The sequence below is a fragment of the Marmota monax genome, unplaced genomic scaffold, assembly GCF_021218885.2.
Source record: "Marmota monax isolate L192 unplaced genomic scaffold, Marmota_monax_Labrador192_F-V1.1 WCK01_AAM20220418_F8-fsc00014, whole genome shotgun sequence".
NCBI classification, from domain to species: Eukaryota; Metazoa; Chordata; class Mammalia; order Rodentia; family Sciuridae; genus Marmota; species Marmota monax.
This window is the reverse complement of record NW_026695222.1, coordinates 31,317,704-31,594,850: the sequence shown is the minus strand read 5'-3', so window position 1 is coordinate 31,594,850 and position 277,147 is coordinate 31,317,704. Positions and strand designations below refer to the sequence as shown.

General features: G+C 59.6%; 2 protein-coding genes and 5 long non-coding RNA genes across 13 annotated transcripts; 5 read left to right on the top strand and 2 right to left on the bottom strand.

The window, feature by feature from the left end:
* Positions 1-21,999: 21,999 nt before the first annotated feature.
* LOC124085886 (uncharacterized) lies at positions 22,000-37,536 on the bottom strand. 3 transcript variants are annotated; one of them, XR_009225828.1, is made up of 5 exons: positions 32,389-37,536; positions 29,400-31,786; positions 29,023-29,183; positions 28,156-28,308; positions 22,000-27,527 (listed from the first exon to the last, which is right to left on the bottom strand). It is a non-coding gene; the product is annotated as an uncharacterized LOC124085886 (long non-coding RNA). The 3 variants fall into 3 exon arrangements; XR_009225829.1 differs by lacking the exon at positions 22,000-27,527 and having other exon boundaries at positions 27,824-28,308; positions 29,400-29,622; positions 31,298-31,786; XR_006849619.2 differs by lacking the exon at positions 22,000-27,527 and having other exon boundaries at positions 27,824-28,308.
* A 9,676-nt stretch (positions 37,537-47,212) lies between these two features.
* LOC124085286 (uncharacterized) lies at positions 47,213-51,133 on the top strand. The gene is made up of 3 exons (XR_006849392.2): positions 47,213-49,991; positions 50,446-50,548; positions 50,883-51,133. It is a non-coding gene; the product is annotated as an uncharacterized LOC124085286 (long non-coding RNA).
* Positions 51,134-54,142: 3,009 nt separating this feature from the next.
* Positions 54,143-57,930, top strand: LOC124085786 (uncharacterized). Of its 3 annotated transcripts, XR_006849556.2 has the most exons (5): positions 54,143-54,279; positions 54,543-54,625; positions 55,133-55,277; positions 55,664-57,358; positions 57,442-57,930. It is a non-coding gene; the product is annotated as an uncharacterized LOC124085786 (long non-coding RNA). The 3 variants fall into 3 exon arrangements; XR_006849553.2 differs by having other exon boundaries at positions 55,133-57,358; XR_006849554.2 differs by having other exon boundaries at positions 54,164-54,279; positions 54,443-54,625; positions 55,133-57,358.
* Positions 57,931-103,782: 45,852 nt separating this feature from the next.
* On the top strand, positions 103,783-109,707 carry LOC124085671 (uncharacterized). Its single transcript, XR_006849510.2, has 3 exons — positions 103,783-104,534; positions 107,646-107,765; positions 109,302-109,707. It is a non-coding gene; the product is annotated as an uncharacterized LOC124085671 (long non-coding RNA).
* Positions 109,708-141,705: 31,998 nt separating this feature from the next.
* On the top strand, positions 141,706-201,436 carry Ptpn1 (protein tyrosine phosphatase non-receptor type 1). The gene is made up of 9 exons (XM_046433381.2): positions 141,706-141,907; positions 182,025-182,115; positions 185,063-185,163; positions 187,494-187,592; positions 192,912-193,049; positions 195,468-195,677; positions 196,048-196,209; positions 196,667-196,887; positions 198,077-201,436. Exons 1-9 carry the CDS (start codon positions 141,845-141,847, stop codon positions 198,294-198,296), a joined length of 1,305 nt encoding a protein of 434 aa, XP_046289337.1. The 5' UTR covers positions 141,706-141,844; the 3' UTR covers positions 198,297-201,436.
* A 1,000-nt stretch (positions 201,437-202,436) lies between these two features.
* On the bottom strand, positions 202,437-267,404 carry Ripor3 (RIPOR family member 3). 3 transcript variants are annotated; one of them, XM_046433379.2, is made up of 23 exons: positions 266,801-267,404; positions 234,380-234,504; positions 231,035-231,153; positions 223,743-223,889; positions 221,244-221,397; positions 218,937-218,960; positions 218,642-218,695; positions 217,795-217,944; positions 217,641-217,704; positions 217,343-217,386; positions 217,056-217,181; positions 216,834-216,979; positions 215,555-215,684; positions 213,539-214,111; positions 211,096-211,226; positions 210,172-210,289; positions 209,578-209,713; positions 208,947-209,108; positions 208,140-208,301; positions 207,368-207,570; positions 205,364-205,447; positions 204,021-204,111; positions 202,437-203,568 (listed from the first exon to the last, which is right to left on the bottom strand). In XM_046433379.2, the coding sequence occupies exons 3-23, from the start codon at positions 231,142-231,144 to the stop codon at positions 203,468-203,470; spliced, it is 2,910 nt and encodes a 969-aa protein (XP_046289335.1). In that variant the 5' UTR covers positions 231,145-231,153; positions 234,380-234,504; positions 266,801-267,404; the 3' UTR covers positions 202,437-203,467. The 3 variants fall into 3 exon arrangements, with proteins under 3 accessions (XP_046289335.1, XP_046289333.1, XP_046289336.1); XM_046433377.2 differs by lacking the exon at positions 234,380-234,504; XM_046433380.2 differs by lacking the exon at positions 234,380-234,504 and having other exon boundaries at positions 221,319-221,397; positions 266,801-267,403.
* Positions 247,603-251,229, top strand: LOC124085584 (uncharacterized). Its single transcript, XR_006849467.2, has 3 exons — positions 247,603-248,253; positions 249,398-249,529; positions 249,721-251,229. It is a non-coding gene; the product is annotated as an uncharacterized LOC124085584 (long non-coding RNA).
* Positions 267,405-277,147: the final 9,743 nt, after the last annotated feature.

Genomic DNA, 277,147 nt, shown 5'->3' with positions numbered 1-277,147 from the left:
CCCAGCGGGGGTGAGTTCAGGGAGCCCCGGAGCTAAGGGAGCCCAAGTGGCCAGGCCTGGGCTTGCCCCCAGCTTTGCACTCCTGGGCCTGTGGCCTGAGACACGCCCCCGGGGTGACAGAGAGGCTCTGGGGAGCTGCGTGGCAGTGGGGGAGGGGACTGCCCTGGCCTGAGCCCCCTCCCTGCCCAGACTCCTACAGAGGCTGCCCGCTGCCCGGAGACTGGACGTTTCCGTCGGGATCAGGGCTGCCGAGGACAGAGGAGCAGGCCCTGGGCTCGGGCAGGGCAGCCCCCGGGGGGGGGGGGGCACTCCCTGGAGGAGCGGGGGGGAGGGAGGGGCCACGGCATGGCCTGGGCCGCTGCGCACCGGGGACATGTGCTCATGGCTTGTCCCCAAGGCCAGGCCTGGTGCTGGGGTGGGGGAAGGAGAGGACAAAGGGGCCCAGGTACAGCTCCTGTCCTTACCTAAGGTCAGGGTTCCCCATCAGAGCTGGCCCGCTGCCCCAGGCTTGGGTCTCCATCAGCCGCTGTCACCACTGGTGACCCGCAGGCGCAGAGCTGGGAGCCAGCTGCCCTGCCTTGCCGTCCCTGAACAGCGCCCACCCTCAGGTGGCCCTGAGCCCCGACCCCCGGCCCTCACGGCCCCTCACACACATGACCCCAGGCCTTTCAAAACCCGTCCAGCCCAGCCTGAGGGTCACCTCGCAGCCCGGCCAGAGGGCGGCCGGCATCTCACCTGGACGCCAGCACTCGCCTCCTCCCTGGGGTCAGCATCGTCCCTCCCCAGCTCAGACGCTCACAGAGTGAAAGCCCAAGTCCTCCCTGCGGCCCCCCAGGCCACGGGAGCCCCCAGCAGACCCTCCACTGTCCCACGACCCTGCACTGTCCTCAGGCCACCCTCCTCCAGCCCCGCGGCCTCCTGGCCGCTGCTCGGGGCCTCCCCACCTGGGAGCCTGGGCCAGCTGCTCCCTCGGCCTGGGCCCCTGCAGCGCGTCCACCAGCCCCTCGCCTGCCCCTGTCACCACTGAGCCCTCCGACCTGGCCCTGAATGGCCTCTGCGTCCAGCCTCCCCCCGAAGATGGACGGGAGCCAGGCCGAGGCCTGCAGGGCCAGGGGCGGAGGCTGGCGGGCGTGGGGCGGGTGGAAGGGCAGGGCAGGGCGGGGGGACCTGCTGGCCTTCGGGGCCAGCACTGTCGGGCAGGAGTGAGCAGACCAGGGTCACTCTGCTCTGGCACTCGCTAGCTATGTGACCTCGGGAGGCCATGCGTCTCCTGACCCAAGACTTCTCAAATGCCGTTGGGGACCAGCTCGGGGGGCCTGCGACCCGGGTGAGAAGCGGGGTTCAAACGCCTCCTATGTGGGGTTCAGGTCGTCCCAGGGACGGGGTACCCGGCTGCTCACTCGCTCCCTCCTCAGCAAGTCCATGGTGACCCTGGGACCCCGCGGGGCCTGGGAGGCAGGGCCAGGGCCGGGCTGAGCCCGGGGTGCGGCCCAGCCTCCTTCCCAGCCTCGCGCCCTGCAGGGCGAGGGTTGCACAATCACACCACCCATGGCTGTGACCAAGGTGGGTGACACACTCTGGGAGCCTCCCTTGGACCACGCAGCTGGTCACACACACAGGGTCCTGTCAGCACAGCCACACCCCCACAGCCTGACTTTCCTTCTGCTCCCTGCTCTGCCATTTCCTGGCTGTGCGACTCTGGGCCAGCCACTTCCCCTCTCTGAGTCTCTATTTCCTCTTCTGGAGGAGGAGATGACAGCACTACCTGCCAACTGGCTGTTGGGAAGATCGATGCCATCCCACCTCAGGCCCTTTGCACGTGCGTGTCCCCAGCCTGGAACACTTTGCTGAGGACAGCTGGGGCCTCCTGGGGCCTTGAGTACCTCTCCTGGCTCTCACCTCTGCCTGACACACCAGGCTTCTTGCTCGTCCCTCCCCTCCAAGAAGGAGGCTCCCTCTTTGTCTCTCTTGGCCATCACTGTGTCCCCAAAGCCCCTGGTGCGAGAAAGCGCTTCACCAGGACTGTGGATGAGTGAACGGGTGGACGGCCGCGTTCAGCACAGGCCCTCGCTCGGCAGGCCTGGGCACCGACTGGGTCCTGTGCTGATGCTGGCAGCTGCTCTCTGCCCTCTGCCCCTGCCTCTTGACCTGGCCCCTGTCAGGTGGCTCCCTGCGCCCTGCTGCCTGGCAGCTGGGTCCTGGGTCCAGGTGACCTCGGGAATGGCCGGCCTGTGGGGGCTTCCTCATCTCTGCCGGCCCCTCCTCCTGTCCAGGGCAGAGGCCCTGGGAGCCGTCGGGCAGCGCTGTGCCGCTTTCCTGGGTCAGGTCCACTGGGCTCCAGGGGCCTTCCTGAGGTGTCCCTGACATGACCCCGATATTGTCCAGATGGGGACATGGGACCGACCTGTGCGGCCACAGGCAGCCGTGTCTGCTGTTGGCTTTGGGGCTCCTGCAAGGTCCAGGGCTCTGGTCCCTTTGCTGCTCTGGACGGGGCTCGGGCTCCTGCTTCCCAGGGGCGAGAGAGCCAGGGTGGACCTCAGCCCCGTGGCCTGGCTGGGCACCAGGGCTCGTCCAGCGCCCCTGCCTCCGTTTCCCCGTCTGTTGAGGGCACACCCAGGGCCCCGGGGTGTGGGGCACAAGACCCGCCACCCTGGGCCTAGGTGCTGCCCCAGCCCAGGCCCCTCCCTGGCACTGGGACCCTGTCCTGCCCCCCCCCCCGCGGGGCTGGCAGCGATGCCTCTCCGCCTGCCGCCCTGGAGGCCACTCCGGGGCCTCAGCCTCCCGCTGGCGTCCCCCTTGCTGGACTCGCCTCCCCACACCCAGCCTGTTTTTGTTTTCTGTTTTTACAGCTCCATAAATGAGTCACGGCCGATCTGATTTAATTTGGTTGTAATTGTTATCTTTTCAAGTTGTTTTTTTCCATTCGGTTACTCACGAGACCACAAAAACTAAACAGGACAGGGCCTTCCCTGACCTGCCTCCTGCTCCTCCGCGGCTCAGGGCCAGGGTCAGCGGCTCCTGGACCCCGGGTGGGCTTCTGGGGGAGGAGTCGGTAGCCTGAGTCCCCGCCTGCCTTGGGGTTGCTGCGTGACCCCGGGAGCATTGCTCAGGCTCTCTGAGCCCTTCCCCAGCATCCTCAAAGGCAAGTGTTAGCACAGGGCGTCCAAACAGCTGCCTTGGGCCCGGGAGGCCTCCCGGCAGAAGAGTGAGGCGGCTGGCGGTGCCTCGGGTGCCCAGGAGAGAGCCAGCCCTGCCCTGGGCAGCCTGCCTGCAGAGAGGCATGTGGCCCGACCTTTCCATTTCTTTAGGGAGACAGAATTCTGAGGCCCTATGTGAAAAGTCCTGATCTTTAAATCAAATTAGAACAGCCGGGCGCGCGTAATCCCAGCGGCTCAGGAGGCTGAGGCAGGAGAATGGCGAGTTCAAAGCCAGCCTCAGCAACAGCGAGGCGCTAGCCAACTCAGTGAGACGCTGTCTCCCAATAAAATACAAAACAGGGCTGGGGACATGGCTCAGAGGTGGAGTGACCCGGAGTTCAATTCCTGGTACCAAAAAAAGAAAAAAAAAAAAAGAACCTTATAAACAAAACCCAGTTTTGTGGAGATATGTGGTCTCTTTGGCCACTCGGGTTTGGAAGGTTCTAGAAGACCTGGCCTTGTCTACACTCCGACTCCTCCACACCTGGCCTGGGCAGCTTGCTCTGCCTGGGGTTCTCTCCTGCCCTCCGCTGCCCGCCACTCCTGCACGTCAGTGGCCACCTCTCCTCCCAGCCTGCAGTGGCCCCTCGGAGCTGGGCGCGGGCAGCAGGGTCCCCAGCAGTGGCAGCCCCTGGGCCTGGTGGGCCCTCGGTCACTTAAGCTGTCCCTTTCCAGGCCTGCTTGCCCTAACTGCGACCACCCTGTCAGCGAGGGAAGCAGCCCCTCAGTGTTTCAGCCCCTGACAATCGGTCGCTACGACGTGGCCTCAGTGTTTCCAGTCACTTAGAGACGAGCCGCCGGGCTGCCTCGTGGGACGCGGACCAGCTGCGGGGCCACGTGTCCCGGGGGAGGGGCCGGACCCCGGCAGCTGGGGGCGTGGCTGGGCGGAGTCACGTGGTCAGGACCCACCAATCACGCGCCGATTTGCGAATCAGCAGCTGGAGCCGTGGGGGGGCTGCACCTGGTCTCTGCGGAGGTGGTTCTGGGGCAGCGGCCCGGTCCCGCGGAGGTCACCTTGTCATTTGCAGAAATGACTCGAGGTGACGTTGGGAGGTCAAATGCAATGTCCCGGGGCTACGACTTTGTGTGAATACCTGAACGTCCACGCCGCGCCTAAGAATGGGCGCCGGTGACAGTTACACGGTGAGGTCACAGCCGAGCCCCGTTCTCCCACTGCGTCCCCGCTCGCCGGCGGGTCCTAGTCGCGTTTCTCTAAGGTCGCCCTTTATTCTGCAGGTTGGGGCCCGTCCTCAGGGAACCGTTCACTTCCCGAGGCTCTTCCTGAACCTCGTCGCCGTCCACCTTTATTTCTGCGCTGCAGCGGGGGGCTCCAGCCTCTTGTGCCCGAGGGCACCGCAGGGACCACCCCACGGGCAGCCCTGGACCTGCCCCCGCCCGCGGCCGGGCCTGGGGGAGCCCCTGGGAGCTGCTGCGGGCCGGGGGGAAGCTCTGTGGGTGCTTCAGATCTTGGGGACCTGGAGCTACAGAGTCGTGCCCGCAGCAGGGGGGTCCCACTGTCGGTGCGCTGAGCTGGTCTCCAGAAGTCACCTACTCGGGCGGTGGCCAGGTCGTGCTCCTGCAGTGAGCACTGGAGGAGCCTCTGTGGGGCGCCAGGCCCAGGGGAGGCCAAGTGCACAGCAGAGCAGCGGCCCCTCACCCGTTTCAGTGGGGGACAATTCAGACGTGAGGTGGGAGGGAACCGAGCCAGGCTGCCGGAGGAAGGAGAGCCCTGAGGGAAGGAGGGGCCGCCATGCAGATGTCCCAGACAGAGTGTTCCAGGTGGTGGGAACGGCAGGCGCAAAGGCCCTGGGGTGGGGAAGCTCCCATCGCAGTGGACAGATAAGGACTGGCCGAGGGGGCAGGGGAGACTTGAAGGCGATGCAGTCAGGGGCCAGCGGGCCTGGATGGCCCTCGGCCCGGTGACTGTGGGAGAGGATGTGGGTTTTCCTGCAGGTGAGGTGGGACCATGGTGAGTTGAGCACAGGAGGGACCAGAGGTCTGGCTCCTCCACCTCCGCACCATTGGCGCCTGGTGCGGATCATCCAGTGTCCTGTGCAGTGGGGTGTTGAGCAGCCCCTGCCCCATCCCCAATACATCATGACAACTGCAGATGTCCCCAGATGGTGACAGATGTGGCCCAGGGCACTAGTGCTCACCGGAAGCCCTGTCTGACAGGGTCCCTCCTGCTGCCTGTGGAGAGCAGGGCAGAGGCCAGAAGGAAGTGGCTGCTCAGGCCAGCGAGAGTGGACAGTTCTGGGGGACGTGGGCGCAGTGGCGGGTTGGGATGGGTGAAGGGGGAGTGGGCAGGGTCAGCAGGTGGGGGGCGGGGCCCATGGTCCACGGTGGCGCTGTCTTCCCTTGAGGCTGGTCTGGGCCACCTAGGAGGGTCGCCTTCCTGGTGGCCAATAAGACCATTGGGGTGGGGTCACCCTGGGGCATGGCCTGGCCTTGGGCCACCTGGAGCTTTCCAGCTGAGCTTCACAGTGCATAGGTGTCAGGGCCTGGACACGGGCGAGGGGTCTCTAGGGTGGTGGGCGCGACCTGGAGGCCTTGTGAGGTGCTCCCTGAGGAGGGGGCTCTGGGCCTGAAGGAAGCCCCTGGGTGAGGAACCGACCCAGGCCCTGGGGGGCAAAGTGGCTGGAGAGAGGAGCAGGTGTCGTCGGGGTGGATCAGCCCGCGTGGCCAGTGGAAGGCCAGGGCTGAGGTTCTGGAATGTTCCACGAGACCTGCTGGTGTCTAGATGTCGGGGCAGCCGCCTTTGGCCAGGGCCATGAATCCGAGACCCCTGACTCCTGTGGCGTTGGAGAGGAGGCGCCTGTCAGGGCTCAGGAGGGGCCGCTGCTCAGGGACTGGGGTCCTCCTGGGTGGGGCTGGGCAGGCGTGGGCAGGGAGGGGCTCGCATTCAGCTCCAGGTCCTCGAGAAGGAGGGGACAGCCGTGGAGGCTGGGAGCAGGGCACAGGGGCAGAGCTATGGGCCGTCCAAGGAGGAACGCAGGAAGGAGTAGGCGGGAGGTCGAGGGGCTCGCAGGGAACAAAGAGGGAGGGGGTCAGGCCTGGCGCGCACCTGTGATCCCAGAGACTCGGGAGGCTGAGGCAGGAGGGTCACAGGTTCAAGGCCAGCCTCAGCAGCTCAGTGAGACCCTGTCTCTAAATAAAACAGAGGTTCAACCCCTGGCACCAAAAGACAAAAAGAAAGAGGCCCGTGCGGCAGACAGAGCGGCGGGGAGATCCCCGGGGGCGTCTGACGACGTTGATGAGCTCACTTCGGGGGTTGGCAGCCGGGCGCACTCATTCCACCGACCTGGGCTCCTGCAGCCCTGCGTCCACCCCTGGGTCCGTCCAGCCCGCAGCCCTCACGCGGACGCTGTCCTCAGACATCACAACGCCGTGGTGAACCAAGTGAGAACTTAGTACTGAGCCGTGAGGTTCGAGAGGACGCGGGTGCGTGGATCCCAACTTCGTAGGCTTCATTAAGGGTCTGAGAGGCAGTGTGTCCTCCCTCCAAGTCCCTTTCGTGAATTCCCCACCTCCCGGTGGCCAGAATCTGGGGTGACGTGTGAAGAACAGCTGGTGTGTGACAGGAGGGCAGTGAGGCCCCGGGCTCCTGGAGGGGTGGCCTAGCGAGGGCCCTGGGTGCCCACGGGTGTCCAGATGCGGAGGATGGGGCCAGTGGACCAGGTGGCTGGCACCGGGCTGGGGTGCCCCAGGGGTGGGCACTGCAAATACCAAGTGCAGAGGTGAGTCCGGCCGGGCACCACCAGGCAGGGATGTGAGGAGGGGGAGCCGGCGGCTCGGGCAGAGAAGGGACCGAGTCCCCAGGCGAGCTCGGGGGAGACGCCATAGCAACTGCTCTCAGCCGTCCTCAGACCTGGGCCTCGAGGAGGCAGGTGAGGCTGGCCGTACCCCATGGACGGGACAGGGCAGCTGAGGACGTGGAGGCCTCTGGCCCCTGTCCACGGGGAGGGCTGTCCTGCCCCATCCCAGCAGATCCGTCTTAGGTGACGTCCAGTCAGTGCGTCCAGGGCCCACAGAATGCCTGGCCCAGAGGCTTTGTCACTTCGTCCGTCTTCCTGCCGCTCAAGGAGGTGGGGCTGTCCTGTCCTTTAACAGGGGACAGAGGGGAAGCCCCCGGGTTCAGGGCCACATACTCCACCACTGCGCCATCGTGACGCCTGCCCCCGCGCGCCTGGCGCCCTGGGGTGTGAGTGCCACCGTCCCCACTTATCAGACGGGTCAGCTGGGCTGAGCCGCGTGTATGGAGTCCCCAGGTCCAGTCCCCTGGATGTGTCCTCTTCCCACTGAGCGGCTGGTCCTCCTGGGCTCCGCCTGCTCACCTGATGGACGGGTGGTGAGCACAGCCAACAGTGCCCAGGACACAGGTCACTAGCTCCGAGCCTGCCACCTGGTAGATGTCTTGGCCCTGGCCGACCCTGGGCCTGCACCCAGGTGAACTCACGGAAGCTGCCCAGAGCGGTGCCCGCGCATAGTAGGTGCTCAAGAAACACTACCACGGTCATCGTCATGGACCTACCACAGGGTGCAGCCCTTCGCCCCCAGATCCTGCTTCCTTCCAGCGTTCCCTTTGTCCAACAGGCTGGCCCCAGTGTCCAGATTAGGAATTGGGGTGACTCAGGGCCTCATGCCCCCGTCAGGACACGGGTGGTGAGGGCAGAAGTCGAGATTGGAACTGGATTCCCTGTTTGACCCCTGGGAAGTGCCCTGCCCTCTCTGAGCCTGGGCTTCCCTGTCCATCTGCAGAGCTTGGTTCAGGATGCCCTGGGCGGTGCCAGCCCCAGGGCCAGGGCCGTTCCTCGGTCCCCTTGGCTCCCGCCCCCCGGCGCCCCCCTCCCAGGCTGCGGGCTGCCTGCCTGGCTCGGCCGTGACGAGGACCAACCAGCCAATCTGTTTACTGAACTGGCTGACCCCTTCCGGGAACGCGGCCCAAGCTTCCCAGAACTCGGGTATTAATGACCCGAGGCCACATGACGGGGCATGACACAGCACTTTGGAGAAAGGCAGGGCCCAGGGGGGCCGTGGGGGCTGCAGCCCAGCCCCCACTGGCCAGGGGTGAGTCACGGCCTCCTGCCCGGGCCTCCTGCAGCTTCCTGCCCCCTGCTCACTGGTCCTCCAGCTGGCATGCCCTGCCTCGCCGGGGCCACCCCAGGACCTCTGGACCTTGGCCTGGTGGCCTTGCAGAGGTCTTAGGTGACCCAGCTGCCCCCTGGGACCGTTGACTGTCTACCTGTGTGCGAGGCCCAAGGAGCACGGCCTCATCCTGGACTTGCAACATGGAGAAAAGTGGCATTTCGACCCCATGTGAAGGCTGAGGAGGCTGAGGCCCAGGGGAGGGCTGGAGTTCTCCCAGGGGGGGCCGAATCTGAGTGGCACTTCTCTCCTTTCTGTGGCTCTGGGGATGGAACCCAGGGACTCTCCAACACCGAGCCACGACCTCAGCCCTTTTTTAAAATTTTAGTTTGAGGCAGGTCCTCAGGAAGTTGCTGAGGCTGGCCTCCAATTCGCCATCCTCCTGCCTCAGTCTCCTGAGTCACTGGGATTACAGGCTGCACCACTGTGCCTGGCTCTGAGCAGCATTTTGACCTCAGATCATACCCTTTCCTTGTCTCAGCAACCGGACAAGGGCGGGGCCAGGCCTCCCTTCAGTTTCACGGGGGGACACTGAGGCACAGAGGGACTGGGTAGCCTGCCTAGGAGTTTGGGCGCTTCAGAGGGCTCAGGGCCTTGGAGTCGGCAGGGCTGGGCTCCGCCCTGAGTCTGCTTTCCTGGCTCTGCCGGCCGCGTCCCCTGTGCCTCCATCTCCCCCCAGCGCTGTGAGGCTCCTCGGGCGGGGACATCGGGGCTGCGCGGGGCCAGCCCCTGGGAGGACCGGAGTGAAACGATGTGTTCCCTCGTTCACTTATTCACTCGGTCTTTATTTTTTCGAGCACCTGCCGAGGCAGGCACTGGACTGGGTGCCGGGGACGTAACAGTGACAGATGTCCGAGCCACCGAGGAGGCGAGCAGTTCACAGCATGACCTCAGGATCCGGGCCTGGCTTGGCCCCTGGCTCACGGGTGACTCTGGGCTTTGTCTATAAAGTGGACTAATGGTAGAGCTCCTGTAGGGTTGTCATGGGAACGAATGACTTCATGCATGAAAGACACAGGGCCTGTACACCGTAGGCGCTCAACTGTGCCTAAATGGAGGGAGATGCACAAAAAACACACAGAGGGGAGAGTGCCCAACAGTGAGCAGTGACTGTTGGCATAGTCAGCTCTTGGCCTAAGGGGGCATGCAGTAGGTGCTCAGTAAGTGTTTCTCCTCCTCTGCCTCCTGGGAGTCAGCTTGGTTACCATAGAGGCCTGAATTTAAGGTCGGCCTCGCTGATCCAGGACTGAGCCCATGGGTTGGAGGCAGCGGAGGCCGGGCCTCCTCTCAGCCCCGGCCCCGCACCCGACACAGCGTGGCTGGCAGCCTGGGTGGCGGGCGGGCCGGGGCCTGCCCAGCGGGTCCCCGTAATGACACTCATTACACAGGTGTCTGGCAGCGGGGGCCGAGGCCCACATGGCAGGCGGCCAGCGCACCCCGGGCCCTTCCTGGTCCTTCAGGAGCGGTGCCCACGGGCAGGTGGAGCGGGCGAGGGGCTGGCGCGGGGCCAGCTGGCGGCGGGGCGGAGGGAAAGCTGAGCCGCGCGGGGGCAGGCCCCGGGTGCAGGGCGGCGGGCTGCAGGTGTGCTGGGGGCTGCGTGCGGGGACAGGCCCGAGCGTCCCGGCCGGCCTCCGAGGGTGGACCCCAGCGCCTGTGGTGGGCGCCTCTGCCCGCGCTGCCAGGTGGTGCCCGGGCGGTGCCGGCCTGACTCAGCCCCCGGGAGCCCAGACCCACACCCGGCCGACAGCGTTGAGCGGTCGTTTCCAAACCGCCACGCGGGGGTCGAGTGTTCTTGACACAAAGGGCAGATGGCTGTCGGGGCCACGGCTGCCCCCATCACCCCATCCTAGCGCGGCTCGTCCTGTTGGGCGTGGAAGCGCCACGCTGCGCCACGAATGTGCACAATTGTGGGTCAATTAGAAATTTAAAAATATTTAGACAGCGCTCCAAATCCAGGGAGAGAAAGACACTCAGGGGTGGAGGACATCCCTGGAGCTTTGGTGGGGACTGGTGAGGAAGGAGAGCAACAGGGTGGGTTGGGGAGGCCTCTCAAGGAGGCAGTCTTGGCGTGGAGATCTGAGGGATGAGCCACCTGGGAGGAAGAGAGGAGCAGCAGGTGCAAAGGCCCTGGGGCAGCACCAGCCCAGCACATGGTCAGTCAGGAGCCCTGTGGAGGGGCGGCGGGGAGAGGGCTGGGAGGGTCCAGACCTTGTCCTGGGTGCCTGGGCATCTCGGTCTGTGGAGGGCACACCGGTCAGCGGCTGAGCAGGGCAGGTGGGTGTGCAGAGCGTGGGCCCGGCCGCGGGCTGAGGGAATGATTGGCTCTGGAGGTGCAGACAGGAACGTGGGCCGCTCGATTTGTGTTTGAACCTATTTGCCGAGTTCAACCCCCTGGATCCAGAGCCTGTTATTAAGCCGGCTGCACCCTGGGGCGCTGCCTTCATCCCCAGACAGGGCCTGGCCCGCCTGCCCCCCGGTCGACCTTGGCCCCCCAGATGGGAGTGGAGGGGCGGGGCTGAACACCTCAGAGGGCCCAACCTGCTTCCCAAACGGGTGGGGGTGCAGGGCGGGCTCCACTGTCCCTCTGCCAACGGGGGCCAAGCCCAGGGGGCGGTGGCACGTCCCGTGGCTCCACCAGGAGCTTCCTCCCCTGCCCACAGCGGCTCCCCGGCCCGACTCTGGGTAGCAGGAGGGTCTGGGCAGAGCTGGAGGCCACTCGCGCTCGGGGGCCAGCTGGAGCAGAGGGCCTGGCCCTGGTGGAGGGGACCCGCCAGACAGCAGCCGCCTCCCGCCACCGGGAGCAAGGGGTCTGGGTGCAGGCGCCAGCGTCCTCCAGCTCTGAGGTTCCGCAGGACCTGCCCCTCGGACGCCCCATCCTCCCTTCCGAGCCTCGGTAGCCTCCAGCGGGCGGCTGTGTGGGGGGGCGGCCTCGGTGCCCAAGCTCAGGGCCCCAGCCTTCCTCCCTGTCCTCGGGAGGCCTCCCCAGCCCCACGTTCCCTCCTGCTCTCTGCTGCCACCACAGACCCCTCACCACGGCGCCTCTCCTGCCCTCCTGTGACTGTGACCTCGGATGGCAGCCCCTGTGCTTTCCAGTCCGGTCTCCCACCCGCCCTGAAAGGTCAAGACTGTGGTGGGTCCATCATGTGAGGAAACCGAGTCTCAGAGAGGTCGAGACTCTTGCCCAAGGTCACACAGCTTTGTGTGAAGCAGAGGACTCGCCAAGAGGCCCAGGCCTTCCTGCCGTCTCTTCTTTCCGTGTGGAACTCGGTTTTTCCTCTTCAAGGTGTTGCTCAGCGGCTGCCTCCTCCAGGAAGCCCCCCCCCCACACCAGCTCTCAGCCCCTCTCCTCGCCTTCCCTGGTCTCCCTGCTCTGCCCGGCCTCCTGTGACCCTTCTCCTGAACAGCTTTGCTGAGGTTACAGACACACGCAGACCGCATGTGGTCCCGGCTGCGTGTTGAGGAGGTGGGCCTTGTGCCCGGCCAGGCCGCGGGCACCGAGACTGCAAAGCATCAGTCACCTCCACAGGTGTCCTTGAAGCCTTTTGTAATCCATCCTTCCAGCCCTCTCCCCGCTCCCGTCCCGGGCAGTCGCCCACCCACCCTGTTGCTGGGCGGGACTGTGCGTGTTCTAGACTGTGCTTTCCGTGGGCGTCATGGCTGGCTCCTGGTGGGCTTCTGTCCCTGGCGTACTGGTTCTGAGACGGGTCCGTGTTCCCGCAGCTGTTCCCTCCCCATGGGGCCGAGCCCTGCGGGGAGCTGTCTGTCTCCAGGACCCAGCCCAGGGCCGGGCACACAGGAAGGGCCTAATAAGTGTGGGCCAACTGGGAGGAGGCTACGGTGGCCTGGGTGGGAGAGGAGCTGGCTCGGTGGTGGCAGGAGGAATCCAGAGACCCGCCAGGAGCCAGGCGGCACTGAGCTGGGCCTCGTGCCCGCTCAGACGACTCTGTGCCTGGCGGTGGCTGGGCCGGGCGCAGGTCTGGGGCAGGGGACCCGCGGGGGTTCAGGAGGCGCTCAGTGGTGGCCTGGCGCGGGGCCTGGGCTGAGAGGTCCCAGGGAGGAGCCGGAGGGGCGGCGGCGGCAGAGGAAGCGGCCGGGGCCCTCCCCAAACCAGTCGGACTCCTCTGTGAGGGCGCTGGGGGCTGAGTGAGGCAGAGCGGGCGGCCAGGCGGCAGGAGGGAGGAGGAGTCGTTTAATCAGCGCATATTATAGGGAGTTTCCAGTTCCTGCCCGTCAGGCGATGCCACGCACCGCGGGGTTACCCAGGCGGTTTCCAGGTACCGGCCTCAGCCTTGAAGGCTCAGAGAGGCCCAGAGGCCTCCAGGTCTCCGCCTGAGGCTGGAACTAGCTAGGCAGAGAAGAGGGCAGGTGGGCCGCACCTCACTAGGGACAGAGTCCGCAGCCAGAGGCCCGCTGCGCCCGGGCAGGCTTTGCCGGGATGATGACCTCTGGGCCCATTTCTCAGACCCAACAGCGGAGGTCAGGAGTTGTGGAGCTGGCTGGCCCTCCGGGGGTTGCCCGCGGGCAGGCGGAGCTTGGTCAGGGTCACTCTGGAGCGACCCCCCACAGTGAGGACCTCCCACCTGCCGTGGGCACTCTAAGGGAGCAGTGCCATGTGCCCGGCTCCTACCTCCAGGTGCAGAGCCCGGGCGCGGGGCCGACGGAGAGCGTCCTGTGGACTCTGTTTTCTTGTTTGTGGGAACGGGACGTTGGGATCACAGTGGCATTTCCCCAATGGGGTTCCGAAGGACATAGGTTCTTGGGCTATTCACTGGGATGATGCTGGGACCGGGTTCCGGGGTCCAGGGGCCTGGGGACCACTGGGTGTGACACTGTTGAAGACTCGGAGCCTTGAACACCCCAGAAGGCTCAGCCAGAGCCAGGCCGGAGGGTCTGTGGGTCACCGCTTTCCGTCCGACTGGACTCGCCCTCTCGGGGAGCCTCCCTGATCCCCAGCTGGGCCTGGGTCCTCCCTGGGAAGGCACCTGCCCTGTTCCCAGGGCCGCATGGGAGCCCCCTGAGGGCGGGGTAGCACACTCCCCTCCTGGACCTGCCACCGGGAAGGCTGCAGGGAGGGGGCTGAGGCTGCGCGGGGACCGCTGGATGGTGGACCGTCCAGTGGGACAGGATGGCTGTGTGCGTGGGCGGGTGGCGCCGGGGACAGCGCGCGGAGGGAGGGAATGGATGAGGGTGGACGAGCTGAAGAGTGCGGTCAGTGAGCGAACGGGGACCTGAGCCCACGGTGACCAAGGAGGCCGTGGGGAAGGAGTGACGGGCAGCTGCCGGAGGGACGAGGGACGCGGGAGGGACGGTGAGTGGAGGTGCGGCAGCTCCAGGTGGCGGACTGTGGTCGCTGACGAGGGGCGGAAACGTGATTAAGTGATGAAGTGGATTAATAAACAAAACGACGTGGACAACAGCTGGGTGAGCGGACGGCGGATGAGTGGACCCGGGGGAGAACGGGCAGGTGGGGGTGGGGTGGGGTGGGCGGATATGAAACTGGACGGGAAGGTGGACGAATGGCCCAGGGAGGAGGCCTGTGGCGTCACGAGGTCTGAATCGAGGTCAGGGTGGCAGGAAGATGCCCGTGTCCCTCCCTGGGACAGCAGTGTATCAAGATTCGGGAATTCGGAAGTTGAGTGAAAGCTGGGATCCATGTCCCCAGAAAAAGTGCACAGAGACACCACGGTTGTCAGTGACCCGCGGGTGGCTGGAGCCTAGGGGCCACCTCCAGCCCCCGGGGGGGTCCCAGGGCAGCTGGTGACTTTCTCCTTACGCCTGAGCCCTGGCCTTGGAGAGGAACCCGGCCCAGCAGGGGAAGGCCGCTGGGAGGGGAGGGGCAGGGCTGTCCCTTCCCGAGGGCCACACTACTGGAGCCCAGGTCCTGGCAGCCGGCGTGCAGCAGACACAAGAGGGACTCGGGAGGCTGGGGGCTGTGAGGCCTGTGGCCGCTCAGAGTCCTGAAGGGCGCGGACGGAGCGGCCAGAGCCCGGGGTGGTAGAGGACGAGGGCTGCCGGCCAGCAGGAGAGCGGCCTGTGGGGGGCGCCCGGAGCACGGGGCAGATGGCCGCTGCCCTGCGTGGGGCGACAGGCCCTGGTGACAGAATGGGCTGCAGGAACAGTGGGCGGGAGGGGGTCCCCAGGGAGACAAGGGGGTGGAGGGGTGGGTTGGGGAAGGTGCTGAGTTCATCGGGGGCCTGATTTGCAGGGTGCCTGGGAGCCCCCGGGGGAGGTGCTGGGAAGGGAGTGGGTGGTGACCAGAGGCTGAGACAGCTGCTGGACCCAGCTGGCCTTGGGCACTGCACACCATGGTCCCAGGGAGCGAGGGGATGTTCCTAGTGCAGGCCACCGGGAGCCAGAGGCAGCCTTGTCCAGTGGCTCTGAGAAGCGGCAGGCGCTTGGCCCGGGGCCCACAGGAAGCCCTGCAGACGGCCCCGGGTCGGTGCGCGGCCGCAGGGCTCGGCCAGCCCCTCTGAGCCTCCGTGGGCCCTGGTCAGTCCTTGTCCCCAAGCCTCAGTTTTCTCATCTGAAAACTGGTCGCGAAGATCTGGAGTGGTGCGGGGACAGGACAGGACAGGGGACGGCTGGGCCGTGACCGCTACCTGACTCCTGGCGGTGTAGACACAAGTGGGGAACGGGGACCCGGTACGATCCCAACAAGCACATCCACAGCTACTGGCCCCGTGGGGGGGGGGACCTCAGCCCTGCCCAGGACCCTCCATGCCCGGCCAGCTGGGGCCCGTGGGGGGACGAGGCTCGTCCCCATAGGGTGTGGGACAGGGACCAGATGACAGCGACCTTCTCCACTGTCCCTCGGAGCTGCTGGCCCTGGGTCCTGGCCACCGTCCCCACCCTCAGATCCTGACTCAGGGTCGGGCTGGTTCTCTGCCTCTCGGGCCAGACAGAGGCTGCTCCCTCAGGGCCTGGGGACGGCCTTGGGCCTGAGGACTGTCTGCTCCTGTGGGAAACCGAGCCTGGGGCCCCGGACGAGCGTGTGCCCCAGACCCACCACTCCCGCCTGTCTCTCGGGAATGAGGCCGGCCGGGCTGTGTGCCCTCCCTTCACCCCCTGGCCCAGGGCTGCAGGTCTCCAGGCCGCCTCTCCCTCTCCCCAGCGGGGCCTGGCCTGGTCCTCCCTCCCTCAGCCCCCGCAGGACCAGAACCACGCCCCGGGGGGGGGCGGTGGGCTGAGCTTGGCTGGGGCTGCGACCCGTGGGAGGCAGATGCGCATCAGCTGGCCCGGTCACTCTCCTGTGCTCATCACTGAGGCATGTGGGACTGGGTGGCGCGGGGGGTGGGGACTGTGCGCGTGCGCCCGGGCAGCCCCAGCACCCTGATGTCCAGCTGCAGCATTGGCTGGGAGGGGCGGGGGTCAGGGGCAGAGAGTCTTGGATTCACATCCTGAGGAGCTGTGTGGCCTTGGGCAGCTCACCTCACCTCTCTGAGCTCAAGGAGAGGCCGTGGCTCGTAGCCTCACCCGTAGGCCCCGGGCTAAGTGGCAGACACAGTGCCTGAACTCTGGGGGACAAACTGCAGGGGACACCAAAACCCAGACTTCAGGGCCAGTGCGGCCTGCCCCCACGAGCCCAGTGACCCTGAGCGACCACTTCCCCATCTGGACCTGGGAGGCAAGGTCACAGCGGATCCTGCCTCAGCTGAGGGGGGAGGGTCCCCTTGCAGGACATTTCCTGTGGGCCAGGCACTGGGGCCCTGCTGGCCACAGGAGGGGTCAGAGGTCGCTGCCCGCGGGGCGCACACTGGTGGAGTGGCAGGCGGACACAGGCTGGGGGTAGGTCTGAGTGCTGAAGGGCACAGGGGGGCACCAGGAAGCCGCTGGCAGGCCAGAGCAGAGGTGGCCACGGTCAGCGCTGAGTGCATGAGTGAGTCCCTCCGCGGCTCCCTGTCGCCCCCCCACCAAGCCCAGAATCCTTAGCACAAGTTCCCACGGCAGTGAGGTCCCCATCCTGCCCGCACCCTGGCACCCTCCCACCCTGCCACACTCATATTCCTCCGAGCTCCGGGACTTGTGCACCCTCCTCTGCCTGGCGGTCCCCTCAGGCCCTCGGGCTCTTCCTCTCCCTCTTGGTGATCATTTGCAGCTCAGTTGCTCTGGGACCAGAGGTCCAGACGGTGAGGGAGAGAGGCTCACTGTGGCCTCTGCAACCCAGGGCAGGATGGGGTGGCGGGAGACGGGGCTGTGACCACATGTGTCCACTGTGTGGCCTTGGACAAGCCACATGCCCTCTCTGGGCCTCTCCACAGGGGTTCTGTGCACTGAGGGCTGTTACCGCTTCAGTGATGGTGTCCTGGAGAAGGTGTGTGTAGGGTACCCCCCTCCATGTGTCTCTCGAGTTACCCAAGTGCCTCTGGGTGCCCGTCCCCAGCTCTGAGTCTGGGCAGGGACAGAGGCCAGACAGCTGGGGTTCAAGTCCGACTCTGACACTAAGTAGCTGTGCAGCGTGGGCCAGCCACCCACCCCCTCTGGGCCCGAATGGGAAATGGGGAGAATGGAGCCGCGTGTCCTGGGTCCTGAGGGAAGCCGGCACCGGTGCGCGGAGGCACTTCCTGTCAGCGCCAGCCGTTACTGCTCTGGGCCCGCTGTGGCTCAGGTGTCCCTGACGGCTGCCGCTCGGGTTCCTCACCTGGCGGAGTGGCCCCAGGCCAAGCATCTAGTGCCCACACAGAGGCCTGGAGCAGACGCACGCTCTGCGCTTCCATGTTTTAAGGTTCAGATGCAGAATTTATTTAATTCGGAACCATCAAGTCCCCATGGTCTGTGAACAACCCCGTGAAATCCTCGGGTCCCTGCGGTCGCAGGAACGCCACTGGGTCCTTCTGACTTCAGTGGCCCAAGGGGCAGACGGCGCAGCCTCGGGAGGTCGCTCCTCCCAGCGGGGACCTGCGCTGCCCCTCTCCCAGGACAGGACGGAGAGTGGCTGGGGACTGTCCAGGCAGAGGAGGAAGTGGGGGGCTGGGCGGCCGGGCTGACGGCAGCGTGATGTCAGAGGCAGGCCACAGGCGGCGGCGGGGTGCCCTCCTGGGCCTGGACGCGCCTCCCCAGCGCCCTCCCCGCCCCCCTTAACCCCTTCCCAGCCTCCCTTTCCCAGACAGCCGTCCCCCGGGCCGGCCTTGCCCACAAGATTCCCAGATTTCACAACAGGGGCTGGCGCTGAGTCACGTACAGTAAGTCTGGGGAGGGAAGCTCCCGCTGCCCCAGTCCTGGGAGGGTGGCCGCCACCCGCCCGTCCGCCCTTCCCGGCCAGCAGCAGCGGGAGCCTGGATCTTCCCCGCTGGGCGTGCAGGGCCGGTTGGACAGCCTCTCTGGGCTGTGCCGGGAACCAAGGGTGGCGTGGCTTCTAGGAGCTGGAGGCCCTGGACCCCGGGGCAGGCCTCGGGATCAGGGTGGCCTGCACCCAGTGGTGGCCCGCCCCCAGATGGCCGGTGACCTGGAGTCTCTCACTGTAACTCTACACTGAGGTTTCCTTATCTGGAGAATGGGACAGTCACAGGCTGACCTCCCAGGGTCACCGCGAGGAGAGGATGAAGCGAGATGACCCGACAGCGCTCAGCACAGGAAGTGCCCGCACATGTTAGGGCTGCGGGGATGTCGGTCCCGATGACCCTGGAGACGGTCCAGGGCTCGGGGTCTGTCCCTGTGGGACGGCCCTGCCCCCTGTGGTATGAGTTATGCTTGTCTTTGAAGAAAAATAAAATTCTTCATTCCATCAACAAACATTTATTGAGCACCACTGTGTTCTAGCTGCGTTCACGGGTCCTGCAGACGGTGGGGACAGAACGCAGAGTCCCGTCGCGCTGCGCCGGCCCGGCCGCCTTCCAGGGGGGGAGTCAGAGGGAGGGTTGTGTCTGTGGGTGACCAGGTCAGAGGGGCACAAAGCACAGGCCAGGGGAGATGGAGGGGGCCTGTTCCCGGAGTCCTGGACCCAGAGGAGAAGGCAGCATTGCGGGGTGCGGGGGCTCCAGGCAGGGCCCGGTGGGTTGGGAGGTTGGGACTCTGGGCTGGGTGAGGGGCAGCTCTCTGAACCCGGCCTCTTCTGGTCCCTGACCTGTACCTGTCGGGACAGCCATTTGACAAGGCCTGGCTTCTTCCATCTGGGGACCTCAGGCCCTGGGGCCACCCGTTCACAGTGACAGTCCTCCCTGCCTGGACCCCCCAGAGGGCCAGACCCTGTGCAGAGGCTGCTGTGGGGACCAGGACTGCGATTCCCTCCCGGTGGGCGGGAGGTGGCAGCCCAGGTCCCCGGGTGCCTGGGAGCCGGCCCTGCCTCCCCGAGCCCTGGACTCTGGGTCTCTACCTGGCCTCGCACAGCCCCTGGGAGGTGGCCAGTGGCCTCCTGGAGGGCCCAGGGGGAGGCCTGGCCTCCACAGCCCTGCTCACCCTGGAGGAGGGGACATGGTGGGGTCCCTGGGCCTCGGCTGGGCTTGGGCCAGAGCCAGGGGCCGGGGGGAGCAGGGGCTCCCAGGCGGGGGCGGTGGGAGTGGTTCTGGGCCCAGGCGGGTCCACAGGAGGCCTAGTCGGGGTCCCCGGGTGGTTGGACTTTGTTCATTTATTTTAGAAAAGTCCCTTGCCCTTTCCCCTGGGGCCACGCAGGCCGGGGCAGCTGGCGTGAGGGCGGCTGGAGGGGTCCGTGGCTCTCAGCTTCCTCCCAGACGGTGGGAGGAGCCGTCGGGTCCCGTCCTGGGAACCCGCAGGAAGGGCCGCGGCCGGGCTGGAGGTCCTCGGGACCCCGGTGAAGACCGAGGCCTGCAGAGGCAGGAGGCAGGCCCAGGCCCCAGGAGCAGGTGGCACCCGGGGCTCGTGTCTGCCCAGGCCCCGCCCGCCCCCAGGGGCTGCCTGAGCCAGATGTCTGGGGCACGTTGAGCCCCCACCTGCTCAGCTGGCCTGGGACTGACCCAGGGCTGGAGGCCACGCTGGCTGGGACCCTCCGCACGCCCCAGGCAGGGGTAATTACCGGCGGGGCTAATAGCGCCCACTTCCTGCCCCTTTCATCAGGGCCGGGAGCTGCCAGGCAGTAATTAGCGCGGGCAGCTCTCTGAAGTCAGCACTGGAGGCAGACGTGTCATTAAACCACTTTACAGGTAGGTAAACTGAGGCAGGGCCCACGGCTGGGAGCCTCTCGGTTCCCTTGACTCAGCAGCTCAGCCAGTCTCTGCTCTTTCCACAGGAGGCATCGGATGGTGCCCCTCGCCCCCCGGGCCCTGGCTGCAGGCTGCACCCTGAGGCCACAGGGCACCCACCCCTGCCTTGTCCCCTCAGGCACACAGGGCCCTCGGTTCCCAGTCTATGCCAGGGGATGGAACCTGGCTCTGCTGTGTGACCCCAGACAAGTCACTGCCCTTCTCTGGCCTCGGTTTCCTCCTCAGCCACACGGGGATGATCTCACCACCTGTGTAGTTGGGGCCTGAGCAAAAAGCACAGGACCTGCCTCGTCTGTCCCCTCCGCACCCGACACTCTGGCCACACCATCCTCCTCACTGTTCCCTGAACACACTGGGCCCCTTCCTGCCCCAGGGCCTTTGCAGATGTTCTGTCCCCGGCCTGGCACGGCCTTTCTTCTGATCTCCTCATCTTCCTGGGCTCAAACGTCGCCTGCTCAACCTCAGAGCACCCCTCGGTCCTCGTCCTGCCTGACTCACAGGTCTCACTGCACAGGACAGGAGTCCTGTCTGTCTGGTCCACAGTGTGTCCTCAGCTCGTCAGGGCTGGGCACACAGTAGGTGGCTAGGAAACGGCTGCTCCTCCCCCCTCTTCTCGCTAGCTGCAGGGCCAGCTGGAACCCTCTTTCCCTCTCGGGTCCCCCACGCCCTTTGGGGGACAAAGGGTGGCTGGGCGTGGGTCTCCTGGAAGGACTCAGGTGGTCTTGAAGCCCAGGACCTTGGGCTCCTGATTTCCCGGGCAGTGGCCACGGGTGGACCTCAGGAACAGGTGCGGGGAGATGGGACCCTCTGGCGCAGTCCCCCTCTCCGGGGCCCAGCCCCTCCCCGGGGCGTCTGTCAGCACCCCTGGGGGGAGGATTTGGAAAGGGGAAGACAAAGAAAGGCAGGGGCCGGCCGCACCTGTGTCAACAAGGCATCGAGTGCGCCCCTCCAGCGGGTGCCGGGCCTGCTCCTTGGCGGGGGGCCCCACGGCGGGGTGCAGCCCCGGGAGCCCCACTGCCACCTCGAAGCTGTTCCCAGGCCAGGCCGGGAGACGCTGGCTGACACTCCACTTCCGTCCCCAGAAGTACCGGAACGTTCCTGGGATCGTGGAGCAGCCTCCAGTCCTGGCCGCGGTCCCAGAGTTCTGGAATGTTGGAATCCAACGGCCTCCGGGCGCTCTCCAGGAGGAAGGGGCGCGGGAGGAGGGGACGCGGCCTGGGGACTCCGAGCCAGGGACACTAGGCTGCCGGGGGGGGGGAACAGGACCGCGAACAGGCCCGCGTCCACCCCCTGTTTTCCAGCCACAGCACCCCAACTTCCCACCAGAGAACACTTTTCCCCACTTCAGGCCGCAAGGTTTGGGGGGTGCCTAAGAACCCGGTCTCCAAGAGCACATGTGACCAGCCCTCGCCGCTGCGATTGGCCCAGTCAAGGTCCTGGGACTTGAGTGCGGAGAGGTGGGGAAGGCGCGCAGTGTGTCCCCTGGATGGAGAGTGAGCAAGCGAAGGGCCTAACCCTGCCTGAGAGCCGGACAGGGGCAGAGCTCCTGGATCCAGCTGGACCTGAATCACACACCCTTGGACTCTAATTACAGAAACTGCTACCTTTCCTGGTTTGGGCTGAAAACAGTTTGAAGTAGTTTTCCCTCCCTTATTCCGATGCAGCCATGGGAGGAAGAGAGTCCAAGCCAAGGAAAGGGGCAGCAGCGCCAGGAGGGAGCGCGTAACGGGGGAGGGGCGAGGTGGGCGACAGGAGGGTCTCAGCCAGGGACGCCAGGTGAGAGGCGGAGAGCGGCTGGCTAGCAGAAGGCTGACCACGTACCAGGCTTGGCTGGGCGTCGGGGACACAGGTGGACTGTCCCTCCCTCCCGCCTCTGGAGCAGGCTCCTCCTTCACAGCTCGCCCTGCCCCAGCGCCCTGTGGTTCAGGGGCCCAGCGTTGGGCAGTGTCCACCCGGGGGGCCACCGAGTGCAGAGCCTCACGGGGTCACACCGTGGGGATTATTCCCTCTGCAAACCTTCCAGGATCCTCCCGGACCCCGGCTGTCCCCTCCGTGAGAAAGAGCATCCCCTGCTCCTCCCCTGGCCCAGCTCCATCTCTGGCTGAACCCCCAAACACAGGGAAGAGATGACCTCGGCCTGGCGAGCCGCGGAGCATGTCACCGGCAGGCACTGCACAGGCACAGTGTCACCACCCTGGTGTCCTCTGTCCCCTCCATGTACCTCCCCTTGGAGGGCTCCCCCTCCCGGCTCCCTCCCACACCTAGTCCCACAGGCGTGTGGACTTGGGTTCTGATCCGGTCTGTCCCTGTACACGTGCTACTCCAGGTGCCAGCTGGGGACCCAGCATGAAGATGCACACAGACAGGGCTGGGTGCAGCTCAGGGGCAGCACTCGCCCGGCTTGCATGGGGCTGGGGGGTGAGCGGGGAGAGGCGTGCAGTTGTGCGTGGCTGTAGATGATCCTTTTTGATGGGCACCTAATATTCCCTTGGGCCACATAGTGAGCCATTCACCACTTGAGGTTTATTTGGACCGTTTCCAGATTTCAGCGATTGTGAATAAAGCCATTTAAACATATGCAAACAGGTTTTTGTGTGGACACAAATTTTTGTTTACCCTGGGTAAATTCCGAGGAGTGGCGCTACTGGGTCACGTGGCAGGTGTGTGAGTCGCTGTTGAGCTCTTCCCAAGCGTCTAGACCACTCTGAGCTCCCACCAGCAGGGTATCAGAGCTCCAGGACTCCCGTCCTCTCCAACCCTTGTGTTGTCAGGTGGTTTTTTAAAATATTTTTTAAATTTTAGCCCTTGAAGTAGGTGCCCATCTCACCACATAACTCGCGCATCCCTAATGGTTAATGATACGGCGCTTTGTGGAATGTGACTATTTGCCATTGACACATTTTCTTTGGTGTCGTATCTGTTCCAACATTTTGGCCTCTGTGAAAACGGGACTGTTTACTTGTTAATGGGTTCGGAGCGCTCTTTATATATTCTGGATACTGGTCAGCGCTTTGTCAAATATGTGATCTGCAAATATTTCCTCCCAGCCTGTGGCTGGGTTTCTCGTGTTTTGCTAATAGGTAGACTTCAGTGACATTGTTTTGTTCTGGTTGTGATTATTTCTCTGGTTAACGTTGGCTTGTGGCATGTTCTTTGTTATCTCAATTCCAGTGATAACATCAAATGTTTTCTTTTAAAATAAATTTGAGTTAAAAAAAAAAAGAGTCAGGCAAGTTGAAGGCAAACGAGGTCGGTGTAGTTGGGGTGTAAAGCGGACGGCCCGAGACCCCCCAGGGCGGTCACCTGACCGACCCGCCTGGGGCAGCTCCCATGGATCTGTGGAGGAGCGTCACCGGAACACCCCGCGGGCCTGTGGGCCAGGCTGGGTGCTGGGGTCTCTCACACTTCAGGGCGGCGTCCTCTCCAGCGAGCTCCTCTGCACCCTTCAAAAGCCAATTCGAATGGCCCTTACTCTGCCCAGACCATCCCTGGTCCACTGGTCCACCCTTGTCTCCACAAGGCCCCCGGGGCAGGGGCAAGCCTGGCAGCCTCTGGAGGGTCACAGGGAGCATGGTGCATGAGCACCGGGCAGGAGCTGTCGTAAGAGGCCACGGCTGCTGCTGATCTGCAGAGCTGAGGCCCGGCCCATCCTGGTGCAGCTGGCCCCTGCAGGCTGGGCTCTCCCCGCGGGCTCGCCTCCCCACGGAGAGGCCAGGAGGAAGCCCCTCTGCAAACCCAGGGCCTTCAGGGGCTCCGTTCCCCCTCCGTGCCGTGGACCCCTCTCTGAAGGACTCACGGCCAGGGAACCCTTCACCCTGACCTGCCCCAGTGACCACTTGCCCCTGGCCTTCAGCCACCTGTGCCTGGCTCCTCTACTCTCACTCCATCGTGCCAAGCCCATCCTGCCCCGGGCCACGGTATCAAAAGTCCTCTCCTTCATCTGCTTTCTATCCTGTTTATTTTCTTTATTTCATTCTGTTTATTTTCTTTTTGGTCCTGGGGATTGAACCCAGGGGCACTCGGCCACTGAGCCGCAGCCCCAGCCCTTTCTTATATTTAGAGACAGGGCCTCACTGAGTTGCTCAGGGCCTCGCTAAGTTGCTGAGGCTGGCTTTGAACTCGCCATCCTCCTGCCTCAGCCTCCCAAGTCGCTGGGATTGCAGGCGTGGGCCACCGCGGCCCGCTGTGTATTTTCTTTGCAGCCCTGAACACCTTCATTTCAGAATTCATGCATTTGCTGTTTCTTGTCTGTGTCCCCCAACGATGTCACTCCATGACAGATTTTTGTCTCTCTGCGTTCCCTCAGTGCCTGGCATGGCACTCAGCACACAGTAGGTACTCAATAAGCAGTTGTTGAATGAACGGGCTCAGGTGCTCTCCTCAGATGCACACAGTGTGTCAAGGCGACATCCGCCCTGGCTCAGGCCCGTCGCCCTGGGGCTCCTCCAGCTGGGACCAGCCGGCCTCCCTGCCTCCCCTCTGGCCCCTGGGCCCAGCCCAGAACCGAGTGCTGCCCACGCCCCCAGCCAGCTGCCCAGCTCATGGGCTGCCCATTGTCCTTGGAGGGTACAGGACGGGGCGTGAGCTTCCCGGACTCACACCAAGGGAGAGAGGGGCTCCTCACCCCCTGTCCTCGGGGGCGGCGACCCTGGGCAGGGCCCTTGAGCCCCTTCCCCACCGGCCCCACCTCCAAGCCAGCGGGGCAGCGGCACGGGCTCCTCTCACCTCTGCGCGTGTCTCGCTGACCACCTCCAGCCCGCAAGGCGGTGCCCAGCGCGGGAAGCGCTGCCGGGAGGCGGGAAAGTGGGACGGGGCGAGGAGAAGAGCTGATACCCAGAGTGTCGCCGAGCAGGGACCGAGTGGCGACCGGGGGCTGGGTGAGCGGGTGGCATCCCGCGGGACGCCCCGAGACGCGCATGCGCACAGCGACCTCTCCGCCCGCCGCCAGGTGCGCAGAGCGCGCAGGTAGAGGCAGGTGCTCCCCGGAGAGCGGGGACGGGCACGGCACCGGCGGGGGCCTCACGGTCCTTCTAGGCAGGGGCACAGCTTTTCTGGTTGGGAAAAAAGTTTATGTCAGCATCTGAGCCCCGCGGACGTGCAGGGAGGCGCACGGGAGCGCTGAGCCGCGGAGGCTGAGCCGCGGAGGCTGAGCCGCGGAGGCTGAGCCGCGGAGGCTGAGCCGCGGAGGCTGAGCCGCGGAGGCTGAGCCCGGGCATTTCTTAAGGACGTCCCAAGACCGTCACGGGCAGGCAGCCTCCTCACGCCCCGCCTGGCGGTGGGGCTCAGAGACCCGCTTCTCCCAGCGCCCTTCGTGCCACCCGGAGTCCTTGAGCCGCGCGCATTCCCAGGAGTCCTAGCGGCGCCTGCGGCGCAGGCCAAAGCCCTGTGTGACCTGGGGTTCGCGCTCAACCTCTCTGGGCCGGTCGGATGGTCCCCAGACGCAGGGAAGAGAGATGATCGTGGCCGGGCTGAAAAAGCAGGGGGAGAGGGCAGCTGCTCCTTTGGGCCCCAGACCAAGGCCCAAGACCCGCGGGTCCTGGCGCCCAAGGGCAAGGACCCAGGGAACAGGACGGAGGCCCTTTCCGTCGCGCACCTCGTCAGTGGGGAGGGGGCGCCGCAGAGCGCCCAGCAGCCCCCAGGCCTGGCTGTCCCCGAGGGAGGCGACCCAGGTGCAGGGCCCTTGAGTCGCCTCCCTCGGGACCTGAGGACCCTGGGGAGACTCGCGGTGGTGGCCCATCTTGGCAGGGTCGGCTCCCCCAGTGCCGCAGCTGAGCACGGTGGCCGCCACCCTCCTCCAGCGGTTGGCTTCGACGCTTCTGGGGACCCCAAGAGGAAGTCTGTGGGCGCTGGGGACTGGCCCCCCTCCCAGCCCAGCTCCTTTGCCGACTGGCCTCAAGCACAGCGGGGACTCGGTGGCGCTGTTAAGGTCACTTTCCGGTTAGGGGAGGAGTGTCCCTATTTTCTTCCTGATCGTCCTCCTACGGTTTTTCCTTTAAGAACCAATTTATTGATTCCTGGGGGGGGGGGGCCTTGGCGACATTACACCCCGCGGAGGTGTTCAGAGAGACAGGCCACATCCGTGCCGCCACCTCTAAGAAGCTTCCAGAAGAGACGGCCGCAGCACAGAAGGAAGCCTGTTGCTGCTGAGGGCAAGTGGCGGGCAGCGTGAGGACCGGGGTCTCCTCTGGGGAGGAGGAAAGTGTTTTGCAACTAGTTCAAGGTGGTGGTTGCACAAGAAAAGACCAAAACACACTGGACGGTCGGCTTCCCGGGGTCAATGGGCGGCTGGGGCTTCTCACTCAGTCAGTTACTCTTTAAAACTCAACCAAACAACAGCAGAAATTCAATTTCCTTAAGGAAGAGCCTGGTGGCTTTAGAGAGAACTTCTGAGCGAGGCTTGAGAAACACTGGCCCAGAGGACGAGGCGGGGCCTGGCCAGGCCTGGAAGCCAAGCCTCGCCCCTGCAGCCGCCCTGCCCAGCACTAGGGCCCCGCAGCCCCGGGCGAGGATCGCTGCCCGCCAAGTTCTCGCGGGGAGGAGTCTCCTCACTCTGGACATGTGCTTCACCTTGCTAAGAGGGCCTCGGTTTCCTCATCTGTAAAATGGGTCTAGGGTGCGACCTGGTGGGACGCAGGGACCTTGGTCCACACTTCTGGTCCAGCTCCCATGGCACCAGGGCGGTATTTATTTTCCTCCTGTGCTTCGGCTTTGGGCAAAGTCTTAGCCTTCATGACCTCTGCATTTGTCACTGCGCACAGTAGGTCCCCAAGAGGACCTGGCCGACTGACATCCAAGGAGACTTCCAGAATCCTGTCCCCTGTCTGCACTTCACGGTCCCCACCCTGGTCCAGCCCTGGCACAGCTCACCTGCACCTTTGCAGATACCCCCTTCCCGGCCACCTGGTCTCCGTCCTGTGTCCCTCACTCCCAGCCCGAGGGATCCTGGGAGAAGCTGGTCAGCCCTTCCGCCGCCTCCCTCACTGTGAAAGCTGGAGCCCTCCCTGTGGCACGAGGACCCGCACAGTCTGCCATCCCCTCCGCCCTCATCTCCCGCTCTCCTGCTTGACAGTCTTCTTCCTGTGCCCACGATGCCAGACCTGCACCCCAGGGCCTTTGCACCGGCTCTCTTTGCCTAGAACACTTATCCCCCACACCACCCCCTGCTCACTCCTCCTGGCCTCCAGGCCTCTGTTCAGACCCAACCTCTCAGGGACCTGCTTCCCACATTCGGCTCTTTTCGTTCATGGGCAAAGCCCTTGGCCTGAGCCCTGGGCCCAGCTCCCCGGCTCGAGACGGCGAGGCTCTCCACCTAGGACCAGGGTCAAGCGTGGGGCGGGTGGTTCTGGGCCGCACTGGAGCAGAGGCCGCTGCCTGGCTGGACAGGGCTCCAGGCTGCGGTGGGAAGGCGCGTCCTCCTCTGCTCCCCTGACCCGCTCACCCGGACCCTCACCCCTGCCCTGTCCCTTGGTGGACACTGGCGAGCTGCAGCCCTGCAGGGCCAGACACCGAGTCACCTCCCACCCAGGCCGCCTGGGACCCCCGCTCCCCGGGGCCAGGCCCCTGTGCTTCTGCCTCTCGAACTCCCTGTCCAGCAGAGCCCCACCCGAGGGTCACCTGGAGATGCCAGGGGTGCCCTCTGGCCTGACGGGTGAGGGTGACCGTGGGGACACTGAGAGCAGCAGCCACGCCCACCCAGAGCCAGAGGCTGAGCCCGGCACCTGTCACCAGCTCACTCCTGCCACAGAGGTCCTGGGGGGTGGGGACTCTCACGTCCCAAAGCACAGTGGTCAGTCAACACCTGGCGGTCCCAAGCCCCAGCAGCCGGACTCTGGGCGGCCCTGAGAGGGGTCCCCACCGACAGAGCAGCGGCCAGCCCTGCGGTCCCTGTGAGTGACATCCTGGTGGGGGGAGTCAGGTGCGGTGCCAGGCTCGCTGCGGGCCACGGAGCCGGAGCAGGGCAGAGGCCGAGTTCATCCCCGCTTCCTTCTGATGCCGCGAGGCCAGGGTCCCCCGCTGATCGGCCACCTCGCCTCTGGAAGGACGTGACCCAGGTGCCGGAGGAGCCCGCAGCTCAGCACACGTGGCCGTCTCCGTGGCCGCCACTCACCTCTCCACCACCCGCCCTGCGCCCACCTCTGTCCCCTCGCTCCCACCCCACCTCCGGCCCCTCCTCCTGTCACATCTCCTGCCCCTCCTCCCGCCCCTCCTCTCACCATCTGCCCATGAGTCCCAGTGACACCGATTCACCCCCCGCCTGCCCTCCGTCCGTCCACCCCCACCCACTAGTGTCCTCTTGGGCTGGCCGTGGCCTGAGCTGGGGACCAAGCCTTGTTAGCTTCCTGTTTATTTGTTGTTCCAAGAAAGCTGAGGAGGGTGGGAGCGGCCCTTTGATCTGGGCAGTTACTTAAGAGACAGTTAATGAGCAGCCGCTGGGCAGGAGCCAGGCAGCCACAGCGGAGGAGCACGGCCGCCTGGCGGGGACGGCCAGCGTCCTGGGTCAGGAGGGACGTGAGGACAACTGGGTGGCGGCGAGGACAGCTGGCGTGTGCCGGGCGCTGGGCTAAGGCTGCCCTTCCCAGTTCCCGGGCAGGGAAACCGTGTCCCCCTCCCGGGCGGGGCTGAGGCGCTGGCCAGGCCGCCGTGGGCTCAGGGCCACTCACCTGGGAAGCGACACAGTGTGTCACCCACCACCTGAGCCCGTCCACAGCAACGATGGCCGTCAGCAAACAGCTACGCAGCACCCGCCCGTGCCAGGTGGTTCTGAGAGCCTTCACCCTGTCACCTGTCACCTGGCCCTGTCACCGTCTCCGAGCCTAGATGAGAGAATGAGCCACAGGCAGGAAGTTGCTCAGATTCCCAGGAAGCAGCACGACTTTGCTCTTAACAGACGTCGGGTCCCGCTGCCCCTCCGGCCGTCCAGGATTTGGCCACCGGTGGTCGCCGCGTGTTTTAAGGACAAATCCTCACCTCTGTTGCGTGTCTCCAGACCCGAGGCTGAGGCTGGCCGCCCACCGCCCCTGCAGCCTGGGGCACGGCCTGTGGCCTTCTGTGCAGAGGGCCACCAGGAGGGTTCAGAACTCCCCGTGTCCTCCAACCCTCCCGTCACCCCAGGGCCCGGGTTAGTCTGCACTTGTCACAGGTGCAGAACAGTGCGCAGGTCACCGGCGATGACCGAGCGTCCTCACAGGGGAACACACCTGTGCGACCACATCCAGGAGCCAGCCCCGTTCCCCAGGCCCTGTCCCCGTCACGGCTTTCCTAGGGTGGCTGGGGGCTGTGCCTGTTTCCAGGGCTTCGCAGGCACAGACGTGGCTGGGCAGCGCCGCGTCCCTCCCTGCTCTCCCGGTCTTCGGGCTCTTTCCGGCTGTTGCTTCGGGGGTTGGCTCCCGGCCTCTGCACGCCCTGCCCCCCGTCCCCCGATGGCACTGGGGAGCTCGTGAGGGGCCGAGTGTGCCCAGACACCGTGAACCCCCCTCCCGTCTCTGTCTCCGGGTGACCCTGCCTGCGCTCCTGCCGGGCAGACCGACCTGGGGCCCTGTGGAAGGCAGTGCCAGGGTCCAAGGTGCTCGTGACGTTTCGCATCCCTGCGGGGTGTCCGTCTTCCTTAGCTCCCGGTGTCCCCTACTCTTAGCCGTTTTGGTGGGTCCCTGGTGGCCTCCCTCTCCGTGTGGCTTTGATTTGCATTTCCCTGGTGGTCAGGATGTGAAGCGTCCATGGGTGGCAGGTCCTCTGGGGGACCCCGTCTGTGAGACGACAGCTGAGTCTTTGTCCCCCCCAGGGACCTTCAGTCTATGCCTCTGTCTCAGTCACCTCTCCCGGGGCTCCCCAGAGACACCCAACCCGCTCTGCACGTTCAATTTCATTTTTAAAGAAACTGGTTTATGTGACTAAAGAGTTTACAAACCTGAAGCGAGGGGGGGCGGCGGGCTGGCCACGGGAGAGAGGTGGACGGCGGAGTCCGGGGCCAAGTCCTCCTTCACAGGAGGCCTCTCTTCGGGCTCTCAGGCCTTCGCCTGGTGGAGGAGGCCCGTCTGCGTATTCCACGTAGTTTCTTTTACATAAAGTCAGCTGGTTGTGGGTGTGAGTCATGCCTTCGGCCATCTCCATAGCGACCCCCAGACCAGCATCTGGTCAGAGAGCGGGGCACCGTCACCCGGCTCAGCTGGACAGTCCAGCCATGGCCACCACCCAGGGCTGGTTCTGCGCCTGCAACTCTGAGCCCCATCTGATCCACTGACACACACACACGCACACTCTCTCACACTCTCACACTCACACACACACACGCACTCACTCACTCTCACACTCACACTCACACACACACACACACACACACACAGTGTCGCCAGGCACTTCTCTGTAAGTGCACAGAGATCATTCCTGGACAGACACAAGCCAAACCCATCACAGCCACCCTGGAGAGGGGCCAGGAGGAAGTCAAAGGGATTTAAATATAAGCTGTAACAGTAAGAAGACTTTAAAGAGCATAATAATGTGTTTTGTAATTAAAATTAATTTTAAAGCAGAAATACTTTTAAAAGAAAAAGAAAGGAGTCCTCAGGTCTCTATTATTCATCCAGCAAACGTTCACCGAGCTCCAGGTGCAGCTGTTGGGCGCAGTGGAGCCGGCGCCCTGACCCTGCTGCCTGGCCTCCGGCTGTTGCTCCAACCTCCTCGCTCAGCCCTGCCTCAGGACCTTTGCTCGGCTCCCGGCCACACCGGCCGTGGTCCCTTCTTGCCTTGCCTGACCTCTCTGTCCGCCGTAGCCCTGCGCCGCTTTGCCCACCTGGCTTTATTTTTCTTCCCACCACATCTCACCTTCTACTTCACAAACATTATACAAGAATAACATTTATATTAAGCATCTGTGTAGTTGTTTATTGTCCAACTCCCTGCTGAGGGTCAGCCCCGAGGGCAGGGCTTGATTCCGGGCAGGACTGAGCCACCCCTGCACTGCCTCCCGCCTGGGCTTCCACGGGACCCAGCAGGAGCCCCGTCCCCCTGCACCCCGAGGCTGGGCGAACCCAAGCCTCTGTCCTCCCGCCCTGCCTGGGCCTCCATGGAAGGGCAGGTGGCCTTGGCTCTGTCGGGGGCCGTGCTCCCTCTTCCCCACCAGAGTCCTCCCAGGGAGCCAGCGCAGGACCAGGGCCTCAGAGATGGCAGTGCCCCCTCGAGTGTTGTGCCGCCAAGATCCGCATGGCACAGAGGAGGACACAGAGGGTCAGAGAGATGAAGAGGGCCCCAGGGTCGCCCAGCAGGGCCTAGACCCAGGACACGGAGCAGGTAGGACGCTGCCCACCCCACCCGCACCAACCTGGGCACCACCCCACAGTCCAGACACTTTCTGGCTGGGTGAACCCAGATCAGCCTCTTTCCCTCTCTGGTCTGTTTCCCATCAGACACTGCAGCCTCTTGCCCCAGGGCCGGGCTCCCCAGCGACCAGGCCATGGGTGAGTGGAAGCCAGGCCCCATGGCTCCCCAGTTCCACTCGGTCCCCAAGAGCGACGGGTGGCGGCCAGCTCTCTGCCCGAGCCTTCATGTGCTGCAATGTCCACTTGCCAGCTGGGCTGAGCTCCGCAGTGACAGCTGCCAGGCAGCCCGGGCTGCGGGAGGTGGCTTCCTCTCCAGGCCAGCGTCCCCTGGGAGTCCAGGCTGGTGGCAGCCGTCCCCTCCTCCCTCCTCCCTCCAAAGCCTGGCCCTCCGCCAGCCTCCTGCCTTCGTCCAGGTCAGAACTGGATCTTGTTCAAATAAACTCCAAGGCCAGGGGATGATTAAAGCCGCGATTGGAGGGTTGGCACCTACCAGCCGCCAGCCGCCACCTTGAGGTGTGGGTAATCAGGCCCCCTGACGGGGCGCGCGGGGGCGTCGGGGAGGGCAAGCGGCCTGGGCCTCCGGCCTCCCCGGCCTCCGCTCTGCATTTCACTCTGCACACCAGGGCGGGCAGGGAGAGGGTTGGTCATGAGGTCCTGCAGAAGGGGTGGGGGACAGGTGACCTGGCGTCTGCTGGAGAGAAGAGTGGGAAGGCCCAGAGGAGAGGCTCGAAGCAAAGACGCAGCCGGGCAGCCAGAGGCTGAGAGAGGAAAGAGCCGGCTGCTGACTCACCACCAGGTGATGCAGATGTCCTGTGACCCGCAGGGGGACCCCACGGTGGGCCACACGGGGGACCCCACGGGGCTGCCTGCCAGGATCACCTCGAGGCCACTGCAGGGAGCCTGAGCCGGGAACAGGCTCCAAACAACACGAGGCTCAGGCTGGAGCCGCCGTCCCACTCCTCCCCACCGCTCACTGGCCCTGCAGAGGGGACAGGGGACGGGCCAGGGACCGGCCTGAGCTACTACGCGGTGCAGGCACCAGACGCCTCTGGCTCAGCCTCCCCCGCCTGCGGTGGGTGTCTTCATGACCCAGGGGACTGAGCTGCCTCGGGGTGGTGGACGGCTGGCCACAGCTGACCAGGGGCTGCAGCTCGTGCCCGGTACCCAGCTGTACCCACCCCCAGGGCCCCCCAGAGCCGCACCCTGGCGCCCTCTGACCCCCTCGGTTCCCATAAACCCCTCGTGGCCTCCTTTTCCAAAACCTCAACACTCGGAGCCCACATCACAGGGCCCGGCGGCTCTAGGAGGCAGGGACTTTGTTCCAGAGGTCACGGCCAGTGCGTGGTGCTTATTAGGGCTCATTATAAATTGTTCCCCGAACCCCATGAAAGGTGGGAAGTCTTAAAATTACTTCTCCCCAAAACTGGCGCCGCCCTGCCCTGGGAGCTCCTGCCCTGCCTCACGAGGAATCGTTAATTACGTTTTGTTTTCATAATTGTCCACTGGGAGTCCTGGGGGATACGTGCTCCGACTTGCCCGTCCTTTCAAAGAAGGAATCAAAGGTTCAGGGAGATCAGTTACCTTTAACTAGTGGAATTTCGAGAGTTCAGCCCTGGATTTGCTGTGTGACCTTGGGGACAGCCCACTCCTTCTCTGGGTCTCTGCTTCTCTGTTATAGAGGGTAGAATGTGCCTTCCCATCTTCACATCACAGGACTGGGGTACACGCCTCCAGCAGCATGAGCGCCCAGGGCACGCACGTGAGAAGGCGTTACGTGGGCACGGCTGGGCGTGAGGAGTTCCATTTTTATTTCTATTTTTAACATTTAGCAGTGTCGCAGCACTTCGCTTATAGAAGCATAAATTCCTGGTCATAGGGACGTTTGACAAGGGGAGGAGCTCGGCTTGGCACTGTCACACATCCTGAGTGGTGTGTCCTCTGTCATCTTTGACAGGTAGACTAAGGTCACCTGATAGACCCTGTCAAAAATGATGTTTTTGGGGAGTGGGGATTGAACCCACTGGCTCTTAACCACTGAGCTACATCCCCAGCCCTTTTTAATATTTTATTTAGAGACGGGGTCTCACTGAGTTGCTTAGGGCCTTGCTAAGTGGCCGAGGCTGGCCTTGAACTTGGGATCCTCCTGCCTCAGCCTCCTGAGTCACTGGGATCACCGGCCTGTGCCACCACACCTGGCCCCAAACTGATTTTTGACGTCCATCCAGCGGCCAGGAGAGGAGAGACGGCGGAAGAGGCACAGGCTCAGCATCTTGGCCCACGATGACAACACGGCACTTCCCCTTAGGTCCCACTGGCCAGAGCTGGTCACCTCTTCTGCTGGCCGGGCAGCTCCTGACCATCAGCAGCTCCGCGTGCTGGAGGAGGAGCGGGAGTCTTTGGGGACCCTTGGCCATCTCTGCCTCAGTATTTTCTTTTTTAACGAATGACTTTAAGGGACAGAGTTTTCCCACCTGTTTATCAATGACTGAGAACATGTCATCTCTATAATTAGGAGAAATCATTCTGTGAACGTCAAGGTCGCTGTACCGCTGCAGTAATGAGGAGGACCAGAGGGAGGGACACACAGATCCCGGGCAGCACGGAGGGACCAGGGTCAGAGGCCCATGGCCCTGCTGACATCTGACACAGATGCAGCGGTCACTGGGTGGCGGGAGGAGGGCCTTTTCAATAAATACCTGGGGCATCGGGACGTCTGTACGAAGAACAGGAGCAGCTTCGTGAGAGACCAAGGTCAACAAAGGGAACCTCGTCAAAATGAACATGTTCGCTCCGTGGAAGGCTCCTTGAGGACGAGGAGCCAGGCGCAGCGGTAGCGCACGGCCATAATCCCAGTGGCTCTGGAGGCTGAGGCAGGAGGATCGCAGGTTTGAAGCCAGCCTCAGCCACTCAGCGAGGCCCAAAGCAGCTCAGAGAGACCCTGTCTCAAAATAAGAAGAGCCTCCGAGAGAAGCCCTGCCAGCGCCGTGTGGCCGAGTCCTGCACCTAGAGCCTGTCCACCCAGCAGCGGAGAATCTAAACAGAAACCGAGCAAAGCCAGGAAGAGAGGGTCACTGAAGAGGACCCCAGAGGCACTGGGCACCGAGAGGACATGCAGAGGATAGCCACAGCTGGACCTTGCTGCCCGCCTAGAAGGACTAAGAACAGAACAGAGTCCGGAGCCCGAGGAGCTGGAGGACGGATCACCTGCTTGCGCCTGAGGCCCCGGAGTGATGCTGGTGTCCGAGAAAACGAGCCACTTCTTAAAGCCACCAAGCCACACAGCAGGTGCCGTCCCCGACACAGGACTGGGGACAGGTTCACACAGAGGTGCCAGTGTCCCCGGAGCCCTCCCAACCCTGGGGGAAGCTGGACCCAGCCTGGAGCCTCCAGGTGAGAGATGAAGAGGCCGAGGCCCGCGCTGTCCCCGTGGAAGAACAGATCTCAAGGCACAGGACAGAGGGGACCGCGCCGCAGAGAATCACGCTGAGAAAACCCAGAGGGCGGCTGCACCCTGCGATTCCAGCTCTAGAACATTCTTGAGACCGCACAATCACAGAGATGGAGAGAGGCCAGCGCTCCGCGGGCTGGGCAGGCGGGGTGGGCGCGGGGAGGGCTGCGGCCGGCTCCTGGGCAGGGACGTCCGCGTCAGCACCCTGCGGGGACCCACGGCGGCCCGGGTTACCGCCGGGGGACCTGGGGTGCGCCTGTGGGTTCTCTGCTCACTCCCACAGCAGGCCAGTCTACAGTCATCTCAGAAGGAAAAACTGACTAAAGGTGACACCCCATCATCACACCCGAGTGCCGCTGGGCCCTTGGTGACGTGGGCGCACCGTGGGAATCTCCAAGTCAGGTTGTATGGTGCAGGGACTGGTGTGTGGCGGGGTGACGGGGTGGCCTCCGGGCTCAGTCACCTGCGAGGACCTCACTGCTCGGGTTGCCGTGGAGACCAGAGCTCAGCAGTGGCAGCGGAGGCGGGGCCTCAGGTGTCCTCGAGCCTCGGGAGGGCTCAGGCCAGCACCTTGGGGACCAGCTCGGCACTGGGGTCTGCCGTCTCCAAGGCAATAGAGAGAAGGAGCGGAGCAGCGTTCCTGTGCACCTACTGTGCGCACCTACTGTGTGCACCTACTGTGTGCACCTACTGTGTGCATGGCAGGCTGCCTGATCCCGGTCCCCCGGGCCCCCCAGACACCTGGAGCATGGCGTCCCTCCTCGCCCTACAGGAGACAACTGAGGCTGGCAGTGGGAGAGCACTCTGGCCTGTCATCTCAACCCAGTCTCACTGTCACCACGAAGGACGACCTCGCACCCTCCACCCTCAAGGTGTGTGGCAGTCACCGAGCCACTCAGCTCCTGACACCACGGCGTGGCCCTTCCTCTCGGGGAAGAGGAAACAGGGAGGAGGACGGTGCCGAGCAGGGTGGCCGGCAGCCCCTGATTCAGCAGAAGGACAGCGTCCCCTCTGCGGGCTCCCACTGGGTCCTGCCGAGGCCACCAAGACCTGGGGCGTGAGCCTCTCCTGTGCCGAGTCAGCACAGTGGCTGCCCCGCAGGCTGTGGCCTCTGAACCCCACCTTCAGCGTCCCCTGGGCACGGGGGGAGGCCACTGGGAGCCACGGGCCTCTCCCCACCAGGCCAGGCAGGCGGTGCTGCTGGCGAGGCTGGGGTGGCGGTGGGAGTGACGACTTCCTTTTGAGTAATGACATTTACTGAAAAGCAATTCTGCTTTTAGCACCAGGAGTTCAGCGCCCTGGGGACAGACGCCCACGGGACCAACCACAGCGGAGGAGTCCTGGGCCCCAGCGGCCTGGGGGGCTCACTCTGGTGTCAAGGGAAACCAGACCCCACAAGCCCAGGGGGGGGTGCGGGGGGAGGTGAAGCGGAGGCCAGGTGCCGGGACCACAGTCCCCAAGGCCCCACGGGAGCCCTGGGCGGTGGCCGGCCCCTTGGCCTCGGTTACTGGAAAGACGGCGGACGAGCTCAGAGCGAAACTGACGGTGACAATTTCTCTTCCTTTTACGAGAAAAGGAAAGTGATGGTCCTGGGCCACCCGGGGCCAGGGACTTACCCTGGGCTCCCAGCCGGCGCCAAGTCTGTGGGACGGCCTTGCACGGGCTGCCCGCCCAGGCCCGGGAGCAAGGTGACCCAGAGCGGGAGACCTGGCAGAGGTGGGGCGGCCAGCGGCCCAGAGAGCAGCCCGAAGAGGCCCCACCCCCTGCCTGGACTCCTGGCTCCCACGGGACCCAGAGGCAGCGGGTGACAGGCTTGTCCCGCTTTGAGAGTCTCAGGGTGACGGCTCGTGTCCTGCCTGTCCTTTGCTGTCCACATGATCTGGGGCCAACGGCTCCGCCTCTGGGGGCCTCTGCTCTCTCACGGGCTAACGATGGAGCCTCTGCTGCTCACGACCTCGGGGCTCCCACCTCCTCGGCAGGAAAGTCCTCTCGTGACCCGCAGGCCCCTGTGATCTGCTCCCCTCAGACTCGTCTCCTCCCACTCCGTCTTGGTCCCTCTCTGCCCGCTGCCTCTGCTCTTCCAACACACTATCACATCCTGCCTCAGGGCCTTGGCACCCGCCAGTCCTTCCTCAGCCGCCCACAGCCTCCTTCCCTCTCGGATTCGGGCCCCTGCTGGGTTGGGCCCGGGGTCTGCCCCTGTGTCCCTCCCACCTTGCTCCCTGGCACCTCTGTGTCCCAACCCAGTGAGTGGTTGCCCTCTGCACTCGCCCCTACCTGCTGCTACACTTAGGGGGTTGGCAGTAGCTCCCCACCCCCGAAAACAAAGTCCAGCCCTGTGAGGTCCCCCATGGAGTCACGTGTGCTCGGTGAGTGACCCGGGCTGTGGGGTGCCGCCATGCTGAGCGCCAGTGTGGGGTACCGTCATTAGGGGGTGCTTCTCTGCCTCCTGGCCTGGGCCAGCTGCTGTGGCCTCCCTGCTCTGACAGACGCAGTCCCAACACTGAGGCCCCGGCCACTGCCCCCCGCGGGTGACCCGTGGCCTGGTGGAAGGAATGGCTGCTGGAACTTCAGACCCCGAGGGGCCTGGCTTGGGGACCCAGCTCCCTCCCACAGTCCCAGGGCCCCGCCGAGGAGGCCTGGGCTCCAGAGAGGGGCTTTCTCATTTTGCTGTTTCTAGAAAGTTCTACGCAGGGAGGATGGAGGCGCGAGGACCTGCTGGACAGCAGGAGCGGCGGAGGCTGGGCGTCGCTGGCACCCACCCAGGTCCCGAGAGGGACTTCCCAGGGAGCAGGCCTGCCGGCTCTCGAGGCCTGTCTCTGGAGGCCGGGCCTCAGCCCCCGTCTGTACCCTGAGCGAGGCAGCTGGGCAGGAGGAGCGCCGTGGGCGCGGATTTTCCCCTGGGCCTGCCAGGGAGGGATTTTGGAGCCATGAGCTGGCCTCCCAGTCCCCAGGCTGAGAACCCTCCACCTGGGTCTTGCCCGAGCCGGTGCTGTCTCTGTGTCACTGACCCCATCAGCCCTGCCTCAGCTGTCCGAGGGGCCCTCTCCCCACAGCTGCAGCAAGAGGGCTACAAGTGAGACTCAGGACAGACTGTCGCCAGTGCCTTCTTACCCCTGAAGGTGACCGCACCTGTTAGGCCTCCTAGCACAGACCTGCTGACCTGCCGCCCCAGGCAAATCCAGTCTGGAGATCTGCTCGGTTTGGCCTTGAAGTAGCTTTTACAAAACGTGGAGGAGGGGCCAAGGCTGCAGTACCAGGAGATTCCGTCCGGAACGCATTCCTCTGGCTTCTTTTGAAAACTAGGTGGGTCTGGCCGCCGGGCCACATTCCTGCTGGGCGCAGGAGGGCAGGAGCCGGGTCACGGGCTCCAGGCCCAGCAGCACGTGCTGGCCACCCCGTCACCTGTCCCCGCCCGCCAGGGTCCTGGAGTAGGAGCAGGAGTTCACCAGGACCGGGGGCGGGGCCTTCCAGGAAGGGGCGGGGCCTGAGGGTCCCCACAGAAGCTTCCTGTGGTGCTTGGGGATGGGAAGCCCACCGTGGCCGAGGCGGGCGCACCCCCCACGCGGCCAGCAGGGCCGGGATGAGAACAGAGCGCCTCAGTCCTTAAACAGTGACGTGGCCGCCTTGTGAAGCCCCACTGTGTGCCAGGCCCGTCCTGGGTGTGGGGGTCTCGAGGAACAGGCCATCCTGGGGGAAGGGACAGAGACCTCCCACCCCCGGGTGAGCGTCCGAGGTACAGAGGAGCGTGGGCCTGTCCTCTGCCTGGAGGCTGTGTCCTCTGACTCGATCCCAGGGGCCCCCACTCCTGGGGCGGTTGTGAGCAGCACCCCACCTCACAAACAGGGAGGCCGAGGCTCAGGGGAGGTGGCCGAGGCTCAGGGGAGGTGGCCGAGGCTCAGGGGAGGTGGCCGAGGCTCAGGGGAGGTGGCCGAGGCTCAGGCGGGGAGGTGGCTGGCTGAAGCCACCTTGTGTGCCCGGATCTGGGCTCCCGCGGCTGCCCCTGGGCCCTGGCCCTCCAAGCCCGGGCGGCCCTCTGAGGGGGGTAAATGGGTCCCCGGAGCTGGGAGGGAAGGTGGCCAGGGCGCCGAGCCCTCCGGCTCTGCAGGACCGGGCAGGAGCCTCTGGAGCTGCCAGGGTCCCCGGGTGGGCAGACGGGAGCCAGCTTCCGCCCCCACGTGTGCGCACCTGGCAGCGGGGCTGGTCGGAGGCGCCAGGCAGCGGCCCAGGCTGGCAATGGCTCCTTGTGCCCATGCCACGGAGGAGGGCAGCATCTGCAGGACACCAGGCCACCAAGTGGGGTGTGCGCTGTCCCGTCCTGGGACGCTGCCCGGGGACCGTGCGGTGCTGGGGCGGGGGCTCTGCCCCTCGTCTGTGCCTGGCACCCGTGGGTGCCCTCCCAGGGCCCAGCGTGTCTCGCACACCTGCGGCTGGTGTGTCTCAGCAGGCCCATGGCTTTGGGCGCCTTCTGTGCCTGCCTCAGTGTCCCTGGGCGAGCCCGCGGCTGGCGTTGTGCGGGGCTCCACGTGTGTCCCCAGGCGCCCCGTCCCTGTGCGGGTGGGTGTGCCCGAGCCCTGAGCCACCGCCGTCTCACCCCTGCATCTGTCTGGGGGGCTCCTTGTCACTTTGGGGAGCTCCTCGTCACTTCGGGGAGCCTAGGGGAGATGATGCCAGGGACCAGCACAGGCGAGAGTCCTGGCGGGATGGAGTCGATGGGGGGCTGCCTGGGGGCTGCCTGGGGGGCCGTTCCCGACCATGTCCAGCTGGAGAGCAGGGGGCGGGGCAGGCAGGGGGCCACCTGGGAGGTGTCACTAGGCAGCGTCACAGCAGGACCCCAGGCACCCTCACTCCCGTTCTGTGGGGTGGCCACTGAGGCCCCAGGAGGAGAGGTGTCTTCCAAGGCTGGAAGTCTGGGCGCTGGCCCAGTGCGAAGGCCGGCCCCTCCTCCAGCTTGGCTGCTTGCCCCTCCTCAAGTCCCTTCTTGTCCCTTGGTTCTGCTGGGGCCTGTGCTAATGCTCCTCTGGGAGAGGACCGAGGACTCTGGAGCCAGAAGGCTGGGGTTCCAATCCTGCCTCTGCCGCCAAAGAGCTGTGTGACCCTGGGCAAGCCACACAGCCTCTCTGTGCCCCAGTTTCCTCATCTGCCAAGTGGACAGTTCCCTCCAAAGTGCAGGGCCCCTGGGCCCTCCTCCCAGTGGCCCTGACTTGACCCTGCGAGCTCCCAGCCTCCCACACTCTGCAGCTGGCCCTTCCCCACCAGGAGGCTGCTCCAGGAAGGCGGGGTGTCTGGGGAGCCCTGTGCACGACCCGCGTTTCCAGAGCCGTCGCACGCGGTGGGTGCTCCACTGTCCCATCCCCTAAGTATCGGGTGACCATGTGAACACTGTGGCCTGGCAGGCGGTGGGCACAGGACCGTGGCTGGAGGTACCTGGGTGGCCTGGAGCTGGGCCCAGGGAGGCGGGCTCCGTCTGTCCTGCAGGGGACGGGCCCCTTCCTGCCCTTCCCGCTGCCCCGCTGGACCCGTGCAGGGCTCTGGGCCAGCCGTCCCCTGCCTCCGGACTCTGGTTGGGAAGAGGACAGCCACCCCCAGGGCACAGGCTCCAGGCCCCGTGAGGGGACAGTGACGCGGCTTCCCCTGGCCCCAGGTGATCCAAAGGTCTCAGCGGCCTCCTCTCCCTCAGGATGCTTCCTGCGACTAGGGCCTGACCATCGCACCGCTGGGACCCTGTCCCCCACCAGCCACAGACAGAGCCCTCGGCAGCTGTGGCAGAATGTCCCCCAGGGCTCAGGAGGCCCCTGGCGACCGTCGGCAGGGTCCAGCGAGTCCGTGGGGGAAGCGGCTCTGTGAGCTGAGGCTGAGGGCCCCAGGGGCCTGGTGCGGCCTTCTCAGGCCACCCCGTCCGGCCTGCCCACCGGTCCCGGCTGTGCTCTGCACCTGGCCCATGGAGACCAGGGACAGGGACGGCCGCTCCGTCCCCACCCCCATGGCCTGCGGGCTCCAACCCTGGCGGGCAGCGCCCCATGCCCGTGCCACTGGGGAGGAGGGACCGGCCAGGTGACCTGGGTCCCTCCCTGCAGGGCAGACAGGGCCAGGGGCCTCTGCACTCTCTGCTCCAGCCGCCCACAGCACTGGCCACCTACTGTGCGCCCTGCCGTCGGGAGCCGCGGAAAGGCCCCGGCTGGGCGCTGCGCAGGGTCGGGGTGAGGGAGAGGGCGGTGGGCGAGTCCAGGGGCCTGCAGACCAAGCCACCCAGGGTCTCCGTGCTGGCAGCAGGACATGCATGTCACAAAGGGTCTGGCCTTTCCAGAGGGGCCGAGTTCAGGCTGTGAGTGGGGCCCGGTGGCAGCGTCCCCGTCCCCGTGTGCTCTGGCCATTGCAGTGACAGGATTTCCTGCCAGGTGGGGGCCTGGGGACAGAGAGGAGTCATTGGCTCAGGGTTTCTGGCCTGAGGACCGGGCGGCTGGTGGAGCCGTCTGCAGTGGAGACGGGGACGGGGCCCTGGGGCAGCTGCCCTCAGATCCGGGCACCAGGTCAGAGGTCCGCAGCCACTGGGTGGACAGCCACCCCCACGGCGGCCCTGGCTCTGCTGCCCGTTCTGCCCCAGGACAACTTCCACAGCTCCGTCCTGCCGGCTGCTCCCACACCAGCCCTTCCTCGTCCAGCTGTCGGGCTCACCAGGAAGCACAGCCTCGGTCCTGCCCCTCTGCTCGGCTCCAGAACCATCCATGGCTCCCCACTGCCACCCAACAGAATTCAAACACCTCTGCAGGTTACCCAGCCTCCAGATCTGCCGGACGGCCCTGAACGGCCTGTCCCCACGGAGCCAGCCACGCGGATGACTCTGGATCCTCGACACTGTCCCCTCTGGCGGCCCCACAAAGCCAGCCACGCAGGTACCCCTGGGTCCTCGACACACTGTCCCCCCACCCCGTGGCCCTCCCCTGCTCTGCCGTTCCTGTGGCGGGTGCCGAGGCCCACCACGGGGAGTCTCAAGGCTGTGCCTCCCATCTGCCCTCCCGGGACGCATCCCACAGGCCTTGAGTCACACTATTTATATTCCCTCCTCCCGGGGGCAGGAAGGTGCCAGCGCCGGGGTCCTCGTCCTGAGTGGAACGTGGCTTCCCCCTTGGGCAGGTGGAGGCCGCAGGACTCCCCACAGGGCCTCCAGCTCCAGGCTGCGGGCTGCCTGGGCCCCTGGGCCTCGCCGTCACCGGGGATTGAGCAACCCGAGGGCTCCCCTTCCCGCTCGCGCTGACCACTGTCCTCACCACCGCTCACTCACTTCCCTCACATTCGCTGACCAGTGTGTTCCATGTCATTTCTCGGGGACATTGTGATCCTTCCTGTGACTCCCCATGATGCAGTGTGGGACCTGAGTCACCCTGAGATGGCATCTCCTTTCAGCTCTGTCCCCAAGCCCCTGCCCAGATAGAAACATGGTATGGTCACAGGGACAGCGGCCACCAGGTCCACCGGACCATCAGGCAGGTCCCCTGCAGATTCACCGAGGTCCAGAGAGGCCAAGGGGCCACGGTCGGAGCCTGCAGTGGGTGGCGCTCAGTTGTGGTCCCTAGATGCTCAGCAGGGCCCCTCCCCGGGGAGAAGCCACAAAGAAATACCTGGAACCCCGGGTGACAAGACCCCCCGGGCCAGTCATTCCTCAGCAAATGTGGCCGCGGTGGGCAGCAGGTGCCCGGTAGGAGCTTTCCACAGGGAGGAGGAAGTCCCTGCCCTCTCGGAAACTCATGGTTTAGTGAATGTGATCAACCAACATCAATCAATAATCAATCAGTCAATCAATCATCGAGGATTTGAAAACTTGAAATTGACACTGGCCAGTACCTAAAGCCATCAGAGCCATGTGAGACCCTGAGGTGGAAAGACTGTGGCCTTTTTTTTTTTAACACAATGTCTTTATTTTTTATTTATTTATATTTTGACGTGGTGCTGAGGATCGAACCCAGGGCCTTGCACGTGTGGGACAAGTGCTCTACCACTGAGCCCCAGCCCCGCCCCAAGACTGTGGCCTTTTTGACTCACATAGAATTTATTCTTGTTTTTCTTTTTCTTTTTTTATTAGTACCAGGGATTGAACCCCAGGGTGCTCAACCACTCGGCCGCGTCCCCAGCCCTTGTTATATTTTATTTGGAGACAGGGTCTCACTGAGTTGCTTGGGGCCTCGCTAACTTGCTGAGACTGGCCTGGAACTCGAGATCCTCCTGCCTCAGCCTCCTGAGTGGCTGGGATGACAGGTGTGTCCACGGCGCCCAGTGGATATACAATTCTTTAAAGAGAGACCTTGACCGTCAATGGGCTCCCCGACTCAGGGTGAGGAGAAAGCCCTCGGGCCTTGCTGGACAGTGGGACCCTGGGGGACACGCAGGGCTTTAGGTCAGACAGCTGGCCCCCAACCCCCAGCCTGGTCCCGGGCAGGCCATGTCTCTGTCCTCTGGAGGCCTCGGTGTCCCCCTCTGGACACGCGGATGCCGCGTACTGAAGGTGTTTGTGGTCCACCTCCGAGTCCACCTGAGGAGGCTGAGACGAGGAGTCCTGTCCTTGTCACCTTCCCCAGGGTGAAGGCCTCCATGGGAAAGGGGCCTTGGACCAGGGCTTGGGAGGATGAGGACTGTGGCTGAGCCCCGGGTGGCCAGGTCTTGGCTACCACGGGGACCAGGGCTCGGGGACAAGGAGCCATTGGCCTCCAGAGGAGCCGGGATCTAGAACTGCTGCAGACTCTCTCAGTGTTTAAATGTTCCCAGAGAATTCAGGAAAGAGGTCGCCCCGCCACCAGGAAGGCACGGTCCTAAAGGTGGACGATGGGATGCGGAGCGGGTGGGGCCCTCGGGGGCAGCCAGCAGGTTTGTCCAAGGTGCAGCCCCTTTAGAAAACCATCTGGCAGCTCCCCAGAATGGAGCACAGTTACCATGTGATCAGTCATTGACCCCTGGGTGCATCCCCCAGAGATCTGGGTCCGAGTGTCCTCACGGCTCCGCCCGCAGAGGTCACCGTGGGGCTATTGCACAAGCCAAGCCCTGGGAGCGGCTGGGTGGATAAACAGAGCCCCCACAACCACACAGTGGAATACTACTCAGACAAAAAAAAGGGATGAAGGACTGTACAGGCCACAACACTGACGGACCTGAGACCGTTAAGCAGAGTGAACCCGAGAGGCTGCAGAGGGTCGGGCTCCCTCTCACCTGCTGTCCAGAGGGCGAATCTGGACAGCAAGACACAGTGGTTGCCAGGGCCACTAATAACCAGTGACAGGATATGGGTAGACTGTGGAGAAGGCTGTGCCACTCTGGATGTGCTGACACCCACTGAGTCACGGGCTTTGACGGGGTGAGGTCTACGAGTGCGAATCCTGTCTCAGGGAAGGTCTATCCTGGGGAGGAGGTCTAACCTGGGAGGAGGTCTAACCTGGGGAGGAGGTCTGACCTAGGAGGAGGTCTAACCTGGGAGGAGGTCTAACCTGGGGAGGAGGTCTAACCTGGGGAGGAGGTCTAACCTGGGGAGGAGGTCTAACCTGGGAGGAGGTCTAACCTGGGAGGAGGTCTGACCTGGGGAGGTCTGACCTGGGAGGAGGTCTAACCTGGGGAGGAGGTCTGACCTGGGGAGGAGGTCTAACCTGGGAGGAGGTCTAACCTGGGAGGAGGTCTGACCTGGGGAGGAGGTCTAACTTGGGAGGAGGTCTGACCTGGGGAGGTCTGACCTGGGAGGAGGTCTAACCTGGGGAGGAGGTCTGACCTGGGAGGAGGTCTAACCTGGGGAGGAGGTCTGACCTGGGGAGGAGGTCTAACCTGGAAGGAGGTCTAACCTGGGGAGGAGGTCTAACCTGGGAGGAGGTCTGACCTGGGGAGGTCTGACCTGGGAGGAGGTCTAACCTGGGGAGGAGGTCTGACCTGGGAGGAGGTCTAACCTGGGGAGGAGGTCTAACCTGGGAGGAGGTCTGACCTGGGGAGGAGGTCTAACCTGGGAGGAGGTCTAACCTGGAAGGAGGTCTAACCTGGGGAGGAGGTCTAACCTGGAAGGAGGTCTAACCTGGGGAGGAGGTCTAACCTGGGAGGAGGTCTAACCTGGAAGGAGGTCTAACCTGGGAAGGAGGTCTAACCTGGGAGGAGGTCTGACCTGGGAGGAGGTCTAACCTGGGAAGGAGGTCTAACCTGGGAGGAGGTCTGACCTGGGGAGGAGGTCTAACCTGGGGAGGAGGTCTGACCTGGGGAGGAGGTCTGACCTGGGAGGAGGTCTAACCTGGGAAGGAGGTCTAACCTGGGAGGAGGTCTGACCTGGGGAGGAGGTCTAACCTGGGGAGGAGGTCTAACCTGGGGAGGAGGTCTAACCTGGGGAGGAGGTCTGACCTGGGAGGAGGTCTAACCTGGAAGGAGGTCTGACCTGGGAAGGAGGTCTAACCTGGGAGGAGGTCTGACCTGGGAGGAGGTCTGACCTGGGGAGGAGGTCTAACCTGGGGAGGAGGTCTGACCTGGGAGGAGGTCTGACCTGGGAGGAGGTCTGACCTGGGGAGGAGATCTGACCTGGGGAGGGAGGTCTAACCTGGGGAGGAGGTCTAACCTGGGGAGGAGGTCTAACCTGGGAAGAGGTCTGACCTGGGGAGGGAGGTCTAACCTGGGGAGGAGGTCTAACCTGGGGAGGAGGTCTAACCTGGGAAGAGGTCTGACCTGGGGAGGAGGTCTCACCTGGGCAGTGCGGCCTCTCTGGGCTCCAGGGCTCTGTGGCCTCGTCCTGCCTCCCTGTTTCTGTCCCAGGTGAAGCAGGACTCTCAGTCTTTGCAACTCTCAGCTCTGGGAACCCTGGTTCTGAGGCCCCGGGACCGTCCCCCTTCCCCACAGCCCGGGAAGCTGGAGGAGACCTGTCTTGACACTTCCCTTTTTGGTCCTTTTAAAAATGATCCAAGAGCTGAGGAGGCTCTGCGGTGGCTTCTAGCCACAGAGGAGGAGGAAACTGGGCGGCAGCCATGTCCATCCAGAAGGTTCCGGAATCCTGCGTCTGCAGGGTGGGAGCTGCCCTCACTCTTCGCCTTGCAGTTAGGAGAAGGGGACCCTGTGGGGGCTGGAGGGGTGGTGGGACCCTCAGAAGGACCCGAGGCCTTGCTCTGTCATCGTGCCCCAGCAACCTGAGGGCATGGGCCCTGGAAGGTGGTGGCCCCAGGAGAGGCACCCAGAGCCCCCAGAGGCTGGCCTCCCTGAGGAGGACGACCTGAGTCCACAGGGGCCGTGGAGCACAGGGGCAGCCGGGCCTGCAGGGCTCCAGCTGGCCACGCCGCTGCCCTCCGGCTGCCCACTCTCCACTCGCCAGCCACCGCCTGGGCCCTGTCCACGCAGGCTCTGGGCTGGTGCTGACGTCCTAGGAGAGACCCCATGGGCCAAGGAGCTGTGTGGCCACCATCCCAGGTCACAGGAGGGTCCTGAAGGCTCAGGGCAGGGCCGAGGCTGGCACAGAGGGGCCGTCGCTGGGCGCCGTCACGGCAGCCCACGCCTCAGCTGAGACTCCAGCGAGCGACTTCTGGGGTAGAGGGCCAAGTGACAGAGGCCAGTGCCACAGGAGCCCAGGGCAGGGGAGGGAGGCCACCAGGAGGGTGCCACAGGCGGACCTGAGGGCTGCGGTGAGGACGTTGTTTACGGCTGAGTGCGGGGAGCCATGGCAGGTTCCGGGCAGCAGCAGACCCCGCCCGGCCCAGGTCTCACAGGACTCCTGTGGCCCGTGGACGGTGGCCTGTGGGGGCCGGGGCTGGAGGCGGAGGCCAAGCATCTGGGGGTTAGCGCAGGGGCCAGGGCAGTAGTGACCGTCCCAGCAGGCACCACACACCTGCTGCGGGGGTTCAGGGCAGGGGAGGCTGGGCGCCAGTTGGGGGGAACGAGGGGAGGTCACCATTACACAGAGCAGCCAGGCTGGCCGGGCGGGTGAGCTGGTCATCACACGCTGGTCCCCAGGCCTCTGTTGGGGCCAAGGGAACCGTGGACCCCCTTCCTGGAACAGGGGTGTGCACGTCCCGCCCCAGGTCCACTGTCCCACGCAGGGTGTGTGGGAAGGAGGGACCAAGAGGAGCCTGTGAGTCAGGTGGGCAGAACAGTTAGTGGGCGCGGCGGGCAGCAGCTACGGTAATGATGGAGAGATAGGAGCTCAGGTAATGTCCGGAAGGCAGGAGGATTAGTCAGGGCTCCCTCAGTCGCGAGGGGCAAAACCCAACTAAACCAGTTTAAGCAGAAGAATTTATTAGGTCACATAAAAAAAAAATTCCAAGGATGACTTGCTTCAGGCACAGCTGGATCCAGGTGCTCTAGTGAGATCATGATTCCCGTCTCTCTGGAGGACTGAATAAATCAGTGTCCGCGGAGCACCGAGCGGAGCGGCCCCCAGCACCCTAACACCCCCGGCTTGTCACTCCAGCTGCCATCCCCACAGCTGGGCCTCCGTCCACCACCCTCCTGGCCCAGCAGCCCAGGGGGACGTCAGTGCCCTTTTCCATGTGCCTGGAGGAGTCCCAGGGCTGTCGTGGGCACAGGCTGGACGTGTGGCCTCCTCTGAAGCAGGCCCTATGGCCGTGGCCTTCTCCACGAGAGCGTCTGAGGCCAGGCCAGCTTCACCGAGGAGGGCAGGAGCCCGGAGCCGGCCTGGCCAGGTTCAGCCGCCCCAGGGGGGTCTCCAGGGGCCTCTCCCACCGGCCTCTCCTGGGAGCCTCTCGGGCTGTGGCCACGTCCCCTGCTCGGCATTGCCCCCAGCATATGGCCACAGCCCGGGGGGCCTCTGGGGCGGCCCAGACGTGGGCACAAGACTCCGCCCGGCTGCCCACCTGGGGAGTGGCCCCAGCTCTCGCCCCGCGGTATCTCAAGTGTTTTGGGGGCTCCGCCTCTGGCGTTTAGTGGCGCCTGGCCTGGTCACCCCGAAGGTGACCGTGAGCAGTGGGCGTGGCCTCCATTATATGGCAGAGGGGGCGGGGCCTGGAGACACCCGCCAGGGGGAGGCAGAGCCGCGGGTAACCCAGGCAATGGCCGCCCGCCGCCCACCCGGGGTGGCCCCTTGACCTGCCGGGTTTCTGGGTCCATGACATGGAGACAAAGCAACGGAGACCCCGTGTTTCACAGACCCATGAGAGACGCCATGTGCTGGGCCATGGGCACTGCTGGGGACCCTCCAGGGCTGCGGCAGCACAGAGGGTCACCTGTGAGCGACTGAGAGCCAAGGAGGAAGCAGGAGAGGCACGGGGACAGGGTTGGCGATGGGGACTCTGGCTGTGGTCCTGGGCTGAGGCCGGCTCAGGAGGTCTGGGAGCAGGAGCAGTTCCCAGGCAACAGGTGAGGCAAGACGGGTCCCACCTGCCCCTGCTGCTGTTGGGACTCAGAGGCACAGAGAGGAGAGGGACAGACGACGGCCGGGGGCCACCCCTCCTCCAGCCAGAGTCCGAGGGCAGCCTCCCCTTCCTGGGCCGGCCCAGCTGCTGCGGGCCGGCGGACACTGCTGTCCCCGTCCCCCTGGTTAATCCCAGACCAGGGCTTCACGGTCACCTCATCACGCCATCGGGTCCCCCTTCTGGGTTGGCAAACGGCGTGGCTGTGCCTGAGGGCCGGGGACCTCGACAGGGCCTGGCCTGGGCTCTGTGTCCCCACCTGAGGGGCCAGCTGCCTGGCTCAGAGGCCCCGGCTCCAAAAGGGGCCATGCTGGGCCCGAGGCTGGCCCTGGAGGCAGGTCCTCCTCCCGCGGGCAGAGCGTGGGCGGCTGTGGGCAGAGGGGCTCCCCGCACGGCCCCTTCCACAGCGGCATTGGGGGAGGATGGTCCCCAGGAGCCCCCAGAGCCGGGTGTGGCCTGCATGGTGGGCAGGTCCCAGGGGACTTGAAGTCCAAGCAGCCCTTCCCCTGGGAGCCGAGAACAGGTGGCCCCTCTTGTGCCTAAAGTACCATAATAAAGTGCCGATGTCCACCGGAGGCCGCTGCCACCAAGCTGTCCCCAGGTCCTTCTGATCTCTGACACTGAGCTGGCCCCAGGTCCTTCCCATTCCTGCCCCGGGGGGCGCCGCGGCTCTGCCCGCTGCAGCAGGACTGGAACCCGGCTCTCCAAGCAGGCACACGCCCTGCCGGGACACGGGTCTCTGGCTTTGTCCCCTCTGACCTCCGCTGAGGAGGCCCTGACTGCCCGGCGCCGCCTCCCCAATTCACGCTCCCAGGACCACGGCGGTGGCTCCTCCTGGGCTCCCCGCTCCTGCCCTCTCCCCAGTGTCCCTCCTCCACACAGGGGCAGGTGACGCCCTCCCCTGGGGAAAATCCCCCAAAGGCTCCCCCTATCTTGGATGTCCCCCGGGGCCTAGCACAGTCTCCAAGGCCCCGGTCATCTCCACACCTCAGCTGGCGCCCTGTGTGGCTCCAGAGCCCACTCGGCCCGCTTCCACCCCAGGACCTTTGTGCCTGCTGCACCACCAGGTTATGTGGCCTCCTCATTCTCTTTCTTTCTCCTCTCTGTCCTGGGGGTGACCCCAGGGATGGTCTCCACGGAGCTGCACCCAGCACTTTTTCATTTTTATTTCTTATTTTGAGATGGAGTCTCACTAAGTTGCTGAGGCTGGCCTCAAACTTGCAATCCTCCTGCCACAGCCTCCTGAGGGACTGGATGACAGGCTCTGCCACTGGCCTGGCCCCCTCACTTTAAAATGCTTCGTCTCGTGTCACGAGAACCCCACCTTGACCTTTAAATGAAGAAGAGAGAAAATCTGTGCACAGCCTCTGGGTAGAGCCTGGAGAGAGGACGGGAGGCTGGACAGAAACTGCAGGTCACTTGGTTGGGCTGGAGCTGCAGGTCAGCAGGGTCAGGTGCTGGATGGTGGACAATGAGCTGGCGGGGCCTCGTGCCCGGTGGGGGAGTTCGCATGTTTCCCTGAGTGAGTTGGGAGCCATGGAAGGTGGTAGGCAGAGGGGGACACCACCTTGTGCTCCGGGATCCCTCGGCTGCCTGGGCAGAGACTCAGGTGAGGCTGGAAGTGGGAAGGTCAGAGGCCCGTCCAGGCAGGAGAGCGTGAGGCCTGGCCCTGGAGGTGGCCACACAGGACCCTGGGGGAGGCCCAGAGGTGAGGACACTGGCTGCATGTGAGAGACCGTTGGGGCCCAAAGCTGGTGGCTGGTGGATGTGGCCAGGAGGTGGGGTTGAGAGGAACACGGAGGCCACTCCTTCCAGCCCGAGAAGCCACCAGGACCTGTCCCGCCCCCCTACCCAGCTCCCTCGGTGTGGCCTGACTGACCCCAACACCCTGGGTGGCCTCCGGCCAATCCCTGGGCCTCTCTGTGCTCGGGAGCTTCAGTGCACCCGACCTTCAGCGGGAGTGAGAGGCCGGAGCCACCAGCCCAGGGAGACGACCTTGAAGAGCCCGTCCTCCCCCCCACCCCTCCCCCCGGGGCTCACAGCAGGCCAAGGGGACACCTGGGCAAGGCCTGGGCAAAAGGCAGCCCAGCCCCCAGCCTGCCCCGTCGCCAGCCTCTGCCCACCCAGGGACCCATGGCGCCCAAACCTCCAGCTTCAGTTCCGAGCCCCACACCAGGCGAGGCTGCCCAGGCCCTGGGGACGAACCCTCCCTCAGCGTCCCCGGAGCAGCCTGGGGACCCGCAGCACAGGCCTGGAGCCAGGGCCTGGGCGGAAGTCTCAGCTCTGCCCTTCTGAGCTGTGCAGCATTGGGCAAGTGACCCAACCTCTCTGATGTTCATAGAAAGAGGCCTGGACCCCGGCACCTGTGGTAGGTGAGTCCCGTCCACCAACTACAGTTTGTTGTGTTTTTATTATTTATTTATCGATTTATTCATTTATTTATTTTTGTTTTGTTTTGTTTACAAATTGCACTTAGCCTCCCCTTGGGGCCTCCTGCCAGGCTGGGGGAGGCTTTGTGGGATGGCGCACCCCATCCCACCTGCCCTACGGCTCCTGGGAAGGCCCAGGCTCCCTGGCTTTTTGTGGGAACAGGAATGAGGACAGGGGACAATGGGCCTGGGCGTCATCTGCCCACCCGAATGCCTCAGGCAGGCTGGATTCCACCTGAGGCCCCGCCTGGGGCTGTGCTGACCCCCTACGGCCACCTGGGGGGGGGGACATGCCTGAGGCTGGCGGGGCTGCAGGAAGGAACCCCCGGGAGTGGCTCCTCAAGCTCTGGCCTCTTCGGGAGCCACCGTCCTCTGAGCACCCTGGACCCCGCCTCAGGTTCCGGGTGGGGGAGCTCTGCCCTCTGAAGGATGTGAGGTCTTCTTGCCCCCGAAACCTCCCGGGCCTGTGTTCGCCATCCCACGACGACGAGGTGAATCAAGTACGTATTTTTATTTGTTTTTGGTACCAGGGATTGAGCTCAGGGGCACTTGACCACTGAGCCACACCCCAGCCCTATTTTGTGTTGTATTTAGAGACGGGGTCTCCCTGAGTTGCTTAGGGCCTCACGGAGGCTGAGGCTGGGGCTGGCTTTGAACTAGCGATCCTCCTGCCTCAGCCTCCTGAGCAGCTGCCCCACTGTGCCCGGCTTATTGGACCATAAATCCCGAGCAGGTAGAAACGAACAAGCACAACTGGGCACTCCTGGTTAGTACCAGGGAGGTCACAGAGTCATGTTCATGGATCAGTAACTTTGTTTCAAAACAAAAAAACAGGCTCGGGTAACGATGGCCAAGCCCCTCATGCAGAGAACTGTGAGGACCCTGCATGTCGCCGCCCTGACCAGGCCGCATGAGGGCCCCTGCAGCCTCCTCCTTGGGGCACCGCCTTGCGCATGCACGAGACCCAACACACGCTTGGTTTGTGCACAGAAGAGTCGTCTTACAAGAGGTCCCCGCGCGCTCTGTAGTGCCTTTTTAAATTATTACTTTCAATATGGTTGGTGCAATTTTAATCAGTACGATTTAATAGGGATTTCATCACACGGGCACCCGGGGAGCTGGCCGAACCCTCTGTAGCGGGCATTTCCCATCCCCCGCCCCAGTCTTTAACTTTTATAAACAATGCTGCCTGCCGTGGACACCTGTCCTGGAGAACACCTGCTATCTGCTGGGATAAGTGCCCACAGGTCCATTTCTAGGTTGCTTTAACACTTCTGGTCACTGAGCACCATGCTGGACCCCGCTGCTCTGCCCCAGGCCCTTGGGTGGCCCCTTCAGCACACAATGAGAAGGTCCATTCCCCACACCCACTTTTTTTTTTTTTTTTGGTCTTTGCCAATCTGATAGGTAGGAATGATGAGTCACTGCAGCTCTGATTGCATTTCCTTGATTCCTGGCAGAGCAGAGCTTGTCTTCACATTTGCATTCACCTCGGTAAATAGTTGATTTTATAATAAGGGGTTTGCCATTTCCTATTGTTTCCCCAAAACTCTTTGTATATGAAGCATATTAACCCTTCCTAAGGATCCCACAAGGGACAAGGATGGAAGCTTCTCTCCTTTCCCTCCTCCCCTCCTCCCTTCCTTGGGTTCCCTTGTGCTTTCGAAGGATGTGCCTAATGTTCTGGCCAGCAGCTCATGAATTACACTAGGAAGTCACTTTAAGGACAAACCCACTTAACCGCGTCCTTTGTTCCCGCCTCCTGATAAGCTCTGAGCCAGCTCCTTCATCACCCCCATCCTTCCTCAATGAGGGGCAGGTTGCAGGCTGGGAAGGAGGTTTCATTTTCACTGTGACTCGCTGACGCGCTGCCAGACAGCTGTTTACATAGGAAATGACTTGATGACACTGTGCAGCCAACGGAGGCCTCAGAACGCGGGACCCAGAAACAGAGGTCAAGGCCGTTCACTGTGCAGAGCAACGCAGCCCCCCACAGCTCCCACCAAAAGTAACAACAGTTTTCCAGGGAAAACTAAGAACAGGGTCATGGTTTCCTATTAAAAACGTGTGAAGGAAAGACTTCTGAGAGGAGACGGAGGCTTCTAAGAGCCCAGCTGCCCTCTCAAATTAGACCAGCGGGCAACTGCCTGTCTTTGTGACCTTGGGAAAATCACTTAACTGCCCTGGATCTCCATTTCTTCACTCGTAAAATCAGCCTCAAAAGGAACCAGTGAGAGGGTTAAATGAGATAATGCATAGGAAGCCCTTTTTAGTTAGAATGTCTTCAGCCCAATAAAAAGAACTCTTGACTAAAGGTAGAAAAAAGAGAGAGAGAGAGAGAGAGAGAGAGAGGATTTATGATTTCAGCTAACAGGGCTGTTCAGTTTGGAAGCCTGAAGCCGTAACCAAGGACTCACACCCTTCCCATTTTCCTGGCCTGTCATTAATTATAGATGCCTCTCCTCAAGGTTTCCATATGGCTGCTGCAGTTCCAGGCATCACATGCAGACATGATAATATCAAGCAAAGAAGAGGAGGGATATTTCCTTCCATGCATCTCCTTTTATGAGAGATTCCCCTACGGACTTCCCAATGGTTCAGATCGATCACATGTTCAGATCAATCACTGATGGTGGGAAAAAAATCACAACAATTGGCCTAGACCACACCACTGCCTTTGAGGCTGGGAAGGGGAATGTTCCCTTTCCCTGATCACCTGGGTAGGTGCACACCTGGCAAACAAATCCACGGGAAGAAGGCTTGTGGGAGGGGGTAACCACGGGACCACAGCACAGGTCCTGGCGTATACTAGGTGCTGGAGGCTGGCATTCTGCAAGCTCCAGCGGGGGTCTGGGCAGCCCTCCACACGGGAAGGCCACGACTAACTGTCCAGGGAGTCCCTGGGAGCCGGACCCGTGTCCAAGTCCCCGCTCCCCATCTCCACGTGGCGGGCCTAAGGACATGCAGGCCAAGGCGCCATGTTTGACCTCAGCCTCTTCTCCTCCTCGGCCTCCCCAGTCCTCCTCTCTGCCCACCGGCTGGCCCTCCAGACGCCCCCTCCCTCCCCCGCCCCGCCCTTCTCCTCCTTCCCTGGCGACCTCCACCGGCCCCTCCGGCCTCCCCCTGCTGCCCAGGCCTGCCCCTGGCTGGGGAAGCTCTTCGGACCGGCTCCATGGAGCCCTCGCTGGCCCCGCCCTGTGGGAATCAGGTCAGCGCCTGGCCCTCAGCAGGACAGAAGCAACCTAATCACCCTGTCCTGCTGGAGCGCCCAGGGCTCCCCTTTACCCGCAGGGCACAGTCCAAAGGCCCGCCTGGCTTTTCCAGGCCACCGTCACCTGCCCCGGCCCCCTCCACTCAGGCCACCCTGGGCCTCAGACCTCACCTGCTGCCGCGCCCCGCCCACCGCACCTGCCCCGCCCACTCCTCTCCTGCCCCGCCCGCCCCGCCCACCTCTCCTGCCCCGCCCACCTCTCCTGCCCCGCCCACCTCTCCTGCCCCGCCCACCTCTCCTGCCCCGCCCACCTCTCCTGCCCCGCCCACCTCTCCTGCCCCGCCCACGTCTCCTGCGCGGCCCACTCCTCTCCTGCCCCCGCCCACCTCTCCTGCCCCGCCCACTCCTCTCCTGCCCCGCCCACCTCTCCTGCCCCGCCCACTCCTCTCCTGCCCCGCCCACCGCACCTGCCTCCCGCTCCCCAGAGAGCCAAGGCCTGCTGCGCCCAGGCCAGCGCTGGCCCTGCCCTCAGGCCGCCTCTGCGCTCCCTCTGCTCACTGGTCCCTTGGGCTCACGGGTCCCCTCCTCTCTGTCTCTAAAGCCCATCCCCCACCCAGGCGTCTGTCCGGGCACAGGACCCAGTCGGACACGAGGGTCACGAGGACCGCCCTTCTGTCTGCTCTGGCTTCTCCGCGGCTCAGGGGACCTTGTCTGTCCCTCTCTCACTCACGCAGCGCCCAGCGCCCTGCACACAGTAGGCCTCACTGGAGGCCAGGTGGCTCCCAGTGACGTCATCGGGGCAAGGGGCGGGGGGCGGGGGGGGGGCCGCGAGCTACTGTCGCCTCCATCACCTCTGGTCCTCATCCCCATTTCACAGCTGGGGAGACTGAGGCTCAGTGGTGACGCCCCCCACGTCCCCCCAGTAGGAGAGGGAGGGTCTCCGATTGGAAGCCAAGGGGGGGGCACATCTGCAACTAGAGATGAGGTGCTGAGGCTGGCCCAGGTGGCTGCGCTGACACGGTAAGTCAGGGCTCTTCAACCAGGCAGGCTGGCCTCCCAGGAGACAGGGCCAGTGGCCAGGGGCATCTGCAGGGGTCACAACTGGGGAAGGGGTGCTGCAGTACCTAGGCAGACGCCAGGGTGCAGCTGGACACCCCACAACGCACAGGACGATTCCTTGCAGTGGGGAGAGCTGACCCGAAACGCGGCCAGCACCAAGGTGAGGGACGGCCAGGAGGGCCAGCAGGTTGTGCGCACACTGTGACCGTTACCGTCCTCCGCAGCGTGATTCACACCTCGCAGAGAAAGGCTGAAACGAAGAAAGGGATAAAGAAAACAGTGACCAGAAAAGGCGCGCAGCAGCTCAGTAAGCACACAGCCAAGGCCTGCGGACGGGGTCCACACCAAGGAGGGAAGTGGGACAGTAACAAAGCAATGGCTTTCCTGTCACCGGGGAAGGTGGCTGGCAGGAGGGAGCAGGACCCTGGCTGGGGATGCATCTGGCAAAGCCCTGGGGGGACCGGGAGCATCTCCCAGCTCTTGCAATGGACACCCCTGCCTGCCCCCCGGGGCCAGTGTTGTAGAAATGCCCAAGGCTGCATGAGCGGGCGTGGTGGCCACCCCTATCATCCCAGCAACTTGGGAGGCTGACGTAGGAGGATTGCAAGTCGGAGGCCAGGCTCAGCTACTTATCGAAGCCCTAAGCAGCTCAGCGAGACCCTGTCTCTAAATAAAATATAAAAAGGGCTGGGGGTGCGGCTCGGTGGGTAAGTGCCCCTGGGTGCAGTCCCTGGAACCAGAGCAAACATACCAACCCGAGGGCGCTGCAGGAGAGCCGCCCGCAAGGTCGTTCATAATGGGGAACATTTGGCAGGAAAACAGAACATCTGTGAAGGCAGGGTTGGCACATAGACCACGTCCCTCCACCCCTGGAAACCTGCAGCGGATCTCAGTGACAAGGCACACCTCTCAGCACGTGGGACCAGGGGGACTGCTAAGCAAGCCGCGGAGGCACTCAGGTCTGTTATCCAGATGGCAAAACAAGCCAGGGCAGACGCCACCAGGGCTCGGGTCTCTTCTGCTCCCTCTTCCTCACTGACTGGACCCCGATTTTGAGTGGGTGCAACGTGCCAGGCAACCCCACCCCCTCCCAGCCTCCCTGCAGCCTGGGCCTGCGAGAGAGAAGTCTCCTGGGCAGGGCTCCGAGGAGGTCACCAAGCCCCTGAGCTGGGCCCTCCTGGCCCTTCCCTGCCCTCCTGCCCTGGCTGAGCACAGGTGCCAGGCAGCCAAGAGCACTTTGGAAGTCACATCCCAGAGAGGGAGACCGACAGGGAAACTGGCCCTTGGGGACATCTCGGAGCAAGTCAGCGGCTGGGGCCTGCTCAGCCCGCGTCTCTGGCACCAGGTGACAGTGACCTGCACGCGGCCGCTGGGACCTGTTGTGCTTTCCTTGCCGCCAAAAGCCCTCCGGAGACGAGGAGATGCAGGGACTCCCCGGGACTCTGTGACCAGTGTCCCTCCTGCAGCTCAGCCTTCCTCTAGGAGAACCGAACTATAGCTGGAGCCTGGCCCGGCCTCTCCTGGCCGAATCAGCGTCTGCCGCCCTCCTCTGGGCCACACGGGGGCAGGTGGAGGGACCCTTGAAGGGAGTCGGCTTTCGGGGAAGGCTCCGTTCTCCAGATGGCGGGACTCACGCCCGGTCTGACCCGCGGGAGACACAGTGGACCAGCCAGACCGGCTGCCCGCTCACGACCCCCAGCCCAGACCTGCAGACCCCCGACAGTGGCCAGGAGGCCTCGCCCACCTGTTTGTCCTCCTCTTCCCAGAAGCAGGAGGCCAGCTCCCTTTATCTCAGGCCAAAGTCCCCCTGGGCACCAGGAGGAATGTCACCTGTCATCACGGGAAGGATGAGTCACCTCCTGGTGGCTGGAGGCCACAGCCCGCCTGACCTCTCTCTCCTGGCCAATGGCTCTCCTGGGTGGGGGGATGGGATTGTTGCCCTAAGACTGTGACACAGCCATCGTCCCTGGGGTGCTGACCTGGAGCGGGCCCCAGCAGGCTAAGGGCACAGCCTGGGTTCAGAGCCCCCCCCCCCGCCCCATGCCCTAGCCTCGTGACCTGGGCGGCCCCTTGCTAGACCTGTCGCCAGTCTTGATTGGACAGATGTCAGTTAGGCCAGCACTCAGGAGCAGGAGGGGTGCGGAAGGCACTCGGGCACCCGGGCCAGCCGAGCCGCGGAGCACAGGGGCAGAGACGCTCAGAACCGTCTCGACGATGATCTTAATAAGTGCAAACTGTTGTGTGTTAACTGAGGTTGGGCGACTTGGAGAGAAGGAAGGAGAGGGCATGGAGCACTGATGAAGGGGACCTGTTGACTTCCAGGGTGTTCCAGGAGGCCCCTGGACACGTTCACAGTTGGGAAAGGCCTGAGGAGCTGGGGCAGGGTGCTCATTGGCTACCTCTGGGAAGGGAGAGAGGGAGAGGAAAGAGCAGGTGCAAAGGCCCTGAGGCCACGGAGTGCCCAGTGTGTTCTGGGAGCAGGAGGCTAGCGTGTCTGAAGGGAGCCAGCACACAGGCAGGGGACGTGGGAACAGCAGCCACCCCAGACCTGGGGACAACCAGGACCTTGTCTTTCTGGGCCACCTGGGAGCCTCAGGAAGATGCTGAGAAGAGGAGGGGTGGGACTTGACTTCCTTCAGGTAGTGAGACGATGGCGGAGCGGAGGCAGCACGGGGGAGCGCTGGCAGGGTGTGGCTGTGTGGTCCTGGAAGGGGTGGGGTGGGGCTGGAGAAGCAGGACACTGAGGCTTTTGGCCGGGCCTAGAAGGACAGAGGCGCCATTTTTGAGGCCAAGGGGACTGTGGGGGAACAAGGGGCTCTGCTCTTCCCAGGTCCCCACCCAGCACGTTCCTCTGTGGCTGGACATTCAAGCCCGAGTTCTAGGCAGATGGGCAGCAGGACGGAGTGCCTGGACGTTCTTGTGGACACGGTATTCAGAGCCTCTATTTCTCTATGAGTAAATGGGGCCCACGTGGCCTCTGTCTGCAAGGTGCTATGAAGTTGGATTAAGCATGAGAGGCCCCAGGCAGGGCCCATAGCAGGTAAATGTCACCCCCAGTCCTCCCTGCCAAGTCCTCCGGTCCCCATCAGGTCATCATCCTTGTCATTGTCTCTGGTCTTACAGGTGAGGAAGGGGACATTCAGAGTGGTTAAGTAACTGATCCAAAGTCACACAGCTTGGACGCATCCTGGCTAGGATTCATGAGCTGAATCAGGACTCCTGCTCTTGGCCTTCGACCCTGCTGCCTGCTCCCAGCACCTGGCCCTGCAGTCCTGAACTGACCAGGCCACGGCAGCCGCCGTCAGGTGGGGAGAAGACCATGAAACGGAAATCGCTCCAGGCCCGACCAGACCTGCCCCACTGGGACCCAAACCAGACTCGGCCTGTGGTTGAGGAACATGACGATGCTGGATGCCCGAGTCACACCAGGTCTCCCCTCCACCAGCCACGTGTCCTGGAGGGGTGACGCATACCCGTGCCTCGGGTTCCCCACTTGTGAGGGGAGATGATGGGGTTTCGGGAGGACTGGTGGCGTGGCCCAGGCAGAGTGCCTACAACCAGGCCAGGAACTCAGTAGGTGTCTAATAAATGCAGGCTGCTGCTGCTGCTGTTGCTCTGGCCAGCTTTCCACTGTCACACGTGCCCAGGGCCAGGGGCTGCCCCCGCGCCTCGGGGTCCTCATCTCCCCTCATGGCGGCTGCCAGGGCCTCTGTGGTCTCCTTCCCGCCTGCGTCCCTGCAGCCCCAGCGGGCAGCTTTGACCCACGTTCCCAGCAGCCGGAAGCCCAGAGGGCCACTCAGGGGCTGATGGCCCCCACGGGCTGTTCTCACGGTGACCCCACTGGGCAGCAGCAAGGAGCACCTGATGGCCTCTGCACAAGCAGCGCGTCTGGCGGGTGTTGTGCTGAGACGCGGGAGCTGGCGGGGGGGGGGGGGGGGGGGGGGAAGCGACCTGCGGCCATGATGGGCACCTGGCGGTGGGGGCTGCTTGCTGGGGCCGAGGGGCCTTGGGCTCCGCGTGCTCTCGTCCTGTGATCCTGGGCATCTGTCGAAGCTCATCAGACGGAATCCGCATGTCGGTGACTTTCTGTCACTTATTATGAAAACAAAGAAGGGCTCGTTGCTCTTGTCAACACGGGTTCTGTGCCACCAAGAGCCCCACACAGCCCCGCTGGGGACCCAGAGCCAACTCAAGGCCCTTCCCCCCTCGGGTCCCACCCAAGGCCTCGGCACATGAAGGAGGACACTGGCAGCTGCAGAAGTGCTCTGCGCCCGGTGAAGGCGGCGTTGCCCTCCCTGCCCCAGCCCGGGCGGTTTCCTGGGCTGTCGCAGGGGCTCTGGAAGCTCCGCCAGCACCGGCCCTAGATGACAGCGGCGGAGGCTGGGTGGGGAGGCTCACAGAACAGGACGAACCAGCACCCGAGCCTGCCTGCACCTGCGTCTTCCCCTGCCAGACGGGAGGGCCGTGTGCCCGCCACCCGGGGCTGCTTTGGGGACCCAGGGGCAGGGTCAACCTGCAGCTGTGCTCCACGGACACTGGGCGTGGGCCTTGCTATCCTCAGGGATGGAAGGGGACGCTCTGGCCCTCCTCTGGAGAGCCCAGTCCCTCTTGAGTGGCGGCCGCGGTGGCCTGTGAGGGAAGGGCAGGCAGATGTGGCTGCAGGGACCCGGGGAGCGCAGCCACAGGCTGGTCCGGGCCCTGGGGTCGGCTCCCCGGCGGCCGATGGCTTCCTTCCTCTCCACTGGGTGCCAGGCAGGCCCAGAAACGCCTGATGTCAGCAGGCCACCCGCCCACGGAGGGGAGGAAGTGGGCGGGTGCCCGGACAGAGGCGCCGGCAGACGTGCCCCGAGGCGGCACAGTCAGGACTGACGTGGGCATCACGCAGCCGCTGCCGGGCGCTGGCCGGTGCGGTTGGCCCATGCGGGGCTCTTGGAGCGGAGAGGTCAGGGGTGCGGCGGGGTCAGGCCGGCACCGTGGCCGGCCTGCGGGGGGCGGGGCTGCTCCTGGGGGGTGGGTGGCGATGCGTCTGGGTGCAGCGTGGAGAGGGCCGGGGTTTGCGTGGCTGCAGTGGGCGTGCGTGTGTGACCGTGGGTGTGGGCTGGCCCCCGTGCACTGGGAGTGGACGGCCGGGGTGGATGGCCGCAGCGCCCACATGCCAAGCCCTCGATGCTGTGCCGCCGGTGCGCATGACCACGGGTGCCTGGGCGGCCCAGGCTAGGTCTTGGAGCGGGACCGCCCGGAGGGACTTGCGTGGCGGTGCGTGGCGGTGCGTGGCGGTGCGTGGCGGTGCGTGCTCGCCACTGTGGCGCCTGTCCCCCAGCCTGAGCATGCTCACGACAGGTGCAGCCGGGGGTCTCCACGTTCAGACTCCCAGTGGAAGTGGCCAGGAGCTCCCCAGAAAGACCAAGCGCAGGGACTGCCATCCGAACTGGGCCCCGAGCAAGGGGAACAGGGCCAGCTGCGAACACTGGGCCAGCCCCAGCTGCCCACCAGCCCTGTTGCCCCATTTCTGAACCCACAAGCAGCATCAAGGGCTTGACCGTGGGACACTCCGAGGCAGTCCCCAGCCAGACCAGCAAGGGATCAGTTTTCGGTCCGTCCTGCCAGTAGGAAGCATCCATTCACCCCCTCAGCAGTGTCTGCCCATCCTCCCCACGCTGTGCCCCACACTAGGGCTGCAGCCAAGGACGAGATGGACACAACACCCTTTGCAGCTGGCACTGATGTCCTGCTGGGAACCAATCTAAAATGAGCCGCATGGCAGGGGTTAATTGGTGATAAATGCTGTTGATAAAGATGAAGCAGGAAGGTGGCTGGAAAAGGGGGGGGTTCTGTTTCCAGAGGGCGGGCAGCCAAGACCTTAATGGGACACCGAGGTTTGAGAGAAGACTTGAAGGAGGTGAGGGGGAGCCATGGAGAGATCTAGAGGAAGAGCGTTCCAGGCCGAGGCCACAGTGCACAGGCCCTGCGGTGGGTGCTCACCTAGCTTGTCAAGAGGAAAGGGGAGACTTAATAGTCTAGGGTTTTTGTTTTTTTAACTGATGATAAAAGCAAACAGTGCTCGTGGAGCACCAAGCAGTAGAGAAATAAACCCAGGAGAAACTGAAAATCCCCAGTAACTGGAGGGCAGGAGGGGACGGTCACAGAGGGTAGGGATGTTTGTGGCCCGTTCACTTGGTGATCAGAGCCTCTTCCGTTGACAAGGCGGCATGGAAGCAGGGCAGCTGGGCCACTCCCCGCACAGCAGTGCCCGCCTCCCTGGCGGCTCCGGGCCCAGCCCTGAGAAGAGCTGGCTGCAGAGGTGTCCGCTCTGCCCCTGGTTCCCCCGGCCAGGGGTGATGGGGGAGAGGGGCGCGAACCCCCAGCAGAGAGCTTGACTTTCTCCCAAGTCCCCCCAGCCGGCCCCCAAGCCCCAGGGTGACAGCGTCGCCTCCTCCCCCCCCCCCCCCCCCCCCCCCGCTTTTATGAGCTGCGAGGGAGGCTTGTCCCGAGTTGCACAATCCCTAATTGCTGCTTCCTCTCGGTCATGAATTCTGTCGCGGCCGCACGTTATTAACCTCTCCGAGGCCTTATCGCCTGGAGCGCGGCCAGCGCCGGCCTGGCCTACTTTCCCACCGGATTCCAAAACCGCCTCCCTGCGCTCTCGGACTTCTCCTAAGGAGAGGCTGTGCCCAAATCTGCTAAAAATAAAATGTGGAGCAGGGAAGGGGGGCCGCGGGGCCGGCGCCCAGGCTGCACCCCGGGCTGTGGCCAAGCCCCTGCCGCCCAGAAGCTTCCCCGGGAGGCCTGTCCTTGGGCAGCGGGTCCCCATCAGGACAGGCCAAGCAGGGCTGGGAGCCAGGCGACCTGGGGCCAGTCCCGCCTCTGCCCCCCACTGGTCCTTGGTCCTTCATCCTGCCTTCTTTGCCCCATGGACATCTCCCGTCCCCGAGGGCTGGCTTCACGCTGGGGAAACCTCTGAGAAGGAGGCAGGCGGTCCTGGTCCTTGCAGAGCCTGTCATCCAGTGGGCAGAGATGGGCACACAGAAGAAACACAGGTGTCAGGGATGTTGCCGTCTGAGGTCAGCGAGGCTCCTTGTGGAGGTTGGGGTCATTTAAGCTGAGACCGAACAATGAGAGGAACCGGATCTGGCGCGTGCAGGACTGGAGTCAGGTGGGGCATCAGAGGCCACCAGTGTGTGGGATGCCAGGAGGCATCTGCTCCCAGACCTGCTCGAGGGCGTCTGGCATCGAGTGGGGGCCTCCTTGCTCCCCTCACCCTGGGCACCTGGCCCACCTAGCCCTGGGCATGCTGGGATGAAAATGAATCCCAGTGCAGGACAGAGCACATGCAAAGGCCCTGAGGTGGGGAGGAGCTGAGAGAGCCAGAGAAGGGTGTGGGCTAGGCGGGCTGGGAAGGCAGGTCACAGAGGGCCTCAGCAGCCACTGGAAGGGCTGGAGGGACAGGGATGGACTGTGAAGGTAGAGCTGCTGGCCCTGTGTGTACAACGGTATCTGCAGGGAGGTGGAGGCCCGGCACCAGGTCCTGGGCTGGACGGATGTGGTCCCTTCATTGATGTGCGGGACAGGTGGTGCTTCCTCCCGTCTTCTTTTCACCTGGGAACGCGGAGCTCCCCAGATGTGGTTGCAGGACCCGTAGCCTGGGGCCTGGCCCAGCGGGGCTTGGTGTGTTAGCTGGGGGCACCCAGCCAGACGGAGCGCCCAGACCCACGCTCCGAGGGGCACGGCAGCAGCAGAGCGGGGCCTGGCACAGGAGGCTCCAGAATGCAGCCTCGGCAGCGGAGGCTGGTCCTTCCGTTCCGAATCGTGCTTACTCGACGGGTTGTTTATCTGACTTGGCTGGAGCTGGGGGCCGGCTGTCCACGTGTCCTTTTAATCATGACACAAACGCACATGTCGACAGAATCAGAATCGGAAAACGCCAATAAGCAGAAAAGAAGGAGAAGAAACGGGGAGGGAAGGGGGGGCGGAAGGCCCCGTCTAAGTCCACATGTGCGGCCACAGGCGGTGTTGGAGGGCCTTGGCCAGCTGGCCCTGGCCGAGGGCAGGGCGGGAAGCACCCTGTGTCCAAGAAGAGGGACTTTTTAGCTGTTAAGATTAAATAGCGCCTCGATCCTGGGCGCCCTGGGTGCGTGGAGAGGGGCCAGGGATCAAGGCAACTGGAAGACGGGCGCTGGCGGGGTGGCGAGGGCGTGGCCGGGCGGCGGGGGCGTGGCCTGGCGGGGGCGTGGCCTGGAGGCGGGGCGTGGCCGGGCGGCGAGGGCTGGGCAGGGAGCTGTCGCGGGCAGCGCTGGCGCGCCCAGGCCTCCCTGGCACCGGGCTCAGGGCGGGCGGGGAGAGGTCCTGGCCATCGTCCTGCCCAGCGACGCTTCGGGGGCCAAGTCTCCCCTTGGGACACGGAGACTTTTAAAGGGCCAGGGCCCGGGTCTTGGCGGCGGCCGGGGCCTGCGGGGGAGGCGGCCCGCGCCCTCGCTGCCCTTTCGTCTCGTTTTACAGGTGGACGTCGGGTGCGGGCGGAGCCGTAAAGGGCTTTGCCTGCTTTGAAATGAGATTCTTGAGAGCTTTGATCTGGTGCCCTCCATCCTGCTGGTGGGGACACAGGCCAGGGGCGGCAGAGCTGGGTTCAAGTGCACCTCGACCCCGGGCCTCGGGTCACAGATGGTCAGCTCCGGCCTCCTGGGCCAGCGCGGCTTCCCACGGTCTCGAAGTCAGAGCCAGCGCAGCTCCTCAGGCGGGGACCGAGTCTGGCACAAGGATGCCCAGGGCTGGCTGCCACTTGCCTGCCATGTTCTGGGAACAGCAAGAATGTCCCCCGTGTTTCACTCAGGGCCGGGACCGGGTGGTCTCAGTTCATCGGGACTCGGCTGCTCGCCGGAGGGTGCAGTGAGGAGCTGGAAGAGCCCCGTGGAACCCCGGTCCATGAGCTGAGTCCCCCTAGGGCCAGGGCCAGGCACAGAAGCCCTGTCACCGTGTGTAGGGCGGAGGTGCCCCTGCCCCTAGGAGCCAGGGACAGACAGCAGGGCCATGGGGACCGGCACCCCGGGGCTCTGGTGCTCCCAGCTTTGGCTCAGCCATCTTGAACGGGCGGCTCTGGCTCCCTGGTTGGTCCTGGTGGCACGTCTACGGTGCCGGCGGGAAGAGGGACAGGAAGCGGTGCCCACCTGCTTTCCTCTTGTCAAAAAGCCGTCCCAGGATCCCACTGGCAGCGTGGCTTAACTTTCCTCGGCCGTGACAGGGTCCTGTGGCCACTCCAGCTGCGTGGGAGTCTGGCACATGGGTGCCTGCGGCTGTCCCCACCGCTACACACAGGACAGAGGGCGCTGGGTCCCCGGCAGCCCGAGAGGTCCAGGGCCTCGGCTCGGCGGCTGAGGGGTCCCGTGTATTTTCTTTCTTCTCCACTCTAGCGACATCTGCGTGTGGACCTCTGTCCTGAGACTTGCTTGACCCCTCACGACTGGGAGGAGGTCCCTTCCCGGAACCAAGGCTCCGAGGTCCCCTTAAGCAAAGCGGCTCTGCCTCTGGGGAGAAGCCTGGGGGCGGGTCAGCGGGGCTCTGGGCAGCAGCGTCTCTGTCCCCCCGAATGTCTCTCAACCTCGGCCACCTCGTTTCCACCCCTCCGGCCACGAGAATGTGCCTGATGGTTGGCCCCAGGCCTCCGATTCTCTCGGACCTGGACTGGCTGCAGGCTGGGCGGCGCTGCCGACCGCTTCCTCTCCAGCGCGGACTGCTGGGCTGGCCTGGCCTGGCGGGCGCTCTGCTGGGTCCCACCAGCCCCTCGTCCCTCTCCTGGGACCTGCCAGCCATCCCGGGCACCTGTCGAGAACGCGGTGGCAGAGTCCTGGAGCCAAGGGGGAGCCCCTGGCCTGCTGGCCAGCAGACGATGAGGACTCTGGGTTTAACCCCCCCATGATCCTTGCTGCCCCCCAGGGCTGAGCTGGCCTCCTGGGGTGAAGGACTCGGCAGGAGCTTTCATTGATTCACACAGCCAGACGCTGGTGTTCACTCGGAGGCCGAGGAGCGTCCAGTACCAGAGACACACTGCGTCCCTGGGAGCTTGGGTTCAATGGCAACAACAGTAAAATCCGACACGTCAAGTAGCAGCAAAGAGCCAAGGAGAAACATACTGGGGAAGGGGACGGTGACTGGGGAAGGGCCCCCGTGTGAAGTGGGGCTCACTTGGCCTGAGCAGAAGGCATAGCAATGAAGTGAGAGCAGCACATACCAAGGTCCTGAGGCAGAAAGGCACTTGGAAGGGCCACAGGAAGAGCCTGGGTCCCACCCTGCATGGGAGCCATGGGGGTTTTGAGTGACACAAGGACATGTCCTGACAGATCCCTCTGCCTGTGTGCCTGTGGATACCGGTGCACGGGGGCTGGGGTGGAACCAGGAAACTGGGTTTGCAGGCTTCGTGACACTTAGATCACAGAGACATTTAGGAGTTTGAGTGACGTTCTCAGAAAGCACAGGAAAACCAAACAGGATTTTCAGGTTAACCAGAATCGGCAAGAAGACGGAAGGTGCCTGGTGCCCCCTTCTCCGCAGTATCTGAGGCTGCGATGCCGTGGGCTGTGTCACCTGAGGTCCCCCTCATGCCCGCTGCCTGCTGCCTGGGGCGCACTGCAGAGGGTGGGAGCCTCAGCACCTTGGCAAGGAGCAAGGTGTGGGACGAGCCTGCCCAGGTCCCAGCAAGGACACAGAAGACCTGAACCTGACGCTCTTAGCTTTGCCAAAACAGAGCTGTCCCCACACGCCACCCCCAGCTCCAAACCCAACTCATCTCACTGCTTGATCCCCAGAGGATGGCAGGGCATGTTTTTGTCTGTGGTTTGGGTTCCCAAAACCTGTGACCTCAGATAAGTGTGACTGACGTTCTCCAAAACAAACAGCAACGCACAGAGGGGCAGAGAGGGGACAACGGAAAGAAGGGGTTGGTTCACCGCCTCAAGGCCTCTCTTGGGGAGGGGCCTGGTCCTGGTGTCTCCCTGCACCCCCCAGGGGCCCCCACCTCCTCCCGGGGCCCCCCCAGGGGCTCACAGCTCTGTCCTTGACACTTGCTTCTCAGAGCCTTAAATTCTGCAAAATAGACACCTTAATCTCCACCCACTGGGGCTGATTAAAAAAAAAAAAAGAAGAACAAAGTGGTAATTAAAATACGACACTAACAGCTCGCTAGACCGCTGTGTCCCATTCATTCTCTTGGTGGATTTTCACACCAGCCTGGGAGTCACTGTCACACAGAGCAGCTGTGAAGACTGTCTTTGGAGCTGGGACAGCGGAGGCTCTGAGTAGGGACAAAGGCGGTTTACAAAGTGCTACAAGTCACCTCTGGTTTTTAGGAAATGTAAACATGCAAAATATAGATTAAATATCCCAGCGCCTCGGGAGGCTGAGGCAGGAGGACTGTGAGTTCAAAGCCAGCCTCAGCCTCAGCGAGGTGCCAAGCAACTCAGTGAGACCCTGTCTCCAAGTAAAACACAAACTAGGGCTGGGGTGTGGCTTAGTGGTACCTCCCCCCCAAAAAAAGATATTAAGTAAAAAATAAACACTCAGGTCTAAAATATCATTAGGTGAAAAGTTTGGCAGGACTCATGACCCAAGGTCACTGTGGTTTTCTGGTGTGTTGGGGTCACAGCAGGGGTCCTCTGGCCCTGTCCTTCTCATTGTCCAGTCTTAGCCACGCTTCCCTGCCTGGGGCCACCCAGCCCACCTGGCCTGCCACCCTCACCACCTCCTCATCTCTCCTGCCCTGGTGTCTTTCAAGGACATGGCCCTGTTGCCTGTGGTGCCCGCTCGGGCTGAAGCCCCCCGACAGCGGGAACACGGCGGGGTCCATAGCTCCGGGTCCCAGCATCAGGGGGTCTCAATTGACTTTCCTTAACGCACTGTTGTCTTTCTTTCTTTTTGGGGTGCTGGGGATGGAACCCGGGGCGCTTTACCACGGAGCCACATCCCCAGCCCTTTCTTTTCTTTCTAAATTAGAGACAGGGTCTCACTGAGTTGCTCAGGGCCTTGCTAAATCCCCGCGGCTGGCTTTGAACTTGTGATCCACCTGCCTCAGCCTCCTGAGCCGCTGGGATCACAGATGAGCACCACCGTGCTGGGCTGTTTTCTTACTTTAAAAATCTGCTTTGCTTCTTAGAAAGCGAGGCTTCTGGGTGATTAGGAACTGTGACGGCTAGTCAAAGCCCGCGCCGGGACTGGCTTGCTGGGGCGTGGGCAGGAAGTGGGCACCCAGGTTCCCAGCCTGGCCCCGGGGACAGCAGTGTGTTCAGACTCCCCGGAGCCGGAGCCGTGGGGAAGGGGCTCTGCAGCCCACAGCTTGGAATTCTGCCTCCTTTTTAAAAGAAGAGAGAGACTTGGGAAGAAAACAAACAAACAAACAAACAAAATTTTTTTTTAAATGAGATTGAAATAAAACCAAAAGAATGAGATGAAAACAAACGGAGAACCAATGGACAGGAAGATTCAAACAGTGGCCCCAGGAAAGGACGCGGACCTGGGGGAGGCCCGGGCGGTGGCCTCTTCCCTGGGGAAGCGGGACTTGGAGCCCGGGAGTGAGCGACCCGCAGAAATAAAAGCAGGCCGCTTCCGCCACGTGTGCAGAGAGCTGTGGGACACTGGGTCCCTGGTGGCCGGGGCCTCCTTTCTCGAGGCCGCAGTGGGCTGGGGCTGGGAGCCACTCCGGGCTCTCTGGTCTGCCGCGGTCCCCACCGCGCCCTCCCACCTGCCCCTGCGGCCTCGAGCGGGTGTCCTGAGCGGGTGACCCTCTGAACTTTTTGGCAGCGGCCCCTTGGTGACCTGGCAGCTGGACTCCTGCTGTTGGCTGCTGCGGATGAGAACACCCCGCCCCGCAGAGCGGGTCTGGGCGGGGCTCGGGAGGAGGGGGCGGGGCTCGGGAGGGGCGGGGCTCTGGGTGATGGGCGGGGCTCTGGGTGAGGGGCGGGGCTCTGGGCGGGGCCTGCCGCCGAGAGGAGGGGAGGACAAGGAACAGCCTGGGTCCCCGCTGCCCGCCGGGGCTCAGACTCCGCCCTCCGCCCTCCAGGCCCGGCTCTTGGAATCAGACCCCGAAGCCCTCCCTGCGCTTGGCCGTGGGCTGGGCAGCCAGTCCTTCCCCAGGTGGACTGGACGGAGAGCCCTTCCCCAGCCTGGATCCCCGCCAGGGCCCGCGATGGCCAGGTTGGCAGAAACAGGGGCTCACCTGGGAGCCTGGTCACCTGACCCCAGGAGGGAGTCCCCAAACTGGGCAATTCTGAGAAAGTGGCACCCTCAGGGACGGCCCCTTTTCTGCCCTAATGACAATCAGGCAGAAGGAGGGCCAGGCCTTGGTGGAGTCCGCAGACCCGCGGCAGGTGCAGGTGCCGGGAGGAGCTGTGGCTGAAGCACCCGCCTCCGGCCACGTGGCCGTGGGCAGGTGAGGTCGCCCATCCAGCCTCCTAGCCTCGGTTCCTGCCCCAGCACCTGCCTCACGGGAAGGCCGGGGTGGAATGAGGCCGGGCCTACCCGGTGCCTGGCACACAGTAGGTGCTCACAGCTGGACGCTGTGCTTGCACACTGCTTGGTGCATTCCAGGCAGTTTCAGAGCAGAAACAGGAAAGTCCAGGCCTCAAGTCCAGGAAGATGAAAGAGGGGCGGCCTCTTCAGAGGCCCCACCAGTGGCACCCTGAGCTCAAGATCCAGGGCGAGCTGGGACGCCGTCGGCCTAAAGGGACGCTGCTCCTCCACGTCCCCCCAGGAGGCCCTTGCTGGTCACTGTGCTCCTCCAGGACTGCTAACAGCTGAGGCCACTCCTGAGGGCGGACAGGGCTCCCTCCCAGCTCCGCCCCTGCCTGGCTGGGTGTCAGGCTCAGCTCCCCCTCCTGTAAAACGGGGCCATGATGACACCACACACAGGCATTCAGTCGGTGCTCAGTGGACGAGCGAAGGGGTCTTCCTGCCTAGCTCCAGGCCCTCATCACATCCACATCCACTGCAGGCGCATCCTGAGTCCCCAGGGCCAGCACAGGGTGTGACACAACAAGTGTTTAATGAACATTTGAATCTGGGAACTCTGTGGTGTCAGCCTCTCCTGAGAGAAAAGGAGGCACAGAGAGGCCAGGTCACTAGGCCAAGGCCACACAGCCTCTCTGCTCTCTTGGAGTCAGAGCTGGAACTGGGGCCTCAGCCCAGCCCAGCCCTGTCCCTTCATACAGGAAGCCTGCTGTCCCCTCTTCTTGGCTACCCACTGCCCAGGCTTCTCCAACCTGGCAGGGCAGGCCCAGGGACCCCCTCCCGGTCACTCTTCCATGTACCTCCTCTCTCCCTGCTGGGGTGACAAACGAAACCCCGCAGCCCACAGGCCTCATCTGGCTTCAGACATGTTCCATGCACCTGCGTTCTGAGCTTCTCATAATCTTGACTCATTTACCAACATTTAAAAAGTGGAGATGCCACATAAAACCCAGAAAGTGCAGCTCCTTCTGGACCCTTGTGGCCCGGAGCGCCCAGGCCGGCTTCTCTGGCAGCCAGCCACTCCGTCCTGGGCCCTCTGGCCTCCACTCGGCCTCCTCCTCCAGCCCTGGGCCTCCACTGGGGCCTCCTCAGGTAAAGCGCCTCATGAGCAGGCTGCCCTCCTCGTCCATCTGCAGCCGGGCACTGCCAGGGAAAGCCAGGAAATCCAGGTTGGAGCTGGGCTGTGGGTCTGTGGTAGGCACAGCAGTGGCACCTCAAAGATGCTGGGTCCTGGTCCCTAGGGCCTGTGGGCACATCGCTGCACTGTCAGGGACACAAGGGGTATGATTACATCAAGGACCCTGGGAGGAGAGGCGTGGTCACCTGGTGGGCCTCGCGTCATCAGGGCTGAGGAGCCCGACAGGGAGCCAGCCCAGAGCACCCGGCCTCTCAGATCTGGAAAAGGGAGGCGCTCCCCGGGCCCAGAGGGACCCCACCTGCCCACACCTGGGCGTTAGCCTGGGGAGAGCCACGGGGTCTGACTGCAGAGCGGGAGGCACTGGGTCCCGTTGCCTTAAACCCCCTACCCAGCAGCCTGTGATCGTAGGGACAGGAGACCCTACGGGTGCCGCGGGCACGGCCCCTGGCTGGTGAGTGCCCTTGTCGGGCGCCGCCTGCTGCTGAGCCTGGGCTTCCCTTGGAAAAGCGGCCACGAGGGACTCCTTCCAGCCAGAGGCTGCTCCGAGAGCAGGTCAGGGCCCAGCTCAGCCCCAGGCTCCAGGAGCTGGACCCGCCCAGCGTCATCCTCAGGGCTCAGGCGCCCAGGGTCTGCGGGAACGTCTCATCCTGTCCTGCGCCATCTGCCTCAACTAAGGACGATGACGATGATTCCACGCGCACCGTGGAATCACTCGGTGCTCACCGCGACCCTCTCGGTCCCCGATACCTTTCAGACAGGGAAACTGAGGCCCAGAGGATGAAGTCACCCATGTCCCGGAAGAACCGTAGCTAAGCTCCAAGTTGGATGGTGTGACTGAGCCCGGCGCGCTGACCTCTGGGCTGTGCGGTCGCCCCGGCTAATCAGACAGGGAGCCTCCCCGAGGCCCAGATCTGGCCCAAGGCTCCTCACGCAGCCTCCCCTGGCCCCGACCTCAGGGCCCCACCCTGGGCGTGGGTGCCAGAAACCCTCCCTGCCATGCTCACCCCCGGCACCAGGTTCCAGAGGAACAAGGATCCCTCTGCTGTCCCCAGATCTCAGACACTGGGGAAAGTGGGTGGGGGCGGTCAGGGAGGCTCCCGAGGAGGGTCCCCGGGCCGAGGCCCAAGGAAGAGTGGACGTCAGCCTGGCACAGGGCAGACGAGGGCTCCCCGCGGGGGGGTGGGGGGGCAGCCCGGGAAGCTGTGGGCAGAGGGAGTCCGTGGGCCAGGGCAGGAGGAGGACAAGGCCAAGAGATGGTCCACGTGCGTCGGCCGTGGGCACTGTGCTGCCTGTCAGGGCCTCGGGCACCTGAGGACCCACCAGTGCACACGAAGGACGGTGCCAGGCGTCACGGGGGAGAGGGGACGGGTCTTGTTGCCACCTGGGGTCACCCAGCCACTTGCCCCTCCCCTTCTGGGAGCTCCTCCTGAGGGGTCACCTCGCGGGTGTGGCTCAGAAGGCCCAGGGGTCCCCAGGTGCCAGGCAGCCCCTGCCTCGAGGATTGTGTGCCACCGGGCAGCAGCTCCGCCCACCGGGACCTGGGACTGCAGACCAGCGCTGTCCAGCCTCCCGGCTGCAGGCCAGATGCCCAGCGGCCTGCCCTCCCTCGACCACCTGAGCTGCCCAGCAACACAAGCTGTGACCACAGGAGGTGCTCCTTGAGACTCTATCAATGAGAAGGCTGAGGTCTTTGAGCACCTGCCGCTTTGTGTATTTGACAAACACCAGGGACACCGCCCCAGGCTCCCAGCCCCCTGCTGGGGTGTACAGGGTGGGGAGTGGGGGGAGCAGGAATAAGCCATCCGCACGTCTAGGCACTGCCCCTGGTAGACATCTAGGCACTGCCCCTGGTAGACGTCTACACACTGCCCCTGGTAGACGTAAACTCAACCACAACCACCACCTTAGGAAACGTCTGTCCCGTTTCCCAGTGAGAGAAACAAGGCTCAGAGAGGGGAGTGATTTTCCCAGAGTCACACAGCCGGGAACCGTCCAAGCCGGGACTGGAACCCACACACTTCACCTCCCTGGAAATCTGCTCAGGTGTGGGCCCCGGTCCATCCACAGTCTGGCCACAGACTGGGAAGCTCCCGTGTCTGTGGCGGGGGGTGCTGGTGCCTGGGAGCCTGGTCCATTCCCAGGAGGCCTCAGGCAGCTGAGCTCTGGCCTCTTCCAGCAACCTCGGACAGGGGAGGCCAAGTGCACGGTCATCCTGGCCAGAGCCGATGGGAACAGGACGTCCCGCTCCTCCTCCTGGCTGGGCCAGTGAGCTATTTTGGGGCCTATTTATTGATGGGACATGGGTACCCGGCTGGACTCCTGACTCCAGGAGGCCCCAGGCTTCTGGGGAGCAAGCCCCGGCCGTCTCCTCCTACACCCCGGGCCCAGGGTGCAGCCCGGGCTGGCTGGCCCCAGAAGGCAGGGTCCCCACGGGTGTGGACGGGTGCTGGGCTTCACTCAGAGGACAAGTCCCAGGTTCTAGAGCGAGGTCGGTTCACAGGGGCGAGCTTCAAAGACAGGAACAGGGGTCAAGGTCAGGCCTGGCTCCAGCCGCGGCCCCCTGGGCTCACCGGCCAGGCCAGGCAAGCCGGCTGGGCTCCCTCTGTCAGCGGGGTCGGTATCGACCCTCACTCCGAGGAGGAAGCTTAACCGGGGGCCTCGGCTCTAGTCTGGCTCCCGGCTGGTGACCAACGACCAATAATGACTTTGCAAATCATGGGAGTGTCACCTGTGCCGGGCCTCGTCACATCCCACAACCATCCCAGGAGGCAGGAGAGCCACCGTCCACCAGTCCCACCGTCATCCCTGCCCACCAGTGGGAAAGCTGAGGTCCAGAAAGTCGGTGACTGCCCAGGTCACAGCCGGTTGTGGCAGAAGGACCCGCCCTTGAACTCAGGCCCAACAGGGGACAGGAGCAGGAGCCTCGACCCCACGTTCCCTCCCAAGAGCACTGGCCCTGCCCCCACTCAGGTCCACACCAGACCTTGCGCCCCTCTGTCACCAGGTCCCAGGGGTGGCCTCTGGACAGCCCTAGTGATAGGGATCCAGGGAGCACAGGGGTCGCGCCCTCCCGGGTACAAAAGTCCCCCAGGATCTGGGCCAGGTCTCAGGTCCTGAGGCTGCGTGGGGCGGGCAGGGCTGCAGCCTGAGCCTGGGGTCCTGGGTGAGGGGACTGCACCTGCTCACGGGGGCTGGTGCCCTGAGGGTGCACGGAGCCTCCTCTCCAGATGGGCCTCCACCTTCCAGCCTCCCTAACTGCCTCCAGGGAGACACCAGGCTGGCTGTGCGAGGCGGGGTTTGTCCCAGCACCCGCAAAGGAAAAAGAGAGAGACCCCTCCAAAGGACGGCGCAGGCCTCTGCCCTGCGTCCCTGCCAACCTCACCCCCACAGCCCTGCGCCCTGGCCTGGGGCTGTGGCCCCCCAGAGACCTCGATGCTGCGGGGACTGCCCAGGGCCACCCAGGCCCTCCCTGCACACAGAGCCTCTTCCCGCCACGTCCCTCCATGACCCGCCTGTCCCTCTTCCCACCCACAGGGCTGCGCTCCACACCTGTGCCACCTTGCTCCTTTGCGTCCCACCCTGAGCGCCACTGGGTGACAAGTGACAGCTGCCCTCTGCACTGCGGGTTCTCACCGTGGATTCCAGCCGCCTCGGGTGGAAACGTCTGGGGGAAGAATCGGCCCTGCGCCTGCTCGTGCAGCCCTGTTGTCCTGCCCAGCCACCAGCCTGACCGCCGTGGGCCAGCCCTGGCCCTGCCTTAGGCGCGACTCCCCAGGGACCGTGTGCAGGACAGCGGGGCGGTGGGCGTCCATGTGGACACCACCCACTGTGTCCATGAGGCACCTGGCATCCCTGGACTATGGCACCCAACCCCCTGTGGACGCCAAGGGCCCACTGTACACCCAAGTCCACGTCCCTGTCACCACCTTCACAGCCACCAGCACAGTGCAGATGCCACAGTCCTCACCTGCCTGGGCCCATGACAACTGGCTCTTCCTGCCTGTGTCCTGGCCTCCCGCTGTGCACCGCTGCGGCCACACGGCTGGAGAAGACATCTTAGAAGACAAACGGAGCCGCGCGCCGTGGCCCTGGTGACCGCGCGGCTCAGGAGGCTGAGGCAGGAGGATCTTGAGTTCAAAGCCAGCCTCAGCAAAAGCAAGGCCCTCAGCAACTCAGTGAGACCCTGTCTCTAAGTAAAATGCAAAATAGGGCTGGGATGTGGCGCAGTGGTCCATTGTCCCTGAGTTCAACCCCTGGTGCCAAAACAAACAAACAAACAGAACCCAAGTAGGGGCTGGGATTGTGGCTCAGCAGTAGAGCGCTTGAGTGGGTTCCAGCCTCAGCACCACATAAAAATAAAGGCATTGTGTTGTGTCCATCTACACCTAAATAAATAAGTAACTAAATTAAAAAAAAAAAAAAAAACAACCCAAGTCTGTCGAGAGCCACAGCTGAGTCAGAATGGCCCCTGGCATTTTGCCAGAAGTGATGGTTGAGAGGGAGCCATTAAGATGATGCTGGATTGATTCAATTGTATATAGACCCCTGCTGTCCGCCTCAGGCGCCCGCTACCTGGAGTTCTCCCAGGGATTTCCTGGGGAGTTCACGTTGGTTGGGAAAGTTCTGATGGAGGGAGTTCCGGTGGGTGTGGTGTGCCGGAGAGGGGCCGCGTGGGTGGCGTTCGGGAGAGTTCTGGGGGTGCGTGGGGTGCTGCTGGAGTTCAGGCAATAAAGTTTCCTGTTTGAACATACAAGTGCTTTGTGGCGGCTCGGTGATTTGTGCCCCGCCAGACTGCGGCACAACCCTGCTTAAAATCCCCCAGGACTCCCCACCTCTCTTCAAATAAAAATCCTCCTCCTCACCATGTGCTGGAAGACCTTGTGTAATCTGACCCTGACCCACCCCCTCTACACTTCTCCTTCCCATTCCCTCTGCTTGAGCCTCCTCCTGCCAGGTGCCTGGCCCCTGTCCTCACTCCATTCAAGTGGTGTCCTCAGAGAGCCTTCCAGGACCTGCCCCATCCCAAGCACTGGGCGCCCTGGCCATCTCCCGCTCTCCTGGGCTTTGACCCCCGTGGCGGTGGCTGTCTGGCATGTGGCATACGCAGCAGTTTGTTTTGAGCTGGCTCTTGACGGGGCCCGAGTCTTGTGTTCACCAATCTCTGATGTGGACACCCACCAGGGCTGGCTTCCAGGGGCCAGTGGGGCTTCCTGTGCGGGGCCGGGAAGCCCTGTGGGCTGTGCAGGGGGCGTGGTCCAGATGTGACAGGATGTGACGCCTGTCAATCACCACAGCAGCCCAGACACCAGCGAGTCAGAAAGTGGGGCGTGGCCAGCAGCTGCCGCCTTGGCAGAAACTCTGATGTATTTAATTGCAACTTTGAATGACTTCGCCTTCAGGGAGGCCGCGGGACGCTGGTCTGGGACTTTGAGAACCCGGGGAGCCAGACGCGGCCAGTCACCGGCCCAGGGGCCAGGGAGGGGACCTTGCTCACCTGTTCCTGGCACCGCGGAAGGGGCCCTGGCAGGCGCACAGGCCCCTGGGTGCCCATGACGTCCCAGGCCACGGTCCCAGGCCACGGTCCCAGGCCACGGTCCCAGGCCACGGTCCCAGGCCACGGTCCCAGGCTTCGCCGGGCAGCGGCACCGGAACGTGGTGGAGGGTGGCCAAGGCCAAGGCCAGGGTTAAAAATACCCGGCGGCAGCCGCAGCGCGGGGCCTGGGCCGCGGAGGTCAGCGGAGTCTGTCAACAGTCAGGTGACCCACGTGCCTCACACAAAGGGTCACCGTGCAGGGCAGGGACCCATGGCCGCCCTCAAGTTTGTAGCCGCGGCTCCTGGTGTCGAGGAAGTGGCTGTGGCACGCTGTGGGCTCCCTGTGGCCCAGGCCACTGGGGCCACCTGAAAAATAGCCCTCGATGTCCATCCTGGGCGGCCAGCTGGGGGCTGGGCGGGAGGGAGGGAGCCAGCATGGGCCCAGCGCCCACTGGGTGCCCAGCATGGCAGGGGCACGAGTCACCAGGGACGTCACCTCGTCACCTCGGGTGGGGAAACTGAGACTGGGGAGTGACGTCACAGGCTCGGTTTCCTGGTACCTGGTGACGATGCTGGCGTTTGACTCCTGAGAAGCCACAAGAAGGGGGGACTCGGGTTCCCTCTGCTGGGTCTCGGGAGCCTGGACGTGTTGTGGCCTCAGCGGGAACTGAGAGGCAGCTCCCGGCCTCCACCCCGACGGAGACTCTCCCCTCGCCCGTCCGTCCCCACGGTGGCAGCTCCGTCCTGGCAGAGGCTCAGGCGGGGAACGTCCAGCTCCCTCCCTCTCACCTGAGGTCCCATCCCGACTGTCCCTGGCAGGACTCAGTCCTCTCAGCCACCTGGCGGGCAGGAGCCTCCTTCCGGCCTCCACCCCCACCCTCGCTGGCCAGTCCACCATGCCTCAGGAGATGGACACTGCCCCTCGTGTTTACCCATCTCCACGTGGTGTGGGCGACTGTGGTGACTGAAACGCTGGCCCCTGCCCCATGGAGCCGCCACCGCAGAACAGCAGAGGGCGGAGGGGACGCGCGGCAGGTTGTGTCTCCTGCAAGATGTGCCAAGGCGAAAGGTGGACCAGGGGAGGGCCAGGGCGTGGGAGAGGGGCGCGTCTAACCTGGAGGGCACCGTCGCAGGGAGGGCCTCCAGAGCACTGTTGGGTACAGACTCAGAGAGATGAGGGCGTTGAGCCGTGGGGATTCCTGGAGGAAGGGCAGGGAAATCAGCAAGTGCAAAGGCCCTGAGGTTGGACTGTGCCTGGCTCGTGGGCAGATGACAGGTTGACTGGAGCAGTGTGAGTGAGGGGCAAGGGAGGAGCAGATGGCACAGAGCCTCACACAGCGTGGGCAGACCAGGACCCTGAGATAGGTGGGAGCCATAGAGGGTTCTGGGCAGAGAAGGGCATGAGCTGACTGTTCTGAGAGAACCCCTCTGGCTGCTCCTGACCGCCCAGCTCACGAGGAGCCAGGCTGGGCTTGAGAGGCCCAGGTGGGCCTGAGTCCCACGTGACAGGGTCTGTCCCTCTTTATGAGCACCTGCCGTGCCCAGGTCTGCGCCCATGCTCCCTCCGGTCTGCAGGCCAGCTGAAGGTGCCACAGACAGGACACCGAAGTCACCCTGCCGTGCGTGTGAGCGCCCTGAGCTGGGCTCAGACCCCGCTGCCCCCACTGAGCTCGGCGCCCACCTCCTGTCCTTGTGGGGGAGGGGTGCTCAGGGTGGTCACCCCCCCTCCTGCCACTGCCGGGGTGGCTCCGCCGCTCAGGGTCTGTGGGGAGCAGCCACACTGGTGGCCGACGACGTGGAGTGCTGGGGACAAGGCGGGGCACGTGCCACCTGCTCACACAAGGGCACAGCTGGGCGTGGAGGGAGGTGGGGCCGCGCGGGGGCCATCCTGGGAATGCAGGGGGACAGCAGCTCAGGGGGCAGCTGTGTGAGCCCCGGTGCCCGGGCAGTCGCCTGGCCTCCGGGGCCTGAGCTCCACCTCTGGGAGGGGACAATGACGTGCACACGGAGGCCGTCACCAGGGAGGAGGGTGAGCGCCCAGGGCCTCACTCCGTCTCCCGTGGGCTCTTCAGGACAGGAAGAGCACGAGGAGCTCAGGGTGGGTCCATTCCTGGTCCCCAAAAAGACCAGAGGCTGAGGACCCTGTGCCCAGCAGGATTCGCACTCAGCCCTCGGCCCCGAGGCCAGGACCCCCAACCAGAAGGCCAGGCGTGGGAGTGGCCGCACAGCACCGCGCTGGCCCCGCACCCCCGAGCTGCTGCGCTGGACCCCCCTGTGGACACGGGCGGCTTCCCAGCTGGACCCGCGGAGGCCTCCGGGAGGACCCAGTTTCCATTTCCTCCTTTGGTCCCACGCGCCCAGGAGCCATCTTCCCTCCCGCCTCCCTCTGGGAGGGTCCTGCACGGCCTCCGCGGCCGCGGGCCGTGGGCCAGGGGGCCAGCTGGGCAGAGTCTGGCCAGGTTACCGGGTTTCGTGGTCAGCCACCTTCGCCCCTGACCAGTGCTCTTTCCACAACAGAACGTCCAGTCACCGCCTGTCCCGTGCTCAGAGTCCCTGTGCCCTGACCTCGCTTCCTGCCCACCCGCCCGGGCTTTCCCGGGGCCTTGCATGTCGCTGACTCTCATGAAGAGCAGCAGCGCCAAAGGGGCCAGAGCATGAGAAAGGGGAGGCCAAGGCCACGGACAGGGCCGGGGACGGTCAGATCCTGGCGAAGACAAGAGGGAGGCCCAGAGAGAACAGAGACAGAGGCTGGGAGAGACGGAGGCCGGGAGAGCCCCAGGTCCCCGCTCTGGCCTCGCCCTGCTGCTCCACCGACTCCGACCCGCCTGCCCCCGCCTGCCCCCGGGAGCGCCTGCCCCCCTCCTCCCCCAGGAAGCCCCGCCCTCCCCCTCCACGCCCAGGTGGCACCTGCGTCTGTGCCCTGGCTCCCGTGTGGGCTTGTCTCCTCCACGGGATGTGGGTCCCCTGAGAGCAGGGACTGGCCCGGTCCTGTCCCCCGCACCCAGCACAGGTGGACACACAGTAGGTGACAACACACACTGGTCGCCTGGCCCGTGAGGTGGGCTGGGCTTCTGCGGGGCCTCTCAGAGCCCGGCCCAGAGCAGGTGCCGGCGGGTGGCGGGCGAGTGAGCAGGGGAGTCCCCGTGGCCCCGGGTTCTGATCCCAGGGCCCACTGCCTGCCCGCTCCGTGTGGCCCTGCAGTCAAGCCCCGTGTCCTGCCAGGCCCTGAGGGACTCCCTCTGCAGCCTCCTCCCTGCCTGCCTCCAGGAGGCCAGCATGGGGTGCCCTCGGCCACCCCCGCAGTCCTGTCATCAGGGCCGCGTCCTCCTGTGACAGTGTGTTTGCACAAACAGCCTCAATGTCACCGGCAGACCTTGGTCACTGTGGGACAGTCTCCAAGGCTCAGCCGGCAGCTGCCCTGTCCCTGCCTGAGTCAGGGTCCTGGCTGCCTCCCCTCCCTCTGCTCGAGGCCACTGGGGCGGGTGCCGGGGCCCAGAGTGACCACCTTCTGCAGGAAGGAGGCCGCAGGCCCTGCTGGTCCTCGGGCTCCGGCAGGCCGGCCCCTGGGAAGCTCCCTGTCCCTTCCCAGGCCGGCTCTGTGTCACCCTGGCTGTGGCTGGCCACCTCGGCTGGAATCCCCCCGACTGGCTTCGCTTGGGGTCAGAGGTCAGGGTCCTTCCGTCCCGAGTCCTTCTCCTGTGCATCACCCCGGGAGACGCCACCGATCGCTCCAGGCCTGTGAGCTGCACTCAGTGACTTCGTGCTGCTGCGCGTGCGCACGCGGGTTAGTGCGTGTGCACCTGTGGGTGCGTGTGCGCAGATTAGTGCATGTGCGTTAGTGCGCAGGTTCCCACTCACTCCGGCCCTGTGGCGTCCCCCGTGACCGCCAGCGCCTTGTCGGGGCCCCAGCTCAAGGTCCCCTCCTCCCCTTGCTCCCTCGGGTCCCTCGGTGCACAGTCACCCTCCCACCCACGGACACCCCCAGCTTCCTCGGCGCCCAGCCACGTGCTGGCCTCAGGGAACCAGAAGAGAGTGGGCCGTGTCCCTGACCTGGTGGGACAGGCAGCATGAGGCGGTGGGCAGAGCCACTTGTCCTCTGCTCCACACGATTCCTGGGGCCTCCGCGGTCCAGGCCACGTCAGACCCGGGAGCAAAGGAAAGGAGACAGGGTCCTGTGCCCTGTCCCTAGCAAGGGGGACGGGAGTCGGTGTGACCAGGCACAAGCCCTCTGCCCGTTGGCTGGTGTGACCCACAGGGCCCGGGGCCTGGGGACAGCGTGATATGGAATAGGGGCCTTGGCCACCTGGAGCACATGCTGCCACCAAGACAGGGTACAGGTGGGGCTTCCGGCATGTTCCATGGTGGTGGGCACACAGGGCGCCTGGGTCGCTGGGCTGGGAGCCGTCGCAGGCCCCGCGGAGGTCCCCAGGGCCCGTCTGTACCCAGCTGTTTGTTCACGATTTAGTGTGACAGGGGGCCATGGGGACAGGCGGCATCTCCATGGCTCTGCAGCTGGGGCGCAGCCCAGGGCTCGGAGCCCGAGTTAGGCACAGGTGGGTGAGGCTGGGTGCGGGCGGAGGCCAGGCACCCGGAGTCACCAGAGCTGCGGGCTCAGCGCTGGCCATCCAATGCCAGGACGGTGACCCTGGGCCCTGCGACAGGGGCCGGTGCCACCCTATTCCAGGACAAATCGGAGGCACGGGGAGGTCAGGGCGCTGAGCCCAGGTCACAGAGCCCGGAGGCGGAAGGGCCGAGCTCTGTTTGGCTCCAGAACCAGGCTGGCCTGGCTGGGCCTCGGGCTCCCCAGGGACGGAGGCCGAGGCCCAGGAAGGGCCCTGGAGGCGGCGGAGGAGCAGGAGCAGTGGGCCCCGGAAAGGCGCATGCGCGCTGCACCGTCCCGTGCCGGGCTGCCCCGGGCACCTGAGGGTCAGCAGCTCCCTGGCCCCACCCGCATCGCGACAAGCCACGGGCCTCCAGGTGCTGCTGAAGGTCCCCCGGGAGGCGAAGCTGCACCCCAGCGCCTCCCGCCCAGGGCTCGCTCCGTGCAGCTTGCCGTGAACCAGACCTGTCCCTCCTCCCTCGGAGGGGACGCCGGGGGCATCCCAGGGCCCAGGTGACAGAGGGAGAGGTCTGTGGCTTGCAAAGCTGGTTCCACTTTTCCAAGTCGCTTCCTGTGAGCTCGGTGACCGTCTCTTCATCTGCAGTCACCTTGTCTGTGGCTCGAGGTCACCTGGCTGCGTGGCGCCAGGGGCACCCCTCTCAGGACGCCAACTGTAGCCCACATGGGTCGCGGGATCCGCCCAGGGGCTCCTCCTTCTGGGAAATTACGTTTCTCAGTTATTGGAAATTCGTGAAATAGAGACTCGGAAAGGAAATCTCTAGCTGCCCCCCCCCCCCGGGTCGCTTTCTCTGGTTTGAAGTTTTATGAAGAAGTTGCAACGCACCGAGTGCGCGATTCAGATCCTGCTATTCCAAAAGGAAATGGGCTTTTCACAGCACTGCAGAATCTTCTTGGTATTATTTTTAACTGTTGCCTCTTCTGTCACACACCCCTGTGTTTCCCCAATTCTTGGCTCTTTCCCTCTTCCTTAATAATAGAAACCTCAAGCTTTGGCAGGGCCTCCCCCCACCCATCCATGCCCAAAAAAAAGGGGGGGGGACTTTACTTCCCAGCCTCTTTTGCAGCTAGGTGTGCCCACGGACTAAGTTCTGGCCAGTGAATATAAATAACTTCCAAATGGTGTCCCTAGAGAGGAGGGGGCCTCCTCTTCTTCCCATCCTCCCCATTGGCTGGAATGTAGATGTGATGGCCACAACCTGAGTGGCCATCTTGGGCCAATGTGGGGCAACCCCGAACAGGAACTGGGAATCCTGGTGAATCTTTGAAGCCACTTCCACAATTTGTTCAGGTAAAAGAGAAACAGTCTTCTCTTTCATTTGGGATTTGTCATTTCGTCTTTTCTGACTCAAAGACAAAACTCATCCTAACCTTGCACCAGGAGTTGGTGAAGGAATCTGGTTTTTCTCTTGCGCTCCTGTCCCCACTGACTGGGCACCTGGTGGTCCCCACTTCTCAAGCCTCTCGCTGACTCTGCTGTGAACCTCTGTGTCACCATCTGTGATCATTCCCTAGTACAGAGTCCCAGAAGGCAGCTCTGGATTCAAACCTCTCACGCCTGTCACCCCCTGCCCCCAGCAGCTCGGCTGACACAGGTGTCCCTCCCTGGCAGGGAGGCCCCATTCTGGAGCCAGGACAAAGGTCCCAGCTTTCGAACTCATGTCCTCCAGGACCCAAAACGAGTCAGAGGCCGCCTGCTGGATAGTTCCCACATCAAAATGATGGCGAGAACCTGTTCTTCACGGTGACCTGCTGTCAGACCGGGGCTTGGGCTCAAGGGACAGAACCCGCCACTCTGTCCAGCTGTCACAGGGGGCCTATTTGTGGTTGCTGGGTGGCTGGTGGACCCCGAGGGAGGCCTTGGGGCCGGGACTGCAGACTCCCCAGGCAGAGCAGGGCCTGGGCCTGGGGCAGCCGCCTGGGGGGTCCTCCTCGAGGGGCTCCCTTCTGCCCTGGGGACAGCCCGCCGCACTCTCTGGGACCTCCAGCAGGACGCGCACCACGGCCCACGGGAGGCTGCCAGGCGAGTCTCTGGCCTCTTCCCTGGGAGCAGCACTGGGCGGCAGGAAGTCCCCGTCGGGGTGAGGGCCAGGTGGGCCCGCAGGAGCGCCAACGGGCTCTGACCCGGCCACCTCCTGTCCCGCTCCACAGCAAGGGAACAAGAAGAAATCCAGGTGACGAGGGTGTCATTCCTGCCTGGGTCCCATGAGGGCCAGGACCCAGGTCTGCCCACCGAGGTCCAGTCTCACTGCACCACAGAGACCAAGGTCCATGCAAAGGTCATTACCTGGCAAGGGTGTGTCCCCTGACCACAAGGACAGACCTGCAGCCCTAGCCACTCTCGCCTGGACAGGCCCCAGCATGCAGTCGGTGCTCAATAGACAAATCCTGGAGGAATGAATAATGACGTGGGCCTCGTTAATCCAGCCCCTGATTCCTGGGCACCGGGATGCCCCAGGCCCTATCGAAGGGGCTGGGGCTGTGGTAGGAAGAAACAGACCAGGTCCCTCCCTCAGACGGGGACGGACACTCAGGAGAAAGTCCAGGAGTCTGAGCCCAGGGCGACGTCACACCCCATGAGGTAGCACAGCCCCGGGGGGTGGGGAGCATTTTATGAAGACACGGAAACTGGGTGACTCAGAGATGCTAATTTGGACAAATGGTTGAGATGTTGTCTCTGGGACGGTGACATCTGAGCAGGGACCTAACGTCAGTAACAGACTGAGCCCAGCAAATATCCCCAGGAAGCATATTCCAGGCAAGGGAGCAGCCAGTGCAAAGGCCCTGGGGTAGGACTGAGTTCGGTGCCCTGTGCGCGAGGCGGCCAGCAAGGTTAGGAACCTACGGAGCCCTTCACTGGTGGAAGGACGGGTTCGGAGGGGCGAGTTCTTCTCTCTTAAGTGTCTCTGGAAAAACAGGATGTGAGGGACAGGCAGTGAATCCTGACCTGTCCCAGAAAACAATGGGCCATGTACCCAATGAGGGTCAGGCTGAAAGTGGGCGTCCAGAGGGCCAGGCTCGGGGGTCCTGTGGCTCTGCCAAAAGACCTGCAGCTGGGAAAGTGCTGCCAGCCCCGGGCAGGGGCTTCTCGCCGTGCTGGCTCCTCTGGACAGACCTGGTGACGCGCACCGCAGGCTCCCTGTGCGCAGCCCCTCGTTCCCTATTATGGACCTACTACGCGCCTGCAGGTACGTGGCCGTCCCCACCTCCTGGAACCCACCACGCAGAGGGGGAGGCAGGCCACCGCAGGAGGACACAAACACCCCATCCCAACCTCTGGTCAGCACAAAGGAAACGCCCTGGACTGTAAGGACCGCCATCGAGTGATGGACAGGAGCGCGGGGCGGCAGGCAGGGGGCTCCCCCTCCCCCACCCCCTCCTGTCCCCTTCTTTGTTTTGGTTTTGGTTCCTGAGTTTGAACCAGGAGCACCCAACACCGAGCCGCACCCCGGCCTTTTTATATTTTATTTAGAGACGGGGCCTCGCTGAAATGCGGAGGCTGGTCTTGAACTCGCAATCCTCCTGCCTCAGCCTCCCCAGTGGCTGGGAGGACAGGCGTGCGGCACCGCGCCCGCGGTTCTCCCTTCTTTTCATCGTGGCTTCTGTGTTTTTGTGACTGTCATCCTTCATAATCGAGTGACTTAAAAACAACAATGAAGTGGAGAGGGGGGGGGCTGGAAAGGGGGCCAGGGCCGGGCAGCCGGGAGGAGCCCCAGGAGTAGGAACTGCCTTCAGGAGGGGAGGAGGCTCGGCCGGAGGGGACTCGCACCTTCTGGAGGCTCCTGGGGATCACGGTGGCAGAGGTGTCTTGAAACAAACCCGGCCTCGCTCTCCTGGGGGGGAGGCCGCAGCGGGGCTCAGCGGGGAGGTGCTGGCCGCTCCCCGGGGCCCCCTAGGCTGGCCTCGGGGACTCCTCCTGCCCTGGGCGCACTGAGAATGACAAGGACAGCAGGCGCTGCTGGGGCCACCTCCTGTGGGCGCCGCAGACTGGCTGGGCTCTGCCCTCCTCCACCATCCCCCCCCCACAGGTGAGGACGCTGAGCTCCGGGGGCGCCGCGGCCCCAGGTCCCACAGCAGAGCTCCGGGGTCTGTCTGATCCTAAAGCCTGTTTCGGGTGTCCTTCAGATGTCCCCTAGGGAGCCACACTGCCTTGAAAATCGAGGGGGAAACGAACAAACTGAACAGGAAATGTCACATTTTTGACCCACTTGTGTGACCTGGGATGGGGCCTGAGCGGGCACCAGGAGGCTTTCTGCCCGACTGTGGGTGGGGCCTTCCTTCTGCCCAGTGTCCCTGGGGCACCCCTGCCCACCAGGGCCAGCCACGTGCCCATCACTGTGACACCCAGCAGCCCCCAACTCTGCCCACCCCCCGTGTGAGGACACTGGCTGGGAGGGTGGGGTACGGTGGGCGCCTGGGGGGCTGGCGTCCCTGCTGTGCTGGGCTGCTGTGTGGACCGCTGTCCCTGCAGACCTGAGAAGCAAGGGCCTCCACAGCCTGGGTTTTTCAGGGATAGGAGGAGGCTCAGAGAGGCTGAGTGACTCGCCCAAGGTCACACAGCAGGACTCCACGCTGCAATGTCAGCCTCTGGAACCAAGTGGGGCTTGGGACCTGTGGGACCAAGGGAGAGATGGGAGAAGGTGAGCGGCCCACAGCCCAGGCTCACCAGCCCCTCTCAGGCCAGCCGAGGCCTGGCCAGGAGGACAGAAGCCTGCGCTGTGCTTGAGGCTGGGCGGGCGGCCACGGCTGTGGGGACGGGAGGCTGAGAACGCCCTCCGCCTGCCTGGCAGCAGCCCGTGGCCGCCCGCCAGGCCCTGCCTGACGTCAGGGTCTGACCAGGGACATAATGTGCTGGCGCTGGGACAGGGCTGGCTGCGGAGGCAGAGGTGGGGCCGTGAGAGGGAGCTGGCGGAGGAGGGGAGAGAGAGGCCGAGGGGGACGGGGTGGACAGGAAATGGGGAAACAGATGGAGGGAGAGGGAAGTGCAGGGGAGCTGAGGAGCAGGAGGAGCAGGCGGGGTGCCGAGGAGCCGGGACAGGAGGCGGAGGCGGGGACTCAGGGGACATGGCCAGGGTCCGCTGTGCCCTCTGACCCGTTGGCCACCCTGGGAGCAGTGGGGGTACCGTTGGAGGGTCTCCCTCACCTGGGGGGGCACAGAGCCCCACTTCGTGGAGGTCCGTCCATATGAAGTGCGTGGCAGAGCCCTGCACATAGTAAATGCTCAATAAACTGGAGGTGAGAATTAAGAGGGGCTGCGGGGAGGACAGGAAGCCCAGAGGGGGGCAGAGGTGAGAGCGGCCCCCTCCCAGCATCGGGGAGAGCTCACCCCCACCCCCGTGTGACTCAAGCACACAGACCTTGGCCTGCCCTGGCCTCTCATGGGGCCCAGCCCCCTGTTTATGGGCTCAAGAAGGCCATGATCCCAGGGCCATCACGTCAACAAAGCCAAGCAAGGCCAGGCCTGGTCACTTCTGGCCTTCCAGCCCCATCATTCCTCACCCAGCTTAATTATTACATGGTCCAGCAGGGCTGAGGGATCAGGCCAGCCGCTGTCCTGCGTGGGGGCAGCTGGGCTCCTGGGCCCTCCATGGACACAGGGTGCACCCCAGGACCCCCACCACACTTACAAAGGCAAAGCCCCTCTCTCCTGCTCCCACTTCCCCCAGAAGTCTTGGTCATCCTGAGCCGCGCCTTGAAATCCCCCTGTGCTGGGCTTTGCTATGTCCTAAGCACTGTGCAGATTAGCCCACTCGGTACCCCCAGAGCCCAGGAGCCTCGTCATCCCACGTCACAGGTGAAGAAGGTAAGGCCCAGGGCCACCAGCCAAGGAGCAGCAGGGCTGCCGGCCACTCAGTGGGACAGTGGGTGCCATCTCCTGGGCAGGCCAGGCTGTGCCAGGTGACAGGCTACCAATCAGCTCCTTCAACACCAGGGTCATCCTGAAGCCCCAGTCCTCAACGGGAGCAACTGGCCTCCAGGAGGCCGTGGGCTCTGCTGGGACATTCAGGGATGTCACTCTGTCACCTGGTGGGAAGAGGCCCGGGATGCTGTCCACACCCTGCGGTACATGGACACGCCCCATGTGATCTGTCCCCAAGTGTCAACTGAGGGGCCAAGGACCCCTGGGAGGGACGTCCGCTCTGACGTCCTCGTCCCAGGGGTGGAAGGCGGGGTGCAGAGGGGTGCGGCTGCCTGGGAGGCCGCCACCACGCGGTGTCCTCCTCCCAGGCCCGCTGCGTCCCGACGACACGGCCACTGCCTCGCCCAGGGCCCGCCGGGTCCCTGCTGGCCGGGTGTCCCGCCCGTCCCCATGCGGATGCCTGCGCGCCCCTGAAGACGAAGCCCTGTCGGGCTGGGGAGAGGCCGGGCCAGGGTCACCGTGGGAACGGTGGGGACGGGGTGCTTCGTGAACACGTCGCCTGCGCAACGGCACCAGGGCCATCTGGAGCTGGCCACGCGAGCGCCCCCAGAGCACGTGTCTTCTGAGCACTACCATGCGCCCGGGTCCCCAGTGCCGAAGCCACAGGGGTGAGTCCGCCCAGGGGCCGTCGGCCGTGGACAAGATGGTTTCAGAGGGGCCAGGCGACTGTGCGGAGGGGCGGGCCCTCCTAGAGGGGGGACCCAGGACCTGGAGCGGGAAGGCAGCAGGGTGGCCGCCCCGGGCAGGGGGCGATGGTGCTGCGCGTCCTGCGGCTCCCAACGTACGGCTCCTCGGCTTCCCAGTTGTTGGCGCAGAGGAAGGACCCGGGGAGGACCCCCAGGGAGGACCCCCGGGAAGGACCCCCGGGAAGGACCGGTCCTGGCGGTTCCTAGCACCCGGTGGTGGCCTGGTGCGGGGTGCTCCTCCTCCTGTGCTAAGTGAGCAACGCAAGGGAGCCCCACTTTCCACAGGAAGATGGCCAGAGAAGGCCTGAAGGAGGTGGCGTGCTTGGTCACATGGTCCTCAACTGTCGGCCCAGGGTTTGAACCCAGAGCTCACTCCAAAGTGCACACCAAGTAGATCACCTTCTCCTAACACGGGACACTGCCTGCATTCCAGAACCTTCTGCTCTGTGGGACGGTGCTCTGTCCTTCAAGAGGGTCAGACATTCCAAATAGCACGGAAGGAAGCTGAGGACAGCTGCCCAGGGAAACTTGTGGGAAACGGAGGTTCAGAGAGGTTAGGGTCTTCCCCAGGGGGCACAGCCCCCTGCAGCAGAGCTGGGATTCAACCCCGGCTGGATCCTTTCCCAGAACCCAGACCCCCGGGGCCTGAGAGGCAGGGTCTGCGGAGGTGGCAGGGCCCAGGGTCCCGTGGAGCCTGAGCCAGCCCAGCAACACCTCAAGCTGCGAGCAAGTGTCTGAGAGGCAGCTCAGGGTTAGCATCTGGGCCCCCAGAGTCCAAGGCCGGCCCTGCACTCAGGCAAGAGGCGGGCCTCCCCTCCCTGACCCAGGGCTCCTCTGAGAGCGCCAAGTAAAATTCTGCAGAGTTTAAAAAGCTCTGCGTGTTGTAAAATAAAAATGTGCGGTCCGTCCGCTCCCTGGCCAGGCAGAGTGTACAGATCGGGTGTATAAGTGTAGTCATAATAAAATATGATGAACAATTTGAAAAATTCAACAATAAACAAAAGAGTTTATTTTTCTCTTGAGTGAATGAAGCCCAGGTGTTGACAGCGCAGGGAGTTTGGCAAGTGCACAAAGCCCTTTGTGTCTCAGGCTCCTTCTTGTACACTACTCTGCCTTTCCTAAGGGATGAATGACCCTCCTTCTCATGATCCAAGATGGAGGCCATTGCACCAGCCTTCACATCTGCCTTGCACATGGCAGGGTAGGACAGAAAGACGAGGAGCGAAGGGCAGCTAAATCTCCAGGAAGGATTTCAGAAACCGCCACCAATTTCCCACTTCACCTCGATGGCCAGAACTCAGGCATGTGGCTGCACCTACCTGCGAGGGAAGCTGGGAAAAGCTGTACTTAATCAGCACAGTCACAAACTCAGCTGAAAGTCACTCAAAGACTTGAAAAATAAACAAGATAATTTCAGATCGCGCTGGTGACACATTGTGGAGGAACAAAATGGGGTCACCTGCTGGAGGATGGGGTGGGGAAGGCATCTCAGGGAGACAACGTGGCTGAGACATAAATGACAAGAAGTCCTCCTGGGACAAGCATTCGGGCACCCGGAACAGAGATTGTGCTGCCCTGAGGCAGGAACACGCCCAGTGGCTGAGAAACCGAAAGGAGGCCACGGAGGCCGGAGCCAGGAGAGACAGGGACACTGGAAGGAAATGAGGTCAGGCAGGGCTGGGTCCCCGGGGCTCTACAGGGGACAGGAGCTGGGGTCCACCCCATGAACCGTGAGGGGTGGCTTAGAGGGGGAGGCGCCAAGAGGTTCGCCTGGAGCCTGCGAGGGCTCCCCTCCTTCCTCCCTTGGTGGCTCCATCAAGGTGGGCAGGGTCCACTGCGCGGTGCCAGGAGCTGGGCTGAGGGGCGGCCCCAGGAAGAGGGGACGGAGCCAGCGGCCGACCCAGGGAGGGGAGGGGGCGCCAGGGGCAGGACCACGGAGCTTCCTGCTGTGGGTGACACATGAGCCGGAACGTGGACCATCAGGAAGGTGGCCCTGTGAAGGCTGGGAAGAGGGCGACCAGGTGGCCGGGACAGCTCGGGGCAGGCCCGCGGGCGGGCGGCTGAGGACAGCGCGAGGACGGCCGCCCAGAGTCTCCCAGGCCCCGCGGAGGCGCAGGAGGGCGGGGCGGCTGCCCTGTCCCCGGGGAGCGGGAGGGAGGGCCACCAGGAGGGAGGGCCACCAGGATGATTTACTCAGAGCTTGACCCCCAATCCCTGGGAGGGGCCGCGGCGGGTCCTTGACAGGCAGGGACCCAGCTCCCCCAGAGGGTGTTTACAGCGGGGACAAGGACTTCTGCCTTCCTGCGGTTGCCTGTGCCTGCCGGGATGTGCCTGCCCCAGACCTCGGTGACTCAGCCCGCCGGCCCCGCCCCGCCCCGCCCCGCCCCGCCGGCCCCGCCCCTGCCCTGGCCCCGCCCCTGCCCTGGCCCCGCCCCTGCCCTGACCCCGCCCCTGTCGGATGGCCCCGCCCCTGTCATGGCCCCGCCCCTGTCGGATGGCCCCGCCCCTGTCCTGGCCCCGCCCCTGCCGGATGGCCCCGCCCCTGCCCTGGCCCCGCCCCTGCCGGATGGCCCCGCCCCACCAGGTCTCAGAACTGCAGGATCCTGGCCCAGGAGCGCCCAGGTCCCCAGTGAGTCCCGCGCATTTCACGAGGCGGGAACAGTGGGCGGGAAAATAAGGGCGGGAAGCAAGGCCGGGAGGCCCTCCTTCCCCAAAGGCTCACCCCAGTCCCAGCTCCTGGCCCTAAACCTGACACCATTTAATTAAAGAAGGAAAAAAAATAAAAAGAAGGAGGGAGGAGAGACCCGCTGTCCCTGGGCCCCTGCTCGGCGCCCCTAAATGCTTTGGAAAACAGAGAGGCTGTGCCACCCAGCGTCACACAGCAGTTACCTGGCAGAGATATGAACTGAGCCCGGCCTGGCTGTACCCTTCCCCATGGGGGATCTGTCCCCGAGGTCCCTCCAGCCAGCAGAGGTCCCCCGCCGCCCCGTGCCCCCCCCCCCGCGGGCCGTGAACTGAGCTCCCTCCGGGGCTCAGGGGTCAAGGGGCTTCGCGCAAAGCTCAGCTGCCTCCTCCCTTCAAGGACCGTGAGGCCCACTGTGCCTGAGTGACCTGCAGGGACAGCAGGGTGGGAGGAGCGAAGGGGCTTTCCAGTTGCCCCACTCCCCCCCTTCCTGCGGCCTGGCTGGTCCTGAGGCCGCAGGTGCCACTCGTCACCCACACGCTGCAGCTCTGCTGGGGACACAGAGCCCCCGGGACCGTCTCGCTGTCCGGAGGGAAACGGCGGCTGGTCCGGGGGTCAGGGTTCCTGCCTCCCGGGGGCCTGGGGACTCCCCTGGGCCTGGGGACTCCTGGTCTTGCTCCCGCGGACTTGAACCTGAACCTGACCCTCGCGGAGCCTCCTGCCTGGGGACGCAGAGGTCAGGAAGGAGGTCCAGTCCAGTGCAGCTGGAATTCCACCGGCGGCCAGTGGTTCCCAGTGTGCGCGTGGGTGCCCTGCGCAGCTCTGGGGACACGCTCTGCTGAAACATTGTCTCTGGGATCCTGGTGACCTGGGCATCCCGAGCTTTGCCTGGCCGCCCTGGCTAGGGGACCCCGGAGCGGGCCTCCTGGCCTTGCACTTGAAGCCAAGTTCCTCCCGGCTGGCGGGGGTCTTGGACAGTCACCTAAGTCCCCTGGGCTCAGACGGTCCACAGTGAGGACCACCGCTGAGGCTGGCTGGGCCGACCAGGCGCGAAGCTGAGGGGCGCAGGCCGGGCCTCCCTAGCGCCCCCTCTTCCTCTGGGGAAGACCGAGCTCAACGTCTCGCCTCCCGATGTGCACAGGTTGGCGACTGATCCACGCGTGTGCGCATGTGTGAGCGCCTCCCGGGCGTGGTTTATTAACATGGTTAGGAACAATCAAAATGCACATGCACAGCTGGGACTGCCGGTCTGTGGGCTGTCGATCTAGAGCCCCAGGAAGGACAGTGCCCAGCTGTGGCCTGCTGGCCCAGATTATGCTATGAATAAATGTTTGTTGATAGACCAAATGACTGTCAGCAGGCACTGGAAATCCCCAGCGCACACCGCCCTCCCCCAGCGCCCGGGTCTGCGCCGGTGCAGTTTTATTTGCCCTCCCTGGGCCTCCAGGCCACTCACCTTCCCAGGTTCTTAAACTCATGGAGCCCAGTGTGTGCCGGCCCCTGGGGAGCTATTCCTTCTTATTTTTATTTTTCCATTTGTTCTTTTTAGTTACGCATGAAGGAGAGCATTTGACATGTCCTACACACACGGAGTCCGACTCCCCGTCTTGTGGTTGAAGGGGATGTGGAGCGACGTGGCCGGGTTCATATATGAACGAGGAAAGTGACGTCCGGTTCATTTTACTGTCTTCATATTTCCTTCCCCTCCTTCCCTGTATCCCCCTGTGTCTAATCCGATGAACTTCTATTCTCCCCGCCCCCTTATTATGTGTTACCGTCTGCACATCCGAGGGAACATTCGGTCTTTGGTTTTTTGAGGTTGGCCTGTTTCACCAGCATGTTCTCTATTCCATCCATTTACCTGCACATGTCAGAATTTCATTCTTCTTTATGGCTGAATAATATTCCATTATGTATATGTACCACATGTTTTTTAAAAAATCTATTCATCTGTTGTCTACCATAAATATATACAACTATCATTTGTCAATTAAAAGAAAACTCAAGCTGGAGATGGTGGCACCCACCTGTCATCCCGGCCACTTGGAGGCTGAGGCAGAAGGATTGCAAGTTTGAGGCCAGCCTCAGCAATTTAGTGAGACCCTGTCTCAAATAGAAAATAAAGGGCTGGGATGTGGCTCAGTGGAGAGCTCCTGGGTTCTACCAGCACCCGATGGAGAAGGAGGTGCCCCTGCTCCTTCAAAGCCAGCAGCCTGGGCTCTAGCTGCCCCACCCCCCACCCCGTGAAGGCAGCTGGTGAACCCTTCAGCTTCGGGGGGTCTCTCCGCAGCCACTCAGTTCAGCTGCCCAAGAGCTGCGGCAGCCCAAGTGGAATTCAGCAGCCGAACCTCGTGTGGGGCCGGGGTGCTGGGCCCGGATGGGCCCCTGGGGAGGGGCAGAGCACCCGGGGCTCTTCTCCCTGCCGCACAGAAAGAGCTGCCTGGCCCGGGGCCGGGGCCGGGGCCTGTCATCCCAGCGGCTCGGGAGGCTGAGGCAGGAGGATCGCGAGTTCAAAGCCAGCCTCAGCAAAAGTGAGGTGCTAAGCAACTCAGTGAGACCCCGACTCTAAATAAAATACAAAACAGGGCTGGGGACGTGGCTCAGTGGCCCGGAGTCCCTGAGCTCAATCCCCAGCACCAAAAAAAGAAAGAGCTGCAGGGTCGACAGGAGGACTCTCCCACCAGCTGCTGCAGGGTCCCAAGTTCATCAGCGTGAGTGACTGAGCACTGCGTGCAGGCCCCAGCCCAGGCTCAGGGGCCAGGTGTGGGCAAGGCACACGTTCCCGCGGGGGAGATGGACACCGGGGAATGAACCAATGAGACCCAGCTTCCGCCCTGGCTGTGTGACCTTGAGGAAGCTCCTTCACCTCTCTGTGCCCCATGAGGATAATACAGCAGAGTGCAGGCCGGGATAGAGCAGCCGCCTCTACATGCAGACACCGCTGTTATTTTAAGTCAATAAGCAAATAAATACACGATTTTCCATAATGACAAGTTCTGGGCACAAACAGAGCAGCGGCTGGAGAGAGCTGCCTGCTGTGGCCGGGCCGTCCTCGAGGGCCCTGGGAGGTGGCGGTCAGGTCACACCACCCTGCACCGTGTCCGGTGAGCGGATATCCGAGACTTAGCAGCGTTCGCAGCCCCCAACGCCCGGCGGCCGCGGCTGCACAGGAGGCAGGTAAGTTACCTGCTCTTCCGGGGCAGGAAGGTGTCTTCTGTAATCAGCTTTGAGATCTGAGGATAAGGGGGGACGAGGCTCTGGTCACAGGGCCAGGCGCCCTGCCGGGAACCGATCACAAACCCCAAGACTCAACTCAGGCTCCAGCTCGTGGGCCGCTGGGACTGACCCTCTCTGGGCTCCTGGGGGAGTCTTGGGGCACCCACCTCGGGCAGGAGAAGGGTCAGGGTGTTGGGGCCACACGGAGGCGACATGCTTAACGCTGTGGACCCAGCGGTGGCCACTGACAGTCTAAATCCACAGCAGCTTCCCCGACTGGTTACATTGTTGCTGTTTTTGTTGTCTGCCACTTGCTGGCTGGGTGACCCTGGGCAAGTTGGGAAACCACTTGGAACCTCAGTCTTTTCTTCTTTACACCGAGTGCTGATAGCCCAGCAGTGCTAGGTGTGAGTCAACGCGTGGTGCAGAGCAGAAGTAACCCCACTTCTGTTGGGGGGTCCCTGAGAGCCATTACCTGTCCCAGACAATGCTTCCAGCACCTTCTGTGGATTAATTCACTTAATCCTTACAAATATTATGGTCATTTTCCAGGTAAGGACCTCAAGAACACCAGGGGCAGCCATTGTCTGCCCAGCCCCAAGAGGGTGCCAATCACACAGACCATGACAACCGCTGCCCTGAAGCTGTGACACACAGAGAGGTTAAGTAATGCACCCAAGGTCACACAGCTGGCAGAACTGGGACTGGACACTCTGGGTCAACCCCAGCCCCTGTCCTGGTGGCCCTTGAGACGGAGGATTTCTGGGATGTCAAGACGGGGTTTACTGGAGCAGATCTGCTGTTATCCTAAGGCCTCTGGCTCTGGGGCTCCTGACATTTTGTCTTCTAATCGCGTCAGAGTGAGGCCCGAGCGTCTGGCTTGCTGTGCACACTGCGGTCTCACGCAGGGACACCCAGCCTCGGAGACTGACACTCAGAAGGCCAGGAAGGGACACAGCCGGACACACTGGAGAGGGTGTCTGAAAAAAATAAATCATCTCTGCTTTTTTTTTTTCTTTTTTTTTGGTGCTGAAGATGGCGAGTTCTCCTTAAAAAAAAATCAGGTCTGTCTCTCTTGCTGTCACATTTCATGGGCCACCAAGGCTGCTGCCGTCCAGGGCACCTCCCAGGCCCCGGGCGTGTCCCCGACGGGCCCTGCTCCCCGGGCATCAGCCCCGGCCCAGGGCAGCTGCCAGTGACTCAGGTGGGAAGAGGATTCTCTGGAAGTTCCCGGTGAGAAAGGGAATCTGAGCTCTGTGCGCACAGCCCGGGAGGAGCCCAGGTGACGCTGGCTTGTGTCAGCGCACCCCTCGGGGCAGCGGGCACCTCGGTTCGCCCTCTCCTGCCCAGGCCTGCGGAGGGCGGGGCCTCCACACCCTGCACCAAGGCTGGCAGATGGAGGCTGGCGGATCGAGGCTTGTGGATCGAGGCCGTGCATCTGGGAGGAGGCTGCCCCGGGCTCGGGATAAACAGGGCAGGACCTGAGCTCCCGGCTCCAGGTGGCCGCCCAGCGCTCATGCCCAACCCGGCCAGAGGAGGCTCAGGGCAGAGAAGCAGCACAGGGAGGGCCTGGTTCAGTGGCCGGCTGTCACCTGAGCCTGGCCACGTGGTCCCCATCTTCTGTTTCTCCATTGGGGGCAGCCCTCCCCCTCCCCCGCTGTCACTCCCTGTGGTTCCAGAGGGAAGGGCCCCTCTCCCCAGCCTGGCTGGTGAGTCCCCAGGCCGGGCCCGTAGGCATCTTCCAGGACCCTGGGCCTCGGGGACAGCTTCTGGACTGGCACGTGACCCAAGTCAGGCCGATCCGAGTTAGTCCCCAGACTTATAAGGACTAGTCAGAAAGGTCAGCCTTTGTCCAGTTGGCTGATCCCACAGGATGGAAGCCCAGGATTCAGGGAACTGTCTTTGCCACCATATGGGTGACGCTAGGAGACACAGACGAAAGCTGAGCTCAGAGTTGGAGAAAGCGTGAATCCTAAATAGCAGGTGCACCTGGATCCAGCCACTCCTGAAGCTCAACCCATCTCAGGACTTCATTTCCTTAAACCAGTGCATTTGCAATAGGTCACCCCACCTTCCCCTCAAGCTCACTGGGTCGGATCTGCCTCTGTCGCTTTCAACCACAGACCCTGACTGCACAGGGGACAGCAGCGCTACCCCCTGTCGGCAGGCGAAGGCCGGGGCAAGCAGCTCCCCGAGGTCCAGGCAAGTGCTCTGGGGACTCGAGGAGAGACACCAGAAGTGGCTTGGGGATGAGGAAACCTGAGTTTCTATCCCACAAAGTCCCTGGCTCCGCCAGGATCTCGGGGTTCCCTCAGCCCCAGCCGCTCGCTGGCGATCTGCGCACCGAGCCTGGGCCCGGCCGGGTCACCCTCACGGCGGCAGCAAGTCCCGCTACCCGAGTGGACAGAGCGAGACGGGGCCCAGGAAGGCCCCGCAGCAATGAGACAGCCGGCCGCGGCTCATCTCACCCCCTGCCGCCTGTCCCTCGCTCTGCTGGGGCTTTACGGTGGCCCCAATGTGTGTTGCCACAGGCGGTGACGGGTGACGGGTCCCACACTCTCTCCTCCTCCAGGGCTGCCTCCCCGCAGGGCCTCCGTGTCCAGGCCCCAGAGGTGCTCCAGCCTGTGCTGCGGTTCCCCCCTCGATTCCCAGTAAGTACCTCTGGCCCCAACGCCCAGGCTGGGAGCACCTCCATCAGGAGGATTGGGCCGGGTTCTGAGGACTGACCACTGGACCACACTGCCAGCCCTGTTTACTTTTCATTGTGAGACAGAGTCTTGCTCAGTTGCTGAGGCTAACCTCCAACTTTTGATCCTCCTGCCTCAGCCTCCACCATGCCTCACCATAGGAGGGCTGGCTTCTGAGCCGGCCGTGGAAGGAGTAGCCACTGTGTTGGTGGCAAAGTCCTGGGGTGACTCTGATACCACACAGACTGGGGACAGCCAGGCTCCAGGCAAAGTCCTTGGAGGCCCCAGGCACAAGGACACACATGGTGCCCACATGTCTGTGAGTAGCCAGGAGGGGCACTGAGGGCAGCTGAGAGCCAACGACCAGGGGCTGAGGACTTGGAGGTGGTCACCAGGGGTTTCTTGGAGAAAGGAACACTGGCACATTTTTCTAGAGCCTTCCTCCATCCAGAACAGCCCGGACACCTGCGGGGTCCCTCTTACTGACGCCGTCTGCCCAGAGACCCTCCGTCCTCCCTGGCCTCGCTCTGCCCTGCGCTGGGCCTCCCGCCGCGGCCGCTGCTTCTCTCCGTGGCTCTGGTCCTGCCTGGCCCTCGGGGACGACTGTGGCCTGTCTGTGGCATCTCTGCCCGAGCACCGTCCTCACCCGGGCAGGGGTTTCCAGTCCCTTCCCCGCTCTGCCCAGAGCACCCGAGAGTGGCCGGCAGCAGCAGGCGCCCGGTTAATAAGGCCTAGAGAAGGTCCCCAGGGGAACGAGGCGGGGGACCTGCTCCGCTAGGGGCGTGCAGGGTGACCCTCCCGGGGCCGGCCACCCACAGGGGGACGCAGGTTGTAAACAGCACAGACCAAGCTCTGAGGATGGGGGTGAAGTGGCCACACCTTCAGGATGGGACAGCGGAGGACACAGGCAGGACCTGGGCGAAGGTGAGCCGGGAGCACTGCCGAGGAGAAGGGGGAGGGGGAGGGGGAGGAGGGGGAGGACCCTCACCCCCCAGCCTCCTGGAACGGGAGCTGGAGGTCCTGGGACACCTTGGGGACCTTCTGGGGTGGCTGGGGTGTGGCGGTCCCCTCTTCCTCCTCCGTCCTTCCTCGCAGGAAGGCCAGCGCGAGGCCAGGGCTCCCTGCTCCTGGGCGGCCCTGGTTCCAGCTCCCGAGCTGAGGGTGCCCAGCCACCCGGGTCCCTGCACACGGAGGTGCCGGGGTCGGCGGCAGAGGAAGCCTCGGGGTGGCCAGAGTCACGAGCTGCTGACTCACCCCGCGGGCCCTGGGTCCAGCCCCACCTCTGTCCACTTCCTCCCTTGGGGCTGCTGCGGCCCAGGACACTGCTTCCTGAGTCCAGCACTTCCACGGAGGCAGGGACGGCCTCGCCCTGGGTCTCTCCCATCTCTCGTGTCGGCAGGCCCCGGCCACCGTCTCCGCGCTTTCTGACCGGGACAGCGTCCCCACGGCCTTTACAAAGAGGAGATGACCAAGCGCAGTCCGGGGCTCCTGGGGAGGTGTGAGTCGGGGCCCGGGAGCTGGAGGCCCCCAGCCAGGAGTCCGCCCATCACACCTCTCCCCCAGCCCCTGGCTTGCAGCAAACTTGTTCACCGAAGCACTGACTCATGTGCAGCTTGTGGTCAGCTCTGACACTCAGATCATTCTCTGCTCATCTTGTGCCCAGCGGGTGGCCTTTAATTAGGTGCTGTCAACTTCCTGTCTGTCCATGTTGTCTTTCCCCCTATTTTTAGCAGAGTATATGAAATCTAAAGATATGACAATGACGGGGATGAAAGGTAGAATTTGCTATAGTCTAAGTGTTTTAAGTAAATTATCACTTAAAAAAAAATCACTAAGTAACCCTCCTATTTCCATTCTATGCACAGGGAAAGTCAGGGTTGAAAAGTCAAATCACTTGCCAGGGTAACAGAGCCGGGGCCGTGTCTGGTGAAGCTGGAATACGACCAGCCATGTGACTCCAAAGCATAAGGCCAGCTGGGTCCAGCAGGACAGCCCAGGGCCTCCACCCCAGCACCCCACCACACACCTGGAGATTGGAGACCTCGGGCTGCATTTGGCATTGCAGGCTGTTGAAAGGGACCCAGGCTCCTTGCAGGTCCCCTCTCTATCCCCTACAGTGAGTTAGCAACTCATCCCCGGGCTGGTCCTCACATCACAGAAGGCTGCCACAGCTCACTCATCACCTCTTCACACAATCATGTCCAAAGAAGAAAGAGAAGGGAGCAAAGACATTTCTCCTTGTTTGCTTTTTTCTTGTCAGAAAGGAAAGTCTTTCCAAGAAGCCCTGGCCGATGGCAAGGCTGTCCCCTGATTCTGACACCCCAGCTCCTTAACCTGACTGGCACGGGCACCAACGTCGGTTGGCAGGATCTCCGTAAGTGGTACGTGGACGTAGCTGTGTGTTTTTAAAATAGTTTTAGTGTTACAACCAGAGATATGGAAAATATGCTCCATGTGTGTAACAGGATTCGTAGTGCACTCTGCTGTCGTATATCAATCAAAAAATAATAAAGAAGGAAAAAAAATAATCTCAGTGTTAAGAATTTAAATGCATTTAAAAAATAGAGCTAAATCGGCAATCAGCACCATGTGCTCCCGACTTTTGCATCATCTGAAAATCTGATTCAAATAAAGTCTGGGCTCCGGTCACCCGGCTTCCCTGGGCGGGGGGCAGGGAGCTCGCCGGGCCTTGCCCGACCCACCTCTGTGGGTGGTTTCACGGTGTCCTTGACCTGCCCTCCCGGAAGCTGCCACGAATCCTGTTTCTGTGAAATCAAGACGTCAATCATAAACACACGGACGACTTGGGATTTCATGTCCTGGTCAGGAATTTTCAGATTTTCCTAAAACGTAAGATCTTTTCGTTTCATCAACCTCGGCCCCAGCCCTGGACCGCCACGCCCCGAGGCTCTGCTGAGGGCAGCGGAAAGTCCAGGGTCAGTCGCCTGGGGCCAGCCCCGGCTCCATCCCGGCCCCACGACTCTGGGCTCGGTGGGCCCCACGGTCCATTGTAGCTACTCAGCCTGTCACTGTCACCAAGAGCCGCCGGGGACAGCCCAGAAACCAGTGGGCAGGAGTGTGTCTCCAGAGGGACACTGTGGCCACTGCGACTCCGACTCCATATGGTCGCCAGGAGCCATGATGTCGGTCTTCCTTTGATTTTTTTAGCCACTGACACCTGGGAACGCCACGCCCGGCTTGGGGTCAGCCGTTGCCAACTGTCTGGGCACCAACTGCGGCAGTGGTGCCCCGGGAGCGCAGAGCTCCAGGGACACGGGGGATCGTGGGACGGAGTCTGGGGTTGTGCAGGGCACAGCCTGAGCGACTGCGCCGTGGGCAGCACAGCGCCAGGACTCACACGGGAGGACTCAGCCGTGGGCGTGGAGGCGGGGGCTGCTGGAGGCCCGGAGGCCGGGTCCTTGGCTGCTGCTCCCTGTCCTCACGCTGTCCCAAGATTCACTCTTGGTCTTGGCTCCGGCCTGGGGGGCAGCCGCCCAGCACCACCGGGAGTCGAGAGGGACTCACCTGAAAGAGACCCCCTCAGGGACCCGGGCGGGAGGCCGCCCCTGGCCGCAGAGGCCCTCCCAGGCCCTTCCCCGGGAGGCGGCCCCTCTCCAGCTCCGGCGGCCTTCCAGAGGCCTGGGGTTCTCTGACACCCCGCTGGCAGCTCCCGCCCAGGCGAGAGGTCAGAAGTGGCCGTCCCCGCCCAGGCGAGCAGCAGATGGGACTCTTCTATCAGCGACGGTTTCCAAATCAAGACGCTTCGTGTGGACACAGAAGCCTCTGGCCTCCCCGAAGGCCTGGTGCTCTGGCCCCTGGGGCCTGTTCCCACGTGGAAGTTTGAGGCTGGAGCCAAGCGGCTGTTGGTCCTTCCAGGCGACACAAGGGCTACCAGGGTGCCGCAGCCCCTCTGCTCCCTGTCGCCCCCCCACACACTCCTTCCCTGGATCCCCATTTCCTCAAGCAAAAGTGAAGTGGGGTGTGAGGTGTGGTCAAGGAATGTACCAGGAGGGGACAAGGACCTAGTGTCGCTATAACAAAATACCCGAGGCTAGGTGAGTTGTCAAGTAAAGAGGTTTATTGGCTTCGAAGTTCTGGAGACTCAAGAGCATGGCCCTGGCAGCCGCCTGGCCTAGTGAGGGACTGGAAGCGGGTGGCCTCACCATGGCAGAGGAAGTCCCCTGGGGAGACAGGAAGCGAGAGACAGGAGGGGCCCAGCTGGCTCTTTACTGTGACCCATTCTCGTGGGAACTGATTTATTCCCAGAGACCCCACCTACTCGGCCGTGCCAGGGCCGCTCACCAGGGCGGAGCCCCAGGGCCTGAGCACCTTCCACCAGGCTTCCCGCATGTGAGCTTTGGGGACACCCCAGCCACACACACCGGAACCAGAGCAGACCTGGAGTGGGGAGGACGGGGGCCTCAGGAGCCATAGGAAGAGCACCCCCAGAGAGAGGAGCCCAAGCCGGGCAGCGCCTGTGTGTCTGAGGGACAGTGAAGAACGGGGACAGCTGGGGAGGAGGGCGTGTAGCCAGAGCGGTGGCTGGCACCCATCTTGCAGGGCCTCGTGGTGTGAGTGGGAGCCATGGAGGGTTCTAGGCAGAGGGGTGACACGGTCACAGAGTCAGACCTGGGTTCGCACAGACTCCTGCTGTGTGTGACCTGGGGGGGGTGACAGCGTGGCAACAGGACCATCGGGGCCTACTGCAGTGGCCAGGTGCAGACTGATGGTGGCTGGGCCGGGGCAGTGGTCAGGCAGCCAGGAAGAGGAGGCTGTGCTCAGGACACGTGCTGTGGTCCTTTTAGCATTTAGCAGAAACTGGCCTCATCCCCTGCCCTGCCCCACTGTCCTTGCCCAGCCTGCCCCGGGGCCTTTGCACCTGCTGATGCCGTGCTGGGGTTCTCTGTCCCCAGGAAGCCCCATGGCGTCCCCACTTCCTCAGTGTCCCCAGCTGTGGCACGCCCACCTTCCCGGCCCTCCCCTTGGACCGCTGGCTCTGATCACCCCTCTCTCTCTCTGCTCCCCAGCAGTAGCCTCCCGAGGGACCCGAAGATGCCTTGTTCACCTCTGTCCCAGGGTGGGGACCGTGTCTGGAGCGGGCAGGTCTTCACAGAAACAGAGAGACCTCGGCTCCGCCCCTTGTTACTGCGTGACCTTGGGCATGTGGCCTCCCCTCCCCCAATGTCCTCTCCCAAGTGGGGCCAACTCTGGGACCCTCAGAGGGTCGTCCTGCGGGTCCAGGAAGGTACGGCAAAGGGCCGGCCCGGGCGGGGCTTGTGTTGCTCCCAACCTTAAGAGAGAGCAGGAGTGGCCCTGCGGGACAGTGGCCCTGTGGGACAGTGGCCCCAGCAGACAGTGGCCCCAGGAGCCAAGGAGGGAGAGGCCCAGCTGGGGACAACTTGCTTTCCACGTCCTCAGTAGGAGATGACAAGAGGCCCCGGGAGCCGCGTCCAGGCTGCGGTCCCCCCCCCAGCTGCTGCCCCAGACCCTCCCCCGGGGCTGCTGCTCCCTGGGGCTGGAGCTGACAGTGGCCCTGCCCTGGGTCCTCCAGCCCCTGGCCAGCTCATCCGCTGCCCTGCTCCGGGGCTTTCCCTCCGTGGGACCCTGGGTACGGGTGGGCAGGGTGGTGGGTCCCCCGAGGCGGGATCCTTCTGCCCTCCGCGGCTTCGAGGACCGTCCACCGCCTGCCAGGACTTCACTGCAGACGGGCGTTGGCTGTCGTGGGGACGCGTTCCCTCCTCTCCCCGCTCCTACCCAGGAATGGAACCGCTGGGCCGCGCCGTGTCTGTCCTTCAGCTCTGGAGGAGCAGCCAGGCTGTCCCCAACGTCCGCCCGCCCGTGAGGGGCCCGCGCTCCACCTCCTCCCGGGCCCTTGTAGTGACTTCTTCATCGCCCTGAGTGGCCAGGCCCCTCCTTCACTCTGTCCCCTCCCCTCGAACCTCATCCACCAGCAGCGCACAGAAGTGCTCCTGGGTGGCCCTCGAGACCAGGAGGTGACACCCGTTCCCTGTGACCCCGGCCGCCGTGTCAGGCCCCAGCCCACAGCGGCCCAGGTGAAGTGACTCTGGCAGAGTGGCCCTCAGGGGCCGTGCAGACGGCCAGCCGAGGGACGGCCAGCCAGCCATCCTCCAGCTGCAGGCAGACAAGAGTGACCCTCCCCAGAGCCAGTCACCGGGACACCAAGCCCCCAGTGTCCCTGCTGAGAGACCCCAGCCATGGCGGAGCAGGGACAGCCCCAGGACCCGAGAGACAGGAATCAAGGAAACCGAAGGGCTGGGCTGGGGCCTCCCCTCCCAGCAGGGTGAGCCGAGGCCGGCCATTGGAGAGGCCCACACAGAAGCTCGGGTCTGTCCAGCGCAGGCCACGAGGGCTGCTGGCCCTGGGCACCCAGACATCAGCGCCGCTTTCCGGCCCCTCTCCCTCTGCATCAGGGACCCCTTGTCCTGAGCTGACGTCACGGCCACGTAAGCCACGGCAGCAATGCCCGAGCCCTGCTGACCGTGGCCACACTCTGACACAAGCCTCTGACTGGGGGCCTGTTCTTTGTAGAAAGTGAGAGGCGACGTAGGGAGAAATGGCACCCACCTCCGTCCCCACCCGGGGACGGCCCCAGAAGCCTGGAGCGGGGCAGTCCGCAGCCCGTCAACACGGGGACACAGGCCGGCCCCCTGCACGCTGGGCAAGCGCTCGGTCACTGAGCCGCCACCCTCACTTTTTAACTCCGAGACAGGTTCAGCTGCTAAGTTGCCAGGGCCGGCCTCCAGCTTGCCGTCCTCCTGCCTCGGCCTCCCAAGGAGCTGCACCGCAGGCTGCGCCCTCGCCCAGCTTCGGGGTCCCTCCAACTAGGTACAAAGCCCCCCTCGTCCCCTCAGGTGGGATTGCCTCTGGCCCTGGCTTTGCTGGTGACAGCCGGTGGGCTGCTTTCTGTGGCCTCCTTTGCAGGAAGGACGCTCCCGTAGTCCACGCCCTGTTCCGCTCTGCGCAGGGCCTGGGGAAAGTCCACCAAGAGCCCAGAGGCCTCCAGACAGGGGAGCCTCCTGAGGTGCAGCCGGGGCTAGACCTCAGCTTAGAACTCCTGCGGCCACCCCATCCCGAAAAGCCACAGGTTTGTGGGTTGATGGGTCGATCTGTCTACACGGCGATTGATTCTGCTTCAGGGTCTGTGAGACACCAGGGAACTTTGAAAGGGCTGTGTGGACGGGGCCTGGGCACTGAGACGCCAGAGGGCCTGTGGGGCCACGCACGGCCCCAGCAATTCCCCCACCCCACCTCCCTCCCCCACCTCCCTCCCCCACCTCCCTCCCCCACCTCCCCCTCCCCCCTCCCCCCCTCCCCCCTCCCCCCCTGCCCCGAGCCTCTCTTTGATTTATTGGCCCTTTGCCTGGAACAAAGTCGCCGGTGCCTTAAGATCAGACTAAGGTCGTTAAAAGTGGTTCAAAAGGTCCAGAGAGATTGTGACGGGGACACCATCTCCCCCACGCTGCTCCCAGCTGGTATTCCAGGTACCCAGGACAGGAGTCCACAAGTTTCCTGGGCACACGCAGCCTCCTGGGGTACCTGCCCCCTTCCTGTGGCCCAGGGCACACGCAGGCTCCTGGGGTACCTGCCCCCTTCCTGTGGCCCAGGGCACACACAGGCTCCTGGGGTACCTGCCCTCTTCCTGCCACCCCGAGGCCCAGGGCACACACAGCCCCCCATCCGGCTCTCCTCCCTCACTGCCAGGCTGGCCTAGAGCCGCCGTCACCTGTGCTAAGAGGTCCCTTCTCTAAGGACCCGGGATTCTCTGTGATCTACCAGCCGTTCTCCTGCTGAGGGGCGGTGAGGGTGCCCCTACTGCGCGCCCTGCGCCCCGGCTCTGCACCCCACCCCCACCCCACCCCCACAGTTGACTTTTCCTCGTTGACTTGCTCTGGGCTGAGCTCCCGTGTGTGAGCTGATAAGCTCCGGCCTGGGGAGGGGCGGGGGACACGGGCAGGCAGGGGCGGCACGGGGCCTCCTACCTCTGCCACCCAGCAGGGGACACGAGTGGCCGTGTGACAGGAGGAGGTGGACCTGTGTGGGTGTGGCGGTCCCAGGCAGCTGGAGGAGGAGGAGGAGGAAGAGGAAGCCGCTCCGGGCCCACCCCCACGGCGGCTCTTGACTCAAGGACAGCACGTGGGCTGGGCACAGGCTGGCACTTCGGGCCTCTCCTGACCAAACAAGACCCACGGGCAAGTCCGAGCACGGTCCTGGCCAGCCAGGGAGAGCGGGCACAGCCCACAGAGGGCGTGGGCCTGCGGGGACAGAGGGCGGCGGGGTCTCCACGGCCCTGGGGACAACAGTGGCCTGTCTTGTCCACGCCACCTCACTGAAGGCCTTTACCCAGGGCCATGGCGGGGGACGGTTGGTCTAGGTTGGAGGGGGCAGAAAGGGGGACAGAGCAGTGGGCCCAGGGAGCTGGACACTCAGCGGGACGGGCAGGCTGTGGGGCCAGAGCCGGGGCTGCCGGGGCTTGGTAGAGGACGGCCTTCCCCGCGGTGCCACCTGCCACCTGTGTGGCTCCCAGGGACTTCCCGGGGTCACAGGGCCATGTCCCTGTCCCCTCCAACCAGGGCCATGTGCCAGCCTGGCCACGCTCCTGCCCACTCCCACCTCGGGGCCTCGATCGCTGCCCATAAGCCTCGGGCCTCGCCCCCCACCTCCCCTCGTCCTCCGTCTCCCTCTGGAGATGTCACCTTCTTCTCCAGGAAGCTTCCCCGATGTCCCCGGATGGGTCTGGGCATCTTCGGGGCTGTCACCTGCTCCCGTACACGACCCGTCCCACCTCTAGTCACCCTGGACTAGAGCCCTCTGTGTGTGACCCTAAGCAGCCCAGGCCGGGCCGGCCTCCGGGCTAACTCCTCTATCCGCCTCTTATCCCCAGGACCTCAGGCCTCGGTTTCCTTGTTTGGGAAGTGGACACAGCCGTGGCCCCTGTGGTGATGGGCTGGGAGGGAGGAGGACACCTCACAAGTGCTTCACACACGGTGCCACGCGCGGGGCTCGCCGTCCGCCAGCGCTGGCCGTGTCCCCCACCCCGACTGGCCATAGTAGGTGCTCACTTAGGATTTCCTGAATGAGCAGACGCAGCCCTTCAAGTGTGTCCCAAAGAGCAGCTGAGGCAAGGGGTGCGTGTGACCTCAGGGAAGAGTCTCTGAGAACACAATCCGAGGAGCCGAGCTGCGTGATTTATAACTAGGCGGCCTCCACCCGCTCCCGGCCGGGGGGGACAAGAAAACAGAACGTTTCGTGTGGTCACATTAGAAATGGCGGCACAAAAAAAATGGCTTTTCTTCTTGTTTGATGTGTTTTTTCCAATTTCCTCTAATAAGCAGGATTTCAATTTAAGTGGGAAAACATAACAGCAGACCAGACAGAGGCCAGGAGCCCCAGCCCTTGGGTTCTGTGCATGTTTCCCACAAACTGGGGCCCGGGTGGGCGGGTCGGGGCAGGCAGGGGCCGCGCCGCTGGTGGAGGTGAAGCAAGAGCGGAGCCGGCCCAGGGCTCGGCCAGGGGAAGCGGCACTAGTGACCAAGGTCCCAGCTGGTGGGTCCTTCTAGACGTGTCCCCCAGAAACCCTCCCCAGGCCCCAGGCTGAGCCAGCGGCCTGCGTCACACCCCAGGGTCTGCAGAGAAAAGGGTCTGCCACGTGGCCACATCCACAGGTGTGACCCCACCCGACCGGGCCCCATCCCCTCCCCCGCCCCGCTGCTTGCTCGTGGGTTGCCAAGGTAACCGTGTGGCAAGGCCACTAGGTCACTGGACCCAGCCTCATGAGCATGGTGATGCCTTCCGCGGGCAACAGGCTGAGTCACCTCCAGAGGCCCTGGGGCTGCGGTGGCCACGGGGAGAGGGGGCTTTGTGGTGTCGGTCCCCGCTGCCCACTGCCTGGGCCTCTCCACATGCACCGTGTGCCCTTCTGCTCTGCTGCCTTAGGATGCAGTGGAGACCCTCAGCAGGGCCGGCTCCTGGCTTGGGACCTTGCACCCTTCAGAACTGTGAGCCCAATGAGCCTCTCCTCTTCTGGATCACCCAGGCCCCAGGCAGAATTTAAGGAGCAACACAAAATGGACTTAGTCCCACTTCACAGGGAGGGAAACTGAGGCTGCCAAGATCTCATGACGACCCGAGGTGGCCCTGCAGAGTTGCCCAGGTGGAGCCTGAAGGAGCACCGTTGGGTTTCGCTCTTGCCTCTGTTGGTGGTCTTCTCGTTTCTGCTAAACCAGATGGTGAGTTCCCTGAAGAGAGATCGTCACCGTGTTCCCCAGGGCCTGGCCCTAGGTCTGGCACCTGGGAAAACCGGTGATGGGGAAATGAATGCATGGCGGGTGGATGGGGAGAGGGAGGGGGAGAGGGATGCTGTAGAGGACGGAGGGGTGGTGGGTGGAGGGGGATGGTGGGGGGATGGATGGTAGATGGTAGATGGAAGGAAAGATGGGTGGGGAGGTGGATGGTGGGTGGATTGATAGATGGATGGTGGGCGGGTGGTGGATGGAAGGGTGGTGGCTGGATGGTGGGTAGATGATGGATGGTGGGTGGATGGATGATGGGTTGGTAGTGGATGGTGGGTGGGTGGTAGATGGATAGATGGATGGTGGATGGTGGGTGGGTGGATGGATAGTAGGTGGATGGATAGATGGATGGTGGATGGTGGATGGGTAGTGGATGGATAGTGGGTGGGTGGATGGTGGATGATGGATGGATAGATGGATGGTGGGTGGATGGTGGGTGGTGGATGGTGGGTGGTGGATGGAAGGATGGTGGATGGTGGAACATGGATGAGAGGAGGAGTAGAGTGCAGGTGTGTCGTGAGCAGGTGACTGAATACATAGGAAGAACTAATCAAGGCTGGGCTGGGGCTCAGTGGCAGAGTGCTCACCTCGCCTGCGTGAGGCCCTGGGTTCGATCCTCAGCACCACGTAAAAATAAATAAATAAAGTCATTGTGTCCATCTACAACTAAGAAAAAAGTTCACACACACCAAAAAGGAACTAATCAAATGACGTGAAGTTCCCAGGGCCAAGGTGCCCGTTCCTGGACGTTGGATGTGTCCTTCGGCGTGGGCACCTCCAGACAGGTTTGACTCCAGACAGGTTTTATTTGGGTTTAAATTTTTTGAAACAAGTTGTTACCATTTAAAAATTGGGGCTTTCACATTTAAAAATCTATTAAAATAAAAATCTGTGGGGACTGGGGCCAGGGCTCAGCGGTGGAGCTGGGCTCGCACGTGCGAGGCCCTGGGTTCGATCCTCAGCACCACGTAAAATTAAATAAAGTGAAGGCCTCGTGTCCTGCACCAGACCTCGCTCCACAGCAGGGAAATGGAAAGGCGCAGAGAGACGACGGGAGGGGACTTCTTTATGAGGGGGGACATCTCTGTGGCTCTGGGCATGAGCAGCCCCTCCTGGGGGCAGGGGGATGTGGTGCTCACAGGCACAGACCCAAGGTCTGCCCAGGCCCCGCTGTGGCACCCTGTGGCCCTGTGCCCTGCACAAGGCGCTGGCTCCCCCTGGGCTTGGCCCTCCTCATCTGTGGAGAGGAGGTGCCCGTGCCCCCTGGCGGGTGCCAGTCTGCTCCCATGGGATGCTCTCCGTGTGAGCTGCCATTGTCTTGGGCAGGGCTGGACTCTGTCACCTACTTGCCGTCTGTGGTGGCTGAGGGCAGCCATCCCCAGTGGAGGGCAATTGTGCCCCAACCCAGGGGCATGTGGCAATGTCCAGAGACGTCTTGGGTTGTCACCATTTTACTGGGGAGAGGCCACCAACACCTAATGGGTAGAGGCCAAAAACTGTGGGGAGCCACACTGAGTGACCACGCCCTCCAGTCCTGATGCGCCAGGGGATCTGGAAAGATCTCTGGAGCTTGGCGCGGCAGTGCCATGGCTCCAGACTTGGTCTTTGCCCCACTCGAGTGGCAAGGCCAGCCTTCTGAGAGGCATTCCCCTGGTTGAGCTCCACTCACCTGTTCTTTTGTAATCCTACCCCTTTGCCCTGTTTGGGATAGAATGTTCCCCGGAAATTCCCTTTGTGTGTCCCCTTCTCTTGCTCTGCCCTTGGGTGTGGCCTTCCTAGCTGTCAGTCAACCTGCCGACAGCAGACATAATGAAGCCAGACTCAACCCCCCCAAACCTGACCCCTGGCCTGATTTGAATGGCTTCTCCCCAATAAAAGGGCCTCTCTCTCTCTCTCTCTCTCTCTCTCTCTCTCTCTGCCTCTCCAGGGAGGCAGAGGCTGCCCCAGGTGTGATAAGACTCTGGCCCTGAGCCAGCCCAGCCCCTGGATCTCAGGCCCAGGATAATCCCAGCCCAGGGTGCCTGGACCCAGCTGGTTCCCAGCCCAAACACCAGGCAGGAATGCATCCCTGGCGCCCCCCAGTGGCCTGGACCCTGAGCTATATGATACGCCCACCTGGAGTGGAGGAGGGGGCCCTCCCAGGGCCTTTCTTCCAGCCAATTGGCAGAGGATGTGGAAGCAGCAGAAGTTGAGAAGACCAATTGATGTGAACTTGATCTCAGCTCTTCCACCAGCTCTCTGGGAGACCTTGGACAAATGCCATGACTCCTCTGCCTGTTCCTTCATCTGCAAAGTGGGACATGTTCCCGACTGCACAGTGCTGCTGGGAGTTCAGATTAAGTGAGGGTTAGATGGCGCACCTGGGCCGCGTCCCAGTCCTCCCTCCGAGGCGTGCTGTTGCTGCCTTCATGTCAAACCCAGAGCTGTTTGCATCTGATGAACTTCCAACGTGCCCCAAAAGATTTTTAAATAATGGCAAAATACACAATTTTGTTGCAAAGCCACCATTACAGATGTGGAAAGAGAGCCACATAAAATAACCGCTGGCCTCGGAAATACTGTGCGTAAGGGATATCACTTTTGTTTGAGGTGTTTAACAGTGTGCGTTCACAATACATAAGAGAGACAAAGACCTCACTTTCCCAGTATGTAAAGAGCTCCTGCAGATCAATACAAAGGTGATCATCCAATAGAAAAGGAACGGTGATTGGCCACCAGAAAAACGACACAAATGGCCTTTGAGTATGTTTTAAATTCCAAACCCTAACATAGAAAGGAAGCCCCCCACCCCACCCCCCAGGCTGGAACAGAAGCCTTCTCTATTGGCAAGGCCAAGTCCACAAGTCTGAGGATCCGGGGCCGTGGTTAGAATGAGGAGGAAGCAGGCTCACATAGGTTGGGTTCCCCTTAGACAGCACTTAGACGCTCATTGTCAAAGTTCAAAAATGCACCTGGGCAGTTCCATGGCTAGGAATTTGTCCTGCAGAAATAACAGACCCAGGACCCATTCTGGGGGAAGGACGCTGACCACTGCATTGCTCCCTACAGCAAGCCTGAAACTACCCCGGGGACCATCACCCGGAAGCTGGGTGGGACGCCGCTACATCCAGACGGTGGACTTCGTGAAGAGCGCTCTCGAGGCTGATCTGGAAAGAGCCCCCCCTCCAAGTACGTGGTCAGTGGGTAAAGGAGTGAGTGGAACCCGGCCCTGGGCAGGGGTGGAGCGGCTGCTGTTTGGAGAAGGCCGCGGGGGAGCTGGGCCCCCGGCTTCTCTGCATTCTGGATCTCCGTGGGGATCCCCAAGAAGTGGTGACCCGCGTGGCGGCTGGGCGGGGACAGGGAGAGGCAAGGATTGGAGGGAAAACATCCACCATAAATCTCCAGGAACCTTTTGAACTGTTTAAAGTGTGAGCACAGTTTCCCATTAAGTATTTGGGAGGTTTTTAAAGCCTTGATAGATGGAGGAAAGAAACTCCAGGTGGGACCTTCTTCCAGGGCGGGGTGACGCTTCTCTCTGGGTGACTTATTTTCTTCTTTTTACTTAAACCGATTTTCTAATTAAAAAATAATAATTCTCAAAATAAATTGAGGCCAAAAAAAAATTTTTTTAAATTTTATTTAAAAGCAAGACCTGGGCGTTTTCTTGGCAGTCAGAGGAAAAACCAACTCTGTTAATCAATTAAAACAAAACAAAACAAAAACTTCCTAAATGGTCAGATTGCTGTCATGGCCAAGAACATTCATTAGCGAGTGGTCAGGTAGTTGGAAATCTGTTCTGTGGACACTGCGACGTCGTACGCTGTCCACCGCGCACCTGCTAGGCAGGATCCCATCGTCTACCTCTCTGCGGTGAAATCCTGACCTGCCACTTATTACTGGGGCACACTAAGCCACCCCAACTCTCTCCGCCTCGGTTTCCTCCTCTGCAACACGAGGAGGCCATACAGCTGACAGCAGGAGCCTGTCCAGCGCTTAGCTCCAGGTATCCGCAGAGAGGGGCTCCGTCCAAGCAGGGAACCGGCAGGAATTCTGCACCAGGAGGACCCCGAGGAGGAAGGCCAGGATGGGGCCCTTCGCCTCTCCCGGGATCAGTGCGCAGAGTCCCGCACACCACCCGGCTCAGCGCCGCGCTCCTCCGACAGTTTGGAGAGAGTGACACCAAGTGGTCATGTCTGGAGCTGAGTCCCCCGGCCTCCAGCCCTGGCCTTGAGCAAACGTGAATCCTAGGTTTTCTGGGCTGTAAAGCGGAGGCGACGCTGCCCACCGGGCAGAGCCGAGGGGAGGAGGAAGCCCCGAAACCCGCGGAAATCCGCTCGCGGGCCGCTGTGCCGCACGACTGCAGGGGCTTCGCTGGTGGCATTGCGCAAAGCAGCGCCCCTCAGCACGTGGCTGCCCTTAGCGTTTCGCCCTCAGACCCCCGATTGCCTTCCCCCACCTCCCCCAGCGTGATGGTCAAGCAAAGTCTCCCCAAGAGCCCAGAGCGCGCGTGGGGCACCGCGGGCCAAGGCCACTCCTCTGCACCCCCCGGAGGACATCTGGGCCACAGTCTCCACGGGACTCCAGCGAATCTTGCGCCTTCCTTACACTTACCGGTGCCCCTTCTTAATTACTAGAGCAAGCTGCAGGCTCGGAGTCCCCAGAAGGCAAGATTAGGCTGGACTTACTGAATTACATGTTCTCGCAATGTTTACGTTTTGCGGTCAGGTGCTGATGGCCTTCCCTCCCAGTAGACGTGGTGGATTGCGTTACTGTCAAAGTCTTCCTTTTATTGGCTGTTCCCCGACGACCCTCCCTGCTGGAGTCAGGCCTGGCTGTGACCTCCTTTGGCCGATCCGTGTGAGCTAAGCTCCCTAGGAGAAGCCTCCGGAGCCATCCCTGGGTCTCCATTTGATCTCTTCTCTCTGCTGGGACAGCGGCCTACCCCAGGGGCGCCCGCACCTCCAACAGGGACCTGAGCAAAGGAGGCCCCCGGACCAGAGCTGCAGCCAGCCCCCACCAACGAGTCCTCTGAATGACAAACTCGCCTTGCGGGAGCACCTCCGGGGAATCCGAGTTTTACTGCAGCGACGCCTAGCCCCGGTGGACTGACGCACTGGACACAAAGTTTCCTTTAAAAATGAATGTACTTAAGTCAAATAAACGTTTTCCAAAAGAAAAAAAATGAAGTAAATAATGTTCAGGAAGTAGGGGGTATATGCAATAATGGTAGTTATGGGATGGTGAGATTTGAGAAAACCATAGTTTTAAATGTGAAAATCGTTTCTCCAAGTTGTGTGCAGACTATCTCACCCCCCAGCCAACATTTCAAACTTTCCAGTCTGCCTCTCCCATGAAGCCTTGTGTGTGTGTGTGTGTGTGTGTGTGTGGCGGTGAAGATTTTTTGTTATTTGCTCCATTTAGATGCACATGACAGAGGAGTGTATTTTGAGATACACACATGGAGTATGACTTCCCATTCTGTGGTTGTACATGATGTGGGTTCACTGGTCTTGTATTCGTGTGTGAACACAGGAAAGTTATGTCCGATTCATTCGACTGGCTTCAGAAAAAGCTTTTAAAGTACTGATCTGATTGGCTTCCTCCCCTGCTCTGACCTCTTTGATGGCTCCCTTGTGCCCTCACGGTGAAGTCCACACCCTTCACCATGGCCTGCTAAACCTATCGTAACCTGGCCACCAATGTCGCCATGATGTTAAACCCTCCTGAAGGAGAGCAGGAGCCTGGAGCCAAAAGAAACCTTCTTTCTCCACATGCAGCTTCTTACATAATCAGCAAAATATTAATTAATTTATCTTTAACACTGATGACAGTACCCTAGAGAAAAAAAAATTAAAAATAAGTCTTGTTGGCTCTACTCTATTACTGTTGATTAGTTGGAGGACCCACATGTGTCTATTGCATTATGGAGCCAAAAGGCATACCACAAACCCCAAGACCAGCCAAGTGGGCCTCCTGAAATTGGCAGTCGTGGTCAGCTGAAATTCTGAAAACATATGGCATAGTGCTGTTATTGGGAATGAGTAATCTATTTTGTTCCAGAATCTAAATTCTAAGCTCTTTAAAAATGCCTCCAAGTGGTACCGTCTGAGAGTTGCCTCCAATATTAGTGTTCCCCTTAAAGTGATAGGAACACTCTAGAAGAAGAAAGACTACATTTCCCAAACTCCCTTGCAGTGAGCAGTTGGTCATGTGACTGATGTGTGGCCAATGGGATGTGAGCGGAACTTGGGAAGGCAACCACTTTGGTTGGCCTTTTGGATCTTGGGAGGGGGAACAACGAGTGGGTGATGAGCAGATGACAAGCTGGAGAGCCAAGCCCCTGACAACCTCCAGTGCGGAGCCACCTCCCCAGCTCAGGAATTTGTGTGAGATAACTTTATATCACATTTCAGTGTCTAACTTTATGTGTCTGGACCCCACCAATGAATTATATTCTAAATGACATAGCTCTAAAGAAGTTGGTCTAGTTTGGGAAATTCCATGAATGTACCCATGAATAAATTATCTTCTTTTTTTCAAACAGAAAGAAATACAGAGTTTTGATTCATTTATATCAGTTTATTTCTTGTTCAAAAAATTCTTGAGACCATCTTAAGGAAGATGCCCGCCCAGTGCGCAGGCACAGATGCCTTGCCTGTGCCAACAAAATCGCTCCTTGGCACCCTTACGTCCCCCAGGTCCCCGATTCCCAAAGCTGGTGGCTCAGCAGCAGCAGATGGGGAGGTTTTTAGAAAGAGATTCTTGGACATCGGCCAGTTCATTTGAAGAAGCTGGATCCTGAGAACTGATCATTTTAAAGTTGGCAACATTGCCCACGGTGCCAGCTGTGTGACCTTGGGAGAGCTACTTACCTCTCGGTGCTACCAAGATGGGGCAGTAAGAGAGGCGGGTGCGGTGTGAGGTACCAGCACCCTGGCTGGCAGAGCAGACCTGCTGGTGGGGTGTCCACGGGTGCCAACTCCCCGCAGGACAGTCGCGCTGCCCACCAAGGGTTGCAGGTGTGCGCTCCTTCACCAGCAGCACGAGGACTGACCATGTGGCCACTGACTCTCATTCCCGGACCGCAGGCGCCCCTGCTCATCGCGCTCATCCTTGTTCCACAAGATTTATTGAGCCACTGCGACTTCAGTCAGGACAGAACAGACAAGCGGTGACATCGGTGACTTCTCCCAGGGAAGCTTTACTGCCTAAAGATGCACATTAAGGGCCCTCTGGGACAGGTGGCCTGGAGATGGACACACAGAGAGCCAGCGGTCGTGGGCGATTCCATAAGGGCCAGGCCCGCGGGCGGCTTCCATCTTTTGCACATGACAATGGGGACAGAGGAGCCTCCTGAGTCCAACCTCATCTCAGCAAAGTCTGGGAGGGCCAAGGGGAGAGTGGACATGGACCGAGATCGTCTCTGGGGCGTCTACGCATTCAAGAGACTGTTCCAGGAGCTGGGGACTCTGAGGGGAGCACACCTACAAGGTCCCCAGCCTGAGAGGTCCCTTCTGTGGGGAAGGCGACAGGGAGCCTCTGTGGGTCTGTGCCATTTGTACTTAAGTGAGAGTACATGGAGATGCGCTCGAGGGCTGGGCTGCGGGTCCTTCCACTTTGTCCCCTCCTGGGATCCCGGCTCCACCCACGGGGCCCACAGCGCAGGTGCGAGGCAGATCCGACAAGTGAGGCCCGAGCTCTCTGCTCACTTAATTCGCATTTTTCTTATTTCAAAGGAAGTTGGACGCCCTTCCTTGTCTCCAGCTGTTGGTCTTTCCTTTCCTCTGAGCTGTGTGTCCGTATCTCTTGCCCACTTTTCTGCTGAGTCGCTGATCCAGGATGTTATTAAATGAAGAAACGAAGGGGCAGAACCGAGAGAGCGTTAGAAGCTTTTTTTTGTTAAATTAAAAGTGAAACGATATTTTGTCGTGTACATATAAATATTCTTCCATATGCATGAAAGGTTTCCAGAAGCAACCACAGGAAATGGTTAATAGAGTGACCAGGTAGGTACCTTTTTCTTTCTGTCTTTTTTTTTGGTCTGTGAGCTTTTAAGAAAAGGGTCATTAGGGCAGGGCTGGGGCTCAGTAGCAGAGCGCTTGCCTGGCACCTGTGAGGCACTGGGTTTGATTCTCAGGACCTCATAAAAAATAAAGATATTGTGTCCATCTACAGCTAAAAACTTTAAAAAAAAAGAGTTATCATTTTAATGCCCTGAGTTTGGAGGTAGTTGGTTATATCTGAGTTTTTTTTTTAATCTTTCTGAGTAGCTTCACTTTTCTAACCATCTACAAGTGTTACTTGTTTTGTTTTTAAATATATCAGAAAGAAATGGACTGAGAATGTGGCTTAGTGGTGGCCTCGTGGAGTGCTAGCTCAAGGCCCTGGGTTTGATCCCCAGACCATGAAGCAAGGGGGGGAAAGAACAATGAGAGTTATTTGGCCATTTTGTTTGTCCTTATATTTCTTGTATTTTAGTATTTATTTACTTTATTTTTTACTTCTCCGGTACTAGGGAATTTAACCCAAGGGCACTTTACCACTAAAATACACCCCCAGCCCTTTTCATTTCTTATTTTGAGACAGGGTCTCTCTCACTAGTTGCTTAGGGCCTCCCTAAATTGTTGAGGCTGGCCTCGAACTTGTGATCCTCCTGCCCCAGCCTCCTGAGCTGCTGGGACTACCATGTATCTGATACTTCTTCTATTTTAAAATTTCTAATAGTTGTTATTTTAATTTAAAAATGTTTAGAAGCATATTATATCTGCAAAAGCACCCCATTGGGAACTGAGTTCAGCTCGTGACTTACACATTATAAATGCTCAAGGGATATTTGTTGGATTGGAAGTAGAAACCTTCCTTTCACGTGCAGCAGGAGAGAGAAGCCACATCCTTCAGTTGGATGGACTCAGGTCCCTGTCGGACAGCCCACTGGGCCCACAGAGCTGCAGAAGATGAACACAGTCACTCTGTCACTCTCCGTCAGCAGGGGAGCAACTGAGGCCCTCCAAGTGAAGGGGTCTTTGGCAGTGGTCACAGAATGCAAAAGTCCACCGCTGGGCAGGGATCCTGCTTCTCGGAATGTGCCCTTCAGATTGACTCCTGCATGTACCAAGGGACATGTAGATAGTTATTTATTGTCACAGTGTTTCCAAGAGCCACAAAAGAAAAGGAATCAGCGTCCGTATAAGGGACTGGCTGTCAGCGGTGGGCGTCCACGGCTGGGCTCCTGGGCCCTGGAGCAGGACGCCGTCCCGAGGCGGGTGACTGGGACCCGCGCGGCGCAGGACCCCGGGACCCAGGGCGCCGAGGGCAGGTCAGCGCGGGAAGCCGCCGGGCCGCGCCGGGGACTCGACGGGTGGCGGGAGGAAGCGCACCTGCAGAAGGCCCCGGGGAACGGAGAGGCGTGACTCAGGGAGCGAGGGGCGCCCGGGAGGGATGACAGGCGGTGGCAGGTGCTGGGGTCCCGCAGGCTCCGGTCCCACTGCGGAGGCTCCTGCGGCCATTTGGAGGGACTTGGAGGAGGGCAGAGGAGGCTGGGCGCTCTCCTGGGGGACACCAGGGCCGCCCGGGAGGGACAGCGGGAGGAGGAGCGGGAGGGGACGCCACCTGCAGCCGCCCTCGGCGGGACGCGCTCGGGAGGGGGCGGTAGAGCCAAGGGCAGCGGGCGCCTCCGGGCCACGTGACCAGGGCGCTGGCCAGGCCGCCGAGCTGGAAGGTTGGGAAAGGGGACCTGATGGCCCAGGGCAGTGCGTGCTGAGGTCGAGAGGCCGGTCCAACAGCGGGGAACAGCCAGCGTGGCTGCGGGACCTCGGAAACAGGCCCGGGGCTGCGTGGACTCCGGGAGGGCCAAGGGCTCCCAGGAACCCAAGACCGAGTCCTCCAAGAGCCAGTGCAGGGACCGTCCCGCAGGCTGTACTCATGATGATCCCAGACCCGATGGAGGTGGCCCCAGATGTCCGTCAACAGCAGGATGGAGAGATGCATATTATGTAGTTTACAAAAATATTTCAGTTTAGCTTTGTTGGTGTGCGTGTGCGTGTGCGTGTGCGTGTGTGTGTGTGTGTGTGTCTGGTGCTGAGGATGGAGCCCAGGCCTGAGCAGGCCAGGTGAGTGCTCTCCCACTGAGCCACGTCCCCAACCCTCTTTATTTTTTATTTAGAGACAGGGTCTTGGTAAGTTAGTTGTCCAGGCTGGTCTTGAACTTGTGGTCCTCCTGCCCCCGCTCCGGGAATCGCTGGGACTCCAAGCACGCGCCACTGCACACACTAAATAATGCGCAGAACAGTCGCTGATGCCCAGCCACATAGATGAGGCTCCCAGACGTTCAGACGCCCAGGAGCACATGCTGTACCCTCCAGTCCTGCAGGGCTCTGGAGGCAGCAAAGCCGACTGTGGGTGGTAGAAGTCAGAACAGGCACCGGGCACAGGGGCACCCACCTGTAGTCACAGTGGCTCAGGAGGCTGAGGTGGGAAGCACACTTGGGCCCAGGAGTTCAAGGTCAGGCTAAGCAACACAGCAGGACTCCAGGGGAGAGAGAGAGACAGAGAGAGAGAGAGAGAGAGAATGAGAACCTACCAATGGGGTGAGAGGAGGGAAAAGTATTGAGTAGGAAGAAAGTGGGGATCTCTGGGGTGCATGCAGAGGTGCCATACAGGATCTGATACAGGTGAAAAGCACTTTGCACACTTTGCACATTTCACTGTGTCTTGATTTTTTTTTTTTTTTTTTTTTTGGTACCAGGGATTGAACTCAGGGGCACTCCACCACTGAGCACATCCCCAGCCCTGTTTTGTATTTTATTTAGAGACGGGGTCTCACTGAGTTGCCTAGCTCCTCACTTTTGCTGAGGCTGGCTTTGGACTCTTGATCCTCCTGCCTCAGCCTCCCGAGCTATAATCTTTTTTAGATTTTAGGGCCAGGGAAGTAGCTCAGGGCAGAGCACTTGGCTAGTGCACTGGGCCTTGAGTTTCATACCCAGCACCACAAAAACAAACCTTGAAGATTAAATGGACTAATTTCAACATCTGTCATGCAAAAATCAACGTGTTCATTTAAAATCAGAAATAAATAATCTAAAAATTAATAGTTCAAGCATCTTTTTTCCCCCACAATAATTGTTCCTGATTTTAGAAAGGCTTTTAAAAGGAAATTCATCCATTTTGGAGTAAAACAACTTTAATGTGAAATACACACATTTCTTGGGTTTCATTTCCGCCTTCTCTTCTCCAGTCACATGGACCCAGGAGAGCGCCACACGCTGCTCAGTCCATGAGCCTGTTGCCTCGCGAGCCTGGGCACGGCCGGGGACCCCTTGGGCCTGCACAGCGGGTGAGCAGCCCGCGGGTCAGGGCAGAGGTGCTGGGACAGGAGAGGGGCCTCAAGGCCTTGGGCACGGCAGGGGGTGGGCGCGAGATGGCTGGACCCTCCTGCTTCCCGGCTCACCTCCGGGAACAGTCAGCCTGGCCCGGCGGGACCTCAGCAGGACACGCGGACGTCCTCCAGGTAGAGCAGGAAGTAGACCTTCCCAGGGGACAGGCCGATGGGTAAGGACACTCAGGCCCCCGGTGAGAGCTGGCCCACCGCCCCGCCACCTGGTTGGGGACACACGGAGCTTCCCGAGAGCCTTCATTCCTCCCTCTCGACGCGAACAAAGTGCCCCTGACGATTGAGAAACAATCGAGAGGCAGAAGCCAACGTCAACAAGAAGAAATCTGGGCACAAACCAGGAGGTTACAGGGAGCCGAGGAAAAGGCGTCCACGTAGGAGACGGGGATTTACCTCCCAGATCTGTCACACGGTCGTGTAGGATGTGCACTGCCCAAACTGGGGGTGCCCTTCACATCGAGGCCTGGGTGGCCAGCACTTCCTGTCTGTGGGCCCCGGGCTCACCCAGGCCCTGCAACTAATAACCACCCTGCTCTGGGGGCTCCTGTGGGGCGGGTGGCCATGTCAGCTCTCCTCATAGGCCCGCGTCTAACAGTCTGTTGAGCCGGCTCCTCGATGAGTGAGTAGGTGGTGAAGGAGTCCTCGGACCCTACAAGGTCATGGCATGGGGCCCCCAGGAGGCACCGAGGAAGATGCCCCTTCAGGCCCTAAGCCCTGGACTGTGAGTCAGCCAGGAGCCCTGCACAGCGGCGGTGCTGAGGACTAACAGCACGCACTTCCTGTGCCCGGCCAAAACTTGTCCTTTAGACAACCTCAAAACCCAGCACAAACAACGGAGTTAGGTAAGCGTGTTCTCCCCCCGCCCCAGTTAAGAAGTCAAAAGGTGTAGCATTCAGGTTTGGAATGACTCCATGGTCATCAGGGTCCTAGGCTTCTACTTTTCTGCTCCACCAACCCCAAGATTGCCTCCATGAATCAAAGATGGCTTCTAGAGTGCCAGCCATCACATCTACATCCTTGGCAGAAAGAAGGAGCAAGCGAGGAGGGGCAGGTGGTGTATATCTGCCAATCACCAGGCCTACCCAACCTCTTCTCCCGTCTCATTGGTGACCACTGATGGCACGGGAGGTACACAGCGGCCAGGATGAGTGGACACTGGGAGGGCGGCCAGTCCTCTCTGGCTCATGAGGCCCCATAAATACTAGTGTTGGAGTTCCTGTCGTCCCCGGTTTTGAAGGAGAAAGCGAAGCTCAGAGGCAGGAGGCGCCTCCCCGGGTCTGACTCAGCTTGTTCTGCAAAAGGCTCCTGGGGACACAGAGGCCACCCAGGGCCTGGCCTCTGAGCTCAAGGTCAGGAGAGCGGCCATTGCAGAGTGTGGCAAGAGCACGAGGAAACCACGGCAGGGGCTGATGGGGGGGACACAGGGTACTGGGCCTGGGCTTGGGCGGGGGGGTCAGGAGGGCTTCCCGGAGGAAGCTGTGTCTTCTCCTCGGTGTCCTCGGGCGGAGCTCAGCACCGCTCAACGGGAGGCAGCTCTCAGGTACTGTTCAAGTCTCCGCCGCCATTACCCCAGCGCTGACGTCACTGTCATCCCATGACACGTGTCGTGCTCACGCCACAGAAATCAAAACCGCCTCTTGTCCACTTGAGAACGTTTTGCATTGAAATGGCCCTCGAGGGTGCCCAGCACTGAGATGGGCTTCAGGACGCAGAGCCGCGGGCCACGGAGCCTTCGCTGTCCCCGACCCGGACAGGAGGCAGCCTCGGAATGACAAGTGCACCTCTCTGGACAGGCTGGCGTTGGGAAGCTGTCCCCTCGGGTCCTCATCTCTAACTCTTCCTCTCACCAATAAGGAGCCACGGAAAGGTGTCTCCCAAAATCTCCTCATCAACCCCGAGGGCTGGCCCCCAAGAGGAAGGAACAAGCCAATTCACCTTTCTCTCAAGGGACCCCCAGAGAACCAGCTTCCTGGAGCCACAAAGGGCAGCACAGATGTTCAGAGCGGCTGGCGCCAGGCCCAGGCAGATCCGGCGGCCTTGGAGCTGAACCTCAGAAATAGCATCCGTCCCCTGGATATTTGGGGAGTGTCCTCGGCAGGGCAAGCTGGAGCAGGGGCCTGCCCGGGCACCTCCACTGGGACACACCTACAGAGGCGGCACCACGTGGCCCAGGGAGAGGGGTGACATTGTGACACCCAGAGATGGCCTTCTCGTTTGGTAGCCCAGCTGCAGAACCTCTTTCTCCTTGACAGCTGGGGTTGGGCATCTGCAGTGTGAACCGAAAAGTGACTCCAGATATGAACAGAAGGCAAAGGCATGGGACAGGAGAGCCACGGGTCTCAGAGGTCTAGATCAGATCAGGACGAGCAGAGCCTTGCCCAGCCCCTGCGTTCTCGTGGTCTCACTGTTGCTGCTGTGGCCCAGGCCATCACGGAGCACTTCCATATGTGCACAAGGAGAGCGGGACACTTTGATGATCGTTGGAATGGTTCTCTTCGCTTTGTGCAATAAGAAATGAAGGCCTGAGGGAGCAAACAAGTTCAAGGTCAAAACTGAGGGTTGCGGGGGCCGCATGAGTGGGATGGGGCGGGCGCTAGTCCCAACCCAGTGGAAACCATCTGCAGGTCACAGTCGGGGTGGCGCCTCATTCCTGAAGCAGAAGGAGGCGGGGTGTGTTGTGCGTCTGCACGTGTGTTTGCCCGTGGGCTCCTGGGTGTGTCCTTCTGGCTGTGTGTCCGTCTGCAGGTGAAGGAGGGGCGAAGGCGGGGGGGGGGGGTGAGCGGGGAAGGGGGGGGAGGGGGGTGTCCTGACCACCTGCACAGACAGGAAGCTGGAGGCCCCTTGGTGACCTGGTCTGCGCTGGGTGGCATGGCTGGTCTGTGGGGTCATGATAGCAGGTGGGGACAGGCCAAGAGGACCAGGTATTGGTGGGGACAGGCAAGAGGCCCAAACCTCCCGGAAACACCCAGCAAGGAAGAGCGGTGTGTGGGGGGAGATTGAGGCTGGCCGGACGTGGGCTCTCGCCTCAGTGGACCTCCAACAGCCGACCACAGGACTCTCTATCTTTGTAGTGTCTGGAATTTTCCAGAACAGTCACTGCAGAGTGGAATCCTGGGGTCGAACACTTCCCCCTAGACCTTGATCCCCTCAGTCTGCGCCTGTGTTCTCGGCCGCCACCCTCCCGCCACCCGATTGTCCTGGTGCTGTTTGGCTGCACTCTGGCCACTGTTCCTCTGAAGGTGCAGTCAGGAGGAAAGGGAATGCGTTCTCTCGTGGCCACCAAACGCACAATCTCCGCGTCTTTCTTCCTAAAGAAACCGCGCTCTGGGGCTGGGGACCGCGTCTAGAACAGCACTTCCCAGCCTCTCTTGGAGCTAAGGTTCGCCCAGTGCCTCTCGCCCTGGGATGACTTTGTTCCCTGGAGGACACCTGAATGTCAGGGGATGATTTTGGTTCTCACATCTGGTGAGGAATGGGGGACGGTCCTGTGGACACCCAGCGGGTGGAGGCAGGGCCGGCCGTGGCTGGGCTGCAAGCGCCCTCCCAGCGCCCGGGGCTCTGCAGTGCAGAACGGCAGTAGTGCTGAGGTGGAGCGGCCAGAGCACTGTAGGTGGACGTTGACGGCTGAGTTTCCAAGAAAACCCTCTGGTGCCTTGCCATTCTCCCCAAAGTGCAAATGAGACGGCTGGAGCTGGAGCTGCCATTTTGTGACCTTGAGGACAGAAGGGCTGTGCTAAAGATGGAAGAGAATGTCATCTCTAACACTGTGGAGCTGCCAAACCACTTCTTAGAATGCAGACCTCCAGACACGGTTTTATGTGAAAGAAAGAAGTATCTGCTTCATGGAGGCCGCTGTGGTTGAGTTTCCACTATTGTCAACGAAGCACAATTTGGGCATGATTTATCTCTGGGTCAGTTCTCTGTGCTCACGGAGAAAGACACACCAAGAGGACCTTGTGTTTAAAGGGGAAGAGGCGAAAGCAGCGTCTCTCTGACACTGAGTCAGTCCCCTCCCCTCGTTTATGACACTTCTTGGCCCGGCAGCTTCTGAGTCTGCAGCTCCTGGGCCGGCTCAGCACGGCTCTCTGCAGATGGCGGGCAGCTCATCCACCACCGCGTCCCTGTCCGCCCACATTTTTGAGCTGTCTGGGCCCTGGCACTGACCAAGACCGTGGCTCCTACACAGGTGTCCTCTGGCTGGGACACCTGTGCCACCAATTCCCAGCTCCGTGACAACAGAAAGCCGCAAGTTCTGTGGAAAGTGTGAATTTGGAAAATCGCTCTAATTCAGATTGAGCCCAAACAGCCCCGTGTCCCCTCCCCAGTGACGACGGGCTACGGGTCTCACGCCCAGGGCTGCTAGGAGGACCCTCGTGGGTGAGGTCAGGGCAGGACAGCGCTATGAACGGCCGGTCTGTGAACAAGGGCAGGGCGCGGGGACCCAGGGACACTGCGGTGTCCCAGGACTAGACAAGAGGGGGCCGCCGCAGGCCCACGCCCCAGCACCCCAGTGGCCGCCAGATCTAGAAAGGGCCCCACAGAAGCTGTGACCTCCCTCAGTCAGGGGACACAACAGCCCACGATGACCCAACAAGTGAGCTGAGAAACCCACACCCAGGCCTGCTCCCCCCCACCCCCTGCCCCGTGTGTTGGTCTCTCATGGGTCAAACCCAGTCAGAAGCCAGAAGGCAAGAAAGCCCTTTGACTTGTCACAGAGCACAACACAACAACAGGCTGGGAACCAGGCTGGCCGCCGGCCCGCAAAGGCCAGCTCCCAGGCCCATGCCATTACAAGGAGCAGAGGTGCCCTCTCCTTCCTCTCTCCCTCTTCCTACCGGCAGGACGCAGATCTGAGGTCAGGAGCTGAAGCAGCCACCTGAGACCACGAGGCATAAGCCACAGCACAGAGAGAACCAAGCAGCAAAACAACAAGAGCCTGAATCCCAGACCTGCTGGGACCGGCACAGCCCGTGGGGACACTTAATCTTCCCATGGGACAGGATTACTTTTATTTTATTCATGCCTATTGTCTTGGCTTTTATCATAGTAACTGACTGATATTCTGACCAATGTAAGATTCAAAGTAAGTAGTTGCTCAATTTTGGAACTATTTTAGCCTGAGATTTTTAAGACCAGCCAAAGTGACTGGAAAGTTACTGTGCGCAGAATGACTGTTACGGAGCCTGCTGTCCCCGGGAGCAGAGGTGAAACACACGCAGGCACCTAAAACGCCTCTGGATTGGGACGGTCTAGCATGAGCCCGTGTCAGTCCCCGCAACCCCTCTAGGGAGCAAGAGGAGGTGCCTTCCTATTGGCTACTGCGCACATCTGAGGTGGACTCTGATTGGGCCAACTTGTAACAATGCCTTTCCCTGAGCCAATCATTGTTGAGACTGCGCCCCGGCTGCTCTGATTGGCTGCTGTTAAGTCGCAGCCTCCGCGCTGGGGCAGAATTCCTGGGAGTTCCCTGGGAGCGGGAATGCAGGGTCCTTGGAACCTGGGGAGTGCGCTGGCAGCAGGGTGGCCCCAGATCTGCGGACGCCCTTCATACTGCGTCGTGAGGGGAAAGAACCATTTTTAAACAGCAGCAGTCCCCTGAGCAGTTGCTAGGGCCTTCCTCTCGGCCACCTGCAAAACTAATTTTGGCAAATGAAAACGTTGAACCCGGCTGACTCGTCCCTGCCAGCGCTTGACGAGTGTGACTTGGGGAAGGAGCAAGAGATGCCTCCGGCCAGGGACCCGAGAGACATTTCCAAAGCTACCCACGGCGCATCGCTGTGTTTCAGTAACTTTCTGTGAAATACAACAAAGAAGGCCATGTGACAAGGAGGGTGATTGATGTCCCACGGCTTGTTCGTGCCATGGGGAAGATGAAGTCCTTCCCCGTGGGGAACAGCAGTCATCTGCTTCAGCCCAGATGGTAAACAGGAGGTGTTCAGTGCAAGAGCAGCTTGTCCCACTCTGGTTCTCTCCCCCGGAGACTGAAAGCAAGACTTTGCAATTGAACGTAGGTGGCGTGGGTCTTGGCTTGGAATTTCCCGTTGGGGACCTTGGGTTTTAGTTGAGATTTCCCCCGATGCAGACCCTGGGAGAAAGGTCCAAGGGCAGTTTACTTGAAAGGCAAAGGAAACACCCGCAGGAAAGAGGAAAGCCAGGGAAGGTGGCACCAGCCCTCAAAAGCAAGTTATCAGGCCAGTTACTGCCGCGCAGAACGTGTGCCGCGTCATCCCACCCCAGGGGTCAGGGCCCCGGGATCTATGCACCACCCAAGGGACAAGGAGGCTTGCTCATCCAGGCTGCTTCAGTCCAACAGCCAGAAGGAAAGGAAAAAGAAAAGCAGGAAACAAAGCTGGGCGCCGTGGAGCAGCCTGGAATCCCAGGAGCTCGGGAGGCTGAGGCAGGAGGATCAAGAGTTCAAAGCCAGCCTCAGGAATTTAGCAAGGCCCTCAGCACTCAGCAAGACCCTGTGTCTAAATAGATCACAAAAAGGGCTGGGGCAGTGAGTCAGTGGTTAATCCCAGGTACCAAAATAAAATAAAACAAAAACCCCTTGTGCACAGGGATGCCCACGCCACCTTTTAGAAGTCGGGCCAGATGGTGAAGCCCGAGGGCCCAGAGAGCGGCTCCTCTCGGGGTGCAGGCAGATTATTCCGGAGGCAGCCCCAGGAGGACTTGAGGGAGTGGGGAAGCGGGTGGGGAAGGCTGGAACAAGACGCGGTAAGAGTCTGGGGATGAGCTGGTTATCTTTATGGGCAACGGGGCTCAGCCCCCCGTCGGGGCCTCTGGGAGCCGGGGTGGGGCAGGCCTCACAGCTGCCCTCCAAGGGAATGAGGAAGTGGGTGCTTATCCACAGTGCCCATCTCGCTGTGGTTGAAGGTGGTGCCTGGGGCCATCAAACCCTCTCCCACGTCCCTTGTGACCTGCCGTGGGCGCAGGGAGCTCACTGAGGTATGAACTGTCCACTGAGCTTCAGGCAGCCCCCTGGTGGGCAAGGGGCAGAGAGTGGACGCTGACACTGGCCAGGCACCCAGAAGAAGGACAAGGACAGGAAGATTTAAAACCAGCATCGGCAAAGGGCAGGGCACTTGGTGCCGTGAGGAGACTGGGGCTCAGAGAGGGAGGTGGCTGTTGTGGGTCACATGAAGTCGAGGGCAGCTGAAAGGCCGGCTGGCTCCCTCCTGCACCGTCTGCAGACAGAGCGGTCTCCGTCCTGCTCCTCCTCCCCCACCCGGCTCTCACCATCACACTTTCATTTTTCCCAAATGGTGTCAGAAGGTCATGGAGATGGAAACCAAGAGGAAAGCCTTCTGGGTCCTCGAGTGAAAGGAAACTCCTCAAAAGGCAGTTTCATTCACTCCGTGTGCGTATTAGTCCCTTTCGGTGTGCCACAGACAGAGAACCACACACACACCCTCCCCCCAGGACCCGTAGCAGGGAACAGTGACACTGACAACCAGATAGCAAATGGGGGGCCAGGGAAGTGTGGAGAGGGGCAGCCAACACCCGGACCCCTCATTAGGGCCGGGGGCAGGGTTCCTGACCGCAGCCTGTTGGCACTGGGGCTGGGCATCTCTCTGTAGGGGAAGTTGGAGAACACTTAGCAGCACCTATAGCCTCAATCTGCTGGGTGCCAGCAGCAGCAGATCCTTGCTCCCCGTGGTGACAACCAGAGGGCCTTCAGACATTGCCAAATGTCTTGCAGGGGGGCAGGGGTACAAAATTACCCCCAGTGAGAACCTGTGGTAAGAGCTAAATAAGGAAAGCAGAGGGAGATTTAGAAACTTGTGATGAGAAAGCAGAACTAGTCACACCCCTGAGGAAGTGATTTCAGGATGATTCTCCTATGACAAGCATGAGCCATGTGGAAGGCACCTGGGAGCACGACCCAGGTGGGGTCCCCAGCAGAAAGGCCCAGCAGCACCCTCCGGCTGACGGCCGGGGACAGAGTGGCCCTGTTCCCTACACAGGCTCAGGCCACAGGCGGCATGGAGTCTGAGTTATGGATTTTAAACTTTTAAATCCATGGTTCTTTTATTTTTAAAAGTTATTCTACGTTATATAGTTTTTTTAAAGTCATTTTTAAAGTTATTGTCAGGATGGTTGAAATAAAATAACACTGAACGAAACAGACAACATCAAGTGCTGGTGAGGATGTGAAGCAACTGGAACTCACAAACATGGTTAGCGGAAACGCAAAGGAGCACAGCTGCTTCGGAAAAACAGTCTCCGTCTTTTATTTTTATTTTCTTTTAATGAGCTTGAACATACAATTAAACAACCCAACGGCCCCACTTCTAGAAATTTCGCCCTCATGGGCTGAAACCTTTTGTTTGCACAAGCACTGGTATAAGAGTGTTTGTTCATAATAACAAAAATGAGGACACTCTGAATGCCTCAGAGTTCACCGAGCCCTGAAGAGGCCAACCGTGACGTGTCCCCACAACGCAGAAGGACTCTGCGGTAAAGAGGGAACCCGGCGCTGCCACCGCATGGAAGGACTTCAGAGCAGCACCAGGTGTTAAAGAAGCCACTTACAGGGCGGGCTGGGGTCGTGGCTCAGAGGAAGAGCACTCGCCAGCACGTGTGAGGCCCTGGGTTCGATCCTCAGCACCACATAAAAAATCTAATAAAATATATGTGTCCACCTATAACTAAAAAATATATTAAAAAAAGAAGCCACACTTGAAGCTAGATGCTGTGGGGTTCTATTTATATGACATGATTGGAAAAGGTAAGACTAGAAAAAAAAATGGCTGATTGTCAAGGGCTGGGGTGCCCAAGGGTGGACCACAAAGGCTCCCCAGGAGATTGGGGTGCTAGAATCACGCTGCACCTTGACCGTGGTGTGGACTGCGTGTCTGTGTGCATTCTACACAGGGTGAATTTATGTGGGCACATTATACCTTAATTAAACAAAAAAAAGAGCCAGGCCCAGTGTGCATGCTTGTGACTCCAGCCACCAGGGGAGGCTGACCAGGGGTGGCAGGCCGAGGCCAGCCTGGGCAACTATGGAGATCCTGAAGAGATCTTGGTAGGGCACTTGCCTACGTGTGCGAGGCCCTGGGTTCGATTGCCAGGACACCAACAAAGGAAAAAAAAGGAAGAAAGAAAGAAAAACTTACTTCAGATTAGACTCTGGGATGGGCCTGTCAGGTGCCCACTTGGGGAGGTCAGGTTGAGGGGTGCTCTGAAGCAGGAATCTGGAGAGACAGGACCTGGTCAGGTTCAGCCACTGGAGATCCACAAGGAGGTGCTGGAGGTGAGCCCCGACTGCCTCCCAGGTTGGCAAGGACCGTTCCCCAAAAGGATCGTTCCAGTCACCAACGCCACACCCAGCCGGGGAAACGCTGGACCCCGTGCGGCCCTCGGTGATCTCCGCTGTGGGCAGCCCCGCCCGGCTGAAGGAGGGGAAACCCAGCCGCAGACAGAATCCTGTGGGCTCGAGGGCTAGGCCCTCTTCTTCTAGACGCACTTGACCTTGACTGCACTTCAGAGGCTTCGTGGATTCTCTAGGGATGTGTCATGAATCCTGATCTCACTAATCGGAGGTTGATTCAACAGCTAAAGTTCAGGCAGATCTTCAAAATTACACCTGGCCCACCTCAACCCCAGAACAAACTGGGATTCCATCTTTTTTTAAAATGAAACCTTTTGGTGCCAACAACAACAAAAAACCATCTAAGGAGTCAATGACCCTTGCAATTTCAGAACTAGGGTTTCATCTTCTTGCTGGTGGGGACTTCCACAGAAGTCACAATGTTAATACTGGGAACAACAATGAGAAAAGAAGGCAGAATGACAGAGCTGTGGCCCAAGGTCTGCATGTTGACACAGTTCCAATAAATCCCGTACTGGTGGTATTTTGAAGCACAACCATAAATGGCAGGGACCACGTGTTTTTGCCTCTGCATTTAGCAGCTGTGTGTCCTGAGGAAGTCCCTCAACTGTCTCTGAGCACCAGTTTCCCCACTTCTAAAATGGAGGCAGTGACCGTATCTGCCTGCCAGGGCTGTCTTGAGAATTACATAAGAGGATAGTGTCAAATAATAGGGACGATGGTATGAGTTTCCTATTGCTGCTGTAACAAATACCATGCGTCTGGTGATCTAAAGCAGGACGTATGTATTACCTTACAGTCTGGAGGTCAGAAGCCCAAAACTGGGTCTCGGGGAGTTGAAGCAAGGCGTCGGCAGAGTGGCATTCTTGGGAGGCTCAGGAGAGGGTGTTTCCTGCCCTTCCCGGCTCCTACAGGTGTCCACATTCCTGGACCGTGGCTCACCCTTCCACCTTCAAAGCCAGCAGCATCTGTCAGTGCCAGGGACCCTGTTTCCTTCCTCGTGTCACCTCTGACTTTGACCTTGCCTGCCTCTTCTGTGATGACATTGGGCCTGGCTTGATAACGCAGAATAATCTCCCCTGGTCAAGGGCTTCGCCCTAATGGCACCTGAAGAGTCCCTCTTGCGGGTCAGGGAGCATACAGAGCCTCGAGGGGCTAGACCTTGTTCTGTCCACCACAGGGGGCTGTCTGTCAGTAGCACCAGTGGGACTTGCTGGGTGAGACTGTGGCAGTGTCGGACAACGATGGTGACGACGGAAAAGCAAGGAAGAGACGGTGTGAAGCCGCTGTATCATAAGGGGACATCGCTGGGTGTGTGGTCCCTGCCTGTGATGGCAGCCCCCGGGAGCCTGAGGCAGGAGGATCGCCACTTTGAGGCCAGCCTCAACCATTTAGGGAAATCTTATTTCAAAATTTAAAAAGGACTGGGCTATAGCTCAGAGGGAGAGCACCCCTGGATTCAGTCCCAGTACGATCAAAACCCCAACAAGACAAAGCTTACGTAGGAAAAAGACGCGGGGCCCCGGGCTGGAGGTCCAGGGCGCGCAGCTTACGTGCTAACGCAGTGAGGTTGAGCCCTCGTAACCGGGTGGGCTGGTTTCTTTTTTTCATAATGCTTCTATAGAATTTTTTAATAAAATATTTGTTCAATTAAAATATTAGCAAATATGCTATTGTTCTGGTTATACATATTGTTCTGGTTATCAATTGCCACATGACAAACCATCCCCAAACTTAGTGGCTTGAAAACAAGAAGTCAGCAGTCGGAGGGGCACACACCTGTCACCTGGGCACACACCTGTTGCCCCGGCACGAGGGAGGCTGAGGCTGGAGGACCACTTCAGCCCAGGAGTGTAAGACCAGCCTGCGGGACACAGTAAGACCCTGTCTCAAAGAGGAAATAAATAGATAAATATTTATATATAATAATATGATTTATTATATAGGATCTATATTTCATTATGTGTAGTATGTACAGATGTATTTCATTGTGAAGACTATAGATATGTTTCTATTTTACATAACACGTGTCTTTTCCTCTGCACTCAGGTCTGTGGCGTGGCTGGGCTCGGCTGGTGACTCTCACACTTGGGGTGTGTCGTGGAGTTTTAGTGGATGGCCACTGGGGTGGAGACTCCTTCAGGGCAGCTCAGGGCTACCAGAGCTGGGGGCCCAGGGATGACCCAGCTCCACTTCCACCATGTTCTTTTGGTCAACCGAGCCCCAAGGCCAAGGCCAGCCCTCCAGATTCAAGGGGTGGAGGAGCAGACCCCATTTCTCAAGGGGGTGGCGTGGGACGCGGGGAATGGAGTGCCATCGGGGGCAGTGGCCTTTGAAGTGGAGGCCATCTGGAGCTTATCTTCACCCCTCTCTCCTGGGTCACCCCAGGACGTCACCCTCTTCTTTGAGGGGTGCCACTGGGAAGTTCATCTCAGCTTGTGGGTTTTCATTTAGGACATAAATCTCGTCCCCTCCTGAGCCACCATGAGCTTAGGCTTCTTGGAGAAGTTGGAGGGAACATTACTTTCTCATTTCACACCCTCCCCACTTCCTGAGCCAGAGTCCCCAGCTTTGTGCAGGGGACCTAATGGTCAACCACAGTGCCTGGCCTTCCATCAGCCTATGGGTGGCATGTAACCCACACCACGCCCAACACACCCTCCCTGACATTTGAATCTCGAACAGAGTGAAGAAGAATGTTTGCATTGGAACCTGGAGGTGACTTCAGGGCAGGGATTGGACTGAGCCAGAGTTTCTCAACTTCAGCACCTTGACATTTCGGAACAGATGATGTTTTTCTCGTGGGTGAGGGGTAGAGAGGAGCACCCTGTACATTGTGGGATATTTAGCTGCATCTCTAGCTTCTCCCTGTCAGATGCCACTAGAAGCCCCTGCCACACACCATTTATGATAATCAAAACTGTCTTCAGCCTGGTGAGGTGATGGGCACCTATAATTGCAGCTGCTTGGAAGGCTGAGGCAGGAGGATCTCAAGTTCAAGGCCAGCCTCAGCAACTTAGGGAGACCCTGTCTCAAGAAAGGCAAGCGGGGGTGGTGGTGAGGGTGCCTGGGGGTGTAGCTCAGTGGTAGAGCATGCTCACGGCCCTGGATTCCATCCCTAGAGTTGCCAGGAGGAGGAGGAGGAGGAGGAGGAGGAGGAGGAATATAAATAACCAACATGGAAGAGAGAAAACGCTCAACATCATTAAACCATCAGGGAAATGCCAATCAAAACCACCAGGAGGCATCGCCACGCCCCAGTGAGAATGGCAGCTGTCAAAAAGACTCAAGAGAAGTGTGGACGAGGGTGCGGAGAGCAGGGGATTCCTGCCCACCCTCGGGGGAATGTGAATCCACCACAGAGAACGCGATGGGGGGCCAGATTAAAACCAGACCTACCACGAGATCTGGCAATCCCAGTACCGGGTTCACCTCCCAGGAAATGACAGTGGTATGCAGAGACACCCGCACCCTGTGTGCTCGGCAGCAGCCTTCGCGACTCCCCAGCAGTGGACACAGCCAACAGGGACCCGATCAAGGAAAGGTGCTACAAACGCAGTTGTGACAGTGTGGCTGGATCTGGAGCTCGTCACGTCTGTGAACTACCCAGGCACGCGGGACAGGCAGCACACTGTCACTCACGTGGCATACAACCAAGCCGAGCTCACGGAGGCTGCCAGAGCCATGGGGAGCAGGGGGGTCCACAGGTACCAAGGGACAGTTAGGAGCAAGAGTCCGCTGTGCAGTTGACGGTCACGCACTGTATGTCCCACAAACCCGGGAGGGAGTCCGAATGTTTTTACCACGAAGAGGTGATATTCTAGGAGACAGACGTGTCCCCCCAGATCTAAGCATTCCGCCACGTACGTAGTACGCATGGAAACGTCACATGGGCCCACAAAAACGTGTGATTTTTAAGTTTTTAATGTATCAGTGAAAAAATGAATTTAAATTTAAAAATGTCTTCACAGGGTCAAATGCTTCTTGGGGGCCAAAGTCTCCTTGAGTGTCTTGGTGCTGTGGGTCCTGGGGGAAACAAGCTGGCTTGGCCATGGGGCACCTGAGATTCCCCAGGGCTCCTGGTGGCAGGTGTCCGCAGTCTTGAGAGCCCTGAGAAGCCACTCCCCCCTCCCCCATTCTGGATGTTTCTAACAAGTGACCTTATGGGGTAATTACTACTGGACGCCTCATTTTGCCACAAGGAAGTGGCTTTTGGATGAAGCCAACAGATGGATGGTCGCGGAAGAGAGGGAACCTGGTTCCAAGTTCCAGTCCTGAGCCTCCAGGTCAACAGGAGTGGCCCTTCCCACCAGTAAGCCCCTCCCGCGGAGCTGGACTGGACTGGGTTTTCTGCTACCTGCAGCCCTCGTACCAGTACCAGCGGGGACAGCTGCGAGGTGGAGAGAGCGTTCCTCAGAGGACCAGCAGCCTCGGGGGCCATCCTGCTTCCTGTTCTTTCCAAGCCTGGTTCTGGAACGTTCTCTGTTTCTCCAAAGCACTTTCAACCCTTCCAGCAAATTCCTCTTCTGCTCCTGTTGGTCTGACCAGGTACTGTCGAAGCTGCGGGCAGAGTTCTGGTCCTGAGTTGGCTGATCCAGCAAGGGAAACCCAGCCTGCCTGGCCACCACACCCACCCCACCCAGGAGCCCAGCCTGCCTGCCCACTGGGAGCCCAGCCGGCCGTGGCCTGTTTGCTGACTGTGGCTGATGACTTGGCTATGGCAAAGCCCAGCCCCATGGAGCAGGCGGGAGGGAACTCAACACAGAAGACGTTGTGGTGGGTTCTCAGGTGACACTTCAAGGGGGCTGCTGCCATGGGCAGCCCTGTGGGTCACCCCATTGTCCCGGGGACCCTCCATCCAGCAGAGATGAGAGTTAGGCAAAAGGGCAGAGAATACACGGCTCTGTGGTCCCAGAGCCTGGCTCCACCGTCAGCTCTGTGACCCCGTCCACTCTGTCTCCACACCTCGCAGCCTCCTCTGTCCACAAGCTTCGTCGGACGGCTGTGAACCTGAGCTGGTGACCTACTGGCCGCTGTGCCAGGTGTCCACTCGTGGAGGTGGGACTATGGAATCATTGTAACTGTGTGTTACTTGCTACCGCACGCTGTCTGTCCAAGTGTCCTTTCCCTCTCTGGGTGGTGACAAAAGTCCTGTTGTCGTGGCAGTCTGGGTGGCAGTGGCAGGAGTAGAGGTCACGGTAGCTTCCTAGGGGACCTCCTGTGTTCCAGGCACCTCCAAGCTCGGGGCACATCGACTCTCAGAATTCCCCCAGTGACCTCCGAGGTGGGAACCAGTATTATCTCCATGTCACAGAAACAGAGGAACAAAGAGTAGAGACTTTCCCCAAAGTCTCGCATCCCTGTAGGGTGGCCCCAAAGCGCCCTCTCTCCGATTCCACGACGGGCCAGGCTCTTTTGGTCACCAAAGCTGTCTCATCTTCATTCTTCAAACTCAAACCTCCTCCAATTAAAATGCCAGTCTCAACGAATGAGCCACAGCTGTGCCCATCATAGATGAGAGGCACGGTCAAGGGCCAATCAGAGGAAGGCAGAGGGGTGCCTCCCACCCATCCCATTCACGGGAAGTCAAACCAGGCAGAAACCCAGGGTCTGACGGCAGAGGAGGGCAGCGGCCAGAGCCGGGCCAGGTGGCTCTCTGAGGGTCGGAAGAGTTTTGTGTGTTGAACTGGACGCTGGGTACAGGAGCATGTCAGCTGGAGGGAATTCTCTGAGCTGAGCACTGTCTATGCATGAGAACGACCTATGTCATGATGGGGCATAGAGGGATTTTAAATCAAGTCTGAAATCAAAGTTGTTTTTTCAGGAAAGGTTTACTGAGTTATAAGATGTGAACAGAAAAGCATATGTAGATGCAATAATAAAAAGTAGGACACGTGTGTTTGCATACACACATGCGTGTATTATCATGATACGCAGCAGTCATCCGTGTATCGGATGCATACACACCTATGTACGTGTGTTTTCTGTACATGTTTTATAACTCAATGAACATTTCCTAAAAAACAACTTTGATTTCAGATTTGATTTGAAATTGCTCTCTGCCCCACCACTGCCCCCAGGAAGAGCTGGACCCTGGCTCTAGGGCCTTGGGTCTGGGCTTGAGGGGGACTGGAAGGGGCAGGGGTGCCCTTTCCTCTTGTCTTCCCCGGGGCAGCGGGAGCGGGGAAGACTGAGAGGACAGCAGGGAGGTAGCCGGCCCTAAGTGCTGGATGACCTTTGAACTCAGGACCCCAATGCCACCTTATCACACATGCCAAGTGCCTGACACCAAGCAGGTGTGTCGGGGCTCTCGCTGGAACCCAATGCTCCTGTTATTTGGAGGAGTAGATGTCGGGATGAACTGAGAGTTTGGGGCTTGGGGCTGGTGGAGGAGGACATTTCCCCCCAAGCCTTTTAGTTCAACAAAAGAAAAAGCCAAACCCTGTGTCCTACAGAGTCCTCCTAGAGCCGACCACCAGGCCAGGACGTGAGCGCAGCCACGGGGCATCAAGAGGCCAGCTGAGGAGTGGGAATGGACCAGGGTGGGACACTGAGCAGCGGGTTGTCACTAGGCAAATGGGGCTCCACCTCATCGGGGACCTCTGGGAGGACTGTCCTTCGAGCTGTCCCACCCACGGAGCAGGGAACCGTGGCTGTCCACTGTGTCCCCTGGTGGTTTTTGAGGTGGCTTCTAAAGCCTGGGTTCCTGGCTGTCCTGGCCAGGCCTCGAGAGGACAGGGTTGACCCAGGGGACTGAGAAGGGGCCTGGTCAGAGACTGGGGGCTGAAAGGCACAGGCAGGTCATCGCAGGATCAGTGCCCACCGGTCCCCAGACTCATCCTGGGGAGAAGCTGGCTTGGATTTGCCGAAGCTGCTCTCCCAGAGACTCGCCCGCAGCCAGAAGCATCCCCGGATGTCCAGGAGGACGGAAGTTGGTGAGGTCAGGGCCACAGCGCTGAGCGGGACGAGTGGCAAGCTGCGTTTGCAGACAACGTCCATACTCAGGTTTCTCAGAGACCGCGCGGGGAGAGGGACTCGTTTCCAGTGGTGTCAAAAGGTGGGGCTTGGGCCGTGTGGACTGGCTGGTAAAGGAGACAGGTCCCCTGTGCAGGGTGACAACTCATGATGGGAAGAGAGGGAACTGGGAAGGGCAGGAGACTGGAGGGCAAGGGGGTCAGGGCTGGAGAGAGGACACCTGGCGCTGGAGATGCAGAGACGGAGAGGAGCAAAGACCCCGTGGAAACCGGCTCACCAGCACGCTGACCGTGGCCAGGAGACAAGGGACCAGGAAGTGACTTGTGCCTCTCTCACTCCCGTTTCCAAATTGACTTCGTTAATTGTGTTTTACTTTTGTGATTAGAAAAAAATATATGAGAATCAAAAATGCCCAACCCCCCGATGGTGCAGAGCCACGGCCCGCGTGAGAGGAGGCCCAGCCAGGAGGCCCAGCCACGCTGCTTCCTCTCGGGTTCTGTGTTTCTCAAAATGATTGAGGTTCGCTATTTTCTCCCCTCTCTCCCTCTTTCTTCCTTCTTCCTGTTTTGGAGAAGACCCAGTCAAGTGACCTCAGTGTCCACAGGGGCAGAGGAAGGGTAACCCTTGGCCAGAGCTGCCTGGAGCCGGAGTGGGTTGGCCTCCCCTTCCTGCGGCTCCCTCTTGGCAAGACCTGTCTTGTCGCAGGGTGACGGAGGAGGCCCGTGGGCAGGGAACTGGCTCATGAAGGAGGTGAAATTTCGGAGCAAGCCCCTTCTTGCCCAGACCGGGAGCCAGCCCTGGGGATGGGCCATGATGGGTACCGTGTGGTCATGCCTGCGAGGGCTGGACGCACATGCGGACCGGCCAGGCCACGCGAGAGCATGGAGCCACCCGAGATGGGGGTTCACGCAGGCTGGAGTTCTGCTTTCAGCCCTCCACATACAGATCTCCTTCCCGAAATGAGGAAGTCAGGAGCAAGCAGGGAGATTCTGATTTAGGAGAGTGGTGACCGGGTCCTGCAGGTGGTTTCCTAAAGATCTTGCATTCCAGAGCAGCCGCGGCTTAGGGGCAGGAATGTGGCTGTGAGCCACCCCCACTCTGCCCCCAAGGTAGAGGCAGTAGAGGAGACTGAGATCACCAAGCCCAGAGGTGTGGACACAAAAGCATTTAGGATCCCTTGGTCCCTGGACAAGTCCCCATCCGGGTGGTTCCAGACCTGGGCGCCCCTCTCTTGGCCCCTGCATCTCAGCCTGGAGAGGTCATTCCTGCTAGGTGTCTCTTTTATGGAAGGGGGAACTGTCCCCAGAGCTCGTGGGGAGATGGTGCCTCATGCCCATCAGCCGTCGTTCAAGACCCCACACGAAAGAGGTGTGGACGAGGCCATGTCACTGTCCCGCCTCTGCCAGCCAAGAAAGGGGGAAGGGGTGACGGGCTGACGGGTGAGCACAGCGTCTGCCTCGGAAGGGAATCAACATTTGCCCAGGCTGCCCCTAACTTTCCAGCTTCCTCTCCCATATCCAGCTGATCACAGGGCCCTGCGACTCAGAAGACCCAGCTGCCCCCAGGTTCTTTCTGCAGGATATTACTCAGAATCTCTGGGGGACCATCCTCACGGTTGATTGGCAGCCACCTCAGGCCATTTCTCCAGGGCTTCGGTGGCCCCGGTCTGCTCTGAGCGGCCAGCACCCTGGTGCTGCCCTGGCCCTAACGCCATCCCCACCCGGAAGAGGCACCCAGCCTTCTTCCTTAACAGCCCCCAGAACTTGGCTGGATTGAGTAGACACAGGTTCAAGTACTGTCACGAGCCCCTGCCCACAGCGACTTCCAGAAGAGGTCATTCTGCGAGGGGCCAGTGAGCGCCCAGCTCTGACGCCAGCGGCATGTTTTCTGAGGCGGGAAGGTCTAGGGCTCCGGGTCCCAGGCTCCTATCTCGTTCTCTTCCATCCCTTCTACCTAGTTCTTGTCTGCACAGTTCAAGTTGACGTCCCCTACGTCACAGTCCAGGCAGTGGGACGAGGAAAAGGTGAAAGAAAGACCCACAGCCCCAGGCCCACCCACCAGCCTTTGAGGCTGGTTTTCAGGTGGCCTGCAGCACGCCCACTCACGTCCTATTGGTCAGCAGGTAGTCACATGGCACCTGTAGCTGCAAGGGAGGCTGGGAAATGTAGTCTCCAGCTGGGCAGGCACGTGCCCATCTACAATTCTATTTCTATGAAAGAACAAGAGATCTGATACCGGGGACAATCAGTGTCTGTCCCAACAGCTTGGATGAGCCCATGCAGCGAAGGAAAGTTTACTGAAGTCTCAGGGTGGCAGGTGGGAACTACAGGTGGAAAAGGAGAACCCCGAATGGAAAGATGAGCTCCTTCTGGGGCCCCCATGCCCCGCATGGAGGCTGCCTGGCCCTCTCTCCAGTGTGGGCCCCCCTTCCTCCTCTGGTCCCCGATGAAGCAAAAGGCCCTCCTTGTCCCTCAGTGAGCCTGGCTTTCTGGCCTGTCCCAGGACATGGGCGGTGGCCTTCAGAAAGCGTCCCCATGTGGACCTCCAGGGCCTGGTGAGGCCATGTCCAGGTCCCTGCTCTCAGTCACTCCAATGGGAGTCCTGGCCATGCGTCCCTCCAACACAGGGGAAGGGAAAGTTCCGGCCAGCCCCTCTCTCTCTACTGGACCGGATCTCAGAGACGATTTCCATCTTTAAATACAGAGACGACTGGAGCAAGTGCTTGTTACAGAGGGCACAGCTGTCCCAAGGGGTCCTGGGACACTGCTGCCTGAATCTACACTTGGAAACGACTTACCTGGGCTGCGGAGGTAGCTGAGTGGTAGAGCGCTTGCCGAGCACGCATGAGGCCCTGGTTCAATCCAAAAAGAAAGAAATGAATTCCTTTGTCCTATAAGGGTACAATCCTTCCACAGAGTGACCCAACTTACATACAGTGCTGTGCAACAGGGGGTGAGTCACTTAACCACCCTGGGCCTCAGTGTGAAATGAGAGTCCCTTTCACGGGGTCGTTGGGGAGGTCTAGAAAGATGATGGTGATAAAGTGCTTGCTTAGCACGGAGCTCACAGCTGACACTATCACATTTACTGTCACCAAACAACTGGACACAGGAGACTGCGTCTGGATAGTGGCACTGTTTCAGGATGTCCCCCGAGAGCAGCGCCTTCTTCCAGGATGAAGGGGCGAGACCACTTCCATCTTCAAAGACAGAGGCTGCTGCCAACCCCCTTGGGGAACGCGGAGATCTAGACCCGCGTCTAGGAGCATCTCCAGGTTTGGGAGGCCCAGGACAAAGCCTTCTTCAGGAATTAAGGGTTTCAGCCAGTGACAGCAGCGTCACCCAAGGTGGAGCACTGGGCGGCCCGTGTGATGGCACAGGTCGTGCACACACCCACGAAGCCAGCGCCGCTCCACCCCAGCAGCAGGCCGGGAAGGCTGAGACGCAGAACAGCAGGGCGCCGCCCGCGGGGCCAGGGCGTCCCGGGGAGGGGAGCCCACTCCTCCCTCAGAACCCGGGGCACCGGCAGCAAAGTCATCAGGCCTCACCACAAACCAGAGGCCGGGCCGACGCGCGGCTGCACTGAAGCGCCACACCCTGCCTCACGGAAGCAGGGGATGGGGAACTGGGGGACGAGAGGGCAGGGGACTTGCCCAGAGCCCGCTTGCCTGAGTCGGCAGATTACAGAATCCGCACCCAGAACCACGGGGCAGGCAAACGTCCCTGACCCTGACCCTGTGACGGAGGGTGGGAGATTCTCCTGGCCTCTGAGCCCTTCCCCAGACGCCTCCTTTGGTGGAAACGGAGGCCAGGCTGGCTCCTGAAGGCCTCCCAGAATCCTCCCCAGGCCTCCGACCCACCTTCTCAGAGCACAGGCGATTCCCGTTCCCTGAGCCCCTCCTGCCCCGGGAAGTCACTTCCACGACAGCCAGCTTGGGACTGTACTCAGGTATGGTTTTAATGGAAGGGCGTCTGAAGGGCTTCCTGGGGCGGAGAGATGGGAAGAGCCCCAGTGAGACAGGAGGGGACTGAGGAGCTGCTGGGCTGCACCTTCCCTGAGCTCTGGGGGCAGAACTTCTCCACATCAACAGAACTTCAGAACCGGAAGCAGCATGTAGAGTTGGACTGAGCATACCACCTCTTACCTGTGTGACCAGGAGCAAGTTACTTGACCTCTCTGTGATGCACCTCGAATGGCGATCAAAACAGCACAGCCTTCACAGAGTGGTTAAGTGAGAGTCACTGTCATGATCAGTGTCATCCTCATTGTCATCACTGCTATCTTTAGAGCTCCTGGGCGTTCTTGGGGAGGCTTCACAGCATCCTGGCTGAGAACACAGATGCTGAACCCAGATGCCTGTATTTAAATCCAGCTGCCATTGACCTTGGCTGCCAGTGACCTCTCTGAGCCTCAGTGTCTTCATTTGCCAAGTTTTCCCCTGGACAGAGAGATTGGCTTAGAGATGCCACATATGTCTCAACTGGACCAACGAGAGTCAAGGCCAGATACGTGCTGGACCACGGGTGGAAGAAGTTCTTTCCACTGGGGTTGCTGAGCTAGCAGGCCCTGAGCCTGGAGCTGTTGGGGCCATCCTGGTTATCTAGGGAGGAGAGCCTGCCTGGGAGTGAAGCCAGCAAAAGGGAAGCAGATAAGCAAGCCAGAGAGAGACAAGTCACGATGACATGGCGCCTGGATCCAACTGTGCCTGAAGCAATCTACCTTTGGATTTCCCATTTTTCATGAGCCAGTGAATTCCCCATATTGCAAAAGCCAGTCTCCGTTTTGCAAAAACCATAAGTTGGCTTTTTCTCACAGAAAAGCATCTAGGTTGATGTCAAGAGGTTAAGCAACTTGCCCAGGCCTGAAAGTTGGAGAGGTCAGTGTTAGCTAGGGTCACACAGGATCCAGCTCGGCCAGCCGTGCCCCACCTCTCCACCAGGCCAGCATCCTGTAGTGGTGTTCACTGAGTTCCTGCGTCCGCCCTCCCTGGGCAGCCAGTTTTTTCAACTTTGAAAAGTGGTCATGCCAGGCCCGCAGCGCTGCTGGGAATAGAATCCTCAGCTAACTGAGCTGCCTCCCTCGGAGGCTGGAGCCCGAGCCTCTGCTGCCCGTATCTCGGGCTCTGGGCCTCGGCTTCACTCACAGTTACTCCACTGCCAGGGGGTCTTTGGCTGTCCCCATAGGCCACCCAGGCCAGCTGCCCAGAGCCTGTGGGGAGAGCGTGTGAGTCTCAAGGGGGGCCCTTCCCTTCCTGGCTGTGTGCCCCAAGGGTGGGCCCAGGGAGCGGGAGGCCGCTGAGGACCCTGGAGCTCGAAGCCGTGAGGGGCAGAGAGCCCTGGCATCTGTCCCCGAGGACTGGGGCCCTTGGAGCGACCTGCAGGGAGACAGCCCCGCTCAGGTGAGCTTCGCCTCTCCGCTCCGTGCACTTCCTGGGCAGCAGCAGAGACAGAGGACACCCACGCCACGGTGACACAGGGGGACGCCAGGCAGAGAACGTCATCAGGCGCACTGCTAGGAAGGACCGCGGCCAGGGGACGGTCGGTAGGGCCTCTCAGCACAAGTGACCTTTCGCGAGAGTCCCGCCTGGTCCCCCGGGTGCTGGGCTCGGAGCCCTGCTGGTCTCCCCGGAGGTCAGGGCCCGCTCTACCCGATGATGCTCGCTGAGGTGCTGTCAGGGCTCAGCCACCTGCTGGAGGCTCGGTGACCGGCTGCGGGACCTGCAGGAAGGCTGACTGGCCACTGCTCTGTAGTCCTGAGCTAAATCTGGAGGAAAGGCCGAGAAACCACGCAGGACCGTCCCCAGGCACGCCTGCCGGGAAGAGGTTCCACCCGCACGAGGACACGGTGATCTCACCATCGTCACTTGGATTCCAGTCACCGTCATCACATGGCTGGGGGCCCTGGGGCTTAGGCAGTTCGGGTCAGGTCCCCTGGGAACCAGGGGAGCTTTAGACGGAAAGCCCAGCCTCCAAGTCACACAAGACTCGGGCCCCTGCGTCCCTCCTCCCAACCAAATGTCAGCTTCTTGGACAGGACAGAAGTGAGGCGGAGCTGGGGGAACAGGCAGCTAGGAAAGAAGATGCCCATGAGCCAGGTGGGGAGAAGGGGATGCCTGGGGGGGACAACCACACCTATCCAGGGAGTGACACTTGACCTGAGACCTTCAGGGTGAGAAGATCTGCGAGAGTGACCCCTGCAGAAGGACCAGCTGGTGCAAAGGTCCTGGGGTGGAACTGGCCGTGTGTACTGAAGAAGGATGTGAGACAGAGCAAAGCACGCAGGGGAGGGGGGCAAGAGAGGCAGGCAAGTGCCAGGTCAGGTGGCTGCAAGCCTGGGCTAGGAAGGACATTTTACCTTAAGTAGGATGAGCCTTCATTGGGGGATTATGCATGAGGCGGGGCGAGGGGTTGGGGGCTTCATGATCCAATATGTAGAGCTCTGGCTGGCTGCTGCCATGTGAAAAACAGAAATGAGGGCAAATGAGCTGGCACCTGGAATCAGGGATTTCATTCAGGGTTAATAGTTGTAATAAGGTTTCCCCTTCTGCCACTTCAGTGGGTGGGGCACGGGCCCCCAAAAAGTCATTTCCAAGTCCTCACACCCAGTTCCCGTGAATGTGACCATATTCCATATTTGTGAAAAGGATCTTTGCACATATGATTAATTTAAAGATCTGAGATGAGCTTGTCTGGATCACCTGGAATTGCCAAATCACTCTGGATTGGGGTGGGCCTAAAACCCACGACAGGTGTGCTTATAGGAATGAGGCCAGCCGGACGCAGTGGCACAAGCCTGTAATCCCAGCTACTGAGGAGGCTGAGGCCTGAGGATTTCAAGTTTGAGGCCAGCCTCAGCAATTCAGGCCCTATCTCAAAATTTAAAAAGGACTGGAGATGTGGCTCGTGCCAGAGACCTTGCCTAGCACATGAGGCCCTGGATTCCATCCCTAACACCACAAATAAAAAAGAATAAGACAGAGGGAGATTTGACAGGTGGAGAAGCAGAGAAGAAAGCCACGTGAAGACCAGGCAGAGGTGGCAGTTACGTCACCATAAGCCACAGAATGACTGGGGTACCAGAGCTGAAGGGGTCAGGAAGGGATCTCCCTGGAGACTTGGGAGGGAGCATGGTCCTGTCAACACCTTGATTTCAGACTTGGGGGCCTCAAGAGCTGTGGGGGAACAACATTTTTCTAATTTTAAGCCACCAAATTTATGGTAACTTGTTACAGCAGCCCTAGGAAAGTACACAGCCACTGGAGAGCCCAGCCTTGGGCCCCGTTAGACCTGCCTTCACCCACTCTCCCCACAGGAGCCTGGACCTTTGGCCCTTTCAAAGGCCAGGCGGTCACTGGGTGGCACCCCTGCAGGTCTGAGGGCCGCTTGGCTCAGGATGGGCGTTTGACTCCCTAACCTGCACACAAGGATGGGGACCAGACAGCTCCGCTCTCCTTTCCCCAGGGAGCTCTCGGCACTAGGGATGCAGACAGGTTCTTTTTTTTTTTTTTTTTTTTTAAGAGAGAGAGAGAAAGAGAGAGAGACAGAGAATATTTTAATATTTATTTATTTATTTTTAGTTTTCAGTGGATACAACATCTTTATTTTTATGTGGTGCCGAGGATTGAACCCAGCGCCCTGTGCATGCCAGGCGAGCGCTCTACCACTTGAGCCACATCCCCAGCCCCAGGTTGATCTTTTAATTGAATGTGTGTGTGTGTGTGTGTGTGTGTTGCTGGTGATTGAACCCAGGGCCTTGTGCATTCGAGGCAAGCACTCTGCCAGCTGAGATATATCTCCAGTCAAGTTCATCTTTAAATACTTAAATAAGGGCAGAAAAAAAGCACATGGACTGGAGAATTGCTTAAATGGGCTAAGAATTGAATGAGGCAGTCTCTGTGTGTGGCTCCTAAACTTCCACCAGTTCAAGCAACTTTTGTCACATCCCCGCCCCATGGAACACTCAGTTAGTAAAAGATATTGACTGTCATGAGGCTGATCCCTGCCCACCCTCCCTTAGCACCCCTTCCTCATCTCCCCAGTTAAATGGGTGACCACAGACCTTTCTTATGTCTGAACTAATATATATATATATATATATATACACACACACACACACACACACACACACACACAGCCTATCAGTTGCATTTATTTGGCGAGAATTCATGCAGGGCTCATTTGCTATTATCTGAAGGTATATAATGATCAGACTTTTATTGAGCTGCTCACTATTCTAAGAGTGCACGCACTCATTCATTCTGCACAGCACCTCTATAAGGTGGGCACTTTTATTGCCTCCATCTTACAAAGTGGAGAACAGAGGTACAGAGATTTCCAGTAGTTTGCCCAAGGAATTTGGACACCAGGAGCCTGGCTCCAAAGCTAGCTTCCTGGGAAGACCAGCTGAGAAACCAAGTTGCAGTGCTACTCTGGACAAGTGGTTCTGCGGCTCTGGGACTCAGTTTCCTCAACTCTAAGATGGGACTAATATGCCTCTATTGGACAAGGTGGTGCCAGGTACAGTGCCTGCCACAAGCACCCAAGGAGCGAGCTAGAATTCAACCGCTAATACCAAGTAGCTGCCCTGGGCAGGCTTGTGCAGGGAACAGGGAACAGACGACGGAGTTAATAGGGTCGGTGCTCTGGTCCCACGGAGTGCACCATCGCCAGGTAACCGGAAGCCCAGGGAGGATGCTTTAAACTAGAGCCCGCGGGAGGGCAGCCTCACCAGCCCTGCTCACACGGGGCTGCGGACGAGGAACGCCGGTGCCCGGGCCTCCCCGGGTCAGGCTGCCTGCACCCTGTGGCGTGGGCACCGGAGCGGGCACTGCGCGCGACACACTCCCCAGGTCCACTGAGTTCAGTCTGATTCTTCGGGAAATACTGAAAACCATGCAGGACCCCATCCATCCGCTCCGGCAGCGCCAAAGGGAACCAAGTGGGGTCTCCAGCGGCGCGAATCATCAGGAAGTGTGTTACGTTCCACGAAAAAGGGGTGGACATCGGGCTACAGCCGAGACAACGGAGCACGCTGCCCGCCCTCCCACCCCACTGGCAGCACTGAGGCCAGGGCGCCGGCGCTGCAGGAGGGACGCGCGACTATCTCAAGGTCACTCACTACGTGACTCAACCCGCCGGGTCGCGCCTTGAACTCAAGATCCGCCCGCGCCTCGCGAGTCCACGAGCCGAGGGCGGGGCCCGGGGTCGCCTAGGCAACCGGCGCGCGCCACACCCGTGCCGAGCCCGGCGGGGAGGCGGGAGCACGCGCGGCCGGACGTCTCGCGGGGCTGCGGCCGCTTCCCCGGCCCCGCCCCCGGCCCCGCCCCGCGGAAGTCCTCGCCGACATTCCCGAGCGCCGGTTGGTCCCGCGGCCCCGGGGGCGGAGCCCGCGGCCGGCCGTGCGTACTTCCGGCTGCCGGGTTGACATGAAGTAGCAGCGGCGGCTAGGGCGGCGGTAGCTGCGGGAGTGGGGCTGGTAGCGGGCCTCGGGGCTCAGAGCGCGGGGCGGCCTAGAGCGGCGGACGGCGCGGCGGGCCGAGCGGGAGGCGCAGCGGCCGCCCTGGCTGTCATGGAGATGGAGAAGGAGTTCGAGCAGATCGACAAGGCCGGGAGCTGGGCGACCATTTACCAGGTGCGGGAGCGCCCGGAGCGCGGCAGGCCCGGGCTTAGGCCGCGCGGACCTTCCCCTCGGACCCCGGGTGCCCCGGTCACACGTCCGCGCGGCCCTTCGGCTCGGGGATTCGACCGGACGGCGGCCGGGCCACCCCCTCTCTTTGTCCGCCGCGTGGGCCGGCGACTCGCCCGCGCCCCCAGCCCCTCCTGGCCTCCCACCCCGCGGACCCTCGGCCGGTGACCTGGGGCCGCCGCCGGTGCCCCTGACGCGATCCCGCCCCGGCCCCGCCCCCCGCCTGCCCACCCTTTGTCCCCCGGGTGGCTGGACGCCCCCGCAACTTCCTCTTCTGCGCTGGACCACCTCGGACGCCCTTCCTTTGTCTCCTGGGGGAGAGGCTTGCTCCCCTCCCTCCTTCACATTTCCTTTCCCTGGGTCTCGGTGAGCGTCCAGTCCCCGCGAGGACGGTCCCCTGCCCCCTTCCTGTTCATTCATTTGTGGGGTGTGCACTGGCCAGTCTGTGCCCTGCAGGCTCCAGGTTGGACAGGACAGGCGAGACCCTCTCTAGTGCAGCTTGGAGTCCAGCAGGGCAGTGGAACACAGAGCAAATGATTTCTGGTGGTGACAAGTGTTGCGAAGAGAGCAACTTCCCGTCGCGGTGGAGGGTGACCGCCCGGGAGGGTCCCCTGCCTTGAAGGAGGGAGTCAGGGAAGGTCTGTGGCTCAGGTGGAGGAGCAGCAACTGGGAGCATCGGGGCAAGGAACCAGCCACCTGCAGTGCCCACCCCACGGGAGCCAGGCAGGGAGCAGGGAAGGTAAACGTTTTAACCCTCTTAAAGTGGCATCTTTCCACTGGTCAGGGATGGGATGCTCTTGTCTCCTGAGACCTTATCTGCTTGTGGGTTAGGAGGGGTTCATGAATGAAGTTAGGATGGTTTCCCACATACCTGTACCACCACAGATTGAAAACATGAAGAGGTTCTTCTTTCACAAGCAGCTAAATCCTCTAAAGAAAATATGTACTCCCGATTAAATGTCACTGCGGGGGTTGTGAGGATTAACCAAAACCACACTTGCTCAGTATCTTAAATAAGCATGTACAAAATAGATTGTTGCTTGTGTAAAGGGAGAAGGCAGGGTGTTCTGTTTTCAGCTTCTAGGCTCAAAAGGCAACTTGTGAGATCCATCAACTAGTATTAAAGTCTATTTTGAGCTTCACTTAAAAAAAGAGGAAAGCTTTAGGCAGTTCTTTGGTATGCTTGGCTAACAAAAACCTTTTTGCCGGGTAGCCTTGGTTTTTAAATTTATTTGACAGGTTTCTTTTTACTTGGACTGTAATGGATATTAGCTTCTGGTGGACTAACACATACAACCACTATAATCTGCCTAAGTATGATTGATCAATATATAAAATTTGTATTCCATATCTAGTCTCTGAATTAGTTGAATGAATTCCAGCAGTGACTTTGAGAGTATGTGGACACTTTGTCTGTATTGGATTTAATTCAGTAGAGTCCAGAGTGTGTTTCCCTGAAAATTGGTGAGAAGTGTTGGAACTGATACTGACCTACTCCGTCACAGTAAGAGGAAATCTTTTTTGTAGTGAAACTGATTGAATTGGCAACAAATCCATATTATAAATAGGTTATGATTGAATTTGATTTCGTATAGTTTTGGGTCAGAGCGGCATGACCTGACCCCAAGTGCATTGTTAAAACAAAGAACCCTAGTGGCATTGAATGGGGTCTTCAGTTAATTTCCCTCTTTGTTCTTAAATTTCACCACATTTAATCCCATTAATTAGTCAAGATGTTAATATTTCTCCAGCTTCTTACTGGATTGCCACATTCTTGGAGGTGGTTCCTTTGATCTTAAAGAATTGTCACTGTGGGATTTTTCTCACCTCTGCTGTGGAAATGTTTTTCTTTTCTAACATTGAAATCAGAGTTTGGTGCCTGGGTGGTGGCACATGTGCAAGCCTGTAATCCCAGAGACTCTAATCCCAGTGACTCAAGGCGTGCTGAGATAGGAGGATCTCAAGTTCAAGGCTAGTCTCAGCAATTTATTGAGACCTTGTCTTGAAATAAAAAATAGAAAGGGCTGGGGGTGTAGCTCTGTGGTAGAGCACCCTTGGGTTCAATTTCCAGTGCAAAACAACAACAACAACAACAACAACAACAAAAATGAAATTAGAAGCTTTCTTTTTAAATTTAAAAGTGACTCTTTATTTTTATTACTGTGTCATTTCTAAAAATGTAGAATTCGTCATGTCAGTGTACCAAAACCATGAAATTGTTTTTTTAATATTTTTTAATTGTAGATGAACACAATACCTTTATTTATTTATTTATTTTTATGTGGTGCTGGGAATCGAACCCAGTACCTCACACGTGCTAGGCAAGTGCTCCACCACTGAGCCACAACTCCAGTTTCACAAAACCATTAAATTTTAAGAATTCGAAGAAATGTGTTTATGATTGGTAGAAAATGGAAGTTTAAAAACCTAGTATTTCATCGCATGTTATAATGAGGAGAGCCTTATACAAAGTCGTACTTTGAGCTTGTCTAGTCTATTATCAGAAAAATAATATATAATTTTTGCTTAAAACTTTGTAAATAAGGCAGCATGGTAATTTCTTGTTATTCTGTCTTCTAATTAAAACAAAAAGATGCACAAACTTGAACAGAGGGTGAAGTGCACTTTGACTGTGGGTGAGGTGGCAGTGTGGAAAACAGGCTCCTCACTTTGATACAGCAGCAGGACCGTTCTTAATCTTCAGTGCTAATAGATGGCATAGGTACCAGTAAGCACTTAGCTGTAGAGAAAGTCCGCAATGCTGGCCTATGTTACTGACTTTTAGAATTGTTTTTTAGTATTTAAATGATTTGAAGGAGTCTGGGTTGAAAAGTGGAAGTCAGACTCATGTTTGAGTTGGTCCTGTGTCCAACAGACAGCACAGATGAGGACAAGGGGCTGGTGGCGAGGGGCTCTGATGAGGGAAAGATCCTCTGTGGTTGAGAGGCGCGGGTCAGGTGTTCTGCTGTCTTTCTTTGATTCTCTCTATCACACTTCACTAGTTTCAGTATGAATGAGCTGATTGTTTGGGATGAAGGAGATTGCCACAGTAGCTTGTGACTTGAAGGAAAGATTTATTCGTGTTAGAGTCAGGCTTTGTAAATAGGCCTACTTCTGGTTGACATTTGGTTTTATAGCTGTGTTCATTATGAAATACAGTCCAGTGCCCGCCTAGGTTCAAACCTGGTGTAACAGTAATGCCCTCAGAGTCCATCCTGGCTTACAGCTTTTGTTATAGTCCAAGAGGATGAATATCAAACTTCTCAATAATGTCTACTAAACACCATTTTTTTTTCTTCAGAGGAAAAAAGGAACTGTATTGCGCATAGGAGAAAGATCTATACACTATGACTCCCTTTCCTTAAAGAAAAAAGACAAACGGAAATGACATGGAGAGGTTGGGAAGTTCTAGTCATTTGAGTGACCCATTAGATGGAAGCGTTCTTGTTTAGCCCTGGTTTGAGTGAACTAAATTTAGGTGTCTGAACGCTACTTTGGAAAGGGTGTAAAGGCCTTTGTAATCGTCTGCACTGGTACTGAGTTAACTGGCAGCTCAAGTAGGAAAAGTGGGAGGGAAGAACTTTTTGTTATCGTCATTTGGCATTACCAGCTTATTTGTAGGTGTACTTGGGACTTCTGGAGGTCACCAAGCCGTGTCAGATGGTTCTAAAAAGCCAGCTGGAGGTAATGGTAAAATGGATAAAAGCAAATGGGTTTTGGCCGCCAGTTAGCTACCTGCTGTCAGGATCCATTTTAGTATGATTAGCTCCCCAAACCTCAAGGACATGCCTGGCATTGAATAATGTAATTAATTGAATGTATGCTGAATTTCATGATAGAAATGAATAAGAAATTTCCCATGGAGATTCCTAGATGATGGACCATGGAAATAGCTGTCTTTCTTTTCTCTCTTTTTTTCCCTTTCTTTTCCCTTGTTTCCTGATATTTATTTATTTATTTATATTAGTTACACATGACAGTACAATGATCTTGACATATCATACATTTGAATCAGATGGGGTATCATTTCTCATTTTTCTGAGTGCACAGGTTGCAGAACCACACGGGTCACGCAGTCACGTGTGCACATACAGCCATAATCATGTCCATTTTATTCTGCTGCCCTTCCTATCCCCCTTCCTCTCCCCTCCCGTTCCTGATTTTTTTGGTTGCAGAATCCTTTGGCAGTTTTTGTTCTGTGCTGTGCTTTTAACCACTGATACTTTTTCTTGTGCCTCCCTGAGCTCAATTTGGCCTTCGTCCCTGCAGTGTTTATGTTAATTTGTTCCCAGTAACAGCTAATACTGGCAGATAGGCTGGGCACGTTCCTTGATGCTGCCATGCTCAGGGAACTTGGGATTCTGCCTGGGTCATTGTTCTCAGATGGTGAAACTTGGCACCCCTGTGCACATTTTGAGTATCTAGGAGTGTTGGGGACTTTAACACTAGCCTGTGATTCCCTCTCCACCTTTCATTGGTTGGTCACCACATCCACCCCAGGGGTATAGGCTCTCAAATTTTGCATGAGACCGCAGTTGTTTGTAGCGTCACACTGCAGAAATGACCATTAATCTGGTCCCTCAACACTCTCTGCCTCCCCCTTCTCACTGTGCATGTTCTTCTCATTATCACTAGAGTCTCCTTTTAAACACAGAGCTGAGCCTGAGCAGGCCACTCCTCTGTGCAACTGTGAATGCTTTCCTAATGCCTGCTGAGGTCCACACTCCTGAGCAGGGCAGCCGGATCGCAGTCCTTCCCTGACTACATCTCCCCCTTGCAAGGGCTTCTGTTCAGTCCCACGGGCAGGTGCATCCTTCTCCAGACCCAGCCTCATCTTTCACTCCTCTGTGCCCCACCCCCAGCGCTGGTCGAGGATGCTGTCCCACAGGCACCTCAGCTCGTGTCCTCGCACAGGAATCGTGTTCTGCCCTCTGCGCGTTCCACACAGTCCAGGCTGGTCTGCTCTGAGGTTGTCTTCTCGTTGTGGCTGATTCTTTACATCCTGGGTCTGTCTTTTCTGGAGGCCAGGCTCTTTGAGGTCGCCTGGTCAGTCTCACTGATCTTAGAGTCCTCTGCACCTGGCAGGAAGAAGTGCCCATCAAATGTTGGGATTGAGTTGGTTGCCAGCTTTGCTAGCCTGGCCGTGTGTAGGGATGTAGAAGACACGGTTCCCAAGTCCCTTTGCATGTGGGGGAGAGTGAGAGAAACCATAGTAGCGGCCACTTTGGGAGAAAACTACCAGATTTGAGTCGTGGCCTACGTGCTGCTGGCTCTGTGGCTTTGGAAGGACAGCTGGAATGCCTACCCAGAAGGGATGGACGCTCTCAGTTTGGTTTCCCCTAGCTTTGCAGTTAACAACACATTTAAACGTTCTTGGTGTGAGACAACCTCACAGGCAGTGGGAGGTGATAATGACTTTCTCGGAGGAGTGTTCATTTACTCTGATCTCATCACTCTTAGCTTGTTCTCAAGCCTTCCAGAGGGGCTTCTGGGAACTTGGTTCATTTTATAATCGTTATCTCTCCATACTGGGATCAGCCCAGGACCTCGTCCAGGCTAGGCAAGCTCTTACCTACTCAGCTCCAATCCCTGGCCCTTTGAAAATTTTTAAATTTTGAGACAGGGTCTTGCTTAATTGCCCATCCTGGCCTCTAACTTGCAGTTCTCCTCCCTCAGCCTCCAGATCAGCGGGGATTATAGGCGTGTGTCACTGTGCCCAGGAATAAAATATTTGTTGATTATGGGTTATAAAATATGGTTCTCCACAAAGTAGCAACCCTTACAGAGACATTTTTTTTTTTCCAGACTATAACCAGTAAAGGCAAGCATTTTTTGGCCTTTGATCAGATCACCCTTAGTGCCAAGAGGAGACAGTAATCTGCGGCTCTTTCTGGTGTCTTCGGCGTCTGGCTGTGGTGGTAGTCCTAGCTGTAACACTACCAGTGCTGAGTGGGTTCCTTCCTCTCTTTGGGTTCTGTCTCTTGTGTAAAATTAAATCCTGAACTAACTGATCACTAAGTTCGAGTCAAGTAATAAAAGTCATTAACGTACTCACAAAGAGAATTTAATGTTCCTGAAGTAGTCCTTGTAAAAGCTGCAGTGGTTCCTCAGTTTCGTAAGGTGGGGGTAGGCACACTTAGGCTAAAAAGCTTTCAGGTTTGTCAGTGTAGTCAACAACTCAAAAGAATTGGGGCATTAAACATTTTTAAAAGTAGGGTTCATTCAACCTGGTGATGTGGGAAAATGAGTAGTCCGACATGCAGTTTTCCTATAACTAGCAATTGGGTGGTTTTCCTGTAAAAGATAGAGGAACTGATTCTTGAGAATTTACAAAAGATTCAACCCCAGCCAGATACACAAAGAGCAGTTGCCCTTTGTGTTGTAATTTTAGAAAGAAACCTACAGCTGGTCTGAGCTTCATTTGAATAAAAGGATAGTTTACACATCTGTGTGTCTGAGAAGAAAGTACCCAAATCCCCAGCACTTGGACACAGTGCCTCACCATGGTGGAGGGGGTCCTCCTAGCTCAGCGCTGCCCCCTTCCTCTTTTTCAGGGCAGCTTGACCTGATCATGAGTGTCTTGTTGGCAGTTTGTCATTTTGAATGTCTGAAAACTGGAAACAAGACCACTTCACAGGGAAGAAGCTCCCCCACAGCAGCTCAAGAAAAATCTAGTCCCCCAAAATATTGATCTGGAGGCTTTGGCAGCAGTACACTGCTGACAAAATAATAGTAACTGTGATGAAGGGCTTTCAGTTCTTCTTTTTTTAAATGACATTTTCAGTTCTGAATGCTTCCGATTTTGCCAAGGCAGTTTTACACAAAAGCCCCTGGTTTAGGGGAGAAGTGCTTCAGCAGCCCGTCTGCGGTGGGGGCTCAGAGTCAACAGAAGGTTTGTCAGCAGAGTGACAAGGGCTAAATTTTCTCGAGAAAATAGCATGTTCTCGCGTGCGCTTCATCAGTCTGTGCTGGGACACTCTGAGTCCTTATTGAGGGTGACTTGCTGGAGTCAACTTTTGGGTGCACGTGCTCTTGTGTTCCTCGGGCTTTCTCTTTTACTTCTGAGACCTGTTTTTCTTTTAAGACAAGAAGGAAAAGCCTGGGCCGGGTCTGTGGCTTTTGTGGGTGAGTGGCACCGCTTGCACAGACAAGATGAGCATAACAAAACTAGGTTTCCAAAGCTCTATTTTTAAAATTTATTAGCTAGTGATTAGAGAAGGAACACTCCTTTCCTCCTCTTGTTATGAAACATTTTTCCCTTGACACTTTTTCTTAATGGACCTTCTTGGCCCATTTCTTCCTCTGGGAGAGTGTCATTTAAAAATTGCCACACCAGGTTCCCACCAGGAGCCTGTCCTCTTTTATCGGGATGGGGACGGGGCACTCAGGATCAAACACTTGTGGACTTGCTTACGGGGAAGGGGACATTGCGGAGTCACTCCACGTTGTTGGAGTTCCCTTAAGAACAGGGGTTACTTAAAAATGTCAAAGGGAGAGATCACTTCTGTAGAGCTCCGCTCAGTGGAGCAGACCCGCACACTGCCTCCAGCGCACTGTGGTGGATGGGCTTTCAGTTCCCTTGATGACACCTGTCCCTGCTGTGTCTACCCTCTTGATCCTGTCACTTCACTATTCCAACGGTCAGCTCGGGCCTTGTTTGCTTCTGGAAGGACACCAGCAGGATGCCTGCCCTGGCAGATGGGGAGGCCCAGGTACCGGTGGTCTCTGGCAGGGAGGGGGTCTGCTGTCCTGTCATCCTTGTTTGGCCTTGGCTCTCCCTCAAGTTGCCTTAGCATTACCGTCACTGCTCTCCGCCACTTGGACGCCGCCTCCTGCTGCCGCCCTTCTAGGGGGAGTGGAGCAGAATGGTGCTGGGTCCTTCCAGAGGTGGCATTTGGTCACATGGGTTTTCAGCATTTCCAAACCTTCCTCGCATCCTTCTGGCACTTTCTCTTGAATACATCCAGAGATGTGAGTGCCAGGAGCAGTATTTTATGTTGTCTGTTCACACCACAAATACTGACCTCCAGGTCCGCTGCGCTCCCCTCTTCCCTCCTGCTAACGGGAATGCTTTGGGGTGTGCAGAGGGGCGCTGCCTCTGCGGGGTGGGTGCTGGCAGCTGGCAGGCTCCCTGCTCACGCTTAACCACTGGCTTTCATCCTTTCTGTGATCTTGAATTGTCCCCCAAAAACTTAGCATGAAGCTTACCCCAGCAGAGGGAGTCGCTGTGAAGGAAGGTGAAGTTTAACAAACCTCGTACCTTTTTTTCCATGAGCATATTTGTCAACTAAGCCTCCTTTTGCAACTTGTTCCCCTGCTTGATGGTGACAAACAAATTTTGTATTTCCCAACAGACTTTGTTGGAAGATGTCACTTTTGAAAGTAGGAAACAAATGGCTTTGGGAGAGGCGAGCTGGGGTCTGCAGCAGGAGGCTGGTATTTCCTCAGCTGTGGTGTGAGCACAGCTGGAGCTGGGCGCAGCCAGCCGACAGCTCCTGACAGCTCCTGTCTTGAGTCTGGGGAGGTGGCTGACCGCCCAGCCACTTAAGGATTGCCTGGAACATGCCGTTTTATTTACAGGGCAGAACTGGGCTCTGATGGTTTCCCCTGCACTTGCCTTTAAATTAGTAAAATACCACACTTTGGTACTGTTGAGTGCCACGTCTGCTTTAGAGGGACGGAGGAGACAACTGCAGCTCCAGGGTTCGGTGGCGTCCCACCTTTAGTTTTATAAACGCCTTTAGTGTTGAATTTTGTAGGTTGATCCTGAGGAAGTGATAAGCAGGGCAGGTTATTTGTGGTTTGAGCTAATTTTAGTCTCTTGTTCACAGCTCGCTTTATATCCTTTGCCATCAAAACATGCTTTCTAGAAAGACAAATTTTGAATGTAGGACACGATCTATATTCTAGTTGGCTACATTTCAAAAAATGTTTTCTCAGCGCTTTGCAAGTTAGACAGTTTGAGGTACAGCAGTGTTATTTTAAAGTCATTGATTCCTTTGCTTAGTGACGCCTCTTGCTTTTCCAGCAAGTAGACAAACTTCTTTCACAGAGTTTTGGAACGAGTGCTTCAAGCCAGTGGTTCAGAAGGCAAGGTGGATGGCAGATGGCTCTAAAAGGTTCTGACCATCCCTGCTCAAGTAAGGCTTTGCTGGTGGTGAATAGGAGCCATCCCCACCCTGTCCCCTTGATAGAGGTTGATAGAGCCTTTTGTTTTCAAAGGCAGGACCCCATCTGTGCTTATACTGGTTAGTCTGACCCAGAACAGTTGTAGGTCACAGCCCCTGGGTTGCCCTTACCCATCTACCCTGCACACGTGCACCCTGAGGACATGTGCAGTCTTGTAAAAAGAGGACTCGGAGCCTGGGTCAGGCTCTGCATCTGCCTCTGGTGTTGTGTGACCTTGAGTTAGATGCACCCACATCTGTAAATGTGGTGGACAGACCAGACAGCCTGAGGGCATGGGCATGTCATGACTCCATGGTCAAGTGCACAGCCCATGAGGAGGGTGACCTTTCTGGAAAAAATGGGGCTTCATGTCCCACTCATGCTGGATTTGGTGGATCTGTGTGGCACTTCCATGATCCCTCATTTAAAAGTGGGCAAAGCTTTAAAATTTCATGTTGACTCAAAGCTTTAAGAACCCATTATGTCCTTAGAAATGAGGGCATAGACCAGATTGTTATAGAGTGCTGAGAGCCACATGGACGAATGCAGTTCCCCTGAAGCCCTTCTTATTCTAAGGAGATTGTTGGGCTTGGTATTTGGACCAAAATCTTCTGCTCGAGGGCCTGCTGGCGTTCTGCCCTGGTCCAGGATGGAGCCACAGAGCTGCGGTTATGGAGTTCTGTCTTGTGTCCCAGGCCTCGTGCACATTTAAGAGCAGGTCATTGATGAGGCACTGTCCGTGGTCTAGAGAGGCAGGAAGTGTTCGAGGAGGGTCAGGTCTCAGAGCCTGCTCCAGGCTCCTGAATCCAGCCTCCAGGAACTCTGGTAGGGCGCCTGTTGCCTCAGCGTCCCAGGGTGTCCCAGGGTGTCCCAGGGTGTCCCAGGGTGGCTGCGGGTGAGCCTCCCTGATTTACTGAGAACAGGAAGAGACTGTAGTTTTTGACCTTTGCCCAGGTTTCTAACCTCTCACCCAGATGTCACGAGTTGGCCACCCACAGTCTCATTTTGCTTGGTCCACACAGTGTTTTAGAAAACAGAGGAATTTAAATTTTTTTGGCCATTGGTGATAATAAATCAGGGAAAATCACCTACAAATCTGGATTTCTGGCCTCTTTAAAAAAGTGAGAACTGCACCATCTGAGCCCACGCAGCAGGCATTGGCTGGACCGAGGCCTGTGCTCCTTCGGATGGACATGTCTGAGCTCTGTAGACCTGCCGTGGTCCCTCGGCAGGCCTCTGTGTCCTTGTGTCTGTGTGCTACCTGGTCCCTGGAGGCACTTGGGTTGCAACCCTTCCTCCAAGCTGGCTTATTCTCAAGGTGTAGCCTCAGTAGTAGAACCGCCACGGGGCTTAGCCTTGCTGTGGTGGTGTGTCATTAGATGAATCCACAGAGGGGCTGGTGGCCGAGCCCGGGCTCCTGACAGCAGGAGCCGGGTGCTATCTCCCCCTGCGCTCCCCTTGTCTCTGCCTCAGCCCCCTCCTGCTGTTTTGAGGAAGTTGGAAGCCACTGCCATATTTTTCCACACCGGGCAACTGAGTGTGACTGTATTTTTGTCCCATGTTCAGCTATTTCCACGAACTATTTTTGATGACGAATTTACAAGTTAAATGCAGTGGCCCTGTAGGAATTGATAAAAAGAATAATTTGCCCAAGGGTACCCGTTGAGAAATCTAAGCAGTCGTGTTTTATTTCATGATTACTTTGTTTTAGGGTTAAGAGCGGTGTCGTTTGTCCTGTGACTGGGCCGTGACTAGATGTTTCTCTCCCTGCAACTCTGCCTGGGGATTCAGTGAATGGTGCCACAATTAAAAGAAGACAGCGTCAGGTGACAGGAATGCGCAGGGTTGAGGGCTTCCGGGTCCCTGCTGGGACAGCAGTGTCACTGTGTTGTGTGCTCCATCCCTGATCCTTCTGAACCTCTGTTGTCCACAGAGTATGTTGTGTGTGACAGATGAGAATGAGCAGTAGGTCAGGGTGATTCTTTGCCAAATAGTCAAGGCCTTTGGCCTAAGTTTTGTTCCTTGCCCTTCAAAGCTGCATCCCAGAAGGATGGAAACGGGGTGGCCGTCAGCACTCCTGGGTCTTGTGGCAGGTGGCTTAGGCACTTCCTGCTTTTTCAGGTATGTAGAATTAAAATCAGCTGGACACTGATGGCTCCACGACGCTTTCTCTCCAGCCTCCATTCCCTCCTCTCTCCTGGTGGGGCCTATCACTCGGCTCTGAGCACACACCCTGCAGCCAGGCGGAGCGGCTCCGTGGTGGGCAGCGGGGAGCAGTGGAGCCCTGCCCTGGCAGCAGAGGGCCCGTAGGGAGACCCCAGCTCAGAGCCAGGTGCAGCCAGGCCTGGTGCCCTTCGGATCCTCCACGGGAGAGCTGAGTGTCACTGGGAGCAGGCCAGGAGGCGGAGGCGGGCTGTAGAGGCGCTCGGTGGACCCGAGGGGCAGGGAAGGAGGAGTGAGCCTGTGCTTTCTGCACCTTACCCTTGTCCTCCTCCTCCGTTCCTGGTAAGTGGACTTGACCGCCTGGGATCACATTTCAGCTTCTTCCTCTGTGGTGCAAACTTCCCCCAAGTGCACTACCTTAGGACCTGGACCTTGTGCCTTATGCCACCGGGTAGTGGAGGACCATCCTCAGTGACCTCTCCCTGCAGGTGGTGTCTGGGTGGCTTCTCCCTGCGGAGAAGGGAGAAGTGTGTGTGTCTCACTGTCAGCTTACAGCGCAGAGCCCCAGACCACAGGTGCTGGTGCAAATGAAGTAAAACTTTTAGCCAAGTATGTGCACAGAGAAACTTTAGTCTGCAGAAAAAGTGGAATTATACTTTGATATGTAAAATAGAAATTTTGAAAAAGAATCTTCAAATGTTAGCCTGGTACAAGAATACATTGAAAATGCGCAGGTAGCCCCTGGCCTCTAGCTGACGCAGAGAGTCAGGGCCTCCTGCATTTGCTGCGAGTTTTAAGAGCATATTTTGTGAGGTTGGCTGGCCTGTCCCCTTTTGTGGTCGGGGTATTAACAGTTCTCATTATGCAAGTGGCTTTGTATGAATGAGTCTTTCAAGTCAACTACCTTGTAAAACAACCTAAGTTGGCTGATAATTATCTTTTTTTTTAAAGGCTGAGTGATAGCCCTTAATTTTTAGGCATTCACTTTAGATAGGATTACAAATTCTGAGATATTTATGGTTGCTTAAACTTAAAAACAGAAATTATCTTGAGTAATGATTTTCTGATGGTTCCCTGTTTTGCATTTCCACATTAATCTCTTCCCTTGCTGTATAGATAAGCAGCTGGGACCAGTCCCTGCAAACTGTTCGAAATGTGAAAGAGAGCCCCTCTTTTCTTCCTTTGAATTCTAGCTATGAAGATTGTGTACAGAGGTAGTTTTTAAAACATAGTTGCCAATTACTAATCCCTTGAAGATCTGAAAAGGAAGGGTTTTCCTTACAAATGTAAGACAAGGGGGAAGAAAAGCTATTTGGACTTTTTTCTTTAATAGTGAAGTTGATGATTTAGTGGTTTTATTCCCCCCTTCTGATTTTTTAAAATTAATTAATTTATCAGTATTAGGGATTTGACCCAAGGGTGCTTAACCATTGAGCCACATCCCCAGCCTATTTTATGTTTTATTTTGAGACGGGCCTTGCTAATTTGCTAAGGCTGGCCTTGAACTTGTGATCCTCCTTCCTCAGCCTCCCGTGTTGCTGGGATTCTAGATGTGTGCCACCACACCTGGCCTGGTTTCATTTTGGAGTCAGTTAGGAGTCACTGACTAGATATGGTAGAACATACTTGGAAGAAGCATATGGGTGAAGGCGAAGAGCACTAGCTCCCAGGCCTCTTGACAGAATCACTAAAACCCAGCCATTATGTGGCCAAACTGTTGTGGGGGAGGCCGCTGTTTTCAAGAAGGGGTTGGGGAAGGATGAACTCAGCTGTGCCAGCTCCGGACACAACCCCCTGTTTGTTGGTTATGTTTTGTTTTCTAATTTGCTGAAAAGAGTGAAAACACTTGAGATGGTTGTTCTCCAGGGCTGGCTGTGTGTGTGTGTGTGTGTGTGTGTGTGTGTGTGTGTGTGTCCATCCCTGCAAGGCTTCCTAGTCCATAGATTGCCGTTGAGGGACCATGTGACCATGCCCCCAGCAACGCGCGCCCTGTGCCCCTGTGCCCCACTCCCCTGTTTTCGGGCCACAGCCTGCTTTTGTTTTTCAGGCTCCCCCCCCATCCCCCATGTCAGGGTCCCATCAGTGAGCACCTCACTCGTCCTGGGGCACTTCACAGCCCTCTCTCCTTGCTCTCGCCCTCCCTGCCTTTGACATTTGGTCCCTAGACCTGCTGTCCAGGCCCAGCCTGTTGTGCTCCTGAGCCCCGCCCCGGGCCCCTCCCCGGGCTTTCTCCTTCATCCGAGGCCCAGCTGTTCGCCCCTTTCTCTCCTTCCCCTTCACTTTTCTCCTTTGCAGCGAGACCTCAGTCAGTCACTCTGAGCATGGCCTCTCTCAGGCCTTGCCATCCTCTTACAGCGTGGCGCCTTGGACAGCCAGTGCCCGCCTTCTCCAGGACTCACAGTGCTGCTGCAGGAAGTCAGGCTGGCAGAGGGGGACCGCGAGTAGCCCAGCCTTTGATCTCAGGTCTGTCTCCATCGGTTCTGACCCTCAGGCCTGAAGTGACCTGCCATCCTCCTTGCTTCAGTTATCTCATAAGGAAAAAGGAGGCTTGGTTTCTACCTAAGGCTCCAAGCCAGGCATGGGGACCTGGTTTGTAATCCCTGAAATTTTGGAGGCTGAGGCAGGAGGATTGCAAGTTTGAGGCTAGCCTCAGTAACTTAGTGAGACCCTGTTTCAAAATAAAAATTAAAAAGGACTGGGGATGTGGCTCAGTGGTAGAGTGCCCCTGGGTTCCATCCCCAGTACTGGCAAAAAGGAAAACTAAAGAAGGGTCTGAGCATAGACGGCCTCTCACCCTGCCTGTTCAAGGTATCCTGCCCACGTGGCCTAATGACCTTCCTAGGATGTCCCCTTCAGCCCTCCCTCTCTATTGCCATTTTATATGGGCTGCCCTCCTGCCTCTGCGCTGTAGTGTAGTTGGCTTCTCTTTTATTTTAAAGATAAGTCAGTGCCTGTGCCTTTGTTCACCTCTGTCACTCCTTGACCAGGGAGGCTGGGCTCCCCTCACCAAGCCGCTGGGATGGCTTCTGACCAGGTGCCCCTCGGCTTCCTTTCTGCTAAGCCAGTGGGCACACGGCGTCCTCAGTGCCATTCAACACGGTGACCTCTCTTTGCTCCTTGAGTGCTCTCCCTGGGATTCAGTTCTCTCTGTTCCTCCTCGAGCTCAGCCTGGGCTTGCTGGCATCTTCTGTTGGCTGGGTCCCTGAGGGAGCTCCTCGGGCTGCGCCCCAGCTCTTCTTCCTCCCCTGGCTCTTGCCTCCTTTGTTCACCCAGGGATCGCAGTGGCCTTGAACTCAAGAGTGTGGGCCCTGCTGCCACCTCTGCAGCCTTCAGAGGCTCTGATTCCTGCCCGGGCGACGCTGGCGCTCTGGAGCCTGGCGAGTGCTGCTTCCTCTTCTGGAACGTTCTACCTCCGCCTGGCACATGCCTCTTTTTCCCTCCAGTCTCCTCGCAGGCCTCTCTTCAGGATGCTTTCTCTCCTGTTTTTGTTTCCAGGCCCAAGTGAGGAGCCTCTTCGAGGTCCCACCACAGTCCCCTGGACTGTCCCTTTCATGACATCCTGTGGTGATGCTGTTACACCCACTGTTCTGGTGCTGGTTACTTATTGCGGGGGCAGTTTTATTTCAGCCATTGTGTCCCTTAATCCCCCAAATGGGGCCTGGCCTATGGGAAGGCCCAGTGAGTTGTCCCTGAATGAACAGAAGAGCTGTGCTGTTTAGAAGGTTCAGGAACCGGCACCGGAATGAGAAGGGAGGGTTCTGGTGTTATGAAACCATGTCACTGGCCCACCATCCTTTAGCAGACACTTTGTCTTCTCTGTCCCTTTTATCCTCATTTCTGGGTGGCGTACCCCAGTGAGGCCATAAGCCTTCGCTGGGCGGGGACCATGCGTAGTTCCTGGTGTGCCCCTCACAGTGGCTCACACGTCCTGGGCTGTCCTAGCTCAGATGGGACTTGATGAACTAAGTCTCTGTGACCTGCCTTTGTCTCCATCAACTGGTTCTGTCCCCACCACTCTTGAGGGGCACTTTCCTCTCGGTCGGTGGGTCGTGGGTGGTGTGAGAAGGTCCCCTGGCTCAGGCTTCCTAAGTTTGGAAGCTGGTTCTGGCCAGTGCTGACAGGAAGCAGAGGGAGTTAGTCACCTTGCAGGAAGCCAAGCTGTCGTTAGCACCTGGCTTGTGGTTGGTCGGGGGTCCTCGAGGAGGCAGAGAACTGGGCCAGAGTGGGAGGGGCGGCCTCATGTCTAAAGTTAGATCATTTTTCTTTGGTAATTTGCCTTTAGAATTTCATTTGTTTGGAATTTCCTGAGATTTTGATCTTGCCAGAAAATTCCCAGAAAAAAAATTCTGGGCAGGTGAAGCCTTTGCATTTGCAACTCAGTCCTTGTCTTTGTTTAAACTTTTCTTATTTGTCGTCCTTGCTTCAGCCGGAAGGTTGTGGTTCTCAGTTGTCCCGTCACCGCCATCTTCTGGGCCTTATGACATGAGCAGCGTTGTGTGGATGGAGAAGAGGAGGCAGGGTGCAGGAAGAGACTTAAACCCTGCTCCTGCCCAGGCCAGCTGGGTGCCATCGCTGGGGCGGGCACGTCTGCTCGGTGAAGAGGGTCAGGGTTGCTTAGGGTGGGTGTGGCCGCCTCGTTACAGCTGATACATTTGTTCTAGGTTTGTCTTTTCATTGAGTTTTTGTGTGATGGTGATTAAATTTAGAATAAAAGCACTTAATTTCACAATTTGCAGAGTATTCTTCTGCCCTGTTTTTAATAGCAGAACCCTTGTGTAAACGACTTGGAGCGGATTGTTTTGCAAGTGAACTGAGAGCCGCTGTGGTCCCAGAGCAGACCTGGGCCCAGAGGGAGTCCTTTTCTTCCTGGTCCAGCATCCTTTGCTCTGCCGTGTGACTTCCTGAAGTGCTCAGAGGAGCTGAGTTCAACAGGGTGCCCCTCCAGACCGCTGGGCTCACCGGTGTCATTCTGCGCACCTCTGTTAGCGTGACTTAAGTGTTTTTAAACATAGACGTGCCTTTTATCAAGACTGAAGGCCTGAGCTAGAACCATTGGGAACAAGGTAGAACTGAAGCTCTAGAGACAGGTTTAGTGGCAGGAGCTCGGGACTGAGGCTGCATTTGTGTGGGGAGCAGAGGGCGCTGCGTCCCTGGAGGCTGGCTTCCCCGGGGCTTGCAGACCCCTAAGCCCATGCGACTGAGCCCCCACCCACAGTTGAACTCCCGGTCCCGCCTCCCCTTCTGTGCTTCCCTGCTCACTACCCTCTCCCCATGGCTGCCGCAGGGACCTAGCAGCTGTGATCATGTGGGATCCTAGGACATGTGGCGGTGGACGTGTATGTGGGGACCCTACTTGGTGGGTTCTCCCGTGTGTCTCGTGACGCTCTGCTGACTGCTCACTAGCAATGAGCTGCTTTGTCTGGTGTCTGCTCTGTCTTGGTGGCTTTCTACCTCCCAATACCAGGGGAGGGCCGGAGGCTGTCCATAGCCTGCTGTGCAGATCCCGGTTGCAGAGAAGGCCCGAGAGCTGACTGCAGAAGCCATGCTCATCTTTGTTTTGTTTTGTTCTGAAACATCCTTGCATAATCTGTTTTATATTCAGAGCCTTTGGGTGAAAATAAGCCCCATTTTATGAGTCATGGGATACCTGGCCTGTGAGGCTCAACGTTTATTACTAAGAGTGTCCCTTTAAGTCCTCTCTGGGTCAGTTCACAGGACAGTGTTGAGATGGACTTTGGCTGGCACAGGGTCAAGGGGTAACCAAGCGTGGAAGCACAGGCCGTCCCTAATACCCAAATGTGCCATGCTCCAGACGCCTCGCGGTTGACTGTCTGGGACTCTGGGTGTGTTTTCTGTCGAGTCATTCTTGTGAAAGGTGGTCACATTCCACGCTGCCCAAGAAGCTGAAAATCCGGGGTACACTGGGGTCCTTCTGATAATACGGTGTGACTTCCCCAGGTCACTAGGTGAAACAGTGATCACTATCCATAACGTCAACGCCACACTCGCTGTGAGCTTCTGAGCACGACCATGTGCTGGGGAGCGCTCCCCCTCCCCCAGCGCACCCCGACTCCCGAGGGCGCTGGAGCACAGGCTGGATGGGGTGCTGGGAGTTGGGGGTGTGACGCAGCTGGGCCCCCAGGGCTGGAGCATGGAAGTCGCCCCCAGAGATGCTTCTTGGGCCTGGCTGTCTTCCTGACCCCTTTTCGTTTGTTCTGGGGTCCCCAGGGATAGGCCTGCTTTTGTTTCTTTTTTTTTTTTTTTTAAATGCTGACAGAATTCTAGAATATTAGCAATCACCATGTCAGCCCTTAATATGAAATTCTGAGAATAATTTTTTTTTTTTAATTTTTTATTGTGGGTTGTTCAAAACATTACAAATTTCTTGACATATCATATTCCACACTTTGATTCAAGTGGGTTATGAACTCCCACCTTCACCCCATACACAGATTGCAGAATCACATCAGTTACACATCCATTGATTTACAAATTGCCATACTAGTGTCTGTTGTGCTCCACTGCCTTTCCCATCCTCCCCCCTCCCCCCTCCCCACCTCTCCCCTCCCCTCCCCTCCTCTCTCTCTACCTCCTCCACTGTATAACCCTGAGGGTCTCCTTCCATTACCATGCAATTTCCCTTCTCTCTCCCTTTCCCTCCCACCTCTCATCCCTGTTAAATGTTAATCTTCTTCTCCTGCTCTTCCTCCCTACTGTGATCTTAGTTACTCTCTTTATATCAAAGAAGACATTTGGCATTTGTTTTTTAGGGATTGGCTAGCTTCACTTAGCATAATCTGCTCTAATGCCATCCATTTCCCTGTAAATTCTATGATTTTGTCATTTTTAAATGCAGAGTAATACTCCATTGTGTATAAATGCCACATTTTTTTTATCCATTCGTCTATTGAAGGGCATCTATGTTGGTTCCACAGTCTTGCTATTGTGAACTGTGCTGCTATGAACATCGATGTAGCAGTGTCCCTGTAGCATGCTCTTTTTAGGTCTTTAGGGAATAGACCAAGAAGGGGAATAGCTGGGTCAAATGGTGGCTCCATTCCCAGCTTTCCAAGAAATCTCCATACTGCTTTCCAAATTGGCTGCACCAATCTGCAGTCCCACCAGCAATCCTGCTTTTGTTTCTTAAGTCTTCATTTTTTGCTTTTGATCAGTGTTTTTTTTTTTTTTTGCCTCAGATCTATAAATATCTTATCAGTCTCCTTTTTTAAAAATATTTTTTTGTGTGGATGGACACAATACCTTTGCTTTGTTTATTTATTTTCATGTGGTGCTGAGGATGGAACCCAGGGCCTCACGCGTGTGAGGCGAGCGCTCCACCATTGAGCCCCAGCCCAGCCCAGGGCTCCTGTTTTTGAAACAAATCTATAGTGTTGGGGAAGCTTCTGCGGAATCTGTAACCCCAGGGCTGCGCGGGGTTCCCGCAGCTTCCCATGGACTGAGTAATGTTGGTAGGCTCTGCCTGGTCCCCCACCAGGGGCCACATTGCAGGAACAGTGGCTTGAGGGTTCACTTGCCTCCCTTGGCTGTTTCTTATTTAAGATGTTTTTTCAAGGTGCTTACATGAGAATACAAGGAACCCGGCTGGGCTCCCTACCTAAAGCTGTAAGACCCTCCACTCTGTTGATTCAGAGTCCAGGACTTCTGCCCCGAGCCGGGTAAACCTGTGGTCCGATGACTCTGTCTGTGCCTCACATGGTAACAAGGAAGTTGACCCCTTTTATTTACTTATTGTACTGAGGACTGAACCCAGGGTGCTTGACCACTGAACTACTGAGGTATATCCCCAGAAACACACCCCCACCCCCACTTTTTAAATTTTTCAAATTTTTTGCAAACAGGGTTTCATTAAGTTGCTGGGGCTGACCTCAGTCCTCCTGCCTCAGCCTCCCACGTAGCTGGAATTACGGGTGTATGCCATTAGACCTGGTTGGAAGTTGACCTTTTAGAACAAAGACCAGTAGCACAAGGCAGTCGCAGAGGGGACCTGGAGCGGATCTGAGTGGCACAGCTGGACCTGGGCCTGGCAGTGTGGTGACAAAGTGGTTTATCTCTAGAGCTCTCATCTCCCACAGGTATTATATTTCCTTCCCCAAACCCACAGACACTCAGCCTCTTCTCCATTTTTATCGTCTGTGGAATGCTGCCGAAGTGCTGGTGCTGGAGGTGTGGCCCTGGCTGGTGACGATGGCAGCCCTGGGATTTCCGCAGAGAAGTCCTTTCTTGTAAACAGGCTCCTGGAGAGCTGCCTTGAGGTGGGCTGCTGTCTCACCTCTCAGAAGATGGGGACACCTGGTCCACCCACCCAGATAGGGAGGCTCCAGGAGACAGCAGACCCCTGGGGGGCTGAGGACACAGGCACGTGAAGGGCAGCCCCGCGTTCCCACTAAGAAAGTCGAATCCAAGCCACGAGAAGGCTGGGGGTCACCCCCGCACTGCCCCCCGGCCTGGCTCCCGGCCCTTGCCCTGGCGGAGCCCCACTCCGGGAGAAACAGAGCCCAGGAAGACGCTCAGCGCCCAGGCGGGTCCCCAGCAGACAGGTGGCCACGAGGCGGTGGCAGCGGCTGGCAGCAGAAGATGCAGGAGCAGCAGAGCAGTTCTGGAGGAGCGCAGTGGGGGGCTCGTCCAGGCAGCCAGGGACACCTGCACCGCTGGAGGTGCCCTCTGTGACCACAGACAAGAGGGCACACGAAGATGAGTAGGGCAGGCCTCTCCCTGTTCAAGTGGGACAGGACATATCACATCTGCTCCCAGGAAAGCCACAGTGAAACCAGGGCCATGACTGGGCCGCGGCTCCTGCCTAGCAGTGCCAGGCGCTGGGCTGGACCCTCAGCACCCAAACCAGCAAACAAAGGTCCACGGACAACCAAAACCAAAACCAAACAACAAGGAAAACAAGGGCCGAGCCAGCTGGGGGGTCCTCTGAAGGCCAGAGACCCGAGAAGAGAGACCAGCGAGGGCTGATGGCTGCAGTAGAACGCCGAGGTGAGAGAAGGGGCTCTGCCACCTGGGATGCCTCTGCTCCACGGCCTGGCGTCACCCAGCCCTGGCTGATCCATCCCCGCGCTGCTCCTGGTTAAAGTGCAGAAACAGGAATAGAAGGGACCTTCTCGAAGGGGAGAACGTGTTTATCAAACTGGGCAGTTAAGACACTGAAATGAGTCTTAACTGTTTCTAAAGTACTAAGGTAAGGAAATGATGTTATAGCTGAACTATTGAGAGGGACTCGTTCTGTTGGCCAGCTGACTGATACCCAGGGCATTCTATCGTTCGGTAGAGCAATCTGGATAGCGTGTTCCTTTCTGGATGAAAACAAGAAGAATAATTCATTATTTATGTTTGCATGTGTTTGGAGAAAATTGTGGAAGAATAGATACTTCTAGACTGTTAACATGGGTTGAGTTCTTTTCGTTGTATTTTGTAGTGGATATGATGGGCATGTTATTTTTATAGTTTTCAAGGGGGAATTTTACATATGAGTAAATCCTTTGGTATTTAGGAATCCTTGTATTTTCTACTGGTCGCTTCTGTACTAAGATCTTTATTGTACACGCCTCGAGCCCTCGGTTTGGGCGTTGGTGGGATACCCCCTGAGCAATCTTGAAATTAGCTAGTAAGCGCCTTCCCTCAGAGTCTGACCTGAACTCTTGTAGGTTGGCATCTAGAACCACTTGGAAGATGGATCCACTTTTCAGAAACTCTTCTCTTCTTGCCCCTCCATCTTTGGCCTTTGTACTCTGCATGCTCAGCAGCTATAGCCAGGGTCCCTGGTCTGTTTCTGTGACCGTCCTTTCATCTTAACCCTCCTGGTGAAGACTACCGCTCCCTCCCAGTTAGTTCTCCGCGTCTCCGGTGACTGTGGTTTCCTGGAGATGGTCCTGCACCACACTCCCCAGGAAGCATCCAGGAGGCTGTGCTCCGAATCCCTAGCTCACGCTCGGAGCAGCTGTGGCCTCCGCGACGTGAGCACAGCAGCCACGCCGTGTCGCCAGCGCCTGACCACCGGCGTGTCCTTCCCTCGCGATGACTTGTCTCAAGTCTTTTTTCCCCAGGTGCCCAAAGCTTCTTGTTTTTAACTTTATTTCAAAGTCTAGTACTTTATCAAGCTGTGCTCGGTCTTGGCCATTTTGGGACAGCGGCCTCCGAAAATCTTCGTCCTTTTTCAGAGTGTGGCTTCAGATCTCTTCGTGTTGGATCACGGAGCAGTCCTGGGCTGCGGGCCGGTGCTCCTTCTGTCCCTGGCTCGTGCCTTCCCCAGGAGCCCAGCCTGTCGGGGAGCTGGGCTCCGCTCCGCATGTCATCTGTTTCTTTCACTTCCTCTCAAGGGCTTTATCTGCATTTAAGATTTTTTTCATATAACTTCAAATTTTTAGGAAAATTATAAGAGTGGTATGAGGAATCAATTTCTTTTTTATGAGGCAGGAGGATTGCCAGTTCAAGGCCAGTCTGGGCAACCCTGCCTCAAAAGTAAGAATGAAAGGGCTGGAGATGCAGCTTCACAGTACAGGACCCCAAAAAAGTAAAAAGAAAAATTTACCCTTATTTTTTTTTTTAACATTGAAAGCATTCAGTGTTAATTTGCTCTAACCTTCTTCCTTTTGTTCCCATTTCTGAAGATTGTTTTTCTTTTGTTCTTGTGTTTTCCTGATATCTTTCACCTGTTTTAAAATCTCTTTCTAGTCTTTTTTTTTTTTTGATTCTCATTCACTTCTTTTCGCTTGTGTGATTGGTCTCCATCTGTTTGGGGCGTCTCTCGAGTTTGCTTTCACTCTCCGCAGAGATGTCCTTTCTGCCTCCTCTTCCTGCGGTGCTGCTGCTCCTCTTCTGCTGAGCATTTGGAAGACGCCCGAAGCTTCCTAGGAAGGAAGGCGGGTCAGGAGGGGTCTCCGGCTCAGGCCTCTCGGACTCCCTCTGCAGTGCCCTTGTTCTCTCCTAGGTCTGCCTCCCCTGCCCTGCACTTCCTCCGCTCCCACTTTTTGTCTCAGCCTGTTCTTTTCCTCTTTTGGTCCACATTTTCTCAACTTGTCCTACTCTCAGAAGCTTCTCTCCAGTGCAGGGCTTTGTCCTAGGACGCATTTGGTGGTATTCTGAGCATCCCCTTGGGCCTGGGGTGGAGCGCCACTGCTTTCGCCCTGTCGCCTAGGGAGAAGTCCTCTTCTCACCAGGGTCAAGGTGTGGCCGGAGAGTTAGAGTGCTGCGGAAGATGCAGAGGATCAGGCAAACACATAACAAAATAAGAAGAGTTAGATGTCAGTCCAGGTCCTCATCAGGCTCCACGACATGAGGGCATCAGTGCTGGCTGGCTGAAGGTCTGTTCGTTAGCTCCATCGTTTATTCTGAATGTTGGGGCTTCTGACCCCTCTTCAGTCCCTATCAGTTGCTACCAGATTTCTCCGTGAAGTCATTTGCCCTGGGGTGAAAGCATTTGGTCTGGAGGTCCCCACCCTGATTTTCTTGCCTTTTCCCCTTATGGGTGAGGACAACATGCCAGAGGCTTCACTCTGAGTTTGTTGGGGTAGAGAGAAGTGACGTCTTTGTGCCTGAGGGCCTACTGGAGGGCTTGTAGGTGTGCCTGGTAAGAATGCAGGTTTCAAACTGGGGTTTTAAATTGCAGTTGCTTAGGCTCAGGCCCACGGCCGTCCTCACACTGCCCTAAGACTCTCCTTTAGGAAACCTTCACCTACACTGAAGTAGAGTCCTCAGCACCATCAGCCCCTGAACACCCCGTGGCACTAGGCAGTTTCAGTCATTAGAGTTGCACCCCCTGTCTCCCTCTGTACCCCACCCATCACCCCCTCCTAGTTTTATTTTGTTTTGAAATAAATCCTAGCACCATAACAATACCTTTTTTTCAAAGAAGAAAAAATCAGATGTTCTGGGATCAGAGGAGCCATGACCACATCTAGTGTGGCCTCGGGGGAGGGTGAAATCTCCAGAAGAGAAGATGCTACTGCCCAGGGCTGGGCCCAGGTGCCCCTCAGCTGGCAACGCCCTCAACGTCCAGCCTTTGGGGAACAGGTGGGAATGGTGGCCTCTCAGAGTGGCTGTGGTCACTGGCACTGCTGGCCCCACGCCCAATGGGATGCTCAGAACAACAGCCCAAAAGCCTCTCCTAGGCACAGTGCCGACGAGGCCGTGCTCGCAGCAGAGAGCTCAGGTGGGTCCTTGCCGGGCCTTTCTGCCACTCGGGAGTGCTGTGTGCTGTGCTGGTGCTGTTGTAGGGACAGACGAGGCAAGGCACCGAAGACAGCAGGAAACAGGTTTATTTGGCTGCAGCCAGGTTCAGAGGGCGCAGCCTTTGCTGTAATCAGTCAATCCCCTGAACCCCGAGTTCAGGGAGTTTCAGAGTTTTATACCCAGCATGAAAGGGGAGGGGCTCAGAAGCCCACAGTCTGCAGAAGTTCACATAAAAGCAGCTTTTTCTTTCACTGTTCTGGGCAGGTTAACTCTCCAAGGACAACACCTGAGAAGGGGGGAGCCTCTTCTCCTCTCTCTTTCCTCCCCCTGCCAGCTGTTACCATGGAGCCCAGTTGTATTTTTATCTTAAAAATGTAGACATCTCTGTGAAGCCCAGCTCAAGGCCAGAGGCCTTGTTTGCACATTTCTACAAACTACTATACTGGATACATGATTGTGAAAAACTAGTAAGGGGGTGTCCAGCACCTGGAGTGCTGGCGTCTTCCCGGCCAGTGGCCAAGTAAACAGGGCGACACGAGAATAGGAAGTTTATCTACATTGGACTCTTTCGCAGAGACTCTTTTGCTGTCAGTCCTAAAATCAGCCATGGTGAAGGGGGCTTTTCTGTGGAGAAAGAGGGTGCCACTTCAGGACCTGTCAGCCACGCCTGAGGGCTCCCCGCAAAATCTTGTACGTGTCCATCTGTGGGCCTGCTCCTGCCCTAGTTTACAGAGAAGCTGTGGGGACCTACATTCCATGTCACATGGAACATGGCCTTCTCCAGAATTGGGCCTTGTCAGAAGATGCTGCTGCTTTCAGGAAAGGTGGAGGGAAGGGGCACATTCTTCCGAGAATCTCTTCTCACACCCAGCATCCCCTGGATGTCATAACAGGAAATTGCTCATTACCCAAATGGCCCCTGAGCCTTCTGTCAAGAGGTCACGGAGGTGGCGCTCTCCGAGTGGGCGTGCTGGTCACTGGCACTTTCCTGTGCACATATTATTTTTCCTCACTGCCATCCTCATGCTGTGTGTTTCCTTAATCCAAATCCACAGCTGTCACCTGGATTCTTTGTGACCTGTTTAGGACACTTATCCACTGACAGCTTGCTGTTGGGGCAGGGGTCTCATTTGGCCCCTTCTGGAAAGGATGTCCCCCAGCCCCGGGAGCAGAGGCAGGAGGCTCAGCAGCTGTGTGTGCCTGGTGACCCCTCGGAGCCTGGCCGTGCACCTGGGTCCCCGACGGGGAAGCGCCTGGCCATCAATGCCAGCCCAAGCCTGCAAGGCCAGCGGTCTGGGCCGTGCCCTAGGAGCTCTCTGGCTCCGCCCAGACGGGGCTGCTGGGTGGCTGCGAGCTCCGCTTTCGTTTTTACTGCCGGCCTCCGCTGCCTTCCTGGAGAACACGCCCCTCCCGGTACTTTCTACTGACCTCAGTGGCCACAGCGTCCCACCTCATTGAGGTGGGCGCTCATTGTACAGGGACTGTGCCCCGCTGACACTTGGCCTGTTGGCTTCAGCGACTTGTCACCGTAAAGCTTATATTTAGGTGGTAATCCAGTGACTTCCAAGAGTTTTACAGCTTTGGCTTTTTAACTAGTCTGTCCTCTAATGGACACATCTGAAATTTGATGCTGTTTACTCTGAGCATTCCTGTGAAGACTGATGGTTTAGTAGGATAGGAAAACAAAAAACTGGGATCCTAATAGTGATCTCTTTCAACTTCATGAATCGTTGTTGCATTAAAATGTGACTAGAGTGTTTCTAACGTCCCTGGCTCATCTGGAGTCTTACAGGCTCTGGCGAGTTATTTTCTTGCTAGCCTGCCTCAGACGTCTCATCTCCTGAGCTCTGGAGGGAGAGTGTGCCATAGCTCTGTGACTTCCCTGAAGGATGTTACCTCTGTCTAGGGCCTTAGTTACCTATTGACAGTAGTATTCCAGCAGCATGTCGGGATCCGAGTTCCTCTGTAGTTTCAGTCCTGGCGTTGATATTGAGCACACCCCCTGAGGAAGGATCGGGCGTCTGTTAGCTTTCAGACGCTTCAACAAATTGATCGTATGTTGTTAGCAGAGGTTTACCGCCTGCCTCCGTTGGTCAGGTAATGTATTTTTTATGTATTCAGTTTTAAGAGGGCAGACCCCAGAAGTTGAACAGCTGTTCCCCAAGGCTGTGACTAGAGGGCAAAGGGTCAGAACCCTTAAAAATGCCCATTTTAATGGTCGTGGTGCACATCTATTATCCCGGCAGCTCAGGAGGCTGAGACAGGAGGATTGTCAGTTCAAAGCCAGCCTCAGCAACTCAGTGAGACCCTGTCTCTAAATAAAATACAAAAAAGGACTGGGGATGTGGCTCAGAGGTCATGTGCCCCTGAGTTTAATCCCCATATAATGCCCCCCCCCCAGCCCCTGTCAAAAACGGTGCCCATTTTTTTTAAGTTGGACATGATATCTTTAATTAATTAAATTTTTAAGTGATGCTGAGGATCAAACCCATGCCTTGAGCGCTCTACCACTGAGCTACAACCCCAGCCCAAAAGATGCCCCATTTAATTAAACATGTTGCAGAGGTGGTGAGGTGTGCTAACATGCTGAGATTTTGCTGTTTTATGCTGGACATTATTTGAAGGAGTTACTTCAAATAATATCAATTAAATTTACTTAATACAATTTGCTTCACTTGAGGTCAAAGGTAAGGTAACTGTAATGGAGAACTCTGCTTTTTTTTTTTTTCAAGATCTGCTTATGAACAAGATGAACAGAAATGACTTAATGTCTCATATTTTCTTGAATTTTCCTGCAAGCTATACACAAAGTAAAACATGCCAGATAAACTTGGGTCCGCGTTTGTTCCAGAGCCTTCTTTCTGCCCATTCTTTTCCTTACAGGAAGAAGAACAAAATAACAGTGTTCATTTTTAAGAACAGCAATGCTATTGTAGCTTTTTAAAATTCCTTGCCTTTTAATCTCTTGGGTTCCTCTTGACCTTTAGTTTGCTAAATGGTTGCAGACATGAACTGAGACGCACCATTGTCTTCTCTGATTGTGAGGTCTGTGCGTCTCTGACAGCGATTTCTGCCTTCTGGGAAGAGCAGAGCTGCCGGGCGCCCACTGCTACTATCTGAACCTAGGGAAGAAGCAGGAGGCCCCTTGTGAGCTGTGATAAGGGTCAGGCTCCAAGGTGGCAGGGGGAGAGGAGGCCTTCAGCTGACCTCCCCAGCTGCCCGCTGTAGCTCAGGACCTGAAGGCGGTTGTGGTTTAGGCAGAAGTGAGAGCTGCAGAAGGAACCCAGCTCCACGGGAGTTAAGGTTAAATGTGTGAGGAAATAAAAGGTGACCTCTTTGTCCTGAGGAAGACTTTCGACCTCTCCGTGCACTACAGGAGCTTGAGGAGGAGGGCTCAGTGGGTGGGAATCCATACGCATTTTAAACTTTTTATTACTTTTTATTACACAGGCAAAGTATATTCACTATTAAAAAAATTGAACAATAATAGAATATAAAAATCGCCCAGGTAGCACTCCCAGCTCTGTCGTCACTGAGTCATCCACGGCTTTGTGATTCTCTTTCCTCCCACGCTGCAATTTCATTTCCCATACCTGAGATGTTTTTAATGTGCAAGTAACTTAGGAAAGTGGTTTCCAACAAAAACAGTTGATGACTTTAAAATATGTAAAGATCTTATTTGAGTAAGACTAACACTAATATTCCAAAAGACTAGCAGGGACAGATGCTCCATGTGCACCACCCCGTAGACGTCACACCTCACTGTGAGCCAGCCAGGTTGGGCCTCTTCCTGTGCATAAATCAGCTGTTAGAAGGAACCGACTTTTCTTTTATCGTTATCTGTTATTTGATTGCTATATTTCGAGGCAGAATGATCAAGATTTAAATTAAAACATGCAGAAATCGTTTTTCTTTTAAGAACAGACTTTCAAAAGACAATCTAAGGGAAGGTATTCATGCGCTTGGGCTAGGTGCTATTAAATAAAATATCTCCAAAAAGCTCTCAAGAAAAAGACTGATGCACTGAACTGCATTTAAATAAGAAGGGTTGGTCATCAGAAGACACCTTAGTTAGGTTGCTTGCAGAAGTAGTCACAGACCTCCCACCCTGTCTGCCTGCTCCTTTGAGTGTGAGTCCCTTGAAGAGGTGGGGTCTCTCTCTGCATTGGATCAGTGACTTTGTTGGCCAATGTTCTTTGGGATCATGACCTAGGCAGAGTCCCAGAAGGGCACTGAATAGTGTGGCTGCCCTATCTTGCCCCTCTTGAGGGTTTTGCAGGAGTTGCCTTGTGAGTGAGCCTGCTGGGTGATGGGCAGCGTGTGGCCCAGACACCACTAGAGCCCTCGCTGACAGCCAGGTATGTGGGCGAGGCCACTGGGCCACTAGCATTACATTCCAGCTCCAGGCCACCCTGGCCGAACAGCCCAGACGGCACCTGACGCAGTCACGAGCATGCGGGGTGGCAGTTATGAGCGTCTGTGTTTCCGGGTAGTTTGATACACGCCACAAGCTAACCTGGAAAGATATTTGTAATACATCTGACTGTCAAAAGACTTGTGCCCAAAATACATAAGAAGCACTGGGCACCCTTAAGAAAAATGCAGACAACCTAATTTAAAAATGGGCAAAGGCTACATGTGGTATGATTCCAGCTGTGTGGCATTCTGGAAAAGGCAAGACCTCGGAGACCGTGAGCGGCAATGGTCTCCAGTGGACGGGTGGAGCCGGGCACCTGCAGGCAGTGGGGTGTCCTGTGTAATCCAGTGGGGATGGAACCAGAGTGACCCCCTCATGCAAACCCTCCAAGGGCTCCTGTTGCCTGTAGCAGTGACATTATGTCCAGATGCTTTGTGACAGGTATGATGTGTGCCACTGCCATTTCTTGTTAATGGTATTAAAATGCCAGTGTTGTGAATCAGCTACTTGAAGTAACTCGATCAAATTGATCATATGTTGTTAGCAGAGGTTTACCGCCTGCCTCTGTTGGGCAGATAATGTATTTTTTATTTATTCAGTTTTAAGAGGGCAGACCCCAGAAGTTGAGCAGCTGTTCCCCAAGGCTGTGACTAGAGGGCAAAGGGACAGAACCCTTAAAAATGCCCATTTTAATGGTCGTGGTGCACATCTATTATCCCTGCAGCTCAGGAGGCTGAGACAGGAGGATTGTCAGTTCAAAGCCAGCCTCAGCAACTCAGTGAGACCCTGTCTCTAAATAAAATACAAAAAAGGACTGGGGATGTGGCTCAGAGGTGTGTGCCTCTGAGTTCAAAACCCGTATAACACCCCCCCAGCCCCTGCCAAAAAAGGGGAGGCCGGGAGGGTGTTTCCATAACGCATTTTCGCTTGAGTGCACTTGAGGGCTTTTTTGAGTAGGAATTTCAGATATCCTGAATATTGTGTGACTTCCTAATGGTGAGAACAGGTAGAAAACTCCAGCCTGTGGGCTGAGCTGGGTCTGGTCTTGGGGCGTCCCCGTAGGACTTGGTGTACTTACTGGGTGCTGAGCAGGACCCGCTGGGTGTGCTCTGCCTGCCGTGTGTGCACTTTTCTCCTAAAGCCCTCAAGATCTCTGCTGCTTACTCAACAACATCCTAAATTAGCTTTGTTAGAGGAGCTGCATCTTACTCATGGATTAGGGTCTAAAAAAGAAAATAAATCTGTGTGTAGACCAGGTTGTCCTTAACTTCCCACGAGGCACGCCGCCTGGGGTTGCCCGTGGCCCTTAGCTTGCCTCGGTGCTGGGCCCCTTCATCTGATCCCCAGGAGTGAGACGGGAGAGAGGCGCGGGTGCGGGTAGAGGCCATAGCCTTTGACACTCTGCCTCTGCGAGTGACCAGCTTCCTGGTGCTTGGGGAGCAGGGAGGGGAGGTTGTAGGTGATGTGTCCACTTGCTTGGGACAAGTTGTTCTGTTCCACTGTTGGTCCCCTGAGACCTTGATGCCTTGTGAGGATCTGCTTGTGAGGGCTGCCTACCGCAGTGCCTGGTTCAGAGCCGCCTTCCCCACTGGAGCATGAATTCCACAGTGGCAGGACTTTTGGCTCCTTTGTCCATCGTCACATCCGCAGGGCCTGCCCTGTCGTCAGCGCTCAGTCAATACCTGGATGAGTTTGAGGGACTTGAACGTGACCTCTAAACCTTGATCCATTCACCCACAGAGTCTTTGGCAAGCCACAGGAGGGGCTGGGCTTCCCCCAGTTGTTTGATTTTGGGGCTTCCCGAGTGATCACTTTAGGTGCTTTCAGGTGCTGGTCCTGACTTACTCTTTGCTCCGTCTTCATCCTGGGTCCCCTCAGGTGGCATATAGAAGAGTGTGTCATATCTAGAAAGCACTTGGTGGAGTCGGCTGGCTGTGATCAGCAGCGTCTTGTCTTCTCTTGGAGTCCCAAGACTTTCTTAACCAAAGCCACCTTATCTCTGCGTTCTGTCTTCTCCCCATCACATTCCTAAATGGTGCACAAAGTGGCGCCAGGTTCACAAGGACGGCTTCTGCTATCTCAGGGCTACTGTGGTGTTTCTCGTGGTCTATGCTGCGTCCCTCCCTGGGATCTGGAGGGAGGAAACCCAGGTCGCTAGTCAGATTCCAGTAAGGGAAGCTGGGCGCGTTCCACTTTCAGATGTCACCAGCCACTGTGTCCTAAGTCGGCTGTACCAGTGTCCTCTGGCAGCAGCCCAGCCCCAGGGCCTGAGGTTCTGAAGCTGTCCTTATGGAAAGCAGAAGGCAAACAAAACAGAAGTGAAAGTAGATTTAATTTTTTTAGACTGTTCTCTTACAGGAATAGTTTTGCGGTTCTCAGCATTTAAAAAGATACTGGTTCCAATATGTTTTATTGACATCAGTTACTGTAAGTCTGATTCATTTTCTGCTTATTGATTTCTGCCCAAGGTGAAATTCATGACGTTTAACAGAAAACATAAGTGATTTTTTAAAAAACAGACACTTATATGAAGGACTGTAAAAATAAGGTTTAAAGTCAGGGACACTTAAATAAGCAGTTTTTAAACTTCTTTGTTAAGGATTCTTTCCTAATTCCACGTATGCAGGCTCTAAGAGCCTACTGTGCTGAACTCAGAAAGGGCTCCTAAGTTCTGGTTAAGGTACTTTCCTCTTACCTGCATTAGGGTTTCTGTCCTGACCACCATCATCCTGCGCTTCCTCAGCCACGGTGTTTCCAGAGGAGTCCCCTAAGGCAGCTGGACCATTTTCAGCTAAAGCTGCCTCAGAGCTTAGGGGATCAGAGTAGCTGTTAGCACCAGTGTGGAAAGTGACTTTTCTCCTGCTGTCACCACCAATGACAGCAGGCCCGTTTTTATGTTTTTAAGGATTTTCTATTTTCAGGGGCTATACAACCAGTGTTTTTTGGTACTGGGGAGGGAACCCAGGGACACTCCACCACTGAGCTATGTCCCCAGCCCTTTTTATTTTTTGTCTTGAGACAGGGTTTCACTAAGTTGCCAAGGCCGCCTCAAATTTATGAGTCCTATCTCAGCCTCCCACGTCACGGGCACTATAGGTGTGTGCCACTGTGCCTGGCGACAGGTTTTGAAAATTAAGTAAGTTACCACTTTGAAAACTCTGGTAAAAGTTTCCAAACAGTGCTGTGATTTACTTTGAAGCTTCTCTGTTGTGTACCCCCCATCTGCAGCCTCCCCTCCCCCAGTCCCTGGTGCTGATGGGCTGGGCTTGGGCGCTCCCCTCCCTGCCACGCTGCGCCGTGCCGTGGACGGGCCCTCCTGCTCCTACTCCTCCATGCCGAGCCTGGGGCAGTCCTCACGGTCACTTTCATTTCTATGTCCTCTCCCTGTGTTCAGTCTAGGGTTTATGTTCTCAGTGACTGCCAGGAGCGGGGGCAGACACCTGTAATCCCAGAGGCTGGAGGACGCCGGACACAAGTTCAAGGCCACCCTGGGCAGTTTAGCGAGACTCCCGCGCCAACCCTGTGAAGGGATTCTGCGTCCCCTCCCTCCCTCCTCCCCTGGCTTGCTTTTTCCATACGGTTTTACAAATGCGTGTAACTGTTCTGTTAGTGACTTGTAATTCCATTATCTTCTAACCTTGGCCCAGGCACTGTACAAGGTGACCCCGCGCTGGCAGGGGTGATGACATATCCTGCTGCCTGACCAGTGTTATCCCTTCCTCCTCCTTTCTCTTTCAGCTGCTATGTGAGATTCCGAAGTGCCTGATTTATTTTTTAGCATTTATTTTTATTTAATACATAGTCACTTTAAAAGTCAAATGAGAACTGACTTCATATTAATTAGCTAAATTTTAAGCTTTATTATTTAAGCATTTTAGTTTATCTGAAAAATTAACAATATGAAGGTTATTACTACTTGTTTCCTGGGTGTTTTTTTAAATTTATTTATTGGCATGTGGTGCTGAGGATCGATCCCAGTGCCTCACATATGCCAGGTGAGCGCTCTGCCACTGAGCCACGACCCAGCCCTCCTAGGGTTTCTAAATGGGGTGTGTGTGTGTTTATGTGGAGGTGAGGATGGAGCCAGGGCCTCATGCGTGCTAGGCCGGTGCTGTACCAGGGAGCTACTCCGCAAGGCTTTGCAGTGATGATGCTTCCCTGCTAACTCCCATGTATAAAGGTGTAGCATTGCTTTCCATCTGAAAGACATTGAACCTCTAATGGTTTTTCAGAGTATGCTTTGCTGTACAGAAATTTTATGTTCCCGTTTATAATGCGATTTACAATTAACTAAATTTGTTCAAAACACATTACTTCGAAGATCTCATTTCTAAAATGCCAGGCGAGCCCAACACAGATGCCCACTGTATATGTAACTCCTTATTCACCGGCTGGCACAGGAGTTCCGGGAGGGGCACACCCTGTGGGCTTCCTTGTTGCATTTAAAGCCGTCTCCTTCTCTGTGCTTCTCGTTTCCCTTCCGTCCAGCTCGGCCTGACCCTTTCTGAGGACCAGCACTTGCCCTCAAGTACTAGGCAGTGGATCAGATTCAGTTGGATGGTCATTCGGGAGGTGGGGGACCTTAGAACATGTGACAGTTGCTAAGGGACTCTGTAGTTCTCCGAGTTCCAGCGAATGAGAGGTCCACTGGAGTTTCATCTTCCTTTAGCCTTAAATCAGGAGAGCGCGGTCACTGTGCGGGGATCACCTGTCTGCTTTGCCTGCACGTCTTGGTAGCCGTCTGCGACCTCTCCCCGGGAGGCTGCGGGGGCAGCTGCCAACAGAAGCAGACCCTCGCCAGCTTCCCTCGGGGACAGTGGAGAAGGCGCGTTCGGGGCCGCATCTGCTGCACACTCTCGGGCGCATTGCAGCCCCGTGCCGTGGACCGTGCCCTGGAGCGCCTTGGGGTCGAGTTGAGGACTGCGCTTCGGGAGCCTGTGGGACCATCCTCCAGTTCATTGCCCAGAGTCACATGGGATGCTTTTCCTCTGGGCCTGGGCCTGTGCTGGGAGGTGACAAAGGTGAGGGTCTAGGTCCCATCAGACTTCTGAGGCTGGTGGGAAGCAGCCCCTGCCTCTTCCCGGGCAAGCAGTCCTGTAATGAGGAAGAGTCTGCTGCGGAGCCAGTGGTGGACGCGCAGCTGCCCGTGGCATGGAGAGGCTGTCCGAGCCTGGGAGGCTGCTCTCTGTCACTGAGGGGTGCACTCCATAAAAGCAAAGCATTCCTGTGGGGTTGAACCGGCTGTTATGCCTGTGTATTTTCAAGAGAAACAGAAATCTCAAACAAGTGTCAGCTGTTTGCCTGGTTAGATTTGGGAGTTAATTTGGATGATGGATGTATACACTTAAAGAAATGTAAAAATTAGTTGCTCTACTGCTCTGTCACTAGAATTTTGTCACTGAGTTGCCCCCGGGAGGTGGTCTAGAGTTACCTTAGGGAGGAAGGGGAAGTCAGGAGCTGCCATTTAGGGGTTCTTCAGTCGCGTGGTTTTGCTCCTTCGCCCTCTTGCCTCTGTGAAGACCTCCGGTTCAGCAGGCGCGGTGTTAAACTCCATCGAGTCCTTGTGACTCTTTCTGGCCCACCTCAGGCATAACTCAGGAAGAACTTGCTTTTGTTCTCTCACTGGGTTAGATCCATGGGGCTGATTCACATCTCTTGGAGTCCGATGCCCATATGAAATGATTTGGTGAAATTGGAGCCATTTGACCTGTAAGCTTTGACCAAACACAAACCTGCTCGGGGAGCCCGGCGTCAGGCGTGCTGTCTAAGAGAGCACACACGTTTGACACCTGTTACAGGTGACGTTCGCGTCTGTCACGTTTCTGAAGTCTACGTAGCAAGAACAAGGAGGGGCGGTAAGGAAGGGGGGCAAAGCATCCCGTGGTCACAGTGGTGTGTCAGCCACTGGCGAGAGCGCTCACTCGGGGTGTTCCACCCTGGAATGCGGAGGCACAGGCTGATGGTCCTGACGTGGTCAGTCTGTTTCAGAGGACACTGTGGAAACCGGCTCCATGGCAAGTTTGACATTTCATGTTGGGTTTGGCCACTACATTTACCCAGCAGTCATCTTCCCATCACTTTTAGGGCCTTTATTTTGTTTTCTTTATGAAGATTTTGTACACTTGGTAGATTAGGAGTATTTACTTAATTGTGGGTCGACATAATAGAAAACACTTCTAGGGGTACTGTATACTTGGGATGCAAATCTGGTGCCTTGTGCACCAGTCGGGAATCTGCCTTTTCCACAGCTGCTGGAAGCTTAGCTGCCTTCAATAGAGTTTTAGAACACGGAAGCCTTGTTTTGCTGTAAATCTGGAAGCTTCCCAGTGGGCGGTCCACTCCAGACCACCGAGGTCTACCTGTGACTGTCCAGGCATTTTATCTTACTAAACGAAGTAATACTTGCACTCAGAGCATGCATGATTTTCCCCTGTGCCACTCTAAAGTAGAGGGCCGTGAAAGAGAGGCACCCAAGAGAGTGATTCCTAATAAGTCATGCAGGAACTGTCCCCTTCTCACCACCTCTGATAGCATCGCCGAGCTTCAGGCTACCATCATTTTTTGCCTGGGTGGTTACGACAGCCTCCTGACCAAGTCTTCCCTTCTACCTTGACCTGCAGTCTCTTCTGCAAATAGCAGCCAAGAGGGATGCTGTCATTGCTGTGCACAGAAATCCTCCATGACTTCCTTTGGTGGCTCTAAATAAAAGCCAAAGTGCTTAGAATCGCTGCTGGCCGTGCTCCCTCAGCTCACAGCTTCTCCCCCGTTCCCTTCGCTCAGCCTGCCCCAGGGCTTCCGCGCCCCTCAGGCTCGCTGTGCTCTCCTGTCTGCACCCCGTCCCCAGCACCTGGCTCGCTCCTGCCTCCACCAGGTCCCTCCCACACTCTTGTGTCTGCTTGGTGTCTCTGTGACCACCGTGCTCAAGCAGTCCGCCCAACTTGCCACCCCTTCCCTGCTTTATTTCTAAGTTAGCACTTGCCTGACCTCTGATAGACTCTGGGCCCCTCTTTTCTCTTGTGGGATGTAAGTTCTGTGAAACAAGGCCATTTAACAGTTCTTTATTGTAGCTGAACCCAGCACAACAGCTGGCACTTGGTGGACCCTGTATACTTGTTGAATACATGCTCATAGTCTAAAATCTAATTTTTTTTTAGTGACTAATACTAAAATCTTAGATATTTAAAACATTACCTGGATAAACTGGAGAGGGATATAGATAGCTAGGCCCAGAGGTTAACTTCCTGCCTGGTGGTCTCACTGAGTTCAGGAGACGGAGTTTGGAGCTCACAGAAGCAGGATGACTGGAATTTGCAGAGTGGAGCATGCCCGGTGAGGAAGCGGGCAGGATCCGTGCGCCCATCTCTGAAGGGTTGCGTGAGTCTTGGCTCAATACAGTGCACATCTCAGCTGGAGCCCCTGAGCCTGGATGAAGAACAGCTGTGGGGACAGTATAGCTCCCAGCATTCATTCAGGTTCATGTCTTCTAGGATGGAGAGACCTCTGTAAAGTGTGGGTCATTCAGTAGAAGCAGCCAACAAAAAATTATTAGATATGCAAATAAAACAAAAAAGGCAAAACAGTGCAATTTATGGCTAGGAAAAAACTCAGGCACAAACACAAATACGACAGATGCTACGTTGGCAGGTAAGGACATAAGGTTATTATGAATAACTCCCTGTTTAAAGGCTTAAAGAAAATGGTGACATGATGAGAGGATAAATGGAATCCAAATAGTACTTCTAAAGAAGGAAAAAAAGTGGCATTTAAGCTGAAGTTTTCTGAATGGGGTTCACAGCAGTTAAGGCCCCATAAGAGAAAAAAAAGAATCCGTGAACTTGAAGACAGACTGACAAGAACATCCAAGTGAAATACAGACAGGAGGGGTGGGTGTGGGCGTCTCCTGTGGAACAATAATGAACGATCTCAAAATCAGTGTAGTTTGCATTCCCTGAAAAAATATTTAATGGAATTGTGTCCAGATTTTTTTCCAAATTTAATGAAAAATATAAAACCATAGATTCAAGAATTTCAGTAAACCTTAAGCTAAAGCCAAATAGACACAAAGAAAATGACAGGGAGGCCCGCGGTAATCACCACCGAGGAAGAGAAAGGCTTAAAGGCACCAGCGGTGGTGAGCTTGTGTCTGTGTGTACATCACCCACACCACACACCAGGAAGACGGAGACAGTTATGAGCTTTCTGTCAAATACTTTAAATGAAAAAACTGTCAAGGTATATCCAGTGAAACTTTTGTCAGAAATGAAATCAAAATAAAGAACTTTTCTAGGGGAAAAAAAAAATGGAAGTATTTGTTGTCAGCTGACTAGCAGAGATACATCAGAGTCTCCAAACAAGAGGAGACAGGATCTTAACAAACGAGTAAGGAGTATCAAAACTGGCCTATGTTTAGATTAATATGAAATACACTTCTCATTTTGAAAATTAAAGAGATAATTGTTCAAAGCAAAAATAAAGGGACCTTGCAGTGTTTATAACAGAAGTAAAATATAACAAGCACAGAGAATAAGTAGGGGCAATAGAAATATTCCTTTCTCACATTGTTGGTAAAGTGTCATATTAGAAGGTAGACCGCTATGTTAAATGCATATTATAAACCCCGTAGAACTACCAAAACACTGAAGGGAGACGTCAGCTGTGGAGATTAGATGGAATGTCAGGAAAGAGGGAGAAGGGGACAAACCAAAAGAAGGCAGGAAAAGAGGAAAGAAGACTAAAGATCAAATGAGCCAAATGCAAAACAAGTAAACATCTAGCAAGACGATAGCTTCTGATCAACCACATCAATGATTATATTAAATATAAATGGTCTAAATACCCGAGTTAAAGGATGAAGATTATCACATTAGATTTTAAAAGCAAGAATTACTCTATTTTAAAAATGAAGACATAGATAATCTAGGAGTAGATAAAGATATACTATGTACACACTAATCAGAAGAAAGCTGAGTGACCGTATGATCAGAATTTAGAATAAGGGATGTTACTGGAGATAAATAGATGTTTCATGATGAGGGAATCACTTTGTCAGGAAGACATTTGGTCCTAAATGCAAGTGTACTTCAAAACAGCTTCCAAATAAATGAAGCAGAAACCAAGAACTGAAAGGAGAGGGAGACATTCATAATTAAATGGATTTCAAAGCTGGGTGTGGTGGGTCACTCCCGTAATCCCAGGTACTCAGGAGGCTGAGGCAGGAAGACCTCAAATTCAAGATCAGCCTGGGCAATTTATAAGACCTTATCTTTTTTTTTTTTTTTTGAAGGGCTGGGGATGTAACACAGTGGTGCAATGATTGGCCAGCATGTTTGAGACCCTGGATCCAATTCCCCATACTGCAAAAAGAGGAGAGGGAGGGAGGGAGGAGAGAAAAGAAAGATAATTGGGATTTTAACACGCTTGTCTTAGCAACTGGTGAAACAATCGATTGTGGAATAAAGTAGACTTGTTGCTACTAAGCAGGTTTGCACTGGCTGGGACTGGGGGCACAGATGAACTTTTTGGAGTGATGAAAATGTCCTCTGTCTAGGTCACATTGGTAATTACATGGCTGAAGACATTGCTTCAAACTCAGTGAACTGAGCATATAAAATGGGTATTTTTTTATTTGTCAGTTTTACCTCAGAGGTGCTTAGAAAAACTTAAGACCGGTGTAGTTTGCTCTGTGAGCATACCTTAATTTTAAAATCTACTTTTAAAAATGTATTATGTGGATCCCTGTTAAGTTTCCCAGCATCCTATTAAATGACATCTCCAAGTTTCTCTGTTTCTGCCTGCCTGTCTTCCTCTCTCTCTCTCTCTCTCTCTCTCTCACACACACACACACACACACACACACACACATACGAAAAGTACTTACTAGTATCCATTTGCTTTCTCGCAGTGAGTGCTTCTTCCATTTCCATGTGGCCATTTCGCCGCAAGAATTCCTCCCTATTGCTAAAGGCTTCCAGTTACAATTATAGGTAGAAAACAAACTGCAGTCTTGGGGTTTTATTCCTTTAGTTTATTTTGGGGCTCTGCAGATAGCATTTCCCCACAAGCTTAGCTTCTTCCACAAATGACGGGGATGGACGTTGGAACTGGGTCGTTCCTTTGTTCTCAGGTAGGCTCACGTCTGCCACCGGGCTTTGAGGTCATTAGCTCGTCCCTCCTGAGTCAGAGTCTCCTCCTGCCTTTTCATAGTTTTGTAAATAAATAGAGAAGCAGAATATGAGCACTCTTTTTCCTGGTATTGGAGTTTGAGCAGGGGTGCTTAGCCACAGAGTTACACCCCTAGCTCTTTAAATTAATCAATTAATCATCGTTATTATTATTTTTTTTGACAAGGACTCAGTTGCCCAGGATGGCCTTGAACTTGTGATTCTCTTCCCTCAGTCTCCCACGTAACTGGGTTACAGGCCTGTGCTCCCAAGTTTTTTTCCCTTCCCTTAATCCAAGTAGAATGTGCCCACGGTCCAGCCTGCAGCAGTCCCAGGAGCTGGCAGTGAGGTCCCGCGGTTTGCTGTACCCCTCCGCAGGCGAGTCCGTCTCTCTCCCCACAGGGAGCAACTTTCAACTCCTGCAGGTGCTGATTCCTGCTTGTTTGGGTCCTAGTTTTAGATGGTCTGCTTACCTTTTGATTCTTTTTAATTAAGATGCCTGTGAAGTCCTGGATGTCATTTTTTCTTCACCAGCCTTCCCTTTTGTGTATCCCTTTCTCCCCCCCTCCGCTCTCCCTGTCCTCCCCCCTGCTCTCCTCTCCCCCCCCTCCCCCTGCTCTCCCCCCCTTCTGCTCTCCTCCCCCACTCTCCACCCCTCCTCCCAGGACACTTCTTGATTCAGTGTTCGCTGTGTGCCTGGTTTGGGGACACGTGCAGGCTCAGATAGCGCGGTGCCATGCTGTTTCTGTTTGGGGAGCCCTGCCAGTTTGTTTCATCCAAGGGGCTTTTTTCCTGGGTTTTGCCTTTTTCTTAGAAACTGTCCTGTCACATCTTGTCATCAGTGTTGTCCGCATGTGACGGAGTACAGGTAGATGGGGAGCCCCAACAGGTGGCGCGGTCACAGGCCTGGGCTTGCACAGCGTGGGAGGATCTGGTCCCAGCCTCCTGCCTGGAGGGGAGGGGCCGCCAGCGGTGTGCGTTTTTTTGCGGGAAGGACATGTTCTGGTGTACAGCTTGCAGGGTGTCCCTCACCCCCTGGCTTAGGCGGGGCAGCTTCCCCTTCACTGTGCCAGTTCAGCTCCAGTTTACGTTTTCCAGAAAACAGACTGGGGACAGCCCCGGCTGCTGGTGTGTCGGTGGCTCTCCCAGGTAGTGGTGCTCCTAACGGCCTGACTTCAGCTTCCAGAATCCTGTCACCATTGTCTCACTGGCTGCTGTCCATTGTGGGTTTGTCTTTTTTTTTTTTTTGAATTGTGGTAAAACCTACAAAATTTAGAGTCTACCATTTTAACCATCTTTGCAGGTACAGGTGAGTGGCCGTGAGCGCAGCCAGGCTGTGTGGGGGTCTCGGGCAGTTCTAGACCAGATGCACCTGTGATTGATGGCTGTGCGCTTGGGGGAGCACGAGGAGAGAACGGGGTGGCCCGTGTCGTCCTGGAGCAGGGCCAGGCAGGGTCTCTTGGATCCCGGAGGGAGGCGGCTCCCCCCTTAGTGGGAGAGCAGGGATTTGGCTGGCGTGCGTGTCCTTTTAGGAAAGGCTCCGTTGGAACTTGAGGCCTGGCATTCCATGCTCCTGGAGATCTGCCTGCCCACCGTGTCCTCCAGCGTCTGTTATTCCTCCCACTGCCCACTCGCTGTTCCTGGCACAGGATGACTCCGCAGCCTTTGCCTGCTGAGTGTTCCTGAGTGAAGTGAACACCCCCCCACCTCTGTCTCTGCCTCCGTCCTCACCGTCCTCATCCGTGGCTCCCAGCCAAGTCACTGCCTCCCACCCCAGACCTGGGCTCGGTCCTCCTGTTTTCCTCCTGGAACCTTGAACACATCTCTGAGCTATCACCCCGCCTTCCCACACAGCCTGGCTCTCTGCAGTGTCTGTGCCTGGCACGCCGGCCGCAGGTAGATGTCCTGGTGGATGCCCAGAGCCAGAGATTTCAAGAGAGCTCTTTATCCTTTTTTGTAGGACATCCGACATGAAGCCAGTGACTTCCCCTGTAGAGTGGCGAAGCTTCCTAAGAACAAAAACCGAAACAGGTACCGAGATGTCAGTCCCTGTAAGTATCCACCTGCAGGCCGCTTGCCCCTCCTCCTGCAGGGCCTGTGGGTCAGCTCGCCGTTTGCCCCAAAGCTTGCAATAAATCGATTGTAGTCAGAGGTTTATGACTTGATTGTTTGCTGTAACAGGGACATTGGAGACTTATAGTAATGGCTCATTTTTCCAGCATTGTAGGGGGAAGGTTTCAGTTTCTGGAAAATTCAGCAAACAGTTCAAAGCCCTTTTTTTTAGCTTGACTGTTTTGTGATGAATCATTTTCCTATCAGCTGAAGCAGAGTGGAGCAGCCCTAATGGAACCTTTCTGGGTGACTCAGCAGCAGTATTATTAGCCCAGCCTCATGTTGAACCACAGGGGTGCCCCACACAGGCAGTCGGGTGGGGGCTGCAGATCCACCTCTAATTGTGCATCGCACCCCTCCAGCCCCGCCACGTCTCTGCCAGCACTACTGCTCCCTCGTACAGTGTGGGTGCGCCTGCTGGCCTCAGCACCCTCCTGCCTTCTGAGCGACTGGCACCCAGGTTGCCAATATCTTGAAAATAAATAACTGAACTTGTTAGAATTTGTGTAAAACAAGGGAAAGCAGAGCTGATTTCAAGACCTGGGCCTAGAGGAGACAGTCAAGCTAAAAAAAAGTGCTTTGAACTGTTTGCTGACCTCGGCAGCCATCACCCTCACGGGGTCTGCAGACCCTGGAGGGGACTCAGAAGGGTGATGGCTGCTGAGGTCTCGACAGTGCTCCGGTCTGGGACCTAGAATTGGTGAGGAGCATGTGCCTCTTGGCCGGTCCCCGGCTGGCTTTGCATCTCACTCTGCCCCTGAGGACTGTGTGGCTCCGGCAGCTGGCTTTCTTCTCTGACTGCCAATAAGACAGGGTCACCCTTACCTGTGGGAGTGTGTGACGATGGAATGAAACACATCAGCCGCTTAGCACAGGGCCTGCTCAGGCGTAGAAAGCACTTAGTGAATATCCGCCGAAGCGGAGACCGCTGCCACCAGGACATCTGAAGTGCAGTCCTGGGTCCTCAGGTGCCACGGTGGTGCCCAAGCACCCGATGCTCTTGTTTTAGCATGTCTAGACTGAGGCACTGCGTAAGTATTTATTTAAAAAAAAAATGAATAAGAACAAAAAAACCTTGTTGGTGCCGCTGTGAAGCCCTGCTCAGAAACTTCTGGAGAGCTGATTTGAGTGGACGGCACAGTCAGGGTTTACCTCTTTCCTATGGTGCCAGGTTACCCTGGGTCACTAGCTTTTGCCGTACTTGCTCTGAACCAGGGAGCGATGTTGTCTGCGATATTCAGTGGCTACACTTTTACCTCTTATCTAAATGGTTTAAGAACCAGTTTTCCAATATTTAACATATTCTTCCTGGGAGGTAATTCCTGAACTTTTTCACCCAACCTCATTCCTCCTGTCCTCCTTTTCCTCCCCCACCTCACCTTCCAGTAGAAAAAGTAATTTGCTGTTCACATTAGGGGGAAAGGGGGCATGAGTCCAGGTGGAAGGGGACCTGCCACCTGACACAAGACGCTGATGGTGACAAGAGCACTCTTCTGCACCAGCAGCTGAGCTCAGCTCTGCACTCACATGCTCTGGTCACCTCTTCCCAAAGTACTCTTGTTAGTCTTGCACTTGGCAAGTGAAAACACAAGGCCCAGGGGACGAATTGTCACCCAGGGCCACCTGGTGTTGTCTGAGTCCACCAGTCCAGCAGTGCCAGTCACGCGATTGCTTTGGAGATCTTTTATTTCCATGATCCACTTAGAATTACCCAAGTGTCTCCGTTTGTACCAGCCCTCGCCCTCGTGGTCCAGCGATGGCCAGTGCTCAGGTCCCCTCTCTTTGGAGCCCTTCTCAGAACAAAAGCCACAAGCCACTCACCCTCCCTGTAATTCTGCGTCTCCTGTTGGCCTCAGAGAGAAGGTGCTATTTAGGGGTGGTCACCTGGGTTCACTGTCCCTTATGCTGTGCCAGCAATGCAAGTACCCACCTGCTCCCGTGGACCATCATGATAAGGAGAGTGGCCCTCAGGGTGGCGCTGTTCTTGTGACAATCATGATGAAAGAAAGTGGCGTTGGTTTCCAATAACCTGGGGTAGAAATTCCAAATGAGTTTATTTTTAAAAACTAATCTAAAAGTTACATTTCTATATTGGTAGTGTTTTGGGTTTGGAGTTTTTTTCCCAGCCAAATTCTCTTTTTAAAGTCTTTGATGATGACATTTGAAAGGCCCGAATTATTTAAGCTAATCATACTTGAACTTTAAAAAAAAAACCAAAAACTTACATAAAAGAATCCCAGGTATGCCTCCATGGCGCTGGGTGACGGGCCATCGAGTCTCATGCCTGTGGACACAGTTGGGTGGAGGCGCGGTCACAGCCTTCCTGCTGCTGTCGCTCACTGTGCCAGCGACAGCTGGGAGGGCTGCGTGGGATTTTTTGGTAAATTTTGTTCCCTTTCTAAGATTAAAGCCACGTGGGGCTGTGGCTGGGGCTGGGGTAGAGCACTGGTCTGGCACGTGGGAGGCCCTGGGTTTGATCTTCAGCACCACAGAAAAGAAATAAATAAAGCAAAGGCATCGTGTCCATCTATTTAAAAAAAAAAAAAAGATTAAAGCTCTGTGTTTTTTACCCTGTAAAAGTTTGTTAAGCATTAGATAATGGCTCCTTTGATGGCCCAGTGTGGCCCTCCAAGTTCGGGGAGTGTGATGTCACAGGAGGGAGGACTAGAGCAGACCCTGGGTTGGGGCCTGTGCAGGGCCTCGTGTGGCCCGTCATTGCCTCCCTCGGAGCTGCAGACGCTCAGAGAGGCCTTTTGCAGATGCCAGTCGCCCACACAGACGGCAGGCAGCGCCCCGCCAGCCCTGGGCTCCCCTCTGTTGCTGTGGGGTGCACGGCTGTATGGACGTCTCACCCCCAGATGGACCTGGGTTCTGTTTGCCTTTCAGTTGACCACAGTCGGATCAAGCTGCACCAGGAGGAGAACGACTACATCAATGCTAGTTTGATAAAAATGGAGGAGGCCCAGAGGAGTTACATTCTCACCCAGGTAAACAGATTGTCTGGAATTTTTTTTAACCTTAACTTAAAAGAGTTTAAACTGTGCCTAAACAAAGCTGCCATGTTGTTTAGAAGTTCAGGTGTTTAATAAACCAACGAGCAAAAAAGGAAAAACACCCTCCTTTGAAGATTCAGCCTGTTGTGACCCTGCTCTGTTCCGGAAGGTACAGAAGGGCGGGAAGGAAGCACAGAGAAGCGGCTGTAGGTTGGCAGCAGCCTGGGGACGGGCGATGGCGCACGGCCTGGAAGGGCCTGTACTGTGCTGATTCTCGAGGGGCTCACCTCAGCGCCAAGCACCTCTGGAAGAGTGTGGCAGGAGGCTAGTCACCTCTGTCCCAAGAGCCATGCGGAACTCTTCACCACGGCCCCCTCTTTTGGCCCCAAGAAAAGTGTCATTAGAGAACAGGACAGGCGTGAATAGGCACTTACAGCTCCCACCAGCTTTGGGCATCTTCATGGGGAGAAGAGCGCGCGGTGGTTTAATGATGAACCGAGCCTCTCGTAAACCTTGATGGTTTGTGACCCCAAGACCACAAGTGTCTAGACTGGGTAAAGCCGACTCTTTATTCTTACTAATTAATCAACTAGTTAAATTATTCGTTGTTCTCCATCTTGCCCTGTTACCTGAGGCTGGCTTAAAGAGTCTGAAGTTCCCCATTGGTTTTTCTCCATGATGGTCACTTTCTCGCTTGTCGGGCTTCTGTGGGATGATGGCGCACCGTCTGCTTGCTGTGTAAACATGGAAGTTCTGGCAAAGCCGGAAGCCTTGGGAACAAAGGCTGCTTTGGACAGGGACCTGGGCCAGGGCGTATGTGTCACTGGCCCTTCTCGCTCCCTTCTTGTCCCACCAGTTCCTCCCCACCCGTGACCCATGCCTCCCAGTCAGCGTGGGGTCCTTCAGCTTGGCCAGAGCGGCTGCAGGGCGTGGAGTGAGTTCCTGGCTTGTGCACCAGCCTCCCCCAGGCCCCAGCCCCTGCTCCTCCCATACCTCTGGGTGTCGGGCTGGGCTTCTGGGAACAGGGCCCTGGGAGGTGGGGCCTCCTGCTGTGGGCCAGGGTTGAGGCCCAGGACTTCTCCAGGGTTTCTCCTGTGAGAGGTCACCTTGCTGAGGTCAGGAAGCACTTTAGTCCCCCCATTCTAGGGTGTGTAGGGTCAGCTTGAGCATTGAAGGGTTTCCCGTGCTGTCCCCCCACCCCCTGCCCTCGCAGTTGTTGGAACCCGTGACATTCCGCCAGTCCTGTTGGTGGGCCCACTGATGTCGGTGAGCTGCTCACGCGTCCCCTTGCCCTGGGGTTTTCAGAAGGAATCAAAACAGCCTCCCGCACAGTGGCCCTCTCAGTCGGTGTGGCTGGGACCTTCTCCGAGCCAGACTCAGGGCATGAGAGGCCCAGTGGCCAGCCAGGGACTGGGTGACATGTGCTGTGCTTGCAGGAGCTGCGTTTGTTAGCTGGGAGGGTGGCCTGTGTGAAGGCCTGTGCTGGCCTGAGCTGAGCTGGGGAAGCAGGGAGCTTGCTGAGGGCAGGCCGCTGCAGGAGGCCGGGCGGGCGGAGGAGTCGGGCAGCTGCGGGAACTCCAGCGGGCGGGCAGAGCACTCTTGGAGAGGCGGTGCTGCCCCAGGGAGCGGCTCACCCTGGTGGGTGGCGCTGGTGACATTCCTCCCAGGCAGTGCTGCATCCTGGAACACTGGTGCCAACTGTGTGGCAGGCTGCAGCAGATAGGCCAGCTGCTCCACAGGCGTCCCCGTGCCCACCCTGCATGACCATCTGGGTGTCCACATTCCTGTGTTCCTTGGTCCAGAAATGAAGGCCGAGTGTGGTCAGGTCTGGGTTGATGCTAAGAGTGGGGGCTTCCCTCTGCTGGGTGCCCCCGATCGTGGGCTCAGTCCTTGGCGGCTGTGGACACGCCCCGGGACGAGGAGCTGTTTACACTCAAGGGAGATAGAGGGGGACGGAGGCACCTGCCTGAGGTCACAAGGTGATAAATGATTGGAAGAGTCACAGTTGGTCACACTTTTGCTGCCTCTCACTGCCTCGAGAGTTTTGTCCCACATCCCATCTGCCCTTGGCGAGGAGCCCAGGAGCCCCTCAGCCAGCCCAAGCCAGGAAGCACGTGGGCAACCTGCGTTGGGGTGCGCCACTGTGCGGTTGACACAGGACTGTGACAGCTGCCCACCAGGCTAGGAGGGCAGTCCTGTTCCTGCCTTAGCCGCCATTCTGCCTGGGCTGGGAGACCTGAGGGTACCCCCGACTGATGACTGTCACAGGTAAGCCCATGCTGTGGTGTCCCCGCGTCACCGTGTCTGCTCTTGTGTGCTTGCAGGGTCCTTTGCCTAATACGTGTGGGCACTTCTGGGAGATGGTGTGGGAACAGAAGAGCAGGGGTGTGGTCATGCTCAACCGCGTAATGGAGAAGGGCTCGGTAAGTCGCACGCTGCTTCCTCTTGATGTCACGGTCCATTGGTCCTGATTTATTTTTATTTTAAATCACGTTTGTAGTTCCTTTGCATAGCATATTTGTCATTTTAAAACGTCATAGAAGCGATATGTAAGGACCCGTTTGTTGTAAGCAGTTCCCTGAACGGAAGGGGAGAGGAGCCAGCCTGCCGTGGCCTGGCCCCCGCTGGTGGGCTGCCCGCTCCATGCGGGGCTCCTGGTCCCCTGCTGTGGAGCCGGGTGAGTGCTGCCGTTCTTGACAAGCAGCTTTCGGTGCATGTTCATGGAGCCTGCCTCCCGGCTGGTCAGAGAGCCTCCTGTGGACATGCAGAGGTGGCTGCGGAGCCCTGGAGGCCGCTGGCCTGGGGGTTAGATTTGTTGCCCAGAAACGCCCAGAGGCCCAGCAGGGAGCCGCCCGCTACACCGGTGTCCGCTGGTGTGTCCACGTGACACTCTGCCATCGTGGGTTCTGTGCCACTGTTAAAGCCCTGTCCCTCCCACGTCTGCCCTCAGCCACCCCTGCTTCAGCTTGCTGCCTCAGTCCGTTCTGAACCATGCTTCCAGAATGTCCTTCCTCACTCGGGCTCACCACCCCTTTTCCCAGCTGAAACCCCTGTTTCTCCTGGCTCACGGGAGGACACATGGAGGCTTACAGAGCCCTGCACTCAGGCCTGCTTACCTCACTGTCCCCTCTCCAGCCTCCTGCCAGGACAGATTTTCTTTCAGTTTCTTTACTGTGTTCTTTGATCCAAGGGTCTGAATCACAGCGCCCACCCTCATCCCATGTCCAGGTACCCTCAGGTTGCTGCCCCCAGGTCACCTGGTAACTGTGCTGTTCTTCATCCTTCTCTCTGCTGTAATTTCCCCTCAAAAGTCTCTGTTGTAGGAGTGGCTTCGTAGGCAGGGCCAAGACTGGCATTCAGCAGGGCCACAGGCTCCTTGCTCCCCACGCCCGCCCCTCCCTGGCTCTGCTAGCTCTTCTGGGGCTTCCCAGCTTCAGAGTCAAGTTGAGGCCCTTGGAGAAGATGAGCTGAGGATCGTGGGGATGTGCAGCCTGGGACCAGAGAACTGGGTATCCCTGGGCCTTGCCTGGCTTGGCACTGTGCTCCTGGGGGTCAGCTGGGTGCTCTCATAGCTGTCCTGGCCGCCTTGGACAGAGAAGCCACCCTGCAAAGAAAGCACAGTCACGTTCCAAAGAGTAAAAATTCAGTGCACAGAAGACGCGCACCAGAGAGTGGGTGGGCAGCATGTGCCTGGCACCAGCCACAGCGCCACCGTCTCCTGCTGAGGAAGCAGCCCGGAGCTCCTGAGAGACAGGCCCTGGGCTGGAGTCGCTGCGGCCTCGCCTGAGTTCACTGCGACCCCCTTGTGAATCACGCAGGCTCGGTGTCTGCGCAGTGACAGAGGCGGCCAGCCCGCGGGTTCAGACCATCCTGCGCCTCTCCCCGTAGGATTGCTTTTTCGGTGAAAGTGGCTTTTCACTCTTCCCTTTCTGCTTCTGTGGCCTGATTACTACAGGTAAGGTTCCAGCCCTGTCCTCCCGCATTCCTGTCGGCAGTGCCGGACACCAAGCTCTAGGTTCCCAGGGCGCGCTCTGCTGGGGAGCCGCCAGTGATGGAACCCAGAGCTTTGGAACCTCTCAGCACAAGTGACCTTGGGCTGGCCATTCTCTGCTGGAATGAACTGACCTGTGTGTTTTAGGATGATCAGCAGCTTCTCTGGCCCCGCCCACTAGGTGCCACTAGCATCCATCTCCCAAATGTGGCACTCAGGCTCGGCTGTTCGGGGGGCTAGAACTGCTCTGAGTGATATCGGGGGTTGGGATTTTTAAGTCAAGATATTTATTCAAAAAACATCAGATTTTCCTTTCATTGATTGATTTGATTGTTGCTTTCATTTCCAGGAAAACCTCTTTGCTATTAGTTCACAGTTTGCTTTAGCAACTGTTGTCATATTACAACAATAGTTACATGCTCGTCACCGGGCCCTGTTGTCTCCTACCCAGCAATGACCATAAATAGGCCACAGATCACTGTGACAGTCGTTCCCCCTTGAGATATAGCAATATTGGCCCTCAAACCCGTGGCTGGTGGCCTGAGGTGGTTCACTGTGAACAGGTAGCAGCGCTCCTTCTGGTCTGCTGTAAGTGTCCAGGTCCCGGCTGGTTATTCAGGCATGCAGATTGGCACAAAAACCGCTGCATGTTTCTTGGGGATCAACATCTTCAGTTCTGCATCAACAGGATCACTCCAAAAGGGTTGGCTGGGGTGGGGGCTTGCCGAGAAGCCGCTGGGTCTGGATGGCTCTCACCTGGCTGTCCCCGTCCACACTGCCCGTGCTGTGACCCGCTTACAGAGAGTTTCCATCTGCTTTCTGCTTTCCTTCTTTCACCAAATAGCCCAGGAAGTTCCCCTCTTACTGTTGGCAGACCTGACTGTGACCTCCTGGGACCTGGCATTCCTGGAAGCCAGTTTTGCAGAAGATAATTGTGTGTGTTGGACGGGGGTCACGCACATGGCCAAAGTGCTTGTTGGTTCAATTTTAAAATTGACTTTAGACACGTCAACATGGAGCAAGCCTGTGTGAGGGCTGGCTTGTTGCTCAGCCAGAGGAAGTGAGCTCCATGAGTCTCTCTCGCCCTTCTGGAACTTGGCCTGTGTCTCTCCCAAACCCTGTGGAGCCACAGTTAGGCTCCGGGCTTCTAAGCCCACGAACCTGCATCTTGTCATGCCCGTGCACCTCCTGCTCTGTGCACCAGCTCTCTATTCATAATCGGGAAAACCACGTCACTCATCTCAGGGTCCAAGACTGGCTCCTAGAGGTGGTTCCTACGATGGCTTGGCCACTTGTTTAGGATGGCCTGAGGACCCTCACTAACACCTGCCTTCATGGTGGAAATGGCAGCTATTCGCAATGCCACCACTTTCCTGTCTGGTGCCAACCAAGATAAGCCTCAGTTTGGTTTGGTTTAATTTGGTACCATGGATTGAACCCAGGGACGCTTAACCACTGAGCTACATCCCAGCCCTTTTTTTATATTTTATTTAGAGACAAAGTCTTGCTGAATTGCTTAGAGCCTTGCTAAGTTGCTGAGGCTGGCTTTGAACTTGCGATCCTCCTGAACTGCTGGGATTACAGGTGTGTGCTACCGTGCCCAGCTAGGCCTCAGTTTTGAGTCCCCAGTGATGAACTATTTTCTCAAAAGTCAGTCTCCTATTCAAGTTGGTGTGTGTCAGTGTAATAGGATATCTGCAATAGTGATCGGGTGCTTATTTTGTGTGTTTAAAACAAAAACTTCTATAGAAAATAACAGAGATGTTCCTGTAGAAGCCTAAAGAGTTCTTAAAATTAAATATTGGTTGATGGGTGCTTGGTCATGTGCCAGAAATCCTCTGTAATCTTAGTTTTTGCCCAGATTATAAAGATTTATTAGCTTTATTTTTAGTTCTGAAAGTGAGTGCTTGCCAAATGGAAATGAGGTGGAAAACTTGTCTGCCCAGCTGATGAGCTGAGGGTCAGTGGGCGCTCGCTGCCCTTTGCTTCCTCCTCTCCCTGCTCGTGGTGGTGGGAGCCCACTCCGGCACAGGTGGCCTTGAACCACCAGGTCAGACTGTTCCTGGGGTCCAGCTGTCAGAGTGTGGGAGGGAACATGTCCTGGCCAGGCCTTCGGAGGTCTTGCTCCCCGCGCCTCTGGCCCTCGGCTCCACGGGGCTCTTGCCTCCTGGCCCGTGCCCATGTCCCGTGTGGCAGAATTGCCTTGGTGCTGACACCCAGCTCCATCCAGGGTCTCGTCCCATCTCCAGCAGCTCATCACTGGTGACTGGTGACGTGGGTGAGACTGGCCCAAGCTTTACAATGGGCTCTGGAAAAAGCCCTGTTGGTGACAGTCTCATGGGTGTCTCTTGCCTTTGCTTTGGTCTTGTTTGTGGGCTGCTCCCAGCCTCAGCGGAGCAGGACCGTCGATGACGTCCCTCTTCCTTCCTCGGGAGCCGCTGGCCCTTTGCTACCCCAGGGGAGGCTGTGGTTTTCTTGACCTGATGTCAGCACCAGCTGGGCTCTGGTCCCCCATTGCCCTTCTCTTGCTGCTCCCCTAGCCTGCATCTCTGAGGTCACTGCCCAGAGAGTGCTGGTCACCCTCCGAACCTTCCTCTTCCAGAGCTGCCTCTGTGCTCTTCCTTAGCCGGCCTGAAACCTCTCCCTCCTCTGAGTGCCAGGACACAGTCACAGCGCTCTGCCCTCAGCCCTTCCCACTGTGCACCTTGTCACTGCTGGAGAGTGGTCTCTCCCAGCAGACAAGGCCAGCCCCGAGTCGGCTCCTGTGCTCCCGTCATCCTTGGCCTCAGAGGAGCATCCAGTGGGACCAGTGTGCATCCCGAGCGTGACTGGCACTCGCTGGTGTTGTGTTGGGAATTGCAAGGTCTCCCAGGGTCCCTTGGCAGGTTGTCAGACTTTCTGCTGGGCCCACGCCCAGCCCTGCCCAACTGCTGTCCAGGGCACCCCAGCCACCCACCAGCAGAGACGTCCTGACTAACTGACATAGGACTTGTCCCAGCAAAGTGTCCACTAAATTTGAATTAAATTTTCTTACTTAAACTTTTGACACCAAACTGGCAAGAACGCGTTCACTCCCACACTTCTGACAGCTGGACCCCAGGAAAGTCTGACCTGGTGGTGCAAGGCCACCTGTGCCGGAGTGGGCTCCCACCACCACCACGAGCAGGGAGAAGAGGAAGTAAAGGGCAGCGGAGGGCCACTGACCCTCAGCTCATCCAGTAGTTTCTGAAATTATCAAAATAGAACTCAAGAAGTGTTTTTTGGACTGAACCAAACCAAAGCAGAACGAAAGGTGAGCCGAGCCCACCCTCCAGCCCTCTCTGGGTCGGTGCATCCTGTGTGGCTCAGCCTTCCCAGGGCCTGTTCGCATCCCTCGGGGCTCATTTGCAGTTCCTGTGAGGTTTCCTTTGGGGTGAGGCATCTACCAGCAGCTGGGCCAGGTTTGGCTGCATACAGGCCCTTGCAGGAGGCAGAGCAGCTGGTGGGCAAGGGTCAGACCCCTGAGCACCCCCTTGCTACAGAGACCCAGAGCTGCTGGGTGGCGAGGCTGAGCCCCGTCCGCATGGCCACCCCATCACTCTCCAGTGCCCCTCCAATCCCAAGAAGCAGGCTGCTACGCTGACCATGTCTTCCAGGCTCAGAAAATTCTAGGCCTTTACATTGTCATAAAGCTCAGAAATGGTCTCCAAGCCTCTTGTCTTGGGAAAACAGTTGGTTGCTCACAATAATTCAGTGTTATTTCCTCCCATAGTTAAAATGTGCACAGTATTGGCCGCAAAAAGAAGAAAAGGAGATGATCTTTGATGACACAAATTTGAAATTGACGCTGATCTCTGAAGACATCAAGTCCTACTACACAGTGCGACAGTTGGAGCTGGAGAACCTTGCGGTAAGACCACCTGCACTCGGGCACCTCGGATACTTGCTGGTTGGGCTGCTTCTCCCTGACCCAACGAAGCGTTTCCCTGTGTCTGAACCCTGCGCCGCACATGGTCTCGGGGTGAGCAGAGCTCGTTGTGCAACTACCAAGTGCCAGGGGCGCCCAGGAGGGTGGGAGTCAGGTGCTTTCCCTCCACACCAGTGAACTCCGGTTCTTAGGGAAGAGACAGGTTTCTCATCTACAAGTGATCTGTCCCTGCCTGGGCCACCTGAAAGCTAAATGCCACAGTGTGCCGCTGCCTCTGTGGTCTGCGGCCTCCAAGGAGTCTCCCGGGCTTGCTCCGGTCTCTCGGCCAGTGCAGGTCTCCTGGGCAAGGCCTGGGGTGTGTCTGCTCTGTGAAGAGTCATAACACAGCTGCTTGCTGTCACTAAAAGATTGTCTTGGAACGTGGCAGGACACTGCTACTGCTAAGAAGTACCACAGAGGGCTCTGCCCGTGAGCAATCTGAATCATGACCTGGAGGGGTCCAGTGCTGGCACGGTGGGAGGGGCTCCAGGCAGAGCGGGGACAACACTGAACATGGTGGCCACCACCGCCTCTAGAGCCAAACTGCCCGTGTTTGAGTCCCAGCCCTGCCATTTCAGACTGTGACTCTGGGGGCAGGGGTTGTACCACCCCGTGTCCGTGCCTCCTGTCCTGTCAGACTGGGCTCTGGAGGGCCCTGGGAGGTAGGAATGGGAGGGAGGGTCAGCAGGTGATGCGGGCGCAGGCCCGTGGTCCCATGGCGCTATCCAGGCCAGTCCAGTTAGTGTGAGGGAAGGTGGGGCCACGGGAGCCTGGGGAGCGGCCCTGCTCCTGGTGATGGTGCTCACGTGCTGCGGCACAGCCCTGTGGTCTGTTACTGCATCAATAGTTGAAGTAAGATCTGGAGCGAGTGCCGGTGGCTGGGAAGTGAAGAGGTTGGAGCAGTGTGGCTTCCGGACGCCGCTGCACAGCTGCCCGCACTTGTTGCCCTCTCTGCCATGTGCACCAGGGAGGAGCCGTGTCACTTCCTTGCGGTGGCGTGTGCTTGTTCGCGAAGTAGTCCACCTTTCCAGTCCTTTTCCTGTGTGTCAGCCTGAGGTGGTTGAGGGGAGTAGCTCAGAATTCTGAAGTCACAGGGTGCACAGCTGTGACCTGGGTTTTGTGTGAGGACCTGTCCACTCCCGCCCACTGTGTTATTCAGGAGCCCTGAGAAGCCAGACGGGCATACCTGCAGTCCCAGCGGCTCAGGAGGCTGAGGCAGGACCGTCATAAGTATGAGGCCAGGCTTGGCAACTTAGTGAGACCTTGTCCCAAAATAAAAAATTAAAAGGGCTGGGGTGGGGCTCAGGGGTCGAATGCTTATTTAGCGTGTGCACAGCCCTGGGTCCCCTCCCCACTGTAGCAAAAAGTAAAAAAATAAAATAAAAAGCCCTTTCTTAGCACTGGATGACCAATGGGGCCCCGACGGAGAATGGAGTCCCTGCAGCACAGCAGCGGGTGGAGGAAGGCCCCTGGGGGGCCCACACCTCTTTAGGGACTAAGGGGAGCCTGGCTTGGGCGTGCTTTCTTCTTCATTTTTAAAGTATATTTAAAGTGCTTTTCTCATCTGCCAAAATACTCCTGTTCTAGTTACATGGAGATGCTCTTCACGGGAGTAGAGTAGACGGGCTCCGTGTGGCTCTCATGTGTGAAGGTGTCTCTGCAGGAGACACCATGGACCTGGCAGCTAGATGCCAGCCCCATGGCTTCCTGTGGCACAGTCACAGTTGGGCATCTCTGTGAGAGCAGCCGGGTCTTGGGCCCATCGTGCCTGCACGGGGCTGGCCCGTGGCGCATACTGTGCACCCTTTGGTGGTTACTGGAAGGCTGGGAGAGGGGGAGCACTTTGGGACAAGGACCCGGGTTCCTGCAGCAGCTCTGAGCAGGGCCTCTCACCTCAGAGCCTGAGCCGCCCACTCTGGAAACTGGGAAGAGTGGGAGCATCTCTTGAGCTGGGTGCTGGGCTCCACACGGCCACGATTCCCCTGTAAAACGACCATCCCTTGACACACCCAGAAGCCTCGAGGCTCGGGTGGCCCAGCCTGGTGCCCACACATGTAGTTACTTCTTCACCCTCTGCAGGAAGCACAAAAGCGTTCTGATGAAGTCACTGCGGGTGGCAGAGCAGTGCCGCGTCACTGTGGCTGGCGAGGCCAGAGAAGGTGGCTGTATCCACATAGGCAGGGGAGGCAGGGCCTTGGGGGAAGCAGGTGGGGCTGAGCCATCCCGGAGGCGGCCCGCAGGTCTATGTCCGGGGCCTGGTGGCCCAGGGCTCTGCGCTTCGTCAGCAGGGCGGGAGGCTGCGGAGGGCTTGGTGGGTTTCTCCACACTCTTCTCACTGCCATGTGTCTTTTTATCTTTCAGAATCAAGAGACTCGGGAGATCTTACATTTCCACTACACCACGTGGCCTGACTTCGGAGTCCCCGAATCACCAGCCTCCTTCCTGAACTTCCTTTTCAAAGTTCGTGAGTCGGGCTCGCTCAGCCCGGAGCACGGCCCCATCGTGGTGCACTGCAGCGCCGGCATCGGCAGGTCGGGGACCTTCTGCCTGGCCGACACCTGCCTCCTGCTGGTGAGAAGGTCTTGGAAGGCGCCCTCGCCGCCCCAGCCCACCCCGCCCCAGCCCGGCCACAGCTCCTGGCCACAGCTCTCGGCCACTGTCTGCGAGGGCCGCTTGGCTTTGTAACACCCCTGGGGTGGCTTTATCCCTCAGGGCTCTGTTCGCAGAGGGTTCCCATCTCACCGTGGGCCCAGGTAGAGCCGGAGCACCCTTCCCCCTCGTTCTCTCCCCCCTCAGCCCCCGTCCACAGGGCCCAGATTTCCCACATTTTTCCATGTTTTCTGGAACTCTCTGCCTGCCCCACGGCGATCTCCCCGGGGCAAACCAGAGCACTCCCACCCAGGGGAGTGGGGCTGGCTGAATCCTGTGTCCTCTCTGTCAGATGGACAAAAGGAAAGACCCTTCTTCTGTGGACATCAAGAAAGTGCTGCTGGAAATGAGGAAGTTCCGGATGGGGCTGATCCAGACGGCCGACCAGCTGCGCTTCTCCTACCTGGCCGTGATCGAAGGTGCCAAGTTCATCATGGGAGACTCTTCAGTGCAGGTCGGCTGCGCTTTAGTGTTTGTCTCTGTGCGCGTGCGTGGGCAGTGCTGTGGCGGAACCAGGCCCTGTGCACGCAGGCCAGTGTCCCACCACTGAGCTGCGCCCCCCCGCTCTGGTTGTCAAGTGCGAACACTGGCAGGTGTCAGAGGAAATAGCTGCCCTTTGTGTTTAAAATAGCTAGAAAGTTGTTGAAGTTTTGCCGAGTTCCAATCTCTGCCTTTGAGGTGCTCCCCCAGAGAGCCAGGGCAGGAAGAACGGGCTGGATTTTCAAACGGTTTCACCTTCCAAGGGCCTGGCTGCGGACCAGGGAGCCCGAGCCCCATGCCCGAGCCCCATGCCTGAGCCCCATGCCCAAGCCCCGTGCCAGGCCAGCGCCTCTGCGCACTACGGCGGGCGGGCTTCCTGACACAGCAGCAGAGCGAGCGCTGACGGGCCTTCCTCCTGCTGCTCTTTGAAGGACCAGTGGAAGGAGCTGTCCCATGAGGACCTGGAGCCCCCACCTGAGCACGTGCCCCCACCTCCCCGGCCGCCCAAGCGAATCCTGGAGCCCCACAACGGGAAACGCAAGGAGTTCTTCTCGAACCACCAGTGGGTGAAGGACGAAGCTGAAGAGGATGAAGACGGCCCCAACGAGGAGGAGACCAGGACCCCCTTGAGGGCCTCCCACAGCATGGACAGGTAATGTGAGAGGCTGGCTTGGGCAGCAGCGGGCCCTGCCGTTCCTGGGACAGGCACGTAATGAAACCTGTGGCTGCGCTTCCTCTCGGCAGTGGGGCTGCTGGACCTGCAAGCTGCCCTCTCCTGGATGGAGGAGGCCTCTCTGGGCCCGGAACGGCCCTGGGAACAGGCAGGTCCACAGGGTTCTGGCACCACCTGGTGGTACTCACTGGCAGCTGGCTCAGTGGAATGAGTAGGGAGGGCCTTTCTGCCCTGTGAGGACAGTGTCCACCCCATGTCCACCTCCAGGCTTCTGGCAGGTCCTGAAAGGCGATGTCCAGCTTGGTGTCCCCAGGGTGGAGCTCCAGGGAACTTGATCTTTTGGTGGCATCTCGGCTCAATTCATTGAAATTCACTGGAGCGTTTTGCTTCCTACGTCGACCCCAGCATCGTGAGCACTGTTGACGTGGTGGCCGACTGAGCCAAAGCCAGACGGTGGCCCCTGGGCTGCATTGCAGGCCATCTTGTTGGAAAGGAAAACCCAGGGAAGCTGGGGTGCCAGGGAAGCTGCCTAGGAGCTGGCACTGCCCTGCAGGAAGCTGCACAGTTTTGAGCGGGAGTAGCCCCCTCCTGGGACACTGGTGGCAGTGCCCAGGTGCCTGCTTCCTGGAGGGAGATACTAAGATGTGTGGCTACTTTAACCAGCAGTGGCGCGTCTAGAAAGGTGCCCTGCAGCAGTGTCCAAGTGTGCGGACAGGTGAGGTCATTGGGTACATCGCATCATTTGTGGCAGTAGAATTGGAGATGGCCACAACCTGTTTGGGGATTAGGGCTATCATGCTCCTTCGCTGTGCAGGGGTGGGGGTGGGTATTCTGCAGCTGTTGAGGAAGGAGCTCTGGGTGCCCTGATGTGGCCAGGCACAGAAGTTCCAGTGCCTGAGAAAGCAGGGTGCACACGCAGCAGGCATAACCACCCCGCCCCACCCTATGGGACTTCCCTGACGCAGGCGCTGTCTGAGGCACTTGGGTGGGAGGGACAGGGGGCTTCAGGCCAATGCCTGCTCTAACTTGGCCCTCCAGCCAAGTGGCAGGAATCTGGTTTGGGTTCTGAAGAGGGAGCTTGTTTCTGTCTAAAATCTCTCCATAACATAGTGTCCAGCCACCCGTTCCCTGGAGGCAAATAACCACTCATGTCCCTCCTGCTCCTCAGCACGAGTCAAGACACTGAAGTCAGAAGTCGGATCCGTGGCCGAGGCCTGAGGGGCACCCAGGCAGCCTTCCCTGCTGAGGCAGAGCCGGCACCACCCAGGAAGGAGGAGGAAGCGCCGGCGCCCACACTGACCCACTGGAAGCCCTTCCTGGTCAACATGTGCATGGCCACGGTCCTCACGGCCGGCGCGTACCTCTGCTACAGGGTATGTTTTCATTGATGGAGGTGCTGGCGAGAAGCGCGTGGCGGGAAGCACTGGCCACCAGCCCAGTGTGGGATTTGGTTCTGTGGAGCGTCTGAGCCAGTCTCAGAAGAAGCAGATGAGGGTTGGTTCAGGCTGGAACTGCCAAGGGCTGAGGAGAAGAGGGAAGGGTTGTGCACTGGGGTCTTCAGGAGCCCTGTGGTCCCAAGGACATAGTCTAATCTCAGGGCCTCAACTATTCAGGAGTAAGTAGAGAAAATGCCAAATACGTCTTTCTCTCTCTCTTTCTCTGTCTTTATTTTTATTTTATTTTATTTTATTTTATTTTTTTTGGTTCATTTATCTTTGAAAAAAATAGAATTACAACACATTGTTGTTTTTAACCTTTATAAAAAGCAGCTTTTGGTTATTTCTGGAAGAAAGAAGACTAGGCACTTACAAAACTTCCTCATACCCTTGGGTGGTATAATCAGATTCACAATTTATATTTGGTTTCCCAGGGAAAAAAATCCCAAACTTTTACGAATGTAGATGCCCTTGGAGGAGAGGGCCGGGCGCTGTGGTGTGGGCGCTCTGGGCCGCCAGCACCCGCCAGCGCCCGCCAGCCTCCGCCAGCCTCCCTGTGTTGAGAGGAGACAACATAAGGCCGTCTCCAGAAAGCAAGCCCGCTTCTGCTCTTGCTCAGGGTGACCCTGCTGGTTTTCCGCGGCTCGTTTCCCCATTGCTCCTCTGTGTGGCCGTCATCTGGCTAACTTGCTGGCCCTCGTCACCCCGTCCCTGTACATGAGTTTCCTGCAGCCTCTGCCTTGGGTCGGCCGCACGGCAGGGTGACTGCTGGCACTTCAGCCCTGGCTCCCGCTCACGTGGGAGGAGGTGCTACGGGGCCCGCCCTGATCAGAGGGGGGTGCAGAGACCCTGGAAACTGCCCCACGTGACCTTCTTATCCTTTTAAATATTTTACCTGTTTCCAGGTGACCGTCTTTGAGTGCATGTTGCATTAGCAAAATACAAATATCTTTTCCTTGGGGGTGATTTGTGGGAAGGCCCTGTCATTAAAAACAAAAGCCCCAGGCTCCCTTGAATCATGGTGCCCTCTGAGGTGGGGTGCGGGGGGCGTGCACGGGTCAGACAGCTGTGGCTGTGCCCGGGGCTCCTCTGCCTGTTTGGCTTCATTCCAGTTCCTGTTCAGCAGCAGTGCATGGCCCGACCTCCCTGGGCCTCCTCCACCCATTGTCCGCCTCTGCTCTCAGCCCCCCCACCCCGACTGTAGGCGCCTGGTGGGTGAGGGCCGCTGGCAGCGTGGAGCACATGCAGAGGGCGCTGTTCTGTTGGAGAGCCCGGGCCGTGCCTCGCCCTGCGCCCTGCGCCCTGCACCCTGCTCCTCTTCCTTCTTTTCCTGCCCTCCTTCCTGTGAGTACCACATCCCAACCCACTTCTAAAGAGAGCAAAGCAGGGGACCGTGCTGGTGGCAGGGAAGGGTGGTGGCCTGTGCCCGTCTCTGGCTCGCCCCACCCGAGCGCTCCCTCTTGGTGCACCCCAGGCCAGCGACATGCACCATCCTCCCCAGAAGCCTCCACGCAGCCCTGTGGAGTAGCCTCTCCGCTCCATATTTATTTTAATTTTTCCAAAGGCATCCATACTGCACTAGCATTTTCTTAAACCAATAATGTATTAAAACTTTTGATGTCAGCCTTGCATCGAGGGCTTTATCAAAAAGTACAATAATAAATCAATCCTCAGGTAGTACTGGGAGCACGAGACTCTGCCCTGAGCCTGCCGCCTCAGACCAGTGCTGGCGGGAGGACTGTGTGAGCAGCGGCGTGCAGTGACTGGGTCACGTGAGGGGGGAGCGCTGGCGTGGTAGAGGCTGAGCACTTGGTATTTAGTAAGAGTCACAGTGGGAGATGACCTAGTCCCCGTGCTTCTCCTCCCCGTTACCTGGTAGGACCTTGTTCTCGGTCACCACTTTCCCTGTGTGTATTAGAGTGCATGTAAGGGCTTCCGTGTCCCATGAAATGCCGCGGGCTGGGAACAGAACCTTAGCCTCCTGCCTCCTGACGTGCCGTCCGCTGCAGTCTTGACCTGACCATTGCGTGGCTGTGGCTCCTAAGGCTGGTGCTGAAGGAGCCGCCTTTAGCAAGACAGCGATGATGTTCCGATGGTGTTCCCAGGAGCCGATGTGGGCCTAATTCCTGGCATGACTCTCTGATGACTTCCTGGTGAGGCCCGGCCTGTCCTGGTCCTGCTGGGCCCACTGTAACTCAGACATTCCAAGGCTATGGCCAGCCCTGTTCACACCTCACGCTCTGGACGTTTAGGCAGCAGGGCCCCGACCGTGGGGTGAGCAGACCGTGACTGGAAGCAAGGCAGCCGCGGGAGCGCCCTCCTTGGAGCAGCCCAGCGACAGCCCTTGGAGCCAGCTGCCTGCTGCATCTCCGTCCTAGGGGACCCTGCTGAAGGGGGCGTCTGCCCCCGCCCCGCCCCCCCGAGCCCCTTGGGACTGATGGTGCTCATGACTCTTCCTGCAACGGGGACTGAGACCTCCACATTTGGTGGCTTTTTTAATAAGAAAAAAGGCAGCTGTGGCTGTGGCTGTGTCGCCAGCATTTTCACGTTTTGCCTTTCACGGGGGAGAAGCCGGCGCAGAGGGATCCTGAGGGACACTCAGGCGCGGCTGCAGAGCCTTGTGGGGCGTGGGTGAGGCCGAGGGCCAGGCCGCGCGTTCTCGGCTGGGCTTGTCGCAGTCCGTGTCTGTGTGTAGCTGGGTGTGTATGTATAGGAGCCGTTGCCGACGGTGGACTGGCTGGCCTCTGTCCGCGAGGACAGCTGGCCTCCGTCTGTTAGCGTAGGTTAGGGAGGTAGTGAGCTGCTCTGCTATTTGCCTTAAGCCAACATTGACTCATCAGGCCGTTATTTTTGACAATGGCTGTGGAATAAACCATTTTTACAAAACTAAAAACAAAACAAAAAAAAGCGAGGTGTTTGGTTACAATACCTTTTCAGGTGTGTATACGTGGCTGCATGACCGGGTGGGGGGAGGGCGTGTCTCAGGGTCTTCTGTGACCTCACAGAACTGTTAAACTGTACAGTTTTCCAACTTGCCATATAAACGATGGGTTTGCATTTTAGTTGCAATAATAAAACCTTTTTCTAAAGAACTTGGATTTGGTGCCTCCCATTTCTTTGCTTAATGCACCTGAACCAGGGCTGCCGCTGTTTCTTTCCATTCCCACTGGTGCGAAGCAGATATGGTCCCCTGGGTGGGTGAGGCTCGCCTGGGGTGGCCAGCCCCGGTGCTGGGTGGGGAGTAGCTCCGCTTGCTGATGAGCCTGGTCGCCGCTGCCACGAGCCCCTTCCTGTTTCTTTAGAAACCCGCCCTTTGGACACACAGGGCCTGGGAACTGCCCTGAAACTGTCCCCTTAGCCAACTGCCTGTCACACACAGTGGCTCCTATGTCTCTGTAGGTGTGTGAAGTCACATTTGATACAGAACTGACTTGGAAAGAAAATGGTGTCTGAGATCAGTGTGAGCCCCCCTTTTATGGACAAAACTAAACAATACAAAGCCCCTATGGTGACTTTTTCTTTAACTTCCTATTTCGAAGTGACTTCAGACCCGCACAGTGTTGCAAAGCACTGGTACAAAATTTCCCTGACCTCCCTCAGGGCTCCCTGACCATCTCAAAGCTGGTTACGGAGTCGGGGTCTACACTGTGGCCCGCCAGCAGGACCAACAGGACGGGTCCTGAGGCCCAGAATGCCCACGGAAGCCTAGGGGCTTGAGTGGCAGTGTCCTGCACGCCGCCCACTTCACGGTTTCAGATATGAAGAAGGGCATGTGGACATGCGAGGAGTTAGAAGACAGCGGGGAGGATGACGTAGGACTCTGGGGCGGAAGTCCACGGGGGCAAAGTGCAGGACAAAGGCCACACACAGGGTGCCCACAGGAGAGGGCACAGCGGAAACCTTCGAGAGTTGGGAATCATGGAGAGGCCCTAGGGCAGTGTCCAGCAGAGCCTGCGCCCAGGCCACTCCTCCACAGTCCAGGACACTCCCTCCTGCTGAGAGGGCGCCAGGAGCAGGCAGGGCCGACCTCCCCGCAGTCCTCTGGGAAGTGACCAGTGTCTGCTTTGGAGGGTAAAGTGTAATAGCCATTAAAACAGTTTTTCTTTTTAATTGAAATTTCAAAAACTGGAGCACATGAACAAAGCAAATAAATACTGACTTAAATAAAATAAAAAATAAAGCACAATATCTATCCAGGAAGTTTAAATGAGAACGTTCCAAAGCTGTCCGTACCGCGCTGATAGGACAGTCACACCACAGTTCACCACATCATTGACACACATCTCCGGACACGGGGTTTTTGTTTGTTTTTTTAACAGAGTCAGGGGGCTAGTTCTCCCTCTTAAAGCAGCGCCTTGCCGAGGTCTTTCCACACCAACTGTGGCTTCTGGAGCCATTTATTTAATAGGCCTCAGGTTGACTTGCTTCAAACGTTGGATTCCATTTTGGCCTGTGTGGCCAAAGCTCGTGAACTCCAGGCTCCTTGGCCAGGTCTTGTCTGCCCTCCTTTGTGCTGTTGGACGTGGTGAAAACCAGGCGTGGCCGGCCCGCCGCTGTCGGCTCCACACGTCGGGTTGAGAGTGGCATAGACGTGCTGGCCTCAAGCCTCCCGCCTCCCCTGCTCGCCAAGGTGACGCGAGCTGCTGTTGAAATGACTTGAGCCACTACAGGCTTTGGTAGCATGGTCAGCCAGCTGGCCCACCCCCGGCCCCTCAGCCCCAGGATTTTCAGAGCCAGGAGCACCGAGCCAGCGGACACGCAGGAAGCTGCACGTTCCACGCACGCGTCTACCTGGAGTCCTTCAGGCAGAACCTTGCCTGGCCTGGCCTTGGCACCTTTGTCTATGGCCACCTGCCTCTGTATCCTGGGGCGGGTCAGATTCTCAAAGGCAGAAGCGGAGTGTGCGGTTGAGGCCGCAGCCCTGGCCGCACAGCGCACCCGCGGCTTTTGCTTCTGTAAAAGCGCCACTTGGGCCCCAGGGTTTGCAGTAGTCAGCAGCCACTTGGACCAGCTCACATTCGTGCGGAGCACCCAGTATGCCCCCCGCAAAGCTCAGGCACCGTGTCGGGCTGCGTAGCAGCAGGGGGACAAATTCCAGATGTGAGCTCCTCAGCTGAGGCTTTTTAAAATACTGTGATTTCAACTTCTGCTTCCTGGCCAAAGCCGTCTCTTTGTTCTAAGCGAAGTTTGTCCATCTTCTCGAAAGCTAAGCGTCCTTTTTCACCTGAAATAGAGGGTGATCTGTCATCGGCTGTCTCCTGCCTCCGTGACCCTCTCTGCCAAGCCATGTGGGTCCTACACAGGGGCAGGAGGGCCTGGGGACCTCTCAACCGGGTGACCCGGTGGACTGAGCCTTGCCCCCGAGTCAGCCAGTCTCTGGGACAGTCGGCCAGGCTGCAGCCCTGCCTTGCCTCGGGCTCTCGCTCACCAAGAATCATACACAAGTTTAAGAAGACAATAAAACGCGTCTCTCCACCTCCACCAGGAGGGGCTCCTGCCTCAGGCAGGACGCTGGTAAGTAGGAGGTGGGCCCTGCACCCGGGCAGTGACAGGCCCATAATGTGCCCTCCCAGGTGCTGTTCTGCTCTGAGAGCTGGGGCTGGCACCGCTTGCACAACTTCACCAAGAGCCTTGGGAACCCCATCACGCCACATGTCACCTCTGATGCCACTTTACCGAATGACAGTGTGGCTTCCCGGGCTGCAGCCCGCACGGCCTCGAGGTCAGACTGGCACAGGCTGGCAATCTGATCGATGCTTTCGATGCCCTGTTGGAGGATAAGAGAATACCTACTAGGGGACACTTTAAAACACAGGTAGAACCCCTCTGTCAGCCCTGCACACCGCCCCGGCACGGTCCCGGGGCTTCAGGTCTCTGTGGCTGTAGCTCGTTGGAGGCACCCTGGGAAGTGCCTCTCTTCAGCTCTGAGAGCTGCCAGAGAGAGGCTCAGAGCTTGTCTTGGTGAGGCCTTTTCAAAGGCCCAAGCACATTGCAGCAGCGAGCGGGGAGCTGACGCGGGTCTCTGGGGAGTCCAGCCTCAGGTGACGCAGAACCCGGACGGTTTTAAAAACTTGATGCACAAAACACTCATAGTGACATTATGACTTTTTACATTTTCTTTTGTAGTTGTAGATGGACACAATATTTTATTTGTTTAGTGTATGTGGTGCCAGGGATCGAACCCAGGGCCTCACGCATACTGGGCAAGTGCTCTATCACTGAGCCACAGCCCTGGCCCGACATTATGACTTTTAAAGTGGGTTTTTTATTTTTAAATTTTTTTTAGATGTTGATGGACTTTATTTTATTTACTTATTGATATTCGGTGCTGGGAATCAGACCCAGTGCCTCACACGTGCTAGGCAAGTGCTCTACCTCGGAGGTACATCTCCAGCCCCTGGATCTTTCACTTTTAAAACACTACATTCTCTATAATCTGAGAGTGGGTGAGTAGGTTAACTAAGGATACACTTGCCAAACCTCCCTGCAGAATTCAGAGGTGCTCCAGGTCCCTTTTCAAGCCATGCTCAATGTGACCAGCACTCCTAATCGCTCATCCCCCAGAAAAAAAGAATACCCCAAATGTCAACAGCCATTTCTGCTAAGTAGGAAGGTGGTGGGTAACTTTCTTTCACATTTCTGTTTTTGACATTGTCTTCCTTTTAAATAAGCTTAGTGTACCTTAAAATTTGTTAAGTGAGAATTTTAAAGCATATAAGGCTGTGGGATTCCCTGGGTTCAATCCCCTGCCCCACCAAAAAGCCAAACCAACACGTTAAAACACATAACCCAAGGGCTCCAGAAGTCCCTGGCGGCCCCCGCACCCTTGCCCACAGCCAGTACGTGCCCACTAGGGGTCTGGGGCCCCCGCTCTCCTCTGAGGCCACTCAGCAGGTGCCCTTGCTGGCGGTGACCCTCACCTTTTTGGTCCCAGTGAAATCGTTTTGAGGTTCATTACTTCAGCACCAACCCCCACCCCCCCGCCTCCTGTGGGTCCCCAGTGGGGACGGGCCACTCACCCTGAGCTGCTGGAGGGCCATGCATGCAGCCTGCTGGAGCCTGGCGTCACTCTGGCTCAGGGCGTCGGTGTAGAAGAGCAGAGCCTGGGGGAGAGGGCCCGTGAGCAGAGGGGGCAGGTGCCCGCCTCGGGGCTCGTAGTCAAGCTCTGACCTTCTCAACAAAACCCAGGCGCCATCCGTCCCCGGGCCAGGCGTACAGTCACAGGATGTGTGCTGCAGGGCTAATTCGCTGCCCAAACTGACCCCTGAACTGGCGGTGGTGAGGAACGCCGTCTGTCTGTCTCCTCGTGTCTGAGAGAGGCCTTGGAAATGGCCAGCTTCTAAAATGCTACAGCACAGGGCCGCGGGCCGGCTCAGAGCACAGAAGTGACAAGGTGTCCTCCAGGGCTGCTGCCCAGGCCAGAGGCAAAGGTGTCTGTCCCCCTCGTCACCCTCTCCCAGCCACAACTCTGGCCCTGTCCCCTTCGGTCACACAACATGGCCACGTCTTTTTGCCTCTGTGGACCTAACTCAGCCCTGGGAAACCTGGCCCTTGCTTCACAGAGTGTTGTGAGGGTCACTTAGAACTAAGCAGGTGGGGACGTGCCTGACCTGGGGGCACCTGGCATCCCCATCTGCAAGGGCGACCTTAGGACGAGTGAGCCTGCCCTCTTGGTCCAGAGACATTGGCACCGAGGCAGCTGAGGAGAGAATGGCTGCCGTCCCAGCTGCACCTGGCAGTCGTGGGCTGGGGTGGGGCTTGGTGGGAGAGCACACGCCTAGCACGCGCAAGGCCCTGGCCTCCACCCCAGCTCCTAGTTGAGAGGTAAGTAAACGGCCGCCCTGGGAAGCGGGGAGCTGGGGTAAGCCTCCAGAGCCCTCCTCCCAAGGCAGGCCCCGGGCGCCTCCAGTGAGGAAACGCCCTGGGGCTGCCCTCTCCACCCCCCCCCGGGGGGGGGCAGGGCCATCAGCGCCCCCGCTCAAGACACCTCCAAGGGGCTGCCACCGTGTGGAGGCCTTTGTTACAGTCCCAGGACATCCCAAGCCCTGGGCCGTGAGCCAGCTGCTGGTCCAGGGGCAGCACAAGACAGAGCGCATGATCCTCGCGCCATGCCCACAGCCTCGAGGGACAGCCCAGTGCCATCGACACATGATCTCCAGGGGAAAGAGGTGGGGCCTTCACGTGAAGTGAAATTTAAGCGACGTCAGCTGATGACATCGTGCTCACCTCTTGGAGACCCTGGTTAGCCAGAAACCCCTCAGACTTGGGAGTTGGACTTGCCAACATCAGGGGCGCGCTCTCTGGTGGCTCTGAGCCGCATGATGCTATGGGAGTCAAGGTTTTTAAAGGAATCCCCGTCTTGGCTCGGCCTCTGCTCGCACAGGTCAGTCAGATGTGTGGGCAGCTGCTGGACCACGGGGAGTGGGCGGGCGGGGGCTGGCCCTGGAGATCAGGCCCGGGCGGCAGCATGTGGGGGTTTCCTACATTGTTGTCCTCTGTGCTTCAGAAGTCCCCAGACAGAGAGTAAAGCAACCCCAGGTGCATGTGCTCAAGGAAGGACCGTGCGTGGGCCGCGTGGCCATGAGATTCGCTCTCTGGCCTGGAGCCGAGTCCCAGGTACAGAATAGGCCCCTGTCACCCTTCCCACCCACCTCGGGCTGCTGCCTGAAAGAGACCTAGTCCCAGACCTAGGACCACAAAGGCAGGGGGTCCCATCTCGGTTTTCAGGTGAACCCCAACTGGCTAGTAAGTGGGGATGGCCACGGGCACTCTGAAGGCGTCCAGTGTGCGGCCTCCTCGGAGACCGGACTGAGGCACTGCTTTAGAAGCAGATGGCTATCGGGGTGTGGTCTCTGGTGGCCTGGCCTCCCCAGCCCCGATCACACACGGCCTCCTGGGACCGTCCCGAAGCCCAAATCTCCCAGGACTACAGCCCTGCCACCCACTCCGCACGTGTCTCTGAGAACACCGAAGCCCCGCGCCCGCCCCGGCCAGGGCCTGGCTGTCCCTCCTCGACGCCTTACCTTTTCCCGGAAGCTCCTGTTCTTGGCTGCACTGGCCAGGCGAGCTCTGGCCGCCTTGCACACCCGTGGGGGCCCGTCCAGCTGCAACAGCGCCCAGGCTCTCAAGGTCTGGGGCAGCGGCTGGAGCAGGCCCAGCCGCTTTCCCCGCAGCTTCCTGACCGTCCTGAGCCGCCCTGCGCAGTGCAGTTCCTGGGTGAGCGTGACTGGGGGCGGAGGGGGGAGTCGAGGTTCAGCTGCTGTGAACTGCGAGGCGTCCCCAGCAGGCCCTGTCTGGACACCTTTCAAAAGGGACCTCCCGGAACCTGGGAAGGCTTTCTAGCAGGGGTCAGGTACACCCTGAGTCAAAGACACCACAGCCCCACTCTGGGCACTGAGCCAGCCCACTGCCACCGTCCCCAGCTCTGACGGCTGCACTGTGCTCTTCTTGTGTGAGACGGGGCTGCCTAAGGTGCTGAAGCTGGCCTTGAACTCAGACTCTCCATCCTCCTGCCTCCCTCCCTGGAGCGGTGGTCCCGGCATGCACCAGGACACCAGCTTCCCATCTTTTTTCCCACTCCACCTTCTAAAGCCACCTTCTTTTGGACTTGATTTCTCTGTGTCAGCCGAATGTGGAATCTCAATAAATCTGGGACCTCAAAACAGTAGCTAGAGGGGAAAGTCGCAGCAACTGAGCTGTAAGCTGGGAAACTGACTGGCTTTCGAGAGCCAGGGCAGGGGACCCATGGACACTCTTTGGCTGTGACTTGGTTTGAGACCCTGGCTTGGCCCCTACCTTCCTTGGTGAGCTGGGCAAAGTGCTTCTCCAGGTCAGAAACGCTCTGTCTCTGCAGGTAGCTGTGAAACTGGAACCAGGTGACAGTCTGTCCCTCCAGGAGCCCAGCCTCGGGGAGCAACCCTCTGCAGCTGACCACCTGCTCCAGGAGCCTGCGGCACACTGGCCACAGGGAAGGGGCCGTGAGGAGTCACCAAGACCTTGGCTGGCCTCTGCAGGCAGAGCCAGCTCCGTTACAAGGCTCCCTAGTGCACCTCCAGTGCCCATGGGGAAAGAGTGTGCCCAGCTGTGTCCACAGGCCCTGGGTCCCACAGCCTTGGTGCGTGGCTGAGCCCTGGGCTCAGACCAGAGGCAGGGCCGGGGACTCTGCCCATCAGTAAGCAGCCCAGAGCCACTGCCTGGATACAACTGTCACTCATCACCTGGTCAACAGAGAAAAATGCTGCAGCCCTGCACTCTGGGGAGGGGCCCAACCTGCATTTCAAGGCACCTTGATCAGACCTTACCTGCCCACCTTCCTCTAAGCCTGACCTCATCTCTTGAAGGCTCTGGTGGGAGGCATGGAATGTGTCCTCGGATAATGACCAACCCCTCTGTGTTTCCATGCACCTCGGGGCTCACAGCTGCTCAGAAGTGCGTCTGTGGAGGCCCTTGCCCTCCCCAGTGAAAGCAAGGTGCTCATAACCAAGCTGAGAGGTGGCCCCTGCCCAGTGCCATGAAGACCCAGGGAGGGGGAGAGGGTGACACAGCCCCTGTCACCATGCAGCAGGCCCAGCCTTGGGTGGCAAGGACGAGAGGGAGGACTACCTATTTCCAGCTGTCCTGGGTATTTCCCTCGGACTCTGTGCAGGAAGGTCCTCTTGAGCTGGCCCAGGAGCGTCGTGGCGGGGCAGGACAGGATGCTGCCGGGCCCCATGCACCCGTGCCACAGCGCCAGGCAGCCCTTCCCGTGGGAGGCCTGCGGAATGACTGGGAGCGGTTCCCCAGCCTGAGTGGCTGGTGCAAGAACAAGCCACAGGATCCCCGAGGGCCCTCCTCCAGCACCGAGGTCAGGGAAGTCAGGGGTGGCGTGACAACAACCAGGAGCAGCTGTCACCAGCACCTCTTTGTGGACAAGGAACCGGGGCTCACAAGGGAGCGGTCCTTGGGGTCAGAGGTAGAACTGGGGTCGCAGCTACCATTGCGGGCGTGCTGTGTACCCTGAATGTGCCCTGGGGATTACGGCCTGAAGGCCGGGCAGTGGCCTCCCCAGGACACAGAGAGGCCGTGACTCCGACTGAAGCCTTGCCCAGAGGCCGGGGTGGTGGAGTGTGCGCCAGCTGATCCAGGTGGCCTGCCCAACCGCAGGGCGTCTCTGATCCCTCCCCTCCCCAGACTGCTGTCTGCTTTGGGTGTGGGGAGGGGGCGAGGCAGCCCGTGGCAGGGCACAGTTCCTTACCATCTTCAATGGACGTCGCGTTGCTGACCTTGTCAAAATCAAGGTCAGAAAGCGTCTCCAGAATCTGCTTTTGCTGGGCTGCTTCCTCCAGGAGGCAGTCCTGCACCATCCTCGGCAGATTGGGGAAGGCCAGTCTCTGGAGGCAGTGTGTGGTGCCTTGGTCACCACAGGGACTGCGCTCGCCTTCCCCTGGTGCCCCGCTCGTCCTGTCCTCCTCAGCCGCAGCTCCCTGACTCACTCACCTGAGCCTCTTAAGAGGAGGCTAAGCTGCCAGGGGCCACCTTTGCCACCAAAAGTGCACCCCACCCACCTCACAAAGCAGAGTGGAAGGGCAGAGCCCGCCACGGTGGCCCTGGAGCCCTCTGAAATCTCCCTTCTGGTGGAACCAGTTTGGACTCAGCTTCCTGCGTCTACAGATGTGTCATGTACGTTTAGGGGCAAGCTACACAAGGCCACCCAACTGCCCATCCAGGCCCTGGCCGTCACCTTCCACAGGGGGACCTCAGCCTTGTCGCTGTGCCGTGCCCCCACCACTTGAGAGATCAGCTTCTTTCCTAGGCTTCCCCTGGCCCAGCAAGCCCCCCAGCACCCCACCTGCAGCAGGGCTTTGCAGACTTTCAGGTGGACCGTGAGCAGCGTGTCCAGCTCCCGGGCACCAGCTGTGAGCTCCCTGGAGGACTCCTTCAGTGGGGCCGGCGGGGGCCGGTCTTTCCTGAGTTGGAGGGAGAAGAGGCTGGTGACCGATCGGGTGAGCAGGCTCCGCTTCTGTGAGGCCAGGAAACCCTCCCCCCTGGAAGTCAGCGAGGCCACCCCAGGTCCCAGGGGCCTGGAGGTCACTGAGGAGAAAGCCCAGCGCGAAGCTCAGGAGCGAAGGCAGCCCGGGTGCTAGGGTGTGGCCCAGGGGCTGGCCGGAGGCGGGGCCGGGTCCAGCTCTGACTGCGGACGCGTCCGCCCCCCAGCCCCACTTTACTCCAACATGCAGTGGAGAGGAAGCAGACGCCTGTTGCCACCTGTGGGCAGTGAAGCCCCACAAGCAAGACACAGGGTGCAAGTGGGCACCAGGTGGCATCAGGGCAGAGGGTGGCAGGGCCTCTGGCTGGGCCAAGAGCCCCTCCCTGTGGCTCTGGGGAGGGAGCAGGAACCCAGACCGCACCCTTCAGGGCTGCTGAGATTACCAGGGGGTGATCTGAACAGGTGGTGTCACTGGCTTGGGCCAGAGGTCCCCAGGGCCAGAGCGTCAGTCACCAGGGGACTTTGGTTTTGTGACCCCTTGGTGAAGTTGAGGCCAAAGAGGTCCCACGGTGCACTCTGTTTACAGATTTTTTAAAAAGCACATTCCTTGGAGCAGGAAGCTCGGGTGGGTCTGGAGTGGGCAGGGGACGTTGGGGGACGGAGGGAGGGACCACCAGCGCTGGGAGGAAGAGGCCCGGGAGGCAGGTGGGAGGCGGGAGGCAGGTGGGAGGCGTGGAGCTGAGGCAGCCTGGCCCAGCTGGTCCTCGCTGTGCAGGGTGCACTCACCGCAGACCCTGGGAGTCCCCGAACAGGGACAGCTGGTCGGGAGCGAGGTCGGCGTGGAGGAAGGCGAAGCTCTCCAGGATGCAGTCCATCAGGCTCTCGGCCGCGGGGTCCTCCTGCCGGGCCCCGCGGGGCTGTGGGCAAGGGCCAGGTTTGAGGCCAGTGCCGCCGGGGCTCCAGGCAGGACCCAGCCGGGACCCAGCCAGGTCCTTCAAGCCTGACGGTCCTGGTCTGGGCAGGGCGTGTGTGGGGGTGGCGCTTCCCGAGGTCCCTCCTGAACAACTGACACCGCGAAGCAAAATCTCAAGGGCCGCCCATCTGAACAGGCTCATCTGGGTCCACGACACCCCGGACAGCACAGGTGATAGGAATGAGGAGTCCAGGAGGGGACACGGCGGGCAGGCCCCTCCCCCACAGAGCTGCCACTCTGCTCCCGCTGCCCCTGCCCCGTGGGAAGGTGGGACCGTATGGCCGGGTGGCTCAGTTTTCTAAGGTCCAGGAACCTGGGGTTTGCGGGAAGCCCCGAGTTTTAAGTTCTGCACATACAGATTGTTTTCAGAACATGCTGGAGTCTGGGACAAACCCCTTTAGAAGCTCAGAGGCTTCAGGTGAGCTCAGGATCCTCCTGTTGAGTCAGTGTCCTGCCACATGGCTTCCTTCCTGGAGACTGTCCCCTCCCCAGGACAGCTAGGCCTCGCCCCCAAAACTGCACCCCAGGCCCAGCCAGCAGAGGCGGGAGCGGGAGCCAGGTCCTGAGTCACCCCGGGAGACGCCCGAGCAGCCAGAGAATGAAGGCTGCAGAGAGCCCCCCGACAGGGCCAACAGGCAGGCGCAGGGGTGTGTGTGTGTGTGTGTGTGTGTGTGTGTGTGGAGACACGCACACAGTGGATTCTCCAGGAAGTCACAGCAAGAAACAGAACCCGTGAACCCAGCAGGGCCTTGGGGGCCAGGGTGAGGTCCCTGCAAGCCCCTTCCAGCAGCTCCCCCAGCCACCAGAGGAGACGCGTTGAAGACACCTCGTGTGAAGGTGCTGCCGCGTCAGCCCTGAGTTCCGGCCCACAGCACCTTGACCCTGCGGAGGGCAGCTCCTGGGACCCCAGCCAGGACCCGGCCAGCCCCACAGCTACGCTCTCAGGGCCACTTAACCACAGCCCCTGACAAAAAGCACAAAAATATGAAAAATGTGGCACCGACTAGACCATGAGCAGGACAGGGGCTAAGGAGCAGAAGCAAGGCCGGCGTCGCCTGGCCTAACCTCCGCTGGCGACCTGAACATCCTTGAAAGTGACTGTGTAGGTGCCTCAGGCTGGTTCCAGGGTCACAAGTGAATCTTAGCAAGCAGCAAATGCAGGTCCACAGTGGCTCGGGTCACCTGCGTGCTCATACACGATGCCCGCTCATGGTGCACGGCTGCGCGTGTGCACACGTGCCATTTCTGTTCAGGAAGCACCCTGAAAACCAGGACCTAGGGGTATTTTTATCATTCTCAAAATAAAGGGAAATGTTCCTTAAAGATGTTCTGAATTATTGCTTGTGGCCATATTTTAAGACTTGTGTGTTAAGTGGGTGTCATTTTTCAAATTACCCGTATGTGAAGGAAGTTGTGTGCGCGTTGACTCAAACTGTCCCACACAGAAAGACTTCAAAAGTACAAAAAAAGTGACATTGTTTCTTGAAACTTTTTCTCAAAAATTTCAGGCAGGTACTTTTTAAAGCCTGTAGCAGTGATAAGCATGAACATTTTTTTTTAAGTTACTGGTATAAATGAGGATTTCCACCTTCTGTGCTGATGGGTGATGTTAGGGCAGGTGACAATACAGCCCAAAAGACTGACTTTTGAAGAGAGCTGTTGGCGGTTCAGTGCCAAAGTGTCCCACAGGGAGTGGGTTGTAGGTTAACTGATGTGTGAGAAAGTGCTGGTGACGTGTTCATTTTATTTTATGTACGTTTTCAGCTTATGCAAATGAAAAGTAGAGTTGTCTGTCCAGGCGAGCCCCTCTCAGAGCCACTGTCCCAGAGCCCTCCTGTGAACGGAGGCGCTGGCCTAGCCGTGTGCGGAAGGTTCTGGTGGGGCGTGTGGGGGAGGCAGCAGGTGGCTCGGGGCCTTCCAGGGGCCAGTGAGACCCATGTGTGGCTCCTTAACACCAGGCTGCAGCCCCCTCTGCCGCCCAGGTCAGGAGACTCGTGGTAGGGCCGGGTTCTGGCTGAGTGTGGGACAGGTCATCCTCTGTGAGCCCCGGCCCCCCTTGTGATGGTCCTCCTGGCCCAATGAGGGCTCTGGTCCCCACTTGACAGGAGGACGCTGAGGCCCACAGAGACGCCGTCTACCCAGGTCGTGCTGAGATGCGGCCAGGAGGCCTGCCCTGGCCCAGCGGCCCCAGGGCCCATGCCCAGTGGCCGGGCCATCAGCAGAGCAGGGCTGCTGCCCCCAGGAACATGGCCATACCTTCAGCCGGTCCCTGAAGCCGAGGACCTGGTACTCGAGTTCCCGGAGCTGGGGCTGGGCAGGGTCCGTGGACCTCAGTAGCTCCAGGACCTCCTGCAGGGGCCTCTCGGGGGCCATGGCAGGCCCGTCCACTGCAGCCCCAGCTTCTCCTTCATCCTGGTCCTCCCGGCTGCTCGGGAGCATGCAGCTGTGGGACAGGGGGCCCTGGGGCGGGTTGGGGCTCTCGGCTCCCAGGTTCCTCCAGCCAGGCTGCTCCACAGGTGAGGCCCCTGCCAGGTGGGCCATCTCGGGCAGCAGGCCCAAGGGTGGGGGGCCCTTTGGGGCCTCCTCTTCAGTGGAGGCGGCAGGGTCAACGGCTGAGGGCAGGAGCCCCACATCCGAGGTAGAGGCCGACCTGCTTGATTCGGCGTCCCGGGGCTCCTCGGAGCTGAAGGAGTCCATCTCTGGCAGCTCCTGGCTCTGGCTTCGCAGGCTGGGGCCCTGGAGGTCACTCTCGGACAGGTAGCTGAGGATGGAGGGGGCCCTCGGCCTGCCCAGCAGCGACGCTGGCTGCGCTGGCTGCTGCAGGACAGACTGGGAGGGACACAGCAGCCTCACCCGCCGCCCGACTCGGCCAGGCCCCAACACCCGCTCTGCCTGCCCAGCTCGGGAGGCGGGTCCGCCAGGTGCTGGCTTCCGGGGCCCACACTCGGCCCTGCCCCTGCCAGCACCCTTCCCACGCACTCCTCGGGCGCTTGTTCAGGGTCACCTTCCTGGAGCCTGTCCCTCCGTGCCCCGTTCTCTGCGGTCCCCCCACCTGCCCAGCAGCCCCTCTCCTTCTCTGTTTTCCGAGGTTTCTGTGCCCCTTAGGTGGCCAGTGGCCCTCATCCTGGCACCAGGTCTCCCCATGGAGGACAGCCCTCCCCTGGCCAAGAGCAGGACGTGGTGTGGAGGTTCGAATGAGTGAAGTGGACAGATGGACAGATGGACTGAGTTACACACATTGTCACAGCAGTGGCAGCAGCTGTCACTAGGCAGTGTGTGTGTACCTGCCCTGCCCCAGGCCTCATGTCACTCCGTGCAAACCTTCACTGTGTCCCCGGAGGGTGGCACTGTCAATCTCATTGCTCTGATACAGGAATTGAGGGTTAAGAGGCCTAGTGACGCCCAAGGTCACACCCAGGTGAGAGGTGGGGGCCAGGGCTGCAGAGTGCAGGCTCGTCACCACAGGTGGCCTTAACCCAGCTCGCTGGGCCCACGGGAAGCCACCCCCCACTCCAGGAGGGCGACAGAAGTCTCGTCCTGCTTAGTCTCCAAATTTGGGGCTCCTTGTTGGGAAGGGTTCTGGGTCCCCAGTACATGAGCCTCCACGTGCCAGTGCCACACCCAAGTAGGGGACGAGCACCTAGGCACCTCAGGACCCTGGCCAGGGCTCAGGCTTTGGGAGATGCGGGCATTTCTGAAGAAGGACGCATATCCAGGGTCACGCACTGCCCTGCAGCTGGCCACTGCATGAGACGCGTCATGTTAAAGGAAGCACAGTCGGGCCCGGGGCCCGCGGCGTGGGCTAGCGAAGCAAGAGGGAGCCGCTGGGGGCAGAAAGAAGCCCCTCGAGAATGACAATGGCGTGGGGAGGGCAGCTGCAGAGTCAGGAGGGGCATGAGCCACGCTCACAGAGGGAAGCGTCCCTGGAAGGACACAGAAGGGACTCGGAGGGGACCTGGTCCCTGGAGAAGAGACGCTTTACTGCGTCTTTCGGGCGGTGCTCCCGGAAACGCACTGACAGGACAGAGCAGAGGCCAGAGCCAAGGCCAGGCAGAAGGAGGCCCCCAGGGGGCCGTTCAGAACTGGCCGACCCAGGACCACCCCCAGGGCCAGCAGCAGAGGAAGCAGAGGACGCCCAGCACCCAGGCGAACCCCAAAGCAAGGCCGAGCCCTAAGAGGGCCGCCCCTGGGAGTGCCGGGAGCTCAGCCCAGCCCCCACTTCCTGTCCCCCCAGGTGACCAGTGTCCCTGCCCTGGGGAGAAGGTCACTCACCAGGTAGTACCTCTCCCGGAAGCTGGGGGTGCTTGGGGGTGTCCAGTTGTACAAGGAGCCCTTCCTGCTGCCCAGGGAAAACTTGCCCGTGGGGCTGGGTGACACCAGGAGGCTCTCAGAGTCAAATGGGCTGGAAGGAGAGCAGAGGCTGGGTGTCACCGGTTCCAGGTCCTTCCCTTGCAGGAGCTGTCCGGGGCCAAGTTCCAGGCCCGAGTCTTCATCAGTGATAGCGCTGAGCAGGGGTGGACGCAGCCGGCCCCGCCACCCTTCCTTCCCCTCCAGGACAGCCCTCTGTGGCTGGGACTTGTGCATGGGGGGACGGAACTCCCAGGTAAGCCACCTGTTTAGGCCAGTGCCACCCCTGATGGGAAGGGACAGGACTGAATTCACCCAGAGCCTTGAAGATCATCTAAAACTGAGCTCGCTACACACACCTCTGCGCTCGGCTGGGCTGAGCTCCCCATGTCCCCGACTCAGCCTGCAGCTGGGCACACAAAGGCCGGCCCAGCCATGAGGCCTGTGGCCAGGGCGCTGCAGGAACCTCCACGGGCAGCCTGTCTGCCAGCCACCTGCACAGCCCTGTGGGCTCCCGGGACCCGGGGTCCTTGGATGGCTGGCCTGGGGCTGGACAGTGGGGAGCAGTTACCCCCGCGTATGCTAGAGGGGTTCCCCTGGTGATGTCCCCAACCCTTCACACCGTGGCCCCTGCCCTGGGGGATAAGGAGGGAATTCTCTGGAAACACAAGTTTTCATTTAGGGGCAAAAAAAAAAGCTCTTCTGTCCACAGTGCGAAGCCTCTGGGGACCACCAGAGGTCAGTGGGACGTGGTGCAGGATAAGAATCCCCCACCCACAGGGTCCTTCTCATGAACATGCATCTCGCAGGTCTGTGGCCCTGGGGTCACCCCGGAACCAGGAGGCAGGTGCAGCCAGAAGGCCTTCCTGGGCAGAGGCCAGCCTCCTCCAAGGAGCCAAGCTCAGGAGGCCGCTGGAAAGCCCCCTGGCCAGCCCAGGGCAGAGCCGTTCCCCCAGGCCAAAGTGAGGCTGGGCTCAAACTCAGGGCAGCTGGGGTGGGCAGGGCCACGGAGAAGGCCTGGGCCTGGCCTTTCAATGGGGCGGGAGGTGAGAGTGGTCAGGGCAGGGACATCCTCGGGGACAATCCGGCCAGAGCCAGGCCCGGGTGTGATCCGGCCACTAGGGAGCGCTGTCGGAGTCTCTTGGCCCCTGGGATCTGGGGGTGGCCCTGGGGACGCGGGGCTGGTGCAGGAGCTGCCACTCACTTCCACAGCACCTCCAGCTGCAGCTTGATGGTGCCCAGCTCTGTGATGTCCACCACCACCATCTGCGGCTGCGTCCTGAAGAAGTCTGCGATGTCGCAGGTCACGGAGCCCACCACCAGCGAGCTCAGGCCGCGCAGCTCTGTCACCTGGGAGCGGGGACTGGAGGGTGGTGTCCGAGCGGGCACCCGGGGCGCCCTGGCCCCACCCCAGGCCCCGTCCCACCTTGATCTCCAAGTTCTCGTGCAGGGTGGGGACAAAGGCCTTCTCCTCCTGGTCCCACGTCTGGCTGTCGTCCGGCTCAATCCGGCCCTTCAGCCTCCAGCGCTGGCCGCCCAGGCGGATGAGCACCTGCAGTGGGCGCAGGAGGTGTGCTGGCGGCCCAGGGTTCCCGGCCACCTGCCTGAGGGCTCCCTCCCAGACAGGACCTCAGCTAGGACCCTGGCTCCCGGCAGCCCCTACCCGCAAAGGCTGGCTGGACCCTGAGGACTGACCTCCGACGGTGGCCGTACCTCATAGTGGTCTCCTGGGCAGAGGCGCGCGTAGCCCACCAGGCCTGGAACACAGAAATGGGCCAATGCACGCCTGCCCTGCCCTGGAGTGGCACATCAGCATCGGGGCAATGGGGGGGTCCTGGGACCCCACAGAGAGGCCCCGGGGGAGTGAGGCTTTCCATGTCACATGGCCCTCCAGCATGAAACCCAGAGGTGGGCCTGCCCTGGGGCTGTGGCCAACGCTGCTCGCCCCCCAGGGGCCCCAAGAGGACCTGAGCCACCCACGCTGGCCTCCGGCCACTGCCTCAGCCGTTACCTTTCATCCTGACGTGGAACTCGCCCAGGTGAACCTCCAGCGCCCCCTCGATGAGCCACATGTCCTGAAAAGCCCCGTGGGAGCTCAGCCACTTGCCCAGCCACGCCCACCCCAGGGGACACCACTGTCCCTGCAGCCAGAGCGCTCCGCCCACCTCGGCGCACTCATGCAGGCTGCGGCCCAGCTCCTGCAGGCTCTCGCGGGAAGCGCGGCTGGGCGGGCACCTGGCGAAGGCGCGCTGCATGTTGGTGGCCCCGTCGCGCAGGCGGCACTGGACACAGTAGCCCTCGTAGAGCTCCTCCACCTGAGGGCACAGCCAGTGGGCACGGCCTCCCGGCCAGCCCCATACCTGCCTGCAGGCTGCTCCCGCTGAGGGCTGACCCTCAGCCCAGCCTGCACCGCTGCCAGCACAGCACCCAGCCAGCACCCAGGGTGGCCTGGGGCAGCGGCCACCCCGGGCTCCGTACCCCAGCACCTGGTGTGACTGGTATACAGTCAGTGCACAATAAAAAACTAGTGAAGTGGACCAAGGGGTGCATCACTTCCGCCTCATCCTGGTTTTTCGACTCTAAGACGGGAGGGGGCTTATGATGGCCACGGGGTCCCAGGTGACAAAGGTCACAACAGGGAGCACAAGCCACAGTGAAGCCTCAGGGACTGAACCAGTCCTTCTCAGGGCCTCTGCTTTCCCACCCAGGCTCTTAGGGTGGCTGAGCCCAGCCTCCCAGTCCTCTGGGGTGCAGCATGAGCCCCCCAGTCCTGGGGCCTGGCCACCCTCTTACACCCCCCCAGGCCAGAGACCCTGCGGCCCTGAGACATGCCCGCGGCCAGGAGTCACCTGCAGTCACCAGCCGCCTCGGCCGCCTCGGCTACCTCGGCCACCTCTGCTCATCCTCACCTCTCTCCCGCTGCCCAGCTCCAGGGAACCTCGCCCTGCCCAGGGGGCTCCAGCTCCTACTGGCCTGCCGAGGCCGCCCGCCCCTGGACCCCCGGCGGCTGACCTTGCTGATGTGGAACTCCATCTTCCGGATGTGCCTCTCCACGCAGCGCGTTTGCTTGTCCCAGGGAAAGACAGATCTGTTGAGTGGCCTGGGCTCCCGCCACCCTCCTCCAGGCCTGACACTGGGAGCAGGGTGTCTGCCAGCCCCCTCCAACCCTGGGGGAGGCTCACCCTGGTCTCAGTCTGCCCATTTGTAAAGTGGGAGGAGACCAGGTGTTCCATCTCGGGCAGCCAGCCTAGGCCTTCTCAGCACCGCCCAGCGTCGCCCACCCTGCTGAGCTCCGGGGAGGGCTTACCTTGTCCAGGTCGTAGTAGAAGGCCTGTGGGGAGCAAAGCGGGGGGGTCAGAGCCCAGCGCTCCTCAAGGCCTGAGAGGCCACGTGCAGGGCCTCTGAGCTTGGAGGACAGAAAGCCAATGACTGCAGCCGCCCCAGGCTGTCCTCGGTGGCCCGCAGACTGGTCACTGACCAGGCCCAGGAGGAGGAGTGGCGGCTATGTGCATTTCGGAGGAGGCAGTTCTAAGTCTTGTGCTGCTGCCCCTAGAAGTGTGTCCGGGCAGGGCACTCGCTCTCTCTGAGCCTCCATTTCCTCCTAGTCCAATGGGCATCAGTAGCACCTGCCCCCCGGGTGGCTAGGAGTAAAGGACACAGCAAGCTCAGCTCCAAGTGTCCAGGGAGGGTCCAGCCATTGCCAGAACGTGAGAGGGGGCCTGGGAGAGGCAGAGCCTGGGGTTCCAGCCTCCTGGGAAGGCCACAGGGTATGTACTTGGGGCCTGGTGGCCTCAGAGTCTGTGACCATGTGGTGGGAGACCATGGACATTGGCAGATGATGGTGTGGCCACCAGGCTCGCTGAAGCAGGCCGCTGGTTGCCCACAGGGGAGGGGTCCTTACAGCTGCCTGGTCCCAGGAGATCAGAAACCCAGGGCAGGAGAAGCGAGGTGTGGACAGTGCGCAACGGGGACTTTGTTCTATTTGTTTCTGTACTTATTTATTTTTATTGTTTGTTTGTTTTGTGGGACTGGGGATGGAACCCGGGGCGCTTCACCATTGAGCCACCTCCCACCCTTTGTGTTTCTTATTTTGAGACAAGGTCTCACGAAGTTACCGAGACTGGCCTCCAACCTGTGATCCTCCCGCCTCAGCCTCCTGAGTCTGTGGGATTACAGGCGTGCGCCCTGCGCCCCGTGTGACCTCATTTTTGCAGGTTAGCTGTTGACCCAGAACTTCTGTGTGCACATGTGTGTGTTGACGTGATCATCATGTGACCAAGGGGGGCAATTAAAGAACAAGCAAGGGTGAGGAAGGGCCACCCAGGCGGGCCGGGGAAGATGGGGGAGAGCATCATGTGAACAAGGAGACTCAAACCCCCAATGTGGGTTTTCCCGTGTGTGACGTTGAAATGGCACGTGCAAGGCCGTAAGCCAAAACCCGTCTCAGAAAGGAACCGGAAAGAGTCCAGGACTTCGAAAAGAAGACAGCTGCCTGGCACTGCCTCAGAGACCAAGGTCCTACTGCTGTGCCACCGGGCAGCCGCCAGGGGAGCAGCCCACACGTGTCCTCCCACGGGGTGCCCCGGGCAGAACCTCCCCGGCCTCCACACGCCGTCTGCACGTGGGAGAGGCACGCGCACGCGCTCACACCCTGCCTGCCTCGGAGGCCCCAGAACTGAGGGCAGGTGCTGGGCACAGGCAGGGCCCTGCAGCGCCTCTTCCCACCTGTGCTGGCGCCTCCCAGCCACCCACCCAGGGTGGGCGCGCTGAGCTGGCCAGGCCTCCCCTGCCCCCCGTGGGCCTCCCCAGTGGCCTCTGATATGAAAACCCACTTCCCTGCCACCCGCTGCCCCCTCACTCGGGCTGGTGGCCTGCTCTGCACTTTGTCAGCGCTTTGGAGGGGCCCAGATGGGACCCCCACAGCAGCGAGGCCCCTCCTCGTGTTTCCAGAGCCTGGCAGGGAAGCGCGGGTCCCGCAGGCGGCCGTGGCTGAAGGGAGGAGCTGGAGGCCAGCCCACAGCCAAAGGGTCCTCCCTGGGGTGGAGGCCCGAGCGGCGGGAGCCGGCAGTGCCCAGGCGCAGCCAGGACCCGTGGGCACCGACACTTGCCATAAACAATGAGCGGCTCTTCAGTGTCAATGTCCCCAAAGTCCCATGGAACACAGTTAACTAGACCGTGTTCGCTGTCTGTCTGTCTGGGGCCAGAGCCAGCGTGTCTTGGGCTGTCCCGTGCTCCCTGTTTCCTTTGTTCTTTGCTGACTCAGGCTGCAGTGGGGTGAGCGCTGGCCCTGGCTGGACAGGCCCAGGCCCTGCCTCAAAGCCACTGCTGGTGACAGCAGAAAACCTGGCCATCCCTGGACATTGAGATCTGCAGGCTCCTGGAGGACAGCAGGGGCCACTGTGACACTCCAGAGAGACGTCCACTGTCCCTGGTCACGTCAGCCTCCAGGTCCCAGGGCAGCCAGTGTCCAGGGCCTGTGAAGTGGGACCACCCAGGACAGCTGCCCCGCAGGTCCCTGCCTGCCCAAGTTCCTTCAGAGCCAAGAGCAGGGGAGATGGCCCAGGGGCCTGCGCTGTCCAGTTACGTCCATCGGGTTGAGGTGAGGTCAACTCACCCCGAAACCAACGTCCCTCCCCTGAGTCTCGATGTCCAGACTGACCACGCTGGACGGGGCAGGGCGGGCGCTCACCAGCCTGGAGTTCCTGCGGGCGTCCGCGTGGCGTCCACACAGGTGGTCCAGCTCGGCCTGCTGCGCGCACAGGTGCTGCCTGCGGAGAGGACGCGGGGTCTGAATGGAAGAACCCAGAATGGGGGCAGGCAGGTGGCTGTGCTGAGGGCTGCGCTCTCTTCAGAGGCCACCCTGGTGCTGGGGGTCACCAGGGTAGGAGGGGGGTCTCAGGAGGCTCCCACTTTGGAGACAGGCAAACTGGCCTTGCAGGCAGCTGGTGGCCTGGCTGGACCACACAGGGAGGAGGCTGGACTGAGATCCGCAGCCACCTAGTGGCCTCCCAAGGCCACACTCTCCAGCCCTGTGCGCGCCCCTCCCAGCCTGGGGCCCGGCTCGCTCACTCCTTTACTGACAAGCATGGCCTTCCTGCCAACTGGATGCCCAGGACGGGGACACTGTAGGGGCCTTTGCACACCCTGGAAAGCACAGAGGGAGTGGCAGCAGGAGACCTGGGGTCTGCCAGAGGGCACTGGGATGGCGACCACCCTGTTCCATCACAGGTCTGCTGGGTTGCCCTAGGAAGTTCACTTGCCCTCTCTGGGCCTCACTTCTACTACCTCAAACACGGAAGGAACAACTTCTTTTGGGAGAACACTGCTCGCTCAGGGATTGGGCTCCCCAGGAAGAAGAAGCCACCACCAGCCCTGGACAAGTCTCAAGCAGGTAGTCCTGAGGGGACGCCAGACGCTGCCCTTAGAGATGAGCCCCTCGGGGCGGACCCCCATCTCCATGCACACGGCATCTCCCACTCCCATCAGCGGGGCACCCACAGGCCTGGCCCGGAGGGGAAGGGCCACCCCTCCTTCTGCTGGCCCGTGACCCATGTCCTCTTACTCTCCAAACCCAGAGCGTAGGTCCCTTGATTTCTCCTGGAGATCCAGGGGCCGTGCAAAGCGCACCTGTCCCATGTCTCGCGTCCCCTGCTCCGAGTGCACGTGGCATTTTTGAGAAGGGACGCCTCGAAAACTGCTTCACGGAAGGACCGTGGGCACCGACTCCGCCCCCGTGGGGCTGGGCTGCCACTGACCGAGGGCAGAGCGAGCCCTCGTCTCTCCAGCAGCGGGTCAGGGGGCTGCATCTGGGGACAGTACTCCAGGAACCGCCCCCCAGCACCACCAGCCGCAGTGACGGGGTGGTGTCCCTGCCTCTGGGGCCTGGCACATGCTGGGAGCGCCAGGCCAGCTGGGGACAGGCGCCCTCCGGAGGTGATGGACCTCCCGCTCTGCTCAGAGTAAAAGCAGCGCGCTCTGCCCCTCTGGAGCCCGGGCTCTCGGACCCGTGCCCCGGGCGCCCTGGGTCACCCTTGGGCCACCCCCACCACGCCCACATCCCACCCACGCCGTCAGCCCCCCTTCCTAAGGGTCTTGAAACTGCTCCCGTCCCTCTGGCCCTGCCGCATCCTGGGCCAGCCCACGGCCTCCCCTGCCCCCCCTGCCTCCCCCGCCTCCTGGCCTCTGTGGTGCCACCTCCACACACAGCCTGAGCCACACAGGGTCCTTCCTCTCATGGGTCCTCCGTGGCTCCCAGGTGCAGGCTGAGCACCAGAGGCCTCAACACAGCCCACATGGCCCCGAGCTGTGGTCCCTACTGCCATCTACCCACCTCTCTCCCTGAAGCCGCCCCCACCCCGTCTGCTCGGCCCCAGCCCCCCTACCCCAGGGCCTTTGCACTCCGACTCCTTCAGCCTAGAATGTCCTCCGTTCTGTGGGGCCACCTCCTCGCCACTGTGGGCTCTGCTCAAAGCCACCTTCTTGGCGGGGCCTCCCTGCACGGTGGGCCTGCCCGCCCTGCCCTCTGCTCCTCACAGTGCTTGATGCCCCTGGCACCCTGCGTCTCCCCTTCCTGGGCTGCCGATGGCCTCTGTCTGTCCATCTGGGAGTCACCACACCTGAGTGCCTGGCGCCTCCGAAGCCTCCAGTTAGTAAACGCTGGCAGCTGCCTCCCCGGGTGGCCTCGGACCGCCCTCCCCACCTTCGTCAAGCCCCTCCCTCCCTCGGATCCAGCCGCCCATCTGCTGTGCGTTCAGGGCACAGGCTCCGGCCCCAGGGCCTTGGCTGGTGCGGTTCCCTGGGCCTGGGCTGCGTGTCCCAGAGAGGAGCTGGGACCGAGAACATCCTCCCCTGAGGCCCGGCCCTCCTCGGAGCCTCCCAGGACCAGCCCCTCCGCCCCGCAGGGCCCTCCCTGCACTCAGCTGGCACAGGCTATGGGCCCGCTGTCACCTCCCCTCCGTGTCGTGAGCATCCTGGGACCAGGCTCCTCCTGCCTTTTTCCCCACGGGGTCCCCAGAGCCTGGGGCAGGGCTGAGCACACAGCTGGGCCCGGGGCCGGAGCAGCCAGGAGCCCAGGCGCCCCTCACAGCTGGGCACGCTCCCGGCGGCCACTTACTTGAGACCCCTCTTCAGTGCTTCAAAGATCTTCTTCACCTGCTGGGGCTGGGGGTCCAGGCAGGCCGACCCCTTGCGCAGCGAGCCGTAGGTCCTGGGGGGCTTGACAGGGGTTCGTGACCTCACTGAGTTCCTGCTGATGGACTTCCTGTGGGGGACCAGGGCCAGACAAGTCAGGGCAGGGTTCTAGACAAGGCCCTCGGCCAGGGCAGGACCCTGGGGAGTCGTGACCAGAGCCAGGGAGTCAGGACCGGGCTGGTCCCACCCTCCACCTCAAAGCTGTGGGTCTTGGGAAAGCTGAGACTCTCTGAACCTCAGTTTCCTCATCTATAAGGTGAAGGGCCTGGACTCGGGGATCAAGAAAACAATAATAAAAATCTAGTGTCAGAAATGAACTGCAGCTAGAAATAGAACCAAGCAGCCCGAATGCCAGAGCTCCCTGCAGCGGCTGTCTGTGCAGGCAAAGCAGCAGGGAGGCTGAGTCCTCGTCCCGGGTTCCGCAGGAGGTGGGCTCCCACCCCCTCCCGCTGCTCAGCGCTCCTCAACTCTCCTCTGCGGCAGCTCCCAGCTCTGCGTCTCATACTTAGGGAAAGGCTTCTCGACGAATCCCCACTCCCACCCGTCCCACAGCGCACAGGACACCGGCAAACGCACTCCCCAGGCAGGGGATGGCCCACCAACCCACGCTCCTGACTCAGGCACACAAGTTAGACTGAAAACCAGCCCGGAGTTTGGTTCAGAGTTCACAGGGAAAGGGGTTCTTCCTGCTGGCATTGCCAACCTGGAGCTCCCAGGTGCCCCTCTTGTCACCATGCAGGGACAATGAAGCTCATGCAGAGAAGCAGATGGCGTCAGAGCAAATCCATATAACAGTGAGTTCCTGGATCCAGCCATGCCTGAAGCTAGAACGCCCGTGGACTTGGCCAGTACAGGAGCCAGTTGACTCTCCTTTGCTTCAGGTAGTTGGAGTTGGGATTCTGGACTAGATGATCCTTAGGGCTAATGTCTCCCAGCAGTGACAGTCAAGCGTCTCAGTCCTGTAGAGGTGCACCAGCACCTCTGGACTGATTTCAGAAGTGGGGCCAGGTCAGCCTCGTCAGAGCACACGGCTGGCGTCAGTGGCACCTGGTCCCCGCTCAGGATCCTGCGGCTTGTGCGCTGGGCTGCAGGCCCCGGTTGGCTGATGCGGCCTTTGGTCACCAGCAGGTGTGTGAAGTCCACTCTCCAGCCTCTGGAGGCGCTTCCCAGATGCCTTGCACCAGGCCTGGGTGGGTCTGCAGCCTCCTCAGAGGCGCATAGAGGAGGCTCGCAGCACTGACTTCTGGGAACCGGGAATCAAACCCAAGGGTGCTTAGCCACGGGGCCACACCTCCAGCCCTTCCTTCTCTCTCTCTCTCTCTCTCTCTCTCTCTCTCTTTGAGACAGGGTCTTACTAAGTTGCTGAGGCTGGCTTTGAATTTGTGATCCTCCTGCCTCAGCCTCCCGAGACTCTGAGATTGAGGCCTGCGCCACCGCACCCCGCTCTGGATCAGTTCTTAAAGGGGCGCCCAGAGGTGGCTGAGCAAGCAGTGGGGGAGAAGGAGCTGGCCCACGGGGCAGATGCCCCTCCTGCTTCCCGTGACGAGGTCTGGCTCGGAGCGGGCCCTCCTCAGCGCTGTGTGGACAACAGCCACAGCAGTGATCAGGGCCGGGGAGACAGTGGGTCCTCGGTAAACACGAGTCCAGCTGAACGGGGGCTCACAGCCTGCCGCGGGCCGGGGGAGCCGGGGGTCCACTCCCCGAGATCCTGCAGCCGAGGGTGGCGGGGTCGGGACCCAAACCTGACCCTACGGAGGCTCAGCCTGACCCGGGCGGCTCCAGGGGGGTGCGGCACAGGCCCCGTGGTCTCCGAAGCACCCGGGCCCAGTGGGCTGCGCGGCTGACCCGTGCCCACCAGGGAGCCCTAGGCCCAACCCTGCCTCTCTACCTCGTCCCGGGGCCTGGGGCCGGCCGCCTCCTCTCTGCCTTCTGGAGTCCTCCTCCCACTGGAGACCCAGCGCCCCGTCTTCCTGGGCCTCAGAGGCCCCTGGGCTTGTGAGCATCCAGGCGGGGTCCGCCATCCAGACAGGACCAGAGCCAAGCGTCACCTACAGACCCCCGCGCCCTGGGCCCCGCCCGAAGGCTCGCAGTCCACGGGAGGCCGAGGTTCCCGTCTGAGAGCCAGGCAGAGCCGCCAGGCCACCGCCCCACCCCGGTCCCGAAGCTCGGAGGGCGGCCAGCTGTATTTCCAGCTGGGCCAGATGCTGGGCATTCCACCCCGCCCCCTCCTCTGCCTGCCTAGGACACCTCCGGCCAGCGCCCAGCCTGGGTCCCCGCTGAGCTGCACATGCAGCCTCAGCCTCAGCCTCATGCTCGGGACCAGGGCCTCGCCAGGCTGCGAGCCCAGGCCACTGGCTGGTCAGAGACGCAGGCTCTCGGGTGGCCACCGGGGTTCAAGCTGGACGCTTCGCCTGCCACAGCCTCCACTTCCTCATCCTTCCGGGGGGCGAAAAGGTCCTGCTCCATGGAATCGCCTCAAGATACTCCTCTCCACAGACGTTTACTAAGCACCTACTATATACCAGCCACCCCGCTAGGGGCAGAGCAGTGACCAAACCAGACAAACCCCTCCCCATGAGCTGAGGGGCCAGCTGGGGGAGCCCAGGGAAGAGCTAACAAGTGAAGACTCTGGGACCAACACTGGGGTCTGTATCCCACTCTCCCACTAACCCGCTGTGTGACCTTGGGTAAGCGAGGGAACCTCTCTGGGCCTCAGTCTTCTCATCTGTAACATGGGGATCAGGGCTGCTTGGAGGGCTGCAAGGGTTAATGACCCTAAGGGGCTTCGAACGCTCGGCAAAGAGCGAGTGGCACATGTGTGCTGAGGTGAAGTCCAAAAGTCACCTCCCAAGGGACCTAGCGCAGGGTGGGGTGATGGCCACGTCAGGTGGAGGGGAGGGCTTCCTCCCCAGATGACCTTTCGTGAAGCCTGGGACCCCCTTAGGGCTGCGACCCCTCCCCTGCCATCCCGAGGCCACTGCACCCACCTCTTGGAACGCGCCCTCCACAGGGTGGCCATGTTGGGGCACGGAGGCCGGAGCTGCTGTGTGGCAGGTGGGCGTCCAGGCGGGCGGGTGGGCAGCTCGGAGCTCCCCCAGCCCCAGGCAGGCGTGTCCCTTGGCCCAGCCCCGCTTGTCCCCCTGGAGGCCTCCCCCCCTCGCTGTGGCCTGGCCGCAGAGCCCTGGCCCTTCCCGGTGGCTCTGAGCCCAGGCTGCTGGACGGAGGCCACTGCGAGGCTGCCTGCCGGGAGGGCAGTGCACGTGTGGCCTCTGATGGCGAAGTCGGCGCATCTGGCCCAGGTGACGGAGCAGCCGGGCGGGGAGTGGCTCAGTAAGTATTAGTCACCCCCAGCCTGCCAGACCGGCTCCCAGGGGGCACGTGCCGCCCAGTGTCCCCAGCGCACGTGAGCCCAGGGCGGCCTCCTGCCGGGTGGCGTCCCAGGCCGGTGCTGCCCCCAGCGAGGGCAGCTCCGCAGCCAGATGGGCCGGTCGGACGGCGCCTGCCCCCGCCCCCGGTGGACGATCGCAGGACCCGCCAGGCTCCAGGTGGGACCACCCGGGACCTGAGCCGACCGTCAGGCGGGTGTCTGGTGACACTGCAGGGTCAGGGCTGAGGACGCACGCACACGGGCCTCGCAGAGAGGCCGCTCTGGGCTCTGAGCTCCCAGTGCACCAACCTGCGACCCCCTGACAGCCGTGGCCCCGGGCCCCCGCTGTCCACTTCCCGCTGCTCTCCTCGGAGACCAGGGCCGCTGCCCCCAGCCAGGCCGACAGGCCCGGTCCCCGGGTTAGAGGGCGTCTGTCGCGGGGCTTTAGCTTGGGGGGCAGTGTACCTGCCCGACAGCCGGGGGAGGGACAGCCCAGCTGCAGAAGGGCAGGAAGGGGGCAAGGGGCAGCCGTGCCTGTCACTCAAGGAAAGTCAGTCCCCGTCTGGTCATCTCTCTGTCTGTCCCTCCCCACACCCCGCCTCGTGCTGGAGAAAGGAAAAGGCCTTACTGTGGCAACCATCCACACCTTAGTATAAGACCCTGCCACCATGTCACTTCCCCCAGTGAATTCTCTAAGGAATAAAACCCCTGACTCTCGTCAAAGGGCTTTCAAGGTTCCAGAGTGGGGGGGGGTAGGAGGTGGGACCCAAGGAGGCATCGGCCCACCCTGAGTGGAGCCCTGCCCTCCAGCCCAGGGTCCGGTGCCTGACCGGCTCCCACGCGGAGGGCCTGGGCGGGGCAGCCGTCGGGTTGCCTGGGAAACAAGCCCAGGCGCCACAGCCGGGACCAGACCCTGGGAGACGGACAGACAGGAAGCCCAGGACAGCCACACTCCCCGTCCTCATGGCCAGCTCCTCATCCTGGGACCAGCGCACGGCACTAGTGGCCACTCAGAGGCCCAGCACCCTCAGGACTCGGAACAGGAGAGCCAGGGAGTGCCACCGGGGCCTGGGGGTCAACAGTCACCAGGGCCACCTTCCTAGACCAGGGCAGAGACTTTGCAGGTCTCCGTCTGATGGCCCATGAGCCTGGGTGTCGGGGTCAGCTCACCTCTGTCCTCTCCCTACCCAGAGGGCAGGGGACCCTGGGCACTTTCTGGCAGAGCTCCTGACTAGGCCTGAGGACATGTCTCCGGGAGCTGGAGGTCAGAGGCCCAAGGCCTAGCGACAGGTGTCCCTGCAGGAGTTGAGGCCCCAGGCGTCCCCTGCAGGAGCAGCTGCAGGCTGTAGGCAGGTGGAGACACGGCCCCCAAACCTCCACAAGGGGACAGCGGGCATCATGTCGGAGTGCAGGGCCCTCGCAGGCTCGGCTACAGCTGAGGCCAGGCCAGCCCCGGGAGGCAGACCCTTCCCCTCCCAGACCACAGGGCCCCTGCATGCCTCAGGGGACCAGTGACCTGCACAGCCCACCTGAGTACAGACCCCGTGGTGGGGGACCTGAAGAAGCCCCAGGAGAGGAGGCTCAGAAATGGCTAAGTCCAGAAGCAGCCTCCATCCCCGGCCAGTTTGTACGCGCACCTACTGTGTGCCTTCCTCACGGTGGCCCTGAGCCCCCATCTCTGAGGCCTGGACTTCAGGTATGATCACTGTGGGTCTTCAGCCGAATTTCCCCTCTCGCAACCTCTGCTTCAGCCCCCAGAGACCATGGCTCAAGTCCTGCGGGGCCTCCTCCTGCCCGCTCTTGTCCCGCTCCTCCCCTCCTCCTGTCCCCCTCCTGCCCCCCTCCTGCCCCCTCCTGCCCTCCTCCTGTCCCACTCCTGCCCCCTTCCTGCCCCCTCCTGTCCCCCTCCTGCCCCCCTCCTGCCCCCTCCTGCCCCCTCCTGCCCCCTCCTGTCCCCCTCCTGCCCCCCTCCTGCCCCCTCCTGCCCCCCTCCTGCCCTCCTCCTGTCCCACTCCTGCCCCCTCCTGTCCCCCTCCTGCCCTCCTCCTGCCCCCTCCTGCCCCCTCCTGCCCCCTCCTGCCCCCTCCTGCCCCCCTCCTGCCCCCTCCTGCCCCCTCCTGCCCCCTCCTGCCCTCCTCCTGTCCCCTCCTGCCCCCCTCCTGCCCTCCTCCTGTCCCCCTCCTGCCCTCCTCCTGCCCTCCTCCTGTCCCCTCCTGCCCCCCTCCTGCCCCCTCCTGCCCTCCTCCTGTCCCACTCCTGCCCTCTTCCTGCCCCCTCCTGCCCCCTCCTGCCCCCTCCTGCCCCCTCCTGTCCCCTCCTGCCCCCCTCCTGCCCCCTCCTGCCCCCTCCTGTCCCACTCCTGCCCCCTCCTGTCCCCTCCTGCCCCCTTCCTGCCCCCTCCTGCCCCCTCCTGCCCCCCTCCTGCCCTCCTCCTGCCCTCCCCCTGCTCCCTCCTGCCCACACCTGCTGTGTGTCCCCTCCGGCTCTCCCAGGCCTGCCCACCCCCGCCTCAGAAGCCCCCCCGCCCTCCCCCACCATGCCAGGTCCCTGGGTGACCCGTGTCCAGGCTGGTCCTGTTGTTGTTGGCTCTGAGCCCAGGCGGGTGGAGCCTGGGTCTGTCCCCAGAGCCCTGGCTGCGGAGGTCGGAGGTGCAGCTCCCCAGGACCCCCAGCTGTCCCCGTCCTCCTCCCGCCCCTGGCGCACCTCAGAGGGGAGCAGGGCAGTGAGGGAGCTGAGGGCCTGGCCGGGGCCTGGCCACTGGGGTACAGCCACTGGAGCCAGGCAGGGCCGAGTGAGGACGGGGCCTGGCCAGGCTCGGGGTCCCCCAGGACATAGCTGCCGGGCCGGCGGATGATGCGGGCACTCCAGGGGAGGGCACGGGCCCGCCAAGGCTGGGGGAGGCCACCGTGGCCAGGACACAGGGCAGGACGGCGGGCGGGCCCCTGCTCCCAGCTGTGGGAGGTGCCGGGCAGCAAGGGGGTGTGGACGGTCCAGGCGGGCGGCACCGGGGACCCGGGACCGGCTGCTGTGGACTCACTGGCCCGCTGCCCAACACACCTGCCCCAGCAGGGGTCCGGGGCCCTCGGGCTGAGAGCTGGCGACGGTTCTCAGGGGTCTGCCCAGTGCCCGGCCTGGGACCCGAGCGGGTCAGCAGCCAGGCTCCAGGAGCTGGGCCACCAGGGGCAGAAACAAGCCTCCTCCCGGGACTCAGTGCAGAGTGTGACAGGGACCGCGGGCGGCAGCCTGCCTGGCCCAGCCCCCACCTGCCACCCCAGGCCTGGCCCTGCAACTCCCCACACACACCTGCTGGGTGTCAGTGTGACAGCCGCTTGCCACACTTGTCACCTCCTCATACCCCTGTGACCACCCCTTAAAGGAGGGATGCTCATGACGCCCATTTTTCAGTTGAGGAAGCCAAGGCTCAGAGAGATGAAGTCACTTGCCTTGGGTCACAGAGCCAGAGTAGGTGGCCCCATTGTCAGGCTACCAAACAGGAAGGGCATTCCTTCCTAACCCCACCCCTAGGAGACTAAGTCCTGAATTTTGCTGTGTGACCTTGGGCTCGTGGACTCACCTCTCTGAGACTATTTTCTGACCTGCCAGGTTGGCCTGGGAAACTCAGACAGACCAACTTCCGGAGCATTTAGGATGATGACTGTTTGGGTCTCAAGAAAATTACAGGTTTCTCCGGCACCGTGTCTCTCTCTCTCTCTCTCTGTCTCTCTCTCTCTCTCACACACACACACACACACACACACACACACACACGCAGGTCGGCCATGAGGACGAGCTGCAGGGACACTGCAGAGGGAGGAGGAGGAGGCCCCCTGGGCACTGGCGGTGCTTACGCGATCCTGCGGCTCTGTGCGCTGCTGAAGCCCGCGAAGGAGGCGCTGCGTCCCACGGCCCCCACGGCCCCCGCGTCCCCGGGGCTCAGGAACCGCACCCTCACTGACATGGCCGTCACCTGCAAGGAGAGGACGGGACAGTCAGCTGCAGGCACTGAGTGCTGGCCGCACAGCAGCCCTAGGGAGGGGCTGGAGAGGAGCTAGTGGAGACTGGGGGCGGCCGGCCTCGAGCCGGGTCTCTGCACTCTGCCCTCGGGTCCCTGCTGCCCACAGCGCTGCCCCTGAGCCAGGATGCGGGCCTCCTAGCCCTGTCCCTCCCGCCTCCGAGGCTAGGGAGCCCCTGCTGGGGTCCATCCGAAAGGAGGCGGGAAAGGAAGGCCAGCAGGGCCAGGGCAGCAGGAATGTCGAGCGCAAGGGGCCGAACGTGAGAGGACGTCTGTCACCCAGAAGCATCAGTGGCCAGGCCCTGTGGGGGGAGGAGACCGCAGAGCACAGGCTGAGACCTGGGAGCCCCAGGGGACTTGCTTGTAACTGAGCAAGGGTAGCTGGGAGCCATGGGAGACTTCTGACAGGTGGTGACAAGCCCCATCCATGGACTGTGCGCACCCAGGGCTGCGTGGTCCTCGCCCCGTCCCCATGCCATGCCCCATCTCTGACCTAGGGCACAGTGAGCCCAGGCCAGAACTCTGTCTTCTATTTTTCTCAAACCGTCTCTAGGTTGACCCCCGTCCCTTGGGGACACAGTCCTTCTAGCTGGTATATTATATTCTGGCACGGGCAGTTGGAAAGTTCTCCTTCCTATCTAACCTAAATCTCTGCTGCTACCATTCCATACTTTGATCCTCAGCCAAGGTGGTGTCAGTTTGAGGATTTCGGGGACCCCGTGGCTCCCACAGCTCCCACGCCGCCATGCCCTCCTTCCTGTGTCCCAGCCCCTCCACCCACTGACTGAGTCCTGCCTCCGTGGTCTGCGCTAGCGGGGCCTCTGCCTGGAGCACCGCAGTGGCCGGTGTCCAGTCTTGTGTTCTGTGTGGTCAGCCCTGCCAGGGCCTCGGGTCCCATCTGCACCCCATGGCACACTGGTACCATGTCCCAGGCCACAGCCCCAGGCACGGCAGGTAGGGGCCTCAGAAACCAAGAATCTGGACGTGGGCTGCAGTCCCACCGGGCCCCTCGCAGGGCCTGGGCCTCCGCGGTCACAGCTGCAAACTGGGAACAGAAAAGTCCTCAGAGGCTGTGGGAGAACCCAGGGCACCGGCACCCAGAGCCCAGCATGCGCAGGGGCCGCCGGGAGCAGCGGGCTCTCTGTGCGGTTGGTGACCCGGCCCCTCCCCGAGCTGAGCCAGGGGAGCCCCTCCAGCCTGCGGCGGAGGGGACCGTGTCCGCACAGCACCCAGCCCGGAGCCAGGGCTGCTGGGAACCTGGCAGAGACCCGCAGCTGAGCGGCTGGGCCCTGGAGGCGCCTTGTACTGAGCACCCTAGTGACTGAGCCCTGTGCCAAATGCCCCCTTTATGCAAATTATCCTATTAAATTGCCACCTCCCCGCCCCCTTTATGCAAATTATCCTATTAAACTGACGCCCTCCTCGCCCCCCCCACAGAAGCCGTCCTTGACCTCATTCAACAGAAGAGGAAACTGAGGCTCCGAGGGGTGACTCAGCCAGCCCCGGGCCCCAGCAGGAAGCGCAGAGCTGGTGCGAGCAGGCAAGCTGACGGTCACCTGGCGCCAGGGGTCCCACACTCTGGGCCTTTCTCTGGCCCAGGAGGACCTTGGCCCCATCTGGGCTTGTACCAGCTCAGAATCGGCTGCCAAACGTTCAGGGATTCTGTGACATCGTGTTGGTGGCTTCCACCGAGCAGGAATATCGAGGCCATGGAAACTGGCCAACACCACGCCTCGGGGCTGTTGCTCGGCTGGTCATTACCTTACAGGCCACTGTGGCCCTGCCCACCGCTGCCCAGGATGACCCCAGGCTGGGCAAGGCAGTGGGGAGGGACCGCGGACCGCCAGGTCATCCTCAGGCCTCCCCATCAACCCCACTGAAGTCCCCTCCACAGGGGGTTCCTAAAAGCAAATGCCAGGTGCTCCTGCTCAGGTTAGAGGGGGATGGCAGCAGAGCTGGGCCCCCGTGGACCAACATGAGGTGCAAGGGTCTGAGCTGCCACCCCAGCACCATGAGGCCGCGTGACCCTGTTTTCCATAAGAGGGGACAGAGGCTCCAGGGCGGGGACCTCCTGGGGACCTGCCCTTTCTACAAGGCTGGCTCTTCACTCTGAGCTCCCTGCCAAGCGGGGCTGGCTCCCTGGACACTGCCCCGTCTCCCCCAGGACGCCCTCCTGGACACCTCTCGGCTCTCCACAGTTTCAGAGGCCCCTCGGCCTCCCGCAGCCCCCAGGTCCCCTGTCACTGTCCTTGTGAGTCGCTGTGGCTCCCGCTAGATGGGGCACCAGCTCCGGCCTGAACAGTGGGTCCTGAGCCACCCCACCCCAAAGAGTCCCAGCAAGTCTTTATGGAACCAGAGAATGAGGACTCAAAGCCCGAGGTCACTTCCCCTGGTCACGGCCCGGCAGCCCGAGGGGCGGCCCTAGTAATTATCACTGGTGCCAGACCCTGGCAGGGGCCCAGGGTCCTGGGAAGGACCAGATAGTGACGGTCCAGGCTTGGCAGCCATGCTCGGCTGCACAGTGTCCCAGCTGATGGGTGTCCCAGCTGCTCGGCTCTGCCGTTCCAGAGTGCGATGGAGTCGGGGTGACAAAGCCTTCTTCGGGACAGCGGCCGCGTGGCTGTGGGGCCCCCCTGATGCTGTCCTCTGAGCCGGTGCCCTACGGGCGCTACCCCGGGGGCTTCAATCAATCTGCCTCCTTCAGCCTCCCGGGCCAGTGAGGCAGCTGCTGCTGTCCCCGCCCTGCAGACCAAGAAACTGGGGCTGCCCGGGAGGACAGCTCCTGGGCTGTCCCCAGGCAGGAGATGCCAGGGCCGGGCTGGGAGCTGGCCTTCGAGGCCAGGGTGGCTGCTGCCCAGCCGAGCTGCATAACCCCCGGGGCTGAGGGTCCTGCAGGGGCCCCAGGGCAGAAGCCGGCGAGTGAGGGGACCTGCCAAACTGGGACGGCGGCGCTCCACGGTGGCTGGAAACGCCACGCCCACCCTGCAGGTGAGGGCGCCCAGGTCCCCGGCACCCCGGGGCCAGCGCCCGCTGAGCTGCTCCGTGGGGCCGGCAGCGCCCCCTCCTGGCCGGCCGCAGTCCTACCAGCTGGAGAAACAGGACCGGGACAGGATGGCTGGGCTGAGGTCACCTGTGCCCGAGGGGCACAGCAGGGCAGGGGCCTCCCCCACGCCAACCTCACCTGCTGCGGCCGCCTTTGCCTGCTGGCTGCTGGGTTGTGGCAGGTCTAGGGAGTCCTGGGAGGGACACTCAGGTGGCTCGAGCAGCCGGCGGTCTGCAGGGCACGAGGGACAAGCCCGCTGGGTCCTGTGCAGAGGAGGGAGGCCTCGTGGCCACGCAGTTCCCAAACCTTTGGTGGAGACAGGACGGCTCTTCCGCCCTCTGTCCTTCTCGCCTCCCTCCGGCCCGGCACCGGGCAGCCCGCGCTCGGGTGGACGTCTCTGGGAAGGTAGGCCAGCTGCAGGGCGTCTCACTGGGCAGCTGCTCCCCGGGCCCTGGGACCGTCCCGGGCCTCTGCCCCAAGGTGTGGCAGCAGGAAGCAGGACCCACTTCCACTGAATCTGAGCCGCTCAGTGCTGACCGCGGCCCGTCCCCGCCGCCCAGCCCACAGGCAACCTGCAATTTCACCTCCCTGAGAGGTGACGCTTCTAAATTTAGCGCCGTGGGCCCCGGGGCTGGGTGGCTCCTGTGCCCGAGTCCTCTCTTAGGCTCTTTTTCCTCCTCTCGAATGCCAGCCAGGCCTGGTTTGCTCAGAGGAGTTTCCAAAATAGCCCCTTTGGTGGAGCAATGAAAGGAAATGGCAGAGCAGCCCGGACGGGGGTGCGACTGCGTACGGGAGGGACGGCGGCCCTCACTGGCCGCCCTGGACCTGGCTGTCTGCACCAGAGCAGGCAGGGAGCCTGCCGTCCAACCCCCACCTGGCCCGGGCAGGACCAGGCCACGCGCATGGCCAGCCTGGGTCCCCAGAGGAAGAGCCGAGAGAACCTAGACGGTTCCTCCCCCGCGGGGCCAGCGCCTGTGCCCACCAGAGCCCTCTCCCCCCGGCACCCCCAGGCCCTTGCACTCTGCCACACTGGCCCTAGAATGACCTCCCTGTGGGCCCAGAGTGAAAGTGGCCTCGCCCCTCACCCTGTCCCCGTCCTGCTTCCGTCTGGGGGTGCCTGTGTCCCTCGCAGGGATCTCAGCTGTGCAGCTGGGACTCCGCCTGTCCTGTGCAGGGCTTGGGGCAGGACCCCCTCAGCGTGCACCTACGGACTACCTGCTGGATGCAGCCTGGGTGTACAGCTGTGGACGGGTCCCGGGGAAGACGGCTGGCGGGTGGCAGTGAGCACCCGGGTGAGCTTGTGCCCTAGTGGGGACATGCAGAGGCCCAAGGGGGCAAAGACAAGTGCTTCGGTCAGCTTCCTTACCGCGGTGACTAAATGACCCCACCAAGCCCACTGCAGGGAGGAAGGGTTCAATTAGGGGCTCAGGATTAGAGGTCTCAGTCCACAGAAGGCCGGCCCATGCCTGGGGGCCGAGGTGAGGCAGGACGTCATGGGGGGGGAGTGAGGCCGATCAGAAGCGGAGACGCCACTCGTCAGGTGCCCCCAACTCCCTCCTCCTCCAGCCACACCCCTCCCTCCAGTGACCAGGCAGCTAATGCCATCAGGGACTAACCACTGATGGGGTTGAGACTCTCACAGTCCGGTGACTTATCCTCCAAATCTTGCACTGGGTCACTGTGAGCTTCAGGGGGACAACTCACATCTAAACCATGACAACAAGATGCCTCGCTCAGCCCGGGTAAGAACGGGAATAGTGGACGCCGGGGAAGGGACATCTCCGTCTGCCAAATGAGGAGCGTGTCTTGGTACAGAGGGAGGAGGGTGGCAGAGTGTGTGGGTGAGGAACAGGGTGTGCGAAGGCTCGGGTGGAGAGGGGCCATGGGCAGGCACCGCCAGCGCCCCGTCTGTCTGCGGGAGCACGGCTCAGCAGGGGGCCTGGGGAACAGCACCTGGACCCGGGCAGGACAGGCCTCCCACACCCTCTGGCTTTGGTGACAGCGCCCTTTGAGCCCTTCTGCCTGCTCAGCAAACCCTGCACCCCCCTGGCCCAGGTAGGTCTTGATGAGCCATGACCGGTACCGACTGCTGTGGGCCCTGCTCACTGACCTTGCCGCAGGCCAGGGGCACTGCCCTGGGGCCACTGCCTCTGGCCAAGTGGTGTCTGTGCTGCCGGCAGGCGAAGTCATTAAGGACGCTGGGACGCCCATGTCCCCGCTGGTTTGAGGGGGTGCTTGCCCTCGGCTCCTGACCTGCCAGCCCACTCTGCTAGCAGCGTCTACCCACAAGGCCGTCATCGGGTGTCACCTCCCACCCACCCTGGCCAGGACCCACCGTGGGCAAGTCCTGCAGGGATGTGGGGCCAGCCACCTCCCGGCATGAGGGGAACCAGAGGGGAGCCTGCCCCCCATAGCCAGGTTCATGCCCCCAGGGAGGAGTGATGGCAATCGGGGACTCTTCCGGCTCCGTGTGGCCTTGGACAAGTGCCCTCCCCCTGGGCCTCTGCTTCCTGCCTGAAAATGGTGGGTCAGCCTGGAGCTCAGGGGTCCCCCGGGCAGGACACTCAATCCCAGGGAGGGGTGGTCCTCAGACACCATGGGGACGCTGCAGGGGAGCCCAGCTACTGCGTCCGTCGTCCCCTCCCTCCCCTCCTCCCTCCCTGGCGCTGGGGTCTGCCCCAGCACAACCCCCAGGGCAGAGCGGGCTGCGGCAGGCAGAAGGGGCCCTGAGTTTGATGAGGTGGTTTGTTTTGGGGGTGTTTTCAGGGTGACCTTCACTTAGACTGTCTGCGTGACACCCCGTGGTCCCTCGGTAGTAGAGGACCTCAGGAAAAGCCAAGCAGGGAACCGGTCCTGGTGGAGCCCTGTCCTGGCCCACTCCTGGCCCCCTGCTGGACTGCCCTCCGGAGCCACCTGACAGTATGGCTGCAGCCAGGAGGGGACCCAGGGGGCTCTGCAGGCAGCCGCAGAGCTTGTGGGCGGGCGGCCCTGGCTTCAGGCTAAGGAATGAGCGGCTCCCTGGGGAGCCCCGGCTCCCAGGTCCACTGTGCCAGCACTGCAGGTGATGGCACCTCCTGACTGTCAGCAAGGGAGGAGGTGGGGCCACTTCACAGCCCCGCCCCTTCCTGTCCAGGAGGCCCTGGGAGGAGTACACTCCCTGCCCGACCCCATGCCTGACCTTCCACCCTCAAGGCCTGTGGGCTCATCAAGGGGCAGTCATGTGAGTGGACAGCAGGTCCTCACCCTGGGTGTCCGAGTCCCTACACCCACTTCACAGACAAGAACACTGGGACCACCACAAACGGTGAAGGGCAAGGTCAAGGTTAAATAACCATAGCCCAGCCCTAAAGTGGAATTTTTGTCACTCTCAGGAAGACAACCTCAAGGACTCCTTGGAACTGTAGGAACTGTTCAAACTAAGATGTGGAGCTGAGTGGCAAGATGTGCGCCCGCGTGGTGGCACACCTGTGACCCCAGTGACTCCGGAGGCTGAGGCAGGAGGATCGTGAGCTCAAGGCCAGTCTCGGCAACTTAGTGAGGCCCTACGTAACTCAGTGAGACTCTCAAAATAAAAATTAAAAAGGGCTGGGGCTGGGGCTCCGTGGCTAAGCACCGTGAGTTCAATCCCCAGGATCAAAAACAGCAAGATACGAACCGTACATGAAGTGACCTCCGTTTTATTTTTGAGACAGACAATGCCTTGCGAATGTCCCACAGTGGACACATGCCCTCGGAATTAGAAAAGAATTGTTAATGAAGAAAGCAGCGAGGTTGATTAAGTCGTCTGCAGTGGCACAGTGAGTCCCCGGGTGGACTTGGGTGACCTCTAACTACAGGACGTTTCCTCTTTAAAAAAATAAGCCTCCGAATACCATCTCCATCCAGCTAAGGCCACCAGGGCCCTGTGAGGTAAAATGACACCTGGCTTCCTGTGACACACCAGAGGCGTCTTATTGTGAGGCCCCACCACTGACCATCACGGGGGCTGGCCAGAGGTCACCTGGGAGGCCAGCAACACTCCGGGCAGAGTGTGTGGGGCAGCTGGGGGCTGAGGGAGGGCCTGGCAGGGACCTGGGAGAAGGGGCCTCTGGGGACTCCCGAGCCCTGCGCTGGTCTATGGTCGCCGGAGGGACTGAGGTCAAGTGGGAGCCGGGGGCAGGGGATCTTCCCAACACTGTCCTCAGGGGAGCGAGGGGCGGGTGGCTTGAGACTGCCCCTGGTTGATGGCCATGAAGGACTCAGGGACAGAGCGAGTGACAAGCCCCCCTAGGCCTGCTGAGCGCAGCTGGGCCTGGCCTCCGGGCGCTCGGCACGTCCCCCTCCTTCTCTGTCCTGGCCTGACGGAGCCCTGTGCTCCCTCCCCACCACTCGGGGGAAACCCGAGGCTCGGGGACAGCAGGTGACATGCACTACAAGTGGTGGCACCGCACCTTCAAGAACCCGCCTTCTGGCTTGCACACGCAGCGTGGCCCAGGTGGCACCAAGGCCGGCGGTCCTTGCTGTGAGCGTCCTATGTATCCGCAGCGCCCCCCACTGCCATGAACAGTGCGGCCTCTAGACCCTGCCACGCGTCCCCTGGCGGAGCCCACAGCAAGGACGCCCTCCTGAGGGCAGTTCCCAGGCGTGGGCAGCACCCTTGACCAGCCGGGTGGTGGCCAGAGTGGCAGCCGCATGTTCTGTGTCTGGTTGGTCACAACGGGGTCCACACAGGTCCCCTCACAGGAATGGGTTGTGGCCTCTGGCAGGTCCAGCAGCCCCCCACCTCCAGAAAGGGCTCATCAGCCCGCGTGTCCCCAGCTGCACCCCCCATACACACCCCAGTGCACAAGGACCCACAAAAATGTCTGAATTGGTTTTGAAATTGGAAGACAGACATGGACCTCAGGACACAGAAACCCTTCAGTCCGCGACTGTGACCTCTTCGCCTGTGAGCCAGCAGCCCCAGAGACCCCACCTGACCCCTCGTGGAGGAGGGTCCGCTAGCAGGGTGGCCCGCAGTCCCCCGGGGCTCCCCTGCAGCACCCTCGAGTCCACCCTCCTCCCTCCCCAGCAGCTCTTCCCGCTGCCCCGTCCAGCCCTTCCGCCCCTGGTCTCAGCTGCCATCTGGTCTCAGACCACACCTGACCGTCATGATCACACTTGACCTGCAGGCGCTGGCTCAGTCCGCTGGCTTTGGCCGTGACCTGGGCTGAGCACCCCCTACCCAGCTCCCCAGCCCACAAGGACTGGCCACCCGCTCGCTGGCTGACCTGCCGGAGCCCATGTCATGGCAATGTCCCTGAGCTCCAGGCCCTGCTCCCACGCAGCCTCTGGCCCCGTCCCTCCCTCCCTGCCCCTGGCCCGCACTGCCCCCCATTCCTAGGGGATGAGCGCACTGACCCTGGCCTGTCCAGGGTCCCCTTGCCCCTTGCTGGCTCCCAGGACCTGGGTACAAGCCCTATGGGGATCTCCCCTGGCCCCGCCCAGGCCCGCTAACCTTTTCACTTGTTTTTATTGGGGGTGTGTGACAGACACTTCAAATACCCGCCAAGTCTGTCCCTGTTCCCTCCCGCTAGTTACCAGGGACCCACTTCCCCTCCGGTGGACCCAGGGCCCCGGCCAGGCCTTGGTCTGCCCAGCCTCCTCTGCTTCCCAGGAAGCCCCAGCCCGACCTCTTTGTCCCTCCAGCCCCCCCAGGCCAGCCCCGGCGCCTGCTCAGCCCCTGCCCCCCAGAAAGCCAGAGTGATGCTTGAAAATGTCCCCAGCCTTTAACACCCCCCAGCAAAGGGCGCCTTGGCACTCCTGAATGATGGCCTGCTGCCCTCCACCCTCGCCTCCCATGGCTCGGTGGACACCATGTCCCCTTGTTGGCAGCACCACCTGTGACCGTGACACAGCAGTGTCACTGTCTTTTAAACCAGACTACTGCAGGGCACCTGTGGGAGGTGGGCGGAGCAGTACATTTACCACGTAGGTCTCTGGGGGCACCCTGGGCAGCAGATGGGCCTCAGGCAGCTGGCGTCCCAGTGGGCACCTCTTAGATGCTGCAGGACAGGGAGGCCTGTCAGGGCTCCGTCAACTCACACAGAACAACATGAAGCTGGACTGTCACCGGGAGGTGACACACGGCAGCCTTCAGGGAGCTGGAACAGGGCCCTCTGCTTGATCAACAATTCCTAAGGGATGTTTTTGACACCAAGAATGTGCCATTTTGCATCTGTGACAACAAGGACGTGGAACCTCATGGCCTCCTCCTGCACAAAGAAGCAAACAAGTCACCACCCGGGGTCTGTCGAGGGGGAGCATCGGGAGGGACGACCTGGGTGTGTTCAAGGCGTTAACTGGAAAACCTAAAGTGTTAACTGTTTCGTACCCCCCAGTAATAGCGTGGGATGCCCTGGTTGGATGGTTTTCATTTCCTATTATAAAGAAGTTGGCAGAAAAGGCCCAAGCAGTCTTCTCCAGAGGCCTCCCGCTGCGGGACTAAGAAGGAACCAGATGGACAGCCAGCAGCAAGGGCGCCACGATGCCCCTTTCTTGCTCCTCAAAAATAAATCACAGAGCTGGGCGCAGCGACGCACACCTGCCACCCCACTGGCTTGGGAGGCTGAGGCAGGAGGATCGCAAGTTCAAAGCCAGCCTCAGCAAACCTAAGCAACGCTGTGAGACCCCGTCTCTTAATAAAATATAAAATAGGGCCGGGGATGGGCTCGGAGGTCGTGTGCCCCTGAGTTCAATCTTTGGTGAAGGAGGAGGAGGAGAAAAAGGAAGGAAAAGAAATCCCAGTAAGGGCAAACCTTGTCCCCACACCTGCAGCCGGGGGCAGGTGCTGAGCCGCCCGGTGCACACCTCCGGGAGGGGGCGGGGTTGGCATCAGGCTCTGGGAAGGGAGGGGTCGGGGCTGGAGCAGGCCACGCCTTCTGGGCGGGGCCCAACGCCCTGGCCCCGCCCTGGCCCCGCCCCGCCCTGCGGCCCCTCGGCTCCGGAGCCTCGGGCGGTGGTGAGCGCAGGCCCGGGGACTCCCGCCCGGCACGTGGGCTGCGAGGAGCAGGGCCTGTTGGTGGCGGAGGCTGCTAACAGCCCAGGAAGTGGTCAGGGGCTCAACAGAGAAGAGCCATCTGGCCCTGCGAGGTCAACAATTTACAGGAGGACTGGCCAGCCGGCCGCCGCTGCTCTGCTGGGCGTCTCCTCCCCGGCGCCTGCGGGGGCACTGTTCCAGCCCTGGCCCCAGCCCACGCGCCTCCCATTCTCAGGACTGAGCGACCAGGCCAGATGGTCAGCCCACACCCTAAGGAGAGCGGATTTCCTCCCCGAGGCCGACTTTCTAGAACCTCGAGTCCTGAAGCCCCGTCTTCAGCCCTGGACCCGGCTTCCCTACGGGAGACCCCTACTGGTCTCCCCTGGTATTGCAGCCCCGCTCTACCCGCCGCGCAGCCAGGGCCCGGGCTCCACGCTCGGGGTGAAGTCGGCGGACTCCCAAGCACCAGGGAGATGCTGTGGCTTTAACAGCCTGAAATAAACAGCTTGGGCTGGAACCGTAAGCCTGGAGTTTCCAAAAGTGTTGCAAAACATTCGAGGCAGATGCTAGGATTTGTGTACTACAAGCTGTTTATCAATTAATTCCTTCTTTGCCAAACATTCTTCCTCGGGTCTGCTGGGAGATGATTTTGCTGGGAATGCATCTCAATTTTGTAATGAAAATCATCAGGAAAAGAGCTTGCTTTATGGGGCTCCTGTTACCAAAAAATGTGGGTGGAACTGGTTGTTCCCACAAAGACAAAGATGGTACTGAATTTTGAAATCATGTAAAAAAGAAAAGTGAGCTCCAGGAAGCAATGACTTCCAGGAAGTAGTGACCTCCAGACAGATCAGGAACCACAAGATGAACACCCACAGACTCTTGCAGAGGTGGCAAGTCTAAGCCTTGGGGTCAAAAAACCCTAGTTCAATCCAGCCTTTGTTGCTTTTAAGCTATGTGATCTTGGACAAGTCACTCGTCCTCTTTGAACCTCAGAGTCCTCATCTATGAGATGGAAGCCACTGAGATGACCTTACGTGATCTCACTTTACATTTGGGAAGACGTGCTGCTTTGTCCTCATTAGAAGAGAAGTTCATCAATGTTTATAGCAGCTCAATTCACAATAGCTCAACTATGGAACCAATCTAGATGCCCTTCAACAGATGAGTAGATAAAGAAAATGTGGTACACATCCACAATGGAATATTACTCAGCCTTAAAGAAGAATGAAATGATGCATTTGGAGGTAGATGGATGGAGCTGGAGAACATCATGCTAAGTGAAATAGGCCAGCCCCCAAACCAAAGGCTGAATGTTTTCTCTGATAAGCGGGTGCTGATCTGTAGTGAGAGGGGCAGGGATGGGGAAGAATGGAGGAACCTGGATTGTGCAGAGGGGAGGGAGGGGAGGGGTGGGGCTGCGGGGTGGGAAGGAGAGTAGAATGACAGACATTGTGGCCCTATGTACATGTATGGTCACACTACTGGGGTGACTGTGCACCGTGTGCAGCCAGAGGAAGGAGAAGTTGTGCTCCGTCTGTGCACAATGTGTCCACAGGCGTCCTGCTGTCGTGTACCTAATTAGAACAAATTAAAAAAACAGAAGGGAGACAGGAACAGAAGAAGGGGATGGGGGAGGGAGGGGGGAGGGAGGCACTGGGGAGTGAAACTCATCAAATCACACTGTTGTATCATGGGCACGTGTGAAGACAACAAATCCCGCTGTTATGTGTAATTAAGATGCACCAATAAAGAGGAAAAGGAGGAGTTCAAAGGATAATTTGTATCTTTCCACAGCCTTGTGCTGCTGACCCTGGAGGTCCGGGTCCAGTGGCCACTGTAACAAAGTCCTGCAGGCTGTGCAGCTTAGACAGCAGAAACTTACTGTCCCCAGTTCTGGAGGTTAGGACCCAGAGTCAGGTGTCGGCAGGGCTGAGCTCGCCCCAAGGACTCTGGGGAAGAGCTGCCTCTGCCCTGCGCGGCTGCCCGCCCCTGGGTCCCTGCCCGCCTGGGTCTGCTCCTGCTCCTGCCTTGGCACCCCGTCTTCTCATAAGGACACCTCGTACTGGATCAGGACCCACTAATGACCCGTCCTCACTCCATCACGTCTCCTAAGGCCCTGTTTCTGGGACCGGGGACTCCAACTGTCTTTGAGGGACACAACTCAGCCCAGAACAGACAAAAAGCGCTTTGTTTCCCCAGCAGCTCAGCGACAAGCAGGCGATGAGCTGTGGGGGCGGCTCCGAGCGCTGGAGGGCGGAGACCCAGACCTGTGTCTAGAAAGCACCCACGTGCTCGTGCTCGAGGTGGCGAGGGACAGCAGAGGAGGGGACACCCTGGAAGAGGGCGGGGCCGCAGGTGAAGCCTCTGGGCAGTGGAACTATCACTTCCAAGAACGTCCCGGGGTTCCTACGGTGTCCCCCCAGGACGTGGCTCTTCTCACTGCTGTTGGGCTGGGACAGGACCAGAGCCCGCTGTCCCCTCACCAAGGAGAGTGCCCAAGCCAGGTGAAGAGGACGCTGCTCCCTGGAGAAGGACTCTGGAGCCAGAGGACGGGAGACAGAATGTGCCCTGTCCTCATCTGCCCGTGGCAGTGCCCACTGCGGGGTCTGCTCCGGCTCCTCCTGGGCCCCCGGCGCGGTCCCCGCCCAGTTCTCCGGACACCTATCACTTGGTGAGTGTCCTCCCCAGGACCTTCCAGGAGGCCCTCAGCTTAAACTAGCCAGACCCTCTTCCCTGGCGCCCACGACCTCCCCGCAGGCCACCCCAGCGGCCGGTGTCAGTGACGCTTGGGAAACTGGAAGCTCTGGAGCAGCGTCCAGCACAGTGGGGAGGGACAATGACGGCCATTTTAGGAAAATTAAGTTTTAAAATTCAACAAGTGAGCCCCAAGCTGCCGGAGGACACCTTCAAGACCCGGGAGGATCCGCGGTTGGCATATCCCGGGACCAGCCAGACTCCCGAGGGCGCGGCTCGGCCCCTGGCACCTGCCCCTGGCACACACACGGGGGCACAGGGTGCAGCTGGACCGTCCCCCTGGACAGCGCAGGCCCACAGCCTGGCCTCCCTGGACACATGCTGTTCCGACCCCGTGTCCCCTTGGCCGGCTGCTTTTCCTGCTCCACGAGGGGGGTCTGCTCGGCCCAGGGGCAGTTCCTGTAAAAGCCACCTTCTGTGACCCCACGGGGCGAGTCTGTGGGAACCGCTCCCCGAGGCCGGGCTGGCTGGGAGCAGATGACTGTCCCCTGCCAAGGTCCATCATGAGGTCTGAGGCCTCTGACGGGAGCTGCCAGTGCCCAGGGCTCCAAGAGCCCTGCCCGGGGGTTGCAGAGAGCTGGCCGCTGCCCTAACTGGCCGGACTCGGCCATTCACCGTGGGAGCCTCGTTCTCGCAGTGACCTGGGGGAAAGGCACAGACCTCCCGGCCCCGAAGCCGGGCTCTGTCTCAGTCCCCTGGGCTGCTGTAAGGACACCCACAGACCAAGCTGCTCGAAAACTGACATCTGTCACTCAAGTCCTGGAGGCCAGAAGCCCAGGTCACAGTCCTCGTAGTCAGGCCCCACGAGGGCTGCCCTTGGGCTGCAGCCTGAGGCCCTTTTGCTGCATCAAGTGGCAGAGAGAGGGCAAGTGACCGTCTGGGGTCTCCTTCACGAGGGCACTGATCCCGTGTACGAGGACTCCCAGGTCCCCAGGTCCCAGCGCCCAGCACCGTCACCCTGGGGCTCAGGATTTCAACATGCAGGCCGGGGGTGACACAGACTCTCCGTCCCTAAGAGGCTCCCAGAGGAGGAAGACGTAGAATCCGTCTGAATCTGCGAAGTTCCAAGAGGACGAGAGGAGGCCGGGCTGCCTGCTGCCCTTCCCAGGGCGCCCCCACCTCCCGCAGCAGGACAAGGCCACCTGTGCCACTCCAGAGCCCCTGGGGCCGTGGGCAGCACTTCCAGGACCCCTGACGGGAGTCCTCACAGGAGCCCCGTAGAAGGCCAGCTCCTCCTGGTACAAGTGGCCAAAGGATGAGAGGGACCTGGGGGAGGCGGATGCCCGGCCCCCTGCTGCGCAGAGACAGCGGCCACACAGGGAGGAATGCAGGGGAAGTAGCCCCAGTCGATGGCTAATAAGGAAGTGGGGACCTTGGTCCTGTCACCACGTGGAGCTGAATTATGCCAACAAAGATGAGCTTGGGCCGTGGGCCGTGGCACTCGCCGGTAATCCCAGGGGCTCGGGAGGCTGAGGCAGGAGGATCGTGAGTTCAAAACCAGCCTCAGCCGAGGCAAGGCCCTGAGCAACTCAGTGAGACCCTGTCTCTAAATAAATACAAAATAGGGCTGGGGACATGGCTCAGGGGTCAAATGCCCAGGTTCAATCCCCAGTAAAAAAAAAAAAAAAAAAAAGAATGGTCTTGGGCGCCGATCTGTCCACGACCCACAGCCTGATCAGCAACTGGTGACGTCCTGGGTGGAGAGACCAGGGCCACCTGACTTCTGAGCTGCGCAGTGGGAGCTGTTAAGCCACAGGTTTTGGGGGCTTGATCTGCTGCAACGGAAAACCAGCCCGGCCTCTGCAGAGGCAGCCTCGCGGGGAAGCCTCCTGTGCCACCCACCCTCCCCCGGGTCAAGCGGCCAGACAGGGGCTCCAGAATCAGAGCAGGTCCCACAGCCTGGCTGTCCCAACTGCTGGCTCTGTGACATTGACAGAAGCAGCCTCCTTTCCCTCTCTGAACCTCGTTTCTGCCTCTGTAAAATGGGACTGGAGATCAGGTGCTCGCTGGTCATCAGGGCAGGGCACCCGGAGGCCGCTGGAGAAACGCGAATGCCCGCCGGGCACTGTGGCGCACACGTGTCCCAGCTGCTTGGGAGGCTGAGGTCGGGGGTCACTTGAGCTCACAGGTTCAGGACCAGCCCTGGGCGTCATGGTGACCATCCCCCAAAAGAAACACGAGGTCTTGGGGGTGGCCAGAGCTGACCCCACGTGCTGTGTGAGCCACAGGCCAGTGGGAGTCAGGACCCTGACGAGGCACACGGGTGGTGCATGCATGGTGTTCTCAGTGGGCACAGCGGGGCGAAGGCCAGGCCTCAGCGCCTGACCGTCCCCCTGTGGACAGGTATGGGCCGGGCTCTCGCCTCCTCAAGGCCCCGTTTACACTGGTTCCCCTGAGGAGGGAGGGTTCTGTTCTGTTCTTGTCTTTTGGGGGGACTAGGGATTGAACCCAGGGGTGCTGTACCACTAAGCCACATCCCAGCCCTTTATTTTTCAAATTTTGAGATAGGATCTTGCCAAGTTGCTGAGGCTGGCCTCCAATTTGTGATCCTCCTGCCTCAGCCTCCTGAGTACCCGGGGTTAAAGGCATGTGCCACCGCACTAGGCCAGGAGGGATGACTTTTAAGTCTTCTGCCACTGATGAAGGTGACGCCGAGGCCCTGCCCCATGAGGAGGAAGCCAACCCTGGACCCAGGCACTTCCACTCCTGGAGGCACCTGCCCCTGCCCCGTCCCTCCCCCAAGTCCCGCAGGCTGCAAACCCCAAGCCCCTGCCGACGGCTGTTCCTCTGGTCCTCCCACACGGGAGAAGTCACCAGCCCTTCCATCCATTGCTGTGCGCAGCCTCAACAAGAGTCCTGCTGCTGGGCACGCACGTCCAACCCACGGGGAGCGGCCGCTTCACATGCCTCAGCTCAGCCGCACTCAAAAGGACGGAGAGTGACCAGGGCAGGAGGCGGCGGCCAGTGGCACCTGACTCACTGTGGGCGCCACCTGGGGCAGACGCTTGAAGGCCTTCCAGCAAACGGACAAACGGACCAGGCTGTCCAGGCGGCGGGATCCACCTGGCCGTGGGGAGGACTGGCGCTGGGTGGCTGCCCTGCAGCTGGACCCCGAGAACGGACGCTGCGTGGACACAGCCAGACCCAGGCCCAGGCGGCCCACGCCCCGTCCCACCAAAGTCCAGGGCAGGCAGACCCGACGGCAGGCGCATTAGCGGCTCCCAGGGGCCGGGCGGGGGAGGACGGTGGCCGCCACGGGCCTGGGGTGTTGGGTGGTAATGAGAATGTTCTGGAATTACTGGTGACCGCCGTACTGCCTTGTGACTGTGCTAAGAGTCGCTAAATTGTCTACTTAAAAGGGCACACTTCACGGCACAGGAGTCGTCTTCATGTTTTTATGATCTGTTTTAGGCGCCGGCTTATGAGCTCAGGGGGCGTGTAGCCCTGGGTGCTGACCAAGGACCCGCTGCCCGAGCAGGCCGCCCAGCACCCAGGCCTCTCCCGCCCCGACTCCATGTCTCCGCCAGCGCCCTGGCCCTCACCTGTGCCGCCGCGGCCTGGCCACGCTGTTCCCGCCCTGGACTGGTCTCCTGTCCTTCCTTGGCAGGTCACACTTGCCCCCAAGCAAGTCCCAGCCGCCTCCCCTGGGCAGCCTTCCTTGACCCCTCAGGGCAGGGAACAGCTGTCCCTTCCAGATGTCCCACGGGAGGCAACCGTGGCGGCTGAGTCACACCCACGCAGCCGAGGCTCTTAGACCAGCGTGTCCCAAGCGTCATTCGTTGAGCAACTGGAACTGGGCGCCGGGCCCGGGGCGCTGGACCGCTGGCCCCATCCCCAGCTCTTCTGGTTTCTGTGCTGAGGCGGGTCTCACTACGCCCCTCAGCCTCCCGGTGGCTGGGATCACAGGTCACCGCCCCCGCCCAGTGCCACCCTCTCAGCCACCCCAGTCCCTTTCCTGGACGTGTGACCACCTCCACCACCTCCCGGTTCCCCGTCCCTCCTTGAATTGCCCTTTGGCACTGAACACACTGGACATTCCAGGTGTCGCTGTTTCCCTGTGTGGGATCGGTCACCCTGCCGGGGACGCGGGCTCTAGAAGGCAGGGTCTTGTCTGTGTGGCTCCCTGTGAAGCCCCCAGCCCCCTGAGGAGCGTCCCTGCTCCCGGCCGAGGGAGAGTGAAGGGGGCCCCGCGTGGACGCCTTCCCAGGGCCACTCTGTCGCACGCCGTCTTGGCACCGCGTCCACCCGGCTGAGGCAGGTGAGTGGATGGGGAGCCAGTTGACCCAGGGACGGTTTTGTCCGGGGTGAAGCTCCCAGCCCGTGGGCCACCCCAGGTCCTCCCCGTGGTGTCCCCAAGTCCCGACTCGGTCCTCCCCGCAGATTCTCCCCAGGACCAGGACAGCCCCGGCTTCTGCAGAGGAGCCGCCTCCCGGCCCCCTGCAGACCACAGGGTGGGGCGCCAGGGAAGGAGCAGGGACCCCCAGGAGCCGTGGGGAGCCCAAGGGCTTGGGGACAAGCTCCCTCCTTCCGCCCAGCACCTGGTGCACTGCCCGGGGAGAGCAGGCCAGCCACCCCGCTGTCCCCATGCCTCGGCTGGGCGCCCTGACGCCAGTCACGGAGCAGATCTGGAACGAGCTGGGGTTGCTCAGACCCCGCTGACGCCATCTCACAGGGAGAGTCCCCACGTCCCTGCTGGGCTCTGTGGAGGGCTGGGCCCGTGGCGTCTGCATCCATCTACAGGGGCTTGGCTCCCGTGGGGCTTGGTGTCCCTCCTGCTCAGCTGCATGGCTGTGTGTGCGTGTGTGCATGTGTGTGTGCATGCATGTGCGTATGTGTGCATGTGTGAGTGTGAGTGTGCACGTGTGCATGTTTTTGTATGTGCGTGTGTGCGTGTTTGTGTGCACATGTGTGTGCCTGTTCCTGTGTGTGTACATGCACGTATGTGAGTATGTGTGTGCACATGTGTCTGTATGCACATATCTGTGTATGCACGTGCATATATGCACGTGTGTGTATGTGTGTGCACGTGTGTGCGCACACACATGTGCGTATTGTGTACGTGTGTGCACACATGTCTGTGTGTGCGTGTGCATGCATGTGTGTGTGTGTGTGGTGTGCACAGCACACGCCCAGCAGTAAGCCACCAGCCGAGGCACAGCCAGGACCTCTGCGCATCTTTAAGCAGGAACCACGGGACTGTGCTGGCTGGTGCCGAGGCTGAGGCCGAGGCTGTCCCACTCTCCCGCTCTCGGAGTCTCCTGCACCCAGGGCGCAGATTTCTGCCTCCACCTCCCGCCCTCCAGTTTTTTGGGGAGATATAGGCGCGTCTGAGGAGGGAGTCAAGGCCACTCCTACTCCTCCACCAGCTCAGGAGAACCTCCCTTCCCTTTTCCACTCCTTAGAGCCGAAGGGCCTTCATCAAATTCCAGCTCTGCCGCAGGCCGGCTGCTTGACCCTGAAAACCACGTCACCACTCGGAACCGCTGTTTCCTCTTTCGTCATAAGGTGCCCACCCCTTTGCACCAGGAGGAGGGGTAAGTGAAGGGAGGTGTGGCCAGAGCTCGGGGGCTTCGGCACCGAGTGAGGGCCCCACACACGCTGCACCGTGATCCCAGGGTGGATGTGGGATCTCTAAGCCCTTCCACCCAACAGCGGGTTTCACGTTTCGCTCCCGAGCACTCTTAATGACCACAGAACACCTGCCACTCCGTTCCCCTGTCGATAGACACAGAAGTCGGCCCGGGTCGCGCACTCTGCCGCGGGGACATTCCTGGACTCGACTCTTGGGCACGTCTCTGGGATGGACTCCCAGAGGTTGAACCCCTGGGTCAGAAGGCGCAAGGACTCCAAGGACCCACCCACCACACATGGCCAAGGACATCCAGGGCCCGTCTGGGAGACCTGCCTACCACGTCCCCTCTGCCCCAGGCCACCCCCTTTTAGGCACCACCAGTGAGACAGGCAAAGGCCACTCTCACCCTTTAATTAATCCACATTTTAAACCATTTCGTCTGCTGTTTTCCTAGCGCTGGTTCACAGCTCAGTGCGCTGAGGGTCACCGCGTGCGGGTCTTGGGCGAGGCACCCTCCCCCTGAATTAGCCTGCTGTCGTGCCAGGGACGGAACCCAGGGCGCCGAACCCGGAGCCACGTCCCAGCCCTTTTTATTTTCTTATTTTGAGACAGAGTCTTGCTAAGTTGCCCAGGGCCTCACTAGTTATGAGGCTGGTGATCCTTCTGCCTCAGCCTCCCAAGTCGCTGGGATTACAGGCGTGAGCTGCTGTCCCTGACCCTTTTTTTTGGTGATGCTGGGAATGGAACCCAGGCCCCGCCCACACGGAGCACAGGGTGTACCACTGAGCTGCATCCCAGTCGCGCTCCATAAAACATCTTCATCAGACTTCTGGGGATACACCCAAAAGATGTGAAGGCTGGGGACCCGGGGCTCCAGTAGACATTGGTTCACCCACGTTCACAATGGTCCAAAGGTGAAAGTAGGTGGCAGATGGGTGGGTGACAGGGTGTGGTACTGTGTACACGAGTGTGTGTGTACTCAGACGTATGCATACATATGTGTGCCGTGGAATATTAGTCAGCCTTAAAAAGGAAGGGAATTTTGCTCCATGCTATGGCACAGATGAAGCTTGAAGACGTCTACTCTTTCTTTCTTCCTTTCTCTTTCTCTTTCCCTCTCTTACATGGGCCTCGCTATGTCACCCAGGCTGGCCTCGAACTCGTGGGTTGTGGTGCGAGATCCTCCTGCCTCAGCCTCCAACTAACTGAGAGGCTGTCAGGCACCGGGCAAGCCAGCAGCCGGCCACGAGAGGCCAGTCCTGGGGATTCCTATCGCGGGAGGTCCCTAGAGCAGTCGATTCCTAGCTCCCCTCCCCGTCCCCCGAAAACAAAACAAAAAATAAATGGGAACGGCGGTCACCCTGGGCCAGGGGGGTTGGTGTTTGATGGACAGTTTCACTTGGGGAAAATGAACGGTTCTGGAGGTGGCTGGTGTGATGCTTTCACACAAATGTGAACGCACTTGACCCCACAGAACTATCCCTAAAAATGGTCAAAATGGTAGATTTTATGTCATGTATATATTTCAGGGCAATAAAAGTCTCTTAAGCTCCATAAAATCCTGTGAGGTACTTATTATTATCACCCTCCCCCTTTTTGAAACGGTTGTGAAATTAAGGCTCAGAGAGGCTGGGCTTGCTAGGAAGTGTCACACAGCCTCTGAGAGCTGCGGCAGGTCTAACTCTCTCAGTCCGTCACACTCAAGAATCCCGGCCGGCCGGAGCCCGAGGGCACATTCCAGCAACGGGGCAGCAGGTGGAGCGGCCAGAGCCTGGAACTGCGGCCCCAAGCCCAGAGTTCAGCTCCGAATTGACTCCCGCCTTCCTGTGGCTCTAAATTTGGCCAAACGGGTTCTTCCAGCCCCGGGATGACGCGGGCACACTGTTGTGGAGAGCAGAACTTTTTCCTGGTCTGAAAGAAAGAAAATAACGCAGCAGTGGCGTTCGGAGAAGCGGCCCTCGGCCAGCACCGCCTAAGAGTGAAGGGGGCTCGGGGGCGGGGGCGGGGGACAGCGATGGAGACCGTGCCTCTCGACCCCGGGTCTGGCCACCTGCTCCCAAGGGGACGGACAGAACCTCGGAAATGCTCAAGCTCAAACCTCCAGCCAAACTGAGATCCCCCTAAAATTCCAAGAACAAACTGAGCCTCTCCCCGTGCGCTCCAGGACAGGGTCCTTGGGGACTCGCCCACTGAGTCCCGGGACATCCCCGCCCTCTGGCATTCTGCTGGGTCTGGCTGCTGACGACCAAGGATCCTTGCACACTGGACCCGGGAGGACCTTCCCTTTTGGCCACAGGCAGGATTTTGGTGCTTGACCCAAAGAGATGGCCTGTCCCTTCACTTTCCTCCCTCAGGAATGTTCAACTGGAGACACCGAGGACATTCCAGTCAGTGCAGACAGGAGCAGAAAGGTCAAGAGCTGGTGGCCATTGGGGATATGTGCCCTCAGCCACGGGGTGAGGGGAAGGTGCCGCAGGGCTCTGGATCCCAGGGAGAAGGTCAAGGGGCTGGATCAAGCTTCTCCTGAAGCCCACACTCCCCACAGAAGTTTCAGTTATGTGAACAGACAAGTCTTTCTTCGTATTAATTTCATCGGTCTTTCTGGATATAAAAAATTTAATAACCAAAAGAAATATCCATATAACCTTCCAGTTTGTCTCTTTCTAACCTGAAATTGTCGGAACAGATTTCTGAGTCATGGAACTCACAGACCTCACTAAAGCAGCCAAGCCCCTTTGGAAAACAAGGTCCAAAGCAGTGTCCCCATGTGTCCCCAGTGACTAGCTCCCCCCTGGTCGAAGTGCTTGGCGGGCAGGCAGAGTTAGGACAGAGCTGCAGGGACCCACTGTCCACAGGACAAGCCCTCCCCAGCCCCAGGGCCTCTGGCTGTGGTATCTCGAGGGCTCAGGCGAGGCCAGGCCAGGGAGACCGGAGGCCAGGCCTGGGGCAGAGACGTGTCCTCCCTGGGGCTTGTGCGGTGCTGTGTGGCCACCAGTGAGTTGAGTGACCACAAGGACGGAGGGCATCACAGGACAGCAGGGAGACAGGGCCTGGCGCTGCAGGGGCAGAGGCCACGTCCACCCTCCGTCTGCTCCTCCCAGCTGAGCACTGGGCTGCCTCCCGCCTCTCCAGGGCCACAGAGGTGACAGGGTCCCAGGCCCCCGGGAAGCAGTGGCTTTGGTCCCTGGCTAGGGCCAGACCCTGGAGGAGAAGCCCTCGGGGGAGGGGCAGACTGCAGGACCCCGTCCGTCCCCCCGGCAGCCGCGGGGCAGCAGGGCAGGGGCCTGAGCCTGGTGTGATGAGGGCTGGGAGGAGCCCGGGGCTGTCCACCCTCTGCCGCCACCTGTGGCCAGCTAGCCGGGGCCAGAGCAGCCACATATGTGTGACTCGGCCTCTCGGCCAAGGTGCACCGTGTCCTTCCTGGTGACCCGAGGCCAGGACTGCCGCCTGTGTCCCCATCCCTCTCGGCGCCCAACGGAGCAGGTCACAGGTCCTCTGTGACCTTCAGGCCGGCAGCCAGGGCCACCAACGAGATCACGTCCACAGGCCTCCAGCCACGGCCTGCTCAGAGGGGACACCCCCAGCCAAGGGCCATCGTGGGAGGGTGATCAGGATATGGGTGCAAAGACCTGGGCCTCAAGGGAGGCGGGGAGGCCACGGCCACCACTGAAGTCATCAATCACAGTCCCACCGAGGGTTCACCTCGAGGCCACCACTGACGTCCCACAGGCCACGATCCTGGCTGCCGGGCCCCTCCTCTCTTGGGCCGAGTGAGGCTGAACCGCTACCCCAGGGGCTGGGGGGCTGGGGGACTGGGGGACTGGGGTCTGGGGGGCTGGGGGGCTGGGGGGCTGGGGGGCTGGGGACTGGGGGGCTGGGGGGCTGGCATTGTGTGGCGTTGGACTCTGGCCGTGTGGAGGGCATGCACGTCCATCAGTGACGTCCACCATGGTTGGAGGACAGGCGCCCTGCTGGTCACATCTTCCTTCCAGCAGTACCACGAGTCGAGGTGGGACGCAGCCTGGTCCGACTGCCCCGTCCATGCAGCTGCTGCGACTGGCTCAGCCAGGGAGTTGCCTCCAGGCCAGAGAAGATCAGCCCCAACCCTCACCTCGCCCTGTGCTCTCCTGGACCCAGCCCTACCTGAAGCCATCGAATCTCAGACTGTGCGCTTTGGCAAACCTGTAAGTTCTCTTTTTTGCGTAAACCAGTGTGAATTGGGTTTTCCTAACACAGGAGGCCATGTCCATCTGTCTTCCACTCAGGCCTCAGAACGGGGGGCAAGGGCAGGTTAGATGGCCAAGATCATCCTGGGCTGAGCCTTAATCTCTTTCTTGATCCAGCCATGACCGGAGGCCTGGGCTGCAGAGAGAGGACGCCCACTTCTTCAAATGCAGCAAGAAACGTCTCAGGAGGTTCCCGCGGGGTCCACCTTCCTGTCATTGGTGACTCGGCCTCTGCTTTGGAGAAGGAGTCAGGAGGGGCAGCGATCCTCGGTGGCCTCTGTGCCCCCCAAACTTCCCCCAAAGCCAGGTTTTCCTTGGCTCCTGGGGCTGAGGACGGGCTCCATTGAACTGTGTTTTGAAACATTGGCACGAACCGCGGACACCTCGGGAGGGAGCCCTGGTCACCAGGGGCCGGTTAAAGTCCAGCCACCACAACCCTGGTCCCCCAGGATAATGGGTGGCACCTCCCCACCCCGAGGAGGCGGCTCGTCCTCAACTCTTCTTGGTCGGCTCCTGCGTCCGGCCTCCTCTCCCCGCACAGCCCGACCAAGAGCCGGGGTGCAGACGCGGGCCGTGGGGCCAACCGTCGGCTGCGGCCACCTGGGTCTGCTCTTCAGGTTTCCCGGAGCCCGTCCTCCTCCTCCTGCTCTGGAACCGTGGGCGCGGCGGCCGGGTCAGGGGAACAGAGGCTGAGCTGGTGGACAGAGCCCAGGCTGCCCCTGTCCTCTCTGTGGAGTGGGTGTGACGATGGCCACTGTCGGCAGGCTGTTTGGAGCGGCCTGGGCAGGGGCGGGGGGAACGTGGCCTTCTCTCCGGGCTGGCTCGGGCGGGGCAGGTGCACGCCAGCCGCTGGGGTCCCCGGGGGCTCCTGCGTCCTTCAGCCATGAGGACGTGGCTCCCTCAGCCACCTCAGTGTAGGATCCGTGCAGTCCCTGGAGAAGTGTCCACTCTTCCACGCGGAGGCGACAAATCTCCTTCCCAATGCACAGGGGCCGGCACTGCCCAGGTGCAGTCTGAGGATGCTCTGTGGTCACCTGCCTCACCCTGAGGCCGTCGGGGCAGGAGGACACTCCAGAGGGCACAGGCGCCTGCCCACCTCCAGCCGGGTCCCACTCGTGGCCTGTCCCACGGCAGCGGAACGGGTCCTCAGGGGGCACCCACACGTGCCACCCGCCCTGCCCCCCCCAGCTCTGCAGGGACAGGGCACACCCTGAAGGCAGGAGTGGACGAGCTGCACACGCACTGGGTACGCGTGTTCACACGCCCCCTCCCCGCACACGCGTGCAGGCGCACACACGCACACTGTTCACACACATGTGCCGCACGCGCTCTTCCTCCCGGCCCCCACCCCCGCTCGGTCCACCTCTCCCGAGCCCAGGCTGCTGACCACTGCTGCCACACACTCGCCACCCCACTCCTAGGGTGCCCAAGCGTGAGGTCACTTCTGCAGCAGGTTGTAGCTTGGGAAGTGACCGTCCTCTCCTCCCGCTGTCCTGGGGCTCAGCCGAGCCTGCTCCACCCCGAGGCGCCCATCTGCCCGGAGAGGAGGACGGGGGAGCGGGGGCCTGGACACGTCCAGCTGCTGCCGAGAGACAGCGCTTAGCCCCACCCCTCGGACCCTCTGGGACCCCCTCAGCAGCCTCGGGTGGGCACACTGGGGCCCCTGGCCAGGATGGGACAGACCCTGCTGAGGCCGGTGACACCTTGTTAGGCAGAGTGACCTGCAGCCGGGCTGGAGGTGGACAGCGGGCAGGGGTCAGGTGCTGGGGCTCGGAGCGGAGGAGAAGCCATGCAGGCAGGGCTCCTGCCCAGGGGACACAGTGACCAGCTGCCAGCTTCACCCGGCTGCCAGGAAGGCCATCAGCGGCCGCGGGCATCCCTGGTGGCTGGAGACCCCGACACTCCTTCCCCGGGACACCCACCTGGTGCCATCGAGGACGGCTGGGAGGAGGACTGGGACTGGGCGCCCCCTGCAGGCCCCAAGTGCCCGGGAGAAGGAACTCGGGTCCCCCTGGCCAGTCCCTTCCCGGCCACGCTGACTGCGGCTTGAGAGAAACAGCGGCTCAGATTCAGGCCCCCTGCTCTGTGGTCAGTGAGGGGACCACAGCCCCGTGTCCCCCGGCCACAGCCCAGGCTCTCCTGCAGGCAGCACCGCCCTGGGCTGCAGGCGCCGTGCCGGGCACATAGTAGGTGCTCAGTTTAGTCTCAGGGAAGAGTGACCGCTGTCCTGCCTGGCAGCAGAGGACCGGCCGGTCTCAGGGGCTGGGGGGGAGGAACCGGTGAGAAGGGCTTCGAGGTCAGACTGACCGGCTTCACCCCGGCTCTGCCCTGTGGGGCAGCTTCTGGCCGGTGTCCTGATCCCACCTCGGGAGAGGGCAGGTGGACACTTCCAGCGACTAGGACGTGTTAAGAGGTGGACGGTCCCCTCCAGTGTGGTTAGAGAGGTGGTGGCTTCGACGCCCCGCCCCGCCCCTTGGCCTGCTCCCTTGGCAGGGCGAGTGGAGGGACCACGTGGCCAGGGCTGGAAGGACCTCACCAAGGCGAAGCCCCCACTGGGCCTCACTGGGCCCAGCTGCGTCCTCCGGAGGCCCCAGAGGACCAGGGCCAGGGTCTTCCTGTGTCCTGGAGGCCAGCTGAGGCCCGGGTGAGGGGCTGGAGCCCTGAGGAGCTCGGCACCAGGGACAGGTGTGGCACACGCTGGCACCCACTGTCCCCGCCTGGGACTCCCTCACGGGATCCCTGTCCCTTCGCCATGGATTGTGTCCCCGTGGGCCACTGCTGCCCACAACCAGCCAGTAGCCTCTGGCAGCTCAGAAACTGACCCCGTGGGAGAGCAGTGGCCAGCTGGCCTGCGTCCTCCCCACTGTGGCGACTCAGAGCCGGGGACAGACTGCCCACCTGGAGGCCGGCGGCACCCGGGGCTCTGAGCCGCGAGGCCCACACTCCCGCCACAGTGCGCTGGGCCCTGCGCGGCTCCGCCCCCCGCCCACCCGGGCACCCGCCTCTGACCTCCGGCTCCTTCCAGGCGGAAGGGCTGCGGGCTGCGGGCATCCTGTGTCCCCTCACGCCCGCACAGGGATGAGACGCTTGATGCCCGCAGGCGTGCCCCGCCCTCTGCGGGCTGCTGGAGTGACCACCAGCTGGGGCCGGGGGCCTGCCTCGCTGCCCTGGGGTGGGTTCCGGGAGAGGCCTCGCCCACTGTGCGTCAGCCCAGCCGGGGGCAGTGGGGTAGGGCTCCCCCTCCTCTGCAGTCACCATCCACCCTGGGGCACCCCAGGACAACGGAGGTTAACATGGGCGGTGGGCGGAGGTTCCGGAGATTGACCCCAGGGGTGCTTTACCACAGGCCTCATCCCAGCCCTTTTTATTTTGAGACAGGTTCTCCCCAAGTTGCTGAGGCTGGCCTCGAACTTGTAATCCTCCTGCCTCAGCCTCCCGAGTCTCTGGGATCACAGACGGGCACCACTGGGCCCGGTGCCATGGAAACGTGCTGCATGCTGTCAGCTCCTGGAACCCCCCCGGAACCCCCCACAAGCCCTCAGAGGGGGGCTTCCTTGCAATCTGTCTTCTGGGGGCTTCACTAAGACCCAGCGGTCAGTGGGGGACAGGATTTGCATTCGGGCAGTATGACTGTCCGCCTGGCTCCTGCCCACTGCAGCCACCCCCTGCAAGGGCTGGCCGCCTGGCCTTGTCCTTTGGGAGTCCCCTACTCTCCTTAGAGGCCTCCAACCTGCCCACCAGCTCTGCCTGCTGACAGGACAACTGTCCCCTGGCCCCGAAGGCCCAGTCACTGGAGGTACAACCCCCCTTCCCGGTCCTGAGCTCGGGCTCGGGGTCACTGCACACGCTCCAGCGGCCCAGGGGAGCTCCGCCCGCAGCGGCCCCTTCCTGCTCCTCCATGTCAGAAAGAGCCCTCGTCCCTCGGGGCCTGCTCCAGGCCTGCCCAGCAGATAGCGTCCAGCACTTAATGGCTCTGCTCCATGGCCTGCACGAGTCCCCTTAATGGGCCATTCTCAGTTTGTCGCCCAAGCGAAGCCTCCCAGAGTGTCCCCAGATGGCAGAGGCGCACCGTGGGCCTCGGTCCCCCTCAGGCAGGAGGGCCATGCTGGCCTGGCAGGGACGCAGCTTCGTGTCCGCCACACGAGGACCCTTTGCACAGCCTCTGGGGAGACGGGACGGACCCGAGGGCCTCGGAACTGGCCGGCTCTGGACGGAAAGTCTTAACCTCAGGTTTGCCCCTGACTCACTGCGTGACCCTGGGCAAGTCGGTCCACCTCTGGCCCTCAGAGGGAACCACAGCGTCCACCTCACAGGGGGACGCAGGGGACGTGTCAGGAGGAGGAAGATGGGAGCTGGGGGCTGGGCGTGTGGTGCCCACGTGGCGAGGGAGGGTCAGCAGCTGTGGCTCCCTAGCAGGAGGCGTACGCAGCAGTGACCCTGCGGGGAAACAGGCCCTTTGAAGTGCTGGCTAAGCAGAGGTCATCCTGGCTTAGAGTGGGCCCTGAATCCAACGCCCGTTCCCTGTAGGAGGAGGGACACGTGGAGGAAGGTCGGGTGGAGACGGAGAGGGTCTGCAGGGATGTGGCTCCAAGCCAAGGTCAGCCAGCAAGGACTCCTGGCCACCCAGAGACCAAGAGGAGGCAGAGGAAGCAGGTGTCCTCAGAGTCCTCGGGGAGCCCGGCTGCCCACGCCCCTCGGCTCTGCCTCCAGGGCTGGGAGAGAGTGGCCTTCTGCTGTCCTTAGCCCCCGGGCTGTGGCCACTGGTCAGTGTCCTGGTGACTGCACCAGGCGCTCCCACGAGCTTCCTGTGGGTCACTTAGCTCTCACCAGTGCCGTCCGTACCCCATCCTGTCTCACAGGGGAGCCTCAGAGCCTAGGGACATTAGGGACCCGTCCCTGGGTCTAGATCTGAATTCGCTGCACCTGGTCAATGGCCGGGGCCCCCCACACCCTGCAGGAGGCGCCAGCCAGGGGTGCAGCACGTCCAGGTCCCTCTACTGAGGGACCCACAGGCCAGGTCTGCCGGAGCCCCAGGCCTCTGCTGTGACCCTGCCCTGGGCTGGCCTCTGGGCGCCAAGTGCCCTGGGGCTCGGGACAGGGGACGGCCAGCTCTGTGCCCACAGGGAGCCTGCGCAGTTGACCCCAGGTCTGGCACTCAGGGCTCCTCAGGGCTCGTCTGTGGCAGGAAGGCAGCACCCAAGGCCGGGGACAGCACCCAAGGCCCCCGACACCTTCAACAACCCCTCAGGTCGCAGGGACCCCCCACGCTGGGTCCTCATGACTGCGGGGGGTGGGGACAGGAAGGCCAAAGACAGGCACAGCCACCACAGCGCAGCTCCAGCCGGTCAGGAGGCGTGGCCACCAGGAAGCAGGAAGGTCCAGCTGGGTTCCTTCACCCTTTGTCCCAGGATGCAAAAATGTCAGCAATGTGCTAGGACCACAGCCGCAGGGACACTCCTCGCCCCCACGGCCACTTCCTGCCTGGGCTGCGGGTCAGGGCAAGAGTGGGGGGGTCCTGGCTCCTGCGGGTCACCCTCCGCCTTGGGCCTGGGGTGACCACGTCAGTCCACCTCAGGGTGAAGAGGCCACAGGCCCCGGCGCTGCCTGGATTCCCCCGAGGGTCCACCTCGGGGCACCAGGTCCCCCTGGGGCCTCCCCAGATTCGACTTCACAGCATGAGGCTGGACACGGGCTCTCCCTGGAGGGTAGCTGCCACTGTCAATCCTGAGTGTCCCTCACCAGAATGCCAACAGTGCCCCCCTTACCGCGGACTCGCAGGGTCCCACACCACGAGGACGTCACCACAACCCGGGAGACGCGTGCCACAGAGCCCTCGCCTCGCTTCCAGAGGGACAGAACCGAGGCCACAGAACCGGCCACTCCTTTGCAGGCCACTGCCCGCAGGTCCCTGGGGCCTGGACCCACCCCAGGCAGGACACCTCCTGGCACCAGCGGGGCCCCTGCTCCACCTGCCTCTGGGTCGGAGACCTCCCCGTCGTCACCGTGTCATCAGTTCCCTGCTCTGGGGATGAGGACGTGGTTCCCTAGCAGGAGGGAGGGAGGGGGAGGATGTCAGGACTCCTCATCTCGGGGTCTCAGTCCCCGTGTCTTTGCCCCCAGAGGCCACCGGTGCTGAACCAGTGTCACAGACAGCGGGGGTGCTTGGGCGGAGACCCAGGGGGCTGTGGGGAAGAGGGTCACACTGCGTGGACAGACCCCTCCAGGCAGACCCCTCTCCCCAGGTCCCCTGAGGCACAGCCCCAGCCCCCGTGACACACCTGGGGTCTCAGGAGGACCGTGGGGAGCCAGCGGAGGGCCTGCCCGCCCCTGGCCCACTCCGCAGGCCCGTCTGCATGCCGGGCAGGCCTGGCCGCACCCGTGTCTGTCGCTCTGTGGACACAGAGTCCAGAGCCAAGGTCACCGTGGGCTCCCACACCAGAGGCCGCGGTGAGGGCTGGGCGCATGGAGCCGCAGGTGACTCCAGGCAGCGCCACCTGTGATCACAGAAGATGAGGACCCACCCCATGTCCCCCGTGGGGACCCGGCTGAGCTGCGTTGGCAGAGCCACACAGACTCAGTGCTGGCAGAGTGAGGCCGGCGCGCGGGGACCTCGGGACCTCGGTGAAGACAGCTCATGTCACCTGGCAGGGCTGGGGTGCAGGGCCACCACCGTCCCTTCAACACGGGGAAGGTGGGCACTGAACGGTTGGTCCCTTGTCTGTGGCTCATGACCAACAGCAGTGGACCTGGGTTTGGCTCGGGTGGCCAGCTCGGGTCACTCTCAGAGTGTCGCCCAGTCCTCTGGCCACCGCTCCCCCCGCCAGGAGCCCTCTGGAGCCTGGAAAGAGGGACGCAGACAGACACCCCTGAGCGCCCACCTCACGGGCCCCGGGACAGGTGTCACCAGGCGACGCACCCAGGGCCAGGACAGATGGGCAGTGAGGCCCCCTGGCAGCCACCGTCCATTTTTCTGTCCTTTCCTGGAGTCAAGACTCGGGAAGCTGAGTGGCCCACGGGGCCCCCGCATCCCGACTAGCCGGGGTGCGGAGGGGAGGGAGGCCGCCTTCCCTGCTTTGAGTTGACCCCAGGACTCAAGGCGGGCGGCCAACGGGCTGCTATTGGGGAAGGCTGATCTCAAACAGGACTAACCGGCGACAGAAACGGAGCCGTCCCAAGTGAAGGGGCTTCATCCAGAGAATTGCCTTCCCACAGGCACAGAGTGACCGCCACTCAGCCCCAGAGTGACCGCCACTCAGCCCCACACCCCCAGGCCACAGGGGCCTGTGCTGCTCACACCTCAACCAGGTCAGGCCCTTTCCACCGAGGGGGGGGGTCACAGAAGTCCAGGCCCCAAGTGGACACTTGCTGGGGCACACGCCCTCCTGCCGCCCAGCCCAGCAAGCGCCTTCCAAGCACAGCAAGCCGCTCCGGCCCCCATCTGGCCTGGGTGGAACGGACCCTCAGCCCAGGAGGAGCCCTGCCCACCTCACGCCGATCGGCATATTCCAGGGATAGTCCAGGGACGGCCAGAGCCCAGCAAGGAGCCAGAAGGCACAGGAACAGCAGAGCACGTGGCGCACACCTGTCATCCCAGCTACTGGGAGGCTGAGGCAGGAGGATCGAGAGTTCACAGCCAGCCTCAGCAACTTAACAAGGCCCTAAGCAGCTCAGTGAGACTCTGACTCTGATAAAACATAACAGAGGGCAAAGAAGGGTTAGGAATAAACATTTGATGAGACGTCTGGAGAAGAGCTTTTCTCATTTTAGACTAATTGAAGCTCAGAGAGGTAAAGTAACTTGCTGAGAGTCACACAGCAAGGTGGCCAGGGATGCAGGGTTTGAATTCAGGTCTGTAGCACTGAGGAGCTGGTGGTGCTTAGCCCCTCGGCTCTACTGAGAGGCTGAAGGCAAACCATGTCTGCTGCTTCCGGCCTGTGTGGCAGGGGACAAGTTATTAACCTCTCTGGTCCTCGGTTTCCTCATGTTTGAAGGCTTGTGAGAGCACCTCCAGGTCCAGGAGGAGAGTGCGGGGTGCCCCGCCACACCACCCCCACTTGGTGGGACGCAGGCTGCTTCTGTGGCGCGGCTGTCAGGCTCCGTCCCCTCCAGACGCTGCTGTGGCACAGACATAGGGACATCACGGTGACAGCCCTCTGGGCACAGTAGAGTCCCAGTCCCACAGCCCGCCTGACACCCGGGGTTACCTGGACGCGGTGAGGACGCGGCCGTGCTGTCTGGGGACTTGTTTGCGGGCACGGACGGAATCCAGAGCCCCAAGCCTGCCACACGCACTCCACGCGCTCCACCCCGGCTGCACCCAGCCCCCGCTGTGTCCCCAGCCTCCCCGCCATGTCCCCAGCCTCCCTGCCATGTCCCCAGCCTCCCTGCCAGGCCGGCCCTCCCTGCCGGGCCAGGAGCCCGGGGAGCTGGGCAGTGGCTGTGGCCACGTTGTCCTTCTCCGGCGGCCACAGCGCTGGCCCCAGATGTGAGCCAGGAGGGGCGGCTGCAGGGCCCCGGAGGCCCCGGGCCTGGGCCTGGCTCAGGAGGCCAGTTTCCCGGGTGCTGACGGGCTCGAGCGCGTCCTTCCCCTGCTGGGCCTGGCAGTGTCCGTGTGGCACTCGGGCACAGACAGAGGGCACTGCAGGAGGGGCCAGGCGCCCTCACCCGGGGCCTCCCGAGGGGCCGGGCAGCCTTGCAACAGCAAAGCCAGGACTGACTGAGCGCTTCCTGTGACCCAACAGGCAGGTGATGAAGACCTAATCTCCGCCTTCGGAGACTCACCTCCTAACGGGGCGTTTCGGGAAAGAATGACGGCATGTTGGGGGATGGTGAGTGGTGGGAGAACAACCCAGGAGGGTGGGCGGGGGGGCACAGGCTGCCGTCTCAGACGGGGGATCCGGAGGGCTTCGCGACAAAGTGGCGGGTTGGTTGGTCGGTTAGCTTTTTGGTGTGCGGGGGACAGAGCCCAGGGGTGGGACATCGCGGTGAGCTACTTCAACCACTGAGCTACATCCCCTGCCCTTTCTAAAAATTTTATTTTGAGCAGGGCACAGTGGTGCTTGCCTGTAATCACAGCAGTTTGGGGGGCTGAGGCAGGAGGATCGAAAGTTCAAGGCCAGCCTCAGCAACTGAGTGAGGCCCTGAGCAACTCAGCGAGACCCTGTTTCTAAATAAAATATTATAAAAGGGCTGGGATGTGGCTCAGAGGTCAGGTGCCCCTGGGTTCGATACCTGATACCAAAAAAAAAGGAATCATTTTGAGTCGGGGTCTCACTAGTTGCTGAGGCTGGCTGCAGCGTGGGTCCTGCCGCCTCTGCCTCCTGAGTCGCTGGGTCCCAGGGTCTCACTGTGTCACCCAGCCTGGTCTCCAACTTGTGAGCTCAAGAAATCCTCCAGCGTCGGTCTCCCAAGTAGCTGGGCTGCAGCCCCCCCATCTGTATTTATGTATTTTCATCTGTGACTGCGGATGGAGCGCAGGGCCTCAGGCGCGCTGGGCTCCCGGCAAGGGTTTGGGGTGAAGGAAGTCTGAGACCTGGTCCAAAAGCAGAGAAGCGGCCATTGAAATGGATCCTCCCTAGAACCTTCTAGCACTTCTGCTGTGCAAGCATCGAAAGACGATTCACATCTTCACAGGTTGACATGGGAAAGCAGCCGCCACACCTCGCCAAGCCAAGGCAAGAAGGTGCCCAGCGGTGGGCAGGACGGTGGCACTGTTTTTGGCCTGGTGGGGACAGAGCCCCGGGCCTCCCATGCTCTGCCCCTGACCCACATCCCCAGCCTCGACCCACTTTTGAAGATTAAAATTTCAGAAAAGAAAGAAAAACATGAAGGAGTAAATGGACAGAAGAGTGGACGCCTGACCCTCGGGGCTCCCCCAGGACAGGAGCCGGGCCGCCGAGGCCTGCGCCCAGGACAGCGCTGCCCGCCCTGCCCGCCGTGCCCAGGAACAGGGGTGCAGGGCGTTAGCTCTCTGTAAACCTGGAGGCCGGCTCCTTCTCGTGCCACCGTCCCCTCCCGGGGCCTCCTCCGTGACCCACAGTGCAGCGAGGCGGAGCCGGGTGAGGGAGATTTTCCTCTTGTGCTTCTGGCTTGGGGATCTGGAAAGGGCCCACCTGGCTCCCGGGGTTTCTAAAAATAGAAGCTCAACTTCCCGCAGGTTTGGCCTAGCTGTCCTCCCCGGGTTCCAAGACGCCGTTTCTGTTAGCGCCTCACCCCCACGCGGGGAAGCCCAGGCTGGCACAGGACCAGGAAGGCCTAGGGCGCTGCCGGCACCCAGGGGCCCAGGTCTCGGAGCCAGAGGCTGCGGCTAGACAGGACCCTCTGCCCCACCCAACCCTGCACCCACCCACACGGGGCCCCAGAGGCCTTTAGCCACTGGTTTGCTTTAAGTCAAAGGAGGAGTTGGAGGGATTTGTGATCAGGCCCCACGTGGGGTCAGGAATCCTCTGGGTGAAGGCGGAGGGCGGTCCCTGACGTGCGAGGTGTCGGTGGTGTGCTGCAAAGGTCTAACAGCAGGCTCTCGGGGCAGCTGTGCTATGTGCACACACACACACACACACGCAGGCGCGTCACACACGCTTACTGGGTTGATCACGATGGTTTCAACATACAGGATGTGCAGCACACAATTGCAAATAAAAATAGAATTTATAGTCAGGCGCAGTGGCGCCCGCCTGTAACCCTAGATATTCAGGAGGCTGAGGCAGGAGGATCACGAGTTCAAGGCCAACCTCAGCAACTTAGCAAGACCCTAAGCAACTCAGCGAGACTCTGCCTTAACATAAAAAAATTAAAAGGGTTCAGTCCCCAGGACCAAAAGATACATATAACTTTTTTGATGACATTTATATAATTTGATTTTAATAATGACTGTGTTTAGCAACCAGTTCACCACATTCCTGAAAATCAGACAGTTGGCTTTCACAAGCCACACGAGCTGGGGTCAGTGCGCACAGCGCAGGGCCCACCTGGCTCCCAGGGTTTCTAAAAACAGAAGCTCAACTTCCCGCAGGTTTGGCCTAGCTGTCCCTCCCGGGTTCCAAGACACCATTTCTGTTAGCGCCTCACCCCCCACGCGGGGAAGCCATGTCACTGAGTTGGGGAGGAAGCCATCGTCCCTCTGCACATCTCCCCGAGCCCAGGGCAGCCCTGACATAAAGTGCAGGAAGCTCCGGGAGTTTCCAGAGGTGCCCTGCAGACGCTGGTGAGCTCGGGTGGGCGGGGAGGCACCTCGAGGGGCCTGGGTCTGCCCGAAGCCTGAGTGGGACAAGAGACGGTTCATGAGCTCAGGGGCACGTCCCTTTGGAGCTCCCTGGAAGAACTGGGGGACCCCGGGGCTCACGCTGGGGGCTCTGCAGCCAGCTGGGAGCTGTGTCCAGTTGCCCAGTGCGAAACCATGCTGCAGGGACAGGGCTGCCGCCGAGTCACTGGGCTTTCCAGGCTGCAGGGCTGTTCCCCTGACAGCAGCCAGGGCGGCACTCCAGCAGTGGCCACTTCTCCAGGCCCAGCTGCACCCAGGGTCCCGGTGTCCCCCAGCCGCTCTGGGGAATTCCCGGGGGATTTCCTGGCTCCGGCTTCTGGCTTGTTCTCAGCCTCGCCTGGTGTGGAACCCACGTGGCCTTCAACCAGAGCCCGGAATCTGAGGCTCCCTGAACCCCTGCCTTTGCCTCACAGATGAGGAAGCCGAGGCTCAGAGAAGGGCGGCGACTTGTTCAAGGTCACAAAGAAAACTCAGGGCAGGCCTGGGGAGCGCCACCCGCTGCCTCAGTTTCCCCAGACCCAGGGAGTGTCCGGGACAACTTGTCCTCCACAGCGGGGAGCCCGTCTCAACTTGTCCCTGGGAAGGGGGACTCTGCACCAGCCCCGGCGAGGACGGCCGCCTGGGTCTGCCCAGAGCTGCTGCGGGGTGGGATTTTCCAAAGGAAGAAAAAGGAGGCCACATGTGGGTGTCGGGACCTTTCCTTCTGGCCTGATGCCCGGCACCCCACGGGCTTCCCACCGGCTGCCGCTCGCTCGGCTGTGCACTTCCTGGCCCTTGGGTGTCCCCTGCACCCTGCTTCTGACTGTATCTGCGTCTTACTCCTGGCCGCTCAGCCCCAGCTGCAGAGCTGTGGACGCCAACAGCCGGCAAGAGTATTAGTGAGCCGTCCCCGGGGAGGCGCGGGGAAAGTGCCGGGTATTTCACAATTGTGTTCCGTCCAAAGTCGCTGCGCAGGCCCACAGTGATTCGAAACAGATTTTTGCAAAGGCAAAATAAAGTTGGAACGGAACCCAGTGGAGGCATGTCCCTCTCTCCACCCCAGCTCGCTCTGCCCTGCCGTTAACCCTCTTCCCTCACAGCCCAGGACACTGCACAGGACGCTCAGCTGACCCTCTGTCCCGGGGCAGTGTCCTACACCTGGCTTGAGCCATCTTCCAGACGCTGAAGGCCGCTGGCCGGGCTTCAGCCTGCGGCTCCCCGGCCCCACCTCCGGCAGGTAATGCGTATTCCATTCTTCCTCCCGCCTCCCCCCCCCCCATGATTGCAGAACCAGAGAACACAGAGGCTGTTCTGGGGGCGGAGGCCGGTTCAGCCAAAGCCAAATCGGAATGACCTCGGTCTGTTTCTCATCTCTGAGGGGCTGTGTGACCTTGGGCAAGTTGCTTCACTTTTCTGGGCCTGTTTACTCCGTGAACAGTGAGGAGGACAATAACACCTGCGGGAACAGCAGCTGTGGGGATGCCCAGCACAGTGCCTTGCACGTAGCAGATGCCCAAGGAACAAAGCCACGGTCAGGGCCTCCTAAAGATCACCTGGTCCAACCACTCCATTCAGAGACGGGTAAAGGGAGGCCCAGAGAAGGAAAAGAACTCCCCTAGACCACACAGCAAGACACTACAGTCCCTCTCAGCCTCCACCCAGGCTCCCTTCCCCTCCTGGGAGCTCCAGGTGGTGTGAGGACGCGCCACCCTCCTCCCCGCAGAAGCCTGGTCCTCGCACCAACCCACTGCGGGCACCTCACACTCACCATGGAGCAGGTCTGAGTCCCCCGGTCCTCCTTGCAGCAGCCTTGCTGTCTCTGTTGCTGCAAGGTCTCAGCGTCAGATCCCAGCGGCAGAATTCCACGGACGGGGCTGGGGCTCAGGAAAGTCCATCCAGCCTGGCCACGTCCTCCAGGGGACTGCCCCCGAGGCTGCACTAACCCCCAGCTTCCCTGGTTTGGAGGGTGGACGCTCTGCCGGGCTCCGATAGCGCGGCCGGGGCTCTTATCGGAGCTGTCAGGGGCAGCGGCCGCGGGGCTGGGGTTCCAGGAAGCCGCCTGCTGCTCTGGCGGTGTCGATTGCTGTCAGGGTCACGCCAGGCTCTGCCGGGGAGAATTCCACGCTGGCCCCCAGCAGGCGGGGCCCCCAGCCCTGTACGGCCCGCCCCCCACTCCCATCCTGGCACGGGGCTGGGAAGAGGCAGCTCGATCCGCGTCGGTCCACGCAGTGTTTGTGGTCTGCCCTGAATCCTGCACCATTAATCACGGAGCATCTGAGTCCTGCTCGCCTCGGAGGGGGCGGAGGGGACGCCTGGAAGTTTCTGTTTACCCCACTCTGCACCAGGCTGGCTGCTGCTAATCACAAACAGACAGACAGCCGCCCCCCAGGGCTGCGTGGCCACCGCCCTCCTCCCAGGCTCCCTCCCCCGCCCCTCCCTCCAGCCCCTTCCCCACCCACTTTCCTTCCGTCTGTGCCCCTCTCCCCCCTCTTCCTCTGGCCCTGGGCCCCCCAAGCCCCGTCTTCCCGTCCCTCCTGCACACCGCAGACAGGAGCCAGGCTCCTGGGACGACTTTTCTTTTTAACACGTGAATCGTGGCGGGGTCTGGGGGTCAGCCTCGGCCTCTGCCTGCAAACCCAGGCATCTCCCAGCCCCGGGGTGCGGTCCCCCTGGGACGCGGGCCTCCCTCTGTCAACCGCGCACATCTCAGCTCTCTGATTCTGTCAGGGGGACCAGGAACAAAGCCCCATTTACGCCTCTGGAGGAGACTCCAGGCTGCCTGGGTGGACACGTCCAGAGCCTCTAACACCCTCTCTCCGTCCCCTGGCTCTCCTCCTCCCTGCAGGGAAGAAACCGGGAAGGAACAGACACTGGCTCCAGAGCTCAGCAGACGGGACCCTGGGGGCCACTCGGCACCACCTTCCAAAACCAGAAGCCAGCGCCGCCCAGCAGTGGGAACATCACTCAGGCACGTGTGTGGGAGACGGCCGGGTGCCCACCCAGAGCTGCTCACCGAAGGAAACCAGGGGAGTCCCTTCACCGTCCTGCAAATAATGACTGGTCAGGCAAATGTGACAGTGACATTGCAGTGCACCAGGCGGCGGTTTAGAAAGAGCTGGATCTCGTCCCCAAGCCACGTCACCAAGTGAAAGGGGTCAGGATGACGATGCATCCCGCGTGGTCCTCTTCACAGAGGCAGAGCCTCGCCCTCCTGCCCGCTGGCCTGGGACTCCTGGGCTCAGTGGTCCTCCCGCCTCAGCCTCCTGCGTAGCTGGGCCCACAGGCTCGTGCCACCACACTCACCGAGACAATCCTGATTGTGCAACACCTTCCCTTGCACCCTGGGAAGTGAAATGCGAGGGAGACACATACAGCCAGGAAGATTGTTAGGAAAGATTTTAACCCAACTGAGTTGTCCCCTCTGGGAAGAGGGTTGGGGTGACACGCTTACCCAGGAGAGCTTCATTTCTAAAAATGACAATGAATTACTTATTACTTGTCCCAACCAGCTTCCTTTGGATGGGACTCACGCGTCTTATGCAGAGAAAATTCCACCCCATTTGCCCCCTTGGACAAACTCAAGGTGTTCTAATACGGGGTCAGATCAGCAGGGACCAGCAGCTCTTAGCAGTGAACCCAGAAACTCGGCCAGCGCTGGCCTGAACCCCTCCGGGCGGATGCTCAGACCCTGAGCCAGCAGTGACTTATCCTAGACTGAAATCCCCTGAGGGCGGGAGAGTGGTCAGTCTTCTGTGCCACCGAAGGCCCTGGAGGGGCTGGAAACCTGCCTCGCGGTTTCAGGAAGCGTCACCTACGCAGGCTTGTAAAATACGGGAACTTTGGAAGATGAGTACCAACAAGCCCAGACACTCCGAGGGCTGCTGGGACAGCCAGCTTCCGCACGGTGGCCTCCCCGAGTGGCCTCCCGCTCCTGACAGGTGCTGGCACAGTGCTGTTCCTGGAGTCCCCGGGGCACTCCCTTCTGTTCTGCACTCACCCAAGGCCTGCCCCCTTTAGAGCCCACGCCCCACAGCCCCTTCGGTCCCCAGCCCATGAGCCCGGCCCTCCAGGGCAGAGGGGAGCCCCAGGTGGACCCTAGCAGGGCCAGAGTCAGGGCTCCGACCTATGAGCAGGCAGCTGGACCCCAGGTGTTTCCCACAGCAGGGTTCACACAGGGGTGTGACCTTAGGGGACATTCAGACTCAGCACTAAACTACACTGAACCTCCTAGTGGGAAAGTCGCTTTCTCCTCTGGCCGAGGCCCCTCAGTCCCCCTAGGCCTGGGAGAAAGGCTAGGCGTGGGCGCGGCTGCCTTCAACTCTCCTCCAACCTGGCCAGCCTGCGCCCCGGCCACCCACCCCGGCAGCACCCAGCTCCAGTTGTGCTCGGCCGCGATCATGGCTTGCCAGGAACACTTCCCAATTTTTAATTCTTTAAAGTCTAAAAGTGAGCCAGGCCGGGCGCAGTGGCCCATACCTGTAATCCCAGCAGTTTGGGAGGCCGAGGCAGGAGGATTGCAAGTTCGAGGTCAGCCTCAGCAACTTAGAAAGGCCCTAGGCAACTTAGGGAGACCCTGTCTCAAAATAAACAATGAAAAAGGCTGGGGATGTGGCTCAGTGGTTAAGGGTCCCTGGCTTCAATCCTTGGTACCAAAAAAAAAAGTAAGGTGTCGTAGCATGTATCTGTGATCCCAGTGATTCAGGAGGCTGAGGCCGGAGGATGTCAAGTTCAAGGTCAGCCTCAGCCACTTAGCAAGACCCTCTCTCAATATAAAAACTAAAAAGGGGAGGGGACGTAGCTCAGTGTCAAAGTGCCGGCCTGGCATGACCGGGGCCCTGGGTCCTGTTCCTGCAAAAAAAGGGAAAAGAAAAGGAAAAGTCAGCAGCGCTGAACCTCAGGAGCCTTCTCTGCATTGTCCTTTTGACTTTCCAACAGCTCGGAAATCTGTCAGAATTCGAAGTCGGGAGGAAAGTGGGGCGTTTTATTATTTATTCACTTATTTATTGGTGTCATGGGGCTTCACCACTGAGCCACATCTGCAGCCCTTTTAGTTGAATTAAACATCTGTTTACTTATTTTGGTGTCAGGGCTTGGACCCGGGGAGCTTACCCTCCGAGCCACACTCCTTGCCACTCCTGCCCCCTGTTTTTTTTTTTTTGAGACAAGGTCTTGCTGAGTGGCTGAGGCTGGCCTGGAACTTGTGGTCCTCCTGCCTCGGCCTCCTGAGCTGCTGGATCACGGGCGTGCACCACCACACCCAGCCAAGTGAACCACGTTAGATAAGAATATTGGGGCTGGGATTGTGGCTCAGCCGTAGGGCGCTCGCCTAGCACGGGCGGGACCCGGGTTCGATCCTCAGCACCACATAGAAATAAAGGCATTGTGCTGTGTCCATCTACACCCCCCAAAAAAATATTAAAATAATAATAATAAAAATATCAAGTACACTCGAGCTCAGGTGGCAAATGATGATGGCCAAAGCTGTCAAGGAGGTGCCGTGTTGTCATCATCTGGGGACACCAGGCTAAGAGGTGACTGGGCAGCCAGGAGACGTGGGAAAGTCCTGAATGAGCCCTCAAGTCCCCAAGCATCCGCACTCCTCACCAACTCTTCCAGAAGTCCCACCGTCCGTGAGGGTCCCCCAAGAAGGGGCAGCTCAGGAGCTAGAACTCCCACGGCACTGTCCCCTGGCCCTCGGGCACCCTCAGCGGTCAGCAGGGCAGGGCTTCAACCTGATGCCCCACAGGAGGAAATGTCTCAGGGGAGGCAGAGGGCAGAGGCCCACTCTGCCAAGTGCTAAGCGCTGGGCAGGGCGGTAGAGGCCTGGGACTTGGCCTTCGAGAATAAAAGGGGACGCCCATCAGAGTGTCACCAAGTCTTCAGGGCGATTGACAGAAACATCACCTGGTCTTCCAGGTGGTGCATCTGATGGTGACCAATCTGATCTGGTCCTCACGGGCAGCCGTAGGGCCCTGGCGAGCCCCGGCCTCTCCCCTCTCCCACTTCACCACTGGCCCGAATGAGCCAGCTCCACCCTCGAAGGCCGGGGCTCTCTCCTGGGTCCCGACTTGTAACTTCCCTGTTTTCACTAAACCTTGAAACTCCTGGGACCCAGCGAGGCACAGCGGCGCCCCCCAATCCCAGCGATCCTGGAGGCCGAGGCAGGAGGACTAGGAGTTTGAGCAAGTGAGGCTGTTTCAAAGTGAAAAGTAAAGAGTTCTGGGGAAGCCACTCAGCAGTAAATAATAAATAATCCCCCTGAGCGACCTCCAAGCCCCCACCCCGGCTGTGGGGCCCCCTCCTGGGCATCCTGCTGGGCACCCAGGCCCAGAGTCTGACCTTGGCTTCTTTGTTCCTGAGCTGAAGACCTTGGGCACATGACCTGGGCCAACACTAGCACCTCTGCCTTGTCCTGAACCTTAGACCCAATAACCCCTCCCAAGCCCAAGGGCAGACCATGGGCCAGCCGATGGGGGGTCCCCTGGGAGGAAAAGGAATAGGAAGGAAGGAGCCTTATTTAGTGCCCAGTTTTGGAAATCTGGGGACACCAGGCTAAGAGGTGACTAGGCAGCTGGGAGACGCGGGAAAGTCCTGAATGAGCCCTCAAGGCGACGCGGTGGCAAGAGCGCCTGCTAGAGGAGGAATCAGCCAGGCGGGATGGCCCACACCGTGATCCCGGCTGCGGGGGAGGCCAAGGCAGGAAGATCGCAAGTTCTAGGGGTTGTGGAAAGTCCGTCACAAGGGGGACGGTGTCCCAAAGCCATCCTGGCTGCCATTTTCCTGAAGCCAGAGGCATCAAATTCTCCCCCTTTATCAACCCATCAGCTCCCAGAGCCGACAAGAATGTGAGCGCTGGATTCTTCCTAGAGATAACTTCGGCCCCAGAATCTCCCCCACCCTCATGCTGGCCATCTGGAGCCTCATTCCAGGCCCCGCTGATCCCTGTGACAAACTATGACACTCGGAAGTCGGCTCTGCTGAGCCGGGAGGCCTCTGGAATGACCAGGTCCTGGCCACAGCCCTTGTCGGGAGGCCTGGATCTGCCCTGGAATCTGGGGTCTTATCAGCCCGAGGGGATCAGCAGGGCCCCACCCAGACCTGAAAGAAGATCCCAGTGGCCGTGCCCCCCCCCCACCCTCCAGAGCCGCATGTTTTCAGAAACCAATTCCAGTTAAGTAAACAGTGTCTGCCCGTGAGTGCCCACAGGGTCTCTGGAGGACCCGACATGGCCCACTTGGGGACTGTCATTTCCTTACAAACACAACATTGAAAGCGGTCTTCGCATTCCCCAGATGACTGGGCCAGCTGAGGAATTCGGCCACTCTCCTGGTCGTGGGCCGCACTCGGTTTTCGGGCTCTAAGACAACACTGCCCAATCCTCCCTGGACCATCTGATCGGCTCTGCCCCACGGGCCCGCCAAGCTGTTGGGTAGGCAGTGCCCAGATGAACCTGGCCGCGGGGAGCACCGGGTGCCCTCTTCCAAGCGGTTCTCGGCAGCTTCTATGTCCCTGGAAACAATGGACTTGGGCCCACATTTATTTGGGTTGGCTGCCTTCTCGCTGCTTGGAATCTGCTTGGGGTGGGGGCAGACCTGCAGTGTTCGGGTTTATAACTGACACTGAGGCACAAATGTCTCGTCACAGGGCCCCGATGAGGCCAGCGTGCGGGGACGTGTCTCAGGCAGGCGTTGCTCTTTTGAAGATGGACCAAGAGATTCCCGGCGTTTTGTTTTATTTTGTTTTCTTTTTTCTCTTTCTTTTTTGGTACGGGGGATTGAACCCAGGGGCACTTAACCACCGAGCCACATACCCAGACATTTTTTTAAAATATTTTATTCAGAGACAGCGTCTCACTGAGTTGCTTAGGGCCTCCCTAAGTTGCTGAGGCTGGCTTGGAACTTGCGATCCTCCTGCCCCAGCCTCCCAAGCAGCTGGAACCACAAGCGTGTGCCACGGTGCCCACCTGAGCTGCGTTTCAGTCCAGCCGCCTCCGTACCCACCCCCACCCCGTGCAGAATCCTCTGGGGCAGGGCTGTGGCCACCCCGAGATGCGCTGGCTCCTTCCCAGCCGTCCCCAGCGCAGCCTGCTCTGCGCACAGGTGCCGGCGCTCCAAGGGGCTCCGTGACCACCCTCCCTCCTCACAGGGCCCTTGGCATGAGGAGCCGCTGAAGGGAGGCCCGGAGCCGGAAGTGGAGGGTCTTCCCAGGTGGCGCAGTCCTCCTTGACAGACCTGGTCCCAACTCCAGGAATCTAGCTCGAGGGGCCACAGTGACGACCCTCGGGGGCTGTGGCCAGACCTGCAGAACCAGCGGAGTGCTCCACCGCGGAGGCTCTTCACGCAGCTGAGCTGAGAGGAACCAGACAAACCCGCCACCGAGACCAGACGAAATCCCGAAAGAACCTCTGCACCCAGCCCCTACCCTCCAGTCCACCCCAGGTCCCCAGGGGAGGAGGCTCTGGGTCCCACGGGACCCCCATCCCTGCGCATCCTGGACCTGCAGTCTTGGCCCTCCCTCCCCTCAGAGCCAGGGCTGACCCCTGCCTACCGGGACCGGGCACTTCCGTGGGGCTGTGGCCAGCAGGTGGGGTGCAGGTGATGGGTGGCCCGATGGCTTTGGACCCGGCCTTCACCTGGCAGGTGCCGTCCTTTACTTTCTTGGAAACTCCAGCCCCCGCCCCCCGTGGTGAAGGACCCTGGGGTCAGCGGCTCTAAGAGGGAAGCCCAGTGGTGGGAGCCTGTGCCCGTCTGATGAGGCACCACTGCTAGGCGCGGACAAGCCGCCTTCAAACTCCAGCCTGACTGAAGGTGACCACGTGGGCCATCTGTGGGGTCGGATGGCCACCCCCAGAATCGTGAGAGACGACCAAACTGCCGTTGCTTTAACCAGTGTGTTTTGGGGTCCGTTTGTTACACACCAGCAAAAGCCGGAATAACTGTTAGCAGTTAAGACAACGGCCAGGCAGAGAACCCCGCCAGGCCCACCTCCTAGCAGGATGGCTCCTGAGGGTCTACGAGGCGTATCAGTGTATCCCAAGCCACTTAGGAGGACACAGACAGTCCAGCATTGATTTTGCCTTCATTCGCTCATTCAATACTTGACCAGTGCTCTCCGGGTGAAAGAGAAGCTAACCTGAGCCCTGGGACACAGGTCGCTCAGGCCTGGTACTGACCTCTAGAAGCTTCCAGAACAAGAGAGGAGGTAAGAGAAAATCCTCTGTGTGGGTTGGGGGTGCAGCTCGGTGGCAGAGCGTTGGCCTAGCATGTGTGAGGCTGGGTTCCACCCCCAGAACTGCAAAATAAACATTTAAAAAAATCCCTGATGTAATTGTTCAAGAAATATTTGTGGCCGGGCACAGAGGCAATGCCTGCCAACCCAGCAACAAGGGAGACTGAGGCAGGAGAATGGCAAGTTCAAGGTCAGCCTGAGCGATTTAGCGAGACTCTGTCTCAAAATAAAAAATGGAATAGGGCTGGGGGCACAGTTGGGTTCCAGTGCCTCTGGGTTCAATCTCCAGTCCCCACCCCGCCCAAAAACATCTCTGAGCTGAGGCTGCTCTGGAGGGGAAGGTGCTGGTGAGGGCCCAGAGCGTTTCCTTGAGGACGCACTCTTTATGCGCAGGCCCGTGCGGGTTCCCGCAGAGCCATGGGGTTCATCGAGAACTGACTCCACGTTGTGCATAAGCACAGACGGATTCTGCATGTTTTTTTCATAGACCCTGAATTTTCCTGGAACGCGGCGGCCTGGGGTTTGCATGTCCCGGAAGGTAAATGGAGAAGCCTGACTTCACTTGGCTTGGGAACTGACAGCCCCATCTCCTGTTCTGGAGGAACCGCACCGGGTCAGCCCCACGCAATGCCCGCACCTCGTCCACCCAGTAACCACTGCCCCCTGCACTGTGGCTCCACCTCATTAGGACGTCCAGCACTAAAATACCCCTGAACCCATCAGAAGCAGCTCTCCATTTAGTCTCCTCCATTTTGTGGTTTGAGAATTACACGGACCTGCTTTATTACGTCGGCAGGAAGGTGATGGCATCTGTGGATTTCAGGGTAGAAAAGGAGGCGCTTGATGGGGTCAGAACTCCAGCCACCTTCGGGTCGCCCCTTGGCTGTGTGAGTGGGGTCAGGCCAGTATGGGAGCCAACACTGGGTGTGAGGTTGGAGCCCAAGGGCCAGCAGGCGGTGGGAGACGAGGCGGAGGAGAATCAGAGCCGCACACTGCAGATGGGGGTGTGGGTGGTCAGCCACCGGGGGACAACCTGTTGTCTTCCCAAGCTTAAACTCAGAGGGCCGCTGGAACTGCTATTCCTCCCCAAGAGAAATGAAAACATGCTCCTGCACAAACTTGAACACAGTTCTTCATGGCAGCACATTCATGATCACCAGGGAAGAGGAAAGTGTCCATCAACTGGCGAAGGATAAACAAAACGTGGCACATTTCATATTCACTGCGAAATATGATTCAGCCATACAAAGGAATGAAGCACTGCCAGGTGTGGTGGGGCATTGATGATTCCAGCTACTGGGGAGGCTGAGGCAGGAGGATGGCTAGTTGGAGGCCAGCCTGGGCAACTTAAAGAGACTCTGTCTCAAAATTTGAAAAGGGCTGAAGGTGTAGCTCCATGGTAGCCCTTGAGCATGTGCAAGAGCCTGGGTTTGATCCCCAGAACTGAAAACAACAAATGATTACAGAACCGGCACCGCGGGGCTGAAACCAGGGCCTCGGCAACGCTGAGCCCACACTGTACCGCTGAGCTCCGTCCAGCCCCTAGACACTTTATTTACTTATTTTGGGGATTGAGCCCAGGGTGCTTTACCACTAGTTCTTTTTATTTTTTATTTGAGGCAGGGTCTCACTGAGTTGTGAGGCTGCCTGCCACTTGGCACCCTCCTACCTCGGCCTTCCGAATCACTGGGATCACATCCTGCACCACCACACCCGGTTCCCTATATATTTTAAAAGTGAGTTTACTCTCACTCCAGTCAGAATGGCAATTATCAAGAATCCAAGCAATTTTTTTAAAAAGTTGGTGAGGATGTGGGGGAAAGGTACACTCATACATTGCTGGTGGGACAGCAAATTGGTGCAGCCACTTTGAAATCAGTTATGGAGGTTCCCCAGAAAACATGGAATGAAACCACCATTTGACCCAGCTGTCCCACTCCTTGGTTTATACCCAAAAGACTGAAAATTGGCACACTACAGTGACACAGCCACATCAATGTTTATAGTGGCTCGCTTCACAACAGCTCAACTATGGAACCCAACTTGGTATCCCTCGATAGACGAATGGATAAAAAGACAATGTGGTACCTACACACAATGGAATATTACTCAGCCTTAAAGAAGAATGAAATGATGCATTTGGAGGTAGATGGATGGAGCTGGAGAACATCATGCTAAGTGAAATAGGCCAGCCCCCAAACCAAAGGCTGAATGTTTTCTCTGATAAGCGGATGCTGATCTGTAGTGAGAGGGGCAGGGATGGGGAAGAATGGAGGAACCTGGATTGTGCAGAGGGGAGGGAGGGGAGGGGTGGGGCTGCGGGGTGGGAAGGAGAGTAGAATGACAGACATTGTGGCCCTATGTACCTGTATGGTCACACTACTGGGGTGACTGTGCACCGTGTGCAGCCAGAGGAAGGAGAAGTTGTGCTCCGTCTGTGCACAATGTGTCCACAGGCGTCCTGCTGTCGTGTACCTAATTAGAACAAATTTAAAAAACAGAAGGGAGACAGGAACAGAAGAAGGGGATGGGGGAGGGGGAGAGGGAGGCACTGGGGAGTGAAACTCATCAAATCACACTGTCGTAGCATGGGCACGTGTGAATATATTATAAACAAAATTTTAAAAGTGAGTTTATGATGTTTAAATTATAACTTATAAAACGATCAAACCAAGATGCGGCCAGAGAGAGAGGCCGAGCCTTGCCCTCCAGGGCCTGTGGCTGTGCGGCGCAACCTTGGGCTCATCTCGAGCCACTGACGGTTTTTGGCATCACAGGAGTGACACAAGTTTGCGTTTTAGGAAGGTCACTGTGGAGAAGGGACAGGAGACGGGCAGGACAGGTGGCCCTGGGGGGCTGAAGGGGGAACAAGCCGGCTCAGAGCTGA

Excerpts from the sequence above, each read along its gene's own strand:
- Ripor3 (XM_046433377.2), bottom strand. Across the intron at positions 217,387-217,640 it reads GTTCCACGTCAGGATGAAAG|GCCTGGTGGGCTACGCGCGC; the intron begins GTAACGGCTGAG and ends TCTGTGTTCCAG. Across the intron at positions 216,980-217,055 it reads ACGAGAACTTGGAGATCAAG|GTGACAGAGCTGCGCGGCCT; the intron begins GTGGGACGGGGC and ends CCCCGCTCCCAG.
- Ptpn1 (XM_046433381.2), top strand. The coding sequence starts at position 141,845 with ATGGAGATGGAGAAGGAGTTCGAGCAGATCGACAAGGCCGGGAGCTGG. Across the intron at positions 187,593-192,911 it reads GCGTAATGGAGAAGGGCTCG|TTAAAATGTGCACAGTATTG; the intron begins GTAAGTCGCACG and ends TTCCTCCCATAG. Across the intron at positions 193,050-195,467 it reads TGGAGCTGGAGAACCTTGCG|AATCAAGAGACTCGGGAGAT; the intron begins GTAAGACCACCT and ends TTTATCTTTCAG.